The 275199-nt window shown below is 43.9% G+C and overlaps 28 protein-coding genes and 6 long non-coding RNA genes across 70 annotated transcripts in view; 20 read left to right on the plus strand and 14 right to left on the minus strand.

Moving 5' to 3' along the window:
* LOC130527895 (phosphatidylinositol 5-phosphate 4-kinase type-2 beta) overlaps positions 1–4387 on the plus strand; it is a 5980-nt gene extending 1593 nt beyond the window's left edge. For both annotated transcript variants that reach the window (XM_057036738.1, XM_057036737.1), the window contains exons 2-10: positions 676–773; positions 1132–1228; positions 1335–1487; positions 1621–1767; positions 1994–2032; positions 2299–2412; positions 2806–3067; positions 3152–3255; positions 3343–4387. In XM_057036738.1, coding sequence (XP_056892718.1) covers positions 676–773; positions 1132–1228; positions 1335–1487; positions 1621–1767; positions 1994–2032; positions 2299–2412; positions 2806–3067; positions 3152–3255; positions 3343–3423 — 1095 coding nt within the window. In that variant the 3' untranslated portion in view covers positions 3424–4387. The remainder of the gene's footprint in view (positions 1–675; positions 774–1131; positions 1229–1334; positions 1488–1620; positions 1768–1993; positions 2033–2298; positions 2413–2805; positions 3068–3151; positions 3256–3342) is intronic.
* Positions 4388–4694: 307 nt separating this feature from the next.
* On the minus strand, positions 4695–6779 carry psmb3 (proteasome 20S subunit beta 3). The gene is made up of 6 exons (XM_057036767.1): positions 6624–6779; positions 5739–5923; positions 5488–5595; positions 5182–5359; positions 4939–5033; positions 4695–4861 (listed from the first exon to the last, which is right to left on the minus strand). Exons 1-6 carry the CDS (start codon positions 6624–6626, stop codon positions 4813–4815), a joined length of 618 nt encoding a protein of 205 aa, XP_056892747.1. The 5' UTR covers positions 6627–6779; the 3' UTR covers positions 4695–4812.
* A 369-nt stretch (positions 6780–7148) lies between these two features.
* cwc25 (CWC25 spliceosome associated protein homolog) lies at positions 7149–10447 on the minus strand. The gene is given in 10 exon segments (XM_057036744.1): positions 7149–7620; positions 7707–7874; positions 8222–8354; positions 8357–8387; positions 8507–8570; positions 8972–9114; positions 9212–9281; positions 9355–9591; positions 9675–9847; positions 10291–10447. Coding segments are annotated over 10 exon segments (1149 nt in total). The 5' UTR covers positions 10309–10447; the 3' UTR covers positions 7149–7508.
* A 1784-nt stretch (positions 10448–12231) lies between these two features.
* Positions 12232–17861, minus strand: LOC130527908 (transcription factor Sp6-like). 2 transcript variants are annotated; one of them, XM_057036755.1, is made up of 2 exons: positions 17403–17861; positions 12232–14528 (listed from the first exon to the last, which is right to left on the minus strand). In XM_057036755.1, exon 2 carries the CDS (start codon positions 14408–14410, stop codon positions 13484–13486), a length of 927 nt encoding a protein of 308 aa, XP_056892735.1. In that variant the 5' UTR covers positions 14411–14528; positions 17403–17861; the 3' UTR covers positions 12232–13483. The 2 variants fall into 2 exon arrangements, with proteins under 2 accessions (XP_056892735.1, XP_056892736.1); XM_057036756.1 differs by having other exon boundaries at positions 17554–17858.
* Positions 17718–20473, plus strand: LOC130527928 (uncharacterized). Of its 2 annotated transcripts, XR_008951148.1 has the most exons (4): positions 17739–17894; positions 18630–18821; positions 19461–19666; positions 19776–20473. It is a non-coding gene; the product is annotated as an uncharacterized LOC130527928 (long non-coding RNA). The 2 variants fall into 2 exon arrangements; XR_008951147.1 differs by lacking the exons at positions 19461–19666; positions 19776–20473 and having other exon boundaries at positions 17718–17894; positions 18630–18998.
* Positions 20474–22698: 2225 nt separating this feature from the next.
* LOC130527932 (uncharacterized) lies at positions 22699–23573 on the minus strand. Its single transcript, XR_008951153.1, has 2 exons — positions 23447–23573; positions 22699–23361 (listed from the first exon to the last, which is right to left on the minus strand). It is a non-coding gene; the product is annotated as an uncharacterized LOC130527932 (long non-coding RNA).
* On the plus strand, positions 23568–30115 carry scrn2 (secernin 2). Of its 2 annotated transcripts, none has more exons than XR_008951143.1 (9): positions 23568–23713; positions 25356–25518; positions 25883–26064; positions 26543–26742; positions 26879–27094; positions 27362–27527; positions 28561–28697; positions 29455–29611; positions 29763–30115. XR_008951143.1 is itself a non-coding variant. In XM_057036742.1 (9 exons), the coding sequence occupies exons 2-8, from the start codon at positions 25357–25359 to the stop codon at positions 29605–29607; spliced, it is 1260 nt and encodes a 419-aa protein (XP_056892722.1). In that variant the 5' UTR covers positions 23570–23713; position 25356; the 3' UTR covers positions 29608–29611; positions 29763–30115. The 2 variants fall into 2 exon arrangements, 1 of the variants encoding a protein (XP_056892722.1); XM_057036742.1 differs by having other exon boundaries at positions 23570–23713; positions 28517–28697.
* Positions 30116–30495: 380 nt separating this feature from the next.
* LOC130527875 (zinc finger protein 318-like) lies at positions 30496–38576 on the plus strand. Of its 23 annotated transcripts, none has more exons than XM_057036674.1 (13): positions 30496–30677; positions 31276–31873; positions 34237–34640; positions 34760–34900; positions 35027–36292; positions 36443–36547; positions 36714–36818; positions 36912–37010; positions 37104–37208; positions 37375–37479; positions 37573–37671; positions 37765–37869; positions 38110–38576. In XM_057036674.1, the coding sequence occupies exons 3-13, from the start codon at positions 34260–34262 to the stop codon at positions 38245–38247; spliced, it is 2649 nt and encodes an 882-aa protein (XP_056892654.1). In that variant the 5' UTR covers positions 30496–30677; positions 31276–31873; positions 34237–34259; the 3' UTR covers positions 38248–38576. The 23 variants fall into 23 exon arrangements, with proteins under 23 accessions (XP_056892654.1, XP_056892659.1, XP_056892652.1 ...); XM_057036679.1 differs by lacking the exons at positions 30496–30677; positions 31276–31873 and adding an exon at positions 33919–34104 and having other exon boundaries at positions 38110–38185; positions 38287–38576; XM_057036672.1 differs by lacking the exons at positions 30496–30677; positions 31276–31873 and adding an exon at positions 33919–34104.
* Positions 38577–38664: 88 nt separating this feature from the next.
* Positions 38665–40079, minus strand: LOC130527917 (group XIIB secretory phospholipase A2-like protein). Its single transcript, XM_057036766.1, has 4 exons — positions 39758–40079; positions 39342–39430; positions 39104–39269; positions 38665–38899 (listed from the first exon to the last, which is right to left on the minus strand). The coding sequence occupies exons 1-4, from the start codon at positions 40011–40013 to the stop codon at positions 38781–38783; spliced, it is 630 nt and encodes a 209-aa protein (XP_056892746.1). The 5' UTR covers positions 40014–40079; the 3' UTR covers positions 38665–38780.
* A 1739-nt stretch (positions 40080–41818) lies between these two features.
* On the plus strand, positions 41819–42749 carry anapc11 (APC11 anaphase promoting complex subunit 11 homolog (yeast)). Its single transcript, XM_057036777.1, has 3 exons — positions 41819–41975; positions 42067–42178; positions 42482–42749. The coding sequence occupies exons 2-3, from the start codon at positions 42070–42072 to the stop codon at positions 42625–42627; spliced, it is 255 nt and encodes an 84-aa protein (XP_056892757.1). The 5' UTR covers positions 41819–41975; positions 42067–42069; the 3' UTR covers positions 42628–42749.
* Positions 42750–42880: 131 nt separating this feature from the next.
* ppp1r27b (protein phosphatase 1, regulatory subunit 27b) lies at positions 42881–44414 on the minus strand. The gene is made up of 3 exons (XM_057036775.1): positions 43875–44414; positions 43635–43785; positions 42881–43439 (listed from the first exon to the last, which is right to left on the minus strand). Exons 1-3 carry the CDS (start codon positions 44101–44103, stop codon positions 43313–43315), a joined length of 507 nt encoding a protein of 168 aa, XP_056892755.1. The 5' UTR covers positions 44104–44414; the 3' UTR covers positions 42881–43312.
* Positions 44415–44922: 508 nt separating this feature from the next.
* On the minus strand, positions 44923–53302 carry p4hb (prolyl 4-hydroxylase, beta polypeptide). Its single transcript, XM_057036731.1, has 11 exons — positions 52991–53302; positions 51595–51801; positions 50582–50715; positions 50330–50467; positions 49338–49442; positions 49118–49243; positions 48824–49024; positions 48573–48693; positions 48203–48384; positions 47393–47506; positions 44923–46244 (listed from the first exon to the last, which is right to left on the minus strand). Exons 1-11 carry the CDS (start codon positions 53298–53300, stop codon positions 46182–46184), a joined length of 1701 nt encoding a protein of 566 aa, XP_056892711.1. The 5' UTR covers positions 53301–53302; the 3' UTR covers positions 44923–46181.
* A 1802-nt stretch (positions 53303–55104) lies between these two features.
* Positions 55105–57431, plus strand: LOC130527915 (aly/REF export factor 2-like). Its single transcript, XM_057036764.1, has 6 exons — positions 55105–55410; positions 55962–56099; positions 56177–56324; positions 56690–56756; positions 56866–57055; positions 57142–57431. Exons 1-6 carry the CDS (start codon positions 55222–55224, stop codon positions 57154–57156), a joined length of 747 nt encoding a protein of 248 aa, XP_056892744.1. The 5' UTR covers positions 55105–55221; the 3' UTR covers positions 57157–57431.
* A 281-nt stretch (positions 57432–57712) lies between these two features.
* LOC130527919 (rho GDP-dissociation inhibitor 1-like) lies at positions 57713–64343 on the plus strand. 2 transcript variants are annotated; one of them, XR_008951144.1, is made up of 7 exons: positions 57713–57864; positions 59711–59899; positions 60798–60881; positions 61773–61849; positions 62012–62075; positions 62394–63788; positions 63873–64343. XR_008951144.1 is itself a non-coding variant. In XM_057036769.1 (6 exons), exons 2-6 carry the CDS (start codon positions 59713–59715, stop codon positions 62591–62593), a joined length of 612 nt encoding a protein of 203 aa, XP_056892749.1. In that variant the 5' UTR covers positions 57713–57864; positions 59711–59712; the 3' UTR covers positions 62594–64343. The 2 variants fall into 2 exon arrangements, 1 of the variants encoding a protein (XP_056892749.1); XM_057036769.1 differs by having other exon boundaries at positions 62394–64343.
* Positions 64344–66656: 2313 nt separating this feature from the next.
* ftr84 (finTRIM family, member 84) lies at positions 66657–69419 on the plus strand. Its single transcript, XM_057036730.1, has 7 exons — positions 66657–67373; positions 67511–67606; positions 67689–67922; positions 68004–68160; positions 68240–68296; positions 68371–68424; positions 68524–69419. The coding sequence occupies exons 1-7, from the start codon at positions 66801–66803 to the stop codon at positions 69063–69065; spliced, it is 1713 nt and encodes a 570-aa protein (XP_056892710.1). The 5' UTR covers positions 66657–66800; the 3' UTR covers positions 69066–69419.
* LOC130527914 (NAD(P)(+)--arginine ADP-ribosyltransferase 1-like) lies at positions 69401–70547 on the minus strand. The gene is made up of 2 exons (XM_057036763.1): positions 70391–70547; positions 69401–70311 (listed from the first exon to the last, which is right to left on the minus strand). The coding sequence occupies exons 1-2, from the start codon at positions 70475–70477 to the stop codon at positions 69574–69576; spliced, it is 825 nt and encodes a 274-aa protein (XP_056892743.1). The 5' UTR covers positions 70478–70547; the 3' UTR covers positions 69401–69573.
* Positions 70548–71103: 556 nt separating this feature from the next.
* On the minus strand, positions 71104–72326 carry LOC130527930 (uncharacterized). Its single transcript, XR_008951151.1, has 2 exons — positions 72201–72326; positions 71104–72041 (listed from the first exon to the last, which is right to left on the minus strand). It is a non-coding gene; the product is annotated as an uncharacterized LOC130527930 (long non-coding RNA).
* A 19-nt stretch (positions 72327–72345) lies between these two features.
* Positions 72346–74707, plus strand: LOC130527907 (ecto-ADP-ribosyltransferase 4-like). Of its 2 annotated transcripts, none has more exons than XM_057036753.1 (4): positions 72346–72485; positions 73341–73425; positions 73510–73648; positions 73735–74707. In XM_057036753.1, the coding sequence occupies exons 1-4, from the start codon at positions 72467–72469 to the stop codon at positions 74479–74481; spliced, it is 990 nt and encodes a 329-aa protein (XP_056892733.1). In that variant the 5' UTR covers positions 72346–72466; the 3' UTR covers positions 74482–74707. The 2 variants fall into 2 exon arrangements, with proteins under 2 accessions (XP_056892733.1, XP_056892734.1); XM_057036754.1 differs by lacking the exon at positions 72346–72485 and adding an exon at positions 72971–73103.
* Positions 74708–75548: 841 nt separating this feature from the next.
* On the plus strand, positions 75549–82347 carry LOC130527874 (von Willebrand factor A domain-containing protein 7-like). Its single transcript, XM_057036671.1, is given in 19 exon segments — positions 75549–75752; positions 76161–76365; positions 76557–76761; positions 76836–76921; positions 77174–77267; positions 77366–77494; positions 77582–77768; positions 77865–78034; positions 78157–78269; positions 78492–78608; positions 78731–78928; positions 79000–79135; positions 79210–79362; positions 79831–79848; positions 79851–79922; positions 80038–80147; positions 80314–80478; positions 80807–81103; positions 81414–82347. Coding segments are annotated over 18 exon segments (2799 nt in total). The 5' UTR covers positions 75549–75752; positions 76161–76191; the 3' UTR covers positions 81789–82347.
* A 3182-nt stretch (positions 82348–85529) lies between these two features.
* On the plus strand, positions 85530–92280 carry LOC130527871 (von Willebrand factor A domain-containing protein 7-like). 3 transcript variants are annotated; one of them, XM_057036666.1, is made up of 18 exons: positions 85530–85653; positions 86059–86278; positions 86455–86659; positions 86734–86819; positions 87048–87141; positions 87242–87370; positions 87458–87644; positions 87729–87898; positions 88021–88133; positions 88600–88716; positions 88828–89025; positions 89110–89245; positions 89320–89472; positions 89938–90030; positions 90146–90255; positions 90426–90590; positions 90887–91207; positions 91523–92280. In XM_057036666.1, exons 2-18 carry the CDS (start codon positions 86090–86092, stop codon positions 92021–92023), a joined length of 2967 nt encoding a protein of 988 aa, XP_056892646.1. In that variant the 5' UTR covers positions 85530–85653; positions 86059–86089; the 3' UTR covers positions 92024–92280. The 3 variants fall into 3 exon arrangements, with proteins under 3 accessions (XP_056892646.1, XP_056892647.1, XP_056892648.1); XM_057036667.1 differs by having other exon boundaries at positions 86059–86263; XM_057036668.1 differs by lacking the exon at positions 85530–85653 and having other exon boundaries at positions 86091–86263; positions 86742–86819.
* A 55-nt stretch (positions 92281–92335) lies between these two features.
* On the minus strand, positions 92336–124407 carry LOC130527926 (cytoplasmic phosphatidylinositol transfer protein 1-like). The gene is made up of 9 exons (XM_057036778.1): positions 124093–124407; positions 102070–102218; positions 100327–100415; positions 100140–100147; positions 99857–99928; positions 99055–99150; positions 98572–98727; positions 98365–98428; positions 92336–95617 (listed from the first exon to the last, which is right to left on the minus strand). The coding sequence occupies exons 1-9, from the start codon at positions 124138–124140 to the stop codon at positions 95262–95264; spliced, it is 1038 nt and encodes a 345-aa protein (XP_056892758.1). The 5' UTR covers positions 124141–124407; the 3' UTR covers positions 92336–95261.
* Positions 119166–123182, plus strand: LOC130527903 (uncharacterized). The gene has a single exon (XM_057036749.1). It carries the CDS (start codon positions 121698–121700, stop codon positions 122772–122774), a length of 1077 nt encoding a protein of 358 aa, XP_056892729.1. The 5' UTR covers positions 119166–121697; the 3' UTR covers positions 122775–123182.
* A 3026-nt stretch (positions 124408–127433) lies between the features above and the next one.
* Positions 127434–131304, plus strand: LOC130527927 (uncharacterized). 2 transcript variants are annotated; one of them, XR_008951146.1, is made up of 7 exons: positions 127436–127614; positions 127913–127969; positions 128201–128295; positions 128494–128601; positions 128713–128795; positions 130144–130299; positions 130745–131304. It is a non-coding gene; the product is annotated as an uncharacterized LOC130527927 (long non-coding RNA). The 2 variants fall into 2 exon arrangements; XR_008951145.1 differs by having other exon boundaries at positions 127434–127614; positions 130144–131304.
* Positions 131305–131641: 337 nt separating this feature from the next.
* On the plus strand, positions 131642–162025 carry helz (helicase with zinc finger). The gene is made up of 33 exons (XM_057036657.1): positions 131642–131730; positions 134830–135075; positions 135194–135230; positions 135367–135491; positions 135727–135783; positions 137158–137206; positions 137358–137433; positions 137851–138049; positions 138451–138558; positions 138679–138820; positions 138908–139063; positions 139143–139413; positions 140567–140693; positions 140884–141090; positions 142619–142749; positions 143607–143786; positions 144527–144628; positions 144833–145011; positions 147331–147449; positions 148454–148599; positions 149040–149187; positions 150439–150622; positions 150881–151109; positions 151255–151537; positions 153792–153837; positions 154215–154408; positions 154781–154979; positions 155119–155201; positions 155289–155793; positions 156614–156866; positions 157032–157683; positions 157785–158073; positions 158161–162025. The coding sequence occupies exons 2-33, from the start codon at positions 134848–134850 to the stop codon at positions 158508–158510; spliced, it is 6054 nt and encodes a 2017-aa protein (XP_056892637.1). The 5' UTR covers positions 131642–131730; positions 134830–134847; the 3' UTR covers positions 158511–162025.
* Positions 162026–162634: 609 nt separating this feature from the next.
* Positions 162635–170591, minus strand: LOC130527916 (voltage-dependent calcium channel gamma-1 subunit-like). The gene is made up of 4 exons (XM_057036765.1): positions 170045–170591; positions 165983–166057; positions 163298–163444; positions 162635–163219 (listed from the first exon to the last, which is right to left on the minus strand). Exons 1-4 carry the CDS (start codon positions 170280–170282, stop codon positions 162987–162989), a joined length of 693 nt encoding a protein of 230 aa, XP_056892745.1. The 5' UTR covers positions 170283–170591; the 3' UTR covers positions 162635–162986.
* LOC130527929 (uncharacterized) lies at positions 165414–167132 on the plus strand. 2 transcript variants are annotated; one of them, XR_008951149.1, is made up of 3 exons: positions 165414–165793; positions 166006–166163; positions 166943–167132. It is a non-coding gene; the product is annotated as an uncharacterized LOC130527929 (long non-coding RNA). The 2 variants fall into 2 exon arrangements; XR_008951150.1 differs by having other exon boundaries at positions 165416–165793; positions 166006–166159.
* A 4658-nt stretch (positions 170592–175249) lies between the features above and the next one.
* LOC130527906 (voltage-dependent calcium channel gamma-4 subunit-like) lies at positions 175250–179440 on the minus strand. Its single transcript, XM_057036752.1, has 4 exons — positions 179120–179440; positions 177141–177224; positions 176222–176362; positions 175250–176105 (listed from the first exon to the last, which is right to left on the minus strand). Exons 1-4 carry the CDS (start codon positions 179340–179342, stop codon positions 175564–175566), a joined length of 990 nt encoding a protein of 329 aa, XP_056892732.1. The 5' UTR covers positions 179343–179440; the 3' UTR covers positions 175250–175563.
* Positions 179441–182723: 3283 nt separating this feature from the next.
* LOC130527913 (voltage-dependent calcium channel gamma-5 subunit) lies at positions 182724–192509 on the minus strand. Its single transcript, XM_057036762.1, has 6 exons — positions 192340–192509; positions 187720–187959; positions 185533–185619; positions 184996–185136; positions 184754–184899; positions 182724–184266 (listed from the first exon to the last, which is right to left on the minus strand). The coding sequence occupies exons 2-6, from the start codon at positions 187913–187915 to the stop codon at positions 184003–184005; spliced, it is 834 nt and encodes a 277-aa protein (XP_056892742.1). The 5' UTR covers positions 187916–187959; positions 192340–192509; the 3' UTR covers positions 182724–184002.
* Positions 192434–197716, plus strand: LOC130527896 (ATP-dependent RNA helicase DDX39A-like). Of its 3 annotated transcripts, none has more exons than XM_057036739.1 (10): positions 192434–192571; positions 194545–194746; positions 194838–194965; positions 195092–195368; positions 195592–195710; positions 195922–196050; positions 196177–196286; positions 196805–196949; positions 197072–197219; positions 197541–197716. In XM_057036739.1, the coding sequence occupies exons 2-10, from the start codon at positions 194545–194547 to the stop codon at positions 197555–197557; spliced, it is 1275 nt and encodes a 424-aa protein (XP_056892719.1). In that variant the 5' UTR covers positions 192434–192571; the 3' UTR covers positions 197558–197716. The 3 variants fall into 3 exon arrangements, with proteins under 3 accessions (XP_056892719.1, XP_056892721.1, XP_056892720.1); XM_057036741.1 differs by lacking the exon at positions 192434–192571 and adding an exon at positions 193593–193621; XM_057036740.1 differs by lacking the exon at positions 192434–192571 and adding an exon at positions 194038–194338.
* A 1-nt stretch (position 197717) lies between these two features.
* On the minus strand, positions 197718–261398 carry LOC130527887 (protein kinase C alpha type). Of its 2 annotated transcripts, XM_057036723.1 has the most exons (18): positions 261008–261398; positions 259914–259945; positions 238978–239060; positions 227179–227290; positions 225989–226117; positions 219020–219176; positions 218675–218809; positions 218432–218525; positions 217194–217223; positions 216044–216184; positions 215787–215960; positions 214581–214672; positions 214423–214485; positions 214123–214261; positions 208795–208875; positions 207804–207911; positions 205282–205422; positions 197718–200998 (listed from the first exon to the last, which is right to left on the minus strand). In XM_057036723.1, exons 1-18 carry the CDS (start codon positions 261172–261174, stop codon positions 200834–200836), a joined length of 2043 nt encoding a protein of 680 aa, XP_056892703.1. In that variant the 5' UTR covers positions 261175–261398; the 3' UTR covers positions 197718–200833. The 2 variants fall into 2 exon arrangements, with proteins under 2 accessions (XP_056892703.1, XP_056892705.1); XM_057036725.1 differs by lacking the exon at positions 217194–217223 and having other exon boundaries at positions 261008–261396.
* LOC130527934 (uncharacterized) lies at positions 247437–251000 on the plus strand. Its single transcript, XR_008951155.1, has 3 exons — positions 247437–247577; positions 247674–247743; positions 250300–251000. It is a non-coding gene; the product is annotated as an uncharacterized LOC130527934 (long non-coding RNA).
* A 1978-nt stretch (positions 261399–263376) lies between the features above and the next one.
* Positions 263377–265761, plus strand: LOC130527902 (beta-2-glycoprotein 1-like). Its single transcript, XM_057036747.1, has 8 exons — positions 263377–263532; positions 263627–263806; positions 263898–263994; positions 264068–264144; positions 264582–264767; positions 264851–265030; positions 265181–265378; positions 265532–265761. Exons 1-8 carry the CDS (start codon positions 263463–263465, stop codon positions 265630–265632), a joined length of 1089 nt encoding a protein of 362 aa, XP_056892727.1. The 5' UTR covers positions 263377–263462; the 3' UTR covers positions 265633–265761.
* A 675-nt stretch (positions 265762–266436) lies between these two features.
* On the plus strand, positions 266437–269273 carry LOC130527904 (beta-2-glycoprotein 1-like). The gene is made up of 9 exons (XM_057036750.1): positions 266437–266565; positions 266657–266798; positions 267200–267376; positions 267483–267579; positions 267707–267783; positions 267882–268070; positions 268337–268516; positions 268644–268841; positions 268957–269273. The coding sequence occupies exons 2-9, from the start codon at positions 266729–266731 to the stop codon at positions 269019–269021; spliced, it is 1053 nt and encodes a 350-aa protein (XP_056892730.1). The 5' UTR covers positions 266437–266565; positions 266657–266728; the 3' UTR covers positions 269022–269273.
* Positions 269274–269785: 512 nt separating this feature from the next.
* nol11 (nucleolar protein 11) overlaps positions 269786–275199 on the plus strand; it is a 6173-nt gene continuing 759 nt past the window's right edge. The window contains exons 1-17 of one of the 2 annotated variants that reach the window (XM_057036719.1): positions 269786–269967; positions 270332–270445; positions 270549–270605; positions 270883–271031; positions 271354–271411; positions 271659–271800; positions 272079–272288; positions 272782–272858; positions 273186–273309; positions 273421–273512; positions 273674–273739; positions 273820–274004; positions 274168–274293; positions 274376–274597; positions 274686–274764; positions 274865–274957; positions 275184–275199. The exon at positions 275184–275199 is cut by the window's right edge and continues 92 nt beyond it. In XM_057036719.1, the coding sequence (XP_056892699.1) occupies positions 269821–269967; positions 270332–270445; positions 270549–270605; positions 270883–271031; positions 271354–271411; positions 271659–271800; positions 272079–272288; positions 272782–272858; positions 273186–273309; positions 273421–273512; positions 273674–273739; positions 273820–274004; positions 274168–274293; positions 274376–274597; positions 274686–274764; positions 274865–274957; positions 275184–275199 (1957 nt within the window). In that variant the 5' untranslated portion in view covers positions 269786–269820. The remainder of the gene's footprint in view (positions 269968–270331; positions 270446–270548; positions 270606–270882; positions 271032–271353; positions 271412–271658; positions 271801–272078; positions 272289–272781; positions 272859–273185; positions 273310–273420; positions 273513–273673; positions 273740–273819; positions 274005–274167; positions 274294–274375; positions 274598–274685; positions 274765–274864; positions 274958–275183) is intronic. The other variant, XM_057036720.1, reaches the window with a different exon arrangement.

Here is a 275199-nt window from a genome sequence, read left to right on the forward strand (position 1 = left end):
ACAGAAGATGAAAAGCATAGAATCAAGAGAGGCAGTGGTGATGTGATCAACTCATTGGGTGATCTTTGGCAGCCTGTGTGTGTGTGTGTGTGTGTGTGTGTGTGTGTGTGTGTGTGTGTGTGTGTGTGTGTGTGGGTAGTGCGCACTGGCCTGCTGATTTAAAGTGTGGGCAGGAAGCTGAATTAAGTCATGAAACAGACTTCTGATCAAAGTTCCCTTTTCCACTTGCATATCGAGAGTGATGTCGTACTGTTGATTTGATTCCTTTTTAAGTTTTAAAGTTATTTTTTATATAAAACCAACTGTGTGATGTTTCACAACGGACTAGTTGTGAAAATGAAGGGCAAGGAGCACATACTTCCTCCATGTTGTCACCTTCCTCTTTTTGTTGTTCCTTAAAAGCAGTTGGACTCGACGTTCTCCCCTGGAGCAGCGGAACCTCGCTGAGCTTTTCCCCAGTTTCCGCCCCCGTGTAGCCGTTTAGTTGCTCGTGTTTGGGAGGTTTTGGTGTCCAATTTGTAATCGGGAGCATCTGGTTGTGTGCGAATATTGTGTTATGATGATCGCCGTCAATGGGGTTAAAACTAGTGACCGTTGCATGTCGATCCGATCAAAGTATAGATTAAAATTTTTCAGATTTTGAGTTGCTGAAATGAGCGTCTCTTCTCCCCACAGGTTAATGAGCTAAGTAACGTGCCTGTACCCGTAATGCTGATGCCAGATGACTTTAAAGCCTACAGTAAGATCAAAGTGGACAACCACCTATTTAACAAGTAGGTACATCATGATCCGAAGACACAAACTCAGACGCAACAAGTTCAGAGACATTAAGGGTCTCTGACAGATTAACAGCCACCGGAGTGAATTTCAAGGCACAAAATGAACGAATACCTCACAAGTTTATTTGCTTTATTAACGATAGGAACGAATGGATTGTGATATTGTCTTAATACCCAGAGTATCTGTCACCTGTGGCTTTATTCAGGATTAAAATGATTTGTTTCTTTAATGGTTCTGAAGCTTTTATTCCTAAGCCTTTCTTTGTAGTCCCTATGAATTTAGGACAACAAATGCGCCTCTTCCTCATTCTCTCCTGTTTGAGGCCTGACTCACTCGTGTCTTTGTTGCCAGAGAAAACCTGCCGAGTCGCTTTAAGTTCAAAGAGTACTGTCCCATGGTGTTCCGGAACCTGAGGGAGCGCTTCTGCATCGATGACCAGGACTATCAGGTGGACGCGAACCCATCGATTTATAACGGGGCAACGGTTTTGCTCTAAGTTTGACCCCCGGCGGTCTCGGTCTTCTCTTGCTGACTGAGATTGTACCTGTCTGCAGAACTCTCTGACCAGGAGCGCTCCGCTCAACAGCGACTCTCAGGGTCGCTTCGGCAACCGCTTCCTTACCACCTACGACCACCGCTTCGTAATCAAAACCGTGTCCAGCGAAGACATAGCTGAGATGCACAACATACTAAAGAAATATCATCAGGTGGGAGCAACTGCGAGGAAACCCAGAAGCTAGCAACGCTGTCGTGGTTGCGTCCACTTTAATCAGCCTGCACGTTCCTTTCTTCCATTCTTCCTGCTCACTTTGTCCGCTCTCCTCCCCGGATTATCCGTAGTTTATTGTGGAGTGCCATGGCAACACACTGCTCCCACAGTTCCTGGGCATGTACAGGCTAACGGTGGACGGGATGGAGACGTACATGGTGGTGACCCGGAATGTATTTAGCCATCGCCTCACCGTACATCGCAAATACGACTTAAAGGTAACACCATGGTTTTTTTGGGGTTTTTTTAAGACAATTTGGAATTTTGAAGTCTGTGTTTGTGCATATTATTGCTGCAGATTCTTTTTCATTAGAGTTGGTGATGTATTCCGGGGAAACGGCGATGTCAGAATCGGGTTACTGAGAGTTTAAAAGATGCTGTCTGGGTTGAAGTGACTCTCTCCTGATTTCTTCTATTTTTACTCTGACGCTTCTTCGTTTCCAGGGTTCGACGGTCTCCAGGGAAGCCAGCGACAAGGAAAAGGTGTGTTTTATTTCACTGCTGTGACAGCTGCTGCTGTGAGAGGACCAAAATAAATGACCTTAGCTCACAACAGAGGGAAAACCTGCCAGACATTTGAAGGAACCTTGAAGACATGCACAGATGTTTGCTCCAGTTTGACAGCTTGAAATTATATAAGTTAACATCTGTGACTTACTATTAGCAGTAATGGTAAATTAATAATAATAATGGTGGGTTTAAACACAGAAAACCAACATTTTACTGACATATTCTGTTTTTTTTTTTAGGCTAAAGATCTCCCAACTTTTAAAGACAATGATTTCCTGAACGAAGGTCACAAGTTACAGATCGGAGATGACAACAAGAAGTACTTTTTGGAAAAGCTAAAGCGAGACGTAGAGGTGAGATTTGAGCTGATCGAACATGTCCGTAGGTCTGTGTTCTTCAAATGTGACACCAGAGACCTAAATATCGTTGTTTTGTGCGATGATACTACAGTTAAGCACGACAGTTCTGCGGGTTTCTCATACATGTTTCACCACATGTGGTGTTTTGTGTGATTTATGCCATTAGAACATTTATCCAGGTTTAAGGTTTCCTCCCCAAGCAGTTGGAATTGAATGAGAATTTTTATGTTGTGATAAAATGTGGGTAGATGTTGGGCTCCTCATCAGCAGCACACGGTGGGAGCAGGTTAGTGTGTGTGTGTGTGGGGGGGCACTGCTGTTTATTATTGAAGGATTCATTCATTAAGGAGAAACGTGCACAAACGCAGCCTCGCCGTGTGGTTTCAGTTTTTGGCCACGCTGAAGATCATGGATTACAGTCTGCTGGTGGGCATCCATGATGTGGACCGGGCCGAACAGGAGGAGATGGACGTGGAGGGCGTGGGGGAGGAGGACGAGTACGAGAACGACGGGATGGGCGGAGGCGTGTTGACCGGTTCCTTCGGCACCCCTCCCGACAGCCCCGGAAACCCTCTGAACTGCGGAGGATTCTTCGGACCCGGGGAGTTCGACTCTTCCGTGGACGTTTACGCAATCAAGAGCCACGACGGTGAGGAGTCCCTCGCCCCGCGTCCGTCTCAGCCACGGGCTTCTGCCGTTTCTAACGGGGCTAAACGTGCTGTGTTTGCACCAGGTGCTGTGAAGAAGGAGGTTTACTTCATGGCCATCATCGACATCCTCACACATTATGATGCTAAGAAAAAAGCTGCACACGCTGCCAAAACTGTGAAACATGGGGTAAGTTCTCAACACACACCACCGCCGCATCTTCCTCGCATCGTACCGGGTTTACGTCCTGTTCACCACCTGTTGTCGCTTCCTCAGGCGGGAGCGGAGATCTCGACGGTAAACCCAGAGCAGTACTCCAAGCGATTTTACGAGTTCATGTCCAACATCTTATCATAGACTCACCCCTCAGTCCAGCCCGTTGCTTTCATAAGGCACTTATTTCTCACACACACACACACCCCCTTCCCCCCGCTACCACAGCCCCAGTATAGGTCAGTAACCTCTCTGCCGCTCTACTCCTTATTACAATGGTGTCCTCCCTCAGCCAGCACCGGTCTGGTTGGGAGGACACGCCGAGCCTGTTACAAACACACAATCACCAGTGCCAGGATGGTCCTGATGGCTGCCTCCTCTCCTCTATCGTCGTCCATAGTTACTGCTCACGCCAGCAAACAATCTGTCTCACTTAATGCCTTCAAGGAGTGCGTCGGCTTCAATGGTTAACAGTCCTTTAGTCACTTCAGTTACTGTTCATGTTGTTCTTATGTTTTTATTTTAAAGAAAACCTCCACACAAGCAGGTCCGATTGCATGACAAACCTATCTACAGTCACCATCCAGCTTTTTTCTCAGTAACAGCAGATTAAAAAATAAAAAGCACTGTTGACAAATTGGGATGAAGCGAGAAACAGGGGAATATGTAATGGTGTATTACAGAAAATGAATGCAATATATTTAAAAAAAAAAAAAATGCATGGCTGACATGTATATGAGATTGCACCAGTAGGCTGAAACATCCAACCACTGAACCTGAGTGTTATGCCTAAAAAAGCAAAAAGCAAAAAAAAAAAATTGGTGTTTGAACGTTATGTTGCCATTCTTGTTTTGCATATTTCTGGAGAAAAAAATTTACAGTGAACTTGGTGGAGGTCGGTCAGAGGATAAAAGATTTGCATTTAAAAAAAGGGGGGGGGCATCAGAACACGCATTTTATTACCATGAGGATCATTTTTATATCTTGTTTACATTAATGTAGCATTTTGTGTTTGTATACAGTATTGTTTTGTTACCAACAAACATTAGATAAAAAAAAAATGTTACTTGAAATTAATTCATTGCATATTAAAGGGAGTTTTATCTTTTGTGTCGTTTGTGATTTCCCCATTTACTTCCTATAAAGCTTCAGCCACGAATAGATGGTCTAAAAGGGTTTATTCCTTCCACTGGTTAAATATACATTTATGTGCGTCATTATTGATGGTTACTGGAACCTAATTAGTCAAGCATCTGCTGTGAATCTTCTCTAAGGCCTCAGTTTATTATAGGACAACTTTATATATATATACGGTAATTGCTTAACAGACATCTTGAGCCTGTCTGCCCCCTTCAGGACACTGACGGTACTTCTAGTTAATGGACCCAATTTATCCTGTAAAACCAACACTCAGCTTCACTGTTTGAACAGTTGTTCATTTATTTAACAATACAAATAAGAAAAAAGGACATTGAATTGTGTATCATGTGTATTGACAACATCTGTCGGCGATGTGTTGGAGGGGCAGCAGCTCTAATCCATCCTCGCTTTCAAAGTCCGTGTTGTGATCTTGTCTTTTTCGCTGCCAGAAGAAAGAGTAAAAAGGTCAGGCGATCCTGTCCTTCCACTCAAACACAATCCACGCACCGGTGTACTTACATGACATGGACCACCACTCCCATGCCAGACACGGCGTCTCTATCGACTGCATTCAGCATTGCCTGAGAGATGGTTTCAAACAAATCCTCCGGTTCCTGTTGGCAACAGTCCCAGGTTACACATTTCACTGCAGGGCTAACTGACTGTTGGACGGCGAGTGCGTTTTTCTTCTCTACATTCATAAAAATGCACGCCGTTGCTCCTCATCTTGCCATTTCCAAGGGTTGGACGTGTAAAACTTACCATATCTGGTTCCCACAAAGATTCACACATGCCGTACATCTGCTCTGAACAGGTGCCACTCACGACGAAATCTTCTGTCTCCATGGGGCAGCCAATCAAATCTAAAGAGCAGATGAACGGCTCGAAGGTTTTGGGATCTAATCCTGCAATTACAGGCTCGATGTAGTACGGTCCAAACCTAATGATGGAACAAATAGCTTGTCATTAAACAACTAGTGACAACTTTCACCAGTTAAAGTTAAGAATTGTAAAAGATGCTGGTCTTTAATACACTAAAAAAGGTCTTAATGTTACTTAATCACTCACCTCCTTTCATACAACAGGTTGGACACCATGCTCATAAAGGTCTTGGGCTTGATCTGGCGCCCCTCCTTCAGTTCATACAGGTTCAGTCTAAATTTAAGCCTCTGGGATCTACACAGAAAACATATAGTTATCCTGCAGCCAACCAACCGATGAGCTACGCAACTGTCCACAAGCCCGGTCACGCAGTGACGTCAAGAGCAGTTTTCTTGTCAATGTGACAAAGAGAAAGACACAGAGGTTCAAACACGCACACTGTCTGAACGTCGGTGGCCAGTCCAGCCAGTCCGATGTACAGCCGATCCCCCATCGGGAAAATCTTCTGGAAGTCTGTGGTGACCATCTGAGCCTGGATGCCGAATCTCCTGTCGGCCGCTATGGCCACACAGTTCTTCCCCCTCATGGCCATCACGGCCCCTCCGTTATAGGACATAATAGACTGCAAGAGTTAAGAGAGATAATAGAATTCAGCCACTGTAGATGACAATAAATGCACTTTCATTAAATTCATTCAACATTTTAAGTAATTTTATTGCATAAAACTGGCCTGAAAAGGTATATTACGGAGTATAACGTAAACACAGCAAACGTGTTTGTTAGAAATTACAGTATGATATGATTCTAGTTTAATAGAAGAGTTTAGGTTAAGGGTAGAGAAATAAGAATAAAAACATATGAAACAAGAGTCAATATGCGTTTAATGCCCTGCATTTCAACTACTTAGCCGCATACAAAAATATATGGCGGACACTTTAAATAAACGGGAAACTTAAAGTAAACCCTCGATAAATATTTGTAATAACTGAAATTCCAAATTAATATTGTTTCGCTGTTTGTGACAGCCGGCCCACTACTGTATAACACAGCTAGCTTGGATTAGCTATTCAGATAGACGAATTCTACCGGCTAATACTGTGTTGATGCAGATTAATTTGTAAGACTTTAGTGTATTTGCTTTGAATCTACGTATGAATAACTTAATTTAACTGTACAATCGATTTCACCAGAATAACAACCAACAAGTGAGCGGACTACGATAGCAACATTAGCTTCGTCATCCTCCTGGGTATGAATGTTACATTGTTTCTAATTCGGGCAAGACAATCGGTCACATTTGACATAATGTGGCATGTACTTACCATGTTGAAGCTGTTATTTTGTATTTTCTAATTGCTGGAAATCGTGAAATCGTATTGACAATGAATGGATGCTAGCACCCTGCAGTGACTACACGATTTAGAAACACAAGAATCAGAGCAACTGCTAACTGCTAACGTCATCTGTTATGGGAAATCTTATTGGCTGAACTACGCCGCGCTGAAGATCCGCTGCTGTCATTGGACGAGAAAGAAACGCTGTCACTCGTCAATGGATAGTTTGTGTGAAGTGTGTTAAAGCGAAAGTTAAAGTTAGTAGTTTGCCTGGTCTGCATTTCTGCTATCGATAAAGTGTTTACCCTAAAAAAGATTTTTACCAATAAATACTGGGGGGTGTAACTTGTGTAAATATAGTTCTTTGGGAGATATTTTAGTATAAATACCAAGGATGTGCTTCGGCTTGTAGTTCTTTAATTCTACTGATAATAAGGATATGGATATTCATATTTGTATTTTGAGAAGCATTTGAGTGAAATCGTGTTGTGTCAGGAAGGCAATCGAATAAAATTAGAGGGCTGGAAAAAAGTTTTATTCCAGTTGCTAGTCACAAATATCCACAAAAATCTCAGGATAAAAGATGCTCTTATAATGTAAAAGCTAAAACTATACACTGTACAAAGTTTTAATCAAAATATCAAGAGTGAACCAGCCACTTCTGAATATAAATGACAAGTAAATATCCATTGTGAAATTTGAAAAGTTACAATGGGGACATCACTTCATATGTAAAGTGACTGCACGTTTCATTTTTAATGTACATAACTGTGACCATGTAAAAGGATAAACGGAACAGTACACCTGCTTCAGTATATCAAAGAAAGGAAGTGGCTGGCTTGTTCTTGTCATTTTGAAGCAAAGAATGCCCTTTCATCTTTTCATAAAATTGTCGAGGGAGGCCGGCGTCCTCTGAATGGAGTGAATATTTCTCTTCACTCTGTCCTCCAAGGAGGAGCTCTCAGCACTCTCCAGCTTCATGTTACTGTAACAGGCAACATGGAAGGTTACAAGAGCTACAATTTACCTGTATACCACACAAAATCTTGTGAACATGGCTGAGAAACTTACTGAATGAAACCAGCATGGCGGTCGTATTTGGCATTTTTCTCCCGTTGCTTTTCCTGCTCATCTTGCCTCTTGTACCTCTTCACATTGTTCTCCCTGTCCTCCTCCCTCTGCTTGGCTTGATCCATCATCTCCTTCCGTTTCAGCTCCATCTCTTCAGATGAAAGCTTTCTACATTGGAAAGAATAGCACACAATAATAGTGTGAAATCCTGGACGAGGAGGGGTTTGACAACGCTCTGAAAAAGTTACTAATGGAAAAGCCAGATTTCATGACTGGAGTTGGACATATAACCCGTTTATCTACATAAATATCCCAGAAAGTAACGTAAAAGTAAAGCAAAAAAGTTTGTGTTTGACCCAGGAAAACCAGATCATGTACAGAAACTTGTATGTATTCAAATTAAAATAAGATGAGATGTCTTTATTCAATCCAACGTGAGGTGAATTCTCATTGTTATAGCAGTAGAAAGTGTTAGTCTCAGGAAAACGCCTGGAAGGAGCCACCTGAACTCTTACTTGGACGTGTGATTTCTCTGTTTTTGATAGCGTTGTTTGGGTGGGCTGACAGATCGGCGATTCCTGTCATCCCGGTGGTTTCTGTGAGGTGATCGCGAGCGGCTCCTCTCACGGCGCCGTGCAAGGTTGGCGGAGCTGAAGCCTCAAAATGACTTCCAGCGGGGAACTAACGGGAGATTTAACATTCAGATCTTCAATAGGTTCACCTCCAGTGGGGGATGACGACATTAAACGTGGTTGGTCTTATTTTTAGGGGTCTAAATAAAAGCAGTGATTGGCCATTACCTGCAGGCCATATCCTGGAACATGGCGTGAATGAGATTTCTTGACTGGGGCTTCATCCGGTGACCTGAAACACAGTTTTAAAGTGACTGTTAGATTCCATCCTATTCATTTTCAAACATATCTGAATCCCATCCCAGCTTCCTCTGGCTGAGAGGTGGTTTAAACCCTTGATCACTACATTGTCCATGTATGAAGCTCGATGAGAGATTCATTAACTGCTATTTTCTTCTATTGTACTGAAGATAAATCTGCATATATGATGCACGCCTACATCTGTTTCTCTCCTCTTTATGCCAGGCTCTGGGTTACTGTGAGCACCTACACTCTTACAGACGCTGAGTCAATCATGGAAGTTGATCTGGCTTCAAAAATTTGGTTTTGCATTTAAAAAAAAATGGAAAAGGGAAAGAAAATGTCCAATTTTTAAGGTCGGAGGGGGTCTCCTTAGAATTCTAGGTTGCATACCTGTACTTTTTGTTGTCTTCTTCATCTGAATCTGAACTCCTCCTCTTGTGTTTCTTATCTTTTTTACTCCTTTCTCCTTTCCTTTCCTTCTTGTCCTTTTTCTTCTTCTTTTTCTTGTCTTTTTTGTCAAGATTTTGACGTAACTGAAAGAAAGACATGTTTTACAATTACGGAAAATACAGAGAAACAATAACCCAGTAAGTAGTTTTAACAAGGCTTTCAACGTTTTTCAGAATTTACCATTTCCTTGATTTTTCTCATTTTCACTGGGTTTGTTAGGACTTCTCTCTTTTTTTCTTCTTCACGTTTCCTACAAAAGAAACAAGCTTATAATTCAAGTACATCATTAGGAGAAATAACATGCTTATGGGGGACTAACTAACCTAATTGCAAACAGGGGGTCTTCCCGGATCTTGGCAGCCAGGTCAAGGGTGGAAGCTTGAGTAGTGGGATTGAAGATGGACCCTGGCAGGAGACCAGTCTCATTTGAAGGGCCACTTTCAGGCTCCTCATATTGATCAGTGATCTGTTTATCAATTGGACGTCCCAGAAGATACTCATCTCTTGACACGTGGCCAGCTGGGCCCTGGTACATCCAGTCCAGACGGTCATCCCTCTTTCTGTCGCCATTTAAAAAGAAATTGGTTTTACAAAGGACTCGTTTTTTACACATTCACTGAAGCGATGCTGTTGGAGAACTAACTTGATGGCGCCCGTTTCCTCCGCAAATCTCGTCATTTCTTCTCTGTTTCGCTCATCTTTCAGTTCTTTCTGGAGCTCTTCAATTTTCTTCCTTTCAGCTTCGTGTTTCTGCTCGGCTTTCCAAACCCGCTCAATGTTTTTCATAGTCTGGGGATGCCAGCTCTTTTTGAGATTCTGTTAAAAACAACCTACTGTTAGAGATGACCATATCCACGTTTAAAGCCTAGTTTCAGTTGATTTTTTTTTTAAATAAACACATAAATATAGGCAAATATAGCTAAACTATAGCAAATATAGCTAAACTCCAAAGACAGATCTATCAATCATAAATCATAGTTTTCACGTTAAAAGGCACCTTTCACATCCATGTTGATACCTTTCAGCTTCCTACTGTACCGTAAACCTGGTTACGCAAACCAGAACCTTAACTTGTATGTTTATCGTAACATTTGATTTCTGAAATAATAAATATACTGTTTGAAATTATAATCAATAAATTAATAATATATTGTCTGAAATCGCACGCTGATATCGAGATAAAACGCTGTTTACGACGAACGTTTTGTCCGAGTTCGTCGTAAAAAAGATCGGGAAATAAGAACATGTTTTATACTCACCAGATCTCCGCCCCCCATTTTGAAACTGTTTTGGGATCACGAAAATAGTAATGAACAAATAAGACTTCAGTTAATAAAAGTTTAAATGCGAGGCTATGCAAAGGCTACCAAACACCCAAGCCTTGATGAAACAACGAGCGACTTGAATGACGTATTTCCGGTTTTGAGAACGAGCCGTTTGAGGTGCTTTATCGCCACCTACCGTCTTGGAGTATAAACGAAGTTACGCAAGTAAATAACTGAAATACGGAGGAAGGGGATAAAACAACGATTAATTATTCAATATTTATATTATCCCTTCCCAATAGATGCTGCATCTGCAAGGGGGAAACCCACTAGCAACAATTTAGAGCATTACACTAATCCATTCGTGTGGGGACAGAGACATATTAATATTTAATATTTGGCCTCAAATGAAAAAGTTTGCTTAAGGGCGATTCCGCCAAAAAAAAGACATTTCCGTCCCCAGCATATTATTCTTTATTACAATGCATAAACACAGGTAAAAATAATTTTTTTAAAAACTATTTTTAAACGGAAGAAAATCCTTCCAAAATCAATGTCACTCATTGCTGTGACCCAAAAAGATACCCCCCTTGGAACATTCCATCAGTAATATGTTCTGCAGGAAGTGACATCATTTGGGTCTTCTGCAAGTCATGGGAAGACCAAAAATAACTTATGTAATTTGTTTTTCCTTAAAATTGGTCTCAAAAGTAAAATATTCAGTTAAATCTTAAGACTTAGAAGCTACTAGCACAGATACTAAGCGGATAGATTTCACACAATTGATAATTTTATGCGAAAACTCATTACTGTTATGCTCATTGCTGGTACTCAAAAAAAGAGCAACAGCACTGAGTTGGTGGTAACAGCAATGAGTAGGCTAGTGCCCTCTGTTGCCCTTTTATATTAATTAAAATAATACAATGAACAACTACAAGGAATAACTCAAGTTGCTGCATGTCATCGGAGATCAGGGACCACTGAGCGTTGCTGAAAAGCAGCGGCGGTTTCGAGCCAGGCGTGACGCTGATCCAGAGAGAAGGGAAAAATATTTAGTCAAGGGAAAGAAGAAGTTAATGCATAGATCCATGAACACAATATCTTAACTTTTTGTCTGTGTCCATTTGATCTTTTTCAGATGTAAAGAACCAGTACTGTGCATCCGTTAATGAAATGATCAATTTTGTATATGATCAACTCTTAATCTTACCAGTGCTAGCAACAGTGTATTTTAATATGATGTTCTTGCTCAGTAGTGCAGTGGGTTCGACACAATAAATTGATCACACACACTCACATAACACACTCACATGTTCGTTCATTCCTGTAACCGATTTTCATTCCTGCCTCCAAATGTTGTTTCTTCAAAAATAAAGAAACTAAACTGTATTTTCACATTTATGTTGGTTCCTACAGTTGTCTGATTGCTTAATGAAATAGATCGTCAATCTTTGGATTAAATTTGTTTTTTTATGTCCTACCAAGGAAAAGGTTTGATTTGCATTCTTAGAGAAACTGTCAAAATACAGTCACTTTTTTGTCCTAAATGTTTGTATTTTCATCATATAACCAACCATTTTTTCTTTATTTATTTATTTTTCTAAGGGAAAACAATGTATGTGGCTGATATTCTGTTAAATATGGTTTTAAAATGACATTTGAATTTTGATAACAGCAGAGAACCAAATGCAATGATAATAAACTTTTGAAAGTTGCAATATGACGGAATAACCCTTAAAGCTTTGCTAAATCTGACTTAAATGTTTATTTCATTTATATTTATCCATGTATGCATAATATCTAATTTCTAACTTGAATTGTCTTATTTACTGCTGTCATTACTAAGTGTTATTAACACTACCACTAACATTAATAGTAACAATAATATGATAGTAGTAGTAGTAATGCTAAGAATAAAGATTAATGACACATGAATGTTGAGCACTGATAAAGGATATAGTTTTTATTTAATAAAGGACAGTAACAGATTAAATACATGTACTTTTAACTTATTACTTTTCATTAAAATTAAAATATTTACTACAGCAATCAGTTTAAAAGTGTCCATCTTGTTCTACTGACATAACAATAAAAAGGACTAAAACATAATCTATAACAACACAGCAGAATTATCAACAGTAATACATCAACATAATGATTCACTAGTCTTAAGCAATGTCTTCCATTTCTTCTATACAAAAATACAGCAATCATGTACATCCCATAATGTAACTTGCCTGTGCACCCTAGTACGTGTCCTGTTCACATCTGAATATGATGGGCTATATCCTAATCCTAACTATAGACACTTGCATTGCTTTCTATAGGACTATCAATCCTGTAATTAATAATAAAACATAACTATACAAAACTGACCTAAACTGACATTGTCGGAGTGTTTTATTCTGTTAATATGTATTTTTCTATCACAGAAAAAAACACCAAATTACTTAGTCTACAGTATGAAGTGCTCCAAACTTCAAGTTTTATAGATCCGCATGTGATACAATGTTGTTATTACAGAATCATCATCATTCTGCTGTTGAATTAATGCTGGTAAGAGCATAGGCACACGCGCGCGCACACACACACACACACACAGAGTGTTGTGTTCACTGCCATAAAAATGGTAACTGCAACTTTAACATTAGTAAACTGTTGTATTACATCATTTCCAGTGTCTTTTCATGTTTTGTGTAGTAGGCAACACACTTCCAGGGCCAGTCTGAGATAATATTAAATATTATTGTCGTCTCGATCCATTCAACTGTTTCTGTCTTTGGGATTAGCAGAGTGTTGGCGACAAACGAACGAAACCCTTCCAGTGAAACGCTAAGGATCAATTTCATTGTAAACAAGTGAACAATCCACCTCGATCCGATCCGGTCCCGGGATCTCCCGGTGGCTCTAGCAGCAGTGGAGGTCCAGCGACAAGCCGCCACTCCAGCTTGGCTGTGTCCTCGTCAATTCTGTCCACAATAATCATCAAATTCCAGGATTTCTCGCTGCGCTTATCGCTCAACTGGAATAGCCCTCCTGACAAAAACTCTGGACCGCAATAACTTTTATGGTCCATCACATGTTAGTAAAAGTTTCCAAACCCCTTTTAGTCCACTATTCTATCATAAAACTATAACAACTCTGTAACAGAGGGTGGTGTGTAATAATCATTCTAAAAACTGTTAAGTTACCCAGATTGCCCTGTCAGACTAGGGACAGAGGTGTCCGTCTCACATTTCAGTTTCAGTGGAGGATCTGCGGCGTCGGAGGCGGACACATTTGAGGAGGACTGTGGTGGCGTAGGCGCATCGAAGCCTTTATCCATCCTCCCGTCACCGTTCACCCTCTCCTCGCCATGTCCCGGCGGGGATTCGTGCGTGCGCATGTGCTTGGCAAGATGGTCGTTCCGCATGAAAACTCTGGGACACAATGCGCAGCTGAACTTCTTAGCACCGGTGTGCGTCTGTAGGTGGCGCTGCAGCTCATCGGAGCGAGTGAATCTTTTGCCACAGAAGAGCCAGTTGCAGACAAATGGCCGATCTCCACTGTGCCATCTCAGGTGGGCCTTCAGGTGGGACGTCTTCGCGTAGGCTTTGCCGCAGCCTGGGATGTGGCAGTTATGCATGTGCTTCCTCCGGGTGTCGTCGGTACTCTGGCCCAGCTGCTCTGCGTGGATGCAGTTAGGACAGCGGCACACTGCCTGAGCAGAACTCCTGGAAGAGGAGCGGCGCTGGGCCTTGGGACGCGTTGAGGCGATGCTCTCCTGGGGCTCTTCCAAGGAGAACTGTTCTTGCTGCAGCATTTCAGGGGCCAGCGGTTCCATCTTGAATCCATCCTGTGGGAACAGGTGTGACGAGTGCGAGGCTGGAGCGTGTTGCACCGGAGGCAGGGAGCAGAGTTGCGGGTCAGAACCGTAGGGGCCTAAAGAGGACTGTAATCCCATGGAGCTCCCTGGAGCCACCGAAGGGAGGCCAACGCCCTGTCCTGTCTGCAGGTCTATCCAGCTTCCTGGCTGCACGTCCCTGTGGAGGTCCCACCAAGAGGGGATGTTCATGTCTTCTGAGCTGCCACCAGGCGGTGCTGCCCGTAGCCACGGCTCATAAGGGTGGGCCATGTGAGCAGCTGATGCAAATGCAATACTGTCGGTAAAGTCAACAGCTCCTGTTCTTCACTCTTTCGGCGGCCGTGTTGACAATATTACCACATGACAGGATGGGGATGCGGCTGAACTCCTGCAAAGAGGAAGAAGAAACAGTGTCTTTAAATCTGCTACCAACATGGCAATTTTAAATCTCAGGCTATACTAATGACAAAGACTGAGGTCACTTTTTTCCAGGCTTCGGAATTTTTACTCTCTGACAATTTGCACACACCCCCCCCAGGCCGAAAGCCTCGTCTTTTTTATTGCGTTTAACGAACCGACGCATAACATACCTCTTATTTCAATAGATTCCGCAGTTCTCATACTGCTTGGTCATAAAGACGCAAGATGGGGGCGACTGACATGTCCAGACAGAATCCTGCTACATCTACTATCAGGTACTTCTTAGGGAGGACAGTCAAAGACGGAAAACAACATCACGGGCCTCAGTGTGACGGCTCTGGTGTGGGGGAAGGATGAGAGTGAAGGGGAGTGCTGACAAGCAAGCAGATTGGTAAAGGAAGAAGATCCCGGGAGATATGGCTGCAGGCCAACGTCTATTTGTACATCTCCGAAGTTTGTGAAGATGAAACCTGGCAGACAGGAGAACCTGTTTTCCTTTTTTTCCCCCCTGAATAAATCACACGTACTTTACAACAACATCCCTGCAGGCAAATTACAAAAGAAGCCCCATAAAACAACCCACCTCTTCAATGGAAGCAACAGAAGGCATGAACTGTTTTGAGAATGGCCTTCCTGAGCCTAAAAATCCAATAATCCCATATGAACAATGTCTTTATAATGATAGTCACACACTCTGAAGCACAACAGCCTTTTGTTTTATACCACGTACGCACACTTGGCAACAGGTACGCAGACTCTGACTTGTAAATGTAAAATGACACTTATGAATTCAAGGCGGGAGATTTATGACAAGAAGCCAGACATTTGCCTGGCTCAAAAAATGTCCTAACCCTCAAAGTATCTCAGAGACTTCCACCACACCCCCATCCTGGAACATCTGCAATTATCTTTACAACAGGAAACAGTAAAGTAGTCAATAACCTCAGAGGTCGGTATTTTCGTTTTGAGACGGTTGTCGCAAGAATCGCTACGAAGCTGCAGAATGTGAAATGTCAGTCAGAACGGCGAGGCCAGATGCTGGGGAAGGCCGCGAGAGTGCGATCAGCACAGCCTGGAGAGGTCTACAGGCGGTGTCAGTGTGAATGACAGCAACAAGCAGTTCCCAATTTGTCGAGTCGAGACAGTCAAAAAAAAGAAAAAGATGAGGATAATGTGCCTTAGAAAATCCAGTCCACCCCACCAAAGATGCCTTTTTTTGTTTCTGTGAAATTGTAAAGCAATTAGTTTGGAATTCCTAAATTAAAGGTCTAGAGTTAAAGGTCAAGCAGATTTATGTTGTGTCAGCCTGGAGCCAGAGGTGCACTGTAATTTCTGCAGCAATACACACTTAGGCGAGCCTCGCAACGTGGCCCTTCTCGACAAAAGCGTAGCCAAACGAAGACAGAAGCATCCTCTTCTGTTGGTCAAAGTGCCAGCAGCACCTCAGGGAAACAGCTGGCAAGCGGAGGCCCCCGGGGGGGACAGCGAGCTCGTAGGAGGAGGAGGGTACACAGCAATGACAGAGTCGGTGTCATAAAACCTGTCTGACCAAGACTGAGCGCAGCCCCAGCTTTACAAGTCTGCCACCGGGACACGGCACAGACAGACGCTGGGATAGTTGTGGTCATGCGCTTGTGTTTGTGAGTGTCAGCTCACTTTCCAGGTGTTCCGGATCATGGAAGCAAATGATCTGGCCGTTGGAGGCTGGTCACACGCTCAGAGTCTCACAATGAGAAGGAATTTATTGGTCTGACATGACAAAAACGTCCTTTCCAAAAAAATATATACGGTACTAAAGATAAGATAAGATAAGATAAGTTAAGATAAGATAAGATAAGATAAGATAAGATAGATAAGATAAGATAAGATAAGATAAGATAAGATAAGATAAGATAAGATAAGATGAGTGCTACATATCAGTTTAATAAGGCTCAGGTTATTGCTTCTGGACCTCTTGCTTGCTGGAAAATGATAATAAATAATAACACATTTAGGATATGAGTCCCTTTGTTACCATATTAAGGAGGAAGGTTTGAGGGTGAAGGCCGTTTTTAAACTGGTGGGTTTTGAGTCTTGATTTACAAAGATGGAGAGAGAATGTTTCCGATGCGTCGGGTTCCAGAGTTTATACTAAAAAAGACTTTGTATCATCGCAAAGAGGGCAAAAAAGTTGAGGAATTAACCTGTTTTTATGCTATATTGGGCAAAAATAGAAAATATGAAATCGTTCTATCGTTCTTTCGGCCACCTCTGAAACTGAGAATGCGGAGAAGGTGAATTTTATTTAGTCTCGACTTCAGCGTGACTGTATGTTTTGGATTTGTTTTTAAGTTAGTTTATGATATATGAATGTCTTTGTACCAATTTAGACATAATTGGACACTGCTGCATTTATTTCCATCTAAAGCCACCCTGATTTTACAAAGGATATTTTATATTATTATTTCCTCTGCTGATGTTGAAATAGGAATGCATAGTTTATAATAATATACATAAAAATAGCTGCAGCTGCTGCATATCAGAGTACTTTACCGGAATAAAACTAGAATCCTGAATTCCATTTTAAACTTTAAAATACTTTTCAAAATCTCGATTCAAATATACAAATTTGTATTTGAATAAAAAAGAACGAACTTCACCGAAAGAATGTGCTTAATTAAGTGTAATTACTTTAGTCACACTTATAATTTTTTTCTCCAAAAATGTTCTAAATTCATGTTCTAACCAAATAAAAAAAAACCAAACTTTTTAGAAAAGCAGAGGAAGGAAGAAGCCTGGAGGTTTAAGCAGCTTTGTTGAAAATTGTGTGGACATTTCAAATGAGGGCTATAAATCAACGTACCTTCGGTACCTGTTGTAGTAACAGCTCTTTCGTTCTTTTGAGTACACGCACGACTTTGACGTCCACAAGTATGGACTTGTACCAAGTCGTCCAGTTTAATAAAAATAAAATAAAACAGATGCAACTGATCAAAATTCTAATAGTGAGTTACCTGATTAAATGATTTTGTCGTATTAGGGGGGAAATTCAGCTGTGCTGCTTCATCCTTTGATAAGAAAAGCGTCCGTGACAAAAGGGATGAATATCCTCATAATATTTTATCTAATGTTCTCCATTGCTGAGGGTCCGGTTGGAGCGCATTCTGGGCGCGCAGTAGCGCAGCATTCTCAAAAGTGACAAACTGTTGGACAGGTTGTGCGTCTTGAGCCCCTGCAGGCTCCTCCCTCTGCTACCGTGGACTCCTTGGCTGCAGGTGAGGAAACGACAGCCGAGGAGGAAACACCAGATCAATGGGAAAAGTGTTCTACACGGGCTCTACTTAAGGCTGCGGAGGTATACGCTAAAAGGCACCCTGAGTGGCACAGTTATGCTTTTGTGTTTGTCGTGTGAAGAGAAATGCCTTATTTATAATCTACATTTAAATATTTGAGTTCTAATTTGCTAATTTCCTCTTTACAACCGCGCACATGTCAACGGGATCTCTCAATATGTTTGTGTGATTGTATAATACTTGAAAATACTTAAATATTTGCGCAAAAATGAACGTTTTCTGTTGAAGTCACTGAAATATTGATGCGTCAATCGTTTAAACATCTTGTAGCTTCCTTAAAACACACATTTTAACATAACAATAGCACATTTTTTGGATACATTTGGTCTCATATCACTACTTTTTATGTTTTTTGGAATGCAGCAACATCTTTTTTTGTGACACTGGGTGAGGGAATGGTGCAGTAAATTGGACAGGGAATCAGGGAGGTGAGACATGGAAAATCCTTTGATTGTGGACACTCCTCAGCGGTGGTTTGGCTGGAAATGGAATCGTTGCTCTGTAGAAAGAAAAAGCAGTGCTGCTGTGTCTCAGGAAGAAATTACTGGTATTATTAATCTTATTGTGCCAGAAATAATGAAATCCTTTCTCCCCCTGAGCATAAAACAGTTTACCTAAAAGGAATGCAGTAGATTTAAATGCACATCAAACATTTAATGGTTTTTAACATAATTTTCCTTTGAGGGCTTTGTCTTTTATTTTGTCTCCTCGCTGACTTAATTCCTTTCCTGTTGCAGCATGTTGGTGGAGCAGCTTCAAATCAACTGACAAACACCGACCACAGACAAGCCGGCGGGAAGCCATTTCCTGCCCCTCTTAGCTCCTCTTTCTCCGAGGCGGCGCTTTACAAACACCCAGTTTGACTGATTACACGACAATCCACAAGGACGTCAACTAATTCTATAATAGATTCATTTAGCCGCAAAGATGTAAGCAGAGCAGTCAAAAGATGTTGTTTTATAAACACGTTATTGACCAAACAGAACTAAACCAGAGCTTAGATTTTATAACGTTATAAACCCAACACATATTCCCACATATAGATTTGCTACAACTGGGTGTAAAAGTGCAAATATGTGAATTAAAGCAATCTCTGGTGTCTCTCAGGCTAACGGGGTTTTATGTACGGCAGCTCAGTCCACATGAAGACCACACACCTTGTTTAAATGATGTTTATTCAAGAATATTTCCTAGTGAACACATTGGAGTGCAATCAAAAAAAGGTTGCTCGGTAATAACGTGAAATTACAGTGCAAGTTCATGTTGGGGCTTAAAATAGTTCTGGTTAAAATACAATCAAACCTTTATTTCCCAAGAACTGGAAAATAATTTTTAAAACAAATAAAAGTGTGTGTTATTTGTATTATCCCTCCCAGATATTAATATAATTGGATCCTCTTTTTAGAGAAAGTTATTTAGCTCAAAACATGGAATTCTTTTTGGAACCTAAAACTAATCTCATTGTATTTTAGTGTTTTATGTGTCATAATAAGTTTTCCCTTGAGATTTCCTGAATGATCACGTAAAGGTGTGACCTCTCTTTAATGGAGGTGTTTGATGTAAACCAGTTTCCCAGTGCAGAACTGTCGCCTCTGACTGTGATCCGCTGGCCCCTGGCTGCTTCCACTGGCCTCTCTCATCCCATGGGAACGTCACTGGTGTCCCAGACAAACCCCCCCCTCCTCCCTCCCAACACGACGGCCTCCAGAGAGCTCGGATGGCTAAAGCCTCACTTCCCCTCCAGAGGCAGAAAGAGATCCAAACAAAGTAAAGAGTAAGTACCTGGTAGTCATCCTCCTTATCCTTGTTAATTATTCAAAATCCTGGAGGAGAGATCGGCCCACAGCCGTCTTCTGGCTCACCTTTTTTTTTTTCTGATACAGGCCCTCACTCAACAAGCTGGCTCCCCTCTCCTGCCTCCCCTTTCAACTTCAAACCCAGTCATTTCTGCAAGCTGCACTTTGATTGCACCAAACACCTGTATTTTTCAAGGAGAGACTTCCTTGTGAGCCCCCGCCTCCCATCTTTGATTGTTAAACAGCAGTGGCGCCGTCATTACTGTCTGTGCGACTGCTGCCGCCCCTCCACCCCTCCCATCTTCCACCTATATGGCTTTTAACCGGAACTTTAATTGCCCAGAGAAACTTTAGATTGCTTCACTTTATCTAATCATCCAGAAAGCATTGAACTTGCTGTCTTACCGATATAAAGAGAGCACTCACTGCACTCCAGTCACACACAGACACACACATGCAACAGTAATACCACACTTTATTAGACAGCCTCTCCTTCCATCCTGTCTCCCCCCCAGATTAATATCCTCTGGGCTTCTCAGCAGCTGTTTCCATCCCTTAACACCCCTCATCTTCCTCCGGATGGCCCTCTGCTTCACAGGGCAGGGATTACAAACTGGGCCACAACGCCTGCCTGGCTCCAAAAAAGTGAAAAAAAAAGGCCCTCAACCCTGGTCCTGGAGTGAATTCACCAGTAAAAGAATGTAACTAATAAGGATCTAGTTAAGGATCCCTAAAAGAAAGCAAGAATAAAATTAGAAAATTAAAAACATGTTCTATCTTGCTCAGTTCAGACCCTCGTTTTGCTTTTTATTTTTAACCTTTGACTGATTTAAACCGGTAGTTATGGGGGAAGGGGGGTGACTTTCAATTTCACAAAAGCAGCTTTTCAACATGATGTATTTACTTCTAATTTAGGGGATTTTATACAAAACTGGAGTTTAAGGAAGAAGCAGAGGAGCACATTTCTGGTCCACACCACTGAGAATAGATCAGGCTGAGCCAAAATACAGTGATGCACCATGTGATTTAAACCCACTGGAGGAAGGAGACATGCATAATTTTATACCATTTTTCGCCACGCATCTCCATTTTTTACTTGTGTTTACTCAATTTAGTCTGGCCTGTGCGCACCGTTACACGCGTTGGATGTTTATTTACAAGTATCGCCCTGGTGCGACTGATCAGTTTCACTCGGTGCACGTCGTGCACGCGTGTGTTGGACCGTGCCTGGGTGTGCCCACCTCTGGCACGGGTGCGTGTTTACCTCTCACGCAGTTTTTTCACTGTTATTGTGTGACAGCAGACAGGATGTGCGGCGCTTGTCAGCGCGCTTCCAGGAGATGAAAGGCTGGAGAGGGTGCGGAGGGAGCTGAGTGCTGTTCAGGTAACAGGTTGTCTTCACAAAAACCACCTCAGGTATTCACTCCTCCGGCCTTCACAGCATTCCTACGGCCGCAAGCGAACAGCACTTAACGCCGCACCGAGTCCAGGTGCCGCGTCTCCGAGCGCAAACATCAGTCACTCCTTGTTTCCGTTTGCGTGCACGTACATGTGTGTTTGTGTGTAAGGATTTATTAAACTGCTAAACGGGGTTACGTCATCCTAGGCCCAGCGTGTCAGTCAGTACACCGACACGAGAGTCGTGTGATTTGTTTGCTGTGAGTTGGACCCAGGCGACAGGAATGTTGCGGACCAAAGCAATGCTGCTCGGCAGGCTTTCATTTTTAAAGGGTTTGGAACACATGTCTCTGTCCTTCTGCTTAAAAAGACAGCCAAAGGTGCTTCACTGTGTGATGACACAATCTGGTGCTTATTAGCTGCCCTGGTTTGAGAAATATAACATTGTGTGTATTTCTAATATCTTATTTTTTTTCATTATGTGTAAAATGCAATGAGAAATGCAATTCAAAATACTACTAATAGATCTCAATGTACTTGTGGTTCCTGCCCAAGACAACAGGATGACTGGAGACCCCAAAATCCTCTAACATAATACTGTTTTCTTTCTATGTGACCATTAAAGACCATGTTTTTTTTTCACTCTCTAAGCATAGGTGTCAAACTCTGGCTCGTGGGCCAAATTTGGCCCGCAATGTAATTATATTTGGCCCGCGAAGCCATACCAATTGACTATTAGAGCTGGCCCGCCAGTATTATCGCTTAAAGTGCATGTGCTAATACTACAAATAGCAGAATGCTCTGCTGGTGTTTTGGTGTGAAAATCCATACTCCACATCAGTTGGTGGTGGTAATGCACCAATTTGTGGCTTGCCAACCACCAAGAAAGAGGAAGTATTCATAGCGACCTGATATGTTAATGGTAATTCTGGCACTACCCCTCTGAAAAATGATTAAAGGAAAGGCAGAAAATAGGACCTTTCTGAACAGGTAGGAGGCAGAATATCTGTTTAGATATGTAGACGGACCTGTCTGTCTTGTATGTGGAGCCATTGTGTATTACAAGGAGAACAACAACAGATGACACGCAATAGTAGATAATATAGAAATATTGATAAAACGCAACACCAAGACTCAAAGGTGCCAGAAAGTAGAAGAGATGAAAAGGCATTACATTTACACTACATTAACTTACAATGGAAAAAGATTGCTGTTGAAATTTAAAAGAGAAGAAATGAATGCCAGTGATGTGTTTTTTTATTTGAATTTCAACTTTGCATGTGTGCAATAATAAATTATATATTGTATTGTGTTAAGCTTTGCTTGTTCCATGTTCAGTAGTTGAGCAAAACTAGTTTGGGTCCATATCAAAAGGTTCCCTGTTATAGCTGGAGGAAGATTTTTTTTTTATATATATATTTATATTTTTTTTCAATAAATATTAATGTTGGCCCGTGACTTTGTCCCAGCTTTGAATTTTGGCCCACTGGGTATTTGAGTTTGACACCTCTGCTCTAAGGCAAGCCTGGTTTCTGAGACGCTTGAATAAAGAGGCAAGATGTTCTGTTAGAACTCACAAATAAAGGCAGTAAAAAGTCTGATAGCACCAACAAATGTTGACATGAATTCTTTTTAATATGGATAAAACCAGTAGGTGTAGCAACAGATTCTTCATATCAACGATAGTAAAAAACTAACAAGTCCTCTGTTTGGCCTACTTTGAACCGAAATCTTACTAGTTACACATGAGGGGAATATTAGTTTAGAATATTAGTGTCATCATTATTCCATTTTCTTCTTTATTTGGTGTTTCAGCACATAGTGGAATCAGCAAGCAGTATCTTCCATCAAAAATCAGAATAGTGCATTTTAAATTACATTTTGAAGCCACAGGCTAAAAAGAGTAGGACACATAGGTGTTCATTTTATGTGAATTCTGTCGGTTCTCTTAGATTTCTTGTTTTTTTGTGAATTTCCCCCCTTTTCCATTTTTTAAATATTTATTTTCAGTTATAGGCCGACTGGTAATAGATAAGTGAAAGTACCTGACAAACCCATAGATTAAAACTTAGTTTACAGGCAACTGTTTTCTATCGGTAGATATGAATGTTTTTATGAATAAATGTGGCTGGACTGCTTCTTTAGCGGTGGCCGTTGCTATGGATACAAGCTCGTCCGTTGTTTACACGAGGTGAGCCGTTTGTCCAGCTCATCAGTCTTACTCACGCAGACATGAACTCATGAGTTTAAGTTGAGTCAAGCTGATAATCATCAACTGCGGTGGGGGAAAAAAATAAACATCTCATATAATTATTGTTTTATAAACTCTTGCTTCAGATCTGAATCTGCGGGGAAACGACCTGCATGCGGGGGACTCGTCGGGTCACCTTCAGGAGTGTCGGTTGCGGTTTGGGAGGTTCTGCCAAGAGGAGCAGACTGATGATGAAGATGCACAACGTGACACAGGTGTGCAGCGGCAGCGGCGCGCGGCGGCGCGCTGCGCCTGTGGCCAGACGAGTCGAGACCTTTAAGTACATGCCTCTGGAGCCCTCGGTCACGTGATCACCCCCCTTTCTCCAACCTGCCTCTGTCGCGGCACGACCGCTCGGTCCCGGCGTGAAGAAAAGGTAAAGGTCTTCCGCGGTAGCGACTAGCTCTAGTTTGCAGACTCCAACCCCTCTAATCTGCCCCCCTCCGAAATTAAACCCCACGGAAAAGGTTGCAGCAGCCCGTAACGTCAGACTCGCCGCGGAATGACCGTCAGGCCTTATTTGCTCTTAATAAACACCGAACCGAGCTCCGCCGCAGCACACGTTAGCTGTGCACTTGGTTGTCTAACGACACGATTTCCGGCTCTAAAGCGGTCACAAATATGAGGAAAGGGCCGTAATAAGACAACGTGGCGGTCGGATTTGAGGAGATTACTGTCACTGAAGTGTCCTCCAAGTAGCCTCCCTCCTAATCCCCGTGTGTGAGAGTGTAAATGAATGCGACATGGATAAATACGGGTGGACAACTTTATATGGGAGGCCGTTCAGGGCGAAAATATTGCCATTGCACGCGCAGAAAATATGTACACTGAAAACATACACGCTATCCATAATGTAAACACGCACACTGACAATCTTCACGCATTGTGCTACTTGCTGCTACACCGATAATGTGCAGACTCGCACTATCATGATTTCACTTCTCCCGGAAGTTGTGGCAGTGTAACCGGAAGTCGTCGATATCTTGTCAAAATAAATGTATTTAGGTGGAAGACTTCATTTGACGTGTAGTATCTCCATCGGTTCGGGAATGTTGAGTTCCTGTGAGCACGTCTTAAATTGTGAATAAATCCATTTTTGATCCTAATCACCTTGATTTTATTTTGAAAGTTATAAGTGTGTGTGCACATTTTCAGTGTGTACACATTTCAATGTTTTTTTCCCTAACGTCCACCCATAGCCTTTCATACACCTCATTCCACATGAGGGTCACTGACGCACGGCCACGTGTATAATAATTATATTTACACTTTATTATCACCATTATTACTATTGTTGTTAGAATATTTCACAGTAGACATGACAATATATATCATTCTTTTATTTGGGGTGCGGTTATAATAAACAGCCAATAATAAGCTTAGTTCAAATACTGTTTGTGAATGGGTTGAATAAAAATGTATAAAATTAATGTGCTTGTTGTGACTTGTGTGCTAATGTTAGGTTATTTTGCTCCAATTACCATGACAGCACCAGCAGATGTGGGTGTAAAATTATGCTTTATGCAGATAAGGGACAGACCTCATATGATATTTATATCCTTTATATTCTGTGGAAATAAATTGTATTGTAAATAAGCTTTAAAAGACCATAAAAGAACAAAAGGATTTAGTCAGATAATATTAGATGGGTGCAATATCACCAAAAGATTCTTTTAAAACAAAAACACCTATTCCTTTGTCCAAAAATATTCTATTCTCTCGTATTGGTACGATAAAAAGTTTATAGGTGTTATTTTTTCAAGAGCAGGTTGGGAATTCAACACTGAAATTAGAATAATCCATGTTGTAATTGTTTTGATTATATGAATTGATAACGGGCTGCGTACATTTCTCTATTTAAATTTATGATTTATTTATTTGTTTTAGGAAAGTATGCTATGCTATTTTTTTTTCTTTTTTTAAAATGCCAGGATTAAAGTATCAAAATAGAGAAAAACCTTACTTAAATCTTAACTTTTGATGTGTGTTTTTGACACTATTTTCATCTCCTCCCTCAGAATGGAAGAGGCTCCCATGTCATGTGATTGTTTTGTGTCCTTGCCCCCTGGTTCCCGTGATAATCACGTAATTTTTGGCAAGAATTCAGACCGTCCTCGGGATGAGGTGCAGGAGGTGGTCCACTTCCCGGCAGCTTCTCATCCTCCGGGGTCCACCCTGGAGGTAAATTAACTCCTCACCTCCATCAGTGATTTGGGTTTCAAATAAACAAAATGAAATTACATCTGTTCTTCATTCATGGTTATAATGTTCAAAACAATCATGCAAGATCATTCATTGTTAAATGAATAAAATAATATGTATTTTTTCCCAACATTGAACACCAAAGCTACATTAAACATTCTGCACACGGCTTTCACCATATTAATTTTTCACCACAGTATATGTAGTGAAATACTACACGTATACATACACTTTTAAAGTGCATATATTCTGATAGCTGACACCATTTCCATCTGTTTCATCCAGTTTGTATTCGGTCAGCATTGCACACTCCTCACTCTTACTCACTGATTTCTGTTTGCAGTGCACATACATCCAAATCCCACAGCTGGAGCACACCCATGCGGTGATTCTCAGTAAGCCTGCCTGGATGTGGGGGGCTGAAATGGGAGCCAACGACCAGGGAGTCTGTATAGGCAATGAGGCTGTCTGGACCCGAGAGACTGTTAACTCTGAAGAGGCTCTGCTGGGCATGGACCTTGTCCGGTAAGTATAAGTCAAATCCTGCGAGTCGTTGATCGGTGCCCTAAAAAAACAGGTTTTGACACATTTGGACACATTTCAGTTCCATTTCCTGTAGAACTGCTGCCACAATAGGATGAAAAAGTCACCACCAGTCTCCCGTTTCGCATAGTTTGCTAAATAGTATTGCGAAAAAAAGGTATGGAGGGTGATTTGTTGAGCTCAGACACGTTAATAAATTAGATTACTGTACTTTAATCTGATAAACTGCATTTGCTGAAGCTGTTTCAAAAGCGAAGATAGATCTTGAAATGGTGCAGCACCGTGTGCAACGTAGGGACAAATAAAAGGGGAAAAACGTATCAGTTTTCAGTCAGTTAAAAGGAAAAGTGGTTTTAAAAAGTGTATAGGATAAGAAAAATATGACAAATGCTTTTCAGGCATACCTTTCATGAAATATTTTATCATTTTTGAGTCATCTGGGTGGACTTTTGTTCATCAGACTAGGGTTGGAGCGTGGTGACAGCGCCTGGGCAGCCCTGACTGTTATCACAGGCCTCCTGGAGCAGTATGGGCAGGGGGGCCAGTGCAGGGAGGATCCTGCCCCCTTTAGCTACCACAACACCTTCCTCCTGGTGGACCGCGAAGCGGCCTGGGTCTTGGAAACAAGTGGACGTCTATGGGTGGCCCAGAAGATCACAGGTGTGCAAATTTGTTATTATGGAATTGATTCATATCACCTTTTGTGGAACAGAATAAATGGTGTTTTTAAATATCTGGTTTAGCAACTTGTGTTTTTAAGGCTTTTTTTTCATGCTATGATATTTATTCCACCAAGAGGGTGTGAAGAACATCTCCAACCAGCTGACCATTGGTTCTGAGATCTCAGCGGAGCACCCAGAACTGAGAAGTGTGGCCCAGGCTCAGGGCTGGTGGGATGGCGAAGGGGAGTTTAACTTTTCTCAGGTATTTAGCCCTGAAAATCCGCCGGCCAGGATGGAGCTGGCGAAACAGCGCTACAAGGGAGGCACAGAGCTACTTCACCATCACGATGGTGAGGGTGGTCCGCTCCTGTGTTTCTAAAAGTAATTGTGCAATGATATACTAACCCAGAGCTAATCAACTCAATCCTACAAGGCCTGTAATCCAGCCGGGTTTTCTGTGTTACCATTTAGACCACTGCTTTCCGTAAGAAAATTGGGGCCCAGCTGAAAGCAGATGTTTACCTGGTTGGACAGAATACCCAGCTGGATCGGGACTTGTAGGACTGGGCTGATGTCGATCGATTAACCTACCCTTTCTGCCCTTTGTGCGGGCTCAGGGGCAGTCACAGCTGAGGTCATGATGTCTATACTGAGGGACAAAGCCAGCGGTATCTGCATGGATTCTGGGGGGTTTTGCACCACTGGCAGCATGGTGTCCATCCTGCCCAGAGACACCAGCCTGCCCTGCATCCACTTCTTCACTGCTACACCAGACCCCTCTAGGTACTTTACTCTGTTTATATTTGACAGCTTTATCTACCTTCCATGTACCCTGGAGGAGGAAGTACCAGAAAACGCATGGTCGTGTACATTTTGGAGTAGAGGGATTTTCCCCTTGTTCTTCTGAGCAACTTTGAGCCCTTTAAATTGCATCATCAGTCAAGTACTATGTGGGACATTTTTCTCTTAAATTTTCCAGTCAGATGCCACTAAACTCCTGCAACTTAATTGACAAGTAACATGTGATCCAAATAATGACCTAATTGCACAGGCTTGTTCTCACTCATACAATTTATCTAAACGTTTCTGCTTGGATTGACAAGAAAATTGGACCTCTGATAAATTGTTGAAGATCTTTCAATCTAAACAAGCATTTATGCTGGAGAGTAATGTGTAGGGGTGTGTTTCGTGGTGTAAATAGTATTGACAGTATCTTTGTCTTACATAATATCTGCATTTTGTAGCTATGATCAAACCGACTAACGAACTGGCGCAGCAGTAATGGTGGCCACTGGCAAAGGTCTGATTTTAGGTGGGAGGTTCTGCTGCTAGATGTTCCAGTCATTATGCCATCTACTGTCCGACTGACCTGCAGGTGGTGTCCGTCCTCCTTTCTTTACGCACGTCTCCAGAAAAGCTCTTTTAGCCGCTCCCGTCCCAGGATAATCATAATTGTGACAGAAGTCTTGGTTTACAAGTCGTGTCTCCTGAAAATAGATCTCAAGACTGCAATTTAGATGGCTGATGGTTGTTTCGGGGCGGTTGTTCTAATTTGACGTAGGTGGCCTCCTTTTCTCCTCTCTCTACCATGTCCATGTCCAGAATGGTTGCATCTTCTGTAAATGTATTAAAATCTGAATCTCGTCCCGATGAGCTGGTTGGTTATGTACTGTGCACAGCACTGTCTCGTTCCCCTCCAGACTTCTTCCTCACATCTGCATGCAGGGGGTGGATGAAGAGTTTCTTTTTGTCTCTCTCCTGCCTTCTGCCAGGTCTATATTCAAGCCTTTTGTCTTCTCGGACTCTTGCACCCCAGTGCTGGGGGTGGTCTCCCCACAGTTTGGCCCAGAGGACCCTGTCAGGAAGCAGCCACGATTTCAGAGCCAGGTGGACCGCAGACATGAGCTGTACAAGTGCCACCAGGTGGCCCTCAGCATCATGGAGACCCACCCGGTGAGCCTCATTCATAGCTTTAAATGAATATATACATGAGTTGTCTTAACTTTGTCACTCACTGTGGTCAAATAAAAGCAGTCTCTAAACAAAGACATGATTAACAGTATGTTATATTATTTAAACATGAAACACTTCCAATTGGTTGTATTTATGTCACTAAACCACAATATCTGTCTGCTATTGCCATTGACAGATGTGTCTTAAATTGATGCACAATGCGTTTGTATAATTATATATTACGAACAATATTTGGTTTTTGTGTCTGTAAAATTGAAAACAATGACATCACAACAGAACAGTAGTAACACAAAAGAATTATTGCAATAATCAACAATTTATTGATGTTTACTCTCCAAATAAGATTTTTTTTAAAACATTTGGTTTCATATAATCGCAATATCGTTTAATATTGATATCATAGCATTTAGTGACTCTTGTCAAATCATTTATACTGACTCACCCAACGTTACATATTTATTTATTGAATGTTATCAGTGGTAGTGGGACCCAGTGGTGTGTAATATTAGGTGTGCAGGTGCTGTCATTAAGTCTCTTGACTCAGACGTCTGGATGAAATAAGATTTGGAAAAGTGGAATGGTCTCTCCTAAAAGTACACGTTACCTAAAGAGGCGTAACCACAGTTTAGAATTGACTGAGCACACTGCTTTAACTGCCTGTGTCAACATGAAACACATGTAATATTTGACCCAGATGATGGTGCCGTCCTGACGTCTCCATCTTTTTTCATGTCAGAACGAGGGTTCAGCCATCCTAGAGATACTGAGAGAACTGGAGTCGCAGTGTCTGAGCGAGATCTCTGCCATGCTGAATGGAGAGATCCCTGGACAAGACCTGGGGGAGTTGTTTTTCGACTGTGTGGATGCGGAGATTAAATTCTACCAGTGAGGAGGTGAGAGGATTCTAGAGCTTTTTGTATCATCCCACTACAGATCCCAAAGCATTCCTTTTCCAGGTTTTCTGACTCATCCTTCAAAGCTACATTGTTTTTATGTTATTCTGCATCATAACACTGAATATAACAGCTACTGTCTCTGTTACAGCGCCTCCAGGTGGACTAGCATTCCCATTTTTCCAGCAGAAGGCCCTGGATAAACAGTTTTTCACATGACGGCCTTCACTCCAGCACACATTCTCATAGGTTCTCATTATAGCAAAGACTGTAAAACGCACATGTGAACTAAACTTCTTAATGATCAGCTAGCAAATAGTGCCTGCACCTTAGTAGTGTGTTGGAAGATGTAAATGACAGTGGCACATAATATATAGAGGTATGTCACACTGCACACTGTTAATATGCCATTTGTCTATTTAATTTTATTTAATTTGCTCATAAATTGAAGGCCATTGATGCTATCTCTTGGCAATAATTCAATAAAGAATGTGCATAGTCTGATCTGCTGTGCTCGCTGTGCATCTGCTTTTCTTTTTTTTTAAATGAATTTGTGAAATATTTCTAAAACTCTGTGTTTGCTTTCTATATCTAGGGTATTGATTGTAGATTCATGACAGTATTGCAGCCCGTAGGTGCAGATACTGCATCACCGAACAATACCGAACAGGACCACTGTGCAAAGTATCCATTAAACAGTCCAGTAGATTCAAAGAAATAACATTTTACTACACGGGTATATATTACTTACACATGTTTAACATATGATAATCAATAACAAATCAAAAACACAAATAAATGCATAAAGAGATATTTTGTTTCAACAGTCGTGGGTGGGTCGTGATGGTGCAGTTCCAACTCCGCCCGGTAGGCGGCGATGATCAAACTCAGCCGTCGCGCGTTTGCTCATTCATGGCGAATGAAAACACAAACTGTGGCACCATTAGTCAACTTGGTACCGAATGTGTCGTGAGCTGTTGTTTTTTGAGCTTTTAGCATTTTCCTGATATTTAGATCTCACCGTGGACGTTGTCTTCCAGCGAAGTGGAGCCGACTAACTGCAGAGGTAACGGAACATTCGGGTCTTGACGTGGCCGCATCTGTGCCCGGTGTTGCTAATGTGGCAGCCAAATCCTGCGCTTCAGCGGTCACTGGAACCGATTAGTTAAAGTAATTTGCTAGTTGGATTTAAAAGAAACCTCCAGGGTTCCTTCTTTAATATCTAATGTTTATACCTTCACTGGTGTTATTGTTTGGATGAGCCATTAGCCAGTAGCAAGTGCAGCTACTCAGGTACTGTTCACGTTACATTATGGGCCCAATCAGTTGTGTCCCAAATCACAGGATAATCTATCTACATTTCTATAAATCAATCTATATAATCTATTAGTTGTGCTACCGTAATTTCTTCAAATTTATGCACACCTTGAAAGTCTAGATTATATTCGGTTCATTTGTTGAACCGCTTCAAACTCCACAATTAAATGGTTTTAACTGCTGTTGAAGCCAAATTGTCCTTTGAGGAAAAGAAATCATCGTTTGAAATCAAATTACTAAAGCAGAGACCAAATAAATGATACTTGAGTCTTTCCTCATTGACACAACAAACTTGTTACCTTGGAGTTCATTGTTGATATATGTGTTTTTTTCCCCCCTCCTTGTAGAATTTAACATCCACAAGGTTGCAGAGAGATGTATTCCCACAGGTCCGATCACAGTCGGCAGTACGGTGTGAGAAGGCACTGGGACGGCGATGATGAGCACTGGGAAAAGCACGAAACTCAGAGGAATTCCCACCGTTCCTACGGGGGAAGTTCGGAGAGGACAAGCAGAAGTAGAGAGTACGGTGATTCGCCGAGGAGGCGGTACAGTAAAGACTTCGCGAACCACGAAAGGAGGCGAAAGAGCCCGCTGAGGAGGCGCGCGTCCTCCCCAGATTGGGGCGCTTTGGAAAAGAAAAGGCGGCGGCTGACCGAGGACGAAGAGGACTACAAATACAGACATTTGGCTGAGGGGAAAACGAGCCGGCAACTGTCGCTTGACGGTGCAAACTTTCACCCGTCCGCTGATTTGAAACAAGAAAAAGATTTCGAAAGTAGGAAAAGAACGAAAGGTTCCGGTCACAGACACCACGAGGAGTTTGTGTACAGGAAACGACACGATGATGCACAACTGACTGGATACAACAACGACAGAGACGATCGTGAAAGGACCTGGGACGGTGCACGTGAGAGGACACAGTCACTAGATGAGCCTATGAAGGTCAGTCACTATAGAAACCCTAACGTGTCATTTTAAGGATTTTGTTTCTCACCAATCTGGTCCAACCAGTTATTTCCCCATCTTAAGTTCAGTTGGATAGATAAATTATGATATATATAATAAAGATCAACAATTAAAACTCAATTTTCCTAAATAATAAGCCTGGTACAAATGTATATCCATCCGACCAACATTTGTTGAAGGTTATTGCAATACAGTGATGGATTATTTCTCCATATAATGGCTTGAAGTATTTGTCTGACAACAGAAGTGACATCGTTTGTGGTTGCTTTTGTGTGTGTGTGTGTGTTTTTAAGAATCCGGACAGAGACGGCACACACCAAAAGGAAAGTATTCCCGACAAGAACACGTCATCCAAGGGTTTCCAGCTTTTCCTCAATGTTCTCAACAAGGGCGTGAATGTCGCCACTCTCACCAAAATCATGACTTCTGCAAAAGAAGAGAATCGACCGCAGGCTCTGACTTCCCCCCCGAATACTACAGATGGACCTTTGTCACCTCCTGACAGGGGGGAGCCGGAATTTCACCAAAACACCGACCGCAGGAGCGAGGACGTGGAGTTTTGGAGAATGGCGTCTTCAGAGCCTCCACGCAAATCGTTATCCACCCCAAAGGAGAACTTAATGTTTGATGAACTGCCTGTGCGGTCCCGTGATGGAGACCAGAGCTACCCAGGCTCTAGTGGCTGTTCTGGGTCTCTCGCACACTTGGATAAGATAACATTAACACCCGAGGAGGAGCACAAACACAAGCAGGCGCAGCATATTTTGCAGGCCATTGGCATGAATATAGAATTTGAGGAACTGGGCCAGATGTCACATCGGATCCAGGAACGCCTATATGGTAAGAGAGACGGCGACAGGGGACGCCCAGGTAGGCGTAGCAGGGAAAGAGATACAATGAGGGTGTCGTCACCAAGGCTACATAACAGATCGTCGTCAAGCAGCAGGTCCACTTACAGCCCGTCACCTCAGAAATCCAAGAACAAGGATTCGCACAGTTTTCAATCAACCAACAGTGAAGAGAAGTCCAGGGAAAACATCTCAACACGTCCATCTTACCCTCAGGATTTCACATACACTTTACCAGAGCCGCATCCTGTGCCTGCAATGCCAGCATACTCGCCAGTTAGCCGTCCCGGGCAGCCTTTTCCAGCCTTTCTTCCTAACTTGTCCCAACCCACACCCCATTTGTTTTTCCCCCATATGCCTCCTTACCCCCAACCTCCACCAATGAACGTCTTTCCAGCGGCGTTGGCTCAAATGAGGCCTCTGTTTCCACCACCTCCAGTTCACCCTTTAAATCCTCCTCAGAAATCCAAACCCTTGTCAAGACCTCGCTGTTTGCAGGTCATTGAAACCAAGCAGCCTGGTTAATGTGGAAAGAGTGGGATATACTGTGAATGCCGTCTCTTGATGAACACGGAGATTCTTTGGATTATAAATCCAATTTGGACGTAAACTAGAAAAAGCAATTCACTACAGCATGGAGCAACAGACACTAGTAAACCCATACAGTGTATTAAGAGTTATTAAGAACTCTTATATGTGTGGTGGATATTGGAGGACTGTATTTATGCACATTCTATTCAAAAACAAATTTGACACAAGTTAATTTAAAGAAAAAGCTATTTTTCTGTATTTAGAATGGTTTTAAGGCTCATTTTCTTTTTTTGTTTCATTGCTGACTAATTTCATTCCTTGTATAATCATGTATAAACATCTAAGCATTTGAATTTGATAACATTAAACTGTTTGAGCTGCTAATTGGTGGTGTTTTCTTTGACTAACCTTGTTTTTAGTCCTCAGGAAACATTTTAAGGAGATTGTGTGCCTATGTGACAAGACACCAAAGTAGTCACGAATAAGCTTAGAGTTATTCTAATAAAATTTAGAGACTTATTAGGAAGTTGTGACACATTCAGGCCGACTTTGTCGCCAGACAAATGCTTGCACAAGAGGAATTATTTTATTATTGTGTATATAAATATCAAGGTGTAGTATCGGTCATCCCTCCAGCTGGGGGCGCTGATCTATTTTATGACAGCAGAAAGCGAATCGTCGAAGTCCTCAGAATAATCGAATGTTATTTTTCTGCAAGTGTTTTTAGAACCTGATCCGATTAAACTCTCAAGTGTCACAGCCCCAGAAGTGAAAACTGCAAAATATCATAAAGACCCCGGAAGCGTCCATTCGGGCACATGTAGCATAGTAAGTAAATAGTTAGCTTCCAAGCTAATGTTGTGCTGTGACATGGACATTGTTTTCTTATATTTCCCTCTGTTATACTGTAAAGCTTTAGCCATTGCAGAGTTATATCTCCACGATGTTTCTATTTTACAGAAGGAAAGCAAAAAGGCAGGAAAATGATGAACTCTCTTGATTGGGAAGACTCTGTTCGAAAATGGCAAACCACTATGAACACCTACCAGAAGAATGATAGAGGCAGGATGGAGAATCCTTCTGGGACACATGGGACACATCAGACGTCCTGCCACTACAGAGCAGACACTGTCCATGTTCCAGACACAGATCCAGAAGATCAAGAGTTGACCAGGAAGCTGAAAGAGCTAAGAGGAATAGAGGAGAGGAAAATATGCAGGGAAGCTTCTCCAGCCTGTAAAACAGTGTTGGAGCCATCACTTGGAGCCCCCGGTGAGCAGTCGTGCAGACGCACCGGGACGTCTCTGAAAGAGAGGGTGAACGCAATTTTACAGCAACGGCAATCAAACGGCTTTCTGTCACAGGTGAGCTTTTGATTCAGCCACTCTTATTCATTAATGAGCCCGTTTCCTTTGTCTAGATGGTCCAGTTTGCAGGGCGAGTGTGGTTTCCAGAATGTTAACTTTGGTTTCTTACTGTTCAGAGCCATTTTCGCAGCAGGATAAAGTCATCCGACCCGAGTAAAGGTGATAAGCAACTGGAAGATCATCCACTAAAGAGCAGAGTGAAGATGCTCATGACGCACAGGAGGCGTCACCCGTGTGTTTCACCATCTATTACACAGGTTTGTGGAATATTTTAATGTTTTTATGTTCAATCTAATTCACGCTTAAAGTATTATTTCATGAGAAGGGAACTTTTGCTTATATTGTGCTCTCTACTTAGCAATTTTTCCTCTCATGCCTCACAGCCGCCGCCGCCTCCTCCTCCTCAACGCGCCGCTTCTTCACTGGCCGAGAACAGCGTTGATCAGGGTTTTCAGCGTTTCCTCAATGTTCTCAACAAAGGAGTAGATGTGGATTTGCTGAGGAAAATTGTCAACGCTGACTCCGAAGACCTTTGTTTGGATGATAAGCGCCATAATATCCAGCAAAATGAGGTGACAGATATGTCCTTTAGAGAGAGACCATATTCTAATGATGGGAACTCACTGGGAGAACCCAGTGGACAGGAAGAAAGCAGCACTGATCCACGCAGCCAAGAAAGATCTCAGAGTAGCCCAATCCCTGATGAGGATGAAAAGAAAGAGGAGGAACTTTCCCCTTTTAGCTTTAGGACATCAGCAATGAGGAACAACAAGGAAGATGAAGAAAAAATAAAGCACGATCAGCAACACGAGCAGCTTCAGAACATCTTAAAAAGTCTGGGCTTGCAACTGGAAAAGGAGGAGATGAGCCAACTAGCAAACCGGACCCAGGAGAGGCTGTACGGCAAGAAAACGGACAACGCGATAGCCCAGAGCAGACGGCAACCGGACAGACACCCGAAGGGGTCCCCGAGGTCAAGCCGGGGCTCTTCTTCGTCATCGTGTTCCTGCTCCTCCTCTAGGAGCAGAAGTTCCAGCTCCTCTTACTGCGGAAGCTCCCGCAGCAACGTCTCCAAACGCAGGAGCAACGGGTCGCCAGCGAGAAGCGGCGAGAACCTGACGGGCCTCGAAAACAACCCGGGCACAGAAAAAAGACTGAAGACCAGCAATGAAGATCAACAGCAGTCATGTGCAGAAACCCAGGCGTGGCCTCCTCCCAATCCCAGTTATTCTCTCAGCCCATTGCCAGATTACACTCTGTCTCAGTACTCCCAGTACAGCGCGTACAGCACCAGTTCTTATCATAATACGAGTTCTTACTGGACATATTCACAGGTTGCCACGCATCCCTCCTTTTATCCCAGCAGCCTCCCTTACGCACAGAATCAGTGTCATAATTTTCCTGTAAATTTTGTGGAACATCCAAGAAGTTTTCCTGACCAATGGCAAATGGCACCTCCGCTGGACCAGCAGTGTCTGCCCACCCCCCAAATGAATATGAGAAAATGGCGAAAAAGGTCAAAAAAGAAAAAGAAGAAGCTTGCCTGGTGGTGGAAACGAACGGAGGTAAAGGTGGTGGATAATGCTGAAAAGAAAGAGCCGGCCGTGGAGCAGCAGCCAGCCCCCAAGGAGGAGGGACGGGTCGATCAGGTGGGAAAGGTTTCCTCTTTTTTCACTGATCAAAAGCCATTCTTAGATAGATCCTGTTGGCATCTCCACGCAGACCAGGAGTTTTGGTTTAAACCGCTGTGGAGAAACACGTCCAGGCCCTCTTTTATACTCTTATTCCCCTTTCACCAGTGTCACAACGGCGCGTCGGTGGGTCAGAACCCCAACGCCAAGAACTCAGAGAAGAGCAAAAATCAGCTACCTAAGGAGGAAATAAAGGCTAACCTGGGGAAAACGGTTTGTGAACTTTTCCATTTTACCACCTGGACATTCACTGGAACAGTAATTCCTTTATGCATGAATCACTCAGCGGTACACAGCGATCATCATTTTTGATCGGGGTTTTATTATATCGTTAAGGCGGCAAATAATACTTACAAAAAGTTGATTCCCCTTTCACCAGTGTCACAACGGTGCGTCGGTGGGTCAGAACCCCAAAGCCAAGAACTCAGAGAAGAGCAAAGATCAGCTAACTGAGGAGGAAATAAAGGCTAACCTGATGAAAACGGTTTGTGATCATTTCCTTTTTCTCACCTGGACATTCACTGGAACAGTATTTCCGTTATGCCTAAATCACTCAGCGTTATTCCCCTTTCACCAGTGTCACAACGGCGCCTCTGTGGGTCAGAACCCCAAAGCCAAGAACTCAGAGAAGAGAAAACTAACTGAGGAGGAAATAAAGGCTAACCTGATGAAAACGGTTTGTGATCATTTCCTTTTTCTCACCTGGACATTCACTGGAACAGTATTTCCGTTATGCCTAAATCACTCAGCGTTATTCCCCTTTCACCAGTGTCACAACGGCGCCTCTGTGGGTCAGAACCCCAAAGCCAAGAACTCAGAGAAGAGCAAACATAAGCTAACTGAGGAGGAAATAAAGGCTAACCTGAGGAAAACGGTTTGTGAACTTTTCCATTTTACCACCTGGACATTCACTGGAACAGTAATTCCTTTATGCATGAATCACTCAGCGGTACACAGCGATCATCATTTCTGATCGGGGTTTTATTATATCGTTAAGGCGGCAAATAATACTTACAAAAAGTTGATTCCCCTTTCACCAGTGTCACAACGGTGCGTCGGTGGGTCAGAACCCCAAAGCCAAGAACTCAGAGAAGAGCAAAGATCAGCTAACTGAGGAGGAAATAAAGGCTAACCTGATGAAAACGGTTTGTGATCATTTCCTTTTTCTCACCTGGACATTCACTGGAACAGTATTTCCGTTATGCCTAAATCACTCAGCGTTATTCCCCTTTCACCAGTGTCACAACGGCGCCTCTGTGGGTCAGAACCCCAAAGCCAAGAACTCAGAGAAGAGAAAACTAACTGAGGAGGAAATAAAGGCTAACCTGATGAAAACGGTTTGTGATCATTTCCTTTTTCTCACCTGGACATTCACTGGAACAGTATTTCCGTTATGCCTAAATCACTCAGCGTTATTCCCCTTTCACCAGTGTCACAACGGCGCCTCTGTGGGTCAGAACCCCAAAGCCAAGAACTCAGAGAAGAGCAAACATAAGCTAACTGAGGAGGAAATAAAGGCTAACCTGAGGAAAACGGTTTGTGAACTTTTCCATTTTACCACCTGGACATTCACTGGAACAGTAATTCCTTTATGCATGAATCACTCAGCGGTACACAGCGATCATCATTTCTGATCGGGGTTTTATTATATCGTTAAGGCGGCAAATAATACTTAATAAAAAGTTGATGCGTTCAAACGTACATTTGCAGGTTTGGGGTCTCCTCGGGCATTTTGAAAGCTCACTTTTTTCCGTGTTTGTTTTTATTTGTTCCAGCTTGAAGCATTTAACAGGAAGGCGAAACAAGCGTTGATCCAACCCGTCAGCTTCTTGACCTCTCAGGCTGATGAAGGTTCCAACAGTGAAACACACCCAGTCCTTTTATTAAAGAGTCTACGGTGGATGGAAGTTTAAACAATTTAACCGCTGCCTTTTCCCTTTTGTCTCCCGCAGATCTGGTCATGAAGCTGTGATGGAGCCTGTGAATCCCATCTTTAAACCTCGTGTTCACCTGTAGTTTATGTGTTGTTTGTTGAAATGGACTGTGCTTTGCAGCTGTGTAAAGGAGCGTATATATTTACATAAATATGATGACTTTCGGACTCTTTTTACCTTTATAAAGTCTCATCTTTTGAGCAGAAACTCGATGCCTGATTAAGGGACTTCGATGCTAACATTAGCACACTATTCCAGCAAAATCCTGGATTTTCACATTAAAATGACAACTAATGTTAGAAGCAAAAGTCCTGTTTCTTCTTTATTTTCAAATCAATCAATCAGACAAACGTGTGGGACGGAAACAAAAAAAATGGAGAAGAACAAAACCAGAACTTCCAAATAAATTATCCTTTTAATGTTAACAGTAGTTTTCACCGTAACGTTGAACACCATCGTTTCCTGTGTTGAATGTTGCCGTTATAAATAGGAAAGAGATTGAAAACAGTTCTTTAAAGTTCATCTTTTTCCTCCCCTTGGCAGTAACATGCTGCTCTCTGGCTGTTCATGTAGGGTCTGCAGCCCAGGGTCCACACTGTGTTGAACAACGTGTCTGCCACTGTTTCACACGCTGGGAACAAAACACAAAGACAGACACAACAGAACAGCGTTTACATCCCAATTTAGATGTTTTTTTAATCCAACAAAAAAATCATGAATCATTCCAAAATCCTCCTTAAGGTGTCATTCTCTGCCAATTGAACCATTTAGTAGCGGGAAGGAAATCGTTTCCTTTCTTATGGTGAAACAATGAAAAGGTTCAAAGTTCACTGACCTTCGACTTTCGAAACAAAGCCGAGACTTTTCTTGAGGTCGGAACAGATGCTGTGGAGGCACCAGCGGAACTTGGAATCGCAGCGGTACTTGTTGGAGCCGCAGGTGTCGTAACACATGTCCAGTTGGTTGCAGCACTTTGTCATGGCAGGGATTCCCATGTCCATCTGGCAGATAGCAAAAACACCCTCAGAACAGGTAAAATAACTCTCCTGGGAGCTTTCTTCAATCTAACGTACCCCCTCTGGAACAGGCAGACCGAACAAGTACGAGCTACATCCGTTAGGCTCTGGCATCTGGTAGCCAGGCCGAGGAAGAGGAGCGCTCCCTGCGGAAAGCATAACATCAGATATGGGTCATATTGCGCAATTTCCCAACAAAGCAGGGTCCTGGATGCCGACCGATGTGTTTGAGACACAAAGGTCACTTCTGATTCATGTATGAACCAGGTCTGGTGCTGGGAGCCTGAAAATGGACTGCGACCTCCACGGGAGGAGGTCACAGAAGCCCTGACGTTCTGCAGCAGAACGCTCCAGTAAAGATAAAAACCAAATCCACGTCCTGTTGGGCCAAGTAATGCAGGAAAATCTTACATTTGTCACCAAACTGGACATCATAAAGGCAGAAATAGAACGTTTCTCATCTAGAGACCCACCGTAGCGACACCGGTGCTGACACACTCCATCACGGCCGCCCATCAGCTCCAGGACTGAGTCAAAGTAGCCACCGACTGACTCCAACCCCCCCCTGATTGAGTTGAGTCCCCATTCGTCCGCCTCGTCTTCGGCCGGGGGACCATCGGGAGCTTGGCCTGGAACAGCTGTGGGCTCCTCGGACGCTTGTCCGGCGGCTCTGTGGTTGAAGAGGAGCGAGAGCAGCAGCAGAGGAGCAACGAGGGCCCAGCGGGTCATCCTGCGGCTCGCTGAGGACCGTTCCAAGACTGAGAGAAGTCAGCAAACAGGCAGCAAACAGAGCGACGGCGCGGCCGAACTTTGAACCTTATACAGTGACGACCTCATATGTGGAGGACCAAAGTCCATCTGCTGATCCATCCTCTCCTCTGAGCGCTAATCAGTGCTGATGAGTGTTGACCCTATAATAAATCTGTAAATTAATTCTATTCTCATTAGATCAAGAGTTACAATCCCTGTAAACACAAATAATCAAAAAAGGGATGAACGCTTTTGACATTTAGGATAAATATCTGCATTTTTGTTCCAGAAAAGACTGGATCTCACTTTAACTGGGCCTTTTAGAGCATTTTGACTAATTAAATACGTCTCTTACTTCTTAAACAGAGTCACAAACACAGAAAGAGCATTAAGGAAGTAGCTGCACATAAAACTGTCCCAACCGCCACAGCAATGACGGAGACGCTGATTGTATAAATCTTCTTGTAGAAAATCAGCTGTGGGGTCATGTTGAGGCCTGCCGTTCACACTTGACACGTGAGAGTGAATCAGTTTTGTTTCTACGAGGCAAAAACTCATCTCTGTTAACGATGTCATGAGCTCAGCAGCCTGGGCAATAATCCCCACTGATAGCTTGAACTAGCCTGATAACACACTCCGTCGAGCCGTTTCACCCTTGAAGGATGTGCGTCAGAGGCTCCTGTAAGGACAAATTAAATCTGTTAGAGTTCAAGCAATTGTCACTAAGTCCTGTGCAGAAATGGCAAATAACATAGATAAAAAGAGCAAAATGGTTCCTAAAATAAAAAAAAACAGGATGATTTGACTGGTACCAATCTCTTTTAGTTTAATACATTTTTTAATATTTTAAAGTTTTATATATTGTGCTAATGCATGTTACTACTGTTTTTGTCATAAAATCTCACCTGATTTTATTAAAAATCCAAATAAATTGGGGATACATGTAAGCTAATGATAGTTAATATGTAATAATATGTAATAGCAACGGTGATATTTGCTGTGCCAAACACACATTTACAGCTGAATTGATGTGTGCTATAAGAACACAAATCTGAATTAACTTAAAAAATACTTCATAATCATCTATAGTTCTATTAAAGTATGATGTACATGTACTTAAACTGACTTATTTATCACCTGTTTTAATATGCCCTACACGTGCCCAATAAATAAAAATACCACTTATCCATAAAAATCATAATTTATTGTATAAGTTTAATGTAATTCAATGTCCTATTTCCAAGGACTCCAGAGGCCTTTTAAATTAACATTGGCATGGCAACTGCTTTGAGATTTTACTTATTACGGTACCACATGTATAAAATCATCTCTTTTCACTGTCTGACTCTCTCCTCATTAAAATTCTATTTCATCACAATAACATGACCTCATCCAAATGGACGGAACATTGGTGAAAGCCCTGTTTGCGTCACTCGGCCTAATCTTCCATCCTGTGCTTCCATTCTGAATTAATACTCCCCATTAATGAGCTTCCTGCTGCATTCAGTCATAAGAAAAATGGCATGAATGCCCATGTTATTTTCTTACAATACCCTTTTGTCAATACAGATCCTGTTCAGTGCTTTTCAGTCATAAATATGTTATCAACCACAATTATGTTACTCTTTTATGTGTACTAAAACATTAAAATAAGGTTATTCGGTGTAATTTCTATGTATAATGTATATAAAGAATGACATTCTTGTGACCGCAACTTGAGATAATGGCAGGATTCATTTATTCACCCTGACCTCTAGGGGGCAGACGTTTGCAGCTCAATGACCCGCGCGCCTACTAAAGTTGGAAGAAAGAAGAAGAAAAAGTAGGAAGTGTTCCTCGCATATCTGCAACCAAACAATGTATAAAAAAGCCGTAATTCTCAAATACATACTGTAATTTAACTGCTGCCGGCTACTCAAAGATTGCCTTTGACTGTATTCAGTAAGATATCTCATGTTTATCGAAAATATCAAAACAATTGCCAGAGTGGAAGCTGCAGTGGCTCCTAACCAGTTATTCTTATTCCTTCCAGGGGATGAAGGTTAAGATCCGACATTGGAACGGAGTGGCCTCTTGGACCTGGGTGGCCAATGATGAAAACTGTGGAATCTGCAGGATGCCCTTCAATGGCTGTTGTCCAGACTGTGAGTAATCTAGTTAGCCTTGTAACCGGCGCTCCTATACGTCAGCAGGGGTAGATATATGCATAGTACATCTGTAAACACATAACCAGATATCAGCTGTGGAAAGCATGATGTTCTAATTTTACAGGCACTAATAGTTGTGTTTCCTCTTACTAAAGTGGACATTTTGCTTTCAGGTGTATTGTGAGTGCAAAAGTCAAATTGACATGATTTAAATCAAACGTGGCTCATTATTCTTTAGTTAGTTTCCCTTTAGTGCTAGAATTCTGTGGGCGAATTGTAATCCGGTGCTTTCTTTTGCAGGTAAAGTGCCTGGAGACGACTGCCCGCTGGTCTGGGGTCAGTGCTCCCACTGCTTTCACATGCACTGCATCTTGAAATGGCTGAACTCGCAGCAAGTGCAGCAGCAATGCCCCATGTGCAGACAGGAATGGAAGTTTAAGGAGTGAGAGAGTGGAGCATAGTTGTTTAACATCCCTGGTAAATTATTCCGTTTTTGTATATCTTTTTGTTGGGCGACTTTGAAATCGCACTGTTGATGGCTTCAATACATGTTTGAATTTAAAACAAAGCCTTGCTTTGTCTTTTGTTTGCCTTTTTGCCAGCGTGCCTGTGAATTCCTCCTTTCTGAGGAAGTGATGCCACTTTGTGTAACTTTTTATTTGCCTGGAATATTAGAGGATTAAGAAAGGACTCATGACATTTGTTTCCATAAACTTTATTTAAAAAATATATAGATATATAGGTCCAACAAAGTAGAGTTTCCTGTTTGAAAGATTGAAAAGATCCTTCAGATGAATAAAAAGGCAACCGTCTCTATGCTGTAGTGATCCCACAGAGCAGTAACACTAGTGTTCTACAACAGCCTTAAGCCTGACTAACACATTCAAGACTTGAATGTCACTAAATACGCAAAGATCTGCAGTTCCGAGAGGAAACCACTGTCCTCTCCAAGCCAGCCCACTTGAAGGAGGCTGAAGGGGGCTCTCTGTCAGCCCTGCTTCGATCACACTTCCACGGTGCTGAAGCCGCTCCTAAAACCAGGAGACTGGTCCACCGGGCCCTTTCCCTTTCCCTGCATGAGCTGTCAGGAGGCTACGGGGTAGCATTCTGGATTTCCCGAGACGGAGGCTCTCAGTCGTTGACTGCCAGCAGCCCGAAAAGCACCAGCAGCTCCTTGTTGTCCGGATCAATGAGGTCAGCAGGCTTCTCACCACAGTCGTTCTTTAATTCAGGGTCTGCGCCCAGTGACAGGAGGTAGCTGGAAAAACAAGAGATAAAATGTTAAGTATGATAAACATTCCTCAGCCTCCAGAAGTGCTTTATTTGATAAAGTATGTCTATATTATAAGGCAATCTATATGCTGCGTAGAATTTACCTTACTACAGCATAAATGACATTATCTTCTGGTGTTATTTTACACCTAAATAACAGCATTTTTAATGAGGGACTCACCGTGCAATATGTGGGAAGCCATCGCTGCAGGCCATGTGCAGCGGGGTCCATCCCTCCTCGTCCCTCTGGTGAATATCTGCTCCATGGTGGACCAGCAGCTTGACGCACTCCAGGTTCCCGGACAGGACGGCCTCATGTATAGCGGCCATACCTACATACAGGCGCAGAAAAGGTTATTTCACAACAGCAACGCTTGTGGGTTGATGAGCAAGGCAGCCTGGCGGCGACCGCTTCCCTCACCGGAGAGGTAGATGGTGTCCAGGCTGACTCTTCTGGCTCGGATGAAAGGTTCGATCCTCTCCAGCTCCCCGTGTTTCACATAGTCCTGGAAGACGACGTCATTGGGGAAGTGCACGCTGCGGGCTGACTTGGGAGAGGTGGAGCGCTTGCAGCTGGATGGGGCGTCGCAGTCCCGGGAGTAACTCTGGATCCGCATCGCCCGGGAGACGGGGCACTGATAATACTTCATCCTGTCGAGTTTGATTGTCGTTCTTGAAATGAAAGGTTTAATCCACGCAATGATTTCTCTGTGGCTTCAGGACTCGAAGCAGCTTCTTTGTCCAGCAGGAAGATCGGGCCGGCGTGTGGTCTCTTCTGTGGAGGTTCTTCTAAAGGTCGGGCCTCCCCCGATCCTCTTTATACTCTCTGGGGGGCTATTTTTGGTCACCACACCACGGTGTGGAAGATGAGTAACCCTCCAGTCACATCCCTTGTTTGTCACAAGTCTCAAATGGAGTTCACTGCCCCAGACGTGACAGCCAGTAAACTCTGCCTGCACATGCTGGGATGCTTGACACTTAAAGCGAGAGGTGACACCAAGACGCGTGAGGAGGGGGAGGATTCTAGAAAACACCGAACAGGATACAGGCGGTTTACTGCTGTAGTTACCGCGCTGACATAAAGAGCCAAGAAAGGCTTCTACCTCCATCATCAGTCCATCTGGATTACTAATAAGGCTAAATGTTACCTTCCCCCTCTTTAAGAGGAACGCTGCCCATTTTGAGGAAGGACGAGTGACGTTTGCTGATTTTAATTTGGGCCTTTTTTGGGGAAAATTGAGATAAGCAAACCAAAAATCATTATTGCTATGATAATATTGCCAGAATCATCACAAAACCTTAAAAGATCATAGTTAATACAGGATTGAAGGTGAAATATATCCACTACTGCCTAGAACTCGGGTGTTTAAGACTCTCGACTACAGTGGTGCAAAGCATTCTTCCTTTAGAAGCACGTGCGTTAATTTTTGCAAACATGATGATGCCCCCCCCCCCAAAGAAAGACAACATTTTCTTTTAGAAGTTTATTGGCCACCAATTACATTTTCCACATCAATTTGGCTATGATGGAATGCTGTGTTAAGTCCCCCTACCCCAAAACATGACTGTACAGATGACAACACACCACCTTGCTCTACCCAACCCCTCCACCCTTCCATTCACATCCTCCATTTGTTGACCAGATATGAGAAACCAGTCAAACGGACCAACTTTTACATCATTTGCACACACGCCCCACAGTGGAAACAACAGTGTTGGGTACAGTCAAACAAAAGGCAGGGGGGGACACGATACAAACGAGGTGGGGCTGTGCAACCTTTCTCTCCCCAAGAAAGAGGGGGGAAAAAAATAACTCAAAAAACAAATCTCATCTCTCAGGACAGCAAGACCTGCACAAATGTGTTTGCTTTCGTGACTGCAATGGATCTCTGATGAGGCATGAATACAGTGCGACCTATCAGAACAAGAATCATCTCATTTCCAAGTGTACCCGACAACCAACTGTGCACCAGCTAGCCATGCTGGTACGTCATAAAAAAAAATAGGAATTACAAATTCCTACATTAAGAAAAAAAATCATAATGAAAGCAATTAAATAAAATAGGACTTCCCCAAAGCTGGTTTTTGTTTCGTTTAGAAAAATGTAGTGATGCTAAAATCAGTGAGTTGTCAAAATTTGGGAATGATGATCATGATAAAGCAGACTTCACTGTGTGGTGGGCTTTGTGCTACATTTGAGAATGAGTTTGGGTCATTTTAGTGACAATACAGTTATTTGTATATAAAAAAATCAGTTTGATAGCCCCTTGTCCCCTGAGAGCTCAGTCCTTACAAAACCACCACTCTGGTCCTCTGTATTACTACAATTTGGGGGGGGGAAAGCGAAACATTGGCAGCTACAGTTTACAACACCCAATTAGCTCACAGCCACTCTCTGAACAATAGCGAGTTAGGAACGGGGGTAAATTCCTCAGCACATTTTTTAAATCAAGATCTCATTTCCATTTGTTTTAATTTTTTTTTTTTACCAGCAGGTTTCAAATATAAAGGCAAACAGCTGACAAGGAGCTCTGCAGAGAAGGCATCAAGGTCTCCCAGGAAGGTGATGTGCTCTTCCAAAGTCCCCCCCCCTCCAGATGCAAAGACACCGATGTAGACAGAAGATGTAGGGCTGAGTGGCAGCTAAGGGCAAGTATGAAGTGAGGGTGGTTATGGTGACTGGTACTGAAGGACTGGGGCAGAACTCCTCTCCTCACTTTTCCACCTCCTACAATTCGTCGTGTCCGTCATCGTCTTCACCATCGGTGTCGTCCTCAATGTCCTGTAAATCCTGCAGAGTGAAGAAATGAGCAGAAATGAGCAGTTTAGTTCTGTGATCTTCCAAGTTGGTTTACATTAGCGTTTGAAATGGGAAAAGTCAAAGCTAGTCTGGCCTTAAATAACCGATAGACACAAACACACTTATTTAGTGTCCTGAAGTAGCGTCAGAGCTTTGTAGCATATCTTGTTTTCCATTCTCAGACAAAGCTGTGCTGAAGGGACAAACATGCTAGATGATTATGTTGTATCCAAGGTTAGCCTTCTCGGATTGGGATGGTTAAAGACAGACTGGCTGGCGCCGAACATGGCCGTAGCCCGCCAGTGACCTTCCACCTATCTTATGTCTCATAAACCTCTCTGTACAAATGTCTCGTCGCAATTGGTGCTGGCTCTGCCTGCATGAGCCGATGCCGTTGGTGCCACTTCTGATCGGTAAACTTCATTTCAACGCCAGTCAACAGAGTCTCCTGCGTCGGTTCCAACCTGCGCACAATCTAAACACTCTCCGCTTTCGGCAGAATGTGCCATCGCCTCCCTGCATTTAGAAAAACATTCCTTAATGTCTAGTCTGATGGCAGGTGGTGCCGGAGTTACCGACACAGGGGATGCACGTGCTGCTCTCATCCCGAGGCTCCGGGCAAAGCTCAGTGAAGGGCTCCAACAGCTGCAGACAGCTTTGGAAGAAGAAGAGCATTTAACCGCCATGCAATTAGAATTTTGAGGAGGGGGCCGGGCTGGCAATATGACAGTGTAAATGTGCTCGGCTAAAGCAGCAGAGCGCTTGCACGCATAAAAGGTATAAGAGGTGAAAAGTGGGTCAGTTCTAATGTTACCTCCTCAAGTGAAGCCATTTTGGCTACAAACACGATGCCAAGAATGTGTAAAAGTGACCTTTTACTGTGCTTCTGCCTTTTATTGTACCATTTTGAATCACTAATTTAGCTCTGTAGTACAGCTTCTAAGACAGTTAAACCTTATTACAATATAACGGTATCCTCGTGCAGCTCACATGACAGTAGATGCACAAATGTGCACACAGCTATTGGATGATTTTGTGGTGATTGTGCCAGTAAAAGTATTTTTAAAGGGCTTCTTTTTAAACATGAAAATTGTGGATATAAAAAGCAGAAATGTCCCAAAGAGCTGAGGTGATCTTACATCTGCCTCCGGGTCGTCCTCATCGTCCCCTGCAGGGGCACCGCCCTCTTTACCGCCGCTCTCCAGGAACTTGGTAAAGCCTTCCAGCGTTCTTTCCCCGTTGTAGTCGATCACCTGTTGATCAGTCATCACACTCGTCACCGACAGCATTTTTACCAGAGGAATAAGCAGCACTAAGCGTTGGGGCACTGCAGATGTCCGCTGACGCTTCCTTTTCCCACTTTCAGAGGGAATTTCGCCAGCTCGCTGCTGGCACCATTTGAGTATCAGTGACTATGCCAATTTACTGGTTGTTCATTAAACCGACACGACCGAAATTTAGTTCAAGCTGACCCAGAAACTGTGGCTCTCCGACCCTTCTGCACACTTCTTTCCAGTATGACCACATACCGGACTTTCAGACGCGCTACAATATGTACGCAGCATATGTTGGCCATTTGAGACAGCTGGCACGTGAGCGCGCGGGCCAACTTTAAAAAAAGGCGGCTCCTGAGAAGGGCAGCGGCCGACTGAGCACACTTTAAATATGAATGAGGTCATCAACTTGGAATTCAAAAGAATCAAATGCCTGCAAATGTGCAAAGGCCAGCGAGCTTAGGCTTCTGCACACGGTCCAAACTGCTAAACCGAGAGTCATAAATGATACTTTGGAGGCAGTGGCGCGAGATCCAGAGAACCATTATTCACAAGTTAACGGGCTGGTGAGCTGGGGAGGATATTATTGGATTGTGTTGCAGTTCTCCCAAGATTTAATGCAAAAACACATATGATGGTGTTCGTCAGCTTCTAGGCCTTTAAAGTAACACTCACCTTACGCTCATCTCCAGCAGGGAAGAATTTGAGTGTGGGGAAGCTGTGGACCTTAACCGCTTCGATCTCATTGGCTGTGGAGTCCATCTTGGCCACAATGGTGTCAGCGCTGTCTTTGTACTTCTCACCGAGCTTCTCCCAGATGGGAGTCAGCTGTTTGCAATGTCCACACCAAGGTGCATCTGAGACAGTAAACAGAGGTAAGTTCTGGGTTGAAATTAAGAAAACGACTCATTCGGGTGTCTGAAACTGCATCATTACAGAAAAAGGCTATTGATAACTTCCAGCGATAATCCCTGATGACTGAAAGATAGTGGAGTTCTTTGTATTTTAGACTTTTTTAGGTCCAAAGTCATTTCAACAGACTTACAGAATTCCACAAAGACGTTCTTTGAGGGATCAAAGACAACTTCTTCGAAATTTTTGCCAACCAAAACCTTAACAGGGGTTTTGTCCCAGTCTTCAGGGATGTCCTGGCTCATGAGGTGGGCCTACAAGGTAAAAAAGGATGAAAAGACAAAGATTGACCTTATTCCACTACCCATGTTGCATAGATCATTCGATGTTAGCCATCAGAGCTTAAATTAAGGGACCCTTCTAGACAACCGGGCCCTCTCTCACCTTGAGTTTGCCCTCTACGAACTTCGTGCAGAACTCAATGATGCCCTCGGTGGTGATGGCATCACTCTCAGGCTTGTACTTGGTCATCTCATCCTCCAGAGTAATCAGGCGGATGGCTGGACACTCCTCTTTCTTCAGGCCAAAGAACTCAAGGATGCGCTGGTTGTCCTCAACATCACTGTCAATGAATATGAAGAGGATCTGGAAAGGCCAGACAAACAGATTTTCATATACCTGAAAACGCTCTCCAGCTGTGTGCTTAAAACAAGGACGTAAGGGGTGAATTAGACCTACCTGACCCTTAAACCCTTCGGCAGCTTTCTTAAACTGGTCCATTTTATCTTGGAAATCTGAAGCAGCTTTAGGCAGGAACATGAGGATGTGGGACTTGATTTCACCACCAAAGATTTTAGGAGCAGTCTGCATGTAAATAAGAGATTGCATAAGGATCATGGAAGGACTGGAGCGATCTTATTATAGACGCACGCCGATCACGTGTGAACCCAGCTGTTACCTGCTCGGTGAACTCGATGACAAGAGGCAGCTGGTTGGACTTGACAAAATTCAGGAGGTTCTCTTTGGTCACCTCGCCATCAAAAGTGTTGCGACCTTCATCAAACTGGAACACATAAACCATTTGGTCACAAATACGAAAAACACAAACAAAATAATCCTGTCACTGGTTTATGAACACAGGAATTACCAGTGTGACACTGCCAAACCAGAAGGTGACCAGTGAGCCAGTAACCCAAGTGGGTTTTTATAGAGACTCCAGCTGTTTTTTATGAACTTGGCCACATGCACAGAGAGGCGTGAGGTGTAAATGGTGGGGGTATCTTGTATCAGAGTAAACATGTCAACAACAGTAAGGTTATACCCAACTTTATAATAATAAAAAACAGAGCTGATCTTTAAATGCTCATATTACTGATTATTCTTAATTTGTTAGCATCCAAATGCATGTTAATGTTTGTTTTATGTATTTAAAGAGAAAAATCCCACTCAAATTGACAAAGCAACTCCTGAATGGGTTATAATATACTCATCTTTTCTAAATTTCAGTGAGTTGGAAGCAGTCGGAATCATTTTTCTTTTTAAAAACGGCCAAGTTGGGCTACACCCAGGACCCTCCAACTGTCTGCAGCCAATGAGCAGCAGATAAACAAACCCGGGTCATTTACCGGTTGGGCTGAGCTGTTGGGCCAACCCAACTGGGCCAAGATTAGCAAGAGAGAGCAGATACTGTGATGTCAGCAGCATCAGGTTACAAACATCTAACATAAAGAGAAGGGAATCCTCCTGTCTGTAAACACTGACATAGCAGGGTGCACCAAGGTGAGGAAAAGCCTCCATTCTCAATTCCAGACATCACAGTGGACTAACTTTTCATACCACTAGAGGCTCATCACCAATAAATACAATAGCAATACAATAAAGAAACATCTAAACGCCTTCACTGACATGATTACAGGACAGGCCAATGAAATTTTGAATGAAAGTGGTCACCTTCTTGAAGAGGACAACACCGTCCGTGGACACCTCGAACTTTGAGAAAACTGCGTCGTCCGAGGTCATGGCAAAGGGAATTTCATCAATGGCTTCGGCTGCTTTTTCAAATGCCTTTGCATCAGCAGAGCTACCATCCTAGAGACACACGACAGTGCTTTTAATAAAGGCAACCTCACACATCACAATGTAGAACGAGCCTTTAAAGCGCGACACAAGTCACAAAAAGGGGGGGCTAAAATGTAAACGCACCTTGAAGAATCCGATGACGGCCACCTCATTGTTGGCAATCAGAGACTCGGCTTCAGTCACGTCTGTCAGGCTGGTGACAGCGGGGCCTGTGCGCTTCTTCAGCCAACTGACGATGTCCTCTGCCTGTCTGCCAGCTGCAAGACAATAAAACAAGAGCTTATCTCCCCCTGCGTAAACAGGCTGTAAAAGGCCAACAAAGACATCAAAATCAAAGTGTGGGATGACAAAATGAAGATGCTGTTGGTTTCAGAACCTACCCTCTTTGATTGCAAGGGCATTAAGAAAAAAAACCTCCCTAAATAGTTTTCCCTTAAGCAAACATTAAAAAATAAAAGCATTGGAGCCAGATTGTGGTGCTATACAAACACATATGTTTACTTGAGCTGGTTGTCTGAACATCTGATGCAACCAAGTAGCAATTTCAGATGAGGCATTGAATTGAATCAGATTTATTGCCATTGTTCATGTAATACACAGTATTACACAAGCTAGGAATTTGTCTTGGTGTGACGCTGCGACATTCAACATAAAGAAGACAACAAGGGTGGGCATGGGTGTTGCACTACTATTAAGTGTGCGAGGAGAACAAGAGACACCAGAATGGAGTCCTGACTTCCAGCACAGGATAATTTTGTCGACACAAGCTGCCAAAATTGAGACAGGAGGCTACGTGAGGAACTGCACATTGCTCTACACACGCGCAGAGTGTGACTGGCTGGAACGGGCCGAAAAGGTCCAACCCACATTTAGCTGACTGGCTGATTTCCTGTCAGTGATCATATTACCGCGGAACAGAAATGCAAGGGTCCTTTCATAGAGGCAGGAGGTGATTTCTCTCATCTATGATGCTTATAAGCTGTGCAATGGCAATATCACATGTGGAGAAAATACATTTATGTGGCAGCGGGGAGGGAGAAAGAAAAGAACACACCACAAAAGGGTGATTTAAGAACAACAAGAAGACAAACAGGGACAATAACAACATTACCACTGGTACTAATAACAATACTTACCAGAGTACTCTTTTGGAGAATCTTTATCTCCTCCTTTGAAAAATTTGATGGTGGGGTATCCTCGGACTCCAAACTCTTGGGCTAGGTCCGTCTCCTCTGTGGCGTCCACCTTTGCCAGGCGCACTTCAGAACCCTCTTCCTTTAGCGTGGCGGCAGCCTTTGCGTACTGGGGAGCCAGGGCGTTGCAGTGACCACACCATGGGGCATCTGCAGGGTGCGAGCAAAGACATCAGTGCCTAGGGAGCATTTAAGCATTTGTGGCAGAGCTAATTTCACATTATGCACTTTTCATCGTGTCAAACGTCTCATTTCAGGTTAATAGCCTAGTTTGGATTGTGTGTGCGGACAGTTTGTTTAAGCACTTGACGCCTGCATCCCACACCATCGCTTTGCAATAAAGCCAAGTGAAAGGTTCAAAGATAAACCACAACTGACACGTCAAGTCAAAGCGCGTTGCATCAGCTCACACTGTTGACAGAGGACACGACTTCCTTGTACCGGTCAATATCAACAGCACAGATGAACTTCTGCAAAGTACACGTCAACCTAGCTCTACAAATGAAACAAGATCCCGCCCCATGCAGGAATCTGCAGGCAAACCCAGCTTCCATCCCTCCCATTTTGAGCTCATTGGAGAGGGCTCCCCATGGCCAGCACAAGGGCTCCACTGATTTGATGTGACCGGGTCAAAAATCTGACTCTAGAACAGTGAAAACAGGAAAAATGGGCGATAACGTCACGCTCAACACTCAAGTTGAAACCAAATCAGAGAATCGAAACGTAACCACAGACGACTGATAAGATACCCGCTTGTTTCTGTAGACTTGGCCGCTTTAGTTTGGGTTATTGCAACAATATCTTGAGGGGGGAATCGTGCACGTAATGGCGGATTTTTGAGAAATGATGCGCCGTTATAAGCCAGCTACTTTGTACCAACTTGGAATCGTTTCCTCCCCGAAATATATGGCTCGCAATGAACCATTTAAAATGAGTCCCTGAGAAGTTAGTACTAGTCATGCGCGTAGTTGTGCTGGTTATTGTTACTTTATACATTTTACCATGTTATGTAGGCTGATTTGACGAATGCCCATGATGATACTCGTCGCTAGCTCGTCAATTCTAATAGGAAATAACGTAGCAATAAATCCAAACAATGGTCAATCCGTGTTTTGCACGCTTTTAACTAAAAACTCGTGAATGGGGAAGTAATTTAAAGAAGATTCACCCCCGGGTGCTAAAGTGGTGCACAAGCGGTAAGTTAGCTAGTAAATGCGGCAACTTGTGGCAAGTGACAAAGTTTACCGCTAACACGATATCAGGCTGAATTTAGCTAGGTAGCCGTGGCGAATCTAGGAAGGTAACATTAGCCGGGGGAGTACGATAAAGTTTTACTCACAGAATTCAACCAGAATGTTAGGATGAGCTTTGAGAGCCTCGTCGAAGTTACTTTTCTTCAGCACCAGAACGTCATCTTCTTCGGCGATTTCAGCCCGGCTGGCCACAACCAGCGTACAGAGGAGCAGGAACTTCATCATAGTTGCGGAAAATGTAGGCAGTGGATAACCGGAGAGATAGGCTGAGCTTTGTTTTGGGTCTTTTTTACCCCCTTGGTGAAGGTTTGGGAGAGTAGCTGGTATTTTGTGTCTACCGCTACTAACGTGGCACAAGCACGTAGAAAGCAGAGAGGGGTCAGCGGAAGTGCGCATGCGCATTTATCAGGCAGAAAGCAGTTCGTGTTGAAATGTGACTGGACCGCAGCAGCCTGCACCTGGAAGTGAATAACTGCTCTTCTGCTGACAAGGCCGCACGGCAGCGCTGGCTGACTGATAACGCATCGATCACGCAAAACTTCTCCCCAAAGAGCGTTGAGAGCTTGTGGATTGATTGCGCACAAACGCGGCTCCAATGTTTTGAGTGTTTTGTTCCGATGCGCGATTTATTCATCCTCTGCGACCAACTTGATTTGCTAATCTTGCGCTGCACACATATGTAAATTGTAACCTGTAATTGTAACCTGCTATTCAAATATTCCTTCTTTGTAAGTAGATGAATCAGAGCCTTGATTCCCCCCTCCCCAGCTAAGTTGTGTTTGCAGTTTTATGTCTATTTGTAACTGAAGTGACAGAAAATTTGACCACACTGCAACGTGTTTAAGGTAATAGACTGGACTCATTTGACAGTTTGACACTGAAGCTCATGGTTTGGTCACATTCAGCAGGATTTCTGTGAAGTGAGTACTGTTAGCAGAAGTCAGAATTGCAACTATGATAACTTGAGTTTCATTGCTCTGTGTGAGCATTACACATACTTCTCCATTTTACAAGAATTTAATAGATTCAAGAGTACTTTATTGATCCCTTTAGGGGGTGTCCACCAGGGAAATTAGCATCTCCAAAGATCTACAGCATCTACAAAATTTCCCACCACCATTTCACCCCATCAAACCTATTAAAGATAATAAAAATATAATAAAATAAGAAATAAAATAGAATATGAATATAAATATAAAACTATAAAAATGTTCCAGTTCTCCTGTTGGCCCTCCTCCCCCCCTGTGAGGAGTTGAACAGCCTGATGGCTCGGGGGATGAATGAGTTCCCCAGAAGTACTCAATAAAGAGAAATCGAAATTGGATTACAAATGCCCAAATCCCCCCTTCTTGGTCTTGATTAATTTATAAACTGTCACAATGACAGATAGATTGATAGATAGATAGATGGATGTTCTAGGCCCATACTGCCTGTCCAACAAAGCCTCCTTAATGTTGACAGTCTTTGGCTGTTTCCTGCCAGTTTTTCTTAGAGCGGCACCACCTACACAGCTTACTGGGACAGGTGGATGAGGTACTTGTCCAGGATGAGAAAGCTTAACATTGCATGAAGCATCGTTCACATTATCCATCTACTTGACAGTCCTATACAGCAGGCCATGATGTACGGCCATGTTTCCTTCCACTGATCTTACAGGAATTCTGTCTCTGAACAAAATAACTCAAGTTATGAACGAATTTAATGACATTTTTCTTTAGGAAATCTCCACAATGGCCAAGGAACAAATGGTTAAATAATTATTCGATATGAATTTATAAAATTTAGTCAGCATTAAATTCGTTGGTTTTTGGCAGTGTGATCGCTCCAAAGGGTTTCACTCTGATCCACATTCCAACACAGTAGGTGGCGCTAATGGACCTCGACGCTGGTTGCCACCCGTCATTAAACAAAAGAATAAGAATAGAAGCAGAAAAAACAACAGAAGACCGAGGAGAGGGATGATCTGTTTGAACATTTTAGTTTCTACACAACACAGACTAATTATAACGATTAAATTTTTTGTGGGTTTATTTGTGTTTTTCTCTCTGAAAGAGCAGCCTAACTGTCTAATTTATCGCCCTAAATCAGTAGGTGGCGGTAATGCTCCCAGAAATGGATAGCAAATTCCCATAACACAAACGAAGAAGACCAAGGATCAGAAGAAGAAGAAAGAGGAGGAGGAGCGCGAGATGCTAATGTTATTTTGCATACTACGTTCCTTCCGGTAGTTTCAACGTCACCGCGGCACTGGCGTGGAGGGAACAAACCTTTAGTTAACCGTCCCGATTTCCTTTGTGTCGTTTTCAGCGTTTTAAGAATGGCCGACAAGGTGAACATGTCTCTGGACGACATCATAAAACTAAATAAGAAAGCAGGCAGTGGACGCGAAGGTGGCTCATCCAGACCAACTGGAAGAAGTTCAGGCCGTCGGCCATCGAGGCCGGCGCGGGATCGTCGTGACAACTTTCAGCGCGAAAGAAACGACAGATACACCCCATACACCCGGGTACGAAATATATGCTACTGAAATGAATGTGCAAAAAAAAATGTTAAAATGAAATGTTAACCTGCTTCGCTGTGTGTTATGTGCGGGTTTCCGGTGCTTCAGCGGACTTCCACTTCTGGTTGCGAGTGTTGGAAAATGCATCCTGAACTCTAGACTAACTGGAACAAATGTTCTCAGTTTACTTCGTGACGACAAAGTTAACGGGCGCCATTAAAAATTATACACGGCCAGAAGTCGGTGTGAAATTGTCCTTGATGGAGATGGACTTTTTTTCAAGATGGCTGCTGTCGTCCGAGCCCTATTTTATCAAGTGGCCAGGTGAGGAGGATTACCCACCGATGAACGAGTCCTGCAGGCCAATTATTATTGCAGAAATGTACCTGTGTAAAAGCCAATTTGACTGCTACTTTTGACCAATAGCTCTCTGACTCAAGGTGAATACAAATTCTGGTATCAAGTTCTTTTAATGATGATTTCTCATGTTTTCGTTGAAGCTGGACGTTTTTAACAATGGTGTCAAGCACAAATTTGAACAGACTTGCCTTTCACAGCCCAGCGAGCTACCAGACAAATGGCAGCATGACTTGTTTGAGGAGCACGCCAATGGACCTCAAAGCAGTGAAGCAGAAGGCAGCGCGAAACTCTTGGTTTCCAACCTGGACTTTGGTGTGTCCGACTCCGATCTCAGGGTAATTACTTGCAACATGTGCTCGTGAGACTTGCGTTATGGAAGTGCTGTGACAGACGATTCTGATTTTCTCCTCAGGAATTGTTTGCAGAGTTCGGGCCATTAAAAGAGGCATCCGTCCACTATGACCGGTCAGGCCGCAGTAAAGGAACAGCGGATGTTCATTTTGAACTTAAGGCAGATGCACTGAAAGCCTTAAAGCAATACAATGGTGTCCCTCTTGATGGTATGGATTTTTTTCAATATCAATATATCCACTGAAATTTCCACTTGAACGCACTAGCTCTTGTTGGAACTGGAGTATAGCGAGGCTTATAACTAGAAGTTACTTGTAGAAGATATTGAACTTGTCCCAAATATTTATGTAGAAAATTGACAGCGTGTGATGGGTCATAGTCATGAGTAAGAACACTCATTACTGTTTGGTTTTATAAATATATTGCTTATAAATTATAAAATGGGTAATCAAATTTCACATGCCTGACCTTTACATTTACTATATCAATGAAAAGATAACGTATCATATGTACAGAAGCTATTGTGTGTTTTGTATATATGCTGTTAATGTTTAATGCCGTTTGATTTTCTTAGGCCACCCAATGAAAATCCAACAAGTGACATCACAAGTGGAGGCAAGCAGTAGAACATCCACGGCAGGGTAGGGTATGAAGCTAAAGGCACTGCTGTGTTGATTGTTTTATGTCAGAAGGTACATATTAAAGCATTTTATCCCCGATCACAAAAGATCTTGATCTTGCTCTTTGCAGAGGATTTGACAGAACCAGGCTTGGGCAGCCTAAGTTTGACTGGGGGGAAAAAAGCCGAAGCGCACGTGGCGGGAACTTTAGAAGTCGGGGAGGAAGAGGAGGAGGGGGGAGAGGAAGAGGAGGAGGAGGAGGCCGACCTCAACTGTCTGCAGAGGAGCTGGATGCCCAGTTAGATGCCTACAATGCCAAAGTATGCTCATGTCGCATGAAATATTTTTTAGTTTTTCTGGGTAAAGCTTGGAATGTACAATAATTGCCATTTTTATTGCTTTTCAGATGGACACCAGTTAGAGGTGCTTGGATGATTCTGCTCCATATACTGCATCACAACTGTTTTGAAGCCATTTTACTGTATTTGACACTTATACTTTTGCCATTTTTGGAAAACGGGTAGATTTTGAATTTTTCTTTCTAAGACCATTGGTACCTCTAATGCTTTTCCATCATTGGCTATTTTTAAACCCACCAACACCTTTTTTAAAACATGTAAATGCTAAGTTTGTGACCATGGAGTTTTCTTTCAATGCTGTAAGTTTTATGTAAACACGGCAGTTTGTACATATGCAGGTGTTACATTTGTCGTTTTTTTTTTCCCCTCTTTTTCTTGATGATTGGATTGAACACTGGTCAAATCGCCAGTATGTTTTTAATTCTGAATGAATGTTAAATATGGAAGATCAGACTGTCATGTCTTTCATGCCATCCTGACTCCTCGTGTTGGCCTTTGCCTTTAAACGGTTTACGGACAAGTTTTGAATCGATTGTCCTGGAACCTCGGATTTGAATCTCTGCTTTGATTTGGATTCACGCATAACATGAACGTCCACTCGCTCCCGCATTGTGCGTCGCTTGCGTGAACTCCGCGCGGATTCCCGGAAACTTGCCGCGCGAGCGTCGCGCGGGGCGGCGCCGTTCCCTTGTTCGCCATAGCGGCAGATCCACCAACTGCGAACGCACGTACAGCGAAGGAGCCTGAAATCACCACTCTGCGTGTAAAAGGTACGTCTTCTCCGGTGACTGCGGCCATTAAGAGCCCGATTAAAAGCCGTCGGCATCGCGGGGTTGGTTCCAGACATGTTGTCGGACTGATGGAAAGTTAGCAGGCTAGCGTTAGCCGCAGCCCATCAAAGCCCGATTGTTCCAGAGTGGTCGACTCCGCTCCAGTCCCACCCTGCGTGTGTGCGCAGCTTCTTCCAAACACTAGCGATCCCTCGTCGGAACTTGTGCTTTCGGTCAGATTGTGTTGGCCAACATGGCACAGTGATGCCCAAACAAGTGTTTCTATGCCGGTTCTTGGATAAATCAGCGCTGACGCTGCTCGTACAGCCAAGTTGCCGCTTTGTTGAGGCGGCAGCTGCAGTTTCCACATGACGCCCATGTCTGGATCATTCTCACAATTGATGAAGAGCAGAGCAGCGGGTGTCATTTCCCACTAAATACGCTCCTGCTTCTTCAATATGTTGTCGACTCCTTTACTGTATTTGCAGGACACATATTCTGTAGTGCTGTTAAAAGGAGGGAGATAATGGGGCTGTGATGTGGCGGATACAATGGGGTTTCCTCCCAAGGCCAAACTCGATAATTGAACATTCGAGTATGTCAGTCGGATTTCATTTTTAGTCTCCCCATCTTTCCTAAACATCTTTAAAAATAACAAAAAAGGCCAGACTGCTTTCATCCTCTATTCTAGGGTGGGGTTTGTGTTAAACTGTAGGAATATACGGGCCGGAATTTAATGGCAGACGACCATCTCCTGTGCTGTTACACAATTAAAAAATCCTGGACATTTGGAGTTAAATTATTAAAGATATTATTGCATGTGTGTCTTAAAAGATAGTTATATAGATTTAATCAAGCAGTTGCATAATAGAGTCAGTTTAAAGAGCTATCCCGCAATGTTTGGGTTTAATACCTTTAACAAGTAGAAGTATACTTCTGGGATTGTAGCCTGAATATATAAGTTTAAGTACAGTTATATACAAAGCTGGAGGATGTTTAACGACTCCAGTCACAGTGTTTCTGCCTTTAGTGCTTGGAGACGTGTCTCTGTTAGTTTAAACATGCCAGAGATACACTGAAAACAGGTTTTTACAGCTAGAAATCTATTATTTAGAAGGACATTTTAATTGTTGGTGCCGGGATGTTGAAGTTCGGAGTGAATAACCAAATAATCCCAAACATAAATAAATATTGAGATGGCTCTCTTTCAAAGGCTTGTTAAAATACTTCCAGTGGAATGGGGGCCTGTCCCTGAGCCTTATTTACAATGTTGTAACTGAAGAGCTCCTATTGAGCTATTTTAGTCATTGTCATGAGAAAAGAACTGTTTGGCTCAGCTGAGCAGATGTTTGTTTGTGCAGTGGGAAAATGGACTAATTACTAATGTTTACAGCCTCTCAAACTGAGATTTGCACTCCCGGGTCACCTGTAGTCATCTTCTGAAGACAACGGGATGCTACAACCATTTGCACTCTTGTGCAAGTGATAGAAATTAAAGTCTATGAGCCTTTTTCTTTAAAAAACAAACAAACAAATTTCAGCATCTTTTTCCTTGTGTCTTGTGTTCCTGCCTGTAAAAATGCCTGGATCTGTAAAAGGCCACAAGCCCCCATGAGTCCGTCACCTGATGCATGACTCCTCATTCATTAGGCCGTTGCTGATGTCATTACAGAGAAATTAGGTTGGGTGATGTCATTCAGCAGCCAGGTTATCATTCGCCACAGATTTATCATTAGTGTGACTATTATTATTGTCTTTATGACAGCATTCTGCCATGCAGTCACCTTTATGTTCCTCATAAGTTCATATCAGTGTTGGTGTCCTCACGCGTCCGCTCTGATTCCAGACATGGCCGAGGATGAGGTGACTCCAGAGCAGCTTGCAGCCATCGCTGCAGAAAACGAGGAGCCAGAGCCAGTGAATTATAAACCGCCAGCCCAGAAATCGGTGAAGGAGATCCAAGATCTGGATAAAGATGATGAGAGCCTGCGCAAATATAAGGAAACCCTGCTCGGACCCGGGGTCACGTCTGCTGGTAATGCAGGGGGTGGATGAATGAGGAAGGGTTGGAATAGCAGAACATTTGTATCTCCTGGTAATCCGAGCAAATCTGTTTAATGCTGACACGTTTTTAAAGAAGTTACAGTATTTGTTTATCATAGAAGGAAATTATTAGTTGGTACTGTCATACATGTTTGTTGCTGAAATAAAAATACTGCAGAGCAGCAGGCCTGAGTATTCAGCTGCAGCCAGGCACAGGTAGAGTTTTAATTCTTAACAAATCTACATGCAGTATGAACATAAACACTGAGCTTATATATAGCAAAAAACTAGAAAAGGAAACTGACATCGACCCATAAAAGTTAGGCCATGGCTTCATTTCATTTACTTTAACAGGAACAAATGGAGATTGTATCCTTTAAAGGTTACGTAAAAATAAAATACCCACTTGTAATTGTGCTGTTATTCAATGTTTTATATGAATGTAATTTTATATGTAATTCTGTCATTCCTCTGCTTACCACCAGGGGGAGCCAGATGCGGCCAATGGGGCTTTTAGAAACAACAAATGATAAACAATAATTGGGTATTTCCTCACATTGATTAACAGCCCACATCATTGATAACTGCATCAACAAGTGCTCAAAATGACTATAATTTAATTCAACTAAGTTTCACCCTGTAACAAAGGAAATTTCTTTGTTACACTTGACAAGTGAATGTAATTTAGATCTTAATTAATATTTAAGGGCTGTTCTAATTCTTTCTCTCTTGATGCCGGCTACGTCTTAGAGAACATGTCATAAGATAATGTCATGTCAAAAATATACCTGTCATTGTGTAGCTGAGTTGATGTTTTTTGTCCCTAAGACAAATATGCCTGAGATATTCTTCAGTATGTATCTTTTAATAATGTTCTTTCTCTCCTTCAGATCCCACTATTCCCAATGTCCAGGTCACTCGTATGTCTCTGGTCTGCGAAGGCTCTCCAAAACCCCTGATCCTGGACCTGAAAGGTTGGTCACAACTGGGGCTGGTAAATGGGTCAGAAGCAAAGTTCAGCTTGACCTTCTCCCTTACTGACCTCATATCTTTGCCTTTTGTGGGTCATTATGTAAATGTGTAGCAGGACAGCTGGACCTCATCTTCATCCACTTGCTAATCCAGCTGCCATTCTGAATGCACCAGTAGCTATCCCTGTTTGATTATGATTTTTAAGACCAAAATATATATATAATCCTCCTTATGATGATCCCCCAATCTGATCATTCTCAGTCAGTAGGTTTTGGAAAGTGGCACTAAGAAATACTTGTGAGTGTAGACTTTTTTTTTAATCAACATTTGTTTTTCTGTAGGAGGCAAGTCAGGCTAGATGCACAAACCGAATTAGTCTTGTTTCCGTTTAGGGTGGGACCCATTTTAAGAATTTGAGGAAGGAAAAACAGAAAAAACAATGAGCCGGGATCAGAAAACAATGATGATGCCCAACAGGGCCTGTTTTTCTAGTGCGACAGGCCAGAGCCGTGACCCTCGTAGCACCAGCTCTTGGAGGCCTTCCAGACCCTCTCAGGCACATTAGCTCTGCAGACCAGGAAGAAAGCATGAAAACAGCTTGCACACAGTGTCCAGTCGTCCCTGCTGTGGTGTCACGAATGACGTCCTTCTCTTCAGTTCATTTATCAGTCACAAATGGTAGATTTGTAGATGCAACCAGTAACTTGCATCCGATTTCAGTTTCCTGAGCAGGGTTTTTTGGCCAGTTGTGATTGGTAGAAAAGCTGCCTGATTGGCTGTTTTATTCTAAAAATAGCTCTGCCTCAAAAGAGAAATGTTATGAACTCAAGTCAGTTAAATTTCCTACAGTAAAGAAATATGTGTTGTCTTCTTCCTTTGCTGCTTTGTTACAGGAGACCTGGAAGCTTTGAAGAAACAGGCCTTTGTTCTGAAAGAGGGAGTTGAATACAAGATAAAGATCAGCTTTAAGGTGAGCATATTCAACAAGAAATAGCCTTTAAATATTAAAATAGTGTGATGGTTTGCATTGAGTCGGCTGCTCCAGATTTTGCATTTAATGTTACATCTTGCTTATGAACTAGTCGATGCAACGCACAGCTTTTAAGACCCAATCCTGTCTGTGTGTCCACAGGTGAACCGAGAGATCGTTTCAGGCCTCAAGTATGTACAGCAAACATACAGGAAAGGATTGAGGAGTGAGTGTTTCTAATATTCACCATTTCTAACTAATGGCTGCAATGGCGTCATGTTACATGGTAACAGTGACACCTACTGGCCAAATGGCGTTATAGCAGTTAAACAGTCTGGACCAGTGGACAATAGACCAGAAACATGGCAATTTACTACCTTTTAAAGGAAGATAGATAGATAGATAGATAGATAGATAGATAGATAGATAGATAGATAGATAGATGTACTAGTTCCTCTTTCTGGAGATATCTTTAGAATTTTAGATTCTGTTCCTCTTTCTGGAGAAATCTCTGATTGTGCTGTCCACCTTCTTCCGTCCACAGTTGATAAGACAGACTACATGGTGGGCAGCTACGGCCCCCGAGATGCTGAATATGACTTCCTGACCTCTTTGGAAGAAGCTCCCACAGGACTGGTGGCACGCGGCCAATATAACATCAAATCTAAGTTCACTGACGATGACAAGCACGATCTGCTGTCCTGGGAATGGAACCTCAACATCAAGAAAGACTGGACAGACTAAAAAAGGCCTTTGTGTTTGGGGCCAAGAGGATGGAAATCCCCCAGCTCCATGCCCACCCCCCCCTCTCCACCACTACCCTATGTCCACCATTTTTGCCTCCATTATTTTTACATTTCATGCCCTCCTACTCGTTTTACGCCCGTGTCCCCTCCTCCCTGACAGCAGCTGTAGCATCAGCAGTAGTAGCAGACCCTCCCTCCCTCCCCCACAGTGTTTGTCGGCCCATCATGGTTCCCCTAGGTGCTTCAGAGCGACCCGCTCTGTCCCCCCCACTCCCCCACTGACCCGTGCCATGTAGCACTTCCCGCCTCAGACCCAGCCCTGGATGTGTCAGATATTCTGCTGTTCGAAGAGATTAACCCCCCCCTTCCACCGATCCAGATGGCGTCTTCCTCAGTCCGAAGTACATGTAGAAAAGAAACTCCACAATCAGCTTCGATTTGGCCTTTTCTATAAACTGAATGAACGCTTGTGTACTCAGACTGTATCCACATCGCTGTTGTGTTCATATAGCCGACCCCACCGCACTCGCTTCGGCATTCCTTAGCTCACGTATTTACTTGCTGTATTTTGTAATGACCAATATTTGCCTTGGAAAAACGATTCATTCTGATCTACTCCACTGCGCCACCCGCCCACTGCTCATCAGACGTGGATGGGGCCAAAGTGATCTAGGAAATGTAAGGGTAAATAAAGAAAAACTGCCTTACCTATGGAGTTATTCTTAAGCAGTTATCGTATGTGTAGCATCACTATAGTGCTGCACACACTCGCCGCCACCCTGTTACGCGGAAACTATAGAATTAGACCAAGTCTCTTGTCGCTTGTTTATCCACGAGGCTTTAGCAAAGATGAAAAGGGCTCTTTTTGTGTTATGCTCACAAAATAATCCTGTCAGTATATGCTAATGCGGGACAGCGGCATGCTAAAAAGGATTATAATTGATGTGTAATTGCTGTGACAGCAGCCTAAAACCCTGTGTAGGTCTGTTCATGGTTAAAGAACACAAAGCACATCCCAGAGTTTTGATTTCACACCTGTTGATGTTCTAAAGATGATAGAAACAGAGAAAGTCTGACATGTTTTTCAAGGTCTGTCACTGCACCAAGGAAAAGCTTTAAAAAACAAAAACTCGCCGCGTTCAAATGTAGGAGTTTGGTTTACGTCTGTTCTGTTCTTCGGTAAAGCAGCCGAGGTAAGAGCCTGTTCTTCTCCCTTCAAACTGCACAACCACATGATGCGTCTGCTGGTGTAACCCTGTTTTTCTTTGTTCTTTTAGGTTCGGATGAGCGTTTTGAGCCATCAGCAACCTGTCGGACAAATGTTCCGTCCATTTTAAAACCCCAAATTAAAACCCTAAACCTTTTCCCCCTCATTATTCCTCTTATCAACAAGATTGCCATGTAACTCGGCCCTCTTGACGTAAGCAACGGTGGGAGGTGAAACCAGAGCCGGCACCACTTTCAGTGGACCGGCAGGGAGCCTTGAAGGTCAGGGGACCGATTCTTTCCAGCACTGCAGCGATGAGCTCCTCACCCACTGTGGCGTCTCTCTGCGTAACATTATTGCTTATGTTGAAATGAAATCCCTGCACTGCATCAGCTCATATGGATTTACACCTTTTTATTATGCTTCTTCTCATGTATTGGAACTAAAATGCTTTCACAATCTCCAGTTTCTGTGAAAATGCTGGTGGGGTCCTGTATTATCCATGTGATCACTCTTCTTGGTCAATAAAGATTTTGCTCCATTTTGTCTCTGAGAGTGTTGCGGAAGTGGAAATTTGGGGTGTTTTTCCACGCACATCTGATCTAAAAAACATCAAATGACATAACCAAAAGTTTTGGTGGTTTATTTAAAGATGTAAGATTTAAAACCAGCACATTGTGTGTGTGTGTTTTTCTAAAATACTTGCTACAACTTGAGGGCCAAAATCTGCATTCTACCAGCGATGTGAGGACACTTTTTGCATTTTATTTGCTTTGCACTTTACAGTTTAAATCTCAAAGTGTTAAATCACAAAACATAACAGCAGTTCTAAAAGTATGAACTCTGCGGATGTGAAGAAAAGATGAGCGGAGGGAGTTTGTTGTGTCACGTTGGGTGATCCGCTCCTTGAGGTAGGGAGGAGCGTTACCATGGATACACTGGTGAGTGACAGATCTTGTACTCAGCCCAGGACAGGGAGCCAGCGGAGTGAATCCAAGGGTGGACTGATGTGCTCCTAATTTTTGGTTTCTTGCAGCTCTGTGGACTGACAATTTTTTTTTTTACCTTCTTATAAGGACTGAGTTGCAATAGTCCAGCCTGTCCAGTCCCCCATATTGGCTGTTTCCTACATCTTCAAAGACTGTCCAGACTGAGGATTAAAACCTGGTTTTAACATTGGAATTGGGTTTAGTTTGGGATTGGGGTAAAGGAGTTAGTTGGGATGTGAGCTGGGGAATGCATGATTGTCTTTTTTAATAGTCCTCACAAAGATAGAATTATAAGTGTGTGTGTGCGTGTGTACACAGTTGTTTTTTTGGGGGGGGGGGGACTCGAACTGTTCCCGATGTTACACTTTGGCTGTTGACTTGTTTTGTATATTATTTTAGTGTCAGAGTAACACGTTCTCATGTAATAGGAGATCTTTGTTTTTGTCTTACTTTCTACTGACGAGTAAGACATCTCTCTCTGTTTGAAAGTCTTTGGTAGGTGCAGATGGTCAACAAGTTCCACCTGAAGATCATCAACGTTCCTGCGTCCTGATTGGCTGATATAAAGGTGGAAGGATCCTAGTAGAGGTTTTTGTATGAGAGGAAGGCCTTTTCATTCGTGAACTGCTAAAAACTTTGTGTGTGAATTATTGCTGCTTTGACCGAGCCCTTTATTCTTGTTGAGGTTTTCACCTTACTTGCAAGTTGGGCTCAACCTTTTATAGCACCTGTAAATAGCACTAATTTCTCTTTTCTTTGACTTGGGGTTTAGTTAGTGGGTCAATTCAGAAGGTAGGCTGTATTGATTGGCTTCTCTAGTCTCGTCATCCACTCATTGTTACAACTGTAAACCTGTGCGTTTAAGGACTGATGTTATTTGTATTGTTTTATTTAATTACAATAAATCACTCTTTTTAACTCCCTGAGCCAGCCACTTTTATTATGCTCCCAAACCCCTAGACTGGGATGTAACAATAGTAAGTCCTCCAGCCTTTCAATGCTTAAAAAAGTCCACCCACAAGCTATTTTGGTGCAGTCAAAAGGAAAAACCCTGACTTCTGCTCCACACCTATTTTTAAGATGTTGCTGCAATCTGGTTAATCTTTCTGGATCTTTTGTCCTTTGTTTATGTCCTGACTTCCCCCTGCAGCATGCGTGAAAGAACTAAATACATCCTATACTAAACTACAGGAGATTGGTTCTCCCTGTGAGCAGGTGCAAAGGCGTTATAACTATGATTCAAAGAAGGAGTCAAGACATCTGCAGTGTTAATCAAATATGTTAAACAGACAATTAAGAGAAATCACATTAATAAATGTGTAAAGAGGGGGCTCATTCTGAGGGGACCGTAACACAGTAAACAGCATAATAAAGTATTGATTCATTCACAGAGTAATAAAACACAGAGTTTCTGGTCAGGATTGGGGTTTAGCTGAATTGTTCTTTCTGTCTACCCGCACAACGATCCTGTCGCTGTCCTCTCTGTTTCCAGCATAAACAGAAAAGGTTGTTTTGAAATCAGGCACCATCATGAAACTCAGCGCTTGGCCAAATGGAAAGCAAAAGGGTGGAATATTCTCAGTAAAGCAACCCACAGCTGTTCACCAAAACGGCGGTTGTCAGGGGCAACGGGTCTTAAACAATGGAAAGTCACAAACCCGTGATGGCACAGTCATAGATATAGCGTAATACTGTTAAATGCTAACACTTTATGCTAAATCCCAGTTAAATGCTGGGTGGCGTGGGTGTTGAAAACAGACAGACTGGTGTTTGGGGTAGTAACTTAACCTTACGTAATGTTTACCTGAACTTCCTGCTCGGTGGACAAATTCCTATATGGTTGCAGATTTTAGCACCTGTAGTTTCACTCAGATCTTTTATTGACAGTCAAAACAAAGCTTGCCTTTAAATATCACCGCCCTCGTCGCCTCTAGTCTGGAAAGGACCTTCAGGATCGCCGCACGTCCAGCATCACAAATATCGATCGATCATTTTCACCTAAAGGCAACATGGCGGAGTCGAGTTTTCCTTCACCACCGGAGCTTTACTGCCCCCTCTGTGCCGACGCGCTCCGAGATCCAGTCACCATTCCTTGTGGAGACACCTACTGCCTGGAGTGCATCAAGATCTACTGGGACCAGTTTGACCACATGGGGGTGTACAGTTGTCCGCAGTGCCGCGCGACCTTCACGCCACGGCCCGTGCTGCGACACAATCTGCCCGACGTGAACCACGAGCCGCGGCGCCAGCTTCCGGAGCTCATGCCGTTTCCCTACATGCACCGCGAGTCCTACTGCGACTTCTGCGTGGGTCGCCGCAATAAAGCGGTCAAGTCGTGCCTGATGTGCCTGGCCTACTACTGCGAAACCCACGTCAAGCCGCATTACGAGTCCTCCACCTTCAAGAGACACAAGCTGGTGGACGAGACCGGTCATCTGGACAGGAAGATCTGCCCCCAGCACGAGAAAGGCCTGGAGCTCTTCTGTCGCTCCGACCAGATGTGCATCTGCGTGCTGTGCACTGTCAGAGAGCACCGCGGCCACAACATCGCCTCAGCGGAGGAAGAGCGGATCGAAAAGCAAGTGAGTCTGAAGGTCGAAAGTCGTTTCTTGTCTCTCAATGGAATTTATTTTTTTAACGGAGGGGGTCATTTGTGGATTTACAGATCCACGGATCCTTTTATCTTGTTCTGGGATAAACGAATATCTTGTTTCGCTAGAAAATCTTGGTGGTCACACAGTCTGAAGTCCAGTACATCATTCAAGAGAGGATGAAGGAGCTGCAGGAGCTCAAACACAATGTGGACGTATTAAAAGTAAGACCGCAGACATCAGGGTCACATGACGTCGGATGTCACCCTTGGAAACCTGTGGATAAATGGATTTTTTGCCCCGTAGAGCGGCGCCCAGCGAGCGCAGGCAGAAAGCGATAAGACCTTCCACGAGATGCTGCAGGCGGTGGAGCGCTGGAAGGCTGAAATCAACCAGATGATAATGGCCAACATGCAGGCGGCGATGGCGCAGGCCGACGGCTACGTGGAGCGCCTGGAGCAGGAGATAATGGAGCTGCAGCGGCGAGACGCGGAGCTGCGGCAGATCCTGGAGACAGAAGACAACATCCACTTCCTGCAGGTGGAGCCCGCGGGCGAGGCGAAACGGTACATTTGCCTTCACATCGGAGTGTTTTCATTCCTTTTTGTTCTGCGCGTCCAGAATTTTCCCACCTTGTGCGTCCCTCCCGAAGCCATGGTGCCCAAAGTTCTAATCAACCCTCAGTTTTCCTTCGGCGAGATGAGCAAGACGGCCATAGACATGAAGGAACATCTGGATGACATCTGCAAGAAAGAACTGAGCAAAATTTCCAAGACAGGTTTGTGTCACGCAGATGAGACTGAATACATCTGGTATTCCACGTGCTTTGCACACATCTGTAATTGTATCGTCCACAGTTAACGAAACCCCCGTGTACATACTTTTACCAAGAAACGGAGACAAACGACTGAAAGGTAAATGAAGCGTCGCGTAAATGTGCATTAACATGAAAGTCTTATATCTGACTATAATGACCGTGTTTCTTCAGTTCCCTCAAGAGCTGATCTTCAGGAGCCGAAAACGAGGGCGGACTTCCTACGATGTGAGTATAAAAGGAGAAAAGAAAAGAGAATACAGGAATGTTGCTTGGATACATTAAATATTGGTCATAAAAAACCTGCTTATTTGGCTCTTTATTCAGACTCCTGCAAGATGACCTTTGACCCAAACACCGCCTACAAAGAGCTGGTCATGTCAGACGGCAACCAGAAGGTCACGCGGAAGAAAACGGTCCACTTTTACCCAGATCACCCCGAGCGTTTCGATGGGTTCTCGCAGGTGTTGTGCAAGGAGCCTCTGTCGGGGTTTAGGTTTTACTGGGAGGCCGAGTGGACGGGGGAGTTTTCCATCGGGGTGGCCTACAGGAGCATCAGTCGCAAAGGGAAGAACTCGCACAGCCTGCTGGGATACAACGACAAGTCTTGGAGTCTCCTCTGCTCGGACTCGGGCTACTCCGCCTGGCACAGTAAAGTAGACCGGGACCTCCCCGACGCCCCCAGGGCCGCGCGGATCGGGGTGTACCTGGATTACGCAGGCAACACCGTCGCATTTTACGCGGTGAAGGAGAACATGGAGCTCATCCACAAGTTCAAAGCTCAATTCAGCGAGCCTCTGTATGCTGGCTTTGGGGTGGGATCTTCTGTAACTCTCTGCCAGCTGAGGCAAAGTCACACCCCTTATTAAGATTTCAGCAATGGTCAAACAAAATATTGAATCCACAGCACGAGCACGAGCACGATAGGTTAGATACGCGGTCCGGCCGTGTGTCCGCAATTTGCAACAGTAGCAAAAGGTCATCAGTGTACAGTGAATAAAAGTAAATCCCCACTGTTACATGTCTGGAGGTTTTTATTCCCAAAAGAAGGAATAAGCTATTGGGTTCTTTAGCTCTGAATTTAAATGACCTCTAATGCTGCTTCGGGGTTTAGATGTTCGGGGTTCATTTGCTCTGGCTCTTACGTGTTTTGCTTCTGGACAGAGTCAGAAGGAAAATAACTCCACAAATGTGAAACAACGAATAAAGGAGGCACAAAAATGTTTAATCGTTTTCGTTTTGCACGCTTACACTTTCAGCAACACCACAGGGAGACTCCTCCATTCAGCTTAAAGTAGATGACAAGGTAAGAAAATTCGGTGGACTCTGTTGGTCGATGTAATGACTTGCTTGAGCGCGTGCGACCTGTGATGCTGGTTATTGTGGGAAAAGAGCACAATTCAGATTAGAGAGAGCGTGCGTGCTCTTTAGTTCGTAGACGACATCGCATTCAAGACTGGGCTGCTGACATCGGCGCTTTATCCCCGTGACATTGAAGACCTCGTAAGGAGGAATGAGCGCTTCCGTGTCCACGTTTCCAAACATGGAGATGTCCGCCCCGTAGCAGGTTTCAATTTTAAAGCAGGACTTGTTCCCCTTTCTCTGCTTGGTGTTGTAGCCGCGCAGCGTGGTCGACGTGAAGTAACCGAATCGGATCTCCTTGCCCAGGACGTTTTGGCTGAAGTACTGATCGACTCTGTGGTACGCTATGAAACACCTGCCTTTTTCTTTTCCTCGAGCGTTGAGGTTCTGGAGGGCGTCGGTCAGGAAAAAGGTCATGGAGTGATAGCTGAAGGTGGTTTTGTAGTTACAGTGCTGGGTCTGAATAGCCGTCTTGATGTCCTGGTAGATCTGCCGTTTGCCAAAGTTATACGCATAAATGGCAATGAACTGTTCTTTGGCCATCACGGTCTCTCTCTTCCATTTGGTGTTATAGACTTGCTCCGCTTCCTCCCACGCCTGCCTGAATTGGCTGTTTGTGTTCTTCTCATTGGGCAGGAACTCTTTCTCCACCTTGGTCTTCATTTTGTCCTTGCAGCCGCTGTACATGTCGTCGACGGCGTTGGGCGCCATGTCCAGTGTGATGACAGGCTCTGTGGCGGGTATGGCGGTGACCTTCAGACAGGAGAATGAACAGACTGCTTGGTTAAAAGACAAACGCTGGAATAAATAGTCGTAACTGCTGGTTTATTACCTGTTCCGTTGCTGTCGAGACTCCACAGCTGAGTAAAAGGGCCCAAACTGCTACTGCTTCCATTCTCCCCTGATGTAGAAATGTCATGGCTGCATCTAACTTAATGTCCGACTGATTGTGAAATCCCCTCTGGCGCGCGCCGCTGGTGCTGCTCCTACTGTATATAATGTTCAGTAAAGGAAGATAAACTCCAGGTGAGAGATACAGGAGAGTGATGCAAATAAGGCCGCGCTGCTTCGTTGACCGTACAAGGGAAAGGACAGGGTTTATCTTCACAAACGTTTGTGGAACACAAGATTAACGTACTACAGAATATTTGCTCTGATGTCGAGGAACATACGCGCACAATCGCACACATGTTCTTGCTCTTCTATCTTTGTGAGGACTTTCATAGGCTCATTGTATTACCCAGCTCCCTACCCTTACCCTAAGCATCCCAGCTAATTCTGACACCGACCTAAACCCAATTCTCAGCTCAACCTTCCTGCTACTGAGTAGACATGGAGCAGGTACAAGAACAGACACACGCACACACATTCTTGTTCCTCTGTCTTTTAGAGACCTTAATCTTCAAACGGACTCTTAATGCATTCTGAAGCATTTGGACTTAAGACACCTGAATAAATGCTCTGGTGATCAAAGTATTTCTAATCTAATCCATCCAAATATTTCCAAACGCCATCATTGGCTAAGAAAAAGTCAAAGTGTCTGAAGAAATTGCAACAACATTGTTTAATTAGGCAAAAGCACACATGCAAATTTTCATTTATGTAAACGCAGACAAAGTGGACTCAAACATCTTGTCAGGGTGCGTACTACAGTGTTCAGTAACGTTACATTGGATAGATAATCAGATAATATAAATGCAAATAACAGAGCCTCTATCGTGACCTTAAATGGAAGCCTGAACTAGAATTGTGGAAGCTTGGTGTAGACTCATAAGGCTGTGCTCCCTAATTCTGATGCAATATTTTGGCAGTTTAATGGAAAACACAATTTATTTTTCAGCCTTTAAAGGAAAGGGAACAGTAAAGATCCATCAATCCATCATTACAGTAACACCATGTATTCGCCATTAACTATCATACAGAATAAGGTCACAACTGCTTGGTAATAAATCATGAAGCATCAATATGCTGCTTATACACGTGTTAATAAGCAGGTAGTTAATGGTGAATATGTTTTCCTTTTTTCTAATCTTGGCCACAGGGTTAGGGTTAGGGTCTAGACTCCATCTCAATCATCACCAGGTCAGAGGCAGGAATCCTCTGGATCCTGGACAGGTCACTACAGGGCACCGTTCACCCATACACTCAACCCTGGGGGTGTCTCCAATCAATCTGATGTCCTTATCTTTGGACTTTGGGAGGAAACCCACACGGATCTGGGATTGATCCTAGACCCTTCTGGCTATGAGGCGACTCAGCCGACCAGCCAATGTGTATTTACTTTACTTGTAAGTCATTTACCAGAACACAAATAAGCGTGTCCAGGCATTTTTACTCAGGTTTCTGTTTCCATTTGAAAAGGACACCATTTGCTGACGAGCCAGTCGACAAACAGGTCGGTCGTAGCGGCTGCAGATCAGCACCATTGTTGTTGTCAGCGGGGTACGTCTCGCAGGCGGGGGCAACCCACCGGTTTCTGATCCCTGCAGCAGCCGCAGGCAGGAACAGCAGTCAGCAATTACATTCCCGAGTGTTGCATATTCAGATTGAAGTGTAATGCAGCTTCATCGTTTGTTCCAGTATATATTTACAGGCAAATGCCACTACGGTGATTATAGAAAGGGTCAAATGTGTTCTCTTACTTGCGCAGGTTCCTGAGGCCACCAGAGCAGGAGGAACGGGTCATTAAATAATAGAAAAGCCATCAGCAGCAACACACAAAGGGTCGCTAAACTTTTCCAATTGCCAAACTGGATGTGCCTGAAAGAAACAAACGCGGGTTTGAAAAGGAAAACACAGCTTTGGCTCTGTACAATCCTGTTTCTGTCATTTCGACTCTAGTTGCCGGTCAAACTCTGACCTGACTGGCTGAGACAACAAGAGGAAGAAGAACTAAACAATAAAGCCTATGTCACCCCACATTTACGGTACTTGTCGTCTACCAACATCACATCACTACATCCTGATCACTTTAGCTTTCCTGTGCAGCGTATCACTTATTCTGAGTTTCCTCAGCAGCGTCATGATCAGAATCAAAATCAGAACCAGGGTACTTTATTGATCCCTTTAGGGGGTGTCCATTAGGGAAATTAGCATCTCCCAAAGAAACGTACAGCGCTGTTTAAAAAAAAAAAAATAATAAAAAAAAAAAAAAAAACAACCTGCAGATGTTGAGTTAGCCAGGAACCCTCAACTCTTTACTGGTGAGACCACACAGCACAAAACGCTCGCCCAATGTGGGTTTCGTGAGTTTGAAACAACATGACAGAGCGCGAGGTGCAGTTTTAGTCTCTCCCGGGTTGCAGCGTGACCTGCATGTTTCCTGATCCTGCTCAAACGCTCGTCACAAACAAAAATCTGGTCTTGGTTTTGTCAGTCACAGCGGGCGGGAGATTCTCCATGCGGCAACACTGGTCGTTCCAGTTTGGTAGCACACAGCCGTGTTAAATAATCCTGCGTAATTTAAAAGCACTTATAGCAAGGGGAGAGCGCAGCAGACCCATTTTGCTCCAACAAACCATTGCCATGGCCGCGCCGACAGTGTGGTGAGCTGCAACTAACATATTTAGTAATGATTTAAAGAGGGTGACTTTGTGTGTGAGTGTGTTTATGTGTGTGTCGGGGGGTAAAAGAGTGACATAAACGCTGTTGCTGCTCCATCCTAGTGTCTCAAATGTTGGATCGCGATACCTAACAGGACATTTGATGTTTTCACAAGGTGCTGGCTTGATTACTTTAATGCTGTGTACACTGGCGTTAACCGGCCTCTTTCCCGTCTCCAGTTGCTTCAACGCCGTGTTCCACGCTTTCTAACGCAGACATCAAGACCGTATCATCCCCATTCTGTGTTCTGTCTGCTGCCTCCAGGTATGATTTACTGTTTCTATGAGTGCAAATAACAGACATCACAGAGTTCTGTAGTGGATGACGCATCATTTTACTGTGTTCCAGATTCATTATGCCTGCCAGCGACAGGGAAACATGCCAGAGGAGAGCTTTGTCTACATGCGCCATTACTGCAATTGTCTTTTTAAGTGCACTGCTGATCTTTGCTGTTTTACATAGCAGCTGGCACTATCTCCTTGGACAGGTATTCTCTTCACGGAATTACGTTGTATAAGTGTAACTTGAAGTATCACGAACGGCCAAATGCTATAACAGACGTTCCTGATGCAGGATGATCAGGATCCAGACCTGGATCTGAATCCCGATGCCTGTACGTCCAAGGTCATAGTCACAGCAGACCGGTCGAGGATATGGAACGCCAGCATGAACTTCAGCCAAGCCTTGAGCAATGCAGAGCAAAAAGCTACAACTCCTGAGCACCGTTACATGCAGAAACAGCATTCAGTCGCCATATACATGTACACACAAGCTGTGAGGCGGCCGGGGGGGACCGTCCTTACGGCTGCGGAGGGTCCTGAAAAACAACTCACCTCTGAATCTCAACCCCTTTTCGTTTATCTAAGCGAAGCCATTCAGATTCTGAAACACAGTCAGAGGTTGTGCCACACGACAAGTTACCCTTCAGACCCCTCCTTGAATCTGAACACGTCCGGCAAACTGTTGCGCTTCGGCACGTTTGTCCTCGGCTCTGATGGGTGTCGTTGGAGGGGAAACACGTGTTTCCAGGTCCACACGTGTTTCGGCGTTGATATAAGTCACTACTCAGCATTGGAAGAGGACGGCCAGGTGTTGATTCCCCCGTACGAGGTTTTCAAAGTCACCCACGTCTCCTCGGATCCCCGGAGGGGCGAGTTCACCCACAAACTGGAGAGCAACCTCAACTGTGTTTATGACAGGGCGAGTGAGTCGCTCCATCCAATTATAGTCAATGAGTCCTGGGTGATGTTTGGCATCACCTTTATGGTGATTGTGTTCCTTTTCTTACCTTTTGTGATTTTTAAGGTGTTAAAAAAATGAGAGCTTAAAATCTTTAATTGAGATGGGCTTTATAATGGAAGGCTTCGCGGGCCAGTTTGGTGTTCTGATGCCAAAGACATTTAATTTATGCAGGATGTGCGTAGCATGATTTGCTTCGTTGATTTATTTATTTTTTTAAATGTGGCTCGATATTTCCGAGAGTTTGATGAGAAAAAACATACGTTAAATTGTTGGATCGCTATACGCTAAAATGTGTCACTGCTGATCTGCGTGTTCTTCGAATGAAGACTTCAAGAAGAAAAATGACAATTTCTCTCTGTAAAATGTATTTAGCAAATAGAACCGATTCAAGATACAAATATCACGGAGCTCCGGGCCAGTTCAAAACCCTACAATAACAAAGTCAATTATCTTGACTCAGTCTTTTATGGAAACACATAGGCAAATTACTGATGCTAATCCAGTCCTATGTTGTATTCTGATTGGATGACCTCTTCTTCTTCTTCCAGTTCCATTGGATGCTGGCATCGTCCTTGTTCTCCATTGTTTTTAACTGTTTCACAGATAGCCAGATCAAAGTTCACATTCTTCCTGCAGATAAATCAACACCACTAAACTATGCTGTCCAGTTTTACGATGTTTGTTTAACACTTTCATCCTGACTGTCTCCCCTGATTACAATTATCCAAACAACAGTTATGTCAAGGGAGGGTCAACTGACTACTTATTGTTTTTACTCTTGCTAATGATTACCTATATTATCCTTAACTTCTAAACTAACTGTAACAGAAAACAGAAACATATACAAAAAGCAAACACAATTCTCTTCAAAAGTCGGAAACATGAGTTGATTAAAAAAAAAAAAAACCCACAAAAAAAAAAAAGAGAAACCGCAGGAGATGAACACTACCACTGTCATGAGACAACTGATGCTGGCACAGATATAACATGTGGAAACATCTGGAACTGGAGGGACGCCAGAGCCGGCCTTTTAAGGAGAGCTGATTGGTGATTGGCTGCAGCTGGTCCAGGCGCTTCCTCCAATCTCCTGCCCAGGTGAGCGTAATAAGAGCGACAGGTGGGGGAGAGAGAACAAAAGCAGGGGTCTGGACACACAGGAAACTCGGACCCTGGCAGGGAGACACACACGGACGCACACACACCTGCACACCTGCACACGAACGCACCATTTGCTCGCGAATCGTGACTGCAAGAGAACAAATAAGGGTACCTGTGTATTGTCAGCAGAAACACATCAGCGTCTACCTGTGTGAGCAAAACTGGTGCGAGGCGCACAACAACGCACACAGGTGAGAGAGATTTCAAGTTTTTTATATTTACTTTTCAAGGTGGTCAATTAAAAAAAAAAAGGAAAGAAAATTCAACTTTCAAAAGTTCTGAGTGAGTGGATGCGTTGAGACGGCAAACTGCTGTCTAAATCCAGTCCACAGTCTCCATGGCAACTAAAATAGAAAGTGCCACACACAGAGAGATGATATCTAATCCAATCACAAGGTTGTTTTGTTGAGGAAACTGTTAATTGTTGGATTAAAAAGTTGAAAGTAACGTCAGCCACTTTCAACCCATTGCTGTAAAAAATTAAACTGAGTCACATCTTTACTTCCTTCTATCTCTTCATCTTCCTCCCCTGAGGTTTATTTTCCACTTGGTTAACGTCCAGTCATCTCCTCTTCACTTTGTTTCCTGTTGTGTCGCAGTGAGGACCGCGAGTCCGCCACAGGTGCAGATATGCTGCTGGCATTGATGTTTGTCCTCCTGCCGGGCTTCCTTCACGGCTTCAAACCCCTCCGCTCACCTGGATCCATCACTCACCGTGTGATCACCCGGAGGGCCATCCTCAGGAAGACTGCCGAAGTATGCCGAGACATCGCTGCATCAGCAGGACGGGACTTCACTCTGACTGTGAGTTGGACACAAGTGGGTTTTTGTTTATTGATGGGTTGTCCCGCCATTCAAAGGTGGCCAGTCATTTTAAATTCCTTAGATGAATATCATCAGTTTAGGACCTCTGGACTGGAAATATTCTGGTGTGGAATCCATACTGGAACTTTAATGGCAGGGACACCTGTGTTTGTGTCTTCGATTGTCTTCAGATTGACGACAGGCTGTCGGCTGGAGATGTGAGGAGGGCCTGCTATGCAGGTGCCTCCTCTCGTTTACGCTCTACCATCAGCTTCCGGCGCTCCATCGCAGAGGTATACTTCAGAAACGCAGCAGTGGACCTTGTTTTTATGTTGAGTGCCAGGCATCATTTTGATGATGAGACATTTCAGGCAGGACGGGATATCATCACAGCAGGTCGGTATCATAGCTGGTTTTTAACGAAAACCGCCCGACTGCTTCCTGTTCATGCGGACTTTCCTTTTCTTGAGGTATGAAGACAGTAGACGAGAGCGTGCAGCTGGAGAACTTCTTTGCTGGAAGATTGACTCTTGGGGCAATATTTCACACCCTGCAGGTGAGATTTCACGTTTCGGGCTCCTGTGTTCAAGTTTGAACGTTAAAGTGAGGCCATTTTAGTGTGGGTTAAGTTTATTTTTTTTATTTTTTTTTTTTTTATTTTTTTTTTTTTTTTTTTAGTAAGTTAAGGTTAAGTGGAGGGGTAGGGTAGGGGGTTAGGGAGATAGCCATAAAAGTGTGTGTGTTGGAGAATATGCACTGTCAAAAGAAACAAATAGTAATGAAAGTAGTTGCTGTTCTTTGTTTGAAGGACTTCTACAGCCACAGCAACTGGGTGGAGTTGGGGAACAACATTTCTTACAGTGCTCTGATCAATTCCGAGCAGACTCTCGACACGCTGGCAGGTCAGATGTGCCACTCGCCGTTGTTACCTGAACGAGGATGTGGCAGCACATTTATCTGATGGTGCATACTGATACTCCCTGTGTTGCCTTCACTGCAGACATAAATACTCCAACCTGTAGAAACTGCGAAGGGGACAACTGTGAGGACAATATCCTGCCTGAGCTGCTGGAGCAAGGACTGCTGACTTCAGGGTACTTCAGTCTCTTCTCCTCAGAAAAGCCTCGAGGTAATTTAAAGACATCTGCTGCATCTTTTGAACAAAGCGTGACTGTGTGACAGTGCGCCAAACACAAATCTCCCCACTGGCTGTAAGGCAAATGCAGCCATGGTGGGTTCTTCGACAGGACAAGCAGAACTGACCCTGTGGGGGGCATCAATAAGGACACAGTTGAATCCAATCACGGCTCGCTCCACCCCAAGGCGGCCGATTTGGCTGTTCTCGCTACGATGGACCTGCTGGAGGAGCTCAGAGTCGCTGTGGGAGACAGGAGATTCCTGCAGTAAGAAGCTACACAACAGAACGTGTCCCGGGTCCATTCTCCTTGTGGGCCAGTGCCAGATGATCTAACGTCACCATCCTCTGTCCTCTCTTGCAGGTTGATGGGTCTCTCCCAGGCTTCTGCGCTCTGTTTTGTCCTCGACACCACAGGCAGCATGAGCAATGACATCGCCAAAGCTAAACGAGTGTCTTTAGACATTATTGATCGCAAGCAAGGAACCGAGCAGGAGCCTTCTGCCTACATCCTGGTACCCTTCAACGACCCAGGTGCTGCCACGGCTGCAGATCGTGACTGTTGACCTCCGTCCGCACATCTGTGAACGTCACATGACATGGCAGCTCATTAAAGTGTTAATATTATACACATTTTTTGTAATTTACTTTGACAGATTTTGGACCCTTGATAAGGACAACAAAGGCTGATGTCTTCAAAGAGAGCATCAAAAAACTGACTGCAACAGGTGGTGGAGATGCTCCAGAGATGAGCTTGTCTGGACTGCAGGTGAGTGAGTATCGTTAAATTAGATACTTTATAGATGGCTCATTAGCTCAATATTCATGGTTCAGGCAGCCAACAGCACATCTTAAAAGGTCTGATTTATTTGGTATTATGGCCTGAAAATAAAAATCTCTGGATTTTATTTTTTATGAACAGATATTTGTGGTGTAGAAACTTTATGATAGGCACCTTTTTTTCTTTTCTGGTCACATCTGGGACTGACAGCTGGCTCTGACAGCAGCTCCGCCCTCCTCTGAGATCTTTGTTTTTACGGATGCTCCAGCTAAAGATGCTTACCTGAAAAGCACCGTGACGGCTCTGATCGAGAGCTCCAAGTCTGTGGTATGACACCTTTCACCACCCTCAATTTCAATCTCACTGGGATCCACAGGGTGGTTCTTAGTAACTGCTCAGTCCTCACTAAAGCTTATTCTCAAGCGGCCTTTCTTATCTTTACATTATAGGTGAATTTCATGATAACAGATGTCCCTCGAAGGGTCTCCAGAAGCCTTCAGGGTGAAAATTCACCCACAATGAGACTGTCAGACGTGCGGCTGTACTACGACCTAGCTCAGGCCTCTGGGGGACAGGCTGTTCAGGTCTCCAAGTCAGACCTCCCTCTGGCAACAGGAATAATAGAAGATTGCTCGGACGGGGCTGTGGTGCGTGCACTTGAAGCAGACCGGGGCATTGGATGCAGCAGGTTGATAACGATTGCGTTTCTGTCTTCCAGGTGACAGTTTTTCAGGTTGTACGGAATCCCGGGAGGCCCGACCAGTTTACTTTCACCGTCGACAGCTCTTTAATCAACGTGACCATCTACATCACAGGATTCCCGCCCCTCACTTTTAACCTCACCGACCCCTCAGGTGGCGTCTCCCGTCGCCCGAGGTCACTTTCTCAACATGTCAGCATTGATCACATGTTCCCGTCTGGTTCGCAGGAGTGACCCAGAGCTCCGGTCAGTCCAGCGGTCCGCTGGCCTACATCGGCGTGGCTGGAAATCTGCATCGGTTAAGGATCCATCCTGGCGGTCAGACAGGATCCTGGAAGATCCAGGTGGATTCGTTTAACAGCTATTCTGTCAAGGTCACAGGTCAGTGGCAGCGCGCGTCTGGAGCTTTGTTTTCGTCCAGCTCTTCTCACGTCCAGGTGAAGGTGTTGAGTTTTGAATGTTTGCTGCGGGAGTCATTGCTCTACTTCTGCCAAGTTTCTGCCATTTTTGTGGTTGACAGACCAGACTGGTTGGACCAGTGCAACCATTGCTGCTGCCATTTAAAGTGAAACTAAAAAGAAAATGAAATAACATCATTAGCAATAATAACACTGTTAATTGGAACAGGGAGAGAATGCTAGCGCCTGGAACCAGACTTTAAAATCATACATTTAGGTCATATTTTGGGTTGTGAGTTCCGGGGAGGGGGCGGGGGGGTCTGATATGGAGAAGTGCTGTATTGTCTTGTTGAGGGAAGCTGGGCGTCCCGAGCACCAAAATAGCACTGATGTAATCGCCATCTTTAGATTTGAATGCTGACATAACTCAGATTTTTGTGTGTGTTGCTAGGTCAAAGTTCTGTGAACTTTATTATTATCTTGTGGATGCTCATGAAGGCCCCCATGGAGATCTCAGTTTAAAGGATGGACGTCCTCTCTCAGGTCAGACTCTCATATCAAATATACACACCAACTCTACACTACATTGTTTGAACAGTTTATGGACTCAACATGTAACTATGTTTTGTTTTTTCTTCTCTTTTGTCATCAATCTCAGGCGGTAATATGAGTCTTCTGGTCACTGTCACAGAAAGCGACAAAGTAAAGGTCACAGAGGTCACTCTGGTTGACAGTTCAAGTGAAACGGAGGTCAATGGGACACTGCAGGCACGTCTCAAGCCATAAAAACAAAATCCTTGCCTCTCAATGTCCTGTTTATCAATTCCCAAGCTGGCATAGGTTGATGTTTTCCTCTTCTGATGAAGACCTTATTGTTGACATGTGATGGTTCGATGTAATAAATGTCACTCCAATTTCTGGCCGTGCTCTCCAGCCACTGGACAGTGGCACCTTCCTGGTGACATTCACTGATGTTCCCTCTGGAGAATATGTGGTCCACCTGAGGGGCGAGGACAACAGCTCCACTTCTAGGTCAACGCCAGCCACCTTCCAGAGACAGGCCTCCACACAGATCAAGACCTCTGGCATCACTCTGACTGTGAGCTCAGTTTTCCTGCTGGACCGAACTGTTCACTTATCATGTCGGCACCTTTTGTCAAATCGGGCTCTATTTCCAAATCTTCATTAGGACCTTTTTTTTTTTTTTTTTTTTTTTTTTTAAATAAATGAGTACTGCAAATGCATTCCAAAGCTATTATCTTAGCTCGCTGTGTAATGTTAGCAAAATTTGAAATATCCTCATTTATTAATTTTCATCATCACACAGCCTAGATGGACCGACTTCTCAAACGTGCATATCCGCAACAACACATGGTTAAAAAAACATGTCTGAGCTTGGTTCCGCTCAACTTTCTTGTCTGTTTCAGGCCCAAGCTGACACCATTAGCATAGAACCAGGAGCGAGCGTTTCAGTCCAGTTCACAGTCACCACGACCTCCACCTCACTCACCGTGAAGGCTACCAATGACCGCAACTACACTTTACTGTCGCCCAGTTCCATCAACATAGCAGCGGGCAGCGGGGGCACAGCAAACGGCACTGTGAACATGACGGTACCAGCCGGGGCCTCTTCTGGAACAGATGTGACTCTCACCATTGAAGTCCAAAACGCTGCCGGCACAGACATGAACTATGCTGTGCTCCGGTTTGTAGTAGCTGCCAAGGTATTATGTTATTTTAAATATAAAAATATATATCTAGACTGGTTATGGTGGAACTTCTTGTCTGCTTTTAACCTCTCCCTTCAATAGCAGACGTCAGCGAGCAACAATGGTTTGTGTCTCTGCAGGTGTGAGCTAATAGTCGTCTCTAGATGCGAGTCTTGGCTCCCACAGCATTCTTCTGTTTGATTTTAGGACTTTTCCTACCTAACCTGCCTCGAAACCACAATTTCCTCAATGTTTTCATTGTTTCTCGTGATTAAGCTGTCTGTTTTTGTCTTTTTCCCCTTTCATGGTGTTTTTCTGTATCCAGGCAACTGATGTCACCCGCCCTGTGTGTCAGGTAGTCAGCTTATCAACGAGCTGTAACTCATCTTTGACATACTGTGCGTCAGCTCACTGGGAGTTCATCGCTAATTTCACCGATGGCATCAACGGGACGGGCATTAGAACAGTCACCGTCCTAAAGGGAAATGGCACCCTGAATATCAGCAGCGCGGTCGGAGCAGGAGGGGAAAACATAACCGTGGCCACCTACAACGCTTCTTGCTGTTCAGACAGTGTAGAGCTGGCTGCAGTAGACCGAGCAGGAAATGTGGGGAGGTGTGTGGGATCGGCCAAGCAGAGCAGCACCAGAACAGTGGCCCCTGTGACCCCAGCTGCGTCTCCAATGCAGGGCCCAATCTGAGCAGATCTCTCTGGTTGTAGATAATGGTTTCAGCCTTTCTCCTTTGGTATGTGAAGTAGCTTTAAAACGTTACATTCATCTTTTCTTTGTTGGTTCTGCTGTTTTCTGTGTACAGTGATCCCTCGCTATATCGCGTTTCATCTTTCACGGCTTCGCTGCTTCACGGATTTTTTTTTTTTTTTTTTTTTTTTTTTTTTGCGAGTCGTTCATTGCAGTTCTCAAATATAATCGAAGGTGGCATATCCGTTTATAAAAATCTTCTTGCTCAGAAAAAGAGAGAGCGCCAACAAGTACCCATAACAATGTTCTTCTCTCGGAGAAAGACTCCTGTGCCTTCAGTAGAAACAGATGCTCCAGCGGAGCGGAGTCAGGACGAAGAGGCTCAGCTGGGACTGGGAAATACGCGAGTGACAATGTTTCCAACCTTGTATTACTATATTAAAATTGTTTTAAACAAATTCTGGGCTTTAAAACAGGTTTTGATTTTTGGTTTCATTCTATAGTTTAGTATTGCATTGTAAAATAATAAAAAAAAAAATAAAGCTGACTACTTCACGGATTTCACTTTTCGCGTGTTAATTTTGGAACGCAACTCCGAGGGATCACTGTACATGAACAAATGTGCACGTTTCGGTTTATATCCCCCAATGATTCATCCATAAACAGTGAATTATATTGTTTTCACTTAAAAGCAGTTTTTAGAATTCCCTGTATGTTGATCCACTTCAGTTACTCTTTGACCTTCTCTTCACACAATCCGATCCAATTAAATAAAGTCTGCTTGGAATTAAATCTGATCAACAAACGTACTACTTGTGTTCACTGAGCTCTGGTGGAAGGATACATGGACGAATAACGACACAGTTCTGATGACTAGTGAACTTTATTCCTCTACATCAGAAAAAGTCAAACAAGCATGACAACCAAGAACCAACTGAATGTGTAAAAGCAGTAAAAATGTAGCAAATACAGTGAAGAATAACCTGGAATATGGAACAGCGGGACCAAGGACTCTCTGACGCAACAGGCTAAGGCTAAAAGAACCAGGCAGGGCTGATCTGGACTTCCCTCAGTGAGCTTCTGCTCTTGAGATGGATCCTGGTGATCAGGAGAAAACACAACAGCTTGGCCTAACTTAGTCATGGGGGGGGTTGAAAATCTTGGTCCGTTTCTCCAACCAAACAATGATTTAGATCCTTAAACCATACAGAAACCACAAAAATAGAGATAATTACTACTTAATAACTCAAAAGACAACTAAAGAGCCACTGAAGAGCTTCGCAAGTAAACATCAAAAACAACCACTAAGAATCCACATTGTCATGTTGATTTTGAACTTCTGTACAAATATTTTCTCTCCTGCGCGGTCACCGCGGCGACCGGAGGGTCAAAAGTGCATTGCCATGATGAGGAATCTTCGAGAAGAGCGAATTTAGCTGCGTTCGCTCCCGTCGAAAGATGACTTTACCATTAGACTTCAACACGTCTGCGATCTGAAACAAAACACCAGAGAAGATCCACCTGACTCTAAAACACAACATCAGGAAAAAAAACAACCTATTCATCAGCTGAAGTATTTACAATTACTACAATGTTACTCTTTTAAACAGAGTAGAAGTTTATGTCACACCACTTATTTTGCATGTTTTTTAAGCCCACTATAGATCCACCACACCCCTGCATCTCTGTTTTCCTGATAAAGAGTTATTATGTCAACTATAGAGGGCCAACAACTGTTCCAACACCACCGGAGTCTCCAAAGGCAAAGACGAAAGCTACAGTTCCAGATTAAAAGCTACAGCACTTTGATTTGAAGACGATTTAGCAAAACCTGTGTGAAACTCGACGCCGTCGTAACAACATAATTGTATATTATGGCAAAATCTCTCCGACCATCTCTGTGACCTCACTTTAAAGGGCTTAAAGGGCTTCGTAATCTCAGACAAACAAACGACACTGTCAAAAAAAAGGGGCAACGGTGGCAAAAACGATGAGAAAAAACATACGTTAAATTATTGGATCGCTATACACTAAAGTGTGTTACTGCTGATCCGCGTGTTCTTTGAATGAAGAGTTCAAGAAGAAAAATGACAATTTCTCTCTGTAAAATGTATTTAGCAAATAGAACCGATTCAAGATACAAATATCACGGAGTTCCGGGCCAGTTCAAAACCCTACAATAACAAAGTTAATTGTCTTGACCCAGTCTTTTATGGACACACATAGGCAAATTACTGATGCTAATCCAGTCCTATGTTGTATTCTGATTGGATGACCTCGTCTTCTTCTTCCAGTTCCATTGGATGCTGGCATCGTCCTTGTTCTCCATTGTTTTTAACTGTTTCACAGATAGCCAGATCAAAGTTCACATTCTTCCTGCAGATAAATCAACACCACTAAACTATGCTGTCCAGTTTTACGATGTTTGTTTAACACTTTCAGCCTGACTGTCTCCCCTGATTACAATTATCCAAACAACAGTTATGTCAAGGGAGGGTCAACTGACTACTTATTGTTTTTACTCTTGCTAATGATTACCTATATTATCCTTAACTTCTAAACTAACTGTAACAGAAAACAGAAACATATACAAAAAGCAAACACAATTCTCTTCAAAAGTCAGAAACATGAGTTGATTAAACCCCCCCCAGAAAAAGAGAAACCGCAGGAGATGAACACTACCACTGTCATGAGACAACTGATGCTGGCACAGATATAACATGTGGAAACATCTGGAACAGGAGGGACGCCAGAGCCGGCCTTTTAAGGAGAGCTGATTGGTGATTGGCTGCAGCTGGTCCAGGTGCTTCCTCCAGTCTCCTGCCCAGGTGAGCGTAATAAGAGCGACAGGTGGGGGAGAGAGAACAAAAGCAGGGATCTGGACACACAGGAAACCTCGGACCCTGGCATGGGTCACACACGCACGCACGCACACACACACGCACACACACACACACACACCTGCACACGAACGCACCATTTGCTCACACAATTAGTCTGCAATCAAGCCAATGCAGGTTTTTGAGAGAAAACATTTCTTTTTTTAAAAAACAAAACAAAAACATTCATGTCATGTGGATTTGTTTTAGTTTAAGAACTACAGGATGATTTTATTACGCTGCTCGAAATTGTGGTGGAAAACATTATAATAAGCGTTTTCTCTTCCTGATGAGGTGCTGACCCCAGAAAATGTATGTCCCAGTACACACACACACACACACACACACACACACACACACACAGCATCCCAAGGATCACGAAAGGAAAGGAAAGGAAAGGAAAGGAAAGGAAAGGAAAGGAAAGGAAAGACAACTTCATGGACTTCACACTCCAGTGATCATCAAGTTCACCTTTGCTCTGTAACTGTGCGCACGCACGCACGCACGTGTGTGTGTGTGTGTGTGTGTGTATGTGTGTGTGTGTGTGTGTGCATGTCCTTACTGTATGTTGATAACTGAGGAATGTATCTTTACAATTTAATCTTAAACACATTCTTCTGTAATTTCATGACGCAGCTCAATAGCTGGACTCTATGTTGAGATGCAGACTTATTTCAACTTGTTTCTTATTTCAAGAAATCATTTATTTTAACACAATATAAGAAAATACAAACAAGATCCAGCGATATTAACTTGCTTATTCACCAACAAACTACTCGGTTACATATTTAAATACTTTGGGTTCTGCCATGAAGAGTGTTTCTTGAGAAAGAGAGACAGAGGGCCAGATATGCTGGATTCTTTTCCAGCACAGCTATTGTGACTGCAAGAGAAAAAATAAGGGTACCTGTGTATTGTCAGCAGAAACACATCAGCGTCTACCTGTGTGAGCAAAACTGGAGCGAGGCGCACAACAACGCACACAGGTGAGAGAGATTTCAAGTTTTTTATATTTACTTTTCAAGGTGGTCAATTAAAAAAAAGGAAAGAAAATTCAACTTTCAAAAGTTCTGAGTGAGTGGATGCGTTGAGACGGCAAACTGCTGTCTAAATCCAGTCCACAGTCTCCATGGCAACTAAAATAGAAAGCGCCACACACAGAGAGATGATATCTAATCCAATCACAAGGTTGTTTTGTTGAGGAAACTGTTAATTGTTGGATTAAAAAGTTGAAAGTAACGTCAGCCACTTTCAACCCATTGCTGTAAAAAATTAAACTGAGTCACATCTTTACTTCCTTCTATCTCTTCATCTTCCTCCCCTGAGGTTTATTTTCCACTTGGTTAACGTCCAGTCATCTCCTCTTCACTTTGTTTCCTGTTGTGTCGCAGTGAGGACCGCGAGTCCGCCACAGGTGCAGATATGCTGCTGGCATTGATGTTTGTCCTCCTGCCGGGCTTCCTTCACGGCTTCATACCCCTCCTCTCACCTGGATCCATCACTCACCGTGTGATCACCCAGAGGGCCATCCTCAGGAAGACTGCCGAAGTATGCCGAGGCATCGCTGCATCAGCAGGACGGGACTTCACTCTGACTGTGAGTTGGACACAAGTGGGTTTTTGTTTATTGATGGGTTGTCCCGCCATTCAAAGGTGGCCAGTCATTTTAAATTCCTTAGATGAATATCATCAGTTTAGGTCCTCTGGACTGGAAATATTCTGGTGTGGAATCCATACTGGAACTTTGATGGCAGGGACACCTGTGTTTGTGTCTTCGATTGTCTTCAGATTGATGACAGCCTGTCGGCTGGAGATGTGGAGAAGGCCTGCTATGCAGGTGCCTCCTCTTCTTTCCGCTCTACCGTCGGCTTCCACCTCTCCATCGCAGAGGTATACTTAAGCAACGCAGCAGTGGACTATGTTTTTATGTTGAGTGCCAGGCATCATTTTGATGATGAGACATTTCAGGCAGGACGGGATATCATCACAGCAGGTCGGTATCATAGCTGGTTTTTAACGAAAACCGCCCGACTGCTTCCTGTTCATGCGGACTTTCCTTTTCTTGAGGTATGAAGTCAGTAGATGAGAGCGTGCAGCTGGAGAACTTCGTTGCTGGAAGATTGACTCTTGGGGCAATATTTCACACCCTGCAGGTGAGATTTCACGTTTCGGGCTCCTGTGTTCAAGTTTGAATGTTAAAGTGAGGCCATTTTAGTGTGGGTTAAGTTTTTTTTTTGTTTTTTTTAAAGTTTAGGTTAAGGTTAAGTGGAGGGGTAGGGTAGGGGGTTAGGGAGGTAGCCATAAAAGTGTGTGTGTTGGAGAATATGCACTGTCAAAAGAAACAAATAGTAATGAAAGTAGTTGCTGTTCTTTGTTTGAAGGACTTCTACAGCCACAGCAACTGGGTGGAGTTGGGGAACAACATTCCTTACGGTGCTCTGATCAATTCCGAGCAGACTCTCGACATGCTGGCAGGTCAGATGTGCCGCTTGCCGTTGTTTTACCTGAATGAGGACGTGGCAGCACATTTATCTGATGGTGCATGCTGATACTCCCTGTGTTGCCTTCACTGCAGACATAAATACTCCAACCTGTAGAAACTGCAAAGGGGACAACTGTGAGGACAATGTCCTGCCTGAGCTGCTGAAGCAAGGACTGCTGACTTCAGGGTACTTCAGTCTCTTCTCCTCAAAAAAGCCTCCAGGTAATTTAAAGACATCTGCTGCATCTTTTGAACAAAGCGTGACTTTGTGACAGTGCGCCAAACACAAATCTCCCCACTGGCTGTAAGGCAAATGCAGCCATGGTGGGTTCTTCGACAGGACAAGCAGAACTGACCCTGTGGGGGGCATCAATAAGGACAAAGTTAAATCCAATCACGGCTCGCTCCACCCCAAGGCGGCCGATTTGGCTGTTCTCGCTACGATGGACCTGCTGGAGGAGCTCAGAGACGCTGTGGGAGACAGGAGATTCCTGCAGTAAGAAGCTACACGACAGAACGTGTCCCGGGTCCATTCTCCTCGTGGGCCTCTGACGTCACCATCCTCTGTCCTCTCTTGCAGGTTGATGGGTCTCTCCCAGGCTTCTGCGCTCTGTTTTGTCATCGACACCACAGGCAGCATGAGCGATGACATCGCCGAAGCTAAACGAGTGTCTTTAGACATTATTGATCGCAAGCAAGGAACCGAGCAGGAGCCTTCTGCCTACATCCTGGTACCCTTCAACGACCCAGGTGCTGCCATGGCTGCAGATCGTGACTGTTGACCTCCGTCCGCACATCTGTGAACGTCACATGAAATGGCAGCTCATTAAAGTGTTATTATTATACACATTTTTTGTCATTTACTTTGACAGATTTTGGACCCTTGATAAGGACAACAAAGGCTGATGTCTTCAAAGAGAGCATCAAAAACCTGACTGCAACAGGTGGTGGAGACGCTCCAGAGTTGAGCTTGTCTGGACTGCAGGTGAGTCAGTCTGTCAGTCAGTCAGTCAGTCAGTCTGTCTGTCTCTGTCTGTCTGTCTAAAACAACATTTTAAGACATACCTGAGCACATGCCTTTTACAAATGTCCCAAATAACAATTTAAAGGACAAATACATCTTGAGGATGATGACTTTAATTTACTTATTAACATAATTGCAACCACACTGGTATAATAACGCCACACTGCGACTCATTTCAATAATATGAAAATAAAACCTTCAAAAGCATCTCCATATCGTTAAATTAGATACTTTATAGATGGCTCATTAGCTCGATATTCATGGTTCAGGCAGCCAACAGCACATCTTAAAAGGTCCGATTTATTTGGTATTATGGCCTGAAAATAAAAATCTCTGGATTTTTTTTTTATGAACACAGATATTTGTGGCGTAGAAACTTTATGATAGGCACCTTTTTTTCTTTTCTGGTCACATCTGGGACTGACAGCTGGCTCTGACAGCAGCTCCGCCCTCCTCTGAGATCTTTGTTTTTACGGATGCTCCAGCTAAAGATGCTTACCTGAAAAGCACCGTGACGGCTCTGATCGAGAGCTCCAAGTCTGTGGTACGACAACTCATGCTCAATCTCACTGGGATCCACAGGGTGGTTCTTAGTAACTGCTCAGTCCTCACTAAAGCTTATTCTCAAGCGGCCTTTCTTATCTTTACATTATAGGTGAATTTCATGATAACAGATGTCCTTCGAAGGGTCTCCAGAAGCCCTCAGGGTGAAAATTCACCCACAATGAGACTGTCAGACGTGCGGCTGTACTACGACCTAGCTCAGGCCTCTGGGGGACAGGCTGTTCAGGTCTCCAAGTCGGACCTCCCTCTGGCAACAGGAATAATAGAAGATTCCTCGGCCGGGGCTGTGGTGCGTGCACGTGAAGCAGACCGGGGCGGAACACCATCCTATTGGATGCAGCAGGTTGATAACGATTGCGTTTCTGTCTTCCAGGTGACAGTTTTTCAGGTCGTACGGAATCCCGGGAGGCCCGACCAGTTTACTTTCACCGTCGACAGCTCTTTAATCAACGTGACCATCTACATCACAGGATTCCCGCCCCTCACTTTTAACCTCACCGACCCCTCAGGTGGTGTCTCCCGTCGCCCGAGGTCACTTTCTCAACATGTCAGCATTGATCACATGTTCCCATCTGGTTCGCAGGAGTGACCCAGAGCTCCGGTCAGTCCAGCGGTCCGCTGGCCTCCATCAGCGTGGCTGGAAATCTGCATCGGTTAAGGATCCATCCCGGCGGTCGGACAGGATCCTGGAAGATCCAGGTGGATTCGTTTAACAGCTATTCTGTCAAGGTCACAGGTCAGTGGCAGCGCGCGTCTGGAGCTTTGTTCTTGTCCAGCTCTTCTCACGTCCAGGTGAAGGCGTTGAGTTTTGAATGTTTGCTGCGGGAGTCATTGCTCTACTTCTGCCAAGTTTCTGCAATTTTTGTGGTTGACAGACCAGACTGGTTGGACCAGTGCAACCATTGCTGCTGCCATTTAAAGTGAAACTAAAACGAAAATGAAATAACATCATTAGCAATAATAACACATTTAATTGGAACAGGGAGAGAATGCTAGCGCCTGGAACCAGACTTTAAAACCATACATTTAGGTCATATTTTGGGTTGTGAGTTCCGGGGAGGGGGGGGGGTCTGATATGGAGAAGTGCTGTATTGTATTGTTGAGGGAAGCTGGGCGTCCCAAGCACCAAAATAGCACTGATGCAATCACCATCTTTAGATTTGAATGCTGACATAACTCAGATTTTTGTGTGTGTTGCTAGGTCAAAGTTCTGTGAACTTTATTTTTTATCTTGTGGATGCTCGTGAAGGCCCCCATGGAGATCTCAGTTTAAAGGATGGACGTCCTCTCTCAGGTCAGACTCTCATATCAAATATACAGACCAACTCTACACTACATTGTTTGAACAGTTTATGGACTCAACATGTACCTATGTTTTGTTTTTTCTTCTCTTTTGTCATCAATCTCAGGTGGTAATATGAGTCTTCTGGTCACTGTCACAGAAAGCGACAAAGTAAAGGTCACAGAGGTCACTCTGGTTGACAGTTCAAGTGAAACGGAGGTCAATGGGACACTGCAGGCACGTCTCAAGCCATAAAAACAAAATCCTTGCCTCTCAATGTCCTGTTTATCAATTCCCAAGCTGGCATAGGTTGATGTTTTCCTCTTCTGATGAAGACCTTATTGTTGACATGTGATGGTTCGATGTAATAAATAAATGTCACTCCAATTTCTGGCCGTGCTCTCCAGCCACTGGACAGTGGCACCTTCCTGGTGACATTCACTGATGTTCCCTCTGGAGAATATGTGGTCCACCTGAGGGGCGAGGACAACAGCTCCACTTCTAGGTCAACGCCAGCCATCTTCCAGAGACAGGCCTCCACACAGATCAAGACCTCTGGCATCACTCTGACTGTGAGCTCAGTTTTCCTGCTGGACCGAACTGTTCACTTATCATGTCGGCTCTATTTCCAAATCTTCATTAGGACCTTTTTTTTTTTTTATAAATGAGTACTGCAAATGCATCCCAAAGCTATTATCTTAGCTCGCTGTGTAATGTTAGCAAAATTTGAAATATCCTCATTTATTAATTTTCATCATCATCACACGGCCTAGATGGACAGACCTCTCAAACGTGCATATCCGCAACAACACATGGTAAAAAAAACATGTCTGAGCTTGGTTCCGCTCAACTTTCTTGTCTGTTTCAGGCCCAAGCTGACACCATTAGCATAGAACCAGGAGCGAGCGTTTCAGTCCAGTTCACAGTCACCACGACCTCCACCGGAACCGGCAGCTCTGCTGTGGAGACACTCACCGTGAAGGCTACCAATGACCGCAGCTACACTTTACTGTCGCCCAGTTCCATCAACATAGCAGCGGGCAGCGGGGGCGCAGCAAACGGCACTGTGAACATGACGGTACCAGCCGGGGCCTCTTCTGGAACAGATGTGACTCTCACCATTGAAGTCCAAGACGCTGCCGGCACAGACATCAACTACGCTGTGCTCCGGTTTTTAGTAGCTGCCAAGGTATTATATGTTATTTTAAATATAAAAATATATATCTAGACTGGTTATGGTGAAACTTCTTGTCTGCTTTTAACCTCTCCCTTCAATAGCAGATGTCAGCGAGCAACAATGGTTTGTGTCTCTGCAGGTGTGAGCTAATAATAGTCGTCTCTAGATGCGAGTCTTGGCTCCCACAGCATTCTTCTGTTTGATTTAGGACTTTTCCTACCTAACCTGCCTCGAAACCACAATTTCCTCAATGTTTTCATTGTTTCTTGTGATTAAGCTGTCTGTTTTTGTATTTTTTCCCCTTTCATGGTGTTTTTCTGTATCCAGGCAACTGATGTCACCCGCCCTGTGTGTCAGGTAGTCAGCTTATCAACGAGCTGTAACTCATCTTTGACATACTGTGCGTCGGCTCACTGGGAGTTCATCGCTAATTTCACCGATGGCATCAATGGGACGGGCATTAGAACAGTCACCGTCCAAAAGGGAAATGGCACCCTGAATATCAGCAGCGCGGTCGGAGCAGGAGGGGAAAACATAACCGTGGCCACCTACAACGCTTCTTGCTGTTCAGACAGTGTAGAGCTGGCTGCAGTAGACCGAGCAGGAAATGTGGGGAGGTGTGTGGGATCGGCCAGCACCAGCACCAGCACCAGCACCAGCAGCACCAGCACCAGCACCAGCACCAGCACCAGCACCAGTAGCACCAGCAGCACCAGCACAGTGGCCCCTGTGACCTCAGCTGCTGTCTCCAATGCAGGGCCCAATCTGAGCAGATCTCTCTGGTTGTGGATAACTGTTTCAGCCTTTCTCCTTTGGGATGTGAAGTAGCTTTAAAATGTTACGTTCATCTTTTCTTTGTTGGTTCTGCTGTTTTCTGTGTACATGAACAAATGTGCACGTTTCGGTTTATATCCCCCAATGATTCATCCATAAACAGTGAATTATATTGTTTTCACTTAAAAGCAGTTTTTAGAATTCCTTGTATGTTGATCCACTTCAGTTACTCTTTGACCTTCTCTTCACATAATCCGATCCAATTAAATAAAGTCTGCTTGGAATTAATTAAAATCTGATCAACAAACGTACTACTTGTGTTCACTGAGCTCTGGTGGAAGGATACATGGACGAATAACGACACAGTTCTGATGACTAGTGAACTTTATTCCTCTACATCAGAAAAAGTCAAACAAGCATGACAACCAAGAACCAACTGAATGTGTAAAAGCAGTAAAAATGTAGCAAATACAGTGAAGAATAACCTGGAATATGGAACAGCGGGACCAAGGACTCTCTGACGCAACAGGCTAAGGCTAAAAGAACCAGGCAGGGCTGATCTGGAGTGACCTCAGTGAGCTTCTGCTCTTGAGATGGATCCTGGTGATCAGGAGAAAACACAACAGCTTGGCCTAACTTAGTCATGGGGGGGGGGGGGGGGGGTGAAAATCTTGGTCCGTTTCTCCAACCAAACAATGATTTAGATCCTTAAACCATACAGAAACCACAAAAATAGAGATAATTACTACTTAATAACTCAAAAGACAACTAAAGAGCCACTGAAGAGCTTCGCAAGTAAACATCAAAAACAACCACTAAGAATCCACATTGTAATGTTGATTTTGAACTTCTGTACAAATATTTTCTCTCCTGCGCGGTCACCGCGGCGACCGGAGGGTCAAAAGTGCATTGCCATGATGAGGAATCTTCGAGAAGAGCGAATTTAGCTGCGTTCGCTCCCGTCGAAAGATGACTTTACCATTAGACTTCAACACGTCTGCGATCTGAAACAAAACACCAGAGAAGATCCACCTGACTCTAAAACACAACATCAGCAAAAAAAACAACCTATTCATCAGCTGAAGTATTTACAATTACTACAATGTTACTCTTTTAAACAGAGTAGAAGTTTATGTCACACCACTTATTTTGCATGTTTTTTAAGCCCACTATAGATCCACCACACCCCTGCATCTCTGTTTTCCTGATAAAGGGTTATTGTGTCAACTATAGAGGGCCAACAACTGTTCCAACACCACCGGAGTCTCCAAAGGCAAAGACGAAAGCTACAGTTCCAGATTAAAAGCTACAGCACTTTGATTTGAAGACGATTTAGCAAAACCTGTGTGAAACTCGACGCCGTCGTAACAACATAATTGTATATTATGGCAAAATCTCTCCGACCATCTCTGTGACCTCACTTTAAAGGGCTTAAAGGGCTTCGTAATCTCAGACAAACAAACGACGCTGTCAAAAAAAAAGGGGCAACGGTGGCAAAAACGAAGCGAGTTGCAAAAGAAAACATAATCAGTGGAGAAAAAAGTGTTTCTTACTGAAGCCTTATTAAGAATGTGAGATGGTGCTGCTGTGATTCAGGTCAAAACATCACGCAAAAGAACCTTAACCTTTGAATAAAATCTCAGAATTTTCAAGGTATTGTGAGTTTCCTGCCACCGTTCCACTCTGAACCTGGAGCATCAGTCTGTAAATGCACTTAGGATTATTTACCCACCTATGATCAGAGCTACAGACTATTTGTCCTTGTGAAATGTAACATCTGGGTTAGGGGGTGTGGGGGACCCCAAAAAGAAATCCGATGGAAGGTTTAAATCCACTTGTTTGTGGATGCTGAAGGTTTGACATATAAGCAGTCACAACACACTCGTCTGTAGCTGCATGCAGAGGCACTGAGCTGAGACTTTTTGGAACTATAATCTGTGGACATGCTAATATTTCAGTCAAAATCTCATCCAGAATCATTATTTCATACAGCCTTATTAGTAAATATACTGTACCAATCCAGTCATTTACAGCATATACACAGAATTCCACCTAAGGTGGATGGATATATGGAGCGAGCATTCCCATGCAGCATATAAAAGCTTCTTATCATCTGATGGTTCTTCAGGAATAGCGGCTTCACCAGCGAGTCCTTCTTCAGGTACATTTGTTCCTCTGTCACAAATAACGGATCAAGCAAAGCAACGTTTTCCACATCTTTCCAAAGAACCGGCTTGACCTTGGCGAGCAGCACCTCCCACGGCCGGCGAGGCACATTCTCAAGTCAGCTTGATGCATGTGCTCGTCTCCAGTCAAACCTTTCTTCTTCCTCTCTGCACAGACAACAGCTGACGCTTAAAACAAACAGACAAAAAAAGAAATCTCCAGTCTTCTTCCTACATTTGCCCCGTCTCAGCATCGGTTTCGGGTATTTTACAATTTGCCGTCGCTTTGCTGGACTACAAGAAAAGCGACAGCTGATTTCATGTTGTCATCATGAAGCTAACAGGCTAACGGGAGAATATCAACTTGAACTACGATGTCTTGTTATCCTTCAACCCTCCTCATGTGTAAACATTCCAAAGGTAAGTAGATACGAACGCTGCAGGCCCGAGTTTTTGTGTGGTAACTTCCGCGGAGGTATGAAATGTGGCAGTTTAAGGAAGGAAGAGGGTAGGACCCTGTCTTTGGCGAATTAGCCGACCAGGGTGAGGCAGACCTGAGGTGTGAACATTACCTTTATGTGATTGTACTGATCTTGCATCGGCAGGGTAATTCCGAATCAAGACGGAAAAGATGGCTGGAATCTGCTCTGCAGGGAAGCCTGAGAGCTACTGATCGGGCCGGTTTTCCTCACCTAATTTCCACAGATGTAACACTTCTGCTAGTTGCCCATATTGTAAAGCGAAAATATCAAAATAACATCACTGGCTCTGTGGCATTAAGGCAAGTACGTCGTAGTACAGGAATTGGAGAGATAAAGGCAAAGCAAATACTAAGAACGATAATACGTTTGTGATTGAAGGCCAACGCGGAGGCTCTCTTTTTTTTGATTGCGATTTTTGATTAGCAAAATGCAGAATTCAGCCACATCAGGGTGGCTGAGATTCCAGCTGCCAGGGTGGTGTTAATGACACAGATGAGGAGGTCTAGTGCGACTGTCCTGTCCAACGCTATAATGGGGAGTCGTTCAGTGTCGGGGGAGGCCAGAGAAAGTCTCCCCATTGAAATCTGAGGTTATGCTAGCTTCATCTGGATCTGAGGGTCAGTAAGGGAAGACTTCAGGGTCCCTCTACTGCTCATCCACTTCAGCAAATGAGCTGGCGGAGGAAGGTGTGGATGACTGAAGGTGATTTGAAATTGGCAATGTGCTTAGGTCAGAGCCCTGAGGGACGCTGCTCGAGACGGGTTCGGGGAGGGTCAAGGTTTCGGGAGCGGACTTTTTTCGGGGGCGATCTTTGGGGACAGAAAGGGACTCAGGGGCGTCGGTGCACATGGGGGTAGAGGGAGCACTGGCAGGACCGGTGAGGGCGCAGGAGGACAGCGGCGTCTTGTTGATGGAGATCGACGGGGGGAATATACCAATCTTCTGGTTGGTAGCCTCCTGGATGTCCCGCTCAAACTCTCTCACCTCGTCCATGGTCATGTCTGGATTGGGAAAAGATCAAGTCAAACAATTTTAGGTAAACGTTGCTGACAGCATAGGAGTCCCTTTACATTTTGGATCACATGGTCAAATTTAGTACACACTCTTGTCCTTCTCTCAAACTCCACAGGAAGTTTTAATTTGATACTTAAAAAAATCCGGATGGTTTGCATTTGGACTGCACCTCAAAACTCTGCAAAATGTTTTAAACTCAGACTATTGGGGGGTATATGGGGGTGGGGGTGGGGGGGTCGGACCCGTTTTCCTGTACACTTCCTGTTGAAAGTCTCGAAAGTCCTTTGCTGTGTCCGAAACCACCCCCTTTACCCTACATAGTGCACTCAATAGTGTGGACGCCATTTTGAAATGGTGCCCGAATTCTTAGTGAGCGTCGCTGTACCCTATGTAGTGCACTCAATGTATCCCACAATGCACTGCGAAAAGTAGCATACAACTGATGCACCCTAACTCGGAACTGTATCCCATCAGCCTTTACGGTATCACGTGATCCCGTAAAGGCTGATTGGATACATTTTTTTAACGTAATTTCCACTGCGGTTTGATATATGACATTTTTGGGAAATAAGAAATCAATGTGTAGTTTACAGTTGTTTTCAGTAGGGGTCCAATATGATCATTCTAAAATATTACAACATAAATGTGCAAAAAAAAAATCAATCAACCTTCACTGCCCCCCCCCACTCCCTCACTTAAAATTGTTCTTCGGAATCGTCTGTTCCTCACCAGGCGACAGGATCTCAGTAAAAGAATATTTACAAAGTAGCTCTGGAGCCATTTTTTGATGAAAAATTGCTTTTATTAAATGTTTTCCCTGCAGCAGAATATGACCTGAGAATGTGCCATCACGTCTTGGCTTGAAAATGTCAAGGGACACCAATTATTTTATGTAATAAGTAATTATTATTTTACTATTATTGACATTAATATTCTATTTATTACATAAAGTTAATTATAGGGTAAAATATTGCATTTTCATAAAATGACCGCTGAATGTATTTCGGATGGGTTAAAATAATTAAATGGACCCGGCCACCTTTACCGTCGACCGGGGTCGTAATTATTATGGGACACCATGGCGTCATTTTTGCGTGCGCCATAGTGTCCGAATGATCATTTTAAATTCAGCGCACTGCGTAGTTCACTCAATCCACGTCCCCCATGTCGTGAGTAGTGAATAGGGAACGAGTGTGTGGTTTCGGAAACAGCGCTGGTCCCTGTCCCGGTGTTGCAGCCAGTTCTCCCCCTTCCCCCAAGTTGATTACTTGTGTTTCACCTGTGTCTTGTTTGGTCTATTTAAACCGCCCCCACTGCCAGATTGTCTCTGTGTCTTAGCCCTTTTTGTTTGCCTCTTGAGTTTGACCGGTTTGATCTTTGTTGATGGATTTCTGGCTGCTCCCTGCTTGTCTGGTTGCCTTGAAGCCGGTTTTGCGTTGACCTCCCGCTTCCTGTTGGATTAATGATTTTGACCTTCTTGCCTTTGTTCCTCAGCTTCCCTCCCTCGTTAGCACCTGGGCCCACACTCACCAGCCATCACACTTTAGCTTAGCAACTTCGTTATTTATCCTGGTCAGGTGATCTATGTTTAATCCACCCAAAGCCCAGTGGCCTGTGGGTAGGTGGGGCACATAAACCTCCACCTGTTCTATAACACAGCACATTACAGACGGACACATCGTTCACAAACACCAGATAAATGTGATGAAAGAAAGAGACAATGAAAAGGGACATACACTTGCTTTGTCATGGATCTCTATGTCATCCAGAGATGATGGTTTGGGTGAGGAATGCTCTTGCTGTTCATGGTAATTTACAACTTTAATGTTGGTTTTCTCATGCATGTTTCTCTCATAATCCCGCACATCATCCAAAGTCATATCTGGAAAAAGGGGAGAGGGAGTAGAACCAGGATCGATACATTGGCAACACCTCCACAAATAAACTCTGGGGGTTAAAGGGGAGGAAAGGAGATGAGTTTGCAATAGGTCGGTAAGTAGTGTTTAGTTTCTGAGGAGCTAATTTTCAGTGATGGAGACTTGAGATGAGGTAGAAATGGGAGCAAATCTGAGCCATAACAGAAAGAGCTAATGACTGCACAGGTCAAAGGCAAAGCTTCCCTGCCAAAAGACTGATTCAGCACATGGAAAAGTAGAAGAAAGGAGTAGAAAAGCACTCCATGTCAGGTGATTTATGGTCTGCTTCAAGCAGGCGGGGCGGGGCGAGATTGGGCCCGGCTCAGGGAGTGTTAGTGGTTAGTGGTGAAAAGGAGAGGAACAGCACAGCTGACGGTGACAGGGTTCGATGCAGGGTTGTTGAGCACTGGTCAGCAGATACACTCATATCACAGCACAGTTGGGGATTCAAAACTTCAAAATACATTATTAGACAATTGTTTGTACCTGCAATTCTGGCTGATTCCTTCTGCCATAAGTATAATAATAAAATAAAATAATAGCTGAGAACCACTTGTCAAATTAGGATTGGTGCCATCTAGAACTAAATGAATTGATTGATTCTTGCCGCTGTTGATGATTCAGAGGCAGTTTGAGATGTTGGACAGGTGGCTCTTGCCTGACAGTGAAGGTTTGGCTACTGAGGATGGATGATTAACAAAATATTTGCTGCATCTTTAGACACAGTCGCTCCAGCTCTGGAGGCCAACGGAGTAATTAAGTCGTGACCCGTAACACCAACACCAGTGTAGAAGTGTAGAAAAAGAAAATGGACGTACCGATCCACTCATCCACCCAGGCAAATGCCTGCCTGTGTCCCAGCAGCAGCACATCCCGAATCACCTTAAGGACAACAAAGGACAGAACTATTGAAGCTCAAGGAGGCAGGAGAGGAGAAATTTACCCCCTACAGCAGCTGGCTAATGTCTCCATAACACAGTGAAGGTACATATAAGGAGGATCCAAGACTTCCCGTGACCTCTCACCTTATGTACAAACTGCTCCACGCGTGTCTGCAGACCCCACACCTCAAACTTGACAGTGACCAGTTTGTATGAGCACATGATGGGGTCCTGTGTGTCCCTCCACCCCTCCTGAAGAATCCCTCGTGATGTTTTCTCTGACTTGAAATATCTCAAATCCTGCAGCGGTGAGAAAATGAGCACATATGTTAGCGGGTGTACACGCACGCACCAGCATACACGCACACAGCCCATGAGGCATCGCAATTTCAACACCCCAGGGGAGGGTCATGCTCGATGGCCTAAAATTAGATGCATGACCTGAACACCATTCAAAACAGAGGTGTCAAAGTCTGTAGAACGCATAACTCACGTAGAGGTTAGCAAGTGGCCCTGTCATTTTAAACACATTTACAACAACACAATGTTGGGTTTTTTACCAATTGGGAATATTTGACTAGTTGGACCATTTGTACTCATCAGTAATGATTTAATAATAATAATTACCTCGGAATCTTTATAGTAGCGCTCAGGGATCTCATCGTAGGCGATGTCGACGAAACACACTTCTCTCTCCTGATCCTTCAGCTCGTTGTCAAAGATCTGAAACACAAGAGGATAACCAGTGCACACAAAAAGACACTTTTTTAAAACACAAATGGGGATACAGTCTGCCGACCAAATACGCGAGTGGTGCGTTTCCATACTAAACCAGTAGGTGGTGCTAATATCTCACATTTCCTGTGATGTCGCAGAGTGGCCTCGAAAACACTTAAACGTGTGTAAAAAAAAAACAGATTCAGAATTTTTTAAAAGTCGAAGTAGTTTCTTTTTTGTATAAACTGGTCCACTTCCTGATTCTTTTCCCTCCTGTCTTATTGTGGGTGGCAGCAGGAGTGCTGCTGTGGGATGGGAAGAGCGAGGAGGAAGAGAGAGAGAGATGCAGGGGAACCAGGCAAAGAAAGAGAGCAGCACGAGAAGGTAGTAGTAAAGAGAGGAAACTGCACAATCCTTTCACCTACCAGTATTTTTCTCTATATAAAAACACATTTGTTGCTGCGTAGACTGCTTACACTGCGGGCCTGAGGAGTTCTGTTTGGCTCGGCGCCGTGTTTGATACCCAGCTGACTCAGAGCTTTGGGCTTCAGAATCGTGGTCATAACGACATGATCAAAATGATCTGCCGTGCTCATGTCTAATTCACACAGAACGATGCAGAATCAGGTGGAAATGAAGAAAAAGCAGCCGTTTGATTGAGGATTGAGGACAGGGAGCGGACCTGATCTCTCTTCTAGCACAGTACACTCACATTGTCATTGATGCCTTTGTTGTCCTCGTATTTTGTCTCTATGTGGATGGAAAACTTGGGCAGGAATGAGCACTGCGGATGAAATATTTCAGAATAATGAATCAAATGCACTGAATACATCAAATCTCATCCATCGCTGACTGAAAAAATAAAACACTAACAGTGGAAACTCCCTATTTCTCAATCCGAAACATAAAGTTTGCGACAAATAAGTAATTATATGAAACCTTCAATTGGTCGGTGACATCAAACGGTAAAAAGGTTGAGGAGAGATGTCACTTACTGTATATTCTGCAGATCATCGCAGGGGTTCAAGAGACGTCCGCAAACAATACAAATGGAACACGAGAGAACCGCAGTTAGGATAGGAATGGTCCAAAACATGAGACAGTAGCAGTTGAGCAGACTCCCTCTTCCCTTCCAGTTTAGGCTTTTCCTAAAGCAAATTCACAAGGTGACTCTCTGCCTACCTGTGATGGTGTAGGGGTAGTAGTTCCACGCCTTCTCTGTCACGTAGAAGATTTTAGGAACCACTGCTCGAGCCCAACTGGGTAATTTACTGCAGAGTCAAGTCAGACAGAGATGTATGAGCAAATATTCATGTGTCTACTTGTACCACCACCACTACAACTGTACTACTGTAACCTTCTATGATATGCAACCTTGTCTCAGGTTGGTTTTTGTTTTAGTTCTTCATAATTTGGTTTTATTTTTTCTATTGTTGAGGACAAATCAAGTTTTTTCATTTGAAGACAATGTAACACCATCACCAGTAACTTAAGAGACGTGTTGATCTGTAAGAAGTAGAGCAAAGCAACTGTAACTTCAGTTTTTCGAGCAAAATACTTGTGGTTTACACCGATGACATGAGACGTCGGCGGAAACGAAATGTTCCCGTTTATAGCGGACGACGTCTGATGGTCAACTCTGAACTCGCTGTCAACGCTGAAACTTTCCTGCGGGCCTGTCTTCATTGTCACTTCCATGATTGACATGAAAACAACTTATTTCCCCCAGACAACAAAGCTTCAAATCTTCCCACTCTGGTGCGATGGTTCTAAATAAAACCTAAATGGAATAAATGCATTAAAAAACAACTTTGACAGTTATATTGTGTGAACATTGGCAGGCTCGCGCTCCGGCTCCATCTCGCTGCCTCCCAACAAAAGACCGACACTCCTCCTACTCCCCCATCTGCTGAGTTCTCTCGTTCCCTCTGCTTGTTCTTTTAAAGACTCTCGGCTGCAGCAGGAGCCGCTCTGGCGGGTGTTCAAGCCTGGTGGGTGGTTGCATCGCCGTCGCTGCCCAATTCTGGACGGAGAGGCGAAAACTGATGGACGCTCGGTTGAGTCGTCCAAATATAACGTGGGACGAGTCAGATGGGACGCGTCCAAATTGCCGAAGCGCAGCACTGCGGCAGATTCTCGGGGCTAACAGTTGGAGCACGACAGCTCCGGCCCAGACTGAGCTCCCTGCTGGTGAATGAGAGCTAAATGCTTTCTGGTTTCAGAGCAGGCAAATGGCCAGTTTACCAGGACAGACCCGGCTAAAACATTTGATATGAAATGACTGTGGTTTCCTTAAACCGCTATGTAGCTTTCTTTTTGCTTTCCAGAGGGATTTTTTTTAGCTGCTTAGTGCTGAGAGCAACTGTTGCCTTGTGGGTGTGTCTCAGCAGTAGGTCTTGGAAGGACCTGGAGGACCATCTGATTAATCTGCATGACAACTGCTGGAGATTTGTTTCTGACAAGACCAGAGGACACAGTTTTTAATTCCTCAGCAGCAAAATGTAAACCGTCCAAGCTGGTGGTTAAAGGAGGGGGGGGGGGGGGGGTTGCTGCAGCCAGGTCTTTCTCTGCTGCCTCTTATCTTATCCTTCCTCTGCAGAACAGAAATCTGCTGACTCAACATAAATGGCGCTCTGGCAAAGGGAATGCTGACACAAGTGCTTGTGGTCAAACAAATTGGGAACAAAATAGGCTCCTTGTTCTTTATTGCCTGCCGTTATTTGCGCACAATCTCATTTCTGTTTCTACTTGACACATTCTGTCACATTTCTGATTCACTGGGCAAAACATGCAGGAGGGCTTTTAGATGTAAGAAGATGCTGACAGCTCAAATGTGATGTGGAGACATCATTAACTAAATAGTGTCTCCTCTAGTGTTCATGAGCTGCAACTCTGCAGCAACTATAGATTAAAAAACACACTGACCTGTTGAGGTAGACGCGTTTCTCTGTGAACTGTCCCTGGCCGTGCTCCGGGTCCTCAAAGGGTTCATTCTGGACCACCTCCACCCCTTCGCCTCGATCACTTTGCTCATGACTGTGTTTACTGATCATGTACAGCTGTCCGATCCGGTACTGAAAGACAGAAACACCGACAAGTTCACACGTTAGGACGCCGACGTCAGCTAAAAACAAACCAAGAAGAGTTAAATCGCTTCATTTTCACCACAATGACCCTGTTTTTCATCCGCTGTAGTTCAATAGTAAGTGCATGAACTTGACAGTTTGATTGTAAGAAAAAAATATCATCAAAGGTAAATTTTGAACGGGTGTACCTGCGTGTAAAAAAAACCTTGTGTTCACCCATTATTTTTAAGCTGAAATGAGTATAAGAGGTGATTGGAGGTGGGAGCGTCCCAGGAGAATCAAGGCTGATGGATTAATTTATGAACTAGCGTCCCAACTGACTCCTGTTCCTGAGTGGAACGTCTTATTTAAAAATCCTAGATTTCAAGTATGAAAATACAGGGAGGTGGAAACTGGAACAAACTATGAAGAAGGTTCATTATGAAGGCAAACACATTCAACACAACTGGCTGAAAACTCCCCTTATTTTCCTCCAGGAGAAGCGAGACAATCACTTCAGAAAATGGCGCGGCACTGAGAAACCACTCTTAATCAATCGCTTGGCTTCATCACCGAGCCCCCGCTAAGAGCGCTGGCGTTTGTCTTAATTTCATCAGGCTGAGGACTAAGCACTCTGGGTCATTCATCAGCGCCAGGACACACGCTCGGAGCTGGTCACTTTGTTCAGGTTGCCCAGTTGTCAGAGATGACATCACATAAATGATTCACACTTCACAGATGGTTTTCTTTACACTCCATTATTTCCCCTGCACGCATTCTGGACTGTGCACCCACAATTGTCTAGCTTCTATTTACACAAGCTGTTTTTTTCAAAATTGATGACTAAAGGTGACTTTAAGTGCATTCTTTGCATTCCAGTCTTCAGGAATATATATTAGAAATGCACTTTATTGCCCGTGATTTCAGTTTTGCAGCATGATTTGCTTTTATGCTGACAATGCTAAACTTCCAGCACTCCGTACGAGCCGTTGTAATCACAACCTGTGGAAACTATTTAACATTTGCTCAGAAAATGGGATTCGTTTGATCTGTGAACAGTGTTCTTTTTTTATTTCAATGTCTTCCAGTTGATGAGCACAGCAAGTGTCGCTCTGCAGAGAAGACACACAACCATGCGATCACACAAGGACAGTACATGATGTGTACGTGATGTGCAGACAGCACAATCATGAGCAGCTTTATTACACACACACCCGTTCCTTCCACAGTTTGGGGGACATTTAATCAACGTGGCAGCACGGTGCCGTGCAATATTCTGCTCTCTCCAGATAAGATTATCCTTCAGCTGCAGGTCTGACAGTCGATCGGTGGACCGAGAGTGTAATTAGAGTGTCTGTCAGTAGACGAGTGAGACTCCAGAGAAAGGGCAAATGAACAAGATGACAAGTATATGGTGCTTACAGCGACTTACTCGGGGAGTAGAAGAAAGAAAGTTAGGTAAACAGTCATTGTGTTAGCTGGTAGCAGCAGAAAGACAGGAAACATCAGCTGCAAATATCACAATTTTTCGCTGGCTCATTTTGACAAAGTGGAAGTGCTTTTTTTTAGATGCTATACTAACAAACATTGGTGTGTACTGGAGTTCTGCACCGGACTACTCCACTCATCCAACTCCTGCCTGTCTTTTACAATTTAGGCAAATATGTTAACGAGAAGTGCTCCCAATCAATATTTTTCCACTGATGCCTGTCATATGTGGCCTTGCTAACCCCATCCGTTCCCATTCGCTGTGGCTGGGTTGTGTGGGAACTTAATGCCTCTCATCTGTACCGCTGGCCTAAATGAAGATAGCCCACAATTCAATCACCACCATCAGTTGTACAGAAATAAAACTAATACATTACATTCTTGCATATGTGAGGTCACATTTTAAAGTACTGGAGGAACCTACTCTGAAAGTATTACAGGTGTAGAGGTTCCTCGCCCAGCCACCAGGGGGCGTCCATGTAAAATATTAACGCTTTTTAAATTTCTGGTTTGTAATTACAATAAAAACAAAGGCATAGTTTAAAAAGGGTCGATACTGGATTAAAAAGATGGACGTGTAAACAAACAAATCCTAAATCCAGTTCCGGCCATTATTGTTGATGTGAATAGAAATGAGACAAAATGATGACATGTATTGTTTATGGATTCGGAAAGCTGCTTCCTCAACCTTTAAGTGAATTAAACAGCAACTCAGTTGCTCAGCTGAGACTCAACCTGATACCTGTCAGATCCAACTTCCTCCTAATGTGGGATTCAGTGCGGGCGCACACCTGAGAACCGCACTCCCCTCGGAGAGAACGATTAATCACCTGAACTGCGATTATTCATTCTATTATCATGCACGACAAATGCATTTAGTGGAGATTGAAACTTATATTAGAACCACACTCTAATGGACTTCTCCCCCTGGTGGTTAGGAAAGCATAAAAAGGTTTTTCCCTAAAATAAAGCATCATCAGAAATTTCACTCTTTGCAATAATTTTTACATTTCAGTCAGTTTCAGCCAATGAAAAGAATCCTTATTCCAAATCAGCACATACTGGTGTTTGTACATTAAAATCCCCCCAACACACACTGAACTGGACTCACAATAAAGTTCGAAACACCCTAGGAAACCACTTCAAAGTCGTGACCTGTGCAGAGCTGGGGGGGGGGGCAGTTGGCTCCAGCCACTGAGGTAAAGGTCACAGTAGTTGTGCTGTGAAGTGCAGATCGGCATCCGCAGCCGTTTCTTCTACAGAGGGCACGGAGGACAGAACCAACCAACACACTTGAACCGACCACTTTACAACAGGCGTCGGGCCGTAACGCCCAAACTATGTCACCCTGTTAACATAAATTATGTTGGCAAACTCAATCAAGCATGATGGGGAGTTTATGAACACCGTGTGGTGCGCATATTCTTGCCAAATAAAGCTCAACATGGGGACCAAAGGCATGTATGCATTAATAATCTAAACAAATAAACAAACAACCACTAAAAATTAATTAATTTTGCACCTCGTTTCACGCAGAAGACAATTCCAGGGCTGGAAATTGAGCCCTGGCCCGCAGTGATTTTTACTGCTGTGATTCCAAGTTAATGGGTGGACTGGACCCGCGTGTGTAATGGTTGGACAGGAACTTTACAGCTGCCATAATTAGCTGAATCACTGATCATGACTGTTTACGTTGGTTTCAAGGAAAAGCTATTGGCCCGACCAGGCAATGCAGCTGTAAACGCTTGCGATTTACTGGGAAACGGCGACAGAGGCAGTGATTGGACCCCAGATCCCATTAAAGGGCCATAAAGCCTAGTCAGGAGGACAGGGAGAGGAAGGGGAGGTGACTTATCTGCAGCAGGTGCCCTTGGAATCGCCGGGGTAATCACGTTTTCATATGCAGGTGCAAAAATAGTAGAGTGGGAGAGTGAATGAAGGCAACCTAAATGAGAAGGTCAGAAGCTGTGCAGTGTGTGTGTGTGTGTGTGTGTGCGCGTGTGTGGCACCTTTCTGTACTATTTTTAGTGATTTTGCTTTGTTGGCAATCATTACTCCTCCTTTTTCCTCTCTCTTCATTGTGTTTTGTCCTTTACTGTTACTAATCTTTTGCTTTACCTTGAGCCTCATTTTAGAACCAACGCATTTCTTTTCTTTCTTTTCTTCCTTGTAAAGCTGCTATGCATTAGCTTTAAAAAAAAAACAAAAAAAAACCGTATTATCTGTTGCCATCACAATCGACCAGAGTTCTATCTGGAACTATTTAGAAGAAGCTTTCTGGTGAGAACAGGCAACATCGGAGTGACAGGTTTGCTTCAAAGATCACAAACGTGCAAACATAAATAGAACCTGGTTCTCAATGTCGAGCCGCTTCTGCTCATCTGCAATTAACATTCTGAGAATGCTTTCAGAGTACGGAGTGTAGGCAAGCAGAGGGAATTCGCCGGATATCAATTCATTTAACGAGCTTGCAATCCAGAATCAAACTGTCGTATTTGTCATCATTCCCATAATTAATTCGGAGAACCGGTTGTGCTCCGAGACGTTACAATCACCTCAGATCATCCTTTAAGATAAATGCCAGAAACCTTATTAGTGTCATCATGATGAGACTGAGATAAACAGCTAAGAGAGAACTGAAACACCAGCTGGCCTCCGATAGCAGGACGGTTGTTGCAGCAGTTTTTACTGTACGGACTGAAAGATCCACCTGACGCTTTCTTCAGCTGCACCCAGACTGGCCCTTCCGCTGTCCGGGGCACTTAATTTGACCTACGGTTGTCACCCTCTCGTGATCCCTTCACAAGCTGAGCTACTGCATACGTGTCACTGTAAATGCGTTAATGACTTTGTATCAAGAGTGGCCTGTTGGCAGAGGTCAGTTTGCTACCACACCACTAACAACAGCCTCACCCTCACCCAGACCACAGCGGGACTTTCAGATACAGACTTTTCACAGTAACTCAGTGTCTCTAAATAACTGAAATGAAACTCAAGTTGGCTTTCTTTGGAGAACCACGTCTCTGTCCCTGAATAAACATTTCATCAACAAAAGGAAAGGTGGACTCATTTTGTGCTTTCACACTTCTCATTTTGGTCCGGAGGTTGACAAGACCTGGTCCATGCCCTGGTCTTTATTCTTCTTCTGCCCCAGTAGCATGCTCCATAGAAACTCTGTGATATTAACTGTCATATACTGGATATACCCTATATTTTGGAGGACTATATTTTGATGCAAGTATTTGAAAGCAGCAGTACAAGATAAACTTCAAAAGCTAGCAGATGTCTAATAAACAGCCCAATTAATGATGCCACTCTGCGAACGTGGTGACATTTTCTCAAAGTTCGAGTAAAATGATTTGTTCACAGAGGAGGAGACGAAGCCGAGACACCTGAGAGCACTCAGAGTTGGGCTCTTGTTCCTCCGTATCGAGGAGACTGTCCAGATGCTTAGATGGCCAGACTCCTCCCTGGGAGGGTGTGTCCAGCATGTCCAGCCACGAGACGAACCCCATGCAGACCTGGGATGTGACACCAGAGGGACACCATTTCCCATCTAGCTCTTCCAGAGGAGCTACAGAGAGGATGCACCGGGCTTCCTTAATGAAACCGCTGCCCTTGTGACCCGGATAAGCTGAGGAAAATGGAAAGGAACAGAGCGTTCGCAACGTACAGCCAGACAGTGCATCGCTGCCTAGGCAACCAAAACACAAGTGCTAATTATAGTGACAGCTGTAGACGCTGCGACATAAAGCCCTTCATGTCCAAACACACTGAGCTGTCAGGGAATTCACGTCTTCAGAGGCTTTTGTCTCAATGGACAACAGGCTTTGTATGCGGTGTGACCAAATAGCCTGGACATTAACAGGATGAGTTCATGTTTTCCATTAAAGTTTTAATTTCTGACTCCCTACTAATCTTTTCCATAAAGAGAAGTTTTTAACTTTGAGCTCCTCAATTGACGAATGACCAGTAAACACTGATCTTTGAGAGGAACCTGTGTCTGAATCCCTTTTGGACAGTGACTTTGCAAAATCCCATCGAGGCAACTGCAAACCAACACAAGGACAATGCACGGGGACCTTTACTGAGGCACCACAAAGCCAAAATAAACCACAGTCAGGAGCACCAAAGATTACAAGCATCTCTGATTGAATCATCAACCTGACGAAAATAATTGAATTGAAAAACAGAGTCGATTCCGAGTCAGTCTCAAGACTCTCGTAAAGGGAGTGGGGTGACATCATTAAGGTAGAGCTGCAACTGAATGTTGAAATTGCCTCTTTTGCCACATCCTGGCAGCCCTCGGGCCACATTCAGGTCGTTTGCAGATTAGGACACGAAAACTGTGACACGGCTGTGACTCACATCTGTGTCTGTGATTCACTTCCGCATCACAGACACAGTGACACAAAAACCACTGGTCCACGGTACATGTCACTCTTCACACCGTGGGATGCGACTCACATTCACATCTAAGGGCAAATACCCATCACCGATTCATCTGTCCCGCCCTCTTGTTGGATGTGTTCAAGTGGGCGAGGGGAGACCGTTTCCAACCTGTCATCAAGCTGCGAGCCAGAGCAGAAATGGAGAGTTTCTTTGGAAAAATAAAAAGTGGAAGGTGGAGCGTCTGTATCGGCAGGTCTGCCTTTGTGTCTGGAAATGCAGCTGAGACTGCATCACGCACTTCTGGTCATATCAAATCAATTTAAAGTTTAAAATTCAGACTCAAAATCTATTTACAGGCTCAGTGGTGGGATGGGTTAGATTCATTCACAGAAATCTGATCGGGACTAAAAAGCAGGGTGGATGGATCATAAGATTAGACAAGACCGATCTCAAGCCTGATGGCTTCCTGATGGAAAGAGAAGATGAAGTTTAAAAGTTTCTGGTGGGAAATCTGTGAAAATGTGGATGATTTCCCATTAAGAGTCCAGTTCCTGAGGTAATGTAAAAGAGATCTACCCGATATTTAAATATATCATTTAGACAGACATTAAAATCACAGACATAAAACTATCAGAAAATCTGCCCTGTATATAACAGCTTAAAAATAATTTGTGCACAATTGATGATTCAACATATTGAAAAACAGGATTGCTCATTTTGTAAGCGTGTGTTTACACTAATGTGTCATTTTGCCCCCGACCTGTTACGCTCACCGCGAGACACGTGAACAGTGTTGATTCTTGGTCAAATTTCACTTATCAAGCTTCCCTCGTATCAGGAACTGTTTGTCCCGTAAAATTGCATCAGGCTTCGCTTGTTCCGATCGAGCCCGAAAGGCCTGAACAGTTTTAGAACATTTACAGATTCAAATGCGTGTTTTTTCTTTTTCCACACTCTAGTGAGCAACAAGCTCGAGTACCGCGGCCGCAAAAACATTGGCCACCACAAAGAAATAGCCCCAGAGCAAAGAGGGAAACGGGCCCTGGCGGTCCCATCAGGGTGGCTAAACAAACGAGCTCAGTTGGCACTCTAACAGTACGGGACTCCAAATGCCCCCCCTCTCATTCCCCTGCAGCCTCGCGCAACTTTTGTGGGAAGCCGAGAGTGCTCTTAATTTCCTAGGAGCTGACTGAGGGGTTTGGAGTGGTTGCCATGGTGATGGTGAAGGGCCGGGAGGTGCAGCGAGGTCGCAGAGACTGCGAGTCCACGTCAAGTACAAACAGTTCTTTCAGCACCTGATTTAAAGACAGGAACATCCCGACAAGCCTGGAATGTTGAGGAACATGATCATTTTGCCATGTTTGCCTGCTCCCTTTTCTCACTTCTGGCTGCACTCAGGTCAGGTATGCGGATTATGTTAATCCCATGAGTCCCATTACATCCAGACCACGTTGCCTTTGGGTGTGTAGAGGAGCGACGTTTAATGGATTCACGTCGGGCAGATGAGAACAACACTGTGAGATTATAATGCCACAACACACAAGTACTGTGTGTCTGACTTTAATTCCAGCAAATATGGCTAATTTTAATTTTTCACATTTAGACACATGACGTCACCATCATGACAAAGATGTTCTTGCAGAAAACAGTCAGTAGAAGCTTTTTAACACACACACACACACACACACACCACACACACACACACACACAAATACTTTTGTGCAACACATTAGCATGCAGATCCAGAGCCACAGCGTGTCAGGTGACTCTGTCAGTGGTCTCGGTCGTATTCAGTAAAGTTTGCCAAAATCTGCAGAGCCTCGATAGCAAGTGGACACGGAGGAAAAGTGTGATCTAAAAGTGATAATGGCCTCTCTTTACTGTTGAAACACGCAGGTAGATCAATACTGGACTCCTTCTCATTGAGTGTCCAATCCATCCCTGATGGCCTGTGAGTGAAAAACAGACATGAGGATATGCGTGTGTGTGTGTGTGTGTGTAGCCACTGAACTGAAACTGCATTAGGACCATGGGACTGAGCTTCTCCTAACACAAGGTAGTCATGTGTCAACTTAGAGAATAAATCTGACCAGTCATGATCCACATCTTACAAATACAATGAAGAGGCTCATTTTGATTTTTTGTTAGTAAAGTATGGAATGTGTTTATGTACAGTCACAGACAAATATATGTGTGTAGAATTGCCTTTGCTTCCCCATGTTGACGGACCCTCATTTCAAAGCGACGCCGCTCCTCATCTGTAGTAGCGTCATCCCTGTAAAGTGACATTTGAAAGTATGAAAGAGGATGGCTCCTGCTGAGACTCAGAGGGGAGGGAGACGGGCAGCAAAGGCCACTGCAGTCACAGAGCAGAGGTCCAGAGGAATAAAGGGGTTTATATGGACCTTTGTGGCCCGGTGCATCTGCAGCGTTTGTTCATGTCCAGTAGAAACGCTAACACAGTAAACAGTCCGTGGAGATCACTTGAAATCCTGCTGTTGGCCCAGAGTTACTTCTTACAAAGGCGATATACTTACCCTTGTTGTTTAAAAACACAACTGGTTTTATGGCAAAATAAAACACTTAGAAAGAAAGAGCCCAAAAAGAAGCCAAAAGCACACAAAGCTGGATTAGACCAAAGACGATGATGAGATGTTTCAAGTCCGTTTTTAAAGACAAGTCCCCCGTATATACCTACGTTAGCCATCCTCTGTTTTGAGCAAACTGGCTTTTGTTGACGTTGACTGAATACCCTTGACCTTCTGTCTGAGTTCCTGTGACCAAGAAATACTGAGCCAGCAATGGACCGTGTTTCCATAACAGGCTCTCTAATACAGCCTTTGATTACAAGGTCAAAAATGCACTGAAAAAGGGAGGTATAACATCGTTTACAATGGTCACCACAGCAGAGAGGTCATCCGCACGCTGTGCGTTAGCGAATGTTCTCACTCATCCAAGAAAAACCAGATCCGAACAAAGGAGGAGGCTTTCAACAGCTGTTCCACCCAGTAAGTTTCCCAATCGCTCCCACCCAAAAGAAAACGATGGCTGGAAGCATCCACAACCATTTCATGATGCAGATGACCACTGTCGACCTCTCAGGGACTCCCAACGCTGAGGAAGCCTTTTGGAGGAGAAGTGGAACATCTTCAAGAAAAAAAAAAACACCATCCTTTTGCACTGACTCAGTAAGTGAAAATCCAGTAAGTGAGCCAGTGGGTGAATAATGACGGGATTCTGTGTTACACACCTATAATGAATCATTCTGTTTCTATGCTCCGGGAAGGTGAAAGAACAAAGAGTTAAAGCTTCATCCTTGGGCTATTCCTCTAAGATCATTCACTGTTTATCCAGGGAGCGGCTGACTTGCCGCTGCTGCGTGGAAAGAGAGAGGTAATAGTTTTCTGCAGACGCATCGCATAATCTACATGATAGAAGGCCAATTGTTTTTTCTGGCACCGCCACTTTTCCACATCGTACATCCTCCCAGCTGCCAGTGACATCAGATCAGCTGCACCTCATTTCCCACCCCCTCCTCCTGAATTCTTTCCCTCCTTTACCACATGTCTTCACTCAGCAGAATAACCAGCCACTGAAGGAAAGGGAAGGTAAACACACAGACATGGGCAACCATATCCAAATGACCATATTCCTGATTCTCCCTGCGCACACGTCAATCCGGTCAGCAGATCTAAAGTTAACGCATGTACAACTGCACCAACAAGGGCGGTAATAATCTACCTGTGCCATTATGATCGAGTTACACAGGCTGCAAGAAAGCTAGGGCTCACCACAAAGCCCGAGGAGACAGAACCAGTCTAGTGATAGTCAAAGCAACAATCGGAATGAGTGTATTACCAGGCAGAGTTTTTGCCTTGCTGCGGTTTCACTGCATAATGCATTCACCACAATATTTGTCAAGTGCAAATACGAGCGCCAGATGGAGTGGCGGAAGGCTTCGTCTTCACGGTGCAGCACTGGGGCCAGCAGAAGGTCTGCTGGAGAGTGAGTCTTTCAGGAATTTGACTCTGCCCAGCTCTGCCTCCCGCTGACGTCACAGCTGTGGTAAGGGCAGATCTGTCCGTTTTGGGAGGAAATCCCCTTTTTTCCCCTCCTTTCTCCAAATGCCCGTGTTTATTTTTGGATTAATCTGCCTCACTTACACACCGTGACCTGGAATTTGACCCTTTCTCATTTGCGCACTATGACAGTGAGTAATAAACGGCAAATTTGGTCATTGTGAATTTAACATGGGCTTCATCACTGATAGAAACAAATAAAAATATTCAAATTGAGAGTTTTAGTGAACCAAACTTTCATACGAAGGTTAAATCTGTGCAACTCGGCAATAGTGTTTCGGTATGATATGAACCTTGAATGTTGCTCTGCTTATACTACATGGTTTATTGGTTCATAACAAGAAGGCTCCAGGTTTGATTCAAGCTCTCGGTGGAGCTGACAAATTCTCCCCAACTGTAAATTGGAACCAGCTCGTGAATGAAAAACGGGCATGGTGTGAGGACCCTGTGATGGACTGGGGACCTGCGTAGGGTGTAGTCCTCCCTCTGGCCCCCTGATGTTTGGGACAGACCATGAACTAGGGGCGTCATTGGCAGGGTCAGAACTGGTATTGGGTCCCTGGTGCTGTAAATGTCTGCCGGCTGCTTCTCATGGATGAGGACAATGTAGAAGTCAAACTACCAGCTTATGAAAGTGTATATGACAAATGAAGTAACTTCCTGGTGTTTCTACTCGACACCCCCCCCCCCGTATGATTCCACATCCCTTCTCTCTTTCCTTCCAGTACATTCTGGGGGCTTTACAAAGATTGTACAAAAACAGAGACTCCTCAAGATAGACGTATGTGGGATGAAAATGAGTCATACAGATGCAAAAACACACAAGCACAGCCGGTAAAGTAAAAATATGCACGTGGGATGTTATTGGCTCTGTGTTATGAGTAGAAAGTAAGCAGTGATCAATATGGGATGATGTTTGTGCTCAACAAAGCCTGGAGAAATGGTGGGGGGAAGAAATGGTTTGTTTGCTGTACCAAAGGGCTGTGCAGGATCCTGCTAAGTGATATCCATAGCTACGACCCCAGTTCTACTTTGTACTTGTCCTGCTTTCATTTGTTGGCGCATCCTCATGTTATGGTGACTTCTTTTGGCCATTGTCTCAGATCTGGTGAAAAGAGCAGCATCAGCACGTCGCTGCCACGTGCAGTGGAAACACCCAGAATAAATCACGGTAATTGTATCAGATTTGTGTCGTTTTTGAAGTCAGACTCTTACTCTTGAGTTGACTGGGCAGCACTTTAAGATCTCTTTAAGATCTATTTAAAGAGCATCTACATCTGCCTCTTGTTTGCCTTTCCAGAGCCATAAAACCTGGAAAGTGAAAGGAGGGCGAGCTGTGATGGATGTGAAGGACGGTCTTGACGAGAGGTACGCAGACTCCAAAGGAGACTGGACCTTGTACCCTCAGATCACCTCTCTTAACTGGTTCCGCCAAATCGCTGCATTTTGTAAAGACTCTGAACCTTTCATCCGTGTTATGTCATTGTGCTCGTTAGTCTGAGCAAGCACAAGTCTTTGTCTGAAATGCATGAATGATCAAATGTGCGCAGCAAATACAAAGCCTCTCTTGGCAGCTGAATGGAATCATAATGGGAGATTATGTCCCATACAAATACCTTCTCCAGTCAAGTGTCTCTCTTTGGAAAACCTTGAACCACTTATTGCTCCGACCACCGGTAGCGTGATCATTCATTGACCATTAAAGGACGTAAAAGCCTGGGCTGTTACAACATACTGTACATGATCCAATAGAACATCTTCCTCTGAATGAGGTCTGAGATTGCATTCCTGTTATTGATATAATACCTAAACCGCAGACCCCTGTAAAAATTTGCTTATGCGCCATCACATAGATGCACAGCCTGGAGCATGGTGTGATCCCTGTAATGGAAAAGACCAGACAGAACTCGTCCATTCCTTTTTTTGAAGCATTATTTCTGAAGTGCCAACTGTTCTTGACAGCAATGTTGCTCTATACTTCCCTCAATCACACTAAAAACTGCCAGTGAATCACCACAGCGCCAAACGTGCGTGAGATAAGCTGCACTCAACTCAAACAACTTCAAATTGGCTTCATTTCTGCATTCTGAAGTGTTTTAACAGCCTTTTTGAAAAGGCTATTATAAAGTGCAAATATAGCTATTTGAATGAAAAGGACCCAGTGATAAACAGATCTATCGTTCTTGTCATTTTTGCTATTTTAAAATACTACCTTGCCTCCCAGCTGACCTGGAAGTGCTTCAGAATCCACTGGAGGAGGATTAATAAATGGGGAGGGAAGTGGGGGCCTCCAAATAAGCATCAGAAGATAGATGGATTAAAAAATAAAGTACAACTGTAGGCAGCTTCTTTAAAGATAGTAGCACAACGAGCAATTCTGCTAAATCCATTTTAAACCATAATATAACAGAAGGCGGGGACGGGTGTTGGAAAGATTTTAAAGTTTTGTTTGTGTTTCCTCAGCAGAAGGAGGCAGCCAGATACTGCATAACATCAATGATTACAGCTTCAACTACAGGAGAAGCAAATTGGGGGTGTTCGGCAGCGCATCAATATAATATCAAGCAACCAAGTTAAGCAAAAATGTCATTATCAGCATTGCCAGCCTCTGACCAAGATACGTATGTTCACTTTCCAGCAATACTGGGGAAAATAAGCTAATTTCGATCTTTCAACTGTGCCGATTTCGTTGAATTTTAACCAACAAACCATGTGTTTCATTAATATGACACACATGAGCAAAAAGGAGTTCACCCATGAAACATTCTGATAATATGCTGAATGATGCGTTGGACTGCACTGGGCTTTCATTTAGACATAAGCTGGGAGCAATGCAGGAGCCGTGCACAGGGGAGCTGAAGGCATCGCATCAGATATTCTGTTTAGCTGGAATATTGGCTGTCACAGTCAGTTTACACTCATGTTATTATCTGACACACTAAATGCCAGAGCTTGGTGCTCAAACACAGTCCGGAGGGAAGCTATGAGTATTATCTGCCTCATTATTTGACAGCTATCCTCGGGATGTTCTTACACTATAATCACTATAATCCAGTCCACCATTGGGGGTAACGGTCGGGATGAATTGTACTGGTTACCATAGAAACCAGAGATGTAATGAAGTATGTCGGCATACAGCTATCTATAGACTGACTACTTTGTGCATGTGTGGGTTGAGCTGATAGTTCTTCCAGAGAGTTTCACCTGTGTGGGGGCTGGCGAGCACGGCGGCACGGTGGTCGGTGTGTATCTTCACGGCGAGCTTAAAAGGGCCAGCTTCACACATAACGGAAAAACAAAAATTTCCGTCCGTGGGGACGGCGCTTGCACGCGATCACAGCCAGGAACTGAAACCTGGCTGCCGATCGGAGCAGACTGTTGAAAATTTAAAACAGTGCATTTCCACAGTGCAAAGATTGAGTGAAAACAAGCTGTGACGCTCCTCTGACTCACATCTGTGTGTGTGTGTGTGTGTGTGTGTGTGTGTGTGTGTGTGTGTGTGAACACAACATGGTACACCTCAAATAAACCCTCCCTGCTCAGCTCTCATCACATTTCTCTGCTCTACCTGTTATTCAGCTGCAGCTGCATTCCGTTGCTCTGATGTGTCTGTAACTTTATTGTATGTGGAAGCCCTCCGAAACATGACATTTGATGACAACTTGGGCTTTATTACTTCTGGGGGTTGAAGCCGTTCAAAACTGAAAGCAGCAGCTGATCAGGTTTTGAGCACACTGTGCAAGGCTGATAACGTGGTTAAAAGTGTGGCTAAACAAACACAAGGGGCCTTTACAGGGCGATAACACAGCTGCTGCAGTTCAGATGGAACAAGCCAAAAGTCCATTTCTGAGAAGATGTGCAGGTCTCCTCACAAAAGGTTCATTTTTTAGTCTTGACACGATTAGCATGTATGGGTAATTAAAAAGGAACCTTGCCACAAACATCAGCCGTCCAAGAATCAGCTGCTCTTTCTCTTTTTTCAGCACACATTACTGATTTAGCCCCTTTCAGACACATGACAGTTGTTCCACACCAAACTTGATTAAAGCGCTTTGCATTGTTGTAATACAAACAAGCATTTGTGTTACCTATGAATGTGTATAAGACACACACCTACATGAACATGTAAGCAGCATTTGTGTTACCTATGAATGTGTATAAGACACACACCTACATGAACATGTAAGCAGTTGGAGGATAGATGGACAGGTTTTACTTTGTGCAATAAAAGCCTTTCTGGTTATACAATAGACTCATGAGAACACACACACACACACACACACACACACACACACACACACACACACACACACACACACACATAGCCATCTAGGAAATGAGAATGGGCCTTATCTGTGGATAATGGGCCATCACTGCCCACAATGGTTTCCTCTACTATAGCAAATGGTATCAAATGGGATTCTGATTGAATCACAGCATTGTCATGTACACCAGATGGCAAAGTGGCCTTGCAATTTACCATGACACCAAAAAACACTAATGGGCCTTTCTAAATAAACCTTGTAAGATGTCAGAGGGCTTGGAACATAAACAGAGAAAACAACGTATTTCACGAACTGGGCCCCAGTGCTCACAGGAAACAGAGGGGCTTTTGTGAGCTTTAGTGGTTCCCATAGTTACAAATGTTTGATTAAGTTATTACAAACAAGACTGGATTTACAAGTTTAAACACATACCCAAGGGTGAAACCATCGTCTTGGACCATAACCTGTGACCCTTCTTTAAACAGCGGTCTAAAGTCAAATGTTACAGACGTGTGTAATCCATGTTATGATTTTGAAGGCAGGCACATCATCTTGTCCAACTCTCCATAAGAAATAAGACAGGCAATTTGAGTTCTCTAGAAAGAAGCCTGGGTGTTGTCTCTGTGCTCACCCACTCCCTCTGCTTCTCAGCACTGCCTGTCTATGAGTACATAAAATTAACTGGCGTCATGGAAACATGCTCCAGGATTTAACGGTGGCAACCGATCTTGTTCAAGAGCCCTTATTAAAAATGGGTCTAACAAAGCAGCAGCCATCGCTGACACATTTTTGTTGTTTCACTTTCTAACATGAGCCGGAGGAAGTAAAACAGGAGCACCGATGGAACATTGATCCATGTTTTCAACACTTCTTTGCAAGGACATTTCAACCATTTATTAAATGGTTGTTTTGAAGTGAATTATGCTCAACACTCATAAATGTTAGGGGACAATGAAGGGAGGTTTGTGAACAGTTGTGAGATGGTTGGATCCCCATGTGTCTGCAAATATCACTTTCCATTTAATTTTTAATGACGGTTTGTGCTGCACGCCCGGAGCTATGCACATCACACAGGAAGTGCCACACAGCATACTTGTTGCTTAAGGCCACAGAAATTGTGGTTATCACTTTTGAACAAAATATCTTGTTATCTTTGAAACTTATGCATAGTACGAGAAGACTGGAGATGGAACAGAATTATGAGGCTTTGGCAGTAGCCAGCCCTAAAGAGACTCCGATCAAATTGATAAATACAAAGCTTTCCTATATCCGGCTGGAGGCTAGCTTCTTTCAGACAACTTACATTCTCATATCTCAGGCTGTGCATGAAAAGCGCTGAAATCAGGTTCACTGGGGATCAAGTCAGTTATCTGCATGTGCTGTTTGCAAGTATTGGCTTGCATTGACCTACAGTGCCTGTCTGTCCAAGCAGCCGTGCGTTTTCGCCATCCAACCATTTCTGCAGTCATCGATTCGGCCCAAGTCCAATTTCACACTAGCATTATTGAAACGAGGGAGGGATTTGCAGAATACCCATGCAGCAATGTTGCGCCTCTTAGAGAATGTACTCTATATGTAAAGGATAGCTGTGCTGCAGAAAGACACAGCTCCAGGGGGCCAGTATGAGGCATGGTAGAGGAAACACCTGTGGTAGCGCCCACAGTGTTGCACAACATATTCAAATGTTAACAACTCGGTAGTTTTTTCAGTGTTCTATGCTGTCGAATTTAGAAGGTTCCTGAGTCTTTAACCAGACTAGGAAAAGGACCAGAATGGTTCCCTCCGTGCTCATGTGAGTTGGCAGACATCCCTTCAAGCACATTTGGCTCCAATTGATGGATTAATTCTAGAATAACGATTAGTGGAAACCACACTGGGAGCAGTGGGCAGTACCAGACAAACTGAACTGAAACCATGTGCAATTATTTCCGCACAGAATAACATAACATTGTAATGAGGGCAAATTAAACAAATAGTGGGCAATTTAACCACATCCATTGAGGTAATCAATAAAAATTATTCCCTATTAAAGGCTAAAGTTGGTATGGTAACAAGTTAATAAGTGATTGGTTTCAAATGATTACGATATTATTAGTTAAAATACAAAATGCTGTCATATATTATTGTGCCATGGTACCATAATCAGCATATGGCAACCTAAAAAAATGCCCTGATGGTCTCAGAGCAATCTTCAGCAATCTTCAACAAACAGATGGTGTGATTAATAATTTTTTGACCGGTACTACCCCCGGGCGTTGTAACTGTGTAAAACCCATGATTCTTAAGTGACTTGGAGCAGCTCTGAGGTTGGCAGCCTGTATGTTTTTCCTCGGGATTCTGAGACAGCAGGAGCCCGTAAGGGATCCTGCAGCAGACCACAATGGTTAGAAGGAAGATATCTATGATCTGCCTCTCCTTTAAGGAGGAATAAGGGGGGAATTAAAGAATGGCCCTGGTTAGAGGAAAGAGAACAGCCCCGAGGAACTGAAAGCAGGGGAATATTTTCTTTTTGGCTAAGTGGTCTGTGTAAAAGGAACTTTTAAATCTTGCGTCTTGATGGAATTTTCAAATAAATCTCAAACACACACGCTTCTGTGTCACTGAGCTTGCTGAAATTTAGCATCGAGGCCTATATTTATTGATGTGGAAAAGCAGTCCATGCGCCTATAGTGTCCTAGTTTAAAATAATTTATATTTTAAAACATCTTTAAAAAAGATCTGTGTCTGTATATAAATGGAAAATGTTCTTTCAACACAATGTAAACATTCAAATTAAAAGCATGGAAAGTGCCAAATGTGAAACAGGGCAGTGGTTTAAATGTGGATAATTTAAATCCATTTTTGGTTCAGACTGAAAACAGGAAGGAATGTTAGTATTTCCTGACCAGAAACAATTATTTCCAAAGAAACCCAAACATTTGAGCTTATGTACAAAGGATTATAGTGGGAATTGGTCTCAATCCAGTAGGCTACCATCTTGGACCACCAAAAAGCAGAAAATTGCAAAAAAGCTTAGAATAATGCGACCCAAAATAGCTGCAGTGAGGCTGTGGTGACGTTAAAGAATGAGGTAACCTCTGACCTCAGTCAATGCAGCGAGACTTGGCCTTGCATGTCCCTGAGGTTTCATATCCATATCACCATGTGACCTTAGGAATTTCAAAGAAAACAATATCCCAGGACTTCCTTTCTTTGCCTGCTCCTCCCTTCTTCTTTTTCGGTCCTTCCGGTCATCGTTTTCCTCTGTCTGTCCTGTAATTACTCTTCAAGAGTCATCGCATTGTTGCCCAGTCTTGAGGCCTTATCCTTCTACTCCACGTTTCCTTCTTTATCGCATCCATCAAAGTCTCCGTTTGTACCACAATCCAGGACATGGCTTTTAGGGAGTGAGTATGCGAAACCAGACTCCATGTGTGTAGCCATGATAATAACAAGTAAAAACATGTGGCACCATTTAAAATGGAGATTAAATTACAACTCTTACTAGGGAAGTCTTAAGTCAGGAAATCAACTATGCAGCACCAACACCTGGAGGGAAAATTTTCTCTTTCCCACAAAAGGACTCACACTCCCATTCAAGGTCACAGGCTCAGGCTCGCTACGTTACTAATTACACTAAGGGTCATAAATAATTTGTGATCGACTGCGTCAGGTACACCCTCTGTTGGCTTGCTACTCATGTTAAGACAGTCCCTGGTTTGAGTTTTTCTGTGTGACAGTTGTACACATGGGTTCAGCTCTTAACTGATGGTTCTTAGTGGTGAAAGCCACATTCCTGTGCAGCACTGTATATGAGTAATAACGCAGGAAGAATGTGAGTGTAATGAATATTGAGAAAGATAGCAAGAAAATTTCAAAATATTGTGAGAAACAAAGTTGTAATAGATTGGTACGTCTCAGGAAGTGGAATGTTTTCTTAAATTGTACACTGAAACTGTCTCCTCACAGCTTGGGGGACAGGAGACTTGGTGTGATTGATAGTTTGAATGGTTGCCTTTGTATGCAGGTCCTGTGACTTATCCAAGGCCACCAGAAGGCAGCTGGGATGGACTCCCGGCCCTCGATTCCCACACCTAATATAAAGTATCGACTTCTTGATTTTTCCAAGAATGCATCAGACTTGACTTGTGTGGAATTGACACAGCTATGTATCCCATAATCCATTTCACCTCAGCAAGTGACAGGTCTCCCTGAATAACACGGTGCTATCAGCTTCTTATAGGTCAGGAGAAGTATTTTGAAAACTATTCTGGATCTGATGGGAAGCCAGCACAGGAGTCATGTGACCTCTCCTCACACCTTCTATAGCTGCAGCATTTTGGATAAGTTGAATGAGCCTCAAAAAATTATTTGGACATCCAAGCTCTGTCCCCAGCGAGTTCAGAACTGAAGAAGCCCACAAGGCGAAACGTCTTCAAAGAGAAGAAACACAGTCCAGTTGACAGAGAAAACTACCTTGGACATCCAAATAATTACAATAGTTAATTTTTTTCCTATACACTTCCATAAATAAAAAGTAATTTGTTTACTTGGGATAAACACAGCACTGGAGCTTCCTACCAGCCAAACATGCCTAGAAACTATTGGATGAATTTATGGGTTGCCTGTGATGGAGGCTCTACTTATGCAAGATTGCAAGTACACACTTGGAAGCCAGCTGACGGCACTCCAGAGCGAAAACAAGGAATACGCGTTGAGTTTGAGAGGACTGAAGGGCTAGAAGGATAAAATGCAATGTGTGACAACTTCACCCCTCAGGATCTTGTCCAGGCACTAGGGAAGAAAATCATAAAAGTTGGCAGCACGAGGGGAAACAGGAGATTGGAAAGCCTCTCGACTGCATGCAAAAATGACAGCACCTCGTCACAGCGTCTTCAGCACTGGTGAGACTGCTGCCACCGTGGAAGGCGCATGTGCTAGCTTATAATAAGCACTTTATAACTTAATATATTGTGTGATTCCTTATGATATAGTGATGACAGCAGTTAATGGTTGCAATGGTTAAATGTTTAAGAATGTTTTTCACAAAGCCATCATGAAGGATTAGGATTACCATCAACAGTATTTTTGTACAGACGCGGAGTTTCATGAAAGTATAATATATAGTTTTATAACTCTCCTTTTATTATTAAGTCTTTGATGTGTTCAAAGCTCTGATGGTGAAAAATTTCAATGATAAACTATAAACCAACCAGTCAAACTCTAATAAGACAGATTCAAATATAATATTAACGGACAATATAATAATACAATCCACCAAAATAATGGCCGAGGAAAGATTGGATATTATCGAAGAGCTCAAGGAAAATGAGTCATTCCGCTATATTGTCGATACCCTGCACTTGTTTTTCAACATACCGCAGCCATCCGACTCCACAGACATAGAGGAAAAAATTGTGTTACTCCAAAACAAATACGAAGAGATCGCATCAGCCAATCAGCAAGCGTCGATTGAGGAGATTTTAGCGGATCTTGTTGCCTTGAAAGAAAGGTTGGAAAGTCAAGATCAGACCCAACAAGAAAGAAGCAATGACATTGCAAGTATAAAAGAAGCCCTCGAGAAGATTCAACAAGAAAATACAACAAATCTAAAGGGCGAGATCGAGAAGCTCCAAAATGAGCACACCTCTTTGAGAGAAGAAAATGAAAGTCGTATCTCGAGTATGAAGGAAGAGGTTGAGAAGCTCCAACAGGAACAAAATATGGCACTGAAGGAAGAGATCGAGAAGTTCCAACAAGAGAATATTACGGAATTAAAAGAAGAGGTCGAGAAGCTCCGACAAGAGAATACATCACTGAAGGAAGAGCTTGAGAAGGTCCGAAAAGTGACAGAGGCATTGACTGAGGATGATAAAGATATTGATGAGAGCACTTTTTCACTTGAAGATAATGAACTATTTACTACAATGAAGGACGACATTAATAAGCTCTCTAAAGAAGCCTATAAGTTGAAAAAAGAATTTGTAGAGCTCAAAGGTACCAAAGAATCTCAGGAAAAGCTAATAGACACACTTCACGGAGAGAAGCGGGTTCAATTGGAGCATATGAAACAACAAACAGATCTTTTATCTACGTTAATTGATACAGACCAGGAACAACAAAGTCAACTGGATGATCTGAGAACTATGCTGGAAGAGAAGAGCCTGTCCCCGCAGTATCAAGTTAGCCAAGATGTTAGTATGAGGTCAGAAGACACAAACGTGCAATTTCCAAGAGACACCAGTCAAGACAAGATTAGTGACATACAATATCACATCCTTCGGTACTCAGTTGAAGATGGTAACGTTGTCTGGAAATCAGAAGAAGCCTCAGTCCAAAGTGATGCGTCCTGGCCAGGCTGATCCCAGTTGTAGGGCATCCTAAGGCATACTAATTCCACAACTCTGCATTTCTTAATTTTCAGCATCCTTGGGGGATCAACTGGTTTGGATTGAACCATTAAACATGTATGAATATCATTAAAATTGATAATAAATATAAATTTAAGAAAATGCAAAAATGGGCTCTATTTGAAAATTCTGCTACATGTTTGAATTATGCAAAAATATCACTTCACGTTTGCGACTCACACATAATATGAGCCATATATTTGTACGGATATGCACCGCTTTAGTTTTTCTACTTTATGATTACGACTGAGGAATAAGTAGCACAACAAGAGAAACTTGGTTGGATGTGAAATGGAATGGCCATTATCACTTTTAAAACCATGAAAAGACTTAAGTTTACCTTATAAGAACAGTCGGATGTTAACAAAGTTTGGAGAAATAATTTGTAGTTGATAAAAAGGTAATAAATCACAATACCTGGCTGCAGCATTGTAGAAATATCGAACTCGTATTGTGAAACTATCGGAACACAAGACTTCCGGTAATACCCAACCTGAACAGGAAAGCACTCCAATAGAGTGTTTTCCTCGAAATATTTCAATGTTAGTCTTTGGATCTTGATTTTATCTGTTTATGGATGCATTATGGTCCTAACACGCCAGCTATGACAAATGGACAGAAAAAGTTGTTCATTTCAATCCCTTTTTAAACACATCTTCAGGAGATTTGAGGGGCGGTGAAGATGCAAGATGCTTCCAAAAACAATGGCAGAGGTGGCAAGGCCACCGTCCCGCCATAAGACAGGTAGGCCAGAAAGAGCCCCATACTCATCTTCTCCTGATATGGGTCGTGAGCCCAAACCTCGCCAAGCTGAGTGAACAGAAATAAACAATGGAGCCTTTCTTCAAAACAGCAAACCATGCAACATCAAATCTAAATTATCAATATGAAAAGTGGCAGAGAGTCATGCCAGTGCCATCATGTGAGCTCAAGAGAGGCATGAAGTGAATTTACATGTGTGTGTGTGCGTGTGTGTAATGTAGAAGAGCGACAGATGAAGTGACACCACACTTCCTGCTGAGATGATGATAAGGTGACCTGTCATTGCACATATTTTTGTGTTTATGTTTAATGTTTTGTAAGATCACCTTTGGTGTGTTCAGAAGCTGTCAACATTCCCGAGAAAGTGCAGCCTCTGCAGTTTACCTGAACCCTGTCTCACCACATGCTGCGCCACATGTGGAGGAGCGTCACAGCCAGGCGTCTTACAGATGTGCGAACAATCCAACTTCAAATTCAAAAAAAGGCAGAATTGAAGGTGGAAACTCACCTCCTCCACGGTGAGGGGCATGCATATCCTGTACTCCTTCAGCAACATCTTCCTCGGGTGAGTCTCCTGTGTGTATTCACGATGTGTCAAAGCGACCAAGTGAGCGTCCGTCCGCCGCCGGACGGGATGTGTGTAAAACCGGAGACGTGTCAAAGCATGTGGGACGGTGGGGAGTCCGGATTGTGAAGTACACCCCAGTCACGCCTGGGTTCTTTCATCGGAACCTGCAGACACGATGAGGAATGTGGAGCAAGAAGCGGAATTAGTGTCCAGGATTGTCCCCTCCTTTCACACTGAAAAGTCAAGCAGGAAAACAGCGACGAACCCGAGCGGAAGACGCGGGGCTTCAAAATAAGAGCACGTCAGTTGTCACGCTCGTAAAGACGCGCAAATCTGCAAAAAAAAGCACCAAACATACTTAATAAATTCCGAGGAATCTGTTATCGCTCTTAAAAGGTGGATCCTCGTGTTTCCAATGGTTGCTTCTATCCGCGACGGAACTTTAATAATTTAGTTATCAAATGCTCCGTGGGGACCAGGGGCCTTTGTGTGGAATTTCTCTCCGTGTCTGCGTGGGTTCTCTGGGTCCTCCGGCGTCCTCCCACATCCCAGAGAAACACACATGGGGGATGGGTGACTACAGTGACCTTAAGTGTGGATGTGGGTGCTTGCTTTATATATTATCCTTGTGATGAGCGGTAGATGATGGATGGATGATCTGTGTGATGAATGTTCACATGGACAAAAGGTCATTTAATCACAATTTGAGAATTAGAAATTACACTATTAATCGGATGTGTCCTCTCGTCAAGGTTTATCCATTGTTCAAGGTAATGACCATAATTTACAAATATAGTTGTTTTCCTTATTCTTATGACATTAACAAACATGTTAGAATGAATATTATACATGGTACCAAAACCCCTAATACACGCAGATCACTCAAAAATGTCTATTATATAGCATGCAATTACGTGAGAAACAGCGGTAATTTGAAAAAATATACCGGATATTGTGTTGATTTGCTTTTGGAATTGGCAAAACAGAGAATTTACTCAAGTTTGCTTGAGTCGTTAAAATTGTACCAAAGGACCCATTGAGTCAAAAGGCCTGACCAGACTTCTACAATACTTGAATCTGTTTACAGACGCATTGGAAATTTTAAGTGGCTTACAGAACCCTCAACCCCCCTTTTCCTGCTGCGCTGCACCCGCTGAGAGGCCAAGTTGTACTTGGAAATTCACACTCACAGCTTGTCTTTATTTCTGTCTGATGTAGGTTACATACCGACAACAGTTCAAGACAGGGGCTAAAACTATGAAAGTGCGCACAGCGTGTTGGTGTCATTGGCAGAGTTAGAACAAAAACCCCCAAAACTTTAGTTGATACAGATAATAAAGGCATCGCTCATTTGAGCCCCTATAGAGAAGGAAGCAAATTCAGTCGACCTTGCTTGTAATGTCATGCCACAGTTACCGGTATTCAGTGTGGCTGGATTGGTTTGATAAACCCTCCTACAAAGCTAGTTTGGCACATTTTAAAATGGTGTTTTCATATTTTTCTTGCTGTCTGTGCAGCCCCAAAAGGGATGTGAGTTAGTTTGTGTGTTTCCAAACTCCCCTCCCCTGTCAGGACAGCTTATCCTTTACAAATCATTGTTTTATCTGTTTCTCCATGTCCCTTTAGGGCCTTTGTACTTCCTCAAGAGCACCAGGAACTCTCGGGAGTACATTCTATCTATTATCCTCTGACCAAACTATTTCACCAGTAACAGTTTGTACATGAAGATGAGATTCTTCAACAGTTATCGGCAGGAAACTACAGATAAACGTTACATGTTTATTGATATATACTTCAACCACTCTATTTACCTCAGCAGTAGATGATGGATGGATGATATTCTATTACATTTGTCCTCCCCATGTTCACTTGCATCATTCATTCAGTGTTAACCTCTTAATTTTTGTTGGAGATGAGCAAAGTATCTGTCTACCTAATTACCCAAATATTTACCTAAGTTGTCTCCTCAAGTTGTCCCAAGAACTCGATATTTTACTCCCAACATACTACCTTACAGAGAAGGACACTTAAAGTATCATCCTTAATTTTAAGATAAATAACTTTGTCACGCACTACAAGGAATTCTGATTGCCCAGCTACTATTCTAAGGTTTTGCTCTACATTTAGACACAATGCATGTTGACCAAAAATATAAGGGTCTTCACAGAGTGCAGTTATAAGTGACAATATTTTTTTAAAAGCTTTGAAATGTCAAGGACACTATTTTTACAGTGTAGGCAAATTCATATGTTGTGACTTCTTTATGACGTATCAGGGTTACAAAGACAGTCTGTGTTCAAATCATACAACTGATAGTAACTAACAGTTGACATGAATGCATGAGATGCCCTTAGGGAAGTCTCGAAACAGTTAATCACAGTATGATGTGATGTGATGTGATTTTTTTTTTAAGGAAGACTCTTCAAACTGAAATTGATGGCTTTAATTCTATTTAAAATTAAAAGTTTGTCTTAACCTATTCTAAAATTTCATGAGAGTGATGTTGGTGTCGCGTGAAAAGCAACGGCCTAATGATGACCTAATTATTCCAAGTCAATAATACCCCAGTAACTTCCAGAATGCCCCACTTGGTCTTGTTCTGCCCCAGTTTATAAGCATGTGAATTCTGGCTTTACAATATGAAATTGGAAAATTTGGAAAATGATGTCAATCATCCCAAAGGTTAGGGTGCATGCATCTTGTGTTCCTCTTAAATGAGTACATTTTGATGTTATTAGGCCACAAGGCATTGGAAATCTCATTGAATTATAGGTATGATTACATGCTGGCTATTCAGCATAAACCCTTTTTTTCCAGATTACCAGGCCTCTATATTCTGCTGATGCCTCTCTGGGTTCCAACTGATTGCAGATAAGGGTTTAAGAGGATCTTCTGGATAAAATTATACAGGCAGTAGATGACACCTATCGGTTGACTGTGGTCACTGCAGTCGTCTTTCTCTTAATCATTTCCATTCACAAAGTGCTTCATTTAATTAGTGGATTAATCATTGTTTTCTTTGTTTTGATTGAATCTAGTTTTATTCTAAATGTATCACTGTTTTATTTTAATATCCCCATCCTCTAATATCTAGAGTTAAGAGTGAACGAGTTTCAAGTATCATTCTGTGTATATTACAGACCCACAAAATTAAGGCAAAAAGGGAAAGATTTTGGCTGTTTTTTCTCTTCTTTTTTTTTTTTTTAAAAAAAGGCAAGAAGTAGTTTCTAATATCCAATTTGTTCCAGTGGGGCCTTGCTGGGTCCTGCAGGCGCTATGGACAACTATTCTTCTTTCCTCTGATTGGTCACATAGCTCATCGTTTGGTTGACTGACAATATAGTAGCATCGACACTGAGGAAAGCTGTCAACGATCTAAAGAAAGAATTGTTATCAAATGCAGAACAATTGCAATTCAACTATTCAACCAGTGTTTCTCGGAATACGAAAAAGACGGTTAAAGTGAGTATGGTCGGGAAGAGGCTATAGTGTTGGTGGTCTGTTAGCATCCAAGCTAACATGTACAGTATCACCTTTAGCAATACTTAATTACATTAGCATTATACAATTCGTATATTTAGAGTCATTATTAAAATTACAGTTTATCTTCAAACACTTGTATTTTTACAGATGATATGAAAACAAGGTAAAGCATTGGTCATTTAATATTTAGTAGCGCCAAAACGCAGAATTCCTTGTCAGAATAGCATTAATGGCTGTAATTTGTGAGTCCAAATTAAAATCATATGTTCACCCTTAGGAGGGGAAGCTGGAGGACGCCAATGGGATTTTCTCATTGGAAAAGCAAACCCCAATGGTAAAATACGTAAATAATACCTTGCAGCCTGGTGGCATTCGTAACAAGCTGTGTAGATCTTCTATACTTCAAAAGCCAAGGGCTGAATAATTGTGCATCGGAAAGAAATTCACTTTGAACCTCAAATTGTGGCATTACAGCATATCTGCAAATATATTATTTCAACAGTTGTGTCTTTAAAAACAATATTTACAAATAGGGAATAACTGATCTTCCCTTTACTTCTGTCAGGATCCAGACATGGTGTCCAGTTAGTGCTAAGATGTCAACAGCCCCTGATTTAAAACATCAGGTTGCTCACCAAGAGGAAACGTGAGCGAAAACAGGTTGGTTACTGTTTGTTAACACACACTTTTCAAATGATACTTGAAAATATAATTGTTACGACCCCATACTTTTGCCCCAGCAATTTGTTTTGATTGCTAGAAATTAAGTCAGTTATTTTTTAATTGAAGGTAGCATGAAGTTAAATCACTAAGTAAATTAATACTTGGATGCCTTTTTTTCCTCTGTGTCTTCATCAGACAGTTGCAACGATGGTGCAAGAGTGCTACAAGTATGTAGATGTGACTCAGTGCCTCAGTATCAAGCTAAGACTTATGGACACACATCGCAGTGTGACAGCTGCCAAGGTTTGTCAGCAACATCTGTGACACTGTTTTATTTGGTGGGTGAAACAGCATTTTCCCACTTTCCTCCTGGCTGTTATTTCACCAATGCTTTTTTCACACATCTGTGTACAGATTGATTACGCAATCGTGATGAAGACCCTGGAACAATATCGAGACCAGTGGGGATGTCAAAGCTGCAATGACAGGACCTCAAGGTATTCAATGCACGGCCTGCAATGTCTTTTGGCACAATTAGATCTTTTACAAGCACACATTATTTTGACCTGATATATGTTGACGACAGTTAAAGCAACTTCCTCTCTAGCATGGCAGCTTGGATGAAAGCGTAGAATAGCCTTTGTAGTGTACCAAGTTGTTCTTGTTTTGCCCAAAAACAGCAATGAGAAAGGGGTGAGTTTCATAATAAAGAGGGGGAGCATAAGTATGTCTCCATTATATATTTGGGCTGCAGTGTTAGTCGCTCCAAACCTGGGATTTTTCCAGTTTTTACTGTGTTCCTCTCTGACTGGTCAGAATGTGAAGCAACCACAAGAATGGGAAAATTAGGCACTCAACTGGCACTCTACATTCACACCTCTAGTTTGTGAGGATCTCCATCCTTTACAGATTTGAAGCATCAAGCTGTCACAAAAACCCATCTGTCTTATACATTTGATACTGTGATCACACACACATCCACATGTTGCAAAAGAAAAAGGGCAGCTGATGTTGGAGATTATACAAGCTTCCCCCTGTGCTGTCCCTTGCTTGTCCATCCCTTAGTCTGTTTCGATGGGGAGAGATGAGGGTTTGACCTGATGCTTTCTTACTTGTGCGCACACAGAGTAGTTGAATGTCAAACCAAACTTTGTTAATCAATCCTGCTGTGGTAGTTGTATTAAGGACTAGCATTCATGTTGGCATCAACACTGGTATCAAGGCCCTTCTTCCTCATCTTTCCAACACCAGAAAAAACCTTGTTAGAAGTTGTGAACCCTGTGACTGAGGAGGCAACAGGAGAGGCTAAGTGGGGGGTTCATGAATGTGGTGGTTATAGTAGTCTCTCAGAACATTGCTGACCTGTTTGGACACTGCCTTAAAGTTAATCACCACACTTTTATCCTGTCACCAGTCTCCAAAGCACTTCACCGCCCACCTGGTTGATTTCGCTCTTTTGCTCCAGTTGTTCTGCCTCAGTGATCGGTAAATCTGCAAGTCATCATTTTCAGGCCTTTATGTAAATGCATTCATCCAGTGTCAGCCAGTTGTTTTGCATATGCAGAGGGATCGTTAACAGGTGTTATATGCCCCTTATACCACCGTTAATGACATGGCTTGAGGTCACTTTTCTATTTCATAAAGCAATGATATGATGGGCCACCGTGACTCTGAACCTAACTGGATGTTAAAGGCAACGGTAAATGTTCACCCTCACCTGGGACTGACTGGAACAGCTCCTGACACACAAAATGTAGTCAATGTTCCAGTACAGGAAGTTGGAGTTCACTGAACTATTTTTGTGTGGTTTAAACTAGTAGAGAAATAATTGCTCATCTATTTCAGGAGGAACCTGAGGAGTTCCGATCCAGCCTCAATGTAAACAAAACCGACTACCTCAAAGTTGACCCACTGGCCAGCATCATCAACTTTCAGAGGCACAGAGACTCCAACCACCTGCTCAGCAATTGGTCACGCAAACTCAACTCGCCCATGTCTTTGGTCAGTAAGGCTACGCATCTCATCACCAAGGAGGAGATGATTCACATCCTGCAGGGAGCTGTTATCATTTTACAGTTTTTTTTCTTTTTTGTTCATGCTTGCCTGGATTTCTTCTGCATGAATTTTCTTTTTTTAAATTTGTTGGCGGTGAATGCAGCAACCCCCAATGTCAAATTATTGAGGAGGGTGGGATATTGGCAATACATAGACAGTACCTTTTCTTGCACTTTCTTCACTTTCTTTCTTGCACCCTCTGTCATTTTCCACTCGTCTCCAAATTAAAATCCCATTACCAGTGTAGACCAAAATAACTGTTAATATGACTTGATTACGCCGTGCGTGTTGTGCTTGTACATACCTACCGGTACATAAATAACTTTATTGGGCAGTCTTCTTCTGCAGTTACTCGCGTCTACTTATCGTTTTTCCTCCTCTGTAATTGAAGGTCTCCCCCTGGTGGCGGTATAGCAGACCTGCACTGAGAGCCCTGCTGAACTGGACCTTTGGATCCACCAGTTACGTTTCATTTTTTGGAGCCCGTCCATGATGCTGCTAATTAAAATGAGATAATCTGTGTAGACTGTCTGAGATGTTATAATTGAAAGTCACCCATCAGAAATAATTCAGAATAATAGTCCAAAGAAGTTCACAGGAATCAGATGCATGGTTTCAGTGAGTGTTATTGTTTTAACATGGCTGCTATGCTTCTGCAGTACAAAATTGACCTCATCTCTTTGGATCAAATATTGATGCTCGGAAAAGAGGAGCAGATTATATTGGAATGGAAAACTGCTTTTCTGAGTTTGACCTGAAGAGGCCAAGCAACTGAAATATTTTGTGAAGAAAATGAATGTCTGGGAAAATTGGAAAAAAAATCTTATAACGGTTGTTCAAAAAGCTCCTTTTAGGATGGATGAAAACATAAATGAAAGTTTGAGAAAAAAGTGTGTTCTCATTTGTGTTGTTTTGCTTCTCTTTTCTTGGAAAAATAAAGATTAAACTAGCTGTGCAGCAGTGGTGTGTGAAGTACTGACAGGTGGAATGGGTGATTTTTATAGTGCTCCGTTTCAGTTTGGCTTCGGATCTACAAACTCACCGACTTTAACCCACCATTTATACTTTGAAAAATTGCTTTTGGTGCACATTTCCAGGTGTATGGAGCAATCCCACCGGCCTCACCCACTTACACCTAACCTCATCTTTCACCCCAAAAACTCGAATTATCACCCGCGGATGTAATAATAGAATTGTTAGGGACCAACATTTGGGCCCTGGGAAGGTTAAAATAGGACCCTTACGTAGGTTAAAACGCGCACGCACAGATACACGCACGCACACACAAGTCCTCTCAACCTTCAGCTCTGTACAATCCCACTATGCTTTGCGATGGGCTGACAAGTGGATCCAAGATGGCGTAGAAAGTAAGGCTAGGTAAGTGTTGACTTCCCATTTTCAGCCTTTCTAGGCGTCTTTATAATCGCCAAGCGACCAACACAGCCCCCCTCTACAAATCATTAGAAAAAAGAAGAATGCTTGGAGCTCATGCATGTGTAATAACACCCTGTCATATCATTCCTACGCGCTTAAACGCCATGAAAATTACGGGCCCTGAGCCGTTTTGTTTTTCGGTGAACCTTGCTAGCTAGTTGGCTAACGTGAACAAACCAGTCAGTTATTTTGCCGTGCGCTTGGCAGTTTGGTACCAGGAAAGGCCGTGTTTTGGCTACCGAGCTAGTTGGTTGCGACGCATGCTGTCTTTAAAGACATCTTTCTTGACCGTGTGCAGACCCCGACGGAAAATCAGCCACCAACGGGGGATGATTGTTCTGGGCTTTGCATCGCTGGCGTTATTGCCCCGACTTGCAAGAGTCATAACAAGTTTACCAGGCAAACATCGGCTACAGTTGAACGACAGAGAAGAGATGCAAGGTCTAATAAAATTCGTAGTTTTTCTGACTGTGCTGTCTCGATACCCGCCTATTTTTAATTTTTAATTTCTTGCCTGCCGTGCATTACTGCTAAAGATAACATGGTTGTCAAAACATTGCTATGTGTCAGTGAAAGCAGTAGGTATTTTGGCGGCCCTTACTCCAGCTATGAACACATTTGCAAGCACATTTCTTCTTATTTCTCTGCTCTGCTGCACTGCAGTTGATGCTGTAGCCCTGTGGAAGGATCCCACGACCGGTAACCACCCACTTTATTCCACCCAAGTCGAGGTAGATTGGTTTGCAGTCATGAATGTGAGCATCAGGTAACAGCGGCTGTGCTGCCCATCAATAGGAAACTTTGCAATGGATCAGCCTTGAAATCACCGAAACACACTTTTAAAGATCACTTTCCAGCTCTGACAACATTTTTCCGGGAACAACCAATGAACTAAAATCACAGAAGGAGCATAATTTGTCATAAACCCTAAGAAGTCTTTGGAATATCAGATATGTAAGAGGGACGCGCAGATTATTGGTTCGTGGATTTAGTTTTGGAAGAATTGAATTGAACTAGCTCACTTTTGTTCTTGAGGGGAAACTTGACCTTGTAAACATTGTTGCCTGATTTCCGTCCGGCTCTCAAGATGATAGTCCTGTATTCGGTGCTGCCTTTGATGGATGCATGTGCTTAATTTTTGTAAGTCATTTATGGTGAAATCAAATCACTGAAACGCTTTTAATGTCAGCAGCAGTTGCGTAATAACCAATGTCTTTATTTATTTTTTGTTATCAATCGCAGCATAGATGGCGATCTGTTTTTTGCAACCTATTGGTTATTTTACTGGCTTTTAATAATCTGCCGTCACATATTACACCCCTCTGTACTATGAAGTTGAATTCTGAGCAAAAAATGAAAATATACGACCAAAATGAAACATCCATTTTAGCTTGCTGTGGAATTTTAATGAGACAATAAAAGCTTATTTTGCCTGCCAGCTGTCAAAGACTATAATGAGGATTTATTTTTTTTGGCGTATGAGAAGTGGGGAGGGTAATTACAAAACCAGTAAGTGGTTGTGGCCAAAAGTGATTAGGACATGGACCAAGGTTAAGTAGTTTTAGTTTCCATAATGTATCATCCATATGTGGATATTGCTGGTGTGCTCAGTCCGATGCACGTCCTCACAGACCAGACCAGTGAGATAAACTGGCTTTTTGGTTAGCATATGCTAGCTGACCAGGCTTCAGGATCCCTGTGCGCGGTGTAAGAGGCCAGACACGTAGGATTCTGCAGTGACCTTCCAACCATGTTGAATTCTGTGTGAAATATTCTGCTGAAATATTTCCTCTAATAGTTTTCACACTTTGTCTCAGCGCATAATTCCATTGCTGTGGTGCGAGCAGTGAGAATCGTGCATGGAATGATTACTTTGTGTTGTATTAATATGCATCATGGATTGATGCATCAGGATATAACCGTTTTCTGTCAGATATAGTTCAGAATATTTATTTAGCGGCATTTAGCGACACATTTGCACATCTGTCCCTGTTGGACAGATGTGCAAATGTGTCATTGAAAGAGGCTGTTTCTTTTGGCACATAATCCTAACATATTTCACATGATCTAACGTTTTTGTGGATGTTTATCTGTCATCAAATGGCCTCCGTTTTAGTGTTTCCCCTACGCTTAGAAAGAAAGAGGAAACTAGTTCATTGTGGAGTTAGTTATTTTAATATTTCTATCATTTTCACCTTCCGCTTAAAATTGAGCCACATTCAGCTTAATTACACAAGGAATCATAAACAGAAACATAAATGTTGACTTGAACTTCTTTTATCTAACTTTCTGACGATAGGGACAGTATTAAATACCCATTCCTGTTTACCGGGGCCCTTACAAACCTGGTAGTTACTGAAACTGATGCCATTAGGTTAAAGACAACACACAGGCTCAGATTTAACATAGATTTGGTTTTATTGAAAGCTGAAATTATTGTTTTTGGTTGTTTCAGTCATGCACCAATAAAAAGAAACAGATGCGCATATAGAATGAGTTCAAACCCACACTAACGAGGTGTTACACAGCTAATATGTTCTGGCTGGGAAGTGGCATCACTCAGCGTGTTGCACGTTTGCAGTCTGCATCTCTGCTCACGTGCATTATGCAGAAATACCCAATGTAGCATAAATTCCACCTAATAAGGGTCATGAGAAAGTTTACTTGGTATACCCCCGAACTACCGAGGTGTCATAGCAACGTGGAAACGGCTGTCGAAAACAGACACAAAGTGGAATTAGTACAAATGATTCTCACTTTTAAAGTGAGAATTGCCCATTAAAGGTGCAAATTTGCTTGATAAATGGAGAAACGTGTTTGTTTGTTTGTTTGTTTTTCATTTAAAAAAAGGAATTCTTTGTCAAAGATCATGTTGGGAGCACTGCTGTACAATTTATTTTCAAAGTGCAACAAAATTACATTTTGAGACTGATGCCAATCAAATTTGGGTCTCCTTTTCTGATTTATGGTGCTTTCTGTTTCCTACAAGCTGATCCAGATACCAAACAAAACCTTGTTTGTTTGTTTGTTTTAATCCTCCAGATGTTTTGTCCCTAAGTCATGGCGGACAGGAGAGCGGAGAAGTCATGTGAAGAAGCCAGTAGATCGTTAATCAGACGGGAGTACGAGGCGGTAGTCAGCCACAGCACAGATGCCCTGGTGGTTCTTGGACCCCAAACCCAATCTTCTGGTGCCCCAATTCCGCCGAGTCTTCCATCCATCGTCACCGCCGCCGGACCCCTGCACAGCCGCGTCCTGCTCTACAGAATTGCTGCTTTCCTGCAGCTAGTGAGGATGATTAGATTTTTCTATCTCGTTTCTTCTACCCTAAGATGATTGCAGTGATGTTGTGTTACAGTGTTTCTGTGTGATATTGGGCTTGACTTTCGTTCTCCCTCCCTGACAGAAAAACTACGATGAAGCAGATGAAGACTGCAAATGCGGTGAGGAGAAAAAAAGCAGCTCGTTTAGAACGGCGGGCAGTTTTGTTTTTATGTCGTAGCAGTTTGAGCGCCACCGTCATGGAATATGTATATCTGAGAGGAGATTAATTCTCTGCTCTCTTGGGTCCTGTCACAGTTTTGGCACAAGAGTTTTCCAGGGGAGACTTTTCCCTACACAGCAGCTTGCGCTCCATGTTGCTGGATGGCAGCCTGCAGGAGGTGGTCAACATCCTCTCAAAAGCCTTGTACGGCGAGCCTATGGTATGTCTACGAAGTGTCTATATCGCTGCACAATGCAGATTGTTGTTAAATTAAACCCCTTTAGGACCGTCGGTTTCCTCTTTGTGCAGGTTAAACTACAAGTAGTTACAATTTTATGTGGTTGGTTTTTCCGTGGACAATCTTGTAATTTTGTTCCAGATCCTTGCCATTAATATTGCCTTCTGAGCTGCAACTGTGAAAAAGTAGTGTTTTTATTTCTCCACTTTTTCCCCAGAATGGCATAGTTCAAAAGGACCTGACCAGATTAAAAATGCTCCTCACAGAAATAGAGGTAAGTGTGATTCAGGCCTTCCTGCATCAGCATTAATGAAAAATTTGCCCAACTTTGGCTTCTTTGACAAGAATTTGGTCACCTCAGAGTCACCAGTTCACCTGTTGCATGTCTTAGGACCCATACAGACTTGGGAAGAACATAGTTTTTTTTAAATGTATAGTTTAATCAGTCTGGCACATCTGGACTGCAGTTTTTCCTCCATTCTTCCTAGCAAAACATCAAAACAAGCTCTGTCAGGCTGCTCCTTTTTTCAAGTCCAGACACCGTCTACACTAGATCAAGATCTGGACTCTGACATGGCCGCTCCGGCACGTTCGCCCCGTTTCCTTTGCACAGTGGGAGCTTTGCTGTATTAGCTTGTGGTCATTGTCTCGCGGTGAAATGAATCATCTTCAGATTATCCTTCTGGGTCAGAGAGAGTTTTCTGCATCCATGTTTCCCTTCTATGTTTCAAACCAAAACATGATGCTGTCACCTATTTCATGGTGTAGATGGTGCATTTGATGTGCAATGCTTTGCGATATAATATATCATCAGACCAAATCATCTTCTTCATATTGACCCTGGTGGCCTCCTGAGGGAAGCACCTTGCTTCTTTCTGTTTAACTGATACTTTCACCTGAATTCTGTGGGTTGTGTAGTGAGTGGGACATCTTTTTGTAGCCATTTCCTTATATTTTAATGATCTCTTCTGTGACTTGCTTGGAGTGTTCTTTAGTCTTCATCTTGCATCCCAGTAGGAAGGGAGGGTGGTGGCATTCAAAAACCACGTTTTATTGACCATGATTACGTGCAATGCACATAACAGCAACTGCGTACTGAAGAGCTGATAACAGACAGCTTAAAGTGCTTCTGTTCAGACTAAAGATCGTAGCTGTGGAGCGTTTTAAAGGAGACCTCTTGATTATGTATGTTATGTTAGTATTGGAACAGCCAAAACGTATCCAGCATGCAGGTATAAAGAAAGGAAAGGCTGACAAATGTCTGATAAATGTTTTTGAAAACTGTTTTCAACAGACACTTAACAAAGGTTAATTGTGCACTTTATTCTTAAAGGTATACCAGTAATTTCCATGAACAATGTTAACAACTTAGCTTTGAATATATAAAGATTCACAACCTGGTAAACAGTCAGTTGAGTGTTTCACAGTGAAAATTTGTGTAGAAAGACATATTTATAGCGTTTAATATTGTTTATTTGATTTTCTTATGATTCACATTGTATTTAAAATCCTTTTTTTGAAAAAGTAATTATTTTGCATTGACTGTAAGTCAATAATCAATCATAGATGTATCTAGATTAATATGTACCCTCACTATTTAACAGTAATAATTGTTTTGTCTCCACCCCACTATCCTAATCTCTGCCAGGCTGTAAATAGAGAAATGGCCCCAGAATACACAGATGACCAGGAGGAAGGTGAGCATCACAGCAAGATACAATGTTTATTAAACTACCAGAATTAGTAGTATTGTCTAGAAATTCTCAAGTTAACCTTGTAGTTGTTTCCTGTTCAGTTGAGGTTACAATCATCCTCACAATATCCTTAATTTGCTGTGATTAATAACAGATATTGAGGATGGCTGGCAGTTTCGGCCTCCTCCTCGAGGAGTTACGAGCAGTGAGGAGTACACGCTTTGTAAGAGGTGAGGGAGGATTTATTTTACTCTCTGATTTTATATTGGGTCATGAAGATGTTCCATTGTTGGTAGTGGAGTGTTGAAAGCTTTTTGTCGATGTTCTTTAAACAGTGCATGAATTAAAGCTCATTAATGTGTTTTTTCAAATGTGACTATATGTATAAGTGCAGGCAGATGTTAAGGGGAATTGCCTTGAAATAATTTTGATCGCAGCATTATAAAGTATTGTAATTTTGATGTTAATTTTCATTAAGAATGCATAAACTAGATTGCTACATATATTCCTTAAAGTTCTATTTCCTCAATAGTTGCCGACCAAAGTGAACGAGTAATTATGCAGCAGTTTCTTGCATTGATTGAGAATTTGGTTAAATTAGCTTCGTGCCGTCGCATCAGTTCCAAACACGTTTGTCTTTGCTATAGGTACTTGGAGCAGGGTCGGTGTCGCTATGGCGCCCAGTGTACTTCAGCGCACTCGCAGGAAGAGCTGATGGAATGGCAGAAGCGTTACGCTTCACGTCTCATCCGCCTCAAACAGCAGCAGGAGAGCAAACACTTCACTGAGAACTACATGGAGACCCTGATAGAGAAGTGGATGAATTCCCTCTGCCCAGATAGAGTGGTGAGTGCATGCAAACACACCATACATACACACACCCACACTACTGTTTGTGTCACATTATTCATAGTATACCAGTTTTACTACAGTATATTGTAACATTGTTTTTCTATGGAATGATGACTTAATTTGACTAAGCAGGGCCTTTATAGTCGTCACCTCATTATATTCACATCCCACTGTTGGTAGAGACACCGTAGGTGGAGGTTAAGGCCACCAGTCGATTTTACCATTGACCTTTGAGTGGGTGGAATTATTGTTGTGCCACGACTGCTTCAGTCCATAACAGCGATAACCTTTTTTATTTACTGCGTATCTTTTTTGAATGATCCAGAATTGCAAAGAAAACTCTTGGAGTTTCTCAGCCATGACTAACTTGAGGTTTTATGTCTTTTTTTTTTAAGCTAAGTGAGTATTTGGATGGAGTGAATGTCGAAACCAGCTCCAGTCTTTCTGTTACCGTTTCCTCAAAAAAGTCCTCCTACTCCTGGACCTTCTCGTTGCTGTGCAAGGTAGAATGAAATTTAATGTCCTTCAGAATGTGTATGCCACCACTTTTCCACTATGACTAAGTTAAATCATAATTGGTCCATTTTGATTACATGAATTATTCTCTTTTTTGTCTCTGGTAGCCGGCTAAAAAGCTGTACCGCATTGCCCTGCTGTACGATGCTCATCGACCACACTTTTCCATCTCTGGGGTGTCGGCTGGGGATGGACTACAAACTCTCCCGCGAGGCTGCCAAGAGTGGACTCCAGGAGAAGAGACGGCATGTATGTTGGGGGACCTTTTTGAAAGCTCTTACATTGGCCTTTTAGCGGGGGGGTTTACATATTTTGTGTTTTTGTTTCTGTCGGCAGTGTCTGCAGACAATGGCCTGGACCACTGTGCCTACAAGGTGGTAGTGGGCTTCAGCACAGAAATCTTTGGCACCTTCCGACAGACGGTTGTTTTTGATTTTGGTTCAGAGCCAGTGCTAATGCAGCGGATAATGGTGGATGCTGCTTCCATTGAAGGTAGGGTCAGTTTGTAGAATGTGACACACCGACAGTAAACGTGAGATGCTCCTCTCATGCTGGTTCCTCTGGCCTTCAGACCTGGAACACCTGATGACAGCAAGGCAGCAGCTTTTACTGACGGCAATGCGCTGGGATTCATCCTGCAAGACCATTGTAGAATTCACTCCGAATGAAATTTTGGCTGACCTGGAGCGTAGCCTTCTGTCCCGCTATCAGATTCCTCTGTCAGCGGACCAGCTCTTCACCCAGTCTGTCCTGGACAAGACTCTGACCAAAGACAACTACCAGGCTCGACTGCACGATCTGCTCTATATAGAGGAGATTGCTCAATATAAGGAAGTTAGCAAGTGAGTGCTCCTACTTTTTCCACATTATATTTTTTAGGATTGTAAATTATTTTTTCTGTTTGCACCTGATTTCAAGTGCCCACCACTGGTGGAATGTGCTGTTGATTTGCTCATTTAGCTTTAAAGAACATTGTCATTTGTTAAATCATATGTTACTAACCTTCAACTTATATCTGATTCTGTCACAAAATCAAGCTGCATTATTGAAAAGAAGGTTTAAAATATCAAAAGCCTGACTACTAAAGCATTATGAAACTATCAGTAAGTTTATTTTCTGTGAAGTACATTTTTTTTAAATTAATTTACAGCCTTAGTAACTGGAATGTTTTGTCAATTTAACTGTAGCATGTCAACCAACCACAAGGTGTCAGGAGAGGCCTTCATTTGAAATCATCTTCCTGAGCGTGTCTCACCAGCAGCTCTGTTCTCTCTACATTTCAATGGAATGGGCTCATACATTTACTTTTCAAGAATAATGACACACCTTCAAGTCAGTGTGTAGTTACCATTATAAAGAAGCGAATACTGCCATTCACAGCCTCGAAGATGACTCTTCCCGGGCCCTTTAAATATAGTAGACGTTCTCTTTAGCCTTAAATTAATGTTCTCACACTTCTCAGTGCCATTTGGTTTCACAAGGAACCGAGTTATCCGTTCCTTTCAGTTGTTACCCTCAGCCTTTGACTCTGTTGCATTTCCAATGCGCATATGGTTAATCTCTGCCTGTTCAACCATCCTCGCTCTGGCAAATTCCAAGGCTCTTCCGAGCTGATCGAATTTCAGCAGGAGTCCTCCAGCTATGTGTGGATCGGGGTTGTTAAAAGATTACGTCCGACATATGTTTGAATATCTGTGTCAATGACAAAAGTGAATGTTATTGGGCTGTTTTTACCTCGTCTTGTTAAAAGTTATGGAAAATATATTTACAAAATGGCAGTATTTGTCTTTTCCTTAAAAGTCACATTTTTGTGACTTTTTCTACACTAATTGTAGACTTTCAGCCCATTTAATTTAATGGACATCAGTGTCTCACAGTGTTGCACTACCATCAGAGAAAAGAGATACACCAAAGGATACACTCACGTTATCCATCTGATGGTAGCACTGATAGGATAGTTATTATTATTTCATTCATTCTCTTTCATTTTTTCAGGTTTAACATCAAAGTGAATCTCCAGTTAGTGACCAGCTTTATGCTAACTGGTCATTCTGTGGGAGCCAAGTATGCCCAGAATGGACAGCTGTTTGCACGCTTCAAGCTCAGTGAAACGCTCTCTGAGGTAAGCTGCAATGGGTGCAAAGGGAAAAAAATGTGAAGGTTATCATTTGTAACCCATTACAATTCTTATAAGGACCATGTTCGCGTTGCAGCACTTGTTAACAGATTTGTTACTATAAAGAAACTACTGTTGATCTCGCATACGCTTGAAGGTGTGACCTTTGTGTTATTTTTTCCTTTTCTTGCCTAAGGACACATTGGCTGGCCGCCTGGTGATGACCAAGGTGAATTCGGTCTTGGTGTTACCTTTGGGCCGCGAGGGAACCGGCGGTCAACCAGGAGTAAAAGAGCGAGTGTATGAGGCTGTGATTGAGGAGAAGACAAAGGATTACATCTTCCTAAGGATCTGCAAAGACTGCTGTATTGAGCTTGGCTTACAGCCTGATGGTGAACTCCAGGTATGGCTGAACGTGAGATGTCAGATTTAATATCATCCAGCTTGTTGTTGTTTTAACCACATTTGTAGCCCCTTTATATGCTTTATTGCATTAGCAAAGACCGCAAAGCTGATAAAGACACTCTTTCATGGAAAACCTGCGTGTGCTACTGCATTTAGTTTCTAAGAATTCAGGCTTTATTGATTGACAGTGCCTTGAAACACACATACACCACCACCACCACCACCACCATGGTCTAAACATCAGTAGATGAAGCACAGCGCAATGTTAACAGTTATCAAAGCAACCCACATCCTGTGGAAACGTAATCTTCTTATTCTTCTGCACACGCTGTTCCTGCCAGCGTGCGTGCCTGAGTTTAATTTCCTTATCTCTTCTCGGCGTGGGTACAATATCCTTCACGTACTGCCTTGAAGTTTCATCCTTTTCTAGCTCTCGTATATCTGACACCCCTCAGATTTTGTATTTATTGTGTGTTATAGCAGCTTGCCTGGTCTTTCCTTCACAATTTCCTTCTTACAGATGATATAGGAATTGTTAGGTGTACCCCACTCCTAATTTTTTTATGGCTAAAGTATGATGATCAAACCTTTTTCGGAGCCTGCATCTGCCAGCATTATAAGCAGGAGCGTTTGCTTAAGTAACGCCACACCATTAACCAGAAATGCATTCCGTCCAAAGTGAAAATTAAAAAAAACATTTTATCATCTCGAGTTGCAGCAGGCTGATTGACAGCAAAGTCTGCTCTGGCCCCTTCCAGTCGCACTATGATGGGAGTGTTGTGGCTGTTGCTGCCATATTTCCATAACCTATCCAAGCCCCGACCGCGGGGCTTAAGCAGAATTTACACCTTTTGCTTACAGAGCACTTTGTTCATTCACTTGCCGTCCTCTGGGGGGCTGCTCTGGTGGTAATCCACCCAGAGTCCAATCACTTTTCACCACGATGCTTTGACTGACATCAGTCACCACCACTCCAAAGAAAGTAAAGAACAACAGTGGCTGAGCAACACATCCAGGGTTAGGAGTACTTGATATGCATGTGAGTGAAAGTGAATAAAGTGACACCCAGGCTTTAAAAAAATAAAATAAAATCTGGTCTACACTTCATCCAAAATCTCTTTTCGTGTTCTCTCCACTGGTGTTTGGGACCTGACTCATAAAGCCTCTGACTGGCTGTCAGCTTGTGAGTCTTGTCTGCTACTGTAGGTTACTTTGTAATTAGTTTTATGTAAAAAATAAAATAAAATAAATAAGCAGTTTGGCTCAATTGTTGGAATTATAACTAGTTGGTTTAGGACCGTTCACTTTTTATGGGCTCAGCACAGATTCCTATAACATTTCTAAACTTATATCTAAATGATATTTAGTGCACATGAGAGTAAAATAAACTTGCAAAACAATCAAACCTTCAAATATAAAATGTGATCAGTGGTATTTTGGATAGAGCTTTTGGTATTGTGCACCCAAAGCCTATGTGACAACCATGCCAATGATAAAACAGACACCCTCTCTGGTCTCACTGTCAGGTGGAGCTGCAGTTCCAGCTGAACAGACTGCCACTGTGTGAGATGCACTACGCCCTGGATCGCGTCAAAGATAACGCCATCCTTTTTCCTGACATTGGCTTGGTCCCCACCATCCCATGGAGCCCCAACAGGTGTATATATAATCACGTACTTTGACGCAATGTGATTAAACATGTTTTCAGTGTATGGCAGCTGTACATGTTTGGCCCACATTGTGAAATATTTGGTCATTGGATGCAGTGAGTTCCTGGTAGCTATTTATTCTCTTTAGGACAGAAATGTCCTATGTTGTGTTCGCCTTTTAATGCTGAGCGCTTTGGCCTTTATGCAAATGAAACCCTGCAAAATCCCAGCAGAGGAATACCTAAATATCATAAAAACCAGCAGCTTCAGATGTCTCTGAAGTAGAGAAGGTGAAAGAAGAGAGCCACTAATCTTTATTGACCGGAGATAAAAATAGCCCTCCGATTTTCAAGTCTGCTACTTTATCTCAGCTCCTGTAGATGATTGATTTAGTCCTTTGTTTTAATTAACTCTGAGCTGGGATAAATTAGGGAGCGTCACTAAATGTGGACCAAGGGGTGAATTCAGTGAGATGAAAAGCTGAGTCTCTTTGTGGCAGTTGTTCTATTACAACAAGTTCTGTTCCATTAAACTGTTCTTATATTATCACAATATTTTTAGAGCATAATCACACTTTAAATGGTTCTAATTTTCTTGTTAGTTAATTATGTCCATTTAGGAGAAACTCAAGGTTCTAGTTGCACATTCTATTCTTTTCAAACCCTTGTTTTTCTACGTGTATGCAAACTTTTCTTGTCGTTAAAGAGAAAACTTGCACTTCCTCCTATCATGACAGTCCCTCTGAGGTCAGTTATAACTGAGGTCAGAATAACTCGCTGAACATTGCGAGACGGTTTTCTGGCATAAAACCGACATCCGAGCGCTTCTTTGATCAACAACTTTTCATTCCCCGCCCCGTCCTCAGGCAATGGGACGAGCAGCTGGATCCTCGACTGAATGCAAAGCAGAAAGAAGCCATTCTGGCTATCACAACGCCCATTTCCATTTCACTGCCTCCAATCCTCATCATCGGGCCCTATGGCACCGGCAAGACCTTCACCCTGGCACAGGCTGTCAAGCACATCCTCCGCCAGGACCACAGCAGGTTTGTTTACTCTTACCTGGTCAGTCAATCAGTCTTTTTGGGAGATCTACACTTGTCTTTTTTAAGAAATTAGATGCTTAGGTGGAACACGGTCTTTAAGTGCCATAAAATCAAATTTCGCACCAAAAGAGTGTGAGAATAGTGATGAGCTCACCAGTCGTGAATAAAAAAGAAATCAATCAAGTTCCACATTTTGTATTTGGTAAACAAGTTCTCCATTATAATTATGTTGAAAATCCCACAATTCCTTTTGAGGAGTAAAGTGATGTAGCGCCGGCACATCAATATTTCCCTCTTCTTTATGAGTATTTAATGAAATACCTTTGGAGTCTTCTGAGTAGAGGCCACATATGTGTTGAGGAATGCAAATATACGTAACAGGAAAAAAATACAGCCCTGTGAAAAGTATGTAACGATGTAATATTTATTGCTCATTCACTTACATAATAAATCAACTTTTCATCTTTAAAATGAATTATAGATATTTTGAAAGCCAGTACAATGGGATGTGACTCGGTGAATGCATGCTGCTGTCAGATGATATTGTTAAAGTAAATGAGCGACAGTAGCCCCTCACACAGGTTTCTCTGCTTATTTATAATGCTGGGCTCTTGGGAATCTGGAATAATTTTCAAAAAATAAAGGACACCTTAGATACTCTAAATTATGATCTTCTCCTCTGATTCCATCAGTGTCGGCTCGCTACTTCCGCTTATGCTCTGTTTTGTGTCCCTCTGCAGGGTCCTGATCTGTACCCACTCCAACAGTGCAGCTGACCTTTACATTAAGGATTATCTCCATCCTTATGTTGAAGCAGGCAATCAACATGCCAAACCTCTCAGGTAGGTCAGACTAGAGCTGAGGGTTGAGACGTAATGTTTGTGATGAAGGTTGAAACCTTTAAGCGTACAGGCTTCAGCAAACTGAATAGGAACATTCCCTTAAAAGCTTATGTATACACCAAGGAGGATGATAAAAATCTCAGACACGTTGTCGTTGTGTGTTCCTGATGTTCCTCCTTCCATCCCTCCCTCCTCCCTCTACAGGGTATACTTCAGGAACCGCTGGGTGAAGACAGTCCACCCAGTGGTCCAGCAGTACTGTCTGATCTCCAGCACACAGGTCAATTTCAAAATGCCCACAAAGGAGGACATCCTCAGGCATCGTGTGGTGGTCGTCACCCTCAGCACTTCCCAATATCTCTGTCAGCTTGACTTGGAGCCTGGTAGGTTGTTGAAAAGCTGTCTAAGAGCCATAGACTATGTCCATGCATTAAGAACAGAGATCTATAGGTTACAGCAGGTATACAAAGATATTTACAGCTACAATGTAGATTTTAAACATCTAGATGAACAAGGCCACACATATCGTATATTACAGCCCTCCAGTGTAAGAGTCCATTGCTGGGTTTAAACAATATTTTATAAACATCAAATATATTGTGTTTTCTGAAGCCCACCTGAGGAAGCCGACCTTGATTTAAGTTTTACAAACTAGTTGAAAGGTTGTGGCACAGTTGTCGTCAATGCCGGTTAATAACTGACTGTAATGTGTCAGCAGGGGCTTTGTGGGTTGCTTGGGAACACCATCTGCCTTTTTGTAAAGTACTCCCTATCATTAGTCCTTTTCCTTGTCTCCTGCCTTCCCAGTGTTTGCGGGTGATGAAAATTGCTGGAAAATGAGGCACTTGGGTGAAAAACAAATCTCCCCCTTGAAACATGCACATTTCTCCAAAAAGGCATTCCTAAACTATTGTCTTTCTTTTTATGGCCAAGATGTGGATGCTGTGGCATCATAAAGGCTTTATCTTTAATCAAACAGAATCAAACAAAAAGACACCTCCAAAAAGCACAAGGCACAAGCTTTTTTTTTAAAATTTAGAATGAAGAGACCTTTATTTTTGGTTTGTATACGCAACATGATCTGCAATGCAATTGCCATATTCATCCCATCATAAAAATTGAAACCATCTAAAATAGATGTGTGACAGAGCTGGTTTGGCCAAACCCACATAACGGTATTTGCCTGATTTCCTGCCTTTTCTTCCTTATGCAGTGACTGTAGTTGATGTTTTTCCCTCACTGATGATGATTTTGATATTACTTTTATACAGAAGGCATTGCCCTTTATTCCTTTCACCAGTATTTATTCTAAATTCAAACTCCATTGTTGGCCAGATGCTAGATAGCGGCGTCAGAAATGTAATGTCGTTGGCCCTCTGGTTTCCCAGGAGAAACACTAAGTACCACATTCCATCCTGTATGCAATTTGTGGGCCCATAACGCTCTGTTCTGGCTCCTTGAATACGCTACCCAGGGATTCATTCTTATTTCTAATGACTCATGTCCATTATTCATGTTACACATTCATACGGATGAAAAGATGCTCCTGTTTACTAGAGTTTACGTGAAAGGTCAAGAAAAGTGCTCGTTCCTCAATAATTAAAGACTTGGCTTACATTAGAGATACTGTGTTTGAACGATTTCAACCCTCTTGAAATGTGAGCAGTATTCCTTGTTGTCGTGATTAAAATGGGAGAAAACGGAAAGCACAAAGCTTCAAAAGTGTGTTACAAGCGTGCTGCTCAAACTGCACCAGAGCATCTGATATTTGTGAGAACACACGGTTCAGAGAAGACGTGGGTTTAAAGATTTATCATCGGGGCAAGGTTGGGCAGTATCGATACATTTTACAAGGCTCTTTTCAAAGGATGAAATTAAAGTGCAAATGTTGACGTACATCAGACTGCTACACCTGTTTATTTGGTCCCCTGTGCCTCTGTTTGCTAACTTATGACAGGCCCCGAGTTTATTTTGTTATTCTCAACTGTCACATTTCATATCTGCATATACTTTCCAGTGGAAATGGTATTCAGGCTTCAGAGGCTGTTTTTCTGGCGTTGTTCAGCGTCTCTCTCTCTCTCTTCCCCGGCTCCCTGCACCAACACTCATTTGCCATGCCTTTTCATCCCCTCCCCTCATACTGCCGAGCACCAGTCGAGCTTTTTAAATCAGGGTTTCCATACTGTTCAATCCCTTTCAAAGGTCCACAAAACCCTTGATTTGGCTTGTTTGAAGAGGGCAAAAAAATTGGCTCAGAATTTCTCAATAATGCCCAAATTAAGAGAGGTTTTGTAAATGCACAGTTAATGGTTATCTTTGCATCTGTCTGATAAAATTCACAGGATGAATCCTTGTGCCAGAAACAGATTGTGTGCTTTCTGGCATCCATTGATTGATTTGATTGATTGAAACGCTGAGTGATTTAACCCATTTGAAGGGCGAGTTACAAATATAAAGAAAGTAGTAAAGCAACACAATATTAAACAGCAATTATAAATATAGGCGTTGTTTTTTCATCTTTGTTTATAGCTTAAAATAGATGTGCAATATGCAACGTATTTAGTCTGGAACAAATGCTAAAATCAATCTGAAGTCACAAGAATTTTGGGTTAAATTCTGGAGAACCTGCTTCACCTCTGTGCTACACCATTTTCTAGTAATATGAGTACCAGTAAAATGAATATTAATGTCTGTCTTGGTAGGGTTGTTCACTCATATACTGTTGGATGAAGCTGCCCAGGCCATGGAGTGTGAAACCATCATGCCTTTTGCTCTGGCTAGCAAGAGCACCCGCATCGTGCTAGCCGGAGACCACATGCAGGTAAGAAAATAAGCTTAAAAGACAAAGGTTTGCTCCTCACATTAACATTTTAGTCCATTCATATCCTAAATGAACTCAAAATGATACTTGAATGCAACACTGACATATCAAAAGAACCTTTATAATAGTCACACTGCTCTGGATTAGAATCCACTCTTCTCCTTTTGAAGTACTAAAACACAACAAACCCTTTGAGGTCTGCTTTTGGAGCCCTCTTCAGCTCTGAAAAACACAAACATAAACCTCATCTCATGCGCCAATACAGGGATTGGAAACCTCATTTTTGACAGGATTATCGGCAGAGGATGAAGGAGAGTTTTTTATATTGGAGGTGCCTTTAATTAATAAATCGAAATGCTTTTCCTTGGACTGAAGATGACTAAATAGCAACAAAACACACAGCTCCATCTCCATTTTTCTGTTTGTCAGTTGCTTCGTCATCTTTTGCTTTTGTGCTTTTTACAGCACCACAGTTACCTTAAGATCTAAAAATGGTCTCAAAGGATTCATTTTTTATTTGTATAAACTCTCTTCCATCAAGTAGATGCAGATACATATGTGATGAAGACTGTTAACCTCCAATAGAGGCTTCTTTTTATTGTCTTAGAGGTGGCAGTGTACAGTAAATTTAACCCCTTTCAATGTCGGAATTAAATTAAGATTCAAACACAAAATAAACAGTTGTATTATTCATGACGCACTCCAAAAGAAAATGTTACATAAGAACACTTTGGCAACAGGCACTCATACATACTTAGTGGAAGTTTAACTGTGTGTTATAGTGGGCTAAAAAACAGCCTTCTTTATTTTATGTTGTTTATATGAGTTGAGCGGAGACCAGAAGGAGAAAGAAACAAAACCACCCCTCTTTAATTTCAAGTAATTCACGTGTGACACTTTAAAAAGTAATTAAATATGTCATGGGAGAGTTTGATTGGACTCTTAAGCATCTCTGTCCTTGTTTGTTCTAACTTTGCTTTCCTTTTCTCGCTCCATTTTTACAGCTGAGTCCGTTTGTGTACAGCGAATTTGCACGCGAGCGCAATCTGCACGTGTCTCTGCTGGACCGGCTTTATGAGCACTATCCGGCAGAATACCCCTGTCGGATTCTCTTGTGTGAGAACTACCGGTCCCACGAGGCTATCATCAAGTAGGTGTGAGCCCTCACACTGACTTGTGTCAAACCTGTGGGAGGAAAAAGGTGGAATCGTTAGATGAGATGGAGAATTAGGGGTCGGAGGATAGAGCTGGCCCATTAAAAAAAGGTTTTCCTGCAGCATTAGGCAAGATAATTAGTTATTAACTCCACTTCACAGGCTTGGCCAGTAAGAGAAAGAGCTTTTATTCCCATATTTTCCCCAGTAAAAGATTAATCATTTGTTAGAAGTCTTGGTTTGACCGATCTGGATGATTACTAATCAGTTTTGGGTCATTACCAAGCCACACATGAGCTAAAGACTCCTCAGCTGCATGTCTGTAACCCTGGAAGATGCAAGACTGTAATTAGTAGTACTGTTTGTTTTTTTTAATTTGACTTTTCTTGTTTATAATTAATTAATTTTGGACCCTTTTGCATTCATTCCTCTATAGCTACACATCAGAGTTATTTTATGATGGGAAGTTGATGGCAAGTGGGAAGCAGCCCTCTCATAAGGACTTCTATCCACTGACCTTCTTCACAGCCAGAGGAGAGGACGTGCAGGATAAGAACAGCACTGCTTACTACAACAACGCTGAGGTAAAATATATTTATGTAATATGTATACATACATACATACACATGCAGACCTGAGTGGCTGAATTATGAAGCACCTTTGAACAAATGTATGAGCCAAAGTGTTGTGGGGTGTACCACGATCTGTTGATGTAGGGGGTGTTTTGTTGTTTTTTAGACATCAATATATAAATTATAACTGACCAATTAGAATTTTTGTTAATATGCGTGCCCGTGTTTGACATCGTAAAACCATTCTTAACTACGTAGCAACAGTTTGCAATGTTAAAAACAGAAAAAGTTGAAGACGAATGGGCGACCCATGTATCACCATTTTATTTTGGTTTGAGTAGTTTAAGTAGACACATGTACTAAATCTCATTTGAAATTCAAATATGCTCTTTGAACTGTGTGGGGAGGGAGCGTTACAAACGCACAAAATGTGGAAACTCACTTTATGAAATACTGAAGGGCTTATTTATTTCAGGTCGAGTCTGACACATGCTGCAGTCACATTTTTAGTTTCTAACACATTCAGAAATCAGATTCCAATATCCAGTTAGTCACAATCTAACATTTCATTCTGTGTTGTGAGACATTTTAGGGGAACTTTTTAAAAAACCTTTTCTAAATTACTTGAAAAGATTTGGGCTTTACTTGCTTTTCACTTGTTAATGTAAACCTGCATTACTGATGTAAACAAGTAGAGAAACGTTTCCAACAGGTTGAAAATGGCTGTTGTTTGCAACTACAAAGTGTAAAAGACAGTTTTGTCTTACAAGGAAAAAGCAGAAAGGCTGTAACACGTGCTTTAGACTTGTAAACACAAGGGTCTGACTAACTGAACATGTGTCACTCGTATGTTTTATAAAGAAGAGTTGTGCGAAGACTTACAGTTGACATCCATTGAAGCCCGAGCCTGCGAATGGTCCTTTTCTATACTTGCATACTTGTGGTGTGACCATTCAGCCTTTTCTGGTATGTTCCAGACAATTAATTTGATTCTGGCCTCCAAGCAACGCCAGATTGTCTGAGATATGACGCAGCAGCTGTCTAAAAAAAAATGGTCCGCAATAATATTATCATCTGCTGAAATTAGAATGTTTCAAATGAAGAAGCTCCTTTGCTACTCACCATTAAACCCATTAATGTAGTTTTAGTCTTTAGCAAAGTTTAGTCTGCTTTCCTGGGAATGATTTTTAGGTGACGGGCGTCTCATCGGCAGATCTGAGCTGCTGCTGACGCCGTCTGTGTGACTTTCCTTCTCCATCTAAGGTTTTTGAGATCGTGGAGCGAGTGGAGGAGTTGCGCAAGAAATGGCCCGTGGCCTGGGGCAAGCTGGACGATGGCAGCATCGGAGTGGTGTCGCCATATGCCGATCAGGTGTTCCGCATCCGCGCTGAGCTACGAAAGAAACGACTACATGATGTCAGTGTGGAAAGAGTCCTTAATGTCCAAGGTGATTTGAAAATTTTAACTTCTTATAAATCAGTTTTTATGAAAGAATGTTGTTTGTTCTACATGTAAATAAGAGGTCTCATAAATGATAAACATGTAGATTGTTGACATGTTTAAAAGCCTCTGGAATCACTGGAATAATGTTACTACAACCTTGCCTATAATGGAAATAGACTTCTGTCACATATGAGAACAGAACATCAAGTTTGTTTAAAATGCCATCTGCCTTTATATGATTATGGGCTTCTCTTTCTTTCAGGCAAACAGTTTCGGGTGTTGTTCCTCAGCACTGTGCGAACGCGATACACTTGTAAGCACAAGCAAACGGCCATCAAACGTAAAGAGCAGCTTGTTGAAGACTCGACGGAGGATCTTGACTATGGATTTCTCTCCAACTACAAGCTCCTTAACACGGCCATCACCAGGGCGCAGTCCTTGGTTGCAGTTGTTGGAGACCCAATTGCGCTGTGCTCAGTCGGACGGTGCAGGTAACTCTACCTCTACGTCGATATTTCAGAAATCAGAATTATGTTCATAGAAACGTTGAACTTTCTTTTAAAAAAACACCATGAAATGTTATTGAATCTCACACAAGTTCCTATATTTTGCAACAACTTGCTGTCGTCTCTTCAGGAAATTTTGGGAGCACTTTATCTCCATCTGCCATGAAAACTCCAGCCTACATGGCATCACCTTTGAGCAGATCAAGGCTCAGCTGGAGGCTTTGGAACTCAAAAAGACCTACGTGCTGAACCCGCTGGCGCCAGAGTTCATTCCCCGTGCCCTCAGGCCCCTGCAAGGGCATCACACATCTTCGCAAGTTCTTCATGCCCACCATCATCCACATCCTCAGCATGCCCAGTCTGCCAACAACAAACAGGGTCCGCAGCAGCAGCAGCAACAGTCGCCGCCGAAGGTAAGCCGTTACCGCTTGGTTCGTGGTGATGCCACTGAAGATTTCCGAAAATACCGTCGAGTATTTATGGAAAATAGCAATAATGAAGCTCTTCAGTGCATCAGTTATCTTCTTATATGTGTGGGAGTATATGAATATGATCCATTAGATCCACCTGAGCTTTTTATGATCATGGCTTAATTTTTTTTTGACCCTGGAGAAAAAGAAATGGCAAACTAACATCGTGGATTTGACAGGCGAAAACCTTGTTCGGCTCGGGTTGAAATGTGTTTGTGCGTCCTCCCCGCGTGGCCCGAGGTAAAGGTTAACGAAATCACCACAGCTGCCGACCTGCTGCCTCCCCATCACCCACTGGGCCTAATGAGCCACAACTCCGCAGTGGCAGCAGGCTCCGGAGACACACGTGAACACACACACACCCTCTCTCTCTCTGGCTACACAGGCACTTTACAGAGCTCACAACTACACACCCCCACAGACAAAACAGGGCCAGTAATGCTGTGTCTGATATGTTGTTTTTATCAGTCTAAAAAGCATGTTGATGGCATAAAGGTCAGACCAATCCACTGTTCCTCTGTACCCGCTGCTTTCAACAGAATCATCTTTCAACTTTAGAGTCTCCTATTAAACTAGAGGAAATAAAAGCATTGCGGCTGCATACAGATCCTTAAAATCCACCTTGTTCAGCTGCCACCAATACGCCGCCCTGCGGCATTATAACTTGATTGTTTGGCAGAATTCCATTTGTGCTTTAATTCAACAGAATTGAATGTTGTGATCATGTTTGATGTGTGTGATTTCATACCTGTGGAGGGGAAAGATGCTTAGTTCGTTGCCATTGAAGGAAAATCGGTATAATTTCCTGTATTTTCTGGAGGTGTATTTCTCTGCAGCATATCTGTGGCCACTGCGGTGTCAATCTTGTGTCTTTCTTTTGTGCTCATTTAATATTGCATCTTAAAGAAATGCAGCAACAGCACCATGACAGTATCTCATACTTGAGTTTTTAAAATGCTATCAAACTCCCCGGCTGCGTGTCGGAGATGTATATTTATAGATAACCGTTTCATAATTCAAGCTCTTGCCTTTTACATGGGAAGTTCTTTTATTTGTTGGCACGCTAGTTCAAACCAAATGAAATCATTTTAAGCTTGGATGCAACCAAGATGTTAGATGGTGATTTTATAGTAAAGGTTTGCTGGCCCATGTTTGTTTTCAGTTGTATCACCTTGTTTGCTGTCAGAATTGTTCTGATTGTTCTTAATTTAACAAATATTTTCAGTAAAAGATCATTTTTACTTGGAGAATTTATCCTATGGCACATGGAGTTTGTTTTCCAACAGATAATATCATCTTTTTTAGACTTGGCAGTGGAATAAATTACAGTGACTTGAGGATATTTCTTTTTTCCATAGCCTGCAATTAAACTGGCCACCTGTCATAAGATATATGTTAACACTGCAGCCAGGAGAGACTGTGTACAACAGAACCAGATACAGAAGAAGCTCAAAGTAATATGTTTGATTAATAATGCACACAGTTGACCTAAACTCAGGCACACGTTAATGTCATGGGCCCAGCGTGCATGTAGCTCCGGTTCCACATTAACTTGTCTCTCATGTTAAGTCCTCTGGAGATTCTCTGGAGGAATATGTTAGTTATAATGGCGTATTTAAAAGAATAGAGGTTATTATTGACAGATATAGGTATCCTTAAAAAAGGATAGGCAACTATCAGGTTGTCAGGCGAACACTGCAAAGGCTGTGATGATAGACTACTATGTGTACAGTATTATGTTTCAGCATGTCTTCATGGTTGATTAATATAGGCCTTATATACAGTAACGGTCCAAATTCTCAAGAGGTCATGCTGTAACCCCTGGTGCCCAAAAGACCCCCTGGCGGTGGCGGTGGTGGTTTTGTTAATCATGCTTCTTCTGGTAAGAAACCAGGACAACAAAGGCTCCTTGCGAGTAACAAATCGATGACACGGATGTCCTGTTCATCATATTGATTCCTGCGAATAAGTTCAAATATCTTCTGTGTCGCAAACGCAAGCAAGGAGGTGTGGTTTTCATGGACATCTGTACCACAGGTGGATAATATTATGATGTTGTGTAGCTTTGTTCAGTTAGAGCCACACATGTTATCTAGCTTGGACTATACTGCAGCCGTTTTGTGTCCTGGCCCTGTGTTGATTGTTGTTATTTATTCTATATGGAATTGTTAATATTTTGATGTGTTTCCATTTACAGGGGAAACATTCAAATCACATTGAGCACCTTCCGCCCGAAGGATTTGGTGAGTTTATTTCCTGTCCCTCTTCAGATCTGTTGATTCTACACTTAAGTATGTAAGAGCTCAAACGCTGTTATGAACTGACAGGCGCTCGACTGGTCTTTGGGAATTAATAAGCCATATGTGAAATACTCGGTTCATGAATAGGACTACAGTCCTGGCTCATATTCATTCTACAACTGCAAAACAAGTCGTGCTTTATAGTGGAGATGCAAAAGTAGCCTGACATCTCTCCCCACAAGTTAATAAGGGATTTGCAACCAAGCAGCTGCATCCTGGCAAAACATCTCATGGGAGGAAACTGAAAACCATCAAAATGTCCTCCCATTCAGACATTTGCTGTAATGCTGTTTCAAATGAGCCACTTTCTCTCGTTGCAGTTCAACCCAGCCCTGCCATGTTGATGGGAAACCCTATTCGGGCTTTCACCCCACCTTTGGGTGGAACACCTGCCGGCATGGGCAAATCACCCAGTCCTGTTCAGAGGATAGATCCACACACAGGTGCCAGCACTGGCATCTTGTATGTTCCAGCCGTGTATGGTGGAAACATGGTCATGTCCATGCCTCTGCCTGTAAGTTCTCTGCTTCTGGTGATAAAATTCCACATGAAAAACAAATCACCAAAGACAAAAACCATATCATTTATCAGTGACCTAATACGTACCCATATTTATCAGGAAATGGCTTTTATTATCATTTTTCCTGCTGTCCGCAGTCCGCAGCTTTATTGCATCATAATTGTATGTTCTCGGATTAGAATTCATCTTTGTTGAACTGTGGAAACTAATGTTTCTATTTTTCAACTGGTGTGCTTCAAAAATATGGTATCAAAGTATCACATTTTTTATACTTCATTGATATGACATTGTTATAGCATTTTATCAGTTGCCATAAATATGTTTATTTGCTGTAATAGTCTATCTTATACTCTCCTTTTTTGTCAGTTGCCTTGGCCGGGGTACCAGAATCGGTTTGCTGTGGATCCTCGGATCATGAGCCATCCGGCAGCCATGGCCTACAACTTCAATCTGTTGCAGAATCGCGGCTCGCCGATCCCTTACAGTGGGGTCGCTCACCCTTCTCCTCTGGGAATGGGCCAACCCAGCCCAGACAAGGAGCTTCAGCCAGACCCCATCAGAAATGGTATGACTTGACTCACTTTGTGCATCAGCCGGCCAGCCAGGACACTGAATTATTGAAATTTGATGCAGTCGACCACCTGCACTTGTATAGTATAGCCACGTGTAAAGCAGTGAACTAGTTGGCAATTTTGCTTTTGTAGGTAAATTTGAAGGATGCCCAAAGTCGGAACAGAACCGTCTCCAAACACCAGAAAGGAAGACCTCAGACATGAAGGACAAACAGGCACGCTGTTGATTTTTGAACCACCGTACCCACATTACTAACACTGGCACTTATAGTTTTTGACTTATTGTTAATGTGTTTATCCAGGGAGACGCAGGTCAAAGCCGAAGTTTAGACTCGCAGTCGGAGGGTGTCGTTGGATTTCCCAACGCGCTTCTTCACCGAAAAGACCCCTCAGCGGTTCAAAGACAACTCAACTACCACCTCGCACCTCCCAATCCTTCCTTTCCACCACATTTGGGCAGTGGGAGAGCGTTTCCTCCACTGTATCCAGTCTCTAGGCTTCCCTATCGCGTCACCCAGCCTCAACATCCAGGAATGCCTCAGCAGAGTCAACAACAACAACAACAGCAGCAGCAGCTTAGCCCTGTTTACACTGGTGCCAGCCAGAATGCTTCTTTCTTCAGTGGCCCTATACCACCTCACAGAGGGGTCCAGTCACCAACTCTGGATGGGACAGAGTCTGCAGGGGTGGAGGAACTCAGTAACTCCATTCGGACTCCAATGGGTCAAGCAGGGAGTCTGTCACAGCATAACAGGGTCAATAGCTTTGGAGAAGATGGACAGGATGGAAGCTTGGGAGATAATCTGGGTGAGTAGAATTGTTCTTATTTCTCATTCCTAGGCAGAATAATTGTGTTTCTAGATTGGAAACTGGAATTTGTCGAGCACATATGCCATATTTATTAAAGAAAGAAGCCTCAGAAGCTTGGTGTTGGGTTCGATGCCCAAGTTCTTCAGTAATTTGTCTTTGTGCATCCATGACAAAGCTCTTCACTGCTCCAGCTCGTAACATGACATATTTAATGCAGAAGCTTCAAATTTTAAAACCTGCTCAGAATCTTCCCACTTCACAGAAGCGTATGAACGCCTAAGATCAAGAGTGCTTTACTGTTGTTTAGCCAACACAGCAGCCAGGTAGGAGTCAGTATTCCTGCCTACAAGCTGGCAGAAGCTAAATTGATAAATTCATCGGCATCCAAGGGACAGTAACATCACAGTTCCACCCATTGAAACCAGACCAATTACCAATTTGGCCCAGCATCAGCAGGTATTTGCACAAAGTAGCTAATGAATGTAAATAACCTACTTCTGTTGTTAGCGGCAGCCTCTCTTGTTATTTATCTAAGCCAGTAGTAAGTGATGATTATGATCCGGTGAGATCCAACCACACAGGATGACTCAGTCACTCACACATCAGCTGCTGGCATCCTGGAAACCTCCAGCTCAGCTTTTATGTCCTCACCCCAGTAAGATGCAGGTGCTTATTCACCCTGGAACACACAAACTCCGCTTTCTGGATAATTTAAGTAGCGCCAAAGGTGGTTATGACAAAGCCTTGCTGTTTTTGTGCCTCTAGAGCCTGTTGGGTCATGGAAACGGTTAAGCAAGTTTCATGGTTGCCTTTCCAGATCTGCAGGGTCCCTTGGCTCTCGAAGCCCTGAGCCAGCAGCAGGCCGCCAGGCTTGGCCAGTGGGGGGAAATGTCTGGAACATTCCTCCAAGACAACATTGCGTTTCCTCTGCCCCAACAACTGGCCCACCTCGCCCAGCCCGGCATGGTTCGTTTTCCTCATCAGCTCCTGCGGGCTAATAGCTGGGGCCTCGGGGCCAGTATGGATGATGAAGCTATCGTTTCCGCCTCAGCCGGGCCTCCGTTCACAAGGTTCGTTTGACTCAACAGTGTCCTCTGCACAGATTATAGGATGCTTTTGTATTGCTTCGTGTTAACGCGAGACGAGAGGGAGGACAGTTCAAGATTGATAAGCAATTTGTTTGAGTTGTTGTGTCTTTTTGGAGTTATCGTCTAAAAGGAGTTTTTATTGAGCAGGTATCCAGGACTCTTGAGAGAAATGCCCCAACACGAGCAACCTGAACACAGAGAGGCAGCGGAAATGCAGCCCCCGCCCCAGTCTCGTCTCCTGCAGTACCGCCAGTCACAGCTGCATCCCTCGGTGGACCCCTCATCTTCCTTACCCGCCACTCCTAATCACGCTGGGCCCTTTCCCTCAGGATCCTTCTCCCACGACAGCGGCCGAGACGTCCTGAACAGCAACCATTTCAACAACCCGGTTCTACGGCACACAGGAAACCACCTTTATAATACTGGTAGCTACCCACATCAACCATCAGCCCACTCTTCCAGCCCCCCTCCCTCACAGGTCAAATACCTTCTACAAGAGGCCCGGTGGACTCAAGGCGGAGCCCCATCGGTGAGCCCACCGCAGCAGAATCACCTGCTGGGGAACCAGAGTCACGGCCTTCCTTACGGACTTCCCATGGTGGCTCAGCCGAGCAGGCAGGAGCAAGTGCACCTGATGCAGCTTCACCATCAGCACCAGCAGCAGCAGCAACAACAACAACAACAACAACAACAACAGCAGCAGCAGCAACAGCAGCTGAATCAAGCTTCGGATGAGGAGTCCTACCACCCACTGTCCCCTAGAACATCAGCAGCCACGGCCCTCCACAGTGTAGACGAGGTACGCCTTTATTATCCTTTTTATATCCCAACTGAAGCGTTTGGTGAACTGTGGACAGTTTTGTTTCACTTATTTTCCTCTCCTCCTCACTTCCTGGACAGTATGAACCCAGAGGCCCCGGTCGGCCCCTCTATCAGCGCCGGATCTCTTCCAGCTTCCCAGATGAATCCTGCCCCAACACCCACAATTCCCTGCAGTCCCAGCCTTGCACGTCGGACCCCCAAGACCATCCACACCTACTGCAGCAGCAGCAGCAGCAGCAGCAACCACACGGCCCCTACAACTACCCCCTGCACGACCTCTGGCCCAGTAACGGCGGCGGCCCCGCGCCGTTCCAGAGCATTCCATGTAATGGCGCCGGTGCCCTCGCCCAGCACAGGGACTTTCTGGGTAGGTGTCGCACAATGGTCCGGCCCGCTGTTTGTCTTTGTCTTGCAGAATAAGTGAAATTTCTGCTCTTTCCATGTGATCCGGCAGCTTCCAAGGCTCTTCATCAGACGGAGGAGCAGCTCAAAGCTGAGGCAACAGCAGCGCAACAGGCCCACACACACTCTCACAACTCCCCTCAGCACCTCGGACAGTTCCCCCCGCTCATGCCCAAAAACAAGCAGTCGCGACCAGACGCTCCCGCTGAGGCCAGTCAGGGGGTGGCAAATTTAAGCAAACCGCCCACCATGTCTTATGCCAACGCGCTCCGAGCTCCACCCAAACCTAGAGCCGTTCGCCCAGAACAGGCAAAAAAAAACAGCGATCCTTTGTCCCTGCTACAAGAGCTGAGTATAGGTAGTTCAAATGGTAGCAATGGGTACTATTCCTATTTTAAATGAGTGTCCCCCCCCCCCCGATCTGATGTAAGTGGTAAAATATTTAAAAAAAAAAAAAAAAAGGCAAAATTTAAAAAAAACCCAAAAACTTTAAAAAAAAAAGTGAAAAGTGCATTTACAGATTGTTTCTATCAGTAGGTTTGTTTTCTCAATTCTGTTTCATTTTATCTTTTTATTTGTAACAGTCATTTTTTTTCTCCTGTTTCACATATCAGAAGAAAAATCCCCGTATATTTACAGACTGCAGTACTGCTATATATACATACTTATTATGTATATATGAAGATATACCTATATTATCTACCCTTGTATATGTATGTAATGCTAAAACAAAACAAAAAAAAGATAAAAAAATTAAAGGTGATTTTTGGTTGACCAGTTAGCTACCTGCACATTTGTTTTCCTGACCGAAGCTGGTTTTGTTGGTTACTTTGTTAAATTTTCATCATTTTGTATTCCTCACTTTTTAGTGGATGTTGCGTATTAATTTTCATACTGCTGTATTGGTGTTAACAGACTACGGCTAAGTGGTCGCCTGACTGAAAAACTACATGGAACAGTGTATAGAAGTAGATACGTTTTCCTCTAATCTGTACATATAAAGAAAATAATAGACTGAATCGTTTGCCATAAACTTAAATTCCTGCATTAAGCTGAGACTTTGTTTGCAAAAACCTTCCGATGCTGTTTATACTGTAATTAAAACCAGAGCGATCGTGTGCAAAACATTAAATCCTCTTTCGGCATTTCAGGCAGTATTTTAGTAGTTTTCCTCCTGTTCACCATTAAAATTAGCTGATTCGTTGGGGCCTCGGTTGGCTCATTTAGCAGCAAGACTTCCTCTTCTTATTGACCTGTCAATAAGCCGCCATCTTGTTTTCTTAGTGGCAGAAATACAGTGAACTTTTGGACCTGGTGGAGTAGATTTAAGAGTTACAATGGTGTGGTGAGATCACCCTGGCTAGATCCCCTCCTGGTTGATCCCACTCCTGATTCTCTCCTGGCCTCAGAACAGACTTTCATATTGCTTTAAACAGCTCAGACTCGATGACATCACAGCCGTAACGTCCGTGTCACTGCAGTGATGTCACTGCTTTAACATCTGTCTCACTGCTGGAACATCTGTCTCACTCGTCAGGTTGTTGATAAAGTATTTCCAGCTGCTTTAAACTATTTTTCAGTGGTTACCAGGAGATCTTTACCCACGAACTCTGGTTCTTGTACCTGTTTAGTGTTAAAGTGACCTCAGGAACCTTGAGAGGAGCTTAAAGATCACAGTCGTTATTCTATCGGTTCTTATTGTTGGCAGATTTCCCATCAGCCCTGGTTTTTCTTCCCTCTCAATCGCTTTGGTAACAAGTTGCTGGCGCCGATTTCAAAACGTAATGAGGATGGTTTTAATGTTCTAACCGCCTAACGCGTTCACTGTGGCTTCATACTGGGGTTTTAATGTTTTGCACGTCACATCTGGTCCCTACTTATTTGTAAAGCCGGGATTCCGGTTCTGGTTCATTTTGGCTGTCGGGGTTCTGATCCTTCGTTCTTAGCTCCTTACAGTTGGGATCTTTGCTAGCGGTTGGTAGTGAAGCAGCAGATATAATGGCACTTTTCCTCGTGCGCAGCAGACGTGCGCTGCAGCTCAGCTCAATGACTGGTGGCCAACGCTTATTCATTTCATCTTTTTCATTCTTTATTCTGTCCTCGAGGGTTTGTGAACGTGAAGAGAGGTCAGTGAGGTCCGACGGTAAGTCGTCTTTAGCTGCTCGTCTTGATTTGAAGAGGTTGTGGTGAAGGGCGTTTCGGTACGTGTGCGCGCGTTGTTGCCGAGAGTTGCGCGGATTGTTCGACGTTTCTGTGGGAAGTGTAACTCAGCGCTTTGTCGAGGGAGGATCTAAAACAGGAAGCTGCGTTCAGGGGCGCTCAGACGTCCCCGCTCGTGTGAAAAAGCTTTGGTCACCTTTATGCAAACTTGGCAGAACCCCCGAACAGACGATCGAGCGGCGAAGCGCATGTTTCATTTCAGAGGTCACGATAGGGCAGATCTAAGTTAAAAGGCTTTTTTTTTTTTTTTAAAGAAAATAAAAACCCCAAAAAAAGGACGAATACTGGGAACAGTCATTTAGTGCGGCGCTTATGTTGACTGGCCTAAAACGTGGTTGGTTTGTTTTTGGGGGGGTTTAGACACTTGAATCAGTCAGGTCAGGTCCTCAGAAAGATGCTTAATCCCACAGCTAATTGTTGCGTCAGCTCCGATTTTTCCTTTATTCCACTCGCAGGAGAACGACATACTTGTAAATATGTATTTTTTAGGCATTTACAAAGCATGAACTTTGGGAACGCCTCAATTTTATAGAAGCTGTTCAAAGAAGAGGTGTGCCCTTTTTAATTATGCAAATTCTCAATTATAATGAATCTTTAGATGGACGACAAAGTAACTAGTTGCAATGCCAACTTTTTAGATTTTTTTTTAAAGGGTATCTGCTTGATTTGACAGATTTTTTTTTTTTTTGCCAGGAGACAACTTTTCCTGTACAATACATATTTTAAAGTATGTTTATGACTTTGCTCTGTTTCCTCATCACTTTTTAGCCGTACAACAATCAGCTTTTTTTTTTTTTAAATGTGAAAACTGTTTCCATGCACGTTTGTATGACCTATTTTTAATCCCTGTTTTTATTAGTTTGTATTGATTTGTGGCTTTCTTTTTTCATGAAAAAAAGGGGGTTTTAGTTCACATCCTGTATTATCTGACGTGTACAATAACTTGTGACATTATCGACAAAAGTATATGGTGTTTTACTAATGTGTCAATGAAATGTGTGACGTTGAAGCTTCTTCTCTGCGGTTAGCAGGGCTCCAGCTGAGGGTGCTCCCCGCCAAGTGTCATTTTATGATTTAAAAAAAAAAACAACACACAAAAATATATCGCTTTGTTTGGGGAGACATTTTCACCACAAAGTCGTCGGCTGATCTCGAACGTTGTGCAATACTAATATCTCACTGCTTGTTGAGCGACACTTATTCATGAAGCAGAGGAGATTTGGCCAAAGACATTTAAAGGGATTTTCATCAGTGGTTTATTCACTTCTGTAGCCCCCCCCCCCCCCATTCCTGAGCTGAGTCCCCTCCCCTTTAAATCTAGCAGCGCGTCCGAACTCTTCCTTTATCCTTTATCGTTGCCTTTTTTTTTGTTTTCTTCAGAAAATGTGAAACTAACTCGGTGGCACGTAGGAAGGGAGCAACCCTCTGCCCAGCCAGTAGAGAGCACTGTGTTCAACCTTCACCTCCTCCTGTCATCTGTTCTCCTCCTCTCTTCTCCCATTGCTGCGCTCATCAGTGGCTCACTTGTTCTCTCAGATCCCACCGGTTCCTCCCTCCACCTGGGTACAAGATAATGAATAGGTCTGTTTTTCTCTTTATTTCAGTCGGTGGTGGTTATAATAAAGGATTTAGACTGTGTTCAAAAGGGTTTTTTTTTTTTTTAAATTTGTTTCTCTATTAAAGTGTTTTTATTGAAACATCCTGGGTTTTGTTTATTTATGGTGGGAGATTCAGGTTTCATTAAAAGCTTCATGTTGTTTTCACTGGGGTTAAAATCAGGCTGCTTTCTTTTGAAAATAACCCTCAAACGAAGCTGAGAATAAGAACCCATTCAAGAAAAAGTGATTAGCTTCCACATCTGAGTTCTCACATCAAACGTGCTGGTCTGGATGGAGATTTGAGTTCTTCCGCATGATGAACTCAAATCTCCCGGTTGTACGAGTGAACTTTCAAACGAGCAAGTGGTTCCGGACGGGTCCCAGAACCACCTGCAAAGGCTCCGAGGATTCTAAGGGGCAGCTGCTTCAGGTTGGTTATTTTCTTTATTGACGGGTTATTACATGAGGTGTGGATCTGTGGTGGATCTGTGTGTGTGTGTGTGTGTCCGCTGAGTGATGGTTGTGAATGAAAATCAAGTTTCTTTTGAATTGCTTCAGTTTGGAAGCTCTGACTAAAAGACGTTGACCGTCTATGTGTGTGCGCGTGCGTGCGTGCGTGCGCGCACCCACCTGCTAAATCTGAACCTTTTCCAACATCATTAGTGGTGCACACTGTGTTTAGCATTCACACACACACACACACACACACACACAGAAGGTCGTTTAATTTCTTAAGAACGTGTACAAAACTTTCTGTTTTAAAGGAATCGTGCACGTTTGCAATCGCACTGAAAATGGAAATCAAGCCTTTATTATAGCAGTTTAAAATCAAAAGCATTCCACAGTGTCCTTTTTTCCAGACCCCCCACCACCACCACCTTTCCGTATCGGGCTTGGAACAGACCTCAGGTCAGCTGTGAGTGTTCAAACCCTTCGGGACTCAGATGGTTCATATTCAAGTTGCAGTAATTAGTTGGAAATCGGACCGTGGTCCATCCACGTCGTTACCAGTCCCCTCGTTTTTGCTCCTTTCCCCCCCTCCATCTACCCGCCCGGCCCCTCACTCCCCCTGCTCCGGCTCGGCATCCATGCAGGTCTCCCACGGGTTCCTGGGCATCTGAGGCATGGAGATGATCAGCAGGGCGATGCCGGTGAGAAAGAGGAGGACGAACCCGCTGCAGGCGCAAGCAAACGACCAGGAGTAGTAATATTTGATCCAGACGGTGTCCTCGCTCTCAATCATGCGCTTGACAGACTGTCGCATCACTTCCAGAGAGATGAAGGCGCAGAGGCCTGCAGAGGAGACACAGGTGGCGTGAGACAGGGCCGAGACGACGCGGCGCCAGAAGCTCCGGAGAAACCTGAACTCACCCGCGAAGGCGAAAAACATGCCGGCCGGTTTCAGGAGGTAGTGGCGTCCTTTGCCTTTACCGGTGCATGAGCCCAGCAAACAGAGGGAGCCCAGGATGGAGAAGACCAGGCTGAAGATGGAGATGGCTGCGGCCGAGATGTTGTATTCTGGACGGAGAGAGACGAGGGGGCAGGTGTGAGGAGGAACAGGTGCTTTCCCCACAACAAAAACACCAGTTTGGATCCACTGAGGCGCGTTTCATTCTGGAGACAGCATCCATCCATCATCCATCCATCATTCATCTATCATCCATCCATCATCCATCCATCATCCATCCACCATCCATCCATCATCCATCCATCATCCATCCATCCATCCATCCATCCTCCATCATCCATCCATCCATCCATCCGTCATCCATCCATCCATTATCCATCCATCATCCATCCATCCATCCATCCATCATCCATCCATCCGTCATCCATCCATCATCCATCCATCCATCCATCCATCATCCATCCATCATCCATCCATCATCCATCCATCCATCCATCCATCCATCCATCATCCATCCGTCATCCATCCATCCGTCATCCATCCATCATCATCCATCCATCCATCATCCATCCATCATCCATCCATCATCCATCATCCATCCATCCATCCTCCATCCATCCATCATCCATCCATCAATCCATCATCCATCCACCATCCATCATCCACCATCCATCCATCCATCCATCCATCCATCCGTCATCCATCCATCCAGCCATCCATCCAGCCATCCGTCCATCCATCATCCATCTATCATCCATCCATCATCCACCATCCATCATCCATCCATCCATCCATCACCATCCATCCATCATCCATCCGTCATCCATCCATCCATCATCCATCCATCATCCATCATCCATCCGTCATCCATCATCCATCATCCATCCATCATCCATCCATCATCCATCATCCATCCATCAGCCATCCATCATCCATCCGTCATCCATCCATCCACCATCCACCATCCATCATCATCCATCATCCATCATCATCCATCCATCCATCCAGCCAGCCATCCAGCCAGCCATCCAGCCAGCCATCCAGCCATCCATCCAGCCACCAGCCAGCAGCCAGCCACCAGCCAGCCAGCCACCAGCCAGCCATCCAGCCAGCAGCCAGCAGCCAGCCATCCAGCCAGCCATCCAGCCAGCAGCCATCCAGCCAGCCATCCAGCCAGCCAGCCAGCCATCCAGCAGCCAGCCATCAGCCAGCCAGCCAGCCATCCATCCAGCCATCCAGCAGCCAGCCAGCCAGCCATCAGCCAGCCAGCAGCATCCAGCCAGCCAGCCATCCAGCCAGCCATCCATCCATCCATCCATCCATCATCCATCATCCATCCATCCATCACCATCCATCCATCCATCCATCCATCCATCATCCATCCATCCATCCATCAATCCATCATCCATCCATCAATCCATCCATCCATCCATCCATCCATCCACCCATCCATGGTCCCTCCATCCATCCATCCATCCCTCCCTCCCTCCACCCACCCATCACCAGGGTGCAGTGGGGGCTGCAGGCTCAGCAGTTCCTCAGGTGTTTTCATGCAATCTGCTACACTTGGCTGCTATTAAAAGAAAAGCAATGGAGGCTCTTCCCTAAGCAGGACATGTGCAGCCCTGAGCCCCCCCACTCTATCTGCACGACCAGTGTGGCTTCACACCTGGCCTCCTGCAGTACCTATGGCCCCCACCTGCCACATTCTCATACCATCTGCGGTTTGTGTTTGCAGATGCTCCAAGTTGGGAGTGGATGCAGCAGCTATCTGAGGGGTTTCAGAAGTGCTCATGTTCACGTGCAAGACACACCCATTGGACAGGCTCTTCACTGGGGAGCGGAACGTTCATCTCTGCAGGGGAGAATGGGCCGCACCCCCCAGGGAAATGGGATTACCAGGGCAAAAGAGGTAAATAATATCAAACATCCAGATGATTTCACATATGAACTGGTCGCTGTCGTTTACTCCAAAGGCTCCTACAGCCTCCTCCACAAGTCCCCCCCACACCTCATGCTGGGGGGGCCGTCCAGTGATGCTTGTTGCGTGAGGATTGTTCACATTTCAAGCCCAATAATGGGGTTTGACAGCCCTCCACAGGCTCTCAGGGCCCCTGACAAGACACACAAGTCCCGTCACCCAGAATGCTCTGCTGTCACGGGCTTGAAATGTGGACATGCAGCAGATCCTGCAGCCTTCCATACATGAAAGATGAGCGTGCAGGAGCACGCGCATCAAAGCGTCCCAATGATAATGTAGCACATTTTGAGTCAGCTGTGTATCCTCCAAAATGGACGTGCGTGCACAACACAGGGTGGGGTTACAGGACGAGCGGGGACGCGGACAAAATTAGCTCGTTGGGCAAGAGGTTAGTCCCAAGATCAGAAAAGCTGCTCTGCCATCACTCAGGACTTCTTCGGGCACGTGAAAGGACGTAAATCTAACATCGGGGAAGCAGGTCAGTCAAGCTGGAGTCAGCGGGGGAGGGGTGGGGGCATAAGGAGAACATGCACTCTATCCTGGTCAGGCTCCGGTGCTGAATGAGACAGACTCTCCGGAAGTTTGTCCTTGCAAGCGGCAATTCAGACGTCTTTGTCCTTGAAATGAATAGAAGCAGCCATAAATCACAAGCAGGACTCTTACGCACCTTTTTGTGTCTTATATTCGAAGATTTCTGCATCCTGCCCCGGAGTGAAGTGTCTGAAGTACGTGCAGTTTTCCTCTGTGAAAAGAGAGCAGATGCGGTTGATGTGTGTGGATCGATGTAGAGAAAGAAGTGACGCCAAAGATGTATTCCTGAAGAGGAGCAGCCATGCAGCAACAGGTGCGTAAGTGTCTTTATATGCAGTTTATTTGTGGACGCTGAATGAAATATTCCTCTATTTTCCCTCTGTTCTGCTGGACATCAAAGATCAAACCACAGCAGGTGTTTCATGCTCAGCCTGCCTGTTCCATCCATATCATTTGACAAGGTTCAGACTTCACCAAATTTCATTTAATTGTCCTCTGAAGAGTGTCCAGTTCTCTGGAGACGTTACCTGGTTAGTCCTGTGTGTATCAGGAACCAAGAGGAGCACCAGACAGATGGAGGAGCAGATCAACCCGTCATGTTCAGAGGGACATGTACAGCGTGCCGGGCTGCTTGACCGGGCTCCGCCACTAAACCATTGACAGGCCTGTTTAGGCTCTGACTAGTACTTCTGAGCCCCCCCACCTGTTGTCATCCACTACACATCAGCTCTTATTGCTGAATTATGCTAACCCCCAGAGATTCACCCAAAGGGAAAGATCGGCCTTAATGTCCTCTGAATCATTCCCACATGGGCGGATAACAAAGGCCTGATTATATATCACATCTCCATTTGGATTTTAATGCTTTAATGCCCAACACAGGTTTAAAGTGTGAGCAGACACAACTCGCACACTCGAAATCCACATTCAGAGCGTGTTTCTGAAAGTAGAACATTTTGGCAGCGGCCTGAGGAGATCACGTTCCCCGAGCGAGTGACACGTTGTCTGCATGCCAGCACCGGTCGGGCATAGCTCCTGTCACAGTGTCATGAAAAGTCAAGTCATGCGTGTCACTAATCCTGCTTCTTCACCGCAGGATTGCAGTGGAACGCTCTCATGTGAAAGTATGTGCGGTGGCGTGGTTTCATGTCATGGGGACCCGTGCTGGGATGGCACACCCTACTACGCGCTGCCTGGAAACCGGTCCAAGTAACCTAAAGGAGAATTAATTATAGCCTTTTAGTCACTGTTGAAAAATTAACAAATAAAATCAAATGAAAAAAACATTCTTTTCATGCCTGTTTGTAGGAAGGTGTGCTTGTTTATCAATCAGGATGGATTAGACATGAAAAATAATACAGCTAAGCAACAGCCGCTCCAGTGTTTTCACTGAGGGCTTGATATGGCTCATCAGCCGGATGTTGTTGTTGTTGTAACTTGGTTTTCTGAAATGCACGTTTTTAAAACACTTTATTTACTTTGAAGCGCAGCTGTTGTAGGAGATTCTCGTTTCTCTCCACGAGAAACTGGGGACGTGGTGCTTTTTTCCTCATTTAACCCCCTTTAGAGAGCAAACCTTAAACTGGTCTTAAATTAATCTGCCCGGCTTAAAATCCTCTTCTCCAAACCCCAACAGATCAATTTGCAGCATCTCTGCAAATTGTCCCGTCAGAGCAACACCATCGATCTTTCCATGAGCGCTTGGATTAACCTTCTGGACCGGTACCTTTCTTCATTCGTCGGTTAGGGTTCGGGTGTTGGCTGACGTGCACTGCAGGAATGCGCTTTAATGGCCGGGAGGACCAATAGTTTTGCCTGCTGACCACACAGGAAACATACATTTTCTCAGGTGTTTCAAAGGAATCAAAGGAGGCAAGTTCATTTACAAATGTATACATTTTCATTTCCTGTCTGCCTGTGCGAAATTTGACACGTTTTCCACGCCCAAACTTTCTTCTGGAAGGTCCCAGCAATGCCCACATTAAAGATTAGGTCTTGATTTCATAGAGCCGCTTCCAGGCATTTGCATCTGTTGCTTTTCTTTAGCGCCTGATTATGTTTCCTAAATCACAGAAAGGAGTTCTCTGGAATGGCGAGTGTGCGCTGTGGCCCAAATGTCCATACTCGCCGACTGCTGCGCTGATGGCTGCTGACAGCCACCATCATCGGGATAAAAGCAGACAGCAGAGGGTCTCGCTCTTGTCCTTCAGGATTCCTCGGTCTGACAGTCGGGAATTTCACCAGAACGTCTAATTGCGAGCGCGCCCTGGGCTGAGTGAGGGCTGCGATGATACACAGATGATACCCTGCTCTCAGCTGACAATGTTAAATACTGCCAACACAGACCAGGGAGGAATTAAACCGTACCAGATCCTGCTGGATCAATCTTGCAAAACTGACAAACGTGGCTGACATCTGCCGTCTAGTTACCGTACTGGTGCAGAGTAAATAGAAACTCACTGGCCAGTGAGGTGCAGGAATTTCGGAATTCGAAGTAATTTGGCTTCCGAGTCACAAAGAAAGACTCTGAGCGGACATCTTCAGGTGTCCCCGTCACTCACCGGAGCCTCCTGGTTTCCCCCTGACAGCTGAGTATTTATGCAGCTTTTAAATATAAACTCAGCAACTGCTTGTTGGGCAGTTTGTAGAGTCCAGAGAAGAAGAACTCATTTTACCACCCAATTGAACAAAATCAACCAGGGAGACGCTGTAGTTTCCAGCGGAGGTTCTCCTCTCACACCAAACACGTACCGTTTGAGTCCTGGTTTGTGTCCATGATAAACAATACCGTTGCTGTCCAAATACAGCCAGCGGGCCGGGATAAACCATTCTCAAACAACGGTCATCCGACAGGCCGTCACCGGTCAGACCAACTCAAAAGCATCACTGTAATGTGAGGAATTCCCAGCATGTTTTGCTGGGATGAGCAATTTTGATACCTTCAGCACGTCTGCTGTTTCCTCACAAATGAACCGCCCTCTGGCATCTCTGGAATAGCCTCGTGGCACAGACATTGGGGATTCCTGAGCCACTCATGACTATCATCGGGGCATATTCCGGGATGAATGTTCAGCTGAGGGAGATGAACTAATTTGGTAGATTCAGATTCAGATCCTTTATTGTCCCACACGGGGAAATTTACAGTGCAACAACAGCAAGAGCACGCAGGGAAAAATAAGATAAAATCAAATAGAACAGGATTTGGGATATACAAAGAGGATGTATATTTACAATAATCCAGATAAATGGATACTCGGCCTCTGTATACCTGTACATAGTACAGAGGGTGAATACAATATACATATCAGAATATATAATATTCAGATTGTTACAGGAAGTTAAAGGATAGTTAAAGGATAGTTGTTTTCTCTTTAACTCTAGCAGGTGTCTGAAAGCTTCTTTCAAATATATTTGATCTGATCTGAGTTCCTACGAGGACCCATGGATTCCCAGGATGTGTCAGACTTACCTGTACAGATTTAAAAAAAACACGTGTAATGATAATTTACATCATTAGAATTTGAACTGTTTGTTTCTATTATTTTGCCCTGGAATGAGCTGAAGCTGCCAGCTGCTAACGTCCCAGTTGGGAATCCCATTGCAACCAACCTGACATTAGGGTTGGAGGGTTAAGACAGCTGCCACGCTCGTAGGGAAACCTAGTATCTGGAGACAGAGCACATGAGTGTTTGTAGAGAAATAGGAGAAAGTGATGGATTTGTCTGGCAGCTCTGGGTGGGTTATTCCCTCCTATCCACAGTGGCTTTATTCAGTTTTTACTTCAGGCCTGTTGTGACCACCATCACCTCTCAGTCTATTTACAAGAGAAGGAAAAGGGATCATGACTCAGACCCTCTGACTGATGATCCGGAGTAATGAAGTGGTAAACTACCAAAATAATCTGTGTGTCAGCTAGCGATAAAATCATATCAGACAGGCTCGGGCCTCCCTGTCGTTCCGGACACTGGGAAGGATACACGTGTGCACCTCAGAATGAGCTTTCGTTCCTTCCACGAGCAGCAACATCATATCACTTGTTTAGTGTTCCTACATTAAGTTCTTCTATTTTTGGAAACGTCGTACCTCATCGTGCCTGTGCGTCGGATTTCAGCGGGCTGCTCAGAGTGACAGATAAACAACATCCATCCATGCAGAACCAGAACCAGACCTCTGGCACAACAACGCAGACCAGACTCACCTCCTGGCAGGCTGATGGGTCCGCAGCTTTGCCCCTCCCTGAAGTTCTCGGAGTGGATGTAGATGTGCTTCTTGCACAGCCTCCACAGGCCGAAGTGGGCCGCCTCGCAGGTCTCATTGACTTTGTGCACCTGCGGGCTGAGCACAGCCCAGTGATCCGTCACCACGGCGGTAAACATGCAGGCCATACCCACCAGCAGCACGAAGATGGCTATCTTGATCTTTGTGTTCTTGTGCATGTTTCCAGATGGTGCACTTCCTGAATATTCTCCTCCTGAGATATATGTAAATAAAGTCAATCAATTTGGACGCGATCTGCTGCAATCAGGACTCTGTGTCCCAGGGCTTTTTTTCCTGTCGGTGATTGAACAGAGCTCCACGCAATGTCTTCTCTTCTTCTTCCTCCGCCTCAAGACTAAAGGCTTCTCTCTCTACACTACTGGTTTGAAGGGAAAGGGGCCAGACTGCTCCGTCCCAGTTTCAAATCCCCCTTTTCCCCACTCACCAAAAGTCACCAAACAACTGCAGGAGGCGTGTAAGTTTAGACTTACAGCTGTTGAGGTGGATCAGGGAAGCTGACGTCCAAACCGGCTGTCATTGGATGTGGGCGGGTGGGGGAGGTGCTATAAATGTGACCATGTGAGCTGTCAGGCTGCCCTCTTATCTGGTTTCAGTACTAATGAAGGAGATGGGTTCTATGACAAACAAACCAAATATACCCACAAACTTTAGAGGTTTGAAAAACAAGAATCCGGGAGTTCTGCTCCTGCAGCTCTGGGTTTGTCAGTGGAATCTGTTTATAAGGAGCGGTTGAGAGTGGCGAGACTTCAGCGGCCACATGAGCAAACTCTTGCTTTGTTCCCTCTGATCAAGGCAAACTTTCAAAGATCTACTTTCAAACCAGTCTGACAGATTCACTCTGCGTTTTTCAGAAAGATTAAAGCTGGACTCTAACAAAGGAGGTAAGCTCCAGCTGCAGGCAAACGGCAGAGCTGTAAGGAGACAAATCTAGTGTTAAATTCTGGAGTGAACTGACTTTGACTTCTCTAAATCTGCAACTGTGAACCCGTCTTGGTCTCCAGTGATGTTGGGAGGGGCTCCACTGTGCCAACAAGACCATCAGCACCAGGAAGTACTGACGCTCTGATCCAGGACCTCCGATATTGTCTTATTGTTGGGGCAGAAACAAGAGGAAAAAGGAATATTTCAGGAAAATCTGCATCTATGTAACATCTAGAAGGTGCTGCCAAGGAAATCAAAGTACTTTCTGTTTATACAGGTATATAATAAGATTTTGACCCACTTGTCTGTGTGAGCAAAGTCAAAAAGTGAATCAAAACTCCAAAAAAGGATAAAAAGAAATCTGTGTGCAAGAGCACTTAAGCAGTACTTCACATGTCCTTACCACCCTTTTTGCTCTCCAGTTTCTTTTTTTTGAAGCTTTCTTGAAGTCCGCTGTTGCCACAGAGACCATTTAACCTTCTCCACACAATAACGTGTGCAGAATACACAAAATACAGTAAAACGATTATTTAAAAAGCCTTGAAATTTAGTTGAATGTTTAAATAATCGAGACCCTCTGTCAGGATCCTACCTCCTAATAACTTTAAATGCCTTTTCATGTAAATACAGTATGTTGAGATTATTTAAATACAACTTCTCTTCTTTCCTACTATTTCACACCGTTTCAATGGAACCCCACCTCAGAAAATATGTTTACAACCTCAGCATCAATCTATTTATGGTTTTAAAAATATGGCATCCTCCTAAATTCTTTGCAAGCCTGCTTTATAGCGCCGAAGAGTGGGCTGAAACTCTAGGCGTGCCTGCCATTATCGGCCCGACCCACCATGACCACTGGAGCAAACCCAGCACCAGTTCTATCTGTAGCCTGATCTTTCTCCTGGGTAACCAACGGCAACGCCGCTAACTAGGCAGACATTTCTGATGTCTCAATGCGAGCACGCTGGGGAGCGGAGCGGTCTCCACATCCCATTAGACCGACATCAGCACCAGTGGAAGGAAACAGACATGAAGCATAGATCTGTGTTCTTACGGGTCCGTCTGGAAGGAAATGAGCAGGCCTTCATCATCATCATCAACGTCGTCATCGGTGACTGCTTCATTTTATCATCATATTTATGGTTTGTTCAGAATTGCAATGATTTGGGGGGTGTAAATCCTCAAATTTGTGGATGGTGAAGTAAATCTGGGTGTAGATCTCTTCATCTAGCCCCACTTTGCCTCAAGCAAAACCAGCCAGTCACAGTTCGGTCCACAGTTGGACTCCACTGTCCCACCGGCCCGCTCAGTTTTATTCTGACAATTCTGCCGGCGTGTGTGGAGAAAAGACATAAACAACAGGCACATATGGAAAGCTGAGGGGAACCCGATGTTACCACAGGGACAGGCGAGGACGCCACTAATGGACACCTGGGGTTTATGGATTGACAGTGTGGTATCGGCAGGAAGTGGAACTCAAGCCCCTCTCTGGGGCAGCTCTTTTTCATTTTTCAAAAAAAATTGGGGGGGAGCAGCTTCTAGAAGGAAATCAGGGATCCGAGCTCACAAACTGACCTTTTAAAACATCCGATTGGAGTTTTGCACACATTTAATCTCTTTGATCTGGGCAGGTGCAGGAGTTTGTACAGGTTCTGGGTTCAATTTTAAAAGCCTGTGGGCCTTTTCCAGTGTCCCACAGACCAAAATAGACTCTAAATTGTCCCTCGAGTTAAATGTGTGATTGAATGGCATGTGTGTCCAGTGTTGGACTGTCCTGGCTGGGAGTGTATTCCCACCTCTTGGCCAGTGGCTGCCAACAATAGCAGGTTAGGTTTATGGTATGATCCAAAAGTGAATGGTTGAGTTTGGCTGGAACTCTTGATTCCAGTTCCACCTGCATGGACTGACCACTGGCCCACCGAGCAGTAATGTCCAGAGCCTGAATTAAGACCCCGTGCAGCCCCAAATCAGTCACTGAAACAGTCTGGCGAGAAAGAGACGCCACAAAACACACAAAAAGATGCGCACATGAAATGAGGCTGTTCTGAGGCTTCCTGACGCTGTGACTTGAATAATAAACGGAACAGTGGAGGCTGCCGACACCACATGTCCTCTGGTGACTCAGAATGGACAACTGCCCTCAAAATGAACTGGAATAAGCAACAATCAAGTCAAACACTGACGTGAATTCCGTTCAAGCATACAGGAGATTAAGAATGTGGTAATCTGAACTCTGCTGCGTCTCAGACTGCACAGAACTTCCGCTTCTGCCCGGCTCTTCTTCTGTAAGCCTGGATGAGCACTTGGGAGCCTGTTTGTTCAGTCAGGCATAAAAGTTGGCTGATGCCCATATTCTTCAGCACCCTGCGGTCCCGACTTCACACACACGGCCCATCAGCTCTGCACCATTAGCTAAACACTCGTCTTTGTGCCGAGAGGAGGAAACAGCTGGATTCATGTCAGTTCTTACAGCTTATATTAACACCATCCGTTAACTCCTTAGAACACCTTATGTCTCGTGTCTTTTGTCTGAGATGAATAATCGGAGTAGATCTTTACAACATGCACCCACAATGGGTGATTAACACTGAGCCCTCTGGCTTTGTTCCATCCTTCATGTCAAAAAACACTCACAACTCCTCAGCATCAGCATCGGCACGATGCGTCCAAACAACATCTGCATACGGCTCAGTGATCTTGATCATCAGGCCCAAGAACCCGTCACGACTTGAGGATTCGGACTTTTACAGAACCACATTTAAGAATGCTTTTATTTGCTCATAGTGTAAATTCTTTATCATTAACACGTTAAAAAATATTGGGAGAATAAATAAAAAACAAGATGACAGAAACAGATGCTTTATTTACACTGAATAAGGAGATAAATTTACTGATCAACATCTGCACAGCACAGAAGTACAGTGGTGTAGTGGTTGCTGCTTGGGCTCCACGTTGTGTAGGTTCTGGGTTCAAATCCCTGGATATCTGCTTTTGACCATAATTGTCTTTTTTCACTTCTATATAAACTGTTTATTTTTCAATTATTTAAAATAGACTAATAATAGAAATTGATGTATTATCTCCGACGCTAAAATGGTAAACAGTTTTTGCTAAACATTATAATAGCAGCTTTAAATGTCCCCCTCTATAAATGCAGTTTTGAACATATCCTTTTTATTGCCCCTGTTTATTTTAAAATCTGCCATGGTGCTTTTGGTGTAACATTTATTACTCAAGTTTTTGGTGGATATTGATAACTTTTGCTTCTATGTAATTTGTTGCTTTAAATTATAAGGACTGATGTTGTGGTCTATAAGTGGCCAGATTTTCTGTTGGTTATATTTAACATGACGATAAGTGCAGTGCAAATATAATGGATAATAGGATTATCAAAAATATGCACTGTAGGCTAATAATAATGCATTTCATAAGTCCCCCTCAAGACTGAGGGCTGGTGATGGCTCTGCATTAGAGCAGGGATGTAGAGATCGATTCCCAGTCCTCCCGGGCCGGAATCCAACCAGGTTTTCTGATCTACCAGGTGGAAAACTCCTAAAAATGTGCCTTTCTGAGAGCCAACTTCAACCCGGGAGGACAGAAAACCTGGCTGGATTGTGGAATTCAAGGACTGGATTTCCCTGCCCTTGAGCCAACAAACGATCAACACCAAACTTTCAGCCACTGATTAAATTCCCAAACATCACTGCTGTTCTTACATTTATTCATCCAGCTTCACTGACGCTCTGAATGTGAATTCAGAATATATTTTTTAAAAATTGTGTCAATATTCTTGTTGAGCCGGAAAATAATTAAATCTGGACCTTCTTAAAAACAAACAATGAATACACACAAAGATGAGTTAATTAATTCATAGGGTGTGATCTCACCTCTGTTACTGTCTGCCTACTACCTTTTAAACCTTTTCAATAAATACGAAAGTAGGTGTATGTCCCTGAGCAAGTCCAGAGCAATAACAAATCTGTTTCTAAATAATGGAAAGCTCTTTGTCCCATTTATGTTCATATTCAGACTGTTTGATGGATTATATTTGAGCGACAAATCATAGATTTCACATCCTGGACATCACATACAAGCTCTACCAAGATACAGAGATCTCTGAATGGCAGCTGAGATGGATCAAGAGGATCAATATACAGTAAATTAGCACCAGTGGTTTCAAATAACAAACACGCTGTAGCAACACTCGGCCCCAAAAATGTAATTTAATTTGAGCAATATAAACAAGGGATGCGTTCTAAGAAAATGTACAGCTGTTTATGAAGAAAACACCAAACCTCAAGGTTAATATTCAGAACACTATTATATTACACAAACACTGCTTTATTATGTAAGAATTTCACAGTTTTAATTAAATTTTGCTACAAAATGTCTACTTTTGCTTGGAGAAGATATTGGGTCCTATGATAAAGTTGTGTATTCACGTCATTTCTGGCCTCCCTGTCCAGTGGAAACAAACAATAATCATCCTTATTAACTGGAGCCTCAGAACCACAGACCTCAGACCGGTGTGGTCCTCCTGTTCCCTCCATCTTTTGGGTCTTTCTGGAAGCAGTTGTGGACCTGTAAAAACCCAGAATCCCTCTCTGAGCTGTAAAGCCTCATAGTCCCACATCCAGCCTTCAGAGGGTCCCTGCTGAGGGCGTACAGGGATATTTCCCCCATGGGCAGGCCCATCCCCAAACCTCCTCCCCTGATCTTCATCCCCACCGGGGAGGACTCTCGAGACGGCTCCGTTGACCTTGAACTGGAGCGCGAGCGCCTCCTCCGGTACTGGTAACTGGGGATGCGGGAATAGGGCGATGAAGAGGAGGTGCTCTTCATGAAGTCTCGCCGGCCTTGAAATCGCGTCTCTTTGTTTTTCTCAATGTAAATGTTGACGGCGAGGACGCCGACGGACTCGGCCACGATGAAGGAGAGGGCGCCGAAGTAGAAGGACCAGCCGTAATTGTACTGGTTCTTCCGGTCCTCGTCTTTCTTGTCGCTGGGATCTCCTGCGTTGCTGGAGATGAAGACGATGATGCCGATGATGTTGCTCAGGCCTGCGTGAGAGAAGAAGAAAGCTTGGGAACATCTGGGCACATGTGGGAACAGGAATCACACAAGCAGTAGAAAATCCCGCCGCCGACCGGCATTTGTCCGGACGTTCTCGTCCTACCTGCAGCCACGAACAGGATTCCAGCACTCAGCAGGATGTTGTTCCGTTTGCTGTATATGCGTCCAAAGCCGACACAAAGGCCTCCCATCATGAGCAGAACGGTGCTGAGGATGGGGAACAGGCTCGACGCTCGGACTAAACCTGTTCAGACGACAGACACAATGGGCCGTTTCTGGGAATAGAACCCGCAGCTTCTGCCAGAGAGGACCTGCCTTGCTCACCAGCTTCAACGGGTACCGCTGCGATTTCACTGTTTTCAGTCAATATAAAGGATTCTGTGAACCACCCAACAACGTCTAAAGTGGTGATGTATTAGACAGATGACGAAGCGGGGAAAGTCCACCCAGGTTTGGCTCAAAATGTTGCTAAGGGCGCGTAAATCAGCGGGGAAAAGGGCATCCATCACAGCAAAGACGTGATCGCCACATTAATCTGACTGTAAATTCTTTTTTTCAGTTTATGTCTCGTCTTCCCTGATCGTTTAATGCACCAGAGCTTAAAATAAAGACTAAAAACAGCAGAAAAACAGCAGATTAGCAGCTGTCCGCAGGAAAGGGTGAAAAGGGGAGAATCAAACCAGATATGACAGTGAGAGTGAAGCTGATCTGAAGCCTTTTGATCCAGGCGGGCGGACGGACGGAACTTTATTAACCGAATCTCCCACCCGAATGGCGCCGAAGCCAGTTGTCAACCTACAGATTTCAAATACAAAGTGGAATTCTTTGTGTTTGAAGCCTTTTACTCATCAGCCCCTCACACAATTTATCATCTCCGCAGTCATTGTCATGACATCAGGCCTTTATGGGGGAGGCTGGAGATGTCAGCGCTCGTTACGTACCCGTCTGGTGGAGCCATTACAACACTGAGAAAAAAGGAGGGCTGCGTGTTAAGTGTAGACGAAGCAGTTGCTGCCACTTACGTAAGATGTACTCTGAGGTGTCTGTGTCATAGTCGTTATCCTCCGGGAAATGATTGATCCGAAAGCAGCTGCCTTTGTTAATACCTGAAACAGGAAGCAGTGATGGTAGCGTTAAAGAAAAAACGAGCTTTCGCATCAAGGAGGCTTCAGTTAAAAGGAAAGAAATCTAAAAGAATAATCAGAAACTTGCACGCCGGCCGTCCAGTAAGTCCACGTGTGACGCTACCGGCACGGAGCTGCGACGTTTTTACAGAAAACGTGGGTCTGCTTTGTTAAGAGAAAACACGTCTGAGGCCGTTTGCTGAGAATCTGCAGTTGTGAAGTCTTCAAACCCTCGGGCACCTTCCACTCAAAGACACGACTCTTTGCGAAATCGCCCCACTTTTAAGAGAATAAAACATTGGAGCTTTATGAATATTGAAAAGTTGTACTTTGAAATAAAAAGAAGACTTCTGGCCGCATTTTGGAATTACTGCCTATTCTACTGTTTCTCCACCTGAGCACAGCTGAGGTTTCATCACAGGATGTGATGTCATTAACCTCCTTTGCCTCTGCGGTTTGGTGCCTCTTGAACCAGGTCTTACAGCAGGTGCACATATGACGTGCATCCCTCTTCCTGTCTCTCCTCCTCCTGTATCCACCTTTTCATCGGGAGGAGGGTCCTCCCATATGGATTTGGTTCTGCTCAAGGTTTCTTCCTGTTAAAAGGGAGTTTTTCTTTTGGGGGTCAGGCTCTTTTCTTCTTGATGACTGCGAGTAGTTGCGATTAATGCGGAAAAGTAGTTCCTTAGCAAGTCATGTGGAAAAAGTCTCCATCTTATTACCAACTCATAGAGACGTTCTTGGTCTCTCTTTCTTTCTCAGCCTTGTTTTTATCTCTTCAGCCTCCTCTCAGATTCTGTTTCCTCAGCCCAAGTGCTCTCTGACGAGCCCACAGAGCAGCACGTTCACAGTAAGTGTGCATCTCCTGCGCTTTTAAAAAGAAAGAAGGATGCTCATATGCAAAGTGAGGACATTTCCCACTGGTCCTCACAACCTCAGAGGTGTGTTTGAGGATTCAGACTCTGCTCTATGGTGGTTTGACTTGGGTTTGGGTTTAAGTCCAAATAATCCAAAGAGGAACACCTGAGGTAGCAGGTAGAATTCCAACAACTGTCAGGTCCACATGCTGCATCCAGGCCCCCCCAAAACCTCCGCTCGCCATTTTTAGTCATCTTGTTTCTTGTTTTTTATAAGACCTCCGACAACAGGTGCTTTATTTTTAAATGCCTCATAAATAAGATAATTAAAGAGACTATCCACACTGGAAGTGGCAACTTTGAAACCATGTTACCAGGCTGTCACGGTCATCTATCAGGTGATTTGGAAGAAACTAAGCTGGACTGCGTCATCACTGATGGGACGCGTCACTGATGGATGAAGAATGAACCTTTTCCAGGTTCTTCCTTCAAAAAAAACCCATCTACTTTTGAACTAAAATGCAAATGGGAGCACCTGGTTTGGATCTGCAAAGTCTGAAACCCTGGAAAGTATTTATTTCGTGTATAATAACTTTTACACGGCTTTCGAACGGCTTTTGTGCGCAACGCGCAGCGGATCCTCACCAACGTCTCATTTTGTGGAAACAACTTTTCACCCTTTATTCAAATATACAAAAGCACCCCGTGATTGTGTTGAACCACCTCGTGGTTTGTGCTGACAGTTACATATTTTGCGTCGCCGTAGCTCAACAACACGCGGAAAATCGGTGTACTTTATTTTCAGGGTGCAGATCGGAAAAACCAAAGAACTGGAAAAAAAAACATTACACAGTGTCATCGATCCAGCCGCGCCTGGTGCCACATCCATCCAAACACTTACGGGAACAGCTGGATCGCCGACGGTGGGGAAGAAATACACGCCCGTGCCAAAGAAAAGTGCGCGTAATAGAAAGGAAGCCAACGCAACGGAAGTAATGAACTTGTTAGACAGTGTTTTACCTTCGATACAGCAGATCCTCCACAGTCCCGAGTGCGTCATGTCGCCTTTGACTTTCTTGGCTTGCATCTGGGTCTCATCCGCGGTGGCGTTAGTGGCATTACAGATGTACGCCCGGGAGTAGAGCCAGTAGTCGGTGGCGATGGCGATGGTCATGAGACTGAAGGCGGCGAAGGCCCCCACGATGGCTAATAAAGTCTGGACAGCTCGGTCGCACCATGCCATGGCGGCTCATAACGTGTGGCTCCTCCAAAGACGCTTAGGCGCGCGGCGAGGCGCGCATGATGCCCACGGTCAGGGGCAGGGCTCGCCTCACGCGTGTTTCTCCTCCCGTCAGACGAAGTCTCGATCATTTAACATCCCCGCAACCTGTCAGCCAGAGTCCCGTCCAACTTTCTGCGTTCGGCAGGAGTCTGAGGTTTGTTTGGATCCCGCTGGGTTCACGGACCGCGTCTCTGATCATTCCACAGGTGGATCTCCAAAAAATTAAACAAATGAAAAGACGAACAAATGGAAGCGCGCTCTCATTTTACACATGTAAAACACACGGGAGGAGGATCACGCACATCTCCGGCTTCTTTTGGGATTAATAAAGTGCTGCTAAGGAAGGACGCGCAAAACCGCGCCCTCCCCACGCCAGCCAATGGGAAAGAGCCGCTCAAGAGGAAACATCAGGTAACGGTCATCTACAATGCTGCTGCTGCGTTTAAACACAGGTATATTTATTTGCTAATACAGTAAATATTCAATGTTTGCTCTGGCTGACCTGCCAAATACAGAACGAGCCCCTCACCTGAGAGGAGGATTCCCAGTAGAAGGTGGGAGAATCCACGATGAACAGGTAAAAGGAGGTGAGACAGATCTGATTCGTGGCTGCTTTTGAGTGCAGCAGTAACTTTAAAAAGAGCTGAAAGCACCAGGAAAAAGCACGTCTGAAAACACACATCAAATTCCTCTTTGAAGCTGAAAAGGATAGAAATAGACATTTAGTACAATCTCTAACTGGAGGGGTCAGAGATGCCACCAACCTGGAGTCTGAGTCACATCCTGGTTGCCGTAAAGATATCAGGATTAAGAGATAAAGACTGCAGGGAGCTGCAGGAACACAAATGACAACAGGTGGAAGCAACACGCCGGGAAGAAAAGCTGATGAATCAACAACCGAATGCAAATTGGAGAAAACAAATTCTGCGTGATTAAGACGGTCCAGGCTGGACCTGGAGCGGCTTGACTGGACGTCAATCATCTCAACCAACAGGAGGAGAGCGCTGTGGAGCGGCTGAGCAGACAGACCTGCGGATGATGCGGGTTGCCATGTCGACCAGTGTTAAAATGAGCCGCTATCAGCGAGCTGCAGTTTAAACCCAACCAAACAGCAGCGGATTGTCATTTCAAATCAGGCTTTATGCAAATAAAAGAAGGCGAGAGAAGAAAAGGAAGAAGGCCGAAGCATCTGAATAAACACCCCCTCCAGTGCACCTCACCACCACCACCACCAAGGTGAGGCAGGCTGCTGGTCTAACTGGATTTCATTCCACATTTAATCTCATTCAGTGTTTCTGTGTCTTTAAATGCCTCATGGGGTCTGGAGCAACATCGCTCTGCCCTCGGTTTGTTTTGAACACTGCCTCTTCACCATCGCTTCTTTTTGGAGCCATTCTCTGAAGTAACCATGGTAACGGGGGCACACTGGGGTCCCCGATAATGAGCCCGGCTCTCGCCCTCATTAAAATCAGCCCGTCTGCAACTTTTCCTCTCCGTCCTTTGCAGCTCGTCCGGCTCTGACCTGCACCAAACGCCGCTGCTCCGTGAACTCGCTCCACAAATATGGAAACGGGGGCCTTGATGGCGCTTCTCGGCAGCTCGTTTCATTTGTTCTCCCCCCCCCCCCCCAGCTTGAGCGTCTGGACCATCCAAACAGACTGATGTCTGCGGGAGGGGAAGGGGCCAAGACGGAGACCCTACCAAAGGAAGGGTCGCTTTCTTTTCCACAAATAATTAGTGCGACATTTTCATCTGAAGGAATAACCCCCCCCCCCCTTCCCCGGAAACACACAGAGAGCTGAAGTGTTAACACCAATTAAGTCTGTTCACTTGGATTTTTTTTTCATTTTTACATGGTTTAAAGTCTCTAAATACAATACGATATCACATATCAATGTAAAAGTAATATTAAAAGGATGGCAGTGTTTAAAAAAAAGAATGGCAGCGTGTACTGAACCAGTAAAGGAAGGGTTTTAGATTCCTCACCTTAAACTCTGATAAGTGAGACACAGACGCACATCTGACCCATTTTTAATTCTTGAAACACAATATAGTATAATACAGAGTTGTGCCGTGATCAACCCAAGAACCAGCTGAGCCCCCATCACTGCAAACTGCCTCATGAGAAGATCAAAAACACCCCAATGAAAAAGAGAATCGAGGATTTGTGCGCCTGACCCGGGTCTCTATCTCGGGATGGAGCTTGACTGGGGGTAAAGTTCTGTCCCCCGGGGGCCACAAGAATGGAGAATGCCTGTTGTTTTACAGAAGACTGATAAGATTGATATGACGGTGAGTCAAGGCGCAGAAATGGGGCACGTTATTAATAATTAAAGCGTTAATGACACCGCCTAACAGAAGATCCAATTCGAAAAATAAAAATGAAATAAAAAATGTCCTGAACCTCTCACGTCTGTGTACACCAAAAGGTGAACGTTAACAAGGATGAGATGGAGCTACAAGAGAATACACAGACAACGCGCTCTAATTTACATTTGTAAATAAAATAAAATGTTCTCCGGCGCCTGCGGAGTTTGGTAGAGTTATGTCGCCCCCTGTTGGAATATTTCGGGATTAATGAAATTATATTTTTATTTACATATCGGGTAACAAATAGGGTTCGTACTTGTGATGGTTTCGTCATATAGTGGTCAATATATACTTTGATAAATAGCATTTTGTCACGTCACCAATTAAAATGTGTTAAAATGAGCTTACAAATACAAGCAATGAGAAACGCACCACATTCATATTTCAATTAATAAATCTGAAAATTGATCAAACATGACCACAAAACAACAGTAAATTGTGACACTACTACTACTACTACTAATAATAATAATAATAAGTTGTGTTTCCAAAGAATGGCCAGTAGATGGTGGTGTCGAACTGTTTTGTTTTTTATTTCAAAGACAATCGGCATTGAAATGGTACACCAGTAAACGAGTACTGGACCTGGTGATACCTTCTGACCGGGGGTTTAATCCTTTTGGAAGTGTGCCTGATCACCAGATCAATACAAGACAATGCCGATTTTGGTTACGGGCTGATCAGGATAATTTAATCTTTAATTGAAGTGCTGAGTTGGATAAATACCAGAACAGCACTGGTGTCATTGGAAGCTTCTGCACCAGAGGTCAAATTTGTTCTGTGCTGTAACCTAATAAAGCAAATCCTTTTGTGTGTATTGAGGTTGAGACTAAGGTTTATTTGGATAGATGCACTACCACAGCAAATAAGTGGTTATCGACATAATCATAAATAACCCAAACTCAAAATAGATTTATTGGTGTAAAATGTCAATGCTATGCTTTCAGAATTAACAACCAGACCACTGCGATATAAAATAAAGACTCATTTATTCAATGTATTTGGTGGAGTATACATATTCCACTGCACAGATGAAATTACGAAAATGACTAGCTGTAAAAATACACAGATGTTGGCCTTTCATGTTACATCATCTGAATAACTACACAATGAGAAAGCTTACAGCCTGACGCTGTTGTCAGGCGTAGCGCCAACCGAACAATAAAACTGTTACATCTACAAAGATTATCAACCTATAAACAGATAAATATAGGCGAAGTGTATAGAAGTGTCGGGTGTATCTGTCCTGGTCCTGTTTACTTTGGTCCAGTTTTGTGTTTACAGGTGTACGTCTTTACTCACACCATGCACATCACCGACAATATCATAGTTTTATCGTAGCGAGCAGAAAAAAAAATATTGCACAAGACAAATAGTTCTCTGTAATATGCTGACTTGCAGGTGTGTGAAATGTATATATTCAGTAATTTACATGTTTGCCCTCTGCGCCAACTTAATTTTTTTTTACGTCAAATATCTGAGGTACAATAAAAGAAGCTAGAAAAATATGCATCTATGATGTGGCTTCATTTGATCTTTTCAGGAGAGGTATTTAAGTTAATAAACACATTTTAAGTCTCTTTTTTTGTGTGATTTTCCACCCAGCTGATCCAAACTGACAGCTGCACCAGTCTTACTATAACAAATTTTTTATATTTTCTAACATCCTGAATAGTGGGACAAACTCTGAGAGGCTGATAGATGCCGGTCAGGTAGATTATACAATTGTACAAAAATAACAGGTGAAATCCAGAAACTAAACAGTTGGGGGGGGGGGGGCTGGAACAGAGGGTGGAGCAGTGATCGGTCACCACCAGTAGCTCCAGAATATGCTCATTCAAATTCACATTCATTCATTCATGTGTTTAAGCTTGTGCGCGCTGCATCACGTGACTTCTCATAAACCTGCTGTCACACGTGAGAGCAGAAGGTTCGAGGGGTTTGGAGGGTGGGGCAGTGCTGCAGGACACAACAGACCGAAGTCACTTACGACTTCTTACGGAACACGTTTATATCAAACTATTTTCTACAGGCTGCTTGTCTAAAAAGAAAACATTAGCTGAGGATTCAAAGAACTGGCTGACCCTTAGCTTTAGCTTTACTCCCCACAACAACAAGAGAGGAGGGAATAAACCAGGGAGGGAGGCAGGAACCAGCTAACAGTCAGGGCGCTTCAGGGAAGTCAGAGAGTGGACAACAGCAGAGCGATCGGATATTAGACGCCAGAATCTAGTCTGATCTAAATGACTCCTCAGCAGGGCGAGGACGACATTTGTTCATACTCTGGACACTTGAGCAGAGCCGGGTAGTTGGAGGACTTCATCTGGAGAGAAGCCTCAGAGGAGATGGACGAGGGACTGCGGCCGCGTCCGGCCCAGGCGTCCGGGTGCAGGAACTGACCGGAGTAGTCCGAGCAGTTGCTGAGGCGAGGCCGGTAGAAGCCCTGGTGGGGTCGGTACATTTCCTCAGCCGTGTAGCGCTTCATGAACAGGTAGACCGACATCACGCCCGCGGCCTGACGGTCATCAAACACACACACACACACACACAAATTCAGGCCAACTGGGCATCAGAGTCCACTCGATTTGCATAAAATAAGCAACTCAAATATGAATAAAGGAACAATGACATCATGTTAATATTGATCATAAAATATAAATGTTTGTTCATGATCGACAAGTGTAAAATAAACCCAAAAAAAAGGCGGGGTGGACAGAGAAAGGGATAAGAATGGAGGAAACCAGCAGGCAGAGCGAGCCAGAGCGGGGTGGCGTTGCCGGGGGAAACCCTTAGCGTGAAGGCCAAAACTAAGAGCATGAAAACAAGTGTCAGGTCTGTTTTTGCTGAAAATCACCCTCATTTATCAGGAAAAGAAGGGGGGTAAATCAATGAATCACACTTCCCACCAGCCCCAACCCTTCTGTGGAGGTGAAATCAGGAGGAGACTGTTAGTGAGGGATGGAAAAAGGTCAGAGGTCAACACCTCCTTGTTCTGGCGTTACCTCAGTAAGCAGGAAGGAAATGGCCGCGAACGCGAAGGACCAGCCGTACTTGTAGCTGAAGTAGGCCTCGTTACTCTTGGTCCTGTTTAACATTTCATCGGTAATGTTGGAGATGTACAAGACCAGGCCGACCACCAGAGAGAGACCTGAGAGTCGTGACGACAGAAAGAAACATTAAGATCAGAACTGCAGAACCAGGACATCATTTTAGGAGCATTGTGAGCAGAAGCTGAACCAGATACCCGAGAGGATGAAGAAGATTCCGGAGACAAAGGCCAGGATAGTGCGATGGGGGCGGATGTGGCCGATGTTACTGAGGACAAAACCGATGAACATGAAGAAGAGACTGACCAGAGGGAATGGTGTGGAAGAGCGGATCATCTCTGGAAGAGAAACCCACCAGTTATTTCAAACGGAAGCGGAATTAAATATTCATTTCATTGCACACCAACATGTTTTCTTTCTGACGGCGTCTTCCCCAACATGTCACGAGGTCGTTAGCTCCTCCCGTCTCTTGCACATTTACCCTCGTGTCGCATTATCTTCGCTCATTTCCCTCCTCTCCGCTGTTCTGAACACCTTTTATCTAGCCAGCTTAGGATAAAACGGTTGAAATTGAAATCGAAATTGAACTTTGTAAAGCAAAGACTGCTCTCTATGTCTCACAGAACTGTACTAAAAGGTTGAATAGCCTCAAACGGGCACAAATCTTCCTCCTTTAGGAGAAGCAAGTCTTTTCATTTGGTCCAAATACTGGTGACACGTAAACAGTTACTCACTCAGCACGCTAACGGTGGACTCGGAGGTCATCTGGAAGTTAGCCGGCATCACGTATTCGATGTTGAAGCATCGGCCCTTCTCCTCCGCTGAGACAAAGAGAGGAAAATCATAGTCAAGGAAATTTCAATTAATGTTGATCTATGCACCCCAGGCGAGGAAGAAATTAGGACAGACCACGTTTATTCAAACCCAGAGTAGCACAATCACACACAGGTGAATCACATCACATGATTAGAACTTGGTTCAGCATTGTGAAGGAGGATGGGGGGGTTTAAAAAAGCTGTCTGAGAGCATCAGAAGGAAGGCTGCATGTGAAATCAGACATTCCACTGCCTGGAGGACATTGAAAAACCACTGCTAACACGTCCAGGTCGGTTCATCCAAGAAAGTTCAGCCTGAGAGCAGAAGGCAAGATGCTAAAAGAAGTCTAAAAAGCCCCTAACTTGTCATCATGGGACCTAGAGCAGGTTCCCACTCTTCTCTGCTGAACAAGGGTAACATTCAGGGGAGGGTCCTTGAGTGACACATCTCTAAAAATATTAAAATCAAATGAAGCCAAGTCTGAGCAGGACCCTGAGACATGTCAATGACCCAGAACCCACCAGTAAGTCCACAAAGGATTAGTGGAAAACTCAGAAAGGGAGAACTGTATTGTTATTGGCCTGATGAAGCAGATTGTGGGCAGCAGCATTCACAGTAAACAAGCAGTCCCTTTGGCTGTTACACATGGCAATGCTACATGGCAATTTGCCCCTTTAGACACGTTAGAACCTGAAAAGAACTATAGATGTATCCACAAATAAATCTGCTTTCGCACCCTAGTCCATCCAGAGGAAATCTGGTGGACCGCAAGACAAAATGGAGGACAATTGTTTCTTTTAACTTTTGTAATAGTTACTATTAATGGGTCACTATTGAGCTGCTGAGGCTGAACCCCACCAAACTCTTCTGAGAGATAAATTGTTCAGATGGAAAGGGAAGGACATATCTGTAAGTAAGGGAAAACATCTTGAAACTACACCAGGCAGGCTTCTATTGCTAAGAAAATTAAAGTAAGGAAGAAACGGCAGCTGTATAAATCTGACAACACGATCATCGGCCCAAAGCCTCCCGTCCTTCGCTCTAACGAGCTTGATCGCTGTCCGGCCTTCACGCACACCTTTGGTGAAGAGCAGATTAGCGGCTGTGCAGTTAGCGATGCTACACCCGCTGAACCCGAACCAACATCGATACCAACCAAACAGGATAACCTCTTTCGCATCCTCTGGGGACTCAGTCCGCTGTGGTGCCAGAGTAGTAACCGTTTCTGGGTCAACCCACAACAGTTAAGTGGGCAATAAGGCCATTCGATTGACCTTAAACTACACTGTGGATGGACCATAGCGGCGTGTATATTGTACCAGCAGCTGTGGAACCTCGTCACAAATGGATCACCTACATTAAAAAAAACAGGAAATGGTAAAAATTTAAGGATAAAAGAAAAAAGATTCATTTCCATTAATTACAGTTGTTACCTGGATCAATATGGGGGCAACCTCTGTTTGGAGATATCTTAAGGAAAACATAATAATAAAACCTTTCTGGACCAATCCAGAGAATCAGACATGCCTCTGTGATACTCAGGGGTACTCAGGGGTAAACGGTGGGCTCAGATGGAGAACCAAAAGCTGCACACCAGGTTGACTGTCTCTCTTATGTGGGGAAAAAGAAATTAAGGCTAAAAAGAAGGAAAAAGAAACCAGTCAAAGAACCGGAATACGACATTTTTAATTGATCTGAAGTTCTGGATCGTCGGCCAAGGGTGGGGGGACCAAGTAGGCCTTGTTCAAAGCTGCCATTGTTGTTGTGGCTGTCAGGAGCTGTGGCCATAAGGCTGCGGGTGCTAATCGTGAAGGTGACCCTCGAAGCACCTGGTGGACCCCAACGTAAACAGGGCCATCAAACTGGTTCGCGGTGTGTTTCTTTTAGCCAGTTGTATCAAGATGAGAATATAATTGCAATGTTTAAATGTTTTCAAACACTAGAATCCTCCATCTGTCTTTGCTAGGAAAAAAAGAAAACACGTGAGTGGGCTTTTAGACACTTTACATACAAAGAACTGTAATTGTGACCATGTTGAACCCTTCGATGCAGCTAAAATGGCCCCCAGTTTCAGATCAACAGTCAGAAACTCGCCGCTTGCTTACCGGCCAGGAAACACACCCTCCAGAGGCCTGAGTGGAGGGACATGCGCACGTCTTTGGTCTGGTTGAGGGGAAGGATGATGCCCTCCTCCAGGTAGAGCCAGTAATCTGTGCTCACGGCGATCCCCAGCAGGCCCAGGGCGCAAACAGCGAACACGCTGCTCAGCAACGTCAGCGCCTTCCTGCCACATAGGCTCATAACACAGCCTCAACAGCAGGGGGTGCCACCGGCAGAAAGGAGAGCTGGAAGAAAGAAGAAGACCAAATAAAGATTTGGGGTTCGACCCGTTTGGCGTCACGAGCATCTCGATGTTATCAAATTTGGGTTAGCGTAGGAAACCACTAGACTAAAAGATACATCAACCAACCCTCTGGTGAAGACGCCCGTCTGACCCAATGAGTGGGGATTGGAATTGGAAATCAACGTAAAAGTAATGACTGGGATCATCTCACTAGAAATTCTTCCTCTCAGCTGCAAAGAACTCAGAAAAGATTAATTCACCTTTAAATCTCTCCTTAGATTTGTTAGAACTATATTGTGCAGGAAGAACAAGTGGAGCATGATGGGGTGGAAAAAATACATTATGTAAAGTTTTTCACTTGGCTGCCCTGATGCGGCCTCCAGGCGGTTTAAAAAAGTAAAAACGGCAGTATAACTAATACCAGCGAAGAGTCTGATTGTTTTCCTGCAGTGATCACATGAAAATGCTGCGTAACTCAAACGCACCTGCCCTCTATTACATCTGATGCAGAATTATTGCAGATGGTGTGTGGGTTAGTGCATGACTGGCTGTGCTCAGCGCACAAACCAATGGGAGTGAATGTTCAAGCTTGTAGGAAGCTGCTACACTGAGGCATATGTGAGAGAGAGTCTGTGTGTGTGTGTGTGTGTGTGCATTCAAAGGAATTGATTTTGCATAATGAGTTTGAGTGCTTTGGCACATTGAACACCTACTGGGGACGGAAAAGGTTCAAAAGGGTGACGGTGTGAACGTATTTCTGCATAATCACTGTTTCAACAGACTAAAAACAACAGACTGAAGACATATTATTTTGACCTGCCTCCTCCAGAAGCAGGAGTTTGCATCCATCTCATTATTCCTCGGTCATGTTGCCGCACAACCATTCTGTCGAATGCATTAAAGAATGTTTATATTAAGTATGAAGTTTCCTTCCAGGTAAAAGAACGATGCCTCTCTCGTATGGGTCCTTCCATGAAGACGGTTTTCAGTGCTGCTTCCATCAGTTGTGTGTTTGTGAGTCTTTGCGTAGCTGCACTCTTGACCCAGCTGTGCACATTACAGGGTTCCAAAACTGATGACTATGAATCCATTACTGCTGTGGTCTTTCCCAAAGGAGGGAAATTTATGCTAAACATCGGCTATATAGTGTTTTCAGTTATAACTAAGCTGATACATGTGGCCCTTATTCCAGGAAAATTATCCTTTTAAGTGTAAAAATAAATAGAACATATTAAGAGTGATGTTCGCTGACATAGCCACAATCAACATATCAATAATGTTCACAATGAACATTATTCACAGTGAAGGTTGATGAAATAAAGTCAATTTACACTGTAGATTCACATACAGTTCTTCAATCAATCAATCTTTATTTATATAGCGTCTTTTACAATCAAAATTGTTTCAAGGCGCTTTCCAGAATCCCAGGGCCTGACCCCAGACAAGCAACAGTGGCAAGGAAAAACTCCCCTTTAACAGGAAGAAACCTTGAGCAGGACCAGGCTCATGTAGGGGGGGAGGAGAGGAGAGGAAAGGAGAGGGGAGGAGAGGAGAGGAGAGGAGAGGAGAGGAGAGGAGAGAGGAGAGGAGAGAGAGAGAGAGAGAGAGAAGAGAAGAGAGAGAAGAGAAGAGAAGAGAAGAGAGAGAAGAGAAGAGAAGAGAAGAGAAGAGAAGAGAAGAGAAGAGAGAGAGAGAAGAGAAGAGAAGAGGAGAGGAGAGGAGAGGAGAGGAGAGGAGAGGAGAGGAGAGGAACAGAGCACAGAAACACACACAAAAATACACTATTTATACAAGCCGCCGGCTTCAGGAACGGTAATATTCCCACTTGATGCTGTTTCTAAATGATGTTGTATGATCTTGGTTACAAAAAAAGGCTATATTTTTTAGAAATCTCTCTCATTAAATGATCACAAACATGCTGTCAAATCAAAACTAACAAACCCTGGAGAGATAGATGCAGAAAGCACCATTCTGAGAAGCGCCCAATAACAGAATAAATATTTTGGAGTTATTTATATGAATCTGTGGGTGTATAATGTATTTGGAAGTTCATCATATTTCAAAGCAGAGAAAAAGATGGGTGGAAGAGAGAGTGAAAACATCTCAACATGGCACTTAAAAAATAATAATTAATGATCTAAAAAAAAAAAAAAAAGCACTGTGAATATGACTCATTCTATTATTCCTCAAAAATTAATAGGCTTCACACAGCTAACTCCCTCCTGCAGACCAGACCAAATTCAGTGGAGCATCTGGCAACCTGCAGAGGTGGTAGTGAAGGTGTGAGCTGTCAAAACACCACATCAAGTTTCCAATTTGTTTTTACTCTTCCCAGCTACTAGGCGCCATAATCGGATTCTGGTTTTTTTTTTTTTAAATGTTATCAAATTGTTTTAATATTCATTTGCACATAAGTATGTGACCCAGTTGACCAAAGTATTCTTTAATATTGCCCTGGGAGTAAAAAAGCTGTACAGCCATGGTTTTGTAAGCACAGATCCCCTTAATTAGACAGAGCAGAGCTACAGTCTGAGCCTTTCATGGCAAATCTCCGATGTAAAATATGGTTGGGGTTCTGCGCTGTCATCACCGCTATATTAATTCAAACGGCATTAAAGGACATGAGGGAGGAGACTGTCAGCTGCACTTAGTGATCCTACACAAGGGGAAAAAGCTTCTAATTCTTATCTCTGAAATACAACTGTTCGGAACTGACACGTTCCCTGGTGACAGCAATAAAACCAAGTCTACTGAACAGTAGAACTCTCTAAAAGGATCAACACACCATTAACTCTGGCACTAAAAACAACGACCTACAGGAGAAAATCTATTTTCCCCCTGTTGGTTATAAGAACAAATCTCTCATTCCAAGTGCTTGTCTTTGCCCTGTCGCCAGGCAACGGTATACAGAAAAAAGGCCTCCAAATTAGTCAAGCATGAGCACACTGGTGAGCAAGTCTCGAAACAAGGTGTCATGCTTGATACCTGATTTTAACATTTGCATATGTGTGTTTGTAAAAGAGGGGAATATTCAGATATGAACTATTTGGGTCTACAAGTTGGTTAAATGTGGAAGTGGTGGGCATAAATTGTGCAGCAGTAAAATGTAATAGCTCCTACTCATGAGAGGAGCCACACTTTGAGGTATTAAAAATGGATCACTAAAGAGTGACGTGCTCACTCTTCCAGAGACGACCGAGGTGTGGGAAATAGCATTATTTACTGCTGAAAAATTACTAAAATAATTGTTGCACGCTTCATACGCTCAACATCAAACAATAATAGCAATCTATGTGCTACAGACAGCACAACTGCACTGGGGACAGGGACAGGGACAGAGACAGAGACAGAGACCCCTGCATCAACAATACGCAACACAACAATTAGCAAATGAAATGTATAAGCTGCACAGAAATGCTGATAAGGGTGGAAGGTGAAAGCTGACCAAAAAAGAAAACAGAAATTTAACTGGCGGTGGCACGGTTGGTAGGAAGACCGATGCTAAATTTAGAGACCAGCAAAATAAATAAATAAATAAATAAAGGCATCCATGCAAATTAAAGTGAAAATAATCAACAAAGAGATTACAAATACATAAGATTACAAATATTTTCATTTTTAATTTTGAAATACTGCCATAAAGTCCCGAAATGACTCTTAGCAGACCTGATTCTCTGTACCAAGTTGTGTTTTATTGTAATTTGAGATCCAAACGTTGTAAAGCATCTCCACAGGACAGGAGCCTTCCTTCCGCCCCTCTGCAGCTGCACAGCTCCAACCCCCTGCAGCCTACACCAGCCCACACCGCCATGCGTCTGGCTGCAACAGCGGATGGAAAAGCAGCCAAGTAGTGCGTGTGGGCTGTGTAGTTCTAAAAACTGGTTGATCTAGTTGTTGTCAAAACGGTCCGTTATCTGACATGTTCACATTCACAAACGTGACACTGACTGAATATTAATTTGCTTGATTCCTATTCAGAATGCATGAACCATATGAAAATTATGCTGCAAATATAAGTGTGGCATGACTATTTACAAATATTCAATATTACTGCAATAGATGCCCAGTGGTTGATTAAACCAGTGTTAGAGAGGCAGAGACTTGATTGTGGATCGATGTCATACAGGTAAAACAGGTTTCAATCATCATTTATCTTCAACATTCCAGTTTGACTCAAAGCGTCTCAAGTTATCTCTGAAACTTTATGTATCTGTATTTCGTTCGCCAGTAAACTCCATAAAATTGAGTGTAAATTAAGGTTGACATAAGCTCGCATCTTTTTAAAAACTAAACACATTTAACACGAGCAAACGCAGCGTCACAAGCGCGGTCCGTTTTACGGCTTGCGCGTGCGACCTTAGAAAACAGGAAAAACAATTACCTTCACGAGAGAGGCTCGCGCAGGAAACCGCTGATGTCCCTCTTCGCTACTCCAAGTCCCGACTTTCGGCGCGCGGCGATCGTGTGTGTCGCACGGGACCGTGGATGCTGAGCTCGCGCGCAGCCGACTCATAACTAAAAGCAGCAGCCCACTGACCGCTTGGCACGTGGCGCACAACATCACGCCCCCTCGGCGGAGTAGCGTGAGGGGGAGAGGGGGGTGGGGTCATGTGGTGAGTTCATGGTGCTGTTTTATATGTTTGAAAACTGAATTGCAGAACGTATTTTGCTTATTTAAAGCTTCGTTTGGACCTGTTGTAACGCACAATATTCTATCGGTTGTCACAGGAACTTACGACTGCATATCTGCCTGTGTAAAAAATGCATAGAAGATGCCATGTGATTATTGTAATTCTGCATGATACACACACATGCACGCATTGTATTTCTGTCTTTCTGAATATGTTCATAAACATAATGCATTACCCGACTCCTAACCCTAACCTAAACCCAATTCTAACCTCAAGGTTAAAACCATGTCTGAACACTGAATCAGTCCTTTGAAGTTGTGAGGACCAGCAGAAATGTCTCATGTATATGACCTTGGCAAAATTCCACCTACCAAACAAAGCTGGAAGTGACTGTCTAGTAGTCCACAGCATTGTTTTAACATGGACACTGATATTATTTTTTTTACTCTAGTTTCACACTGTGAAGTGAAATTAAAATTCAATCTTCTTAAATTGGCCACAGTGAGAGCTGCAGAGCAACATCCTGATATCAAGAAAAATGTAGATTTGGAAGGAAATTGTGACTCATGTCCACATTCAGGTTTAAAAGTGTCCAGTACCCAATAAACAGCAGTGGTAGGATTATACTAAAAATGTCTAACGCGTTGTTTTGCAGACAGGCCATCATAATTAGTATGCAAAGCGGCGGCCCCCAGCCTGTCCTATCTCATAATATCACTTCATGCCATGGAGCTGTAGGCAAAGTCTAATTCCGTCTACTGTTATAACAATACAATAGACATAGATCTAGAAATCTGCCTTGCTGCAGGAGTTGGCACAATGAGCCCTAAATCACATATCTTACTAAAAATGCCGATCTCACCTGTCAAACTAGTCTCCCTGGCAACAAACGAACAAACAAACAAACCATTCTTAGCCTTTGCTCTCATTGGCCATAATTTAGCATGTGACTGGTCTCTACGCTGTCATTGGCTGAGGCCGCCCCGCGCGCGGAAAGTTACTTTTGACACCGAAGGGAAAAAGTCGCGATAAGTTAATTTTATTTACGTTTTTCCTGTATAGTATATGTTAGCCAAATATCGAAAATCACCTTCCTTGTTTAAACCATGCTCTATTTAGGATGGTTAAAGAATGTAACATTTGTTGTTGTTTAGATTATTTTCCGTAACTGTACATGATTTAAGCACAACCGTCTACTCGGTTTGGGTTGTTTTGTATCACTATATCGGGATGAATTAATAAATGGCCAAACTTACTGATTAAATTGAAAATATGCATAATGCTGTTAAATATGTTTCCTTGTGTTTTTATACTAAACGTAATAATTTAGTGCTTATATAATGTGGGATAATTTAAAATGTCGACTGAATGAGTTGAAAATATGATTACGTAATTGTATTGCCGGCGCTGTAGCCAGTTTTTAATCTGGGCCAAATATGGCTCATCAGTATGGCTCGATTAAGGGAAAAAAAAATTGCATTTTACTCCGGCTAAAACAAGCCGATCGTGTAATGTGATAACGAACCATTGTAAAATGTCGAATTCGCAATATTCTTTCGAAAGGCTGAGCCAGCTAACGACGCTAGCTTGCATGAGCTAAAAGAACCAAAATGGCGGCCATTGTGCACTCACATGCGGCCACATTCAGTTACATTTTAGATGTTTCTGTCTTAATACTGTACGTTCCTGTAAAAAACATATCCCGATTTACCAATACAATCCTAGACAATACGTCTCTCTTCAGAGAAGGTTTTTATTCATCGTTAAAGGGTTATTCTTGATCAACCGTCCAAGATTTTCCATTTCTGTTTTATAAAACACCCAAATTCAGATTTGCTTGTTTGTATCACTTGTAGTGAAAGTTTTAGAGTCTGTTTATAACTCTTTATAGTTATAAAAAACGTATTTGCATTTGTACAAAAATGTGATACAGATCAATGTGTTTGCCCACACAGATGGAAACTGAAATTTCTAGTGAGCTATTGGAATATGAAGAAGATGAGGAGCCCCAGGGAGCTCCAGAGAGTGGGACCTCGTCAAACAAGGCGATTGAAGGGGCCTTTAGAGCCTTTCACACTGCTGGGTTCAGAGACTTTCTCCTGAAACCAGAGTTGCTCCGAGCCATTGTCGACTGTGGTTTTGAGCACCCTTCAAAAGGTGACTAACACCTTTGGACTTGCCCAACTATCCCACAGTGATGTTTTTTAAATATCGAGGTGTTTCGTGTGTTTTTTTTTTACATTTCTAGTGCAACATGAGTGTATTCCCCAAGCTATACTGGGTATGGACATCCTTTGCGAGGCCCAGTCCGGTATGGGGAAGACAGCAGTGTTTGTGCTGGCAACCCTGCAGCAGATCAAACCAGTGGATGGTCAGGTCAGATATTTGCCACTTAAAACTCTTAATTGCGCCACACTTTCTTTATTTACCCAAGTTAAAACTGTTGCAAACACAAGTGAATTGTGGATGTCCACCAATTGTCCTTATTCTCTATGTCTCCAGGTCTCTGTCCTTGTAATGTGCCACACTCGAGAGCTGGCCTTCAAGATTAGCAAAGAGTATGAGCGTTTCTCCAAGTACATGCCCACTGTCAAGGTGTCTGTGTTCTTTGGTGGCCTGACCATCAGGAAAGACAAGGCGGTCCTGAAAAAGAACTGCCCTCACATTATTGTCGGAAATCCCGGGCGTATTTACACTCTTATCCTCCAGAGGAGCCTCAGCTTGAAGAACATCAAACACTTTGTTCTTGATGAGTGCGATAAGATGCTGGAGCAACTAGGTGAGTAATTACTGATCCAAAGCAACCATCACTTAACTTCATTATGTCACAGTTGCTCTATGGAATTGTTTAAATGCTATTTCATTTTCATTCTTTTGTTAAATTATTAGAAGTGGCAGTTAATAACAAACGCAACTCAACATACAAAGGCAAAATCAATTATATTATGTTATCTGTGTAATTCATTGATTTTTTTCATTTACTTATTGCTGTTTTCATTTAGACATGCGAGGAGACGTCCAGGAAATTTTCCAAATGACACCTGACAAGAAGCAGGTGATGATGTTCAGTGCAACTCTAAGCGAGGAAGTCCGTCCGGTCTGCCGCATGTTCATGCGAGACGTGAGTTACTGCCGGGAAAACTGATGTCAGCCTTCCTTCTCTAGCAGTTCAACACAGTTTATTCAGCATTTACATTTCATTTGCTGCGTTAGTACATACAGATGAGTCGGAATTGAAGTTGGGGGGGATGCTTTGTTTTTATTTGTAGGGTTTCAGCACACTTTACAGCTGTGTTGTGGTGTGAGAAGGATTATTTGCTTCTCTTTTACAGCCCTTGGAGCTGTTTGATGATGACCCCCAGCCGTCTCTCCGTGGTCTGGAGCAGTATTACTGCAGGTTGAAGGTGCACGAGAAAACCCGGAAGCTTTTTGACCTGCTTGAACTTATGGTGTTTAATCAGGTATGTCTGAAATTGAACATCTGAATGTAAACATTTTTTTAAAAATTATTTAGCAAAACCTAATTTCCACACCTCTGTGTACAGCCTCTGTTTCCACTTTTTCCGTGAGATGTGGTTTGTTTTTAGGTCGCGATCTTTGTGAAAACAGTTCAGCATTGTGTCGCTCTGTCCCACCTGCTGGTGGAGCAGGTCTTCCCCGCCATCGCAGTTCATAGAGACATGGCGCAGGAGGAGAGGTACCAGTGTTGTTCTTTCTTTGCGCGTCCGCAATATGCTGCGTTCCCTTTTTACTCGGAAGTTGAAATTTCCGGGTTCCAGTTTGGAAACTGGAATGCCTCATGAAGTCAGATTTCCTACTTGGGGGTTCTTCACCTTGTTAACGTTCAAAGATGGCCGTCCCCCAGTGTAAACAGTAAACGATACTTCACACTTTTTGAAAACATCGAAATACAGTAAGAGAGAGAAAAGTAGGCCACGTTCTGCATTTTGTGTCCTCTTTGTCCACTGTGTTTTAAAGTTGCAGAAGCACCGCATGTCTGTCCAGAAGTTGTTTGTATTCGGACAAGGCAAGCATTACAATTGCTTTCGCAGAAGTCGCCGTCATGTATTCCCACTTCGTAACTGGAACACTGAATAGTTGGCTGTGATGTCATTCCGAGTTCCGATTTCCGAGGTAAATGGAACGCAGCGTTACGCAAAGATACCGAGCAGGAAGTCATTTGCATAGGAAGTTAGATTAAGATGAATCCCGCAGGTTATCCCGGTTCGAACAGTTTAAGAACTTGCAGTGGCAGATCCTTGTCGCCACCAACCTGTTTGACCAAGAAATGGACACCGAGTTCATCAACGTTGTGTTCAACTACGACACCCCAGAGGATTCTGACACATACTTTCACAGAGTCAGTCTTGCTACAAAGCATTTTCATTCCACATGTAATATTTCTGCAAGATACTAGCGGTTAGCATGCAGCGCCCGATCCAGTAAAAGCCTGTCTTAAGTCATTGTCTTGTTGCTTCCCAGGTGGCCCGTGCAAGAAGTTTCAGGACCAAAGTCTTGGTGATCACCTTTGTGTCAGATGAGGACGATGTGATGATCCTGAATGAGGTCCAGCAGCGCTTCGAGGTCAACATAGCAGAGCTGCCAGAGGAGATCAATATCTGGCGCTACAGTAAGTTGTTATTAAGACGATGCGCTTCATTTTCAAGTGTGCTGGTGAAGTTTAAATGTTCATTATATTAAAATACACGGCTACAATATCGAACATCAAGTAACTGACACTAATCTTTCCATTACGATTGTCTGCTGGACCCTTCTGACGTTCATGTGAATGCTACCTAAATGGAGATGTGAAGCCATTTGTCTTTAAAGGACAACTTATCTTTTAATGATTTGTGCCTGGAACACAGAATCTAAAACAATCAGATGTAAATGATTATTGTGCTTGAGGCACCTGTGAATATGCCGTCATTTCTATTTTCTATTTTTGCAGCTAAATTTCACAGATGAACGAAGAGTTGTTCCAGGCGTGTGCGTTCCAGGTTTTTACTTCAAGAGAAACCAAACTTATTATACAGGCAACAGTGTTTCAACAGTGTTTGACATTTGAATGTCACTGTAATTTATGGTCTGTCATATTTCTGATGAGTAAAACAAACGGGTGCAGAACCTATTTTCCATGTTTTATTTGCATTATCATACATTAGGTACAAATAACACAATTACAGGGTAAGCAGCTCGGCTCATTAAAGGTTTCAGGCGGACGAGGGAAGAAAACGAACGTACACATTTGCAAAATACAGTATAATCATTCTTTTGCAGTCTACGCAGCTACCTAATGTAAGTGGGTTATGTACAAGGACACATTGGCCGAGGACATACGTGACGAAGACGGGATTCAGAAACCGTGTTACTGTCGATTCTGGAACAAAGGCGTTCATCTATGTTGTTGATACTCAGCTCTGCATGGACAAAACTGGGACTTCTGAGCGGGCCTTTGACTAAATCGCACAGAGACAGACCCTCATCGACTCGGCCAAACCCTTAAAGTCGGGTACGTCAGCTTGAAAGTAATCGGTGAAAAGCAACAAATTTGGCTGACTCCTTCCAACCTGGAGAAGGTAAAAATAGTTTCTCTGATTAGTTGAGAACTAGAATGAGACTGTTGATGAGACAATGGAGGGAGGAAAAGGGTAAAGGAGCAAGGTCAACATTATTCCAATTTCACTTAAACCCATGTTGGTTATACAGGCACAAGTCTAGGGTGACAGTAAATGTAATGGGGGGGTTAAGCTTTATTCACATTTACTCATCCATCCTGATACAATAATCCAAGACTCACAAAAAACTAAAGTAGATAAACAAAAACATGTTATAATCAGACGGATAATTCTACATGTGGTTGGTGGTGCGAGTTGGGAAAGGCACACACGAGGAGTGTAGATTTACAGTACAATGCCGACATTTTTATGAAATAAAAACGCGAAGAGTCGCGCGGTTTGATTAAAGGGGTCAGACGGGGGCAAGAAGGCTGCTGCTGATCAAACCTCAACCATGCACGCGGATATCTGGGGACTAAAAACAAGATTTTTAGAGATGACCACATCAAGGATGGACAGACTGGCAGCCCCAGGACTGCATCTAACCGGTCGGGCACCATATGCCCTGGTAGTTATACTGGGGTACTCATGGTGGCCCGATGGGAGCCGCGTGCTCCACGTGGCCGACGCTGAGCAGAAGGCGCCACTTGACATCGACAAACATAGCGAGGACCGGCCGGTTCTGGTGATTTCTAGGTTTGGCACGAGGGAAAGGTTACTTAGGCGAGGAAACGCAGATGGAGAGCGCAGATTGGAGAGGAATCGCAGATATGTGGCGTGGCCGCTTTGAAACGATCCGAAAGAAAAGGCAAACAAAGCAACACAGTGTTAAGATTTAACCATTTGCATGAGATTGGCTGGTCCCAAATGGACAATGGCGGGTTCAGGAAAGCAGGGTTGGTTTGAGCTTCTCCCCGTCTTAAACTCAGATGTTATCGGTGCTATTTAAGCCTCAGTCATGAGCTGCACCCGTTGCGACACAAGCTCACTGTCCCTCACACATGCCTGAGAATTTAAAGCTTGACATGGCACAAATGCTGAAATACTGAATGCTGGGGGGCCATCGGGGTGATCTAACGCCACCTACAGTCTGAGAAGGGCATGACTTTCCCTTCACGAGGTCTTGCTAGATTGTTGGTTAAACTTAACCAGTTAAATGCAGGACCCATTCAAGATTAGTTGGTTTTTTTAAATGTTTTTGACGCTTTTCCCTTGCGGCCTCCACTTTTTGAGGGGCGAACAGCAGAGTATTGCGCTGAGGCTGTATGTGGAGGTTGTTTTTTTTTAAAAATCGGTGATACCGTGCAGCATTCGGCAGCTCACATGCATGAGTAATGCTTATTATCAACATGCAGGTACACAAAGAGCAGATGCATTCTCTCCACATAGCAGCCGAAAATCACTGAATACAATGAAAGAAAAACATACATTTGAATCCAGGCGGGATGTAAATGCATCCCCCGGGTACACTCGAAATGGGTTTGATGATTGCTTACATAAAAAATGTTGGTTTAATGTAATAAAAATGCATTCCGGTATCTGGTATAAAAACTGCAACCTGCCATGATCTACTCGTGATTATTTACAAAGGAGTTCTGCAACGATATGACTTCAAACCCCTGGAATAATAGTCAGATTAAGCGAGGAGGGGACCAAGAAAAGAGACAAAACGGGGATGTCGGTGCGAGCGAATCTCAGGATGAAGGTATAGTGTCGGGCGAAATTCTCTTTTGGTTCGTTTTGTGATTTCTGGGTCCATGAAAGATCACAAACATGTCTGAAGGATTCATACAGTGTGCAGTATAGCGTTGGCTTATTGAGAATCTACGACATGTTCTATGAGAAAAACTTTGCTGAGACATTCATAAGCGCGAAGGGGTCAAATATGGACACAGTCCGGGACAGAGACTCACACGCGTTAACACTGACGAGTGTTCAAACATGTCAAACTGTAAACATTTTAGGCTGGACTCTTTCAGAAGAGCGCTCTGCCACGGCCCACATTCACCATTATTTACTCTTAACTGTATGTCTATGGATTTTCTGCCCAGCTACACTCACAGCTAAACGTTACCCTCATCCCTAAAATTATATAGGTATATTACATAAATGTGGTTTTTTTTAGTCGGCTTTTTAAGCAGGCTGCATTGAGATAGGAGTAAAATCTACTAAAAGCGAGTTTGAACGTTAAGGAAATTGTAAACACGATGCAGATATGCCTGCATCAGCTGTCGTTCATATATGGCAACAGAGTCTCCTCAGCCTTTTGATAGGTACATTATGGGATATCGTTATATGTAGATACATAATATCTATAGGAGATATCAGCCGGTGAGTGGAGCCATCTTTCAAATAAGATCGTTACTTCAGTTACCTCAATTTGTGCTGCAGATTATCCTTTTTAAATTTGTACTTGCTTTTAATGAATAAGATATTCGACTGGTTCATTTACTCCATCCTTTTATCTTATGGATAAAATAAAATAAAAAAACACCTTTCGTCTCACCTTCAACCTTCAGAGAAGAAAGGACATCCTTCTTAATTGTACATAAGGGACAAAATAAGGTGACGACTATAATCTAAGTCGGGGCGTAAGACTTTCAGGTCATGATTGAAACCGTTTGTTGATCGCGTGGTGGTCAGACGTGGTGGTGGGCGGCGGTGAGCAGGGACCGACGTCCCCTCCTCATACGCTGTTTGACTGCGACGGGTGCACAAACTGCGGGTTGATGAAGGAGAAATTGGCAAACTCGGCCTGGTCGATGTTGGCGATGACCAGCTCGTCCGGGGGCGTGAGCTGGGGCTGGGTGCGCGTGAAGAACTTGTCAAAGTTCTCCGCTCCTTTGCCACACTGGAAAAAAGAGACACAGGAGAAGGTTTGGACGGACGGCGGGAACCGGGAAAAGCGCGGACACAGCGGAGGCTTGTGCACGGAGCAGGCGCCGAACGACGAACCATCGGAACTCCACTGAGAGGTCGCCGCCATTGTCATGAGGGTTTCAACTTAATCTGGGCGACTACACGATGTGCACTGACCGCACCGACAGTTGTCCCTCATCAACCTGTCCGCTTATAAAATGTATCTCTCATCCACACACACACGCAGCTGATCCTCACACACGTGCAGCGGGGCAGAAATAACATCACATGACACGCTCCACATCTCATTCACCTGAAACACGGGATACCAAAGCAACACCGACGCAGCTGTGACAGCAGCGCAGCAGTGTCCTCCATTCTAAAGCACAACAACCACGTCAGGACGTCTGTGCGACACCACCCGCTGCCGCGAATAAGCGATACGACTCCAGATCCTACACCTCTGGTCCTTCCCCACTGTTGTAGCTAATTATGTCAGAGAGACGGAGGGTTGCACGCAGGTTAGGGAAAGGGTGTAATTAGTGAGGTTAATACTGTGTAATATGGAACAATACCAGGCAAGAGGATGAATGTAGCAGCTCACAATGACTTTGTGGTAAGTGAGAAACGTTGTTCGACCAGTTCGGTCTCATGGATGATGGCCGCCAGCACCACAAATGGTGCGAGCCTGGCCAGGAGACGTTTGGATGATTGTGGATCACATAAATACAGTTAGACTGAAATGTCTAAAACATAAATACCCTGAGGGACGTCTTCAAGGCAAAAGGAATTAATCAAGTCAGTGGTGGTTTTGAGCTTTAAGTAGGAAGAAAAGAGGGGGAGGGGGGGGTCAAAGTGCACCATGATGCACTTGGCCAACAAATAGCATCCAAAGAAGCACCAGGAACATTTGACCAGGCGCTCACCTACCATCATGAGATGGTGCCATGGCTGCTGCAGTTAGATAGAAATAAAGGACCCTAAGAATCCACGCGTGGACCCCCTGAGTCGGCTCGTTTCTCCTGTAATGCTCAGAACACGAGGGGTCACTTTAATTTGATGCATGACTCAGCCACCAACTGTGTCCTGGCTTTGAGACTGACTAACTGCCCTACATTCCCAGACGAGACGCTCGATGTGTGTGTGTGTGTGTGTTTGTGTGTGTGAGAGGGAGACATTGAGGCTGTCTGTTTGCCTGTGGTTGTGTGTTTAGGAGTGTCAGCCTTTGTTTTGTCAAGTGCCGCAGTCTAAACGTACATTTACGATGTTGTTTTCTTCTTGCAGGTAAAAGTGAAGGCAACCATCAGACAGATGCTACAAGGGTGTGCGTGTGTGTGTGTGTGTGTGTGTTTTAATCTCTTTGTTTGGCTCCACCGACGGGTGACGTTTGCTTTAGGCCACAACCAAACTGTCAGAGTGAGGACAGAAGTCAGGACACGTACTTGAAGACTGGCTACAGATGTAGAGTGTTTTGTCCCTTCCTTTCTGAGCCACGCACGTGCACGCGCACACACACACCTGATGGGTGGTTGCCGCGGCCCCGCAGCCTCTGTATACTTGTCTTCTTTTATCCGTCAGAGGTGTCTGCTGTTCAAGCGAAGTGACACATTTCCCCTCTGAAGCCTGCTGACATTTGCCAGCACCAATATGTGCCTCTCTTGGCACTGCACCGCGCCTTCCTGCAACACTGCGCTCTTAAAGCCATATTCCAACCTACGTGCACCCAGAACACATGAGTGGTGAAGCTTTAGCTGACAAAAGGTCCAGGATGAAGACCGGGAAAGCCTTCTTTCTGGTCAGTATCGTCCATTCTCTGAGAAGGGAAGGAGAGTCAGTCAGAACTCCAGCTCAAAGTGTGGGTCACTCCATCACTGTGTGATTCAGCCAAGCCCAGATGCCACTGAATTGATGATACGGCTTCCCGTAAACGATGACATAGCGTCCTACATGGGTTTTCGACCTACTTTTTTTCCCTCATCTTTAATCTCCCTCTCTCCCCTCTGTGCACGCCTCTGCACTCAAGCATATTAAAAGAACACTCAGCTACTTAGGATGACAAAGTAGTGCCAGCCTCCTTCAAGAGATTATTCTCCTTTGCTTCCCTCCTTAAGGTTACGACCACGATAACCCAGGCTCGCCAAAATTGGTCAAAATCCTGGGTTGATAAAAATGTTAGCTCATCAGCACCAATTAAAGTTTGAATCTCTTTTAATTCTGTGTACCAATACGTTTGCACCAGTAATGTGACAGTTCAGTCAAACAACTAGAATCAAAAACAGCTGAAGATCAAATCATGTCCTTCAACGGTGTCACATGTTTCATCCTCCAAGCTACAGCAGAGGGAGAACTCACCAGTAGCAATCCAGATCATGTGATTTCTGAGTCTAGCAGTGCAGTGTGTGTGCGTGCGTGTGTGGGAGGGAGAGAGACACTCTGTCCTTGCACCTTAAATGAGTCTGAACCCTTCCACGCGACCATCAGTGTGTCTGCTTCCTGTTTCCTGGATGCTGCTCAGAGCTCCCACCACCATTAATCAGCAGCTCACCATTCAACCTACTTTCCCATCCTTTCCTGTCCTCCTACGTCCGTGAAGACGAACGGCCACTCACAAGAGGGTGGGGAAAAAACCCGACTTCATCTCAACACTGAAGCCGCCACCTCATCACCACTCATCACATCACAACATATGTAGGTATCAAACGCCAATTCTCAACCGCTGCGGCGGCAGCAATTCCAGGCGCTGAGGCTGAGAAGGTAGACAAGAAAAACAGGAAGTTGGAAGAGGAGGCGTGGAAGAGAGCAGCAGGAGAAGATGTACTACGATAGCTGGTGGGTGGAAACAGGCCGGCTGCTGGATTACATGGAACGGTGACACAGATACGGCGGATCGTTAGTGCGCACTCTAGCTTACAGGAAGCAGTCGATAAGGTTTTTTTTGTGGCCTTTCCACCTCTTTTCCCTTTCACCCTTAAATACACCCACTACATCCAAACGCATGCTAGCATGCAGAGGACATGCGTGTTTGCATGCATTCGCCTGTGGGTAAAAGCACAGGTTCCTTTTTGTCTCATCATTATCAGCCGCCAACCCTCCTACAAACGCCTCTTAACCTTTTCCTTTCAACATACTCTTGCTCACACACACACACACGCGCGCACACACACTTAAAGCGCGCACACACAGCACAACCACGCAGCAGGAGGCCACACGGACACAGAGGTCAGGATTCACCTTGTTAGGAGAAGTGGAGCCCTTGAGGGTTAAAACAGAGGAGAACCACAATATTGAAACTGAAAATGTCAGGGACAGACACACACACACACACACACACACACACACACACACACACACACACACAGACAAGGAGCTCCTATAAGATAGGAGACAAAGGAGATGAAGTAGGTCACTCTATGTGTGTGTGCGTGCGTGTGTGTGACATCCATGTCATCTTAAGGGTTGCAGAAACTACTGCCGAGCATCCCGTGAGCTATAAGAGCTGCACATTTATAATAGATCTTCAATGAATTATTGACATTTCCTCGTGGTCCATATATGACCCATCCTAAATAGAATACAGCTCGTCACAGCAGTGTGGTGTCAATGCAGATTTCACTCCACAGGTCCTGTCGAAGCCCAGTAGTTGGATTAGTTCAGATCCAATCAATAAAGAAATAATAAAAAGTCACAGCTGGATTCTGTTTCGCCATCTGATGACACCAGTATTAAACATCTTTAAGAATCCCGCGGGTGCGCACGCCATTGCGCCGATGATCCCATTCAACACGGTAACGCCAGCATGCTCTCCGCTCTCGCAAACAAACGCAGCTTTTCAGCTCACAAGAAGTGACTCCGCCCCAGCGTCAGTGATGCTTTTCACTGCTACAGGACAAGCTGCAGATGCCCTGATGGAACATTGCTCAGCGGTTTTAAACAACTGTGGCTTCTCCTCTCCTTTTTCTCTTTTGTCTTTACCTCTAAATCAAAGAATAACTTCAAGTGACCCTGTAGGTCAATTTCGTGGTTCTTAAAGGTGCCAGGTGGGTGTAAGTAAACGTCTCCCGGCATAACAGATTTGTCTGGAGGTGAGCTCATCTGTTTAACTGTTTGGATGAGTGTAGCTCTAAAAATTGATGAGCTATTATCTCCGGAACGTTGGTGGTGCCGCTGTGAGTCCGGCTCAGCTCATTCGAGAGTTTAAATGTGCCGCTGAGCAGCAGCCAATCAGCATCACCTCCGTGTGCGTGTTATGACAAGATACATGTTATGCCCACGTACCACTTTGGGTTTGAATGGAGGCTGTATCTCCCTGTTCTGGAGGCGTTCCCAGTCGATGCGTCTGAAGAAGGCGTGCTCCCGGATGTCCCTCTCTCCCTCCGGACCGCAGCCCAGACGCTTGGATGGATGCTTGGTCATTAACTGCTCAAGAAGAGAGAGCAAAATATCAGAAACTGTTTAAAACAGCATCATTGTAGACAACATGAGCAAGAACGGCCAACAAAACACCATAACCCACAATTCATTGCTGAAACATTCATTACTGGTTGTACTTGTTATATATCAACAATAAAACATGTTCAAAAGCCTAAAAGCAGCTTTTCTTGAGCGTCTAAGATGATTTTGGTACTGGTACACATGTGGGGGCACCTCCACACTCCTCAGATGTTATGATGCACACCTACACAAGCAGCCTGGCAGCTCTCCCAAAACCCAAAACTGCTTCAGCCTGGCTGGTTTGTTCATACACAGTCAGACTGTGAAACGCTCTAACTGCAGGAATTTGAGCGCATCCCAGCGCTCTGCAATGCAATAATTCATTTTTTGATGCAAAATGAGACAGCGGGCTTTGTAAATGTCTGTTAGGATCCACATACTTCCATAAAACAATCACAGCACCATCATAACCAATCATTCATGTCGAAACTTGGGCCAGGATGCACGGCTTCTCCTCTGAGTCTTCTCTTCTCTGGAGTACCTCTCTAATTTCAGCCTAATTTCTAATTCTAATTAGAAATTTCTAATTTCTAATTTACACATCAGAAAACCCAGCAGCCAATTACGACACAGCTAAAGGTCCTTCCAAGACTTGTGCGCTTGGACCCAGAGCTCGACAGTGTCGTTTGCAGGTTCGGGGGTGAGAATAAAGTCTGTGTATATCTGCAGAGTCGCTGAACACGCTCAGGTCTTTGTAATCGTTACCAAAATCTTTAGACTTTTAAGTTTAGATCTTAATTCAAGATTGCAGCTGAACTGAGGGAGAAACCTTCAGTCACTCCTCCACTTATGAAATGCAGTAACTCGAAACGGCAGATTCATGCATGTGCAATCCCCTTCATTAAAATGATCCACAATATGAGCCAAATAGGTGACCTTTAGGTAACATCCCATTCATTAGATCCACATCTGTGGCCTGGTTCTCATGTAACTGACTGTGGTGTGCACATTTCTGTTTGCAGGCAAGAACCCTCTCTAATCCATCTTTAAAGCTGTTGTTTATGTTGTTCTCTTTATTTCTGCCCGCTCTTCTTGATGCCTTTTCTTCTCTTTTCTCCATAATTTGTCTCCTCGCATGTCTCCCGTCCTCTCTTTGTGGGTCAGCGATCATGCCTTTGTGACGAGGTGCGAGTCCTGCCAAACACGGCCATGAACCAACACACGCGTGAAGAAAAATCGGGAGTTGGGACGAGAACTAAGCGGCGTCGCGTTAGAGACGAGCAGCCGCAGCGCGTCACCACACAGCTCGCCGTGTTTGCGCCGCCTCTGGACGCAAAGAAAAGTGCCACTTCCACTAATTCCTTTCATGCACCTGAGGACACCTGCATCTTTCTGCCAATTCCCAAGAAAAATGCCCGTTTCCACACCCAGTGGTAAAGCGTCGCCACTGCTAAAAACGGCGTCTAACAAACACTGGCAGCAAGAAGTGTACGACAGGAAGAAGGTGGGCAACACAAATCTTTGGCTAAGCTGAGCTGAGAGAGGAACCTTATGGCGTCAGTGATTGTGACAGCTGCCAGAGTGCATCCATGTTCAAAAGACCCCCGAGGATAAACACGAGCTGACATTCTGATGCTTCCTCCTGTATCTGGAGGAACCGACTGCAGCACGGTTTCCTTGGGAATCTATCGCAAAATTTGCAGGCCATTTGCATATTTACATTTTAAACCCTGTTCCAAGAGATAAGCAGTAGGTTAGAGAGCAGAACATCGATAAACGCTTGTCTTTTCGTTTTTGCTGGTGGAATGTTTCAGATGTTGTGATCTCTTCCCATCATTCATTGCACCATAAACCCATCTAACTCTGTGCAAAAAAAAATAAATAAATAATCGTTGGTAAAAATGGGTTTAAATGGTAGTTTTAGATGTGTTTTTAATCTTGTTGTTTCTTCAGTTTTGTTGGTAATTTTTCCTGTCCTCCCCCACTCTCTCTTCCCTCCCTCAACCATTATTTCCCTTGTGTGTCTCACCTGTGTCCCCCTCTCATGTATTTAAACCTGCTTCTCCCTTTCCCCCTGTTCCAGACCATGTTCTGCATAGGGTCCAGTGTATCCATCCTGTCCTGTTCTTCCTGTTATTGGATTATTGACCTGATCTTCCTCTTTGTGGACTGGATTTGTTTGTCTGTTTGCACTGCCTGCTGGGGCCAGTGTTCAAACTTAAGTAAACTAAATATATCACATATGTTTTTAAGAAATGATGAAGAAACCAAAAGTTATTTAATGATTATTTGTGTGAAGAACCTAAAGGGAGACTAGGTTTAATAAACAAGCATAATAATCTACATGTCAAAGAACGTTCACTCACCCCTTTACAGATGGAGACGGCTTCTTTGGACAGGGACTTGGGGTACGACACGTTGTGCTCCATAATAGACTGGAACAACTCATCTTCGTCCTCCCCATCGAACGGGGGCTGGGTTTACAGAGACAGAGGCAAAGTGGAATGAAAATTGCGGCCTGGAGATGATTTTAGGTACAGTGAGGACGTAAATACTCCATAGAAACAGCGACACTTTTCACATCAAGGCCCGGCAGGTGAAATGGAGTGGATGACCCAGCTTCTCCACCCCCTCTCCTCAGGGGTGGTTATCATCAGTAACCATAATAAGGGTCTTATGACAGTCCATGAACTGAATAATTTGTCATTTCCACTCCGCTGCTGCTGTTTGGGCTGCAGCCTGTCTGCAACAGAAACTCTACTGTTGGCCCCGATTTCAGTTGAGGTGGGAAGGCGACAGAAAGGAAGCATGTTTCTGAGATGAAAATACATTTTGTTCAAATAGCGAGTCAAAAACATGAAGCCTAAAAACACATTTTCTCTCCGTAGTCTGTGATTTGATTCTACCAATGAGGTGCAGCTGCGCCTTCTGCCTGTACCCTCGTTTTTGGAGCTCAGCTCAGACAAAAACCCATCGGGAGCTACGCGGAATCGCTTCGTCTCCTCCTGAAAATGGCGCGTTTGTGTTTCGTTTAACTCTGAAATCGTGTTGGCGTCAGTGCAACAGGAGATGCTTCGCCTGACAAACCTCCCACAAGAAAAGGTTGTGAAAATTCCACTGAATTTGTGAACAAATGTGAACTCGGGTGTCATGATTAACTGATGATAGCAAGTCAGGAGACGTATGCATGTATATGTACATTTCCTGTTTACATAAACACGTGCAGCAACGTCCGTGTGGTAAACGTGCCAGTGAGCAGAACGGCGGCAACCAACTATTATCTGCATTGCGTGTAAAAAGCAATTCCACAAGGAGTACAACTGTGTGCGTGTGTGTGCACGTGTGTGTGTCACGTACCTGCCCTGCTAGCATTTCATACAGCAGAACTCCATATGCCCACCAGTCGACAGAAAGCCCATATGGCTGATATGCAATTATCTGTGAAGGAAGCAAAGGCAAAACACGACCTTAAGTCAGCGGTTGAGGAGGATAAAGAAGTCAGTCTGATTTGCCAACAAGACGAGAAAAAAGTGGATAGAATTTCAGTTTCAGCCTTCAGTGTGCGCGGCAGCTGAGCTCAGAGGAAGAGTATACACCATAACCTTTGCACCGCTCAGAAAAGGAGATCAAACCGGAACATTCGGCGCGTAGGATGAGGACACAAGGTCTTCCCGTGTGTGAGTTTATGGAGCACAATACCTCCGAAAAAGCTTTAAAATCAGCTTCTTTCACACAGGAAGAGGTCAGGACACAACAGAGATGATTTAAGTATGAGAACAGAGGTTGGAACCTGACAAATATCAGTGTTATAATACAGTATTGACGACCTCAACAGTTTTGTAGCTAGAAGAATTCTCATATCTCTATTTTATAGTGAACCACACCAGAGGTGCAGCCATGTTGGCCAAGCTGAACACATCCAGATGTTGTTCACTCCGCCTCCTACAGCACAACTTTACGTGAGTCACATGAACAAACCTCACGTGTACAAACAGATGGGACATACAAACCTCCAAGTATGAGAGATATATTCTGCATTACGCCACAACCTTCACACGACCTCTGCCGTGCCTAAGGGCGTCTGCACACCCACGGAGCCATGATGCTGCCCCGAGGGTCGCTGGTTGGACACGTAGAGCATCCACGTGTAACCCCACGTGTAAGACTCCACGTCCACAAATGCATCTCTGAATGTCATCACGCTCAGAATAATGCACACTTTTAACCCACAAAGCTCATCTTGCACTTACATTCAATGGCCCAGTGTAAACAAAACATTACGGATGTGAAGATGTTTGTGGATGCATAGTTATTGATGTTGATAAAGCGAATGTTATTACTTTAGGAGGCGATACAACAGAAATACATTAATTTTCAGGGACTAAGTTCAAACTTCCACAGGCTAAACCACAAAAAACAGCTGCCCACACAGCAGCGAGACGTGCAGCCGCTTCATGGAATGAAGACAGAGACAGAGAGATGGACAGAGTGAGACAGAGATGGAAGTGTGGGAGAAACTCGGGTACATATTGTGCTAGATAACCTTAAAAACCCTCCTCCTTGAAGGCATCAGTGCATCGCCAACCACCGTAATTGTACATATTTTGGGCAATGATGTGATGACGACGATGTTCTGCTGGCAGACTGAGGGATCCATATGTCTGCCAGTTCAAAATGTCAACTGTTGCCTTTGGAATTAAGACTTGTGGCGGTAAAGTCAACAGATGTTGACGCAAGCGGGATGTTCAAATGTCACAATCGCGCCGATTAATCCTCTCAATATGAAAACTAAATTAGCAGAGCACGCAAAACAACATTAGCCACCATAACCTGCCCCAATATGATGTAATAGTAGCAGAAGAGATGCGCTGGACTGTGACTTGCTGCCCTTCCCACCCCTTCGTTTGCAACAGCACCAGCGGACGTTTACAGTTTCAGGCACGGTGACCTTTGTGGTGTCAGCCGGCATGTGGAGTCCTGTTCATCCAGAGTTTATTATTGTGTTATTACACACGTAATAGACTGTTTCATTCATTTTGATGCTTGCACCAGACTGACACACTTTGGACATGTTGTCCTGAACAGGACCATCAGTGTCATTAAAGAATCGGCCCATTCACTTTCATATATTCAAGTAATTAACATCATGGTTTATTTTTACTCTTCATCCTCGTACCCTGCTGGCGTCAGCTCCAGCACCCTCCTCGCGACCTCTTAAGGGACATAATTAGTAAGTGGGACCCGAGAAACCATTTTGTGCCATCTCACACGTGTGTGTTGAATGGCTTGAACTTTAAAAACAGGGTGAAATCCAGTGTCTTCCTGGCTTCGTCTTGTTTTTATTAATGTTTTTATAAGAAAGCCTCTGGCCAGCTACGCTCTGCTGAGTCACTGTGCGTGGAGTCAAAATGGAACACAATTGGCTTTTACTTGTCTCTGTGGTCTTTCTCTCCTTCCACACATCCTCTACAAACACCAGCCTTTGTAAATAGTTGCTTTTGGATTGGAAACGTGCTTAAAGCCCCCGTCTGTGTAGCTGGAGTTGTGGCTCGAACAGTTTGGCCTCTGTGTGTCTGCATGTGTGCTGCTGTGTGCCGCTGCAGACATGTCTGCCACATTAGGCCTAATGTTACATGACAGTTGTGGATCAGACTCCTAGCTATTCAAGGCTTCTCTCTCAGACACAGACACACACAGACACACACATGCACACACACACACGCAACAAACCGCTTCTGCTTCCATAAAAAATGTCCTCTGTAGAGGAAATTGACACAAACAAAAGGGGGCAAGGCGTTACAGTATCCTACCCTTATGACCAGTGCTGTCATTGGGCGGTATGAGAAGATGCCTTGCTGTTGTCATGGGAACAGTTTGAGGAATGCGCGCTGTGAAGCAAATACCATGTGCATCAGGCCATGATTTGGTCTGTTTTTAAGAGCATTTTCCTGAACCGTGGGAGTATGTTGAGAGTTTATTTTAATCCCTGAAGACATTAGCGTAATAAGCATCTGTGGGGTTTAGGAACACACACATCAAGCAGAAACATTGTACAGCATTTAACAAAGAGCACTTGGTGTAACACAGATGCAAACACTACAGTCAGAATTGAAGCTTCAGGTATCGTAGGTACGTTAGGTTTGCATAGTGAGGCTCCCCACAGGCAGTATGTAACGCAGGCCACATGTAACAGATTTAATTTAGCCAAATCTGAAATAAACCCGATGACATCATGAGGATTACACATGGAAGTCATGGCTACAATTCCATGGAAGGAGATCGGAAAACCATCACCTGGTCTGACGAGTCTTGATTTCTGCTGCAACATTTAGATGGTAGGCTCAGAATTTGATGTGGAGGATATGAAATCGTGGACCCATCCTGCTGTGTGTCAATGGTTTAGGCTGCTGCTGGTGTTATGGTGGGGGAATATGTCATCAGCTCCCTTTAGGACCCCTAGTGCCCGTTGAGCAAGGCTGGATAATGCTGAAATCTTCTCCGACTGCTTTCTAAAATCCAACACAGCATCTCTGGATTGTGGTGGAACTGGGGGTTTGCGTCATACATGTGCAGCTCACAAATCTGCAGCAGCTGTGTGATGCTGTCATGGACCAAAGTCCCTGAGCAGCACCTTGATGAGTCTCTGCCACCAATTCAAGCAGCTCTGAAGGCTAACAAAGTGGCTGATGAATGATTCTTTATCTCCATAACTGTGGCTCCAGAGTAGATCATGTACATGATACATTCTACATTAAATATTTAGACTATTTAATATTTAGTGCATCATTTCTGCTAGTAATGTATGATCATTTTAAATTAGCTTTAACCCAAAAGGGAACCTGCTGTGTTCCATGCAGGTAACTTATGCAATGATTTCAGGTTTGAGGCCCATCAGAGAGGGCAAAGAAATGACCCACACGGCTCGTTTAAGACAATGGGAACAAGCAACGGGGAAATTCTCAAATTAAACTAAAGTTGTGCGGAAATCCTTTAAAAACCTGCGCTCCGTGCACGCGCCAGGCAGTAAAACGTGAGACCTGCCGCTATGTCTAGTACAAGCACAGGCACGTGAGCATGTGGACACACCTGAATCGTGTAAGGCGGCACCGCTGGGGGCACAAAACCGAAAGGAGCAGCCAAACATTTACAAGCGTGTAGTTCACAAACTATGTCTGACAGTTGTAAAGAAAAGGCCCACGGCTTCAGTCGATCCTCACATCACTTCTGCTACACAGCGACACGTTGAGGATGAACCCGAGAGCATAAGAAGGCTTTAAAAGTGTCTCTTCCAAACTGACTCCATTTGCACTTAATCATCCCGACACCTGGATCCGACCTGCTGCAATCGGGGGCCAACTGGGGCAGGAGGGAAGTGGCCTGTGTCAGACAGATTAATACCCTCCAACGCTGCTTTTCGCTTTCTGCTTTTCTTTGACGGCGACTTAAATTTCAATGTACTGTTCCTGGTCTGGTTTCTGCCTCCTCTTCCTCTCTCTTCTTCTTCCCTCGGCCCTGTCTGCATCGAAGTCGTTGAGGTGTAAATTCACATCAGTGTGAGCGCTCCTCCCAGACAGGAACTCCCAGTGACTGGCTATATAGGTCAGGGTAAACACAGCAAAAACTGCATCCAGGCATGTGGTCCGAGTACGCGCGCGCGTGTGTTTTAGTCGGTCACGCTCTCATCCAGGGTCCCACTGCTCCCTCACACGTACGGATATGTAGTGCGTGAGAGATTGTGTTGAAATATTTCCCACCTCGCGAATCTTTCTCACGTATCTCGTGTCGAGACGCACCAGGGAGCTACAGGCTACCCTCACGCCAGCGGGCTCGTGGAGCTGCCTTACCATTCCCAGGAGAACAGACGTCACATATTCGGGGTGTCAGGTGCCTCCTGTAAATCGTGTCCATCACGGTGGATCTGAAAGTCTTTTACGTTCCACGTGGATGAAGGCTGCTTCTCTCTATGTCACCTTCATGTCGGAAAACCAAAGAATCTCTCTGAGGAGGAAAAGGCCTCATCTTCGCACGTTTTCCGTTCTGACTCGCTCGGAAATATGCACGCGCGAGTCGTGGCATAATGTATGTGACATCGGACCTGGGTGACGGTACCAGCTCGCTGCGTGATTCCTGACTGGCCCATTAGCATCGCTTTGACTCGGAACGGTCACAGCATGTTCACCGAGCATCCGTGGAAGGGACGATCAATAACTGGACCCACCATTAAAGGAATGCCAATAAACTGATAAGAGCTTGGAGTCCCTGGGCTCGGCACCACCCAAGAGAACTAATTGGTTTAAGGGTTCAAGCAGACCCTGGTCCAGCACCACTGGGAATGACATGGCCCTAAGAGGACACGACCTGTTCGGACGCGATCTGATTTAATTAAATGCACTGCTTTGAGGGTTGCTTCATCTAAGATCAAAGATGGCGGGGCCTCTTCTTTATCTTTTCTATCAATTTGGTCAATAGAAGCAGTTTTGGGAGTGTGGATGAGAAATAAATAGGAGTTGAACTCAGGGGCCGTCTGACTGGATGCTTACGTCATGGTAGAATGAGTGAGGTGGGGGGGTGTTGTCTGTCCTGAGGGACTGACCTTAATCTGGAGCACAAGGTTGAAAAGAGCTACACACAGTGGTCAAGCCAAACACACACACACACACACACACACCTCAATAATCAGCCCACCTCTGGTGCGATGTAGTCCGGAGTGCCGCAGAAGGTGCGCGTGGACACTCCCTCCACCATGTTCTCTTTACACATGCCAAAGTCGGCGATCTTGATGTGTCCCTCCGAGTCTAGCATCACGTTGTCCAGCTTCAGATCCCTAAAAGGACACATGGACAATTTAAAGCAGAGCTCCTTCTAAAATTTACGGGGCTTCAGTCATAAAACGACTCAAACATTGACAGGTGGCGACACTTCCTGACATTTAGGACATCCACAAAATAAGACAAGACACGATTGGGTTAAAAAAGGAGACGGCACCTGTAGATGATTCCTTTCACGTGCAGGAAGAAGAGGCCAACAGCGATCTCTGCTGCATAGAACCTGCAATGACAAGCACAGGTTGTGCTCTACAAAAGAACGTGAGCCCTGAGGCACTGGTTCCGTGCTGTGGAATGTGGTGTTCATGCATGTCTTACACAGCCTGAGGTTCCTTAAACTTGCCCACTTGTTGGATGTGATACATCAGGTCGCCGCCGTTCACGTACTCCATGACAAAGTACAGACGGTCCTGCCATCAGAGACGCAGAGGTAATGGGAGAGGATCCGAACGCTACGCCACTTTAAACAAAAACTAAGGAGTTCCTCAGAAGCTTGGACACTCCAGGACATTCCTCGGTGATGTAAGCGCTGCAGCACAGCGGCCGACCTTAAACGCCTGCTGTCACAGCGCAGACGCTTGACTATGACAAGGTGACCTAAAAAGCCCACGACAAAGCGCTTCACAGAGGAAAGAAAACACTCAATGCAGACATCTGTCAGGACGCATTGTCTGGGCAGAAGTGTGCCGGTCCCTTATGGGCCCTGACAGGTTTAGCCTGACCCCGGCCTTGCTGTGTTTGCAGGGCTTTACAAACACTGGCAGCAAAGCTGACCTTCCAACTGGTTCGTGTCAAAATCCAAATCAATCCAGAGTTGACCCAAGTCCCTCCAGCACGTGAAGCGTTTAATTGTGTGCTTGATGTTGCGTTCCCCCTTTTCCACAGACAATCGAGGCAAGAGTAGAACCAATCCCGGAGCAAAGCCGGCGCGCTATTCTGTTCCCTAAAATGACGTCCCACAAAGTTGTTCTTTCACATTGAGTCTGCAGGGAACGCGGGATTTTTGTAGACGTCTCATGCTCTCGGCAGAGTACCGCTGCGTTGCCGACGACTCTGGAGGGAGCTTTTGCTGTTAAAACAGCCCCCAATGATGCCACTAGGCCTATCAGAGCATGGTCTGGGACACAATTTGTTTCTCAGGGAGTCTAGAAAGACGCTGAACGGGTGATTTCATGAAAATTCGAGGGTTTTTTGAGGCTGGAGCAGAGAAGCAGGGGTGAGAGCGGGGCCACTTTGTGAGCATTTGTGTCTGCTCTCATGTAATTCAACACAATAGATGTGTGTATTCATGCATATGTGCATGTGTGCCCTAAATTGGGGGGTTAAAGGTTAAATTAAAGTGAGCTGGTTAAGGCAGAGATGGAAAATTCAGTTCCCAAACATAAATTTAGCCTCAGCCTCCGAATTAGGCTTTGTTAATATGTCCTGTTTCATGAGTAATGTAGCTAAAAGCCCCTTCATGAATTATTAGACCCGACCCAACCTTGGCTGAGTCGCCCCGTGTCCCGGGGGGGTTTCACCTACCACAGTCTGGAAACATGAGTGGAGATGTGTGAGGAACGGCGGCTTGTCCTGCAGGGCCAGGACTCTCTTCTCCACCATTGTACACTCCACATCATCGTCCTGAATCACCACATCCTTCTTCAGGATCTTGACGGCATACAGCTCCTCTGTGGCCTTCATTTCCACCAGCATGACCTACGGAGACGCAGTCACAGGAGCAAACATTCAGAAAGAACATTTTTCTTGTCCACTCCCTCACCTGATGCCTGACAGCTCACCTTGCCAAAGCTGCCTTTTCCCAGCACAGCCAGGAAGGAGAAATCGGAGAGTTTGACCTGGTCCATGATGTTGGAGGGCATGAGGCTGGACTGTCCGTCTGTCTCAGACATCTTCTTCTTACCTGGGCCCAGCTTGGCTTTCTGCGAGGGAAGAGATGCTGAAAACTGAAACACTGAGGCTGACGAGACAAATAAGCAGATACAAATAGAAAAAGACTCAAACTGCACAGACAAGATTGGGTTGAGAAATTCATATTTAACTCTAATTACATCAGTGGAGAGAACCGCAGGACTTGTTTTACTGGATTCTTACCTTTCATTCACAGAATAGTAATTCCTTTACATGTATGTTGAGGGGTCCCTGATGACATTTGCTTCACATATGTTGAACGTAACACCACTTACATCAAATAAAAAATCAGCTAGTTCTATTGTTTTACTGGCGATGACAACGATGGTGCATGCAAGTCCAGCTGAGACATAATCCTGCTATTCAGTCACCTGCACTCTGCAGAGGAGCGTCAATCATGCTAAAAGCGTGCTTAGTCTCCTGACATAGTGCAATGCAATCAAAAGCTTATGGCAATCAGAAGGCTCATATAAGGCTTGAGTTAACAATTTTCTAAATTTCAGCATGGGAACACAATAACGGCTGGACCAAACATGCAGAAAAGAATGAGCCGTCTGTAGCACGTGGAAGACGGGTCATTCGGTTCAGCAAAGGAATATAAGAAATACAACAGGTTCCTTTTTTTTTTACCTATTTACGGCTCGAAGATGAAAAATAGTCAACATAAAGCGCTCAAAGTTGCACAAAGAACTGCACGGCATGCAGAGTAACGTCTGAAGCTCGAATCCATAACGACTTGATAAAACAATTAACAAACAGTTGATTTGGGTCAAAGGGAAAAAAATCAAGTCAAAAAGGGGAGACGTTGCCTGACGTGAACATCTAAACTCAGGACAATTAACGAGAGAGGACCATTGCCGAGAAGCTTTAGTTTCGTTAATGGCATCTACCAGAGTCTGCACAAAAGCACAAATCAGAGCAGAACACATCAGACCACAGCACACCTATAAGCTTTAGCCAGTAAGAAGGATCTGGCCCGAGCTGAGCAAGCAGCCTTACTTCTGTCGCCACCACACGCACCTGAGTGGACTTTTGCATTACTGCCTGGTCCTGTAACCACAGGGAAAAGGATGCCAAAAGGCCCCGCTCACTTACTGAAGTACACATTTAAGTATAGCTGAGTCGGCTTAGACAGAAAGTTGGCTGAGAGATGAGCTAAGCAATCAATTTTGATACAATGCTGACCTCTGCTAAGAAGAGATAAAAACAACTCCAATCAGTCATGTGCAGCAAAGGAAAAATATGCCTCTAGATGAGTGCAGGACCTTTTGTAAAGGAAAGAGACACAAAAATCTAAAAGTAAATAAGGCTGATCATAATTCCCCTCTAAACAGTGCCATCTAGTGGCAGCTGTTGGTCGGGATTCTTCAACGAATGAAAGCTTGTTTTGTTTAAAGCATCGTGATCATATGGCAGCTATCGGTTTCATCAATGCTGGAAACTAGCATAAACTCTCTCAATAAACTATAGACAATAGTTGCTAAACACGCTACTCAAAAGCAGCAAACGGGGGAAGCATTGAGTTCACCGGAGCACATCCAACGGTCTTTTCTGTGCATGAAGATGGGGTCAGTGTGTGACCATCTGCTGAATCACACACACACGTCCTTACAAACAATGCTGAATAATGGACCTGTTACCATGTCAACCAAATGCAGACAGTAACGGGACATTGAAATTCACCAAGTTGTTTGGCTTTAAAAAAAAGAATCCTGTCATCCAGTTCATTCCCTTTTACCCACAGCTCTCCACTGTGGTGCAGAAAATCACTTTAAAAAGCCTCCCGCGGGGGAGAGAGACTCCCACTGAGAGGACGACAATCAGCAGTACACGTTGATTGTGCGACTGACGGCCCAGTGGGGCAGATTGGATGGAGGAAAAGAGCAGATAAAACATGTCAAGGAGGACCTCGGCTGCAGAGCTCTGGGCCATGTGTACTTACACCACATATCGAGAGAAGAGGGGAATCATGGGAGATCAAAGAGGACGTGTAGGAAAGAGCATCACGTGCGCCACGAGGCCACCAGGTTACCAATGAACAGTCCTTCATACTGCCCTTTGTCCCAAAACCTTCTGCTGCTACTGACCTCACAGTCTGCTAAAGAGCTAATATACAGTATATTTAACACAGAGGTAAAGCGCTTGAATTTAAGGGTTTCACCTTATATTCTTTTCAAAAAGCTTCATTTAAAATGTGAATGCCCGCTTCCACACTGTGAAGGAGGGGAACAGCGGTAAATATTTCAACAAACACTCACCTCGAATTTCTGTCTGAGCTCCTCGTTCCCGTCATCCTCCTCTGAGATGGGAACATTGTAGTACTCGCCCTCCTCCTGGCACAACAGCTTATACCTTGGAGAAAGAGCAGAGAGCGGCCGTTAGTGCCCTTCTCCACACATCGGACCTGACACAGAGGTCCTGTGGCTGATGGGGACGCCAGCTTTAACTGTTCCCCTGAAGAGAAACTGAACCAATGGCATCGAGTTAAGTTGCCGCGTTACCAGCCGCAGACTGGAGATTTCATCAGCTCTGAGACACCGAAGGAGAGAGCGCCCATGAAGTCGTTCCTCGTGGTCCGGTCCCAGTCCCACACCTCCACTGACAGCCGGCGGTCCTTATCGGTGGCCTTCAGTTTGCTGCACGACACCAGGACGACACACATCAGCTCAGATTTCAATCATAAAGCTGAGTGTTCTTGCTAGAAATATGCTCAAATACTTCATGGGTATAATTCAATGGTAGATAATTGAATGGCAGCACTTTATTGGATTTAGAATCCATGGCAACAGATAATACGGTGAGACATTACTGGTGGACACTCTCCAGGAATCAGGCGATTCACTCACAAATTAAAGGTCTCGTTCCATCTGGGGTTGAGGTTGGAGCGGATGGTTTTGGTCTTCTTCTTGGTCTCATTTTTGGGGTCAGGGGTGAGCTTGAGCTTGACGTAGGGGTCAGACAAGCCATTGGGATCCATCGGGATCAGATTCTTGCCTTCGGTCACTGATTGGGAGATAAACAATAGAGAGAAGGTGTGAACAGGGCAGGAATTAGGTGAATGTGCACCTGTATAAGGCAGGTGTGGCCAGCGCAGTCCTACTGCTGTGATCCAGCTGGGTTTTCAATCCCACCAGGTCAAACCCTCCTGTCGCCAAGGTAACTTGGATTCCCAGGGAAAGCTGCTGTCTGTCTGGTAGGACAGGACTGGGTTGGCTACCCCTGCCGTAGGGAGATACTAACAATGGTCAGCTCATATGCTACCTGCTAATCTTTGACCTGGAATGTCGTTTGGCTGGAAATTCTAAATCTAGGTGACACTTTAGAACAATTACCTGGACATCATCTGTGTTTGATGTTCCCTTTACCCTCTCATGCTGTCTTTGTTGGGGTGTAACTGGTTACACTTGGCTGTACAGCAAATAGATGAGTTGGCTATTTTTGCTGAGGTTTTTTTTTTTTACTGTCTAATGCATCTTTGATAGAAATTAGATGTTGCCCTGGATTGAAGCACTCTCATCGTGAGAGCTCACACCAATAGTAATGGTTTCCTGTGTTTACTTTGGTTTTAGCTGTGTTTTACATGGTTAAAAAGTGTGGTCGGCACAAAGTGTTTTGGTTTGAAAAGTGATTCAAACATATTGATATGATCTGGGATGAGAGCTGGCTAATGTATTCAGTGGAAACAAACAAATCAAAACAACACACACTGCGAGAGAGGGAGCATACATTAGAGGAATGAGCGACTCAAGGTGTGGGAAGTTATCAAAGTTCCCTGACTCAGCAGCTTTTCTCAGAAACCCAAAGGGGAAGTGTAAAATCCATGCACGGACAGCCAGTGCTGTGTCTGCCTTGAATAAGTTGTATCATATAGCAGATGGCTTGTTTCATATAGGCTGTTATAATGGCATTTCAGATATGAGCAACGTATTAGTCACGTTCTGTAATAACCAAAAATAATAATAAGATAATAAGATGATGCACAAACTTTTCCAACTTTTCCAGTAATGACCGATAGAGGGCACCACAGACCTCCCAACGGAGCTGCAGCTATCGTATGGAATTCTAAGTAATTCTAAATGCTTCACAGTGCTTTCATACTCAAAGGGCAATTAATGTCCAGTTAAAATGGGCGAAATTAACATTTTTGTAGTGGAAATTAAGCACAGCCTGGTGATAGGACAAGATAGAAAAAAATATTACACAGGGAACGGATTTTACCTGAAATTTTTACTTCAACTGTTGGGAGATATAGCGCAGTGGGAACTGGAGAATGAGGCAGGGGAGACTGGGAATACCAGTGAGACAGCTACTGGGAAATAGTAAATGAAATGCAATAGAGAATCGATGAGTGAGTCTAAAGACAAAAGTAATTGGGAAGTGAGCTAGAATGAGGAAAAACTGGACTGCATTCCTTGTATGTTAAAGTACATGTTTACCCAATGCGGAGGTTTGACTGGGAAAGACCAAACCTCAGAAGGATGTTTGTTCTTCACCACCCTGTGCAAACACTCTTTAAAATGTCACTGATAGTTTTGCTGTCAGTTCCCTTGGTGATCTTTAAGTCCAGCACTTCATGGAATTGTATCCTCAAGTAAATGTCTGGTAGAACAATAAGATGTTTGTCTGGTGTAACAGCTCACTTAAAAGATGGCTGAAACATGACGACAACAGGTGTGATGTCTTTGTGCTGCCTAATATTAGAAAAAAGCAAGAAAAATGGGAGAAAACCTTCAAATGCATGACGGAATGAATTGAACATACAGGCCACTGTATCCTTGTTAAAGCCCTCAACCAATGCAAATAAAGGAAATAAACAGGGTGTAACAACATACTTTTTTTTAAGTATCCGAGGCATTCAATATTGTGCTTCTGTACAGTTCATTTGAAGAAACGGCATTGTTAATGTGGAAAACAACATCAATAATGATTAAATAAAGAAATATAAAGTAAATAAACATCCCTAGATAGACAAAAATACAATATTTCAAACAGCATTGGGAGAGGAGATAGATTACTATGCAGAGCTTTAATGTTGCCACAGTCCTTGTTTACATTTGACTTGAGATGATTATAAAACCATTTCATTGGTACAGACCTTTATGATGGATCATGTACTCAGTTAAGTACCCAGAGTTCACCACAGACCATTAAGACAGGCGATCCTGCCCCAGTGGCCGGTTCACTGGAACGGAGGTCAGCTGGCGTCGCTGCCAGCTCAAATACTTTCAGCTTTCCCATCTCAACTTAATTCATCTGAGCGATCCTTAGTGAGGAAGCTGTTGGCTTCTCTGGCACTTTGAGGGAAAAGCAAACTCGTCCAGGCCGGGACTGGACGGGCCAACCCCGACTCTATCTCCGACTCTGCCCTTTAGCAGGTCCTCACACTGACACATCCGGAGAATGTGACCGATCAGCTGATAACGGGAAAGTGACAAAGGGAACGACCGACTGTGAAAAAAAAAGAAAGAAATACAAAACTATAACCTTTACTTGCAGTTATATCTCCAACAAGCACCAGAAACAGTCTAGTAATGCCGGTATTTATCATTTTACGGCATTTTTTTGCTGATTTTTCATCCATCGAGGCAGTTTTGTGGACTTGGGGATGTTCGCTGTATCGGCCAGAAGATGTTAATGTTTGTTACTGTAGAGGTCAGCTACACCCCCAAAGGTTCAAATGTAAAATCTGTCTTCTGTGATCCACCCACACCCTACATCATCTCTGAGCGTCACTTTGACCAACACCCCCACAGCTCACCTACACAGAAATCCTCCTGACTCCCGCAGAAGCGTCGGTGCAGCAAACAGCAGAACAGACACCAGCAGAGAAGCCGCATAAAGCGCCTTCTTAAAAAAACACAGAGGAAGTGGAAGGAAGTGAGAGGGACCACGGAGGGCTTTTAAATAGGGTGAGTCAACCAGGGAACACAAGGGTAATGTAATTATTGCCACCGTCTCTCACAGGATCCCGAAGGAGCTGCAGGCGGGTTTCGAGCAGACGTGCCTGAGTTAATAGGCTGCAGACAGAAAAGCCCGCTCCCGGGTCCACTCTGGACACCAGCTCCGAGCCAACGAACAATGGCACCGCTGAAAGAACCAGGAGGGTGGCGTTCAGCGCCCCGAAGGACAGAGAGGAACTGTGTGTGTCAGCAGGACCGAGAGGGACGAGCGTCCACCCTCCACCAGAGAAACACAACCCGTTCTGTTTGGTTCGGCATTTTCCTCATTCCGCAACACAACAGGACATTCCCACATCTTTGGCAAACACACGGATCTCATCTTTACACAAGCTCGGCTTGGGTTTTACTGGAGTTCCTGTTCAAGTTCAAGGCGGCCATCTTGGTTTTGTGGGGCCGTGTTGTTGTTAAAGTGCAGTGAAAAAGTATTTGCCCCCTTCTCTCCTTCCTTTTCCTTTATTTATCACACCTTAATGTTTCAGATCATCCCAATTTATTAATTAGATGAAGCAGCATGATTGGACTCAATCATTTGGAAAGGATGATACAATCATTCTAAAGCTTTGGGACTCCAGTGAGCCACAGTTGGAGACGTAATCAACAAACAGAGAAAACTGGGAACAGTGATGAAGAGTGGTCGGCCTGCCAAAATGACTCCAAGAGCACAGTGACGACTCATCGAGGAGGTCACAAAAGAACCCAGAACAACATCTAAAGGGCTGCAGGCTCCGCTGGCCTCAGTTAAGGTCAAAGTTCATGACTCAATGATGAGAAAGAGACTGAGCAAAAATGGTGTCCATGGGAGAGTTCCAAGCTGAAATCCACTGACCAAAAAGAACACCGAGGCCCCTCTCACTTTTGCCAAGAAACATCTTGATGGTCCTGGAGACATGTGAAAAGCTATCCTGTTGGCTGAGGAGACAGAAGTAGAAGTGTTTGGAAGGCAAAACCCCCAATAACAAACAGTGGCAAGGAAAGATTCCCAATTACTGGTACTAAACCTTGAGCAGGACCAGACTAATACCTGGGTCCCTCTGTTGATGAGCGGCTGAGCAAAGGAGGAACAGGCGCATGTAAATGCATTAGTTACACAGCCAGAACAACTATTTATTAGCTTCAGGGAGAAGTTTAATGTCATTTTTTTCCTTTAATAAATGAACTCAACTGCATTTTGGGTAATCCAGTCTGATATTAAAAATTTAGTGTGACAAATGTGCAAAAATAAGACATCTTTTTCACAGCACTGAACACTAGTTTTTACTCAATGACACAATTACAATGTTCTCCAACCCTCTATTTATGCCACTTCCTAATGGAAATCCTGGTTGGAATTCAACGTTAACATTAGAAGGTGCAGATTCAGGCTTATTTACATTTACTAAGAGTACTTTCTAAGACCTTTATACTTCACTTTTAACTTTTTTTTACATCCCCTACTGTTCCATATCAGCGTGCTACAGTCTGGCCCCTGCTGTTAAGAAGGCACAATGGGAATTCTAGGACAAAAAATAAAATTATGGCCGTAAAAAACACACAAAGCAGCAGAATTATTTAATTTGCAAAAAGGAATCAGGTAATAAGACTTCATTTAAGTGGAGGAGCAAAAATTCGAACTGCTCAGACTCTTTAAACTGCTGAGAAGTGTGTAAAGCAAGAATTTCTGTCTACAGCTTTTACAGTAAACAGTGTAGAGCAGCGAGAGGTGCCCCTCCCTGGGTCAGTGTCCCTCCCTGGGTCAGTGCCCCTCCCTGGGTCAGTGTCCCTCCCTGGGTCAGTGCCTCCCTCCCTGGGTCAGTGCCCCTCCCTGGGTCAGTGCCCCCTCCCTGGGTCAGTGCCTCCCTCCCTGGGTCAGCATCCAAGAGTAAAGGGGACGACGCATCAAGGAAAAAATATACAGGAAATTTCTATAGGCAACTGGATAGCCAACGGGTCAGGATGGACAGATGTTGAATGAATAAGAATTCAGTTGGAAAAATCAACAGTCTGAGGTGAGGAGAAAGACCAGGAATTCTGCTGGACAATAGATAAGGTTTGTATTTTGTTGATGCTCCACTGCAGCAGGGTCTTAGAAAGGCACTAACCAGGTTCATGCTGACATGAAGCATCCAGGTTTGGTGACCACGCTGGTTGATTTTTAACAGGAAGTTACAAGAAGTGCGGAAAAAACACATCTTACGCAATGATAATAGAAATATATATGTGTGTCTGTGTGTCTTTGCTGAAAGGAGAAGCATAATGGAAGATAATGGAGCCACCACACATCTCCTGCCATTAACTTGACCGCACAAGAGCGGCTGGTGCTGGTTTTATTTGGAGACGGAGGTAAATCTGCACTTGTTTTCTGTTGTGCGTTAGTCACGCATGCATGTTGCATCACTGCTCTGCCCACACTGACCCTCTCCCTGGAGTGATAATTTGATAATCGTACAAGTCAGCGCTGTTCAGTGCCAGGGTCTTAGGAGGCTGGGGGCCCCTTTAGTCAGCTAATTGAATGAATGCCTGCACCTGTCAGCTCCTCGCAGCCACTGTTGTGGCGGCGGATCTGCTGATGCCTACTTAAATGCTCTCCTTGAGCTCTGATAATGTCTGACAAATGAAACAGGCATATTACGCAATGGGTGAAAGCAAAGCGAATTAAGCAGCCTGAGCAGATAAGTGCAAGTCATTCGAGTAACCGTCTCATGTGGTTATCATGTGATTTTAGCCTCTCCGATACTTAAAGCTGAACATGCACATTCAAGGATTATACACAAACAAAACAATCATCTTAAAACCACAGCATCCACTCTGCTATGATTAACTCCCAGAAGCCAACAAGTCAATTCAGGTAAAATCTTTCACTCTCCGCTTGCATTTGCAAACTACAGGGGGCGGGAATGAAAACTAAGTTGCCAAAATAGCTCGAGGGTGACTGACGATTAACCAATCATGTTGCTGGTACAGAGGCTGAGGGTGCTCATTTCAATACCCATGTGAATATACGGTACAGCTCATGTGCACTGTAAGATAAATAAGTGTTTAGCTGTACATTATGAGTGTTGATCAGATATTTGAAATAAAGCAGTAGCGCATTATATAAAATGCACTGGATATAAAAGCTTTAATATATGTAATTAACTATATTGGTGCAGAATTTCTTCATTTGTCCCCACATACCAAAGAAGCAAAGCACAAAAAGCAGAGCACCCACTCGACACCATAAGGTGCCTCTTATTTGACGTCAGCTGAGATTCAAAAGGACATAAAATCCGTTCATCAAATTCCACAAACACATAGAATTAAGTGTGTCTAATTATACACGGTTGCGAGGTAGGCAGGTGTTACTTTGAAACCAGACACATCAGTAATTAAAAAGCCCCGTGCAAAAGCCTCCTGTTGAATAATGTAATCAGAGAGATGGTTGGTCAGAGAGATGACTGATCTTTCCCCGAGCAGAGCACCTCTCTTTGTGTCATCCCGATGGGACATAAATGAATGTATCAAATGGTCTCTGCTCCTCTCCGACGCGTCAGGTGTATCCGAGGTTTCAGAGCGAGTCGTGACAGGTTCAAAGAGGCTCGCGCAGGAGACCGCACACCTCTTCAGGGCAGTATATTTGGACTGGGACTGACTTCCAAGTGTGTTGTAACCAGGACTGTGAATCTCAAAGCAGGTTTCTTTTTAAAGAGGTTTTATTGATCCAGGCAGAAAAAGAGAGACACCTTCACTGTATCCGTGCAGTGGAGAGACTCCAGCCCCGCTGTGCACAAAACAACTGGTTCCTTGGATGAACAGCACAACTGTCGGTTCATCGTTTCAAGTGAGGCTGGGTTTGGAACTCGGCTGCTTTGGAGAGAGCAGGAGTGGGGCGACACCTACCTGTGACCTGCAGGTTGTCCCCGGTGACCTCGCACTTCAGGTACAGACGGCCCCTCCGCTCGGTGTAATCAGTTCCACAGAGGCTGGGCACATTCATCACACACTGGTTGTGGACATTCATATCGCAGGCTGCAGGGAAAGAGGCCACAGATTTTAGATATGAGAATAAAACAAACACATTCTCATGGTTTATTTTTTAAATTATATAATTACCCCCCCCCCCCCCCCAGTGTAGCTTAACGCACTTACTTATGATTTCCAGAAACTGCATGCCTATATACTGGGACATATTTCAATTTCATCATGCATGTCTGGCACAATATTAAAGGATTTTTTTTCCCCGAGCAGCGTGTGACATGGACAACAGGGCTGACCCAGATTCTGCTATGTGATGTGATGTCATGCGTGCATGATATGTGCGTTAGCCAGCCCAACAAAAAAATGTTGCGGCTCGGAAACAGTTCGCGTTCCCATCACGTCTACAGGTCAGAGAGCAAGAAGTTATCGTAGAAAAGTCTGTCTGGAGCTCATTATTACTGCAAGCGTTCCTCCACAGATCTGATACAATAATTCGCCGCTCCGCCTCATTATTTATGTATAGCTGGCAGCAGTCCCGAGGCAGGGCTGGCGACATGTACCAGGTGGAGAAGATACCGAAGAGCTCATTAAAACACGTATGCTAATCCTGTAACACACGATTAAATGAGCGACGGAGGGATATTAACAAAGACGGGGGTCTATTTCTGCTGCGGCCTGAAATAGACCACGGTCGATTTTAATGAGTGGGGAGGAGGGGAGGAGGGGCAGGCCTGTAATATTCAGCCAGGAGGAACAAGTTGTATTTTCAGGAGAATGACGTTGATAAAGCGACGTTTGCAGAGCCACTTTAAGTAAACCGTCATTTTCCACTCATGCCTGATTGACCCCACATGAAGGAAAAGGTTGGATTGATTTCCCTGTTGCTGCGGGCGCTTCCGCACCAGGAGCTCCACCGCTCCAACCAAGCCAGACTGACATTTCTGCTGCTCATTCAAGCTCCAGTATAAGTGTCTATAGCCTAAACATACAAACCCCTTTGACTGTCAGTTGATATGCATTTTACTCATGTGCTCCAGCCAGCAGAGCACGGTTTAAATGTAAAAAGCTCCTTTTGTCTTTGGCGTGTGAAAACTTGAAGAGTTTACACTCACAGTCGCACTTCATGCCCTGGTGGATGAGGCCGTACAGCAGAGAGCCACAGTGGTCACAGAAGGTGGGGCTGCCATAGGTGTGGATCTTAAACTTGTGCTTTGTTCTGGGATCCTGGAGGAGTGAAAGACAAAACGAGAACCTTTTGATGAATCTAAAAGAAAAAATGCAAAATAAATGCATAATCTTTCCACTTACAACATGGTGCCCATTAAGCAGCCCAAACTGGATAAACACTCATTCACACCTGGTTGTAAACACTCCACTTTCTCCTGGGACATGTGACCCTAAGGACTCACCTGGTGGACACCCCCATTAAGTGGTTTCTATGGGCCTTTCGCTACCAGAGGATCTTTAATGGCAGCTATTCATCCAAAACCTCCTCAATGATGGACCTTCAGGTTGACCTTCACTCTATTCCCTATATCGGGAGTAGGGGTTAGGGAAGTGTGCGATTTCAGATAGCCTGATTTTTTTTCTGTACCTCTACAGAGAGAAAAGGCAGCAGAACCGAGAATATCTCCCTGTTTCATCTTTCATTTGAGGAAACACAGGGTCATGGCCTGGGAAGACTAAATCACGCTTAATGGAAGCAGAGTCTCACGAATCGCACTTAAAAATGACAGTATTACACGGCGAGGCGCCACGTTATCTACCGCCACCTTTGACCTCTTGACTACCAGATCCTTCCTTATTATAAGCCTGCTGGGATCGTTCCCTCTTACCAAGATAGAAAAGGTAACAGTCACAACACGTAGACACACATAACACATGGGGTAAAGGACACCGAAAGTGAGGTGGTGTATGATTGCACACTTGATTTCTCATAAACCAAGACTTTTAGACTGATTTGAAATGTTGCCCCCGTGTGGACCTACTGAAACTTAATGTCAGATGCAACCCCCCTCTGACTACTGACTCCCTTAAGATCTAAGAAAACAGCTCCAACACCCCCCCCCTTCCCCACATCAAGCTGGGAGCAAGAATTCTCTAGATAGTAGCAGTTGGCAGTTGTTGAATGATTCGGTCTGAACCCAAAGAGGATGAAATTTAAAGAGGGTGTTGTTGAAGTGGAAGGTCAGTCGTTCTCATATACGTCCTCCTTTTACTTGCTGATAGTAATTAGAGCCCAGTGAGGGGTCACATGTCTTCTAAATGGGCTTTATTATAGCTGAAAAGAGTCTTTCTAAGACAGGGAGAGAGAGAGAGAGAGAGAGAAGCCCATTTCACATTAGCCAAAAACCCGTTTAAACTATTGACACTTGACCCTGCAAACGACCTGAGTGTTTATTGACTCGACTCCCATCGCATGCAGCGCCTCCATGGATCAGGGTGCACCGGCTAATTTACGCTTTGATGCCCCGTGTCATTGAACTGGATTGGAAGATCGGGAACAAACCGACTGGACACCGAGCCGAAAACTGTACTTCACCAGCTAATTTTGACGTGACAGGGGTCAAACAGAGGGGCCTGCGCCACTCCAACATATCCACCCACACAGCTGATCCTGAAGGATTATCCTTTCACCCACCTCCCCACACACACACACACACACACTTTGCGTTATTCTTTCTATTAACAGCATGAATGAGTGATGCTTCTGTCACAGATGAATCACGTGTTCTAATCAAATGTCGTATAAAAGGTGTTGGGTAAACCACGGATAAAGACAAACCCCCCTGAGGGAACAGATTACCAACCTGGATCAGTTATGATGAACATTTAAACGAGGTGCAAGTGCAGGCTTGTTTCTTTGGTGTTGTTTTTTAATCTAAATGGCTCGATGCTGAAGAAAGGTTGCTATGAAGCAAACAATTCTGAATAATTGCCTCCGCAGAATTTCACCCACAAATATGAACATTGTGATAGCAGATGCGGGGCAGGGGTGGTTCTGGCGGTCCTTAAGGAGAGAACAGTGACTGATTGGCCATTTAAAGGTTCACCGAGGTGAGAAATGAAACCTGTAAATGAGTGTACCTGACTTCCCACTACTGGCTGCACCGGTTGTCCATTAACATCATCTCTGTGAACACTGGGATGGAATGGTTTACCCTTGTGGCTTTCTATCCACTATTACAGCCTAATTGGGTCTTAATGGGACATTCAAGACAGACTGGGTGGCGCTGGCTGTTCACGGTCACGGGGTTAACAAGGTGTTACACCAAAATCAATGGGCAAGTCGAACGCTAATCTTGCCACAAGAAAGCAATAACGGTGAAACGAAGCTGGCTGTGGATGTGATGAAGCGAAGAGCTCGATGACGGTCGAACACGAAAGAATTGTTAGATGATACTGACAAAAGTGCAAGAGTCGACTGTCAACAGAGAGAGAAAGCCGCTGAGGGAATCCTGGCCTGACAACAGAAGAATCGTCGTTTTATCATTTATCAAAACTCAGTAACACATGAAAAACAGACTGTATAACGTAGCGCCATGATAGAGCGTATTGTCTCTTATCTACTGGCCAAATGAGCATCTGGCTCACCAAAATAAGTAGATTTGCATGTTAAGGTAGAGATCAAAACAGGCCCACAGTAGATGACAGATCAAAAGGCTCCAGGCTGTCAGATTCGGATGAAAAAGGAGCACAGGGGGGCTCAAATACAGCTGTGCTGCCAGGGATGGTGGCTAATTAGCCAGAGCCTCCAACACGGTTTGATTAGCGAGCGGGACGCTGACCAGTCACTGCTAATGAACAGGTTGGCAGGGTGAGGCTGAGTGGAATCTTCCCAGCAGCTTTGGGAGAAGCCAGGAACAGAAGGTAGATAATATATAATGGGTAAGACATTTCACTCCTTTACCAAATCTTTCAGTGTAGAAATGATACTGACTGATGTGTAAGTCTGTTGTTAGAGGAGATTTAAAAAACAAAACAAGAGCCTATTGTGAAGAGGGAGTTTGCATTCGGCCTGGCAGATGGCTTAAATTTCAGTAGCTGTGAGTTGAGACGCACCGCCACCCTTGTGACTGTCACTTTTTATGTTATTGCATTGGAAGATAGGAAATGACCCCCACAGCAGTAAGAGGCTTGGTATTCAAGAGACTCCACCGGCCTCCTACGGAGTCCAAAGAGACCCACCTGATGTGACATTTACAGCAAGGAGGGACAGAGAAGGAGGAGGAGGAGGCTGTGTTTTTAATGCGTCGAACCCCCGCTGATCTTACCGCTGCCTAAGGGTGAGTACTTACCTCACAACCTCGCGTTCTCCTCCAACAAATGCACCCTTTCCCACCCTTTCCCTCCCTCACAGGTGAAAGAGGTGACGTTTGAAAGAAGCAAGGAGCAGTTGATCCGTGTTTGTGTTTACTGTACATGCAGCCATGCGAGGAAAGACACGGCGCACTCTTGGCTCCAAATCTCAAATGTTGTTGAACAGATGAGCAAATGTTTGACAAGTGCACTCCTAAAGACCTGCAGTGTTTTATTTGCCTTCATAATTATCCTCTAGAGATGATTGGCAAGCTGAAGAAGTTCTCATGTTACTGAGCCATACTGGATTCTTTCAACACGCAGGTGAGTTGTTTAAAAGACGGTATTCCATAAAACCGTGGTTAAATATGTGGCACTATACTCAGAGTCCCTTTCAAAGCCTCGTCACACCCTTTTGATGCTGGTGACACCCGGCCGCCGTGTAAATAAAAGCGTTCAAACGTGATCGGCAGAACATGACGGAGAGTCGGCGACCTGGCCTCAACCCTCTCCTTCAAACCCTGAAACCAATTGAGCGAGCGACCAAAAGGAACGGCGTCTAGTGTCCCGACACCGTGCCGCACTGTGAGAGGGCCCCGTTCTCAACTCGCTGCTGCACAACCAGTCACCAACAGCACTTCACTAACAATGGAATAACACAGCAGCTATTTTTGCCTTTAGTCCCAGGGAATGCTACAGCTCCTGCTTATTACACCTTCTCTGTCATTTCTAAGTATCATCCTCGTTAGTGTTAGCGGGTGCTAACTGTGTGCTGTGTCACACGTGTCAGTGTCGCCACTCACAGGCCTCTTATCTTACTGTTTATACAGATACAACTTTGTGTCCCTATTATGCTTCTGGAATGTCTACACAGACCATCGAGGTACAACAGGTCTGCACTAAACAGACTGCTTAAACGAGGACTTACATAATAGAGGGCTGCAATTCCTCACTGCACAGCGCAGCAGCAGGCCACTACATGCATTTTATATATATATATATATATGTAGAAGTAAAAGCTGCAGCCTACATGGGAGAGTAAGATGAAACTATCGCTTATTCAGACCTGAGGTGTTGGGCTTGGCACGTTACTATTTTTAGCTTATAAATCGCTACCCTGATTCCTCTTGACCTTTTTGCTAAGCTGCTGAGTGTTGAGGGGAAGAACAGGTTGACACCACCTCTCACAAGGGGCTTTCCTTGCCTTGTTGTAGCTGTTAATACATCTGTCTTAGCCCAGAGCTCCAGATAATAGCCGACAGCTCCGGATAATAGCCGACAGCTCATGGCTGACACTTTTTGTTATGGTCAAGCTACAGAATTCATTTTGTCAGAAAGTCAGAAAAATGGTTCTTATTTGATTTGAGGTCAACTTTCTTTCTTTCTTTTTACAAACCGTTTATGCCACTCAATCATAAGTGTAATTTTTAACTGGCTAAAGGACACTTTTCTGTAGTTGGCTCTAGAATAGCTGAACTGAACAAGGATCCCAGGTCTACTCTCCATCCTTTACATACATCACATGCTGTACAAAACACAACTCCTAAAACAGAAGGCTCATGCAAAGCTGCAGACTTTTAAAGCCATTCCACAGAATGTAATCAAACAAAATTGGGGTTTTAACTAAACTAGTTTTAGTAAAACCAAAAAAAAGACAGTTCTTCGGATCAAGTGTAATGCCAGAATAAGACACGGACCATCTGTTAGGTGCTTCATAATGAGCAGAAGTTAGATGTGTTTCAAAGTTAAACTCTTGGCAGTCTTATTTCATTATAATGAGCCACCTGACAGGGCCCCGGAACTGTGCAATGGACTGCAGACAACTTATTCAAAGTTAACTCTATCAAGTGTGTTTCATTTGTGGTCTGTATGTGTGCACATGGGGAGTTCACTTTGGAACAGAGAAACAAAGGATAAGGTTGTTAGCCTAATTCCAAATAATTCCAAAAGGTGTAGTTCTCCAGCCACAATGGAAGCTTGCCATGGGAAAGCGTCATAGTCCAGACATTAGTTTAAAATAAAAAAAACTTAATTTTGCCAATCATATGAGCAAAGTACTTGTTGAAAATGTCCAAATTATGTGTTACCTTATCACAATGACCATAAATGGACAGTAAACATAGGTAGAGAGAACAGGGAGTCCGAGGAGAGAGGGGGGAAGAAGAGCTGACGTATCTCTACTGTTCTATTTCTAGACATTCAGACTTACTGCTGGTTCAGCTACAGGCCTCGTCGTTATGTGTCAGGTCAAACTGAGACTTCAGAACCTCTCAGCGTTCTGTTACAAGCAGTTTTATCTCATTGGGTTAATGACATTTTAGGGAGAAACAATGTTGAGTGAGGTTGAAACAAGGCTGCCTGCCAGGATGAATGGTGTGTTTGTTCTTCTACCAGAATGCACATTTCACTGGCAAAATAGGGACGTGGCTGTTTCACAAGGTCTGTTCGAAGCCTGTGAAGAGATGTGAGGGTTAGGCGTTTAGTTGTGACCATCCTCGTAAAAGGCATGTGCAGCGGTGGCCAAGCCGGTCCTGGGAGAGCTGCACTCCAGCGGGGTTTTCTGTCCTACTGGTAGACAACTGCTGTCACCATGGGAACTAGTGCAGTGCCATTTCTAGTGCAGTGACAAGTATGTCAGGAGGACACACTTTGAAGTATGTACTTTCTGTCAATGGAAGATTCTTGTGAGAGAGACAGAAAGACAGTACACACCTGAAGGACTTTCAGGCTGTGAGTAACTATGCAGCCTTTTTGTCCGTCTTTCCTTAAGTGCGTTACATGTACACGAGGAAACCAAAGAGTTCGATTACATAAATTGCACGTGGACGCCGGGAAGTGGAATCAGCCCAGAATAGCCAGGATGTAGCCGGTCTACCTCCCCGAGATAGCTTGGTTTTGAGTCAACTTATGAGAGCACGTGGACAGCAAGCCAGCCTATGCGATCTGAGCGTTTTCCTTATATTTTGCTGACCAAAAGATTTGAAAGCATGGATGGGCGACTGGTTGTATCCTCTGTGAACCCACTGCGCTGTGCGCACCACCATTAACACAGGGCTACAAAAGCAGCCTACAAACAGTAGCCAAGAACTGATGCTTAAACCGCTGCCGCTGATTTAGTTGAGGCTGCTACCGTGTTGGTTAACGTCTTTATAGACTGTTTTGGTGTGATGTAAAAGGTCAACCGGTGTGGCGTAAAAAGTCCAGTTGCATAAATTATGAAGGCCAGTTGCCAGAAGTTCAGTCATATTTAGATGTGCATGTGAACACACTCACTGAGGAGAATCTCCCATCCATTGTTGGTGTGAAAAGTTCTCCATCTCCACACTTTGGGTCTTCGTTACCGCTGACCGAGACTCTTCTGCCCCAACAGAGGGCAGCAGAAAGTGTTTCTACCCTTGTCCAGATCTGTGTCCAGCTACAGCTCTGTCTCTGAGCTCTTCAGGCAGTTCTCATGACCTTGTGGTTCTCATTTTTGCTTTGATATGTGTGTACCTTCAAAATCAGGTCCAAACCCTTCTATTCAATACACTATGACTCAGATGAAGATACAGAACCACCTCAAAGTTGAACATAAGGAAAGGAAGGTCCCTCTACAGCCTCCATGAGGGTGACGGCAACGACTGTAAATACATATTAGGAAATCAAATCAAATCAATCTTTATTTATATAGCGTCTTATACAATCTGGTCTGGCCTGTCAGGTGATCAAATGGCACCAGGTTCCAGGAGAAAGCTGAAGTCCACCTGGAGGAGCATGAACTCCTGCTGATTGCAGCTCTCATAGGCCTGGTTTGACCAACCCCGGACTACAGAACGCATTATGTCAACAAGAGTCCCCACAAAAATAGAAGTATATGCATCTAATAATCAATTATTAGTTACGAATAACCCATCAAGGGTGACGGTGTGTCTAATTTCCAGTCCACCGAGGTGTGATTATTTACTCTAACTAAAGTAAAAAGTATGGAAGGCTTTTTGTTCTCATCGAGAAAGTTAACAGAAGGGGTTCAGACTGTTCACATGGCTGGATGGTATCAATAGTTTACCAAAAATATCACATCTCTCGGTAATATAATGAGACTTCGGTTATTTTGCATTGATCTGACATGATTTACACTCATTTCTGTTTATTGTTAGCAACAAATCTGCCATATAATGTTGCTGAGCGAAAAGAGCCTTCGCACCTATTGTGCATAAATATTAATAGAAGGACAGTCGAATAGAGCCGTTTATTTCGTCTCTGTAAACAACTTCCTGGACGGCTCTGCGTGTCGCGGGGCATTGGAACTCAAATTAACATACATTCATCTGAGACGCTGCTGCCTGTGAAACTGGAGCTGTTCTGTTTTGTGTGATATCAACACACATCAAGATGGAGGTCTAAAGGGGGTGTACACCCACATGTGTTTATATAAGTTAATGTCCCCACAGGAGGTTTAATTCTGGCTCAGAGCTGAGGGAGTTTATGAGGCCCTGTCAGCCAGAGAAGCACAAGCCAGGAGCAAACATCCAGCTGAGATGTGCCGTCACCATTCAGTGGGAATATTCCAGCAAACCTTTATTATTGCCTACAGCACATTGGTCACATGTCTCGCCACGGTCTTCCAGGCTGAAACTAAGCTGAAATCAAACAATGACAAATTGTGATTTGTTTTTTGCCCTTCATCTGAATGTTTGCCTAGTAACTGATGACTGTGGATATCATAGCAGGACAAACAGCATTCAAAAACCTGAGCAAGTTGATTCATGGGTTCGGCTCTGCTTGTACAGGCTTGACTCCACTGGACACTAAACTACAGGAGTACATTCTCCTATTCCCTGCGGAAGTACAAGCGTAGCCGTTATGCATGTCCTCTCCCTTTCACATTCTGCAGATCGACTGTTCCTACTGGCCAAACAGACAATCTGCCACTGCCAGATCAAACAAACTGAGCATCGAGTTTCTTTGTATCCGTGTTTCTCTGGAAAGCGTAAGCTCTCAAAAGCTTCTGCCTTGATTCAACGCAGCGAGGGGGCAGAGACACAGATAGAGGGGCCTGACCTCCACTCAGACAAACAAAGGCTGAATATTACATCTCTCACAACTACGTACTGTGGAAAATGGGAACTTCCCACAGCGGTGTGTAAATGAAAAAAACTCTGCAGCCTAAGTCGATTTGTCATGTCGGCATGAACGTCTCTTCCCCTGCCTTTGGGCTGAGGGTGCTGCATCACCCCCTGTTGACAGGATATGGCGCTCTTTCTTACACTGTCTGTACCAGACGTTACACGATGCAATAGCGTTTCAACTCCTTTCCAGTGACATGTACGCTGCACCAGCACAATATCACAGTATGTTCTCACACTACAATCAGTCTTTATGTATCAGTGTGCAAATTAGGAAATAATAACCCAGCAGCGGTTCAGTTTGGCATCATTGGCTCTGAAGTTTCACCTTGTACGCGCTGTCAGAGGGAGGAATTACCAGAATCAAAAAGCCAGAATCCATTTCTAACCTTAGGCTAGTAACTAATCTGATTTAAGCAAAAGGAGTTGCCATTTGATAATGATATCAAAAGAGAATTGCTGGTGAGGGTCGTGTACAGGAGCCGTCTCTATGGTCGCCACGACTGCACAGTGCCAGGAGGTTCTTGCACGTCTGTTTTAATACATAAAATTAAAGATGAGGGCCTAATTGGCTGTGACAACTCGTGATACCCGGCATCAGTGTGGCTCCGTTGCAGTTTAATCTCGTTTTCAATTCCCCAGAACCTCTGTAATGACAGTGTATGTCCCTGGTCTCATCACCACGGCACCTATTTTCCCCAGAGCTGCTGGAGTCTGCCAAAACCGGCTCCTCTTGTGAATTTGCCCTTTTAAATATTAGGTCATTCCTGCCAATGGCTTCAATCAACAATGATACTCTAATCATCCATCCAGCAGAGGCAAGGCTGCGTTACATAAAGGCCACTTAAAAGGAATTAGAGTCTTTTCTGGGTCTTCTTTTAGCTCTGCAAACCTGTCATGTCACCCTCCAGTCAGATGTGCCTGTTCTCAAGTACAGAAAGGGCAGTGTTGCAGTTTAACTCTGTTAGCCTGTCATGGGTATCGGTGTGTGTGAGAGTGTGTGCGAGGGTGAAATCAGTGCTGAGGTCATGTGGGCTGCACTGGTTAAATGGACATCAATGATGCAGCAGCCACACACACACTCGAACAAATGGAGCATTTAAACTCCTCTGTTTCATCTGCTGGGTCCCTGTAGTGAACTGGGAGGCTCATGCATAATGCACACTCTTGTCGAGCACTACACTTTGGATCCTACTGGTAATATTACATTCAAGTTCATCTGTTACAGCAAGTGTGAGCACTGTTCTCAGCTGACCAGCCACAGACAGCAACTCAGTGTTGCGCTGACTCCAAAGTGGGACCTTTGACTCAAAAACCAGTCAAGTGTGACTGAACACTTGCCTCGTTTCAGCGGTGAGGCTGACATTCAGCGGGCCTGACCCTGTTTCTTTATGTAATGTTAAAAAGGGAGATTTTTCCCCAAACGTGAGAATTTATTAGCACTGTATTTTATATATATTTATATATATTATTTAGGAGTTTGTAGACTTCAGAAGGTTCTTGCATGTGTCCAGAGTTGGGGGAGTACTGTGTCCAAAAGCTAGAGAATTCCAAATCTATCTATGGTCATTCTGAGATGACTGCGGGGGTGTGAGCAGGCCAGCGTCAGAGGACTCCAGGATGAGGGGACTAGCTTTCAAGACATGATGAGGAAGAAGAGCATGAACCGGTGAATGAGGGTTTGGGTGATGCGCTGCCAGAGTTTAGTACAGGTGAGAGCTGGAGCTGCGGACTTTTGGACACATCAGGGCCCATCTAGGGCTGGATCCTGTTGGTGTAATCCAGAGTAAAGGTTACGGAGGGCAGGGTGAAGGTTTCAGTTATATGATCTGAAATAAATCATCAGAGTCTGGAGGTGTTCTTGAGGTTAAATAAAGACATCTTGAGGTAGTTGAGGGTGCAGTGCAGATGTCTAGCACTTAACGATACATCTCCAAACCCCTGAATCAGGGCTTTAGTTGTGACAAACGTGAGCGTAGTTTAATTACTGCCGAGTACATGGGCTGTTGATCCAGCCTTTGACCAGGGCGTTGGGGGGAAGTTGAGAGGATCACTTCATGCTGATGTAAAGGAGTGGAAGTTATTAGGCTTTGTGCATTTATATTAATTACTGTTTGTAAATTATTTCTCCTTTTTGATTTCATTTTCTTGTCCTTCCAGCCTCTTCTTTATTACAGGTACCTTATTTTTATTTACTATTTTCATAATTAACGGCAATAATGCGTGGAAGAAATGTGTTACAAATATTTTTTGCTGCAAACACCTAAAAGAAAATAGAAATGTGGCGCATCTACGCAACCGGTGTAAAAATGTCTTGTCTGCATATTTGCAGCCTTCAAACACCCCGAGGTGGTTGTAAAAGGAAAACGCTGATTGGGATTGTGTCCCATTACAGCAAGTGTGGTCACACGTGACAAGTTTGCTACTAAAACAGCCGTGCATCTCTGGAAATATGAAACATGTGTCGTAAAGGTAGCTTCGATACTGCAGATCTTCAGGATATTTGCTGGCCATGGGAGTTATTGCTTTCCTAGATTGCACGCCTGGGAGGCAGCAAGACATCCAATATGTGTGGTTGCTCATGGCAACAACAGTCATGCGTATTAAAAAAAGCATAACAAAAGGGTAAATAAAAAATTCATATTCTTTCGAGTGGCAAAATAAATCATGGCTACATAAAGGTATGACGCCACGAAGGCAAGATTTAAAACAGGAATCAAAATAAACTAAAAAGGTAAAAACAGCCCTTTTATTTTCTAATAATAAAATTGCTCAAGCGAACATGAGTATTTTATTTTTGTGAATGGTGGTTGAGACTGTAGCTGCAAAAGCTTCCATGTTGTCCACAGCATGCTCTATTTAAAGAGGCTGGTTTTATGGTCTTGAATGGCACACTGACATATCTCCAGTTACAGCAACCAGTACTGCAGGCTACACACGAAGAGAAGCTAAGGAGAAGCCACGTTACAGCGTGAAAGACCAGAGAACACAAGAGAGAGCGTTTATTGGAGTGTTATTGTTTGTTCGGCTGTCGGTTTCATGACATCTGTGCAACCAGATGTAGGTGCAATAGCTTTGGCCTCTGTTCTTTCCCATCTGTCTTACAGAACGGGCCAGTAATCAACCAAGAAATACTTTTAATCTTAATCCAGCCCAGCGGGTCAAGATTTTAAAATTCTTCAGACGCCGAAATGTGTGCCTGAGTTTGAGGATAGAGTCACTCGGGCACCAGCTGCTGCGGTGATTTCATCACAAGGGGACAGATAATAACGTCTGAATGTAGTCTGAGTAGGCGAGCAACTCCAGGCTAGGTGCATGCAAAGTGCTCCTGAGCTCACAAGACAGGAATATATGCAGATCTATCTCAATACAAGAGACATCCAGTTTAGAAAAAAAGGGCTGGTCAGGCTGATGTGTTGGTGGGACTGTGCATTCTTCCAGAACAATCAAAGGCATCTCCTCCTCAACCATCACGTGAGAGGCAACAGCTGAGCTCAGTTTACTTACGTCTGTGTCGGGCCCCTTATCAGCTCCCGGGCAGGAGAACGTGACAAGTTCATGGCACCTCTTGTGGACCACAAAACAGCAAACTGCAGAGGGAAGAAAGACACAAAAAGGCAGCGTTTAGACAGGGGAGACGAAGAGAGATAAGGGCAGGAATATCAAGACGGGAGGACAAAGAAAAGGGAGATGGAGCGATATGGACAAAATTCAACGTCATTGTTGGGACAGGCTGATGTTGGATACACGCAGCTGATAAACGTGTCCAGACTGGGCTCTTCTTCGTGTGCCCAGATGGCCTCCGGGTACAGTGTCACATTATCATGTTCTGAGATCCAGAACCGAGTGCGACACCTCCTGTAGCCGACCCGACCTCAAAGACGTGTGTCTCAAACTGTACTGTGTCTCAAAGGCAGCCTCAGACAGGGTGTAAAAGCTGGTTGATTGGGATAACCCCATCTATCTGTTTAAACAGATGAATAGATCCCTAGATAGACTGATAAATATGTATAGATAGATAGGAAAAAGGTCCAAATGACACTTCCGCATCACTGCCTTCCCTTCTGAGATAAGATCACTCGTCCCTCACTGGTCTCAGCGCTTACACTCAAGACTCAAGCTGAGAGCATCTGGTGGTTTTTGGTAGTATTCACTTAGCACTGAGTAGTCGCCATTAGCGGGTCATGTTTCATCGGTGATGCAGTGCAGTCATAGATGATTTTGCAGGATTTTACACTAATGTTCTGACGAAGCTATTGTGTTTTTACAGCTTAAACTAGATTGTTTTCTTCCTAAAATTGGCTCCTATAGAGCACATTGAGTGCTTGAGCTGCAGATAAAGTCAGCAGCTGAAGCATTCTCACAATAAACTCTACTGTCATACGTGCGTATAAATTAACTCCTATACAACTTTTATGTTTCCGTTTAGTATAAAATAAGCAACATTACCATTACCAGGCTCAAAGTACTCCGCAGGCATCATTCTTCACACCAGTCGTTCAGAGGATGTGTTTGCATTGCCACTTAGAGAGAAATTTACTGCTAGCAGGGTGCACCCTGAATCAGTCTGATTGGCTTTTAATTAAGCTGGAAGCAAAGTGATCAATACTTCCTGACAATGGCTGTGAGAAGCACCATATGAAAATATATGTCAACACGAGAGATTATAGCGTCAGGTGGTGTGTTCAGTGGGTGTTAATGATGTAAAAATGTCGAAGTGCAAAAAGTTTAAGCATCTACATGGTTTGTATTGAGCGTGTGTGTGTGTGTGTGTGTGTGTGTGCTAGCGTAAACAATGTCACAAACAGTGCCCTGTTGGGTCAATGCCAGCAGGATCGTTTAGACAGCTGTCCCAGATACCAGCTTCATCTGAAAGGCATCCCAAATACAGTTCACCCTTAAACAGAAACTTTTATTTCATAAAAGAGCCAACGAAGCGATTGTTCATGACCCCAGGTCACCCTGTTTTCCCCGTGGAACATCTCTTTTTTTAGCTGTTTGGGCATTTTGAGGAGCACCCAATAACACTGAGCAGAAATGAAACCTAACAACAGGTTGGCAGATCAATACACACCCCACAGAGACCCATCACAACACCACAAGTCAAACCTCAACTTTCCTCATATGCCCCCTATAGGACCTATCATTCAGAGTGGTCGATACACAGCCGGAAGCATAAATGCCAATAGCCCAACACCAAAATGCAAACCAGGCAGGCCATAAATCTCAATGGCACATTCCTTCCTGATTGATACTGGAGATAATGGATGACTATATGCAATCGTGCACGGGAGGAGCCGTGCACATTCTTCCAGTGAATGTTCCTGCACCAAACCTTTGGCCTTGTTTCTGTTATAAATAAGCAGATAATTATCTTTTTTGCAAAACCACCCATGAAACACGTGTATTAGCAGTTAAAGGAGCAGCAGCTGCACAACTGTCAGGGATATTTAAACAGTCTCAATGATCCATTAATTATTCCAGCCCATTTGTCTTAATCTCAGGTATAAAGCTTCTAGAGCAGGACAGTCAGGCATCAGGGTTCAACTGGTCAGTTATTAATAAAAGCTGCTGCTACTAAGAGCAGCTGAATTAACCCCACTCAGGGACTAATGATTGACAGTTCAGGTCGATGTCCATGTCCCAACCTAGGCCGTGGAAGGAACCCGAACAGTTGCTGCTCTAACGGAAGTGTCGCAGTCCTGTCTGTTGTTTCCAACAGGTTTATTCGTGTCATTGTCAGCCTCTGACCTAAATGGCTTCTTACTGCACAGGCAATGTTATAAATTCTCACCAGGGCTTTTAAATACACCCTTGCTGCCTTGTGATGACTCATTACACAGCCAGACCTCGAGAGAGAAGCATCTTTTTAAAGGTTGGCAGTCGACCAGGGCAATTATTTTATGCAGCTTTTTTTTTTTTTTTTTTTAACAAAAAAGGACAAAAATGTGAACGTTTAGTTGAATCGAAGGGAAAAAGAAGGGAAAAAAGCAGAGTAATTTTAGTGGAGGAAGATTTTCCATGAGAATAAAAAAAAAGTACAGCTCATTTCTGCCTTTGGCCAAAACCTCTGGTGTGCGGGGAAGCCTTCATTATTCCCCCTGTGGCTCTTCACCACTCAAAGGACCTCGTTAAACTGCTTTTCACCAACGTAAGAAAGACATGACATTTCAGGAATGAAGCCCTGAAAGGAAATGGTTCCATGTTGATTGGCGACGCCACTGTCCCGTCCAATGCTTGCTGATTACCGTCATTGATTACCATCGTTATCGTCTTATTCACAAATCATGACTAAATCTGCAATCAACCCTCACTGAAATATGTCTGCAGGACTCTGATGGGACAAAACAGGACGGTTTTTCATCACAGGCATCAACACCTTCTGAGAAGAACAGCTGCACCAATGGTAACCTGGAGCCAAATGTTAGCGCAAACAGGCTCTAAATAATTAAACAGTGATTAAGCTAGCAGGGAGCATCTGCTGTATGCAACCACGGTGCTCTCAGAGTGAATCTGCAAACCAAAATACTAAAGGATACGTGCTTCAGGTTTTGAGGTATGCTGACTGTCAACATGGTTTTTCATGCATAACCTGCATACCTGACTAGCTCGCTGCACAACCGGTTCTTCCCCTCTGCCTTGTGTACAGTTCCATAGCATTGTAACACTGGCCCGCCCAGGGCTGAACAACGTTATTAAGGTTAATGATGTCAACAATCACAGACAAAACCAAACTATGGCTCAGTCACAACTTGGAAAATTCCACTGGCCTGAGCAGCAATGGAAACCAGAACTGCTCATTTTTGATTTAAAAAAGCCTCATCTCTCTGCCTACAAACACACTTTCCTCTCGTCCTTCTTTGGGACACAGTAGCAAAGTTTCCACGGCCCCCTGGAGTGGTGGTTGTTCTTGACCCGGCCCTCGATCAAAGAACGGAATTCCTATTATTGACAGGCGTCTTTACTTTGGCACAGTTTTACACCAGACAGCCTTCCTGGTCCAACCATCTGCATTAACTAGGCTTGTCCCACCTTTAGGGACAAATTTGACAATGTTTAATCAACTTCTCCCTCATACAGAAGATAGCATCTGTTCCTGCCATTACAGGTGTTTTTTGCTTCATATTTAATATATTATTAATCAGCCAAAACAAACAGCATCACAGGGATCCAGCAGAACACTGAGAACCCTCTTCGCTCCTCAGTCTGGGATGCACAACACAATCTGTGTTAAGAGAATTTATTAGCTGATGTCATAACCTCTCATGTCCCCCATTGCATGAACAGCAAAACAAAACAGGACTCATTCCCTCCATGACAGGATGACTTCATCTCGATCCAGAACCCTGCTGAACTACAAGATCGATGACAATGTGGCCTCCTTGGCTATGAACTCACTCTCTGACAGACACACAAACACACACTATTGCATCACTGCCGTTGCCGTTATGATTGGTACTGAAGACACCCGCCAGGTTTACTGGAGATATAACAGGGACGTCACATTAGGCGGGTCCACAGACATGCCAATGTAGGATTATAGTTAGTCTCAGAGGATCATAGTAGGGTAGCGTGCAACTACTCGAATAACCAAAGAGCTAAAGAAAGTGTTTCTCCAGTTCAGAAACATGAGAACAGATACAGCCAGCTCACATTTGGTCGGCCTTTTCAATTCAATCCTAATCAATTTCAGCTCCAACTGTATTTATAAAGTGTCCGTTTCAATCGCAAGTGTCTCGAGAGAAACCCAGAGGACTCGTGCGGCGAGGCCATTTCCAGCAGACGCATGAAAGCACGGCGCGGACAGGGAGCCTCCTGCCATCGGTTTATAATCAGCAAAGGGGTTAGCTGGCTTATCCCGGATGAGATTTGTAACTGAGAGTGGAGCCTTAATGGTATTTTCTAAAGGAGAGCCAGTTAACGCTGCAGGGTGAAGAAAACAAACTCCAGGGAAGGAGAACATAGATGTTGCTCTTAGACAAAGCGTCGACTGACCCAAGGCCATTTGTACTCTAATTTCTATTACGCGAAATAACAAATAACACACAGTGTAGTCTGACTGGGAATGATCGTTCTTTTTGTTCCGTTAGCCAGGCAAATAATTGGTTTGTCAAGCTTTTAAAGACATAATCTTTGCTTCCAACAGAGTTTTAAAGAAATAGAAATCCAGTTCCTGAAAGTTTTTGGTCTTTAAAGAAATAAAAACATCAGACCTGACTGGAAAAAAATTCCACCAATCCTACAGACGGAGAGAAAACGTCTCTGCGGTGTTTTAAGGCATCCATGGGCGACACTTTTAATATAATGACCACAAGAGGATCAAGTTGTGTCATCTTCCACGAAAACTAACTGCTGAGCTGCCATATTCCAGCCCTCACATAGTGGCTGATATCTCAGCAACACCGGGGACACCAGAAACAGCCATGAAGACTTTCAGGATTATTAGTGTAATGACAGTATATAAGATTAAGGCACTATTTCACAGTGGAAAAGAGTGTGTTTTAATAAAACTGTCACGGCTAAGGAATGGCTTTAATGAGCAGAATGACCAAACCTCGGAGTCGCCTACTACACTTGTCAATTTAAGTGCGTGTGAATGCCGACAGCTTCAATAAATATGCATTGACCACCTATTCTCAATGAATGCACTGTAATGGAAAGAAAGGAACTAATTAATCTAAAAGCCTTAACTTTGAGCATCATTTTTCAGGGACCACACGAGCCTTACACAGCTCCAGTCGCCCTGCCCAACCCTCCTTCATGCTTCCTCTCCATACTCACAGGCAGCTGTTCCTCTGCAGCTGAGTTATAGCTCCAGATGGAGCCATACACATATAAATCTCTGACAATGACCCACCAGCTCCTGGAATTGCTCTGGGATATGAATTGTACACAAAAGCAGAGCTGATTAATAGTACCGTGGTGCCAGTTCAGAGGAAAAATCTTCTCTTCTGGCTGCAATTTGGGATTTTGCAATGCCCGGTGCCTCCAGAGAGCCAGCAAACACTTCCGTTCCGTCATCTGAGGCCAAGACAGTGAATAATTCAAAGGTGTGAAAATACAGTCAACTCATTTTGGACCAAATCATTTGAAGCAGCATCCTGGATTGAACCAGGAAAGTGAATATGAGGCTGCATGAAACCCCCACCGGGTAAATCCGTATCTTAAATGCAAGTGTTTGTTTTTGCCTGTTTGCACAGGCAGTCATTCCTCAGCAAGTAGCCTTCCCTCTGGGGTGCTCGGCTTTCATGCTAATATCCCAGACTGCACACGTGAAGTCCACAGCTGTGTTGTGATCACAAGACAACGCATCATTACGGAACCATTCGAATATCCCCATCCTCCCAGACTATAACTAAGGATGGGAGTTTACTGGGTGTGGTAGCAGACAGTCTGAGTCATGTCACGTCCTTTATGGACCAGCCATAAACATGAAGCAGAAACTGCAGCGCTGTGCTAAGTAGAGGTCTGCGTCCCTCTGTGCGAGAAATGAGCTCTCACAAAACGAGGAACACTTATTAAAAATTTATCACGACTGTATTATCGGAGGTGGAGATGGCGGAATAATGGCTCATCTAATGCTGGGCTCCATTCTCCATTCTCTCTCCAGCAATAGCGCCACTTGATAGTTTAACCCCAAAATGAAAACAAAGCTGCGGATACTTATAGGCTAAATGCCCGTCGAAAAACTCTGGAGTTTTTGAAGCTCTCCACACATTCATTTCTTTCTGTACAAGAGCAAAATTGTGAAATGTAAGTGTGATGAGCAATAGGAAATAACCTTGAGACTTCATACAGAACAGCAAAACACATTTATTAAGTAATTAGCAATGTAATAATTCCTCTCGAACGATCATGAAATAAATCTTCTTGCCTCAGAAGCATTAACAGGTGGTGACACCAGAAGAGCGTTGCGGGTCGGAGCGTTAAGCAGGTTATTTGTGCTTCAATGAGGAGACAAAAAGGAGTCAGGTTGTGTTTGCATCCTGTCAGACTGACACAACGTCATACAGGAACCTTCCTCCACTCCTGTGCTGGCCAATGCTCAGAGTCAGGAGGGGGTAAGAAAAGAGTGGAAAGATGAAAAGAAGGCTGACCTGGAACACGCAAAGTTCAACCGGTAATGAGTGCAAGCTAAAGTAAGACTAGCAGAAGCGATGGGAAGGCCCTCAGATTCTAAGGAAATGGTTGAAAGGAGAGAACAGACCATCTCCTGCAGAGGAAAAACAGGAAGTCTAAAGGCAGCTCCAAGAAGGATTACAATCAAAATCAGGCAATCTAATTTCTCTGGACAGAATCATCAGATTTGACGAATGAAAAAACATTAAATTTTAATCTCCCCTATGGATAAATTGGGAAATGAACCACAAGAGAGCAGAAAAGGGGGACGTGACAGGATTGTTAAAAGGATTTTGACACATCAGCTTAATTATAGACCTCTCTCGTAGCTCCTTTACACAGTATTTGCTGTTCGGTCCCTCCAGCTGTGGTCATCTGGCAGGAGAGGCTGCTTATTTGTGGTTCTTAAAGCCTGCAGTCAGACAGGACATTACGCTCCACAGTCGTCCACTGTGTGGGTCCGTGTGGGCGAGTGTGTGTGTGAACGTATTGGGAGGTGTTCACCACCACGCTGGAAATGCCCCAAGATATCACAACAGCAAATCTGCCACTTACATAACTGCTCCTTCCTCTTCTTCCACACATTTGAATTCTTCTTCACCTTCTTCTACATAGAGAGGGTTTGCTTTAGACCTACTTGCTGCAAACGCTGACAGCAGCCAGGGCAGCAGAACGCGTCGAAAACAATTACTCTGTGGTTTGGAGACATCGCATTAGCACGCAGAGGCACGGGGAGCACAACCGTGCCCGTGTCACTGCATGCCGCCGAACACCGTCGACCACATCCTCTGTCAACACTGCAAACAAAGGTGGAATACAGAGCGCAGGTCTGGCAGGGTTCACAACAATCACCTGACTGGCGTGTCCTGAACGCAAATACGTTTGTGACAACATTTAGCGTCAGTTACGAATGTAACCGCTGTATTTAATCAGGCCACCAACTGCTCAGAAAGTCATTGACTAACCCAGACACTGGCTTTGTAAGAGTTCAGTTACATTAGCAAGCTGCAGCTATCGATTATCTCTTATAATGGATCAATGCAGTAAAAGTCGGTTGTAATGTAATTCTTATTAAAAACATAAAGGGAATAGAGAGTTTACTTACAGCATTTATCGGAATGCTAATACGCATTTAATAGCATCATAACACTTAACTCCAACTGTTCCCTTACATTGTGTCTCGTATTCGGCAGAACTCCAACCTATTATTTTCAGCAGCGTAAAGATGCACGATGGATTTAGTAGCTTTAACACTCCCACAATTCCCTTATATTTCAGGCGTGTGCTCTGTATATGACTCTACAAATATGAATGGAGATAAAGGTTTTCAGGAAGTTTGTTTTGACAGTTTGAAGGTTAAAATGATCAGAAGTAATCGGGTGTTTCCTGTCAGAACACTGAAGTGGAACCTAAAAATGCTTCAAGGGTCAAAGGGCACAAGAAGTGGGGTGCTGAGGCTGCTGCAGCACCCCCTGTTGGCAGTGATGGTATCATTTCTTACACTTGTATCTCCACAATGGCTTTTCTCCTCCTTTACATTCACCAATACTCTGCACCAGCAAAATGTGAAGCACATTAAACTTCTAAATATATTAATGAAATTAAATGTGTAGCCCGTTCGAGGGAAAAATGTTGCTCTTAAATAGCAAACAGGAGTGGGAACACGAATCCGTCAAAACAGTATTATCAACCCCGTTGACCGACACACTCAAAGAAGCTGTTGAAAAAAACACACTTGTTGCCTCTTGAATGATTTCCTGTCACAGTGACAAAAACCAATAAGGAGCGAGCCAGTAGTGGAACGCTGGTGAGAAGGAAGTCGTGACTGTCAAGAAAAGGATGTCTCTAAATAATCCACACAACAGCCTTTTGCAGAGATCGCCACAAAAACGTAGCGCTGCGCTTCTAATCACCAAACTCGTGGCCACGTTTTGTCGTGGGTGAGGCGACGATGTCGTTACCAACCGACGTGTGGCTGATCTCAGCTGGTATACACACGCCGTTAAGTTACATTAGCGCATCTTGTCCTGTATATTGTAGCATCTTATGCTGTGCTAATGCTAAACATTTCACCTATCATAAAGAAGGAGACTTCTGTTGGATTCTCACAGCTCTGTTCACCTTCCCAACACAGATATGGCACAAAAATCTAAGGTATGATCCCAAATTTGAATGACTTTGTTGAATAATTGCCTAAAAATAATATTCCTGCCTCCTCTTAACAGCTAATTGCACGAATGGGAGGATAGAAAATTCCAGGAACCCCTTCTGCCAGCCTTGTCACTTTGAGCACTTTTTAAATAGCCTGAAAATCACCTCACTTAACCAAATTGTTTTTTTGTTCCGCTTATTACCGGAGCCTTTCCATGAGGTCCAGCCTCAGCATACTAATTTTTAACAACCTGAGTGGGGATGTGATTACATTGACTTTCTGTGTGTTTAAAGTACCCACATCATACAGACAACCCACGTTCTGTTCGCGCAGACCGAATGTGGTTATTATCTAAGGAAGCAGTCATTTGCTGTCAGCCCAACACCCTCGTTCATTGTTTCACAGGACGCAGTTGCACATGCAGGTGACAGGTGAAGCTGGATCATGCTAAATCATGTGTGCAGCAGTAGGAACCCAGTTACGAGTTCATACTCGGCTCACAACACACACACACACGCATCTGTCTTGCACACAAACCCAAACACACATGTCGAATACAAGAAGGGAAGGCGGTTGGTGTTATGTGACTTGCATGGGGCTGAAATTAGTCATGTGGTTCTTTGGGAGAAAGTGACAGTTGACCTCATGCCACTTGTCAACAAATCAGGTCATCTGGAAGCCTGTGTGCGCTCTTTCACCTCTTCTTCTATGTTTTTCTCTTTTTAGCGCATGTATTAAAATGGTCCCTTTTCCTCTGTTGGGGCGTTCGAAGGGTGTTTTGTTGACGTAGCAATGACCAAAATGGTAAACCACTGATTATAGCCAGCCGTCGTCACCGGTCGGTGAGAATGGTGACATCACGTGGCCCTTTTTGAACACACAGCCACTTTTATTGTAATTGTTGTAACCTCTGCGAGTCTTCTTTCTTTATCTCTGTTGTCACCCGTTTGGCATCCGGTGTGTCTTGTGTTTCTTCCTCCTTTGTTTTGTTTATTGGTGGCTGGCTGCACTTTTGGTTGCGGAGGTAAACAAAGTGATATCGCCAACTACTGGCCTGGCATGCATACTACAGCATTTTCAGTCCTTCCAGAATTCCCATGTAAAAACAGATATCTTGTTTTAACGTCTTTGTTGTGCAAATCCAATAAGGCAAAGGAAATACTCTGTGTTTTTGGGTTAAATGAAATGGGTGAATCAGCTCCGGAGCTGTTTTGTTTTTTGTACAGCCCTTCAACACACTCAGGCAGCCTGCAATGTCGTCATCTCATGAGCAAAGTTCAATTCTAAAGGGGTGAGGCGCCATAAAAAAAAGCTGTGGGCAGGTTTTTAGGGCTCTGATGCCTGAGAAAAGGTCTCGGCTCCAACAAATGGCCTCATTCTGCTGCCATTTCACTGCAGCATCCAGCAATATTTCCGAGGCAGAAAAGAGTTCAACCTCAGTGTTAAGGCGGCGAAGCGGCAGGATGGAGTGCAACGCCTGAGAGTGAGAAAGGGATGCGAGGTTTGCTGTAGGTTTCTGACTGAGATGTCAGGACTAATTAGCTGTGTGGTTTGTGTTTACAAAGAGCAATCGCTGACGGCTAAGTGAGGCTGATGGAAGACGAGAGGAGGAGGAGGAGGACGAGGAGAACATTAAAAGCCTGAGCATGCAGACTGGGAGTGCTGCCCCATCCAGGAAGTAGACTTTTTGAGCCCTGATCTCCTGTCCTCAGATTTAATTTCCCTTTCACATGCCCAATCTTCCATTCAGGGTTTTAAATCCATCTCTGAACCCAAGTGCCATTTCCCCAAGAACGCCTGAGCTTTAGACAAATTAGCCGGTAAAGTGGTCGCTGGACAGCAGAGACAGGTTTGACGAACAGTGTGAATCATTTCTGCCTTTACTCCAAACAAACAGATATTTTACACCCTCAGTGCTGTCAAAGCTAACGTAGGACAGCAAAACTTCACATCATGGGTGGTTTGGTTGTACCATGGATACAGATGCAGCCCATCTTGGCCTGTTTTCTTTCATCATATTTAATTACAAGCTAACCACTGTCATGCTGCTATGACGTCGCGCTCCTTCTGCTGCTGACAGGACAACACACCCCATCACGTAGGGTCAAGCCAGACCAACAACACTCATTTTCAAATGGACTTCCTGTCCAGACTGTCACTCTAAGAGTTTATCGAGTTGAAACGTATCAAATTGGTGTTGATAACAGTGTGTATTGTGTAGATATCTGGCATTAAAGACTTCTGTGGGACTGTTACATCATTAATACCGGGGGGAACATGCAATATATGTTTGCCGGTGATTTCTGCCCAGCAACAACCAATGTAGTGACTGTTTTAACTGACTGATCTATCACAGGTGGTTATGTTTGTGACTTCTTAAATAAAACCTGTGTTTTACGTAAGGAGACGCATCAAATGAGTAATAAGATAGCAAAACAGGACGAAGTGCTTTGCCACAAAACCCTGAGCAGGACTGAGTGGAAGTGAACATGTTGTTTGTCTCTTGTGAATTGAATTTGTTTCACTTTAAATGTGTTCTCTCTCTCTCCTTATTGCAGCAGTCACCACCGAGAGCTGAGGGAGGAAAAGGCGAGTGTGTTTAGCTTCCATGGAGGGTAAAATCGGATGTCGTCCCCTTGTATATTTACAGAGACATTCCTTCTTTCCCACAGAGATTTAAAGATAAAGGCTAACACAAGAACACCATCTCTGTATATAAGCAAGTTTCAAATGGAGCTTCAGTGCTGCACAGCCACAGTCCCCAACAACCAGCTGCAAACACATGTTTTCAATGGGAACCATTCAGCACCGTGTTCTCAAAAGATCTCAAAATGCCAGAGTTCAAGGCAGAATTACAAAGGTTTTCCTCTTAACACTTCTCTGCCTCTCAGTGAGGATTTCCTGCCAAACCCTCAGAACCTGAACACTTTGTTCTCAACCTCATCGAGGAGGTGATCGCGCGTGCAATGCTCCGTTTCAGAAAATCCCTTATTGCACCTACAGATCAAGTAAGAAACAGCAAGACCACGGCAGCACGCGTGTGCGTGCCACTTTACAAATGTTTTGAAGTAAGAATTGCAATTGAAAATGAAATCTAGGCTGAGATAATAATGAAAGAAAGGGGGAATGTTTCAATATTAACATCAAATGTGTCCACCAATGATTTTAATCCTCAACAGTTGGGATTACACAGGGATTAGACAATCCTGCAGACATGAAACAAAAGGGGCTAAATAAAAAGGTCATTTTGACTACTGCAGACTACTGGGTGGGATTTTTCTAGACAGAAGCAAAGTACTGACCAAACAATCTCCACAATATTCATGAGTCATTCCCGCTGCTCCCAGCGTCAGCGTGTGGACAAGAGCGCTTATTTTATGACAGGAATCTCCTTCAGCGAGCCAATAAACAGGTTCACCACACACACACACACACAGACACACATACACGGGTCTTGTCCCAGAAGTTGAAGCTAAAAATTAAACCGCTCTTTGAGCAAAGTCAATACGAGTTTATTATGTTTACTCTGATCAAATATTGTTCTAAGCTTTCTTATAAACCCCTGAAGATCTGATGTCGTGTGGAAACAGTACATTTATTGTTCTGCACTTCATTAGCCCTTCCTATGTGCCAGCCTGGTTGGTGTCCATGTGTACACACCAAAAGTTGCCCGTTGCCATGCACGTATTGGCAAACTGTGCTCAACATTGCACTCTAGGTTGTGCAATCGCTCTGGAACTTCAAAGGTGAGCAGCCTAAGAGGAAAGAACAGCTGTGCTGGAGCCGATGTTGACAGGGCAACTTAGTGGTGACTGAACTGCCAGTGCAACCGGTAGTGAAGGAAACACTCCCAGACCGCAGGAAAAACCTCTCTTAACCAGATAATTCTGGGTGAACAGTTCCATATGCTGGTGGTTCCAGAGAGAGCTGCGGGTGGGGGTTGATATGTATTGTAAAGATCAGCAGCTAATGCCTTTTCATCAGCTATTTTTACACTCTCCGCCTCTGAAGACAACAGCGGCTCCAGCGCTTGTCGCTCATCAGTCAAGTTCATATATTATAGTCATGCTTTTATACAGCTGCACTTAAAACTGGGGGTTAAGGGTTAGCTGCTTAGATTAATTTAATGGATTAGTTTAAAAAGTCGTTTTGAAAACCCCTCAAACCTTTTTACTTACCGTTAAAGCTGCTGCGCTAACAGTCGCGGGTCACTTTTTCACCTAAACACAGCTCAGGATTCAGCGGGGTCAGAAACATTGTGTGTTTTTAAGTCTTTCCATCATTGTGCAAATGGAAACTAAACTGGTGTGCAGCCTGTGGCAGGATTAAGATTATCTGTTTTGAGAACAATTCCATGTGGCACTAAAAACTAAATTTATGAATATTTTTCTGTTCACGGTCTTCTGAATAAGTCTCACAGGAAATTATTTCACCTCTGATATTCCTGGAATGACATTCCACAATGTTTCAGATGTAACCACTTTATCATTTTATGTAAGCAGCTTCCTCCTCCATATCAACCCCATACAGATGTGTCACAATCCAGGTCACACAGACGCCACTTCGTTATCTAATCTAAACGTACAGATCATTGACTCATGTGTCAATCTTTCACCATATTAGTGCGCATATTTCTAAAGTGGTGCTCTGTCAAAAAGCCATTAGAATTGTTGGAACTTCCTTTTTTTGGCTGTAAATAATCAACCAGAGCGAGCATGGACACTAGGTGTAGTCTAATCCCGAGGAGGGAGCGAATTGGAGCACCCAGAGGAAGCCCAGGCAGACACCGAAAGAGAGAATACCAAGTCAAAATTGAACCCACAACCTTCTTGCTGAGAGAGAATAGTGTTAACCATCACCAAAGAGTAGCATGTGCGTAACAGCGGCGAAGGTGTGAGTTTGAAATTACATCCAAATTTCACACAGGAAGATTATCATTAACGACTCCTCAAGATAACAACCACATGTTCCACACGGGTAAAGAACTGTCGACCTGTCAATATTTACACTGATCTATCAATGTAAAGGTGGAAAAATGTGTCAATCTCTCTGCCTCAGGGTGCGACGCTGAACTTGGTATTTTTCCCCTGCTCGCTGGAATAACAGCCCTCATTTCACTGGCCAAATGTCATTTCCACACAATCTAACTGAGGTTGTACCGTCATCACACATCACACACTGGCGTTCAGCACCGTGACAGCCCACTCTATGGCCGAGCCTCCTGCTTCGATAAAAGGCTCAAATAACTATTCGGATAAATGAACAAGGGGTGCAAAATGGTCCTTGTCTGCATGTCCGTGACACTGAAAATGGTCATGAGGTGTATCCATTCACAGCTGCAACCAAATGGAGAAAAGGGAGCTTTAAGGTTTTACTCAAGGCAACAGCCCTTTCCTGAAGGCATCATTTGCACACATATATGAGTGCATTCGCCGCTCGAACCCCTTTTTATAGCATACAAAACCTGTCGTGACCAGTTATCTGATAGACAATTACAGTCGAATGCCATACGTCTTAGTTTGGCCCTTGTCCAAAGTCATTTCCTGTCACTTCTCCGTGCGTTTGTGTGGAATTGTGTCACCTTTGAGACACAGTTGAGGGTGGGAACCATAATCACTTATCTATGTACAAAGGCACACATCGGAAGAGTAGAAAAGGAGGATTATGAGCGTTTTAGTAGCACTAAGAAACAAGAATCTCAGCTGAAAACCTTAGCAGAGACAACAAGAGTTTGGGGAGTTAGCATATGAACATAGGGCCCTCCACCACATAAGAGATATCCAAGTCGCTCATATTGTTTATTCCGTTGGGATCGTTTAAAATGCTGCTAGTGGTCCATAGATAGCACAACACAGCTGCACTATTATGGGTTACTGATATCCACAAGATAAGGGATTTGATCCCGATTAGGTGCTTCCTGTCACTGTTATTAACTCATTAACATAAAAGTCTCAGTTTTGAATGTAGAAAGTGACCTGTGAGGATGCTACAAATCCTCCTCCAACACATGTATTTAAATTCTCATTTATGTAACTGTGTGAAAAGTTCCACGGCCTGCGTCACGATCCAAAAGTGAGCGTCCCATGTAACCGTCACTCGCCGGGAGATTTTTGTTCTTTGTACAAACCCTTCCACCGCTCTTCCATTAGATAATTCCATTATCAAAACAAAACTCGGGGCAATTAAATGCAGATTACAGTGTAATTCAGAGTCTGGTGCATTAGTCAAGCTCCATCACGGAGCTATCTAATACACCTCTAATGCATTCAGACTGTAATATCTCTCTCTAATCCCTGGTAATGTTCAGCACTGCACCTCCCTGTGGATTAACCAAACCCTCTCAGTTTTAAAAGCATTCTGATCCGTGGTGCACCTCTGGATGGTACACCTTTTATAAAGTTAAATCTAAGTCCTCGAGACCAGCTGGAGTTTTATCCATGCCCATTATTGTCTCGGTATTAATCTGACAGAGGGTGGGTCAGCTGGGTCAACCAGTGGTAGATGGGTGCATTTGTGCTCCCAGGATGCTACTCAGCTTTGTTGCTGCTGCTCAGCCCAATGACGCAAATAAAAAAGGGGAAGGTCCACTGTGTGGTTTTACTGTATTCGTGATATTTATCACTCGAGTTTTTATTACCCCGCTGCAATCGTAGTGCGATAATTGTATCGGTTCCCCAAAAAATGGCTTTCAGATCCAGTTTTGTGTGATTCTGCACAACAGAACCCTGTGCATTGTATTAAAGTTGGCATTCTGAGCTTCAGCAATGAAAGTCTGCGATGACACATCAAAAGCATCACAACGAAGGTTCTGGAGCTGGACAAATGCAATTGTTGAATCACTCAGTGCCATTAGGTGAAGCCATGTTGTGCTTTCCATGTTGATGTTATCATCATACTATCAGAAAAAGCTGCAATATTCACAATCCTGACAGATTTGTTCATGTAGGACGACCAGGGAGAGATCTCTGAAGCTTAACATGGCCCTTCTTGTTAAGCAGAGTCATAAAACTGCTGGGTTTAGTTGGTTGCAGGGCTCGCTACATGAAGTCGGTGTTAAATGACAAGACGGTCCAGCCAAAGGACACCACGTCCTCCCCTGAGTCCTGATTTGCATAGACAGAGAGAACGGATTTGCTAATGTAGCAGCATTGATTCGTACAGGAAGGAAGGAGGATTGTTCCCTGTTGCTTGCAATCATCTCAAATGTTAATCCCACTAAGTATGAGCAAACTGGAGGGGCCATTCATAAAAAAAGGGCGGAGAGGATGAGTGTTTTATTCAATTAAAAGCTCCCATTAAGCACCTATGCCATTTCTGCCCTACAAAACATTATCCTCAATCAAAGTGGATTTAACTAATAACACGTGTGCCTTTATCTAAACACATTTTCCAAAAATGGCTTCTGCGGACTAAATTAAATGCCCCCAAAAAGCCCCAGTACATTCAGAAAGCATGTTCCGCCACATGTTCCATTAAATCCTCATACCATTCTTGTCATTTGTCTCCATTTGGCCCTCAGCGAGGCTACAAATTTGGTTATTTCGCTACAAGTACGTCGCCGCAAAACAAGAAGATTGCATCCATACGTGAACCTACAGGAAGGAACCTGCTGATGCAACGCGGCATAACGCATTTAAGTGGGGACTGAATAAACTGTGTGGTAAAGTGCGGCTAATGTTGCTGCACAAATGCAACCCCAGAAGTTTCAGTGCGACGTCTCTGACATTTGATTGCCAGACTGTTGGAAAAAGAGAGTCAGAACGTGAGTCGTCCCTCTCTCGCTACAGGAAGTTGAGGTGGCGTGATAACACTAAACAATAGAACAGGTTTATGATTCCCTATTATTGGACTCTGTAAAATGCGTGTCATCAATTTGGTGAAAGTAGTGGAAGAATAAATATCAGACAGAACGACTCTGGACAAGGCGAGGCCTCGATGATGGCGCTGCGTGTGCACGTTTGGATGCAGCGGAAGTGGCAGCTGGATGATCTATGAGCCTCCAGACAGGAGGGGAAACACCAGCCGGCACTGATTCACAACGCCCAGCTCATGATTCTGGACGCACACAGCAGAACTCCTGGATACGCGGACTTTTGCTACGCGTCCATATCTGGCCGGCAGAGCACACTAATTAAATCAAAAGTAATAAAGGGAATTCTCATTCAGTCTCTTCCAAACTGCTGTCACTTTCTGGCGGCAGCTTGTGGTCAAACCGCTCACATCCTGCGTGACATCGTCAGAATGGAACTTGGGGGAAAAGAACATGGGGCTGCTCTGCCTCCTGCCCGCTGACCCCCCCGATCAACAGAGATGGTCCACGCCATGACGACATGCAACCAGAACCACACAGCAGCAGGCTGATAACCAGGCGTTTAGTCTAATATCCTCCACCAGACAGTGCAAAGGTGTATTAAAATGATTTGTTGATCTGTTTCATGGCCAAACTGGACCCTCGTGTATGTATATCTATGGGTCCCTCCAGGCGGACACCTGACGGAGCGTTTTCCATCCAAAAACCATCTGATATCACTGGAAATGTGAGGTTCATTTTAAACGTGTCGATAACAATAACCTAGATTGTCTAATTTTTGGACAGCTGGTCCGAGCGGCCCTCCGTCCAGACTGATCAGATTCGCATCAAAACATCCTCGCTAATCTACCGCGACAGCAACGCCGACACAGCTGAGCTCGCGGCTTTTGTTACGGAAACGACGAATGGGAATATCTCGCGAAGTGACAATTGCGTGGTCGCCCGGAAAGAACGGGGCAGATGGACGGCAGAGGTAATGTCTCCGGCTGTGGCACAACACAAAACGAGCCGTCATGTAGGGACTCAAGAGGTATTGATTTTAGATTTTTCCCAGAACAACACAAAAGCATCAGATGTCCTGTTGAAGTCTTTCAAACGGTTACATCATCAGTGTCGCTGTGGCAATACTGATGTGGCAGATTTCACTTCTCACCTTCTTCACATCGACGTGTGGGAAGCTCAGCCTGGAAAGACGTGGTGTGCTTAACTACTAACTCCTAAATAACTAATGGTTATCCCAAGGATGAATATGGTTCGTAGATGCCTGTTTATTGGCAAATAAAAGCGCTGGATATTTCATGTGTATGAATGAAAACCAGTCCACGTCCCGTCAATGATCACATTTATGGACAGACAACAGCCGTGACAACCTGATATGCCTCGGTGAGAACAGCTGAGACGATTAACAAGAAGCACAGCGGAGTACGACGGACACGGTGGGTTTTTAACTGCTCCCAAACCATTTTTGAAAAAGGGGGAAGGGGCAAACAGAGGCTACGGCTCCATTTCTTTGATGTTTTGATTCTGTCGGTTATTATATAGCAAAGCAGCGACAGAACGGGCGCCTTTTCATGTGACTAACATAATCCAGAAGAGGTCTGAAAGGTAGAAGTAGAGCAGTTAGAGCCGGTCAGAAGTGAAAAGTAAGGAGCGTCACACAGATCAAAGAGAAGAAAGAGTAAAAGATCCTTTATTCTCCATCTGCAGACTAAGGCCATGGTTTAACCACATGTTGGCCATCTGTAAAGTAGGACTGAGGGATGGCACGTTTGAGATGGCAACGGTCCAGAAGCAACTTCAGATGGAAACCTGCTCATGTTCTCGCTCAGAGAACACAGAAACCCTCATCACACAGGCAAGGAGAGGTTTGGGCAAAAGAAGAGAAGCTTCATTCAGCAGCACTAAACTAGCTGACAGACCACCAGGTTGGTCAACTGTGAGGTAGAGAACAGGCCGACAATTTTTAAAAAATGGTGCACTTTGTAACCCAAAGGGTGGCCGGACTGATGCGGATTCAGAAAATGACCAGCAGCCACAGCCATTGATGGCAGTCGCATTCAAACGCTGGATGTCCACGTTAGGTCAACAAAGCGGTTGGATAAGGACGACTCGGAAAATCGAAAACATGCTAGCAATTGCTATCTGTTTGTTCTAACACATCAAACAAAAGACCAAAGCCGCACCGACCAGGTTCAAATATTCCGGTTCAAATATTTAGTTTTTTCAATTTCTGCAAATTCTGGAACCTCAATACACAAGCCCTATGAAACGGCGACGTTGTCGCTGTGCACAACCTGTCTGGGAAGACCGAGGGAAGGCGAAATGGATGAGATTCAGCCAGAAACCGGCGACTATTCACAACCTATCGACAGCATCCCCGCCCTAGAAACGGCCCCGGGCGCCGTGCCGTGGCAGAAATAGATCCCAGTACCCAACACTGGAGCAACCGTCTACATCTTATCGGGCGGCCTGGGTTTGATTTCCATCTAACCTTTTATCTATCATTCCTTTCATCTCCCAACCCCCCTCCCCCCCCTCCCATTCCTACCAGTAACGTCGATGGAGTCAAAGCAAACCTCATTCGTTTCTGTGGAGAGAGGAGCGAGTGGGCACCAGTCCATATTGGGAGCAGGGAAGCATTATCGCACCGAATCTCCTCCGGCTGGGCGAAGGCCCAGTTAAAGCAGCGGTAAATTATAGGCGGAAAAAACTGCAACGAATGAGAAAAACCTGAACGTCTGGGCTGCACATTAATGCACAACGGCAGCGGGCCAGAGCGCCGTAATCAGACTCCCGAGGAAGAGCAGCCAGGCGGCAGCACGCAGACACTGATAGCATCTAGAGAAGTGGTTACACATGTTTGTATCCACAATATTAGCTCTGCTCAACATTAGCCTTGTTCTAGCATTTCGCCCTAAGAGCTACGTGCTGGAGAACCACAGAACGCAGCTCCGTCAGGCGAGTCCTCCAGTAAGACCCTCCGCAGCGTCACGTATCGATCCATCTGGGTAGGTAATCAATAAGTCATCGGGCAAGATAATGGAGCAACAACTTGTCTGTGCATTTAAGCACTTCCAGGATTTGATCCTAAGAGTCCTTTGATCCTTTTCATTCTCAAGGCAGCGGCCGATCATCAGGAGAGATCCTTGGTCTCAGACGATCATCATCGGAATCACGCCTGATTAAGCACTTCCTTTCAAACACCCATATTTTACCTTTTTTTTAACCTCAAATGCCGGCTACAGAAGTGATGATACAAGGAAAAAAATGACCATATTCTTCCGAACGGAGTCCCGGTTAGGTGCTCGCACATGCCCCCCTCGCAAACCGCACACGGGGTGCAACGCCGCGTGCGGTCCGGCCTATTCTTAGCAAAGGGGCATTTGCAAGGTTGAAAATTAAATGTCACTCTTGTTAAAGAAATGTCGCTCTCCGCGCCATCGTCCTGCTGTCATCTTTGAGGGTCACCATCTGAGCCCCAGCACCCGACCCTGAATTCACAGACGCTTAATAATTCACCAGATAATAAGAAGTGGTGACCTTTCTGTCACTTCATAGCTTCAGTAAAACCATATAAACTGCGCCCTGGCCCCGCGTTTACGCTCCATTTATCAACACTGGAGGCTGGGGCTTGTTTTCTGATGTTCGCTTTCGCATCATACGTGATTTAGAATTACCGGTTTCTTCACCTTCTGTGATCGATTAAAGAAAGACACTTCAGCGGGACGGCCGCTACGTCTGTTTCGCCTCATCCGTCCCGCTACCTGGCTGCTCACCTTCTGACTCATAACTCTGGCAAGAGCGAATGTTTCCACATTAGATGAGGAATTCCTCCGGGTGGACGCATGCTGAAGCTCAAAGTGGCAGCCTGACTGGAAATCCTGGGATTGACGTCGGACAACCGGACCACGTCGCCTGAGCCTGACTCTTCCCGTTCGTGTGCACTCATCCCGGTTTGACCCGGAGGTGGTCGGCCTTTCGTCTGTAATTACCGCGGCGATAATAATCCTAAGTGTCATTTAACAGCATTACAACGAACCGGCTGGAGTGTTCAGACTGTCGTGAAAATACTGATTCAAACGGCTGTGAGAATCCCAGAATAACAGCGTCAAAAGCAAGTGTGGTATGTGTCCGAGCGGAGGGGATGTAGGTGTTTTCTGCAGACCAGGAAGCTCGGCCCTGTTTACAGTTCTGCTGCACGGGCCCTGATATTTATTCAGGCTTCCACTCGCATACAAACAGTCATTCACGCTGGTCCACGTCAGCGTGACGCGACCGAAAAAAAACCAAACATCACACTTACAAGCTTCCTTCACACGCAGACACACACGTGAATGAGTCACTTGTTCGTGTGTTTCTTACCTTGGCACTGGAACCCTTGTTTCCCAAAGCCCCTGCGAAAACAAAGACGGCGTCATTTAATACTGCTGCGGGGGAAAACGCATTAATTCAGGCCTACATTAACAGCGTTTACAAGGACTCCAACATACTGGCTAGGAGGCCTATCCTAGGTTTGATCATCCATCAATCTTCTCCCACTTTTCCCTCTGACAGGTCACTAAGAGGAGGGTGCCTCCTGGACATGGTACTTTATATGCAGTTAAATAGGTCTGGGATAAACACTGGAAATGACACCAAATAAACGGCCAGGGACAATTCTTAGCGTTTGCTTTCCTGAGGACGAACCGTCATGCTGCGCTTCCCTGAAGATCAGAGGTCACGCCGTTAAACTGTCACATTTATAGGCCATATAATTAAAACCGTGCCTGCAACAGGGGTGCAGCCCCCACATAGCTGTGAGTTGGGGGGGGGGGGGAAGTTTGGCTTTTGGTGGTTTAATGCATTTTGGTATGAGATGCAGCACTAGAAACCCCTCCTCACACCAGGGTGCTGCAATCATGAAGGCCTGTTGCACAGACGCCGCCAAAACTGAGGCTTTACTAGTGCAAAGGAAAAGGAAGGATATTAGTCATCCAAACCCGGTCCTGTATCATGTGGAACCCGGAAAGAAAACTAGAACAGATGTCGGTGCCAGCTCTGATACAGTGTTCGCGTAATGTGTCGATTTAGTTCTGCAACGTCGGGTTTGCAGAAATAATCGATTTCCTGTAGTCCTGGGGATTAGAGTGCAGAAAGGGAAGGTTAAAAGTCCTTGTTTTTCTTGCGCTTCACTAATAAGAACAGCAATAACTCCTCCCATGTTGCTGGTGGGGATAGAGGCTGAACAAACTGGGGTCTCTGTAACATCCCGAAACACTGAGATGACGGCGTCTGTGGTCTAACAAGACTTGTCTCTGCGGATCTTGCAGAATCCAACAGCTGTAACGGATCGATGCGGGCCGGACGAGCGAAAGTTCGCCTGGAGTTGCGTTATTTCCCCCAGCGAAGTGTTGCGGGACCGAAGTTATCCAACATGCAACAGGCAGCAGTCGAGGGTGGAGGTGGGAGAGACTTACCAGATGAAGTCGGTGCAGTGGCTGCAGAAAGTCGGCTGCTTGAAGAAGCGGGCTGTGAATTTGTGGTTCTTCACTTCGTGGACGTTTTTTTGCCTCAGCGCACCTTTACGAGCGAACCTGTTGGCGACGTCCTCGTTGGACGACTCGTTTAAACTCACATCAGCCATGTCCCCCGGTAGATAAACCAGTCCCGATGCTCACTCTTCTATTGCTTTTCTTTGTTTTTTTGATTTTTAGGATTTATTTCTCGCGGTCCGTCGCGGCGGAGACCCTCCTGCTGAGAGGCGGCGGTGCACACCCGACACACTGAGCTTCCCGACTGAGGGCTGTCCCTGCCTGTTGACGCCGCTGGCTGGGCTGCTCCACTGACAGCTCTGGGCAAACAGCAAGCCAGCGGTAGTGACGCGAGTACTGCATCCTGTAAGACCTTCACAATAAGAGTCCCGACCGGACTCGAGCGCCGTAACATCCTGATTACGCGTGTCTGAGTCGATTACCTGAGCCGACCGTACAGACTTTATTGTCACAAATAAATTGTGACCTTAAACACATAGCAAATAATAAAATTGCTAATGCATTTGCTAATTGTTATTACTTTCATTGTCAGTAATAGCAGTAGTTCGTTAGTGTAATTACTGTAATTCTGTAGTATTTTAGCAACATTAAAAACAGGTACTTGGAGGGTTTTAAAAACCTACTATGTCCATACAGTGTTGATTTATTTTCCAAACCCTATGCTTTTTCTTTGTAGATCTTTGGAGCTCAGGTATGTCAAATTTTATCTTATCTAAGCTCTGATTCATACCAGCCAAGGTACCATAAATTTTTTTTAAAAGTTAATAAGTTAATACTGAAACATCACTAGCTCATTTCATGCAACACAAACATGATAGTCTCTACTAGTCTAATTTCAAGACTCCTTGACTGATTGAATAATTAAAGATGCTTTACTTTCAGTGCTGCACAGCATAAAACTAAGTACATGGAATGACAAAGTAGCTGATATATGTAGCATTGAACATGTCTAAGTTATCATAAGTTGAGAGTATTCATTTTTAAAATCAGATGGATGGTCCATTGTTCAAACCTTTAAAGTAGAAAGACCAACTGTTTTTATCATTGATTTTCCAAATCCCTTTTAGACTAACTGAAACGTAAACTAATGTTGAGGAGGGGAAAAAATTGCCATTAAAGACAGCTTGTGGCATTATCAGCATATCTCTATCTGTGCAGCCTTTAATCCTGGTCATAAAGGCCTCCTATCTGCCAACAGGGCATGAAAGCAAACTCCACCAACCTTCAGGAGGAACCATAAATGATTTTACTCATTCAAAGAGCATTTTAGAGCAGTAAAAATCATTATTTATGCAGTGCATGCTTGTCTCTAAAAGCCCGGAATCATCCATCTCTTCATTTTATCAACAACATTATCCCGTGTTCCTCCGCTACTGTTGTTTCAGTACTTCCTGTTCAACCGGCTATTTTTTTATGCAACTTGACATTTGCTTTTCTCCGCTTCTCCCACGGCTGTCACGCAACAGGACCCCTGAGTGACGGAGGAGGCCCCTGGCCCCGCTGCTGCAATTGCGGCGATGCCGCCATCGTGTGGACACATAACACATTACATATTTTGTACTGATGTGATCATCAGTTTTTCTATATGTTTGAATACCTCTGTTTAACGCGCACATTTCAAATGCATTCACAAATGGGAAACGGGCCAACGTGTAATGATTATGATGAATAAACCTGCATTGGTAAGAAAGCCAAAAGAAAGCCTCTTCTTGAGGTTTACAGTATTAATCGGTGCTAATTTGAAGGCACGGTTAAATGTAGATTTAAACGCTTAACTGTAGAGTTAAATCGTATCATCCGCATCACCAATTCTATAGATCTAAGATTCTAATAGGTAAAGTGCAGCATTGAGCAGTGTTAACCAGAGTTCACTGGCCAGCAGGACAGGCAAACATCTCAATCCAATTTATGGGAACAACAAATATTTGGCAGAATGAAATTTGGCTGAAACGAATCTTTATGAAAACTGGTGATTATGAATTTTCACACATACTAAACATCACAGAGACAACAAAGCTACATTAAAAGTATGTAAAGTGGTTTAGATTTAACTGCAAAAAGACCCATCTGTTGGGGCGTTTGTCTCTTCAGATGATTTAGCATCTTCCTCTATGTCATATCCTTAATTTAATTGCCTTTGTGTCTCAGTATATATAATATCTCACTGTGTGTTTGCTGTCTGGTGATGTACAAAACCAGAGTTGCCCATCGATCACTTTTGGGTAAATATTCATGAGTCAAGAACTTTGTCCTCGGTCAATAGGAGCCTTTGCCGACATCTGATTGGACCAGATTTCAGCACACATTTACCCTGCAGCCTTTATGTCCCCAAGCCCAACTGAGTTCCCGGGGACAGAGAGGAGACTCCACGAAGAGGGAAATGGCTTCAACTCTGGCTCTTTTGGCGCTTCTGCAACTTGCCTTATTCTCAAGTGTATCATGCATCAAAGGTGAGATACGACCCTGCATTATTTGGACTATTCTCTGAGGTGCAGCAATGCTGTTCCCTCTGTTCCTTAAAGTCATAACCTGTTCTCTGAGCAGTCTGCGGTCGACCTCCCATCACCGATGGGATTGATGAGCTGGCACTAAAGCGTGTGTATGAGCCCGGGGAAGCTGTGACCCTCTCGTGTGAGCAGGGGTACACGCCTTCAACGTTAAACCCTCGGAGAATAACGTGCACCGCCACGGGAGAGTGGACGCAGTCCGACCTGGCCTGTTCGCGTGAGTTTAATGGGAACCATATCCACCCCTGATTAATCATTTACAGAAATAAGATCTTGATCGAGTCTCTGACGCGGGGTTTTTCGTACAGCTAAGATGTGTCCCATCCCTCGACCTCTGCGGCCGCTGGCAATGGGGAGGACAGAAGCTCCATACAAGAGCGTGCTCAATTTCACGTGTGATGACGGGTAACTTTGGCGTTTTACGCGATCTGTTCCTGCTTATTCACAACAAAACCACATCAATGGACTTGTTCATCAGGTACGTGATGCAGGGGGCCAATGAGAGCAGATGTTTGCCTGACGGTAACTGGAGCAATCCTCCACCTCTCTGCAAAGGTACTGCAGGAATAATGGCTTTTCAGACACTTTGGGGAAATGGCATTTTAATTCCTGTAGTTGCTTTTGGCAATGTATAGACAAGAACATTCTGCGTACAAGGACAGATTTTGCATGAAAAGCACCACAAAATGTTCCATTGGCCCCCTGGTGGCGGGCCTCAGTAACAAAGGAAACCCCTCATCTCCACTGTTTGAGTTTATTTCATCCAAAGGGAGTTTTTTAAAAATAAAATAAAATAAAAGCAGTCACTCAGTTCAGAGAGTTTGGCGCTGCTAGCAGATGTTTTTAACTGCGTGATGTGGACACATTTAATGCAAGACGTTGTGAGATGGCGGCACCAGAGGTCAGGTTGCAGGTCTTTCAGGCTCCTGAAGTGTGTTTGACTCGACAGCTGAGGAAATTTTCCAAGTTGTAGTGTCTTTCCTATCCTGCAGCTGTGAACTGTCCTCTGCCTAAACCACCAATGGGTGGAAAAATAGTCTATAATAAAGCCATTACCGGAAACACAGTCCAGTACGGACACAGCTGGACGTATGAATGCAACCCACCCAAGGCTCCGAGTCACGAGAGAGGCTCCTGTATGGCTGATGGAACTGCAACTGAGCCACCCGTCTGCCAGGGTACACCGCCCACATTTATTTTCTTTAAAAAGCCTCTTTGGAAGCTGCTATAAATAAAATTCCATCTGCTTTTGTTCTGCTAGAGGTGAGCTGCCCCATCCCAACAGGGATCCCGAACGGCTTCATGACCTTTGCTGTGATGAGAAAGCACGGCTACAAGGAGAAGGTTAAATATGGCTGCGTTGATCACTACGTTCTTGACGGCGATGCCGAAATACAGTGCCAAAACACAGGAAACTGGTCATCCAAGCCAGTCTGCAGGGGTGAGTGGTGGAAAACAAAGACCCTGTTGGTGCTGTTGGCATCCCAGCACAATACTGATGACATCACATTTGAGCAGATGTCCAACATCTGGTGGAAATGGGCATCAGCTGCTCCTCTGCATTCTTTTCTCTCTCTGCTTTCCCTTCCAGCTCCCTGCACGGTTGGTATCAAAAGAGGCCGCATCTTCTACAATTCCCAGAAGCTCTGGATCGCAGATCTGAAACCCAACCGAGTTCTCCATGGAGAACACGTTGCATTCTATTGCCTGAACAAAGCCGACAGGTGCGGCTACCCAGTGGCCAGCACCTGTCGGGATGGAAACCTCCCAATCCCAGAATGCTTTGAAGGTGTGCACTTGTCAGTGTCTATAATTCTTAGTACTGGATACTTTATTGATGTCAGAAACTAAAATGTTAATATTAGTACGACATAAATATTGTGCTTTTACATGCGTGAGACTGGTAGGCACTGATATTGACATTTATTTTTCCAATTTTTAGAACCGGGGAAGATTGAGTACAATATAAGGGCCAAAACGCTTCCATCAGAGATTGAAATGTGTGCTTCTCCACCACCTGCAAGTTCCACCAGTCCTGCATAATCCTGCACATGGAGCCGTTTAAGACTGGGAGGATGTGGAAAAACGAACAGGATAATCCTTATAATTAACTTGTGTCATCTCTTCATTTCCTTGAGCATAATAATAAAGTCACTGCTATTGATACCGAAATACGGAGTTTTCTTTAACACGATGTGATACCACTAAGAGAAGAGAAGAGAAGAGAGGAGAGGAGAGGAGAGGAGAGGAGGAGAGGAGAGGAGGAGGAGAGGAGAGAGAGGAGAGGAAGAGGAGAGGAGAGGAGAAGAGGAGAGGAGGAGAGGAGAGGAGAAGGAGAGGAGAGGAGGAGGGGAGGGAGAAGGAGAGGAGAGGAGAGGAGAGGAGAGGAGGGGAGAGGAGAGGAGAGGAGAGGAGAGGAGGAGGAGAGGAGGAGAGGGAAGGGGAGAAAAGAGGAGAGGAGAGAGAGAGGAGAGGAGGAGGAGAGGAGGAGAGGAGAGGGGAGAAAAGAGGAGAGGAGAGGAGAGGAGAGGAGAGGAGAGGAGGAGGAGGGAGGAGAGGAGAGGAGAGGAGAGGAGGGGAGGGGAGGAGAGGGAAGGGGAGAAAAGAGGAGAGGAGAGGGAAGGGGAGAAAAGAGGAGAGGAGAGGAGGGAGAGGAGAGGAGGAGAGGAGGGGAGAAAAGAGGAGAGGAGAGGAGAGGAGAGGAGAGGAGAGGAGAGGAGGGGAGGAGAGGAGAGGAGAGGAGGAGAGGAGGAGAGGGAAGGGGAGAAAAGAGGAGAGGAGGAGAGGAGGGGAGGGGAGGAGAGGAGAGGAGGAGAGGGAAGGGGAGAAAAGAGGAGAGGAGGAGGAGAGGAGAGGAGAGGAGAGGAGAGGGAAGGGGAGAAAAGAGGAGAAATAAGAATTAAACAGTTTTTAGGAGAAAATACAGTAGCTTTTCCTGTTTTCCAATCTTGTGATTTTGAATAATGCTGCAACAAGGTAAAGTCCAACTCTGGGGGGGGGGTCATTTCCAGTAAAATCTCAGCGAGCCAATTAGGAAACAGAGCAGCTCTTATCTGTTTACTTTTAGAGCAACACAAATACCAGTGAGAGAGGAGACAGTCTGAACTGGGCCGAGGATCACTTGTGCATTTCATTAAGGATGGAACGGAACCTGTTTCTGCTCACGCTCGTTGTTGGTTTTATCACTGACGGATCTGGACAGGACAATGGTACGTGCTCTCATTACGTGACGTTGTTCATCATTATCAAGCCTGACATAATGAGACCTGAGCTGTTTGGAGGTTGTTCATTTTTCTGTTTGGACTAGTGATTGTATGAAATTCCTACATTTTGGTTTAAATTAGTGACAAAACAATAAAATCACTCTTATGTAGCATTACAAAATGGTCATTTCAATGCCTAAACATTTTTAAAACAAACAGTAGAAGGGTCTCTTTAAAACAAACTTCATGACTGTATGAAGTTGCCATGAAGACATTGTGCTTATCTCGCTATAATTAGCTTCTGTGTGTTTCTTAACATTTGTACAAGCATTTAAACAGTAAAAAACTCCTTTGCCAGCATGATGAAAAGGCTTTTCCATGATTGCGTAATCTGTTTGTTGTTCCAGTGTGTACGAGACCTGAGCTGAATGTGAATATTCTGCTGGAAGGCCTTCAGAGATACTTCAATCCTGGTGAAGAGTTAGTTCTTAGCTGTGAACCTGGATACACTCCTCTGTCAGGCCCCAGGAAGATTATTTGCAGAGTCAATGGAGAATGGACCAAAACCAAATTACTGTGCATACGTGGGTCTCTGCTGCATTTGCTTTTTGTGAAATCCTTATGAAAGCATACTACAATAGAAGCCCTGATGGAAGCTCCGATTTAAACATTTGTGCTCCTCTCCTGCAGCAAAGCGATGCCCCTATCCTGAATCTCTGTTGAACGGAGAGGTGTACTACACAGACACGGTGTACGGGAGCACCATCAACTATACATGCGATGAAGGGTGACATCAACCTCTTTATAGTACCGCAACAGTGCAAAAGTTTCTCATTTAAATCCTCATACATACAGTACTTGAGACCACATTGTGATGAGTGTTTGCATCCAGTGAGCCATGTGGTTTTGTGCAGGTACACCATGAATGGCGCTGATGTTTCAGAGTGCCTATCCAATGGAATGTGGAGCAACCCAGCTCCGGAGTGCAAAGGTGTGTAATCTGACATGCTCAGCACCTCTTGTTTGTGTGGGAATATAAGTGCACGTGCAGAAGTATACTTATGAATCCACATGTGTCTCCTGCTGAAGCTGTGCAGTGTGGTCTGGCTCCAATCCCACAGTTTGGGAAAATCATTTATAATAAACACGTCGAAGGGAACACCACTTCTTACGGCACCCAGGGCACGTACCAGTGCCTGCCTCCCTATGTGCTGTTTGGTGATGCAAAAGCAGAGTGCACTAGCAATGGGAACTGGACCAAGACGCCTGAATGCAGAGGTAGGATGACTAGAAAACTTGCAGCTGTCCAACAACTGCCTCAAGATTTCAGTGTTCACTGAATTTAATTTAAGTCCAAGTAAACTTAAAAACAGTGTGTGTGCATGTGTGTGTGTGTGTCTGTGTGTGTGTCTGCACTCACTGCAATAGTTAATTGATTGTTTAAGACTCGACGCACCTCTTTGGTGCTGTTATAAGATTTGTCGTTGGGCAGTTTTCTTTAAAAGGTCATAAATCGCTCTTTTAATTCTGTTTCCCCCCTATAGTGGTGTCCTGCCCTCCACCTGAGAACATTGAGAGAGGCTACATGTCAAGCAACGCCAAGAGAACTTATGACTACACGGAAACTATCAAATATGGTTGCCATGGCGACCATGTGATTGAAGGGAGCCAGCAGATTGTTTGTCAGAAATATGGGAATTGGTCTGAAAGGCCTTCCTGCAAAGGTACAATTCACACACACACACACACACACACACACACACACACACACACACACACACTCACACACACATATATATACAGTATTATATATATATATATATATATATAATGTACGTGTGTGTTTTCCAGCTCCTTGTAGTGTTGGGATACGTAAAGGCAGGATATTGTACAGAGGACGAAAACTCTGGATCAAAGAACTGACTCCCAACAGAATCTTACACAATGAACTCGTCTCAGTCTATTGCATGAACAATGAAAGGAAGTGTGGTTACGCTGTATCCACTCAGTGCATTGATGGAAAACTCAACATCCCAGAATGCTTTCAAGGTAAACTCTCTTGTCCAATGAATGGCCACAAATGACTTAAAAGCAAGACATTATTTAAAACATGTTCAGTACAAAATTCTAACCTGTTCAAATCTCTCTCACTTTTTTGTTCTAGAGCCCAGCCTTAACACTTACAACTTACATTCCAGTTCACTTCCATCAGAAATCAAGCAATGTTGAAATAGCAGCAGATAACTTCTCTACTACAATAGGGAAGTTGTGCATTTGTGTTCTGCTCTTTTAAACCTAAGGCATGCGATAATCTTTGTATTCAACATAATTCTAGCTATTTTCAACTGTATTAGTCCTGATTAACAGGTGCCATTTTAAAGTCAACTCTGTAATAATAAAAGACATCCATTTATTCATTATCTGTAATCCTTTTATGGGAGTGGAAACCATTTCAAATAAAATTGAGCCTGCACAGATCAACCCAGGACTGAGCGTCTGTTCATCAGAAACAACAACCACTCAGCTCTAAGAGCAAACTGGCTGAGAAAAGAGAAACATCAAGAGGAAACAGGTGCAGATACAGAACGAATACACAACCGCAGTGCACGGCCATGATCTGCTCCATATTCCAGCCAAGAATGTAAAAAAGACAAACATTATTCCATCAAAAGACAGAAAAATATAAAATTTAAAATGAAGGGCTTTTTAATGAAATTATATTTTTAACATCACTAAAAGTTTCAATGCATTTATTTATCATGAGATAAGGGCTTTGAAAGAAATTCGTTAAGAGACAGCTAGTGGTTGTTTTGCAGATATTTGCATTTGTGTATCAAAAATGTACCCAATATAGGAATATAGTTGAAGGGAAAAAAGCTGTTTCCTGAGATTATAGGCAGAAATACGCCTCCTGTCATTGCAGTTAACTGCGTCTGCGCAGACACACAGTCCCACTTCCGGTAGCAATGCCAAACATTGAGCTGTGTTCTCGCGATATTTGGTGGGGTCCACTTTCTTCTCATCCAGCATGGCCGCGCTGTACGAAGGCTACACGTTGTGTGGACGTGTTTCAGGTCAATCTCTGTCAGATTCTGGCATTCAGGGCATTGAAGTGGAGAGAGACAACGACCATGTCATCGTCACCGACTCCTCTCGTTCTGTCACGCTGTATATGGTAAAGTTTTACGTTTATTCCGAAGAGATCTTTACCTGCTACAGCAGATCTGTGGAACTCGTGTCTCAGTTCAATATCTCCCAGGACTTGCTCGTGATACTCTCTTCACCTAATTTTTTTAAAAATATTTTACTGGACCCACAGGCTATATACATATATCTATGATAGTGACCCCAAAAGTCGCTCTATTGTATTTGCGTTGTTAAATTGTTAAATTATGTTATACAACATTTGCAAAAGCTTGCCTAAGTTTTATTAGAGGCCCTGGTGGTCACATTTCACCAAGCATCATCGGGATAAAAGGTAATTTCTCTCCATGACAGTTCAAACCTCGTTCACTATTGTTTATTTTGTGTTCTGGCAGGTGTCTGACCAGAAGCCTCTGAGCACCTGGACAGTGAAACAAGGACAGACCTTTACCTGTCCAGCTGTTTATAACTCGCAGACCAAGGAATATGTGGCTGTGTCAGACAGTAAGGTAAGATAAGTACTGTAATGGTTTCTGGTCCAGCAGCGGTTGGAAAGGTCACTGCAAACCTTTTCTGCAATTTACAAAGTTGCATCTTTGTTTTTATGTTCAGGTCATCAGAATTTGGAAGGAAGAAGACATGCTCTTAGATAAAGTCTTCAAGTCTACTGTAAGTCTGAGCAAAACACGCACCACAATCTCTTTTTGGTAAAAGTATATGTTATGATGTATAATTCTTTTAGGCAAGTTCATTAGCTAATTGTTTTAGAGGATTATTGTCTAATGATTTTACCTCAGGTTCTTCACTTTTAAAGAGTCTCATTGTGTTTGCATTTTAGTACCTTTAAAATAAGAGTTAATAAGTGTCAATTTGAATTATTCATAGTGGTGCCCCATTTGATTTGTGATGAAATATTTCCTTTCATTTGTGGCCTGAATATTTCCAGGTGTCATCAGATATCTGGAGCATTCACAGTATTCCAGGAGGGGAGCCTGTGGTCTTGTTTAAGAAAGGAGCTATGAGACTCTTGGACTCTCTTCTTACTGCTCCCCAGCAGCCAATAGAGGAAGTGATTTCTCAAGAAGAAACCATTTGGTGAGTGTTACTCTACACTTTTAATACCTTTATAGAGGCCTGGAATAACATATTTCCAAAAATGTGGTAGTGAAGCATCACTGATTTTAAAGATGGCTGCTTCCTTGTATTTTTTTGTTTGTTTGTTTCATGCTGTTTGCTGAAATCTGTGAATTAAAATCTTTTTTTTCCATTTTCTTTTTTACCAAATAGCAATTGGTTATTCATGACACTCATGAGCACACAAACAAACAATGAATACAGTGTCACTGTATGGAAGAAAATGTCGGATAATTAAACTGGATAATAAAATCAAAAGCTGAAACAACCTGTGCTTGTTTAGGTGGAGCACCAACTTGATGGCTGAGTCACAGCAGTTTGTCATCTTTACCACTGAGCAGGTGATGCAATTTCCCTTGTTTTGCTTTTGACATGAGGTTTATACAGTGTGGGTGTGAAGAATTCAGTTTTAATCTGTAGTTAGTAAACTGTAAGACAGACATCTCTGCATGTGAATTGCTGGATTTTATGTTGCATTTTATTTCATATTTAAAATTATTTATATTCTCTACCGACACACATGCCATCTTTGTTGCTGCTATCTTTTACAACCTGCTTGCATTGAGTGTCTCTCTTGGTTTTCCACAGAAAGGAAATCATTTCCTCTACCTGCAGAGACTGAATCCCAACACCTTGCAGAGATACCAGCTGGAGCGAGAAGAGCCTGTTCTTTCCCCGCTGAGCTTTTGCGCCTCCTACAGAGATAAACACATCTGTCTACTTTATCTATGTAAGCCCAAAACAGTGGTGAAAGTGAAAGCATTCATGTTTGGCTGTTGGATGAGACAGGCTAGTTTGGTATTACCTTGGTTAAAAGCAAAGATTAGTTTGTCGTTGCTTTGAGCAGCACATTTTCTAGATGTAATCAAATCAGCAGTTGCTACCAAAATAGTTTTTCCCATGTTAATATGCCAGTAAATAAAAGGTTGGAATATTTCAAGGTTGAGATAAACTTCCTGTTTCCAAGATTCAGTCCAAGCTGTTCTCATCATTATTTTTGTCTTTTAGACCCGAACGGCCACCTCTACCAGAGCACCCTCTCAGTGCGAAACCTGGGCGGGGTCAGTGAGGAGGCCCAGGCTCTTCCACTGTCCCGCAGCCTGCTGCTGAGCCTTCCAGTTGGTGAGGGCCCCCTGAAGGCAGCATCAGCTCTTATCCTGGATGAAGCCCATGTAGCGGTTGTGGGTGTTCCACATCCCTCTGCTGGCGCTGGTAAAGGTTTGTGTTTTATTATAAAGACTCAAATAAAAGCATTGTTTCATACTACTAGTTGATGGTTAAGATGTTGGTTTAGTGTTTGACTGGTTTATACTCCACTGGTAACAAATTCCATCACACAGAATTGAAATTTCTGGCTTGTTTTGAAATAATTTTTAGACGTATCAAGTTGTTGAATATGTGATCATTAGTCCCTGCTGCAGCATGATACTGCAGTTTTTTGATCAGACTATTAGATTTATCAAAATTTATATTCAATGCTCACATAATCTAAACAGCACCAAGATACAGGATACTTGCATTCCATCGTGCTGATTCACAGGTCTCAATGTTTCTAAATTGACACATGTAGTTTGGGGAAATAGTAATGAAGTCTGTGTTTATAAAAAATAATTATTAGACATAATTATTTGCAAGTAAATGTTATTTCTTACCTAGATGCAATCACACGTTTGTAGTTCCCGAACCCATTGTTGATGTCTGTTTCTTTCAGACTTCCTCTGCATCTGGAATACCAATTTCCAAACTCTTCAGGCGGGAAAAGAAATGGCGGGTCAAATTTATGGACAGGTAGGAATGGTTTGGAAGTAGGCGTTACCCAAAAGCTGCATTTATTGCGATAGCTCCATTGTTTCACAGCTGACTAATAAATGAATGACCACAAGTGGGGTTTAGCTGCTGTTGCAGGCCAATTTTCCCTGTCCTTCCAGCTGTTTGGTGTTGGTAGAGGACTGTATAACTTTGGTAGAAGACTGTGTCTGCTCTCCACTGTGACTGGGCTCAGAATCCCTCCTCACAACTTTATTGCAGTTGACAGTATAAAATTAAATCCTTTGTGCTGCCACTATTGACTCCGTCTGTTACTTGCATTGAAACCTGTATGTCTTTTTTTTTTAGTTGTGGAGGTATTCAAACAAATTATTCATTCCACATGGAAAAATGCTCTCAGTTATTCCATATGAGTGTCCCAAGTCTTGTTTGTCTTCTGCCCTGGGAAAACTCCGACAAGCCAAGACTGAAGGTGAGCCTGGTCAAGTATCTATGTACCTATTATAGTTATAAGATTTTGCTAGAGTTCATTACATTGTAAGCATGTTGCTGGGTCATCATGTGCCTTTCCTGCCATCCACAGAGCAATGTGTTATACCTTCTGTCCCATCTTGGAGTAATATTCTGCATGGAGAGAATGCTCAGCCTCCTCGAACATTGCAAACCAGAAAGACGGTAAAAATCATACAATAAGAATATAAAACAATAATGGATTACAAAGATAAAACTGAAAAAAAAACTCACTAGTGTTTTAAAGGCCATCAGTAGAAATGCTGAAACAAATTATGAGAGATCAAACATGGAATGCAATGTGACGATTCATCTCTTCTCAACAGAGGGCAACAAGAAAGACCCAGTCAACACCTTGTTTAACAGTTGAAAAGGTTCTGGAGCTCATTAAGGTATCACTTTTATTTCCCCATTACATAGTAATGAATCAATATTGACCAATGTTAAAGTTTGTGTCAATTTCCTCGTGCAGACGGCACCATTGGAAGAGGTGCAGAAAGAAGTGGAGGAGCTCCTGTCCCATGCTGACAGTCAAGATCTGCAGTTCTCTGTGGGGCACCTTGCATCGGCTCTTGTGTCCCGGAGCCTTGCAAATCCATCCTTTTACACCTCAGACATCCTGGTCCAGCTGGTGCGCACCCAGTTTCTCTGTCACAGGTAAGCACTGCCATGGAATTCCAGTCTGGATGTGAACAAATGATACATTGCCAGTCTTTTCCCAAAAAAGGCTACTTTATTTTTACAAATTCCACCAACTGAGTTGTTTATTCATATAATAATGGAACATCATCACTGTCCATCATCTTCTTGACCTCAACAGTGTGTGTCCAGACCTTTTACTTCTGGCTTTGGAGAGAAAGGACTACTTTTTGTGCCAGCTCTGTCTCCAGTTTTTCCCCGACATCCCTGAAGCCATGACGTGTGCTTGTCTAAAGGCCTTTATCAGGTAACAATTGGCATGGTGTGGATTGTGCACTTTCTGACTCTGTGTATGTGTAACAGTGTGTTGTTCTGCCTTGGTGGTGCAGTATGCCAGATGCTGATGCAGAAAAAGTGACTCTGGAGCCTGACAGCATCTCTTTCATGGAAGCGCTCATTGCCAGGGAGCATGGTGAAGCTAGTGTGCAGAACGGGTTCAGCTCCAGTGATGATAAGGACTGCTCAGATGCTCTCGAAGGAGATGGCAAGGCGAGGATCTCGGCTGCATCAGAAGGGATCTGTCCGGTGGAATTACACAAGGCTGCTCTATTGTATCCTTCTATCATATCATCACTCAAACTAAATACTAGTCATATGCTTTTACATGAAGACTCTGGATCCTTAACTTTAACTTCCTAGAAATGAAGTCCTGCAAACTGCATACAGTGACACGTTCCTCCTCCCTCACCTAAAAGATCTCTCTTCAAGACAAATTATTGTGAGCATTAGCTACTAAATCTCTATCACATGAATCACCAATTTAATGTGCATCTTATTTAAAAGCAGATAATAAATTTTCTTTTTTCCCCTTTAATCAGCTCTTCCTGCAGTACCTGCACTATCTTTACCTAAGATATTGTCAAGATGCTTCTCTATCGAAGCCTGATGTGAGGTCACCAAGTCTGACTCAGGTCAGGATCAGCGTCATAACTAGATTATTATAAAGGCCTCTGTTGGCATAGAACATTCAGTCCTGCTAACAAATGAAAAGCGATAAGGATTTACTTTTTGTACAGGTCTTTTTTTCCTCAAACCTCAATTTCTCCACTGATTTTAGAAATTCTGGAAAAGTGATGTATGTTAGGTTTTGATTTGCTCTCATTCGACTGTCCCTTTTCCATTTTATTGGGTTGACAGATTATGGATTGGATAT

This window comes from Takifugu flavidus, chromosome 6, assembly GCF_003711565.1.
Source record: "Takifugu flavidus isolate HTHZ2018 chromosome 6, ASM371156v2, whole genome shotgun sequence".
Taxonomy (NCBI): Eukaryota; Metazoa; Chordata; class Actinopteri; order Tetraodontiformes; family Tetraodontidae; genus Takifugu; species Takifugu flavidus.

What these genes read in the sequence shown, in the direction of transcription:
- scrn2 (XM_057036742.1), top strand. Translation starts at nt 25,357, where the DNA reads ATGGAAGAGGCTCCCATGTCATGTGATTGTTTTGTGTCCTTGCCCCCT. An exon ending in CTGGGCATGGACCTTGTCCG is followed by an intron (nt 26,065 to 26,542) that starts GTAAGTATAAGT and finishes TTTGTTCATCAG; the next exon opens with ACTAGGGTTGGAGCGTGGTG. An exon ending in GGTGGCCCAGAAGATCACAG is followed by an intron (nt 26,743 to 26,878) that starts GTGTGCAAATTT and finishes TATTCCACCAAG; the next exon opens with AGGGTGTGAAGAACATCTCC.
- LOC130527875 (XM_057036674.1), top strand. Translation starts at nt 34,260, where the DNA reads ATGATGAACTCTCTTGATTGGGAAGACTCTGTTCGAAAATGGCAAACC. An exon ending in AGGCTAACCTGATGAAAACG is followed by an intron (nt 37,480 to 37,572) that starts GTTTGTGATCAT and finishes CCCTTTCACCAG; the next exon opens with TGTCACAACGGCGCCTCTGT. An exon ending in AGGCTAACCTGAGGAAAACG is followed by an intron (nt 37,870 to 38,109) that starts GTTTGTGAACTT and finishes TATTTGTTCCAG; the next exon opens with CTTGAAGCATTTAACAGGAA.
- helz (XM_057036657.1), top strand. Translation starts at nt 134,848, where the DNA reads ATGGCGGACAGGAGAGCGGAGAAGTCATGTGAAGAAGCCAGTAGATCG. An exon ending in CTCCGCCAGGACCACAGCAG is followed by an intron (nt 143,787 to 144,526) that starts GTTTGTTTACTC and finishes GTCCCTCTGCAG; the next exon opens with GGTCCTGATCTGTACCCACT. An exon ending in AAGAGTCCTTAATGTCCAAG is followed by an intron (nt 150,623 to 150,880) that starts GTGATTTGAAAA and finishes TCTTTCTTTCAG; the next exon opens with GCAAACAGTTTCGGGTGTTG.
- LOC130527916 (XM_057036765.1), bottom strand. Translation starts at nt 170,282, where the DNA reads ATGCACAAGAACACAAAGATCAAGATAGCCATCTTCGTGCTGCTGGTG. An exon ending in ACCCATCAGCCTGCCAGGAG is followed by an intron (nt 166,058 to 170,044) that starts GTGAGTCTGGTC and finishes CTCTTTTCACAG; the next exon opens with AGGAAAACTGCACGTACTTC. An exon ending in CATGTTTTTCGCCTTCGCGG is followed by an intron (nt 163,220 to 163,297) that starts GTGAGTTCAGGT and finishes TCTCCTCTGCAG; the next exon opens with GCCTCTGCGCCTTCATCTCT.
- LOC130527887 (XM_057036723.1), bottom strand. Translation starts at nt 261,174, where the DNA reads ATGGCTGATGTGAGTTTAAACGAGTCGTCCAACGAGGACGTCGCCAAC. An exon ending in ACAAGGGTTCCAGTGCCAAG is followed by an intron (nt 239,061 to 259,913) that starts GTAAGAAACACA and finishes TTCCCTCTGCAG; the next exon opens with TTTGCTGTTTTGTGGTCCAC. An exon ending in CCGTCTCCATCTGTAAAGGG is followed by an intron (nt 205,423 to 207,803) that starts GTGAGTGAACGT and finishes CTTCTTGAGCAG; the next exon opens with TTAATGACCAAGCATCCATC.
- ftr84 (XM_057036730.1), top strand. Translation starts at nt 66,801, where the DNA reads ATGGCGGAGTCGAGTTTTCCTTCACCACCGGAGCTTTACTGCCCCCTC. An exon ending in ACAATGTGGACGTATTAAAA is followed by an intron (nt 67,607 to 67,688) that starts GTAAGACCGCAG and finishes TTTGCCCCGTAG; the next exon opens with AGCGGCGCCCAGCGAGCGCA. An exon ending in ACAACATCCACTTCCTGCAG is followed by an intron (nt 67,923 to 68,003) that starts GTGGAGCCCGCG and finishes CTGCGCGTCCAG; the next exon opens with AATTTTCCCACCTTGTGCGT.
- ppp1r27b (XM_057036775.1), bottom strand. Translation starts at nt 44,103, where the DNA reads ATGAAGTATTATCAGTGCCCCGTCTCCCGGGCGATGCGGATCCAGAGT. An exon ending in GGACACCATCTACCTCTCCG is followed by an intron (nt 43,786 to 43,874) that starts GTGAGGGAAGCG and finishes GCCTGTATGTAG; the next exon opens with GTATGGCCGCTATACATGAG. An exon ending in GGCTTCCCACATATTGCACG is followed by an intron (nt 43,440 to 43,634) that starts GTGAGTCCCTCA and finishes TTGTTTTTCCAG; the next exon opens with CTACCTCCTGTCACTGGGCG.
- LOC130527919 (XM_057036769.1), top strand. Translation starts at nt 59,713, where the DNA reads ATGGCCGAGGATGAGGTGACTCCAGAGCAGCTTGCAGCCATCGCTGCA. An exon ending in ACCCGGGGTCACGTCTGCTG is followed by an intron (nt 59,900 to 60,797) that starts GTAATGCAGGGG and finishes TCTCTCCTTCAG; the next exon opens with ATCCCACTATTCCCAATGTC. An exon ending in AGATAAAGATCAGCTTTAAG is followed by an intron (nt 61,850 to 62,011) that starts GTGAGCATATTC and finishes GTGTGTCCACAG; the next exon opens with GTGAACCGAGAGATCGTTTC.
- p4hb (XM_057036731.1), bottom strand. Translation starts at nt 53,300, where the DNA reads ATGCGCACTTCCGCTGACCCCTCTCTGCTTTCTACGTGCTTGTGCCAC. An exon ending in GTGTTGTCCTCTTCAAGAAG is followed by an intron (nt 49,443 to 50,329) that starts GTGACCACTTTC and finishes TATGTGTTCCAG; the next exon opens with TTTGATGAAGGTCGCAACAC. An exon ending in TCATCGAGTTCACCGAGCAG is followed by an intron (nt 49,244 to 49,337) that starts GTAACAGCTGGG and finishes ATTTACATGCAG; the next exon opens with ACTGCTCCTAAAATCTTTGG.
- LOC130527907 (XM_057036753.1), top strand. An exon ending in GTTCTGTCTGCTGCCTCCAG is followed by an intron (nt 73,426 to 73,509) that starts GTATGATTTACT and finishes ACTGTGTTCCAG; the next exon opens with ATTCATTATGCCTGCCAGCG. An exon ending in GGCACTATCTCCTTGGACAG is followed by an intron (nt 73,649 to 73,734) that starts GTATTCTCTTCA and finishes TTCCTGATGCAG; the next exon opens with GATGATCAGGATCCAGACCT.
- anapc11 (XM_057036777.1), top strand. Translation starts at nt 42,070, where the DNA reads ATGAAGGTTAAGATCCGACATTGGAACGGAGTGGCCTCTTGGACCTGG. An exon ending in CAATGGCTGTTGTCCAGACT is followed by an intron (nt 42,179 to 42,481) that starts GTGAGTAATCTA and finishes TTTCTTTTGCAG; the next exon opens with GTAAAGTGCCTGGAGACGAC.
- psmb3 (XM_057036767.1), bottom strand. An exon ending in AACCTGTTGTATGAAAGGAG is followed by an intron (nt 5,360 to 5,487) that starts GTGAGTGATTAA and finishes TTCCATCATTAG; the next exon opens with GTTTGGACCGTACTACATCG. An exon ending in CTTTGTGGGAACCAGATATG is followed by an intron (nt 5,034 to 5,181) that starts GTAAGTTTTACA and finishes TGTTGCCAACAG; the next exon opens with GAACCGGAGGATTTGTTTGA.
- LOC130527917 (XM_057036766.1), bottom strand. Translation starts at nt 40,013, where the DNA reads ATGACCCGCTGGGCCCTCGTTGCTCCTCTGCTGCTGCTCTCGCTCCTC. An exon ending in TCAGCACCGGTGTCGCTACG is followed by an intron (nt 39,431 to 39,757) that starts GTGGGTCTCTAG and finishes TGCTTTCCGCAG; the next exon opens with GGAGCGCTCCTCTTCCTCGG. An exon ending in GTCTGCCTGTTCCAGAGGGG is followed by an intron (nt 39,270 to 39,341) that starts GTACGTTAGATT and finishes GCTATCTGCCAG; the next exon opens with ATGGACATGGGAATCCCTGC.
- LOC130527915 (XM_057036764.1), top strand. Translation starts at nt 55,222, where the DNA reads ATGGCCGACAAGGTGAACATGTCTCTGGACGACATCATAAAACTAAAT. An exon ending in CAATGGTGTCCCTCTTGATG is followed by an intron (nt 56,325 to 56,689) that starts GTATGGATTTTT and finishes TGATTTTCTTAG; the next exon opens with GCCACCCAATGAAAATCCAA. An exon ending in AGTAGAACATCCACGGCAGG is followed by an intron (nt 56,757 to 56,865) that starts GTAGGGTATGAA and finishes TGCTCTTTGCAG; the next exon opens with AGGATTTGACAGAACCAGGC.
- LOC130527896 (XM_057036739.1), top strand. Translation starts at nt 194,545, where the DNA reads ATGGAAACTGAAATTTCTAGTGAGCTATTGGAATATGAAGAAGATGAG. An exon ending in TTTTGAGCACCCTTCAAAAG is followed by an intron (nt 194,747 to 194,837) that starts GTGACTAACACC and finishes TTACATTTCTAG; the next exon opens with TGCAACATGAGTGTATTCCC. An exon ending in TCAAACCAGTGGATGGTCAG is followed by an intron (nt 194,966 to 195,091) that starts GTCAGATATTTG and finishes CTATGTCTCCAG; the next exon opens with GTCTCTGTCCTTGTAATGTG.
- LOC130527903 (XM_057036749.1), top strand. Translation starts at nt 121,698, where the DNA reads ATGGCCGAGGAAAGATTGGATATTATCGAAGAGCTCAAGGAAAATGAG.
- LOC130527904 (XM_057036750.1), top strand. Translation starts at nt 266,729, where the DNA reads ATGGAACGGAACCTGTTTCTGCTCACGCTCGTTGTTGGTTTTATCACT. An exon ending in CGGATCTGGACAGGACAATG is followed by an intron (nt 266,799 to 267,199) that starts GTACGTGCTCTC and finishes TTGTTGTTCCAG; the next exon opens with TGTGTACGAGACCTGAGCTG. An exon ending in CCCAGCTCCGGAGTGCAAAG is followed by an intron (nt 267,784 to 267,881) that starts GTGTGTAATCTG and finishes CTCCTGCTGAAG; the next exon opens with CTGTGCAGTGTGGTCTGGCT.
- LOC130527902 (XM_057036747.1), top strand. Translation starts at nt 263,463, where the DNA reads ATGGCTTCAACTCTGGCTCTTTTGGCGCTTCTGCAACTTGCCTTATTC. An exon ending in GTCCGACCTGGCCTGTTCGC is followed by an intron (nt 263,807 to 263,897) that starts GTGAGTTTAATG and finishes TTTTTCGTACAG; the next exon opens with CTAAGATGTGTCCCATCCCT. An exon ending in TGAGCCACCCGTCTGCCAGG is followed by an intron (nt 264,768 to 264,850) that starts GTACACCGCCCA and finishes TTGTTCTGCTAG; the next exon opens with AGGTGAGCTGCCCCATCCCA.
- LOC130527913 (XM_057036762.1), bottom strand. Translation starts at nt 187,915, where the DNA reads ATGAGCCTATGTGGCAGGAAGGCGCTGACGTTGCTGAGCAGCGTGTTC. An exon ending in GTCCACCGTTAGCGTGCTGA is followed by an intron (nt 185,137 to 185,532) that starts GTGAGTAACTGT and finishes TTTCTCTTCCAG; the next exon opens with AGATGATCCGCTCTTCCACA. An exon ending in TTTCCTTCCTGCTTACTGAG is followed by an intron (nt 184,267 to 184,753) that starts GTAACGCCAGAA and finishes GATGACCGTCAG; the next exon opens with GCCGCGGGCGTGATGTCGGT.
- LOC130527871 (XM_057036666.1), top strand. Translation starts at nt 86,090, where the DNA reads ATGCTGCTGGCATTGATGTTTGTCCTCCTGCCGGGCTTCCTTCACGGC. An exon ending in CTATTCTGTCAAGGTCACAG is followed by an intron (nt 89,473 to 89,937) that starts GTCAGTGGCAGC and finishes GTGTGTTGCTAG; the next exon opens with GTCAAAGTTCTGTGAACTTT. An exon ending in AGGTCAATGGGACACTGCAG is followed by an intron (nt 90,256 to 90,425) that starts GCACGTCTCAAG and finishes CGTGCTCTCCAG; the next exon opens with CCACTGGACAGTGGCACCTT.
- LOC130527926 (XM_057036778.1), bottom strand. Translation starts at nt 124,140, where the DNA reads ATGTTGCTGAAGGAGTACAGGATATGCATGCCCCTCACCGTGGAGGAG. An exon ending in ACAAAGGCATCAATGACAAT is followed by an intron (nt 99,151 to 99,856) that starts GTGAGTGTACTG and finishes CTTGTGTTTCAG; the next exon opens with ATCTTTGACAACGAGCTGAA. An exon ending in GCTACTATAAAGATTCCGAG is followed by an intron (nt 98,728 to 99,054) that starts GTAATTATTATT and finishes TCACCGCTGCAG; the next exon opens with GATTTGAGATATTTCAAGTC.
- LOC130527908 (XM_057036755.1), bottom strand. Translation starts at nt 14,410, where the DNA reads ATGGCCCACCCTTATGAGCCGTGGCTACGGGCAGCACCGCCTGGTGGC.
- LOC130527906 (XM_057036752.1), bottom strand. Translation starts at nt 179,342, where the DNA reads ATGGCATGGTGCGACCGAGCTGTCCAGACTTTATTAGCCATCGTGGGG. An exon ending in CACCTCAGAGTACATCTTAC is followed by an intron (nt 176,363 to 177,140) that starts GTAAGTGGCAGC and finishes TCGTCTGAACAG; the next exon opens with GTTTAGTCCGAGCGTCGAGC. An exon ending in AATCCTGTTCGTGGCTGCAG is followed by an intron (nt 176,106 to 176,221) that starts GTAGGACGAGAA and finishes TCTCTCACGCAG; the next exon opens with GCCTGAGCAACATCATCGGC.
- LOC130527914 (XM_057036763.1), bottom strand. Translation starts at nt 70,477, where the DNA reads ATGACATTTCTACATCAGGGGAGAATGGAAGCAGTAGCAGTTTGGGCC. An exon ending in TCTCGACAGCAACGGAACAG is followed by an intron (nt 70,312 to 70,390) that starts GTAATAAACCAG and finishes TCCTGTCTGAAG; the next exon opens with GTCACCGCCATACCCGCCAC.